General features: G+C 36.2%; 41 protein-coding genes, 2 long non-coding RNA genes and 4 pseudogenes across 74 annotated transcripts; 22 read left to right on the forward strand and 25 right to left on the reverse strand.

Annotated features, from left to right (window-relative positions):
- The first annotated feature begins 414 nt into the window (after positions 1-414).
- LOC125193945 (uncharacterized) lies at positions 415-1,383 on the forward strand. The gene is made up of 2 exons (XM_048091902.2): positions 415-1,007; positions 1,102-1,383. The coding sequence occupies exons 1-2, from the start codon at positions 682-684 to the stop codon at positions 1,322-1,324; spliced, it is 549 nt and encodes a 182-aa protein (XP_047947859.1). The 5' UTR covers positions 415-681; the 3' UTR covers positions 1,325-1,383.
- Positions 1,384-1,419: 36 nt separating this feature from the next.
- LOC125193941 (uncharacterized) lies at positions 1,420-3,308 on the reverse strand. 2 transcript variants are annotated; one of them, XM_048091897.2, is made up of 3 exons: positions 3,146-3,308; positions 2,074-2,403; positions 1,420-1,965 (listed from the first exon to the last, which is right to left on the reverse strand). In XM_048091897.2, exons 1-3 carry the CDS (start codon positions 3,243-3,245, stop codon positions 1,574-1,576), a joined length of 822 nt encoding a protein of 273 aa, XP_047947854.1. In that variant the 5' UTR covers positions 3,246-3,308; the 3' UTR covers positions 1,420-1,573. The 2 variants fall into 2 exon arrangements, with proteins under 2 accessions (XP_047947854.1, XP_047947855.1); XM_048091898.2 differs by lacking the exon at positions 3,146-3,308 and adding an exon at positions 2,580-3,087 and having other exon boundaries at positions 2,074-2,420.
- A 2,604-nt stretch (positions 3,309-5,912) lies between these two features.
- Positions 5,913-11,724, reverse strand: LOC125193931 (putative disease resistance protein At1g58390). 10 transcript variants are annotated; one of them, XM_089057314.1, is made up of 6 exons: positions 11,606-11,724; positions 11,371-11,480; positions 10,579-11,245; positions 8,611-9,659; positions 6,444-8,216; positions 5,913-6,276 (listed from the first exon to the last, which is right to left on the reverse strand). In XM_089057314.1, the coding sequence occupies exons 4-5, from the start codon at positions 9,281-9,283 to the stop codon at positions 6,454-6,456; spliced, it is 2,436 nt and encodes an 811-aa protein (XP_088913440.1). In that variant the 5' UTR covers positions 9,284-9,659; positions 10,579-11,245; positions 11,371-11,480; positions 11,606-11,724; the 3' UTR covers positions 5,913-6,276; positions 6,444-6,453. The 10 variants fall into 10 exon arrangements, with proteins under 10 accessions (XP_088913440.1, XP_088913444.1, XP_047947835.1 ...); XM_089057318.1 differs by having other exon boundaries at positions 10,579-10,928; positions 11,112-11,245; positions 11,371-11,720; XM_048091878.2 differs by lacking the exon at positions 11,371-11,480 and having other exon boundaries at positions 10,579-11,228.
- Positions 11,725-13,899: 2,175 nt separating this feature from the next.
- On the reverse strand, positions 13,900-15,514 carry LOC125193942 (receptor-like protein 51). The gene has a single exon (XM_048091899.2). It carries the CDS (start codon positions 15,461-15,463, stop codon positions 14,174-14,176), a length of 1,290 nt encoding a protein of 429 aa, XP_047947856.2. The 5' UTR covers positions 15,464-15,514; the 3' UTR covers positions 13,900-14,173.
- Positions 15,515-16,853: 1,339 nt separating this feature from the next.
- On the reverse strand, positions 16,854-21,228 carry LOC125193930 (receptor-like protein kinase FERONIA pseudogene; annotated as a pseudogene). Its single transcript, XR_016128630.1, has 3 exons — positions 17,384-21,228; positions 17,209-17,291; positions 16,854-17,124 (listed from the first exon to the last, which is right to left on the reverse strand). The product of XR_016128630.1 is annotated as a receptor-like protein kinase FERONIA pseudogene (transcript).
- A 675-nt stretch (positions 21,229-21,903) lies between these two features.
- On the reverse strand, positions 21,904-22,746 carry LOC125195399 (uncharacterized). Its single transcript, XM_048093550.2, has one exon. It carries the CDS (start codon positions 22,709-22,711, stop codon positions 22,052-22,054), a length of 660 nt encoding a protein of 219 aa, XP_047949507.1. The 5' UTR covers positions 22,712-22,746; the 3' UTR covers positions 21,904-22,051.
- A 2,285-nt stretch (positions 22,747-25,031) lies between these two features.
- LOC125195400 (uncharacterized) lies at positions 25,032-25,804 on the forward strand. Its single transcript, XM_048093551.2, has 3 exons — positions 25,032-25,086; positions 25,228-25,476; positions 25,584-25,804. Exons 1-3 carry the CDS (start codon positions 25,032-25,034, stop codon positions 25,802-25,804), a joined length of 525 nt encoding a protein of 174 aa, XP_047949508.2.
- A 4,584-nt stretch (positions 25,805-30,388) lies between these two features.
- On the reverse strand, positions 30,389-45,428 carry LOC125196836 (uncharacterized). 3 transcript variants are annotated; one of them, XR_016129078.1, is made up of 8 exons: positions 45,251-45,428; positions 44,722-44,826; positions 43,823-44,040; positions 43,466-43,536; positions 43,270-43,351; positions 39,854-40,990; positions 39,517-39,564; positions 30,389-30,706 (listed from the first exon to the last, which is right to left on the reverse strand). It is a non-coding gene; the product is annotated as an uncharacterized LOC125196836 (long non-coding RNA). The 3 variants fall into 3 exon arrangements; XR_007171948.2 differs by lacking the exon at positions 39,854-40,990; XR_007171949.2 differs by lacking the exons at positions 39,517-39,564; positions 39,854-40,990 and having other exon boundaries at positions 45,251-45,427.
- Positions 45,429-52,893: 7,465 nt separating this feature from the next.
- On the forward strand, positions 52,894-54,856 carry LOC125191645 (uncharacterized). The gene is made up of 5 exons (XM_048089042.2): positions 52,894-53,243; positions 53,589-53,700; positions 53,777-53,869; positions 54,017-54,226; positions 54,439-54,856. Exons 1-5 carry the CDS (start codon positions 52,936-52,938, stop codon positions 54,667-54,669), a joined length of 954 nt encoding a protein of 317 aa, XP_047944999.1. The 5' UTR covers positions 52,894-52,935; the 3' UTR covers positions 54,670-54,856.
- A 4,110-nt stretch (positions 54,857-58,966) lies between these two features.
- Positions 58,967-59,757, forward strand: LOC125197326 (uncharacterized). Its single transcript, XM_048096060.2, has 3 exons — positions 58,967-59,106; positions 59,193-59,300; positions 59,378-59,757. The coding sequence occupies exons 1-3, from the start codon at positions 59,029-59,031 to the stop codon at positions 59,621-59,623; spliced, it is 432 nt and encodes a 143-aa protein (XP_047952017.1). The 5' UTR covers positions 58,967-59,028; the 3' UTR covers positions 59,624-59,757.
- A 4,700-nt stretch (positions 59,758-64,457) lies between these two features.
- Positions 64,458-66,096, forward strand: LOC125193556 (putative WRKY transcription factor 65). Its single transcript, XM_048091380.2, has 3 exons — positions 64,458-64,713; positions 65,032-65,181; positions 65,289-66,096. Exons 1-3 carry the CDS (start codon positions 64,568-64,570, stop codon positions 65,848-65,850), a joined length of 858 nt encoding a protein of 285 aa, XP_047947337.1. The 5' UTR covers positions 64,458-64,567; the 3' UTR covers positions 65,851-66,096.
- A 3,989-nt stretch (positions 66,097-70,085) lies between these two features.
- LOC125195681 (ras-related protein RIC2) lies at positions 70,086-72,649 on the reverse strand. Its single transcript, XM_048093828.2, has 2 exons — positions 72,229-72,649; positions 70,086-70,672 (listed from the first exon to the last, which is right to left on the reverse strand). The coding sequence occupies exons 1-2, from the start codon at positions 72,447-72,449 to the stop codon at positions 70,240-70,242; spliced, it is 654 nt and encodes a 217-aa protein (XP_047949785.1). The 5' UTR covers positions 72,450-72,649; the 3' UTR covers positions 70,086-70,239.
- Positions 72,650-73,671: 1,022 nt separating this feature from the next.
- On the forward strand, positions 73,672-77,101 carry LOC148929434 (uncharacterized). 6 transcript variants are annotated; one of them, XR_016128693.1, is made up of 8 exons: positions 73,673-73,848; positions 73,932-74,061; positions 74,438-74,770; positions 74,870-74,916; positions 75,068-75,130; positions 75,287-75,522; positions 75,611-75,670; positions 76,889-77,101. XR_016128693.1 is itself a non-coding variant. In XM_089056126.1 (8 exons), exons 2-7 carry the CDS (start codon positions 73,950-73,952, stop codon positions 75,625-75,627), a joined length of 705 nt encoding a protein of 234 aa, XP_088912252.1. In that variant the 5' UTR covers positions 73,677-73,848; positions 73,932-73,949; the 3' UTR covers positions 75,628-75,670; positions 76,889-77,101. The 6 variants fall into 6 exon arrangements, 5 of the variants coding, with proteins under 5 accessions (XP_088912253.1, XP_088912250.1, XP_088912251.1 ...); XM_089056126.1 differs by having other exon boundaries at positions 73,677-73,848; positions 75,287-75,419; XM_089056124.1 differs by lacking the exon at positions 76,889-77,101 and having other exon boundaries at positions 75,611-75,861.
- A 9,780-nt stretch (positions 77,102-86,881) lies between these two features.
- LOC125191996 (protein GRAVITROPIC IN THE LIGHT 1-like) lies at positions 86,882-88,970 on the reverse strand. Its single transcript, XM_048089447.2, has one exon. It carries the CDS (start codon positions 88,761-88,763, stop codon positions 87,399-87,401), a length of 1,365 nt encoding a protein of 454 aa, XP_047945404.1. The 5' UTR covers positions 88,764-88,970; the 3' UTR covers positions 86,882-87,398.
- A 4,764-nt stretch (positions 88,971-93,734) lies between these two features.
- Positions 93,735-96,769, reverse strand: LOC125195994 (uncharacterized). Its single transcript, XM_048094327.2, has 7 exons — positions 96,616-96,769; positions 95,865-96,238; positions 95,514-95,741; positions 95,040-95,394; positions 94,832-94,956; positions 94,546-94,681; positions 93,735-94,267 (listed from the first exon to the last, which is right to left on the reverse strand). Exons 2-7 carry the CDS (start codon positions 96,206-96,208, stop codon positions 94,028-94,030), a joined length of 1,428 nt encoding a protein of 475 aa, XP_047950284.1. The 5' UTR covers positions 96,209-96,238; positions 96,616-96,769; the 3' UTR covers positions 93,735-94,027.
- An 864-nt stretch (positions 96,770-97,633) lies between these two features.
- On the reverse strand, positions 97,634-99,973 carry ERD2 (ER lumen protein retaining receptor family protein). The gene is made up of 6 exons (XM_048090256.2): positions 99,729-99,973; positions 98,960-99,225; positions 98,587-98,702; positions 98,183-98,256; positions 98,042-98,105; positions 97,634-97,964 (listed from the first exon to the last, which is right to left on the reverse strand). Exons 1-6 carry the CDS (start codon positions 99,817-99,819, stop codon positions 97,928-97,930), a joined length of 648 nt encoding a protein of 215 aa, XP_047946213.1. The 5' UTR covers positions 99,820-99,973; the 3' UTR covers positions 97,634-97,927.
- An 800-nt stretch (positions 99,974-100,773) lies between these two features.
- Positions 100,774-103,677, forward strand: LOC125192898 (uncharacterized). 2 transcript variants are annotated; one of them, XM_048090572.2, is made up of 5 exons: positions 100,774-100,915; positions 101,011-101,058; positions 101,967-102,089; positions 103,231-103,350; positions 103,421-103,677. In XM_048090572.2, the coding sequence occupies exons 2-5, from the start codon at positions 101,013-101,015 to the stop codon at positions 103,483-103,485; spliced, it is 354 nt and encodes a 117-aa protein (XP_047946529.1). In that variant the 5' UTR covers positions 100,774-100,915; positions 101,011-101,012; the 3' UTR covers positions 103,486-103,677. The 2 variants fall into 2 exon arrangements, with proteins under 2 accessions (XP_047946529.1, XP_047946527.1); XM_048090570.2 differs by having other exon boundaries at positions 100,798-101,058.
- A 5,831-nt stretch (positions 103,678-109,508) lies between these two features.
- Positions 109,509-112,090, forward strand: LOC125192507 (U-box domain-containing protein 17-like). The gene has a single exon (XM_048090102.2). The coding sequence runs from the start codon at positions 109,768-109,770 to the stop codon at positions 111,913-111,915; it is 2,148 nt and encodes a 715-aa protein (XP_047946059.1). The 5' UTR covers positions 109,509-109,767; the 3' UTR covers positions 111,916-112,090.
- A 240-nt stretch (positions 112,091-112,330) lies between these two features.
- LOC125192509 (heat stress transcription factor A-4c-like) lies at positions 112,331-114,725 on the reverse strand. 4 transcript variants are annotated; one of them, XM_089056043.1, is made up of 3 exons: positions 114,572-114,725; positions 113,726-113,973; positions 112,331-113,610 (listed from the first exon to the last, which is right to left on the reverse strand). In XM_089056043.1, the coding sequence occupies exons 2-3, from the start codon at positions 113,939-113,941 to the stop codon at positions 112,624-112,626; spliced, it is 1,203 nt and encodes a 400-aa protein (XP_088912169.1). In that variant the 5' UTR covers positions 113,942-113,973; positions 114,572-114,725; the 3' UTR covers positions 112,331-112,623. The 4 variants fall into 4 exon arrangements, with proteins under 4 accessions (XP_088912169.1, XP_088912168.1, XP_047946061.1 ...); XM_089056042.1 differs by having other exon boundaries at positions 113,726-114,355; XM_048090104.2 differs by having other exon boundaries at positions 114,538-114,725.
- Positions 114,726-126,524: 11,799 nt separating this feature from the next.
- On the forward strand, positions 126,525-129,685 carry LOC125195914 (BES1/BZR1 homolog protein 4-like). The gene is made up of 3 exons (XM_048094201.2): positions 126,525-126,844; positions 128,419-129,167; positions 129,251-129,685. The coding sequence occupies exons 1-3, from the start codon at positions 126,629-126,631 to the stop codon at positions 129,252-129,254; spliced, it is 969 nt and encodes a 322-aa protein (XP_047950158.1). The 5' UTR covers positions 126,525-126,628; the 3' UTR covers positions 129,255-129,685.
- A 1,600-nt stretch (positions 129,686-131,285) lies between these two features.
- LOC125191942 (uncharacterized) lies at positions 131,286-134,547 on the reverse strand. The gene is made up of 6 exons (XM_048089377.2): positions 134,493-134,547; positions 134,298-134,394; positions 132,451-133,814; positions 132,137-132,334; positions 131,773-131,968; positions 131,286-131,666 (listed from the first exon to the last, which is right to left on the reverse strand). Exons 3-6 carry the CDS (start codon positions 133,741-133,743, stop codon positions 131,482-131,484), a joined length of 1,872 nt encoding a protein of 623 aa, XP_047945334.1. The 5' UTR covers positions 133,744-133,814; positions 134,298-134,394; positions 134,493-134,547; the 3' UTR covers positions 131,286-131,481.
- A 7,670-nt stretch (positions 134,548-142,217) lies between these two features.
- On the forward strand, positions 142,218-145,896 carry LOC125191944 (aquaporin NIP1-1-like). Its single transcript, XM_048089378.2, has 5 exons — positions 142,218-142,502; positions 142,563-142,787; positions 144,281-144,478; positions 144,761-144,822; positions 145,476-145,896. Exons 1-5 carry the CDS (start codon positions 142,380-142,382, stop codon positions 145,693-145,695), a joined length of 828 nt encoding a protein of 275 aa, XP_047945335.1. The 5' UTR covers positions 142,218-142,379; the 3' UTR covers positions 145,696-145,896.
- Positions 145,897-148,153: 2,257 nt separating this feature from the next.
- On the reverse strand, positions 148,154-151,473 carry LOC125191945 (aquaporin NIP1-1-like). The gene is made up of 5 exons (XM_089057740.1): positions 151,182-151,473; positions 150,875-151,099; positions 150,239-150,436; positions 149,985-150,046; positions 148,154-148,524 (listed from the first exon to the last, which is right to left on the reverse strand). The coding sequence occupies exons 1-5, from the start codon at positions 151,308-151,310 to the stop codon at positions 148,287-148,289; spliced, it is 852 nt and encodes a 283-aa protein (XP_088913866.1). The 5' UTR covers positions 151,311-151,473; the 3' UTR covers positions 148,154-148,286.
- A 6,603-nt stretch (positions 151,474-158,076) lies between these two features.
- LOC125197442 (putative carbohydrate esterase At4g34215) lies at positions 158,077-159,085 on the reverse strand. The gene is made up of 2 exons (XM_048096182.2): positions 158,573-159,085; positions 158,077-158,419 (listed from the first exon to the last, which is right to left on the reverse strand). The coding sequence occupies exons 1-2, from the start codon at positions 159,083-159,085 to the stop codon at positions 158,222-158,224; spliced, it is 711 nt and encodes a 236-aa protein (XP_047952139.1). The 3' UTR covers positions 158,077-158,221.
- A 1,158-nt stretch (positions 159,086-160,243) lies between these two features.
- Positions 160,244-162,582, forward strand: LOC125197441 (aquaporin NIP1-1-like). The gene is made up of 5 exons (XM_048096180.2): positions 160,244-160,373; positions 160,455-160,679; positions 161,051-161,248; positions 161,465-161,526; positions 162,246-162,582. Exons 1-5 carry the CDS (start codon positions 160,245-160,247, stop codon positions 162,469-162,471), a joined length of 840 nt encoding a protein of 279 aa, XP_047952137.1. The 5' UTR covers position 160,244; the 3' UTR covers positions 162,472-162,582.
- An 850-nt stretch (positions 162,583-163,432) lies between these two features.
- On the forward strand, positions 163,433-166,357 carry LOC125195401 (aquaporin NIP1-1-like; annotated as a pseudogene). The gene is made up of 6 exons (XR_016128903.1): positions 163,433-163,443; positions 163,669-163,702; positions 163,775-163,999; positions 164,439-164,633; positions 164,849-164,901; positions 165,000-166,357. The product of XR_016128903.1 is annotated as an aquaporin NIP1-1-like (transcript).
- A 943-nt stretch (positions 166,358-167,300) lies between these two features.
- Positions 167,301-173,242, forward strand: LOC125196869 (putative LRR receptor-like serine/threonine-protein kinase RFK1). 3 transcript variants are annotated; one of them, XM_089069789.1, is made up of 24 exons: positions 167,301-167,705; positions 168,063-168,237; positions 168,310-168,381; positions 168,476-168,544; positions 168,632-168,703; positions 168,817-168,888; positions 168,964-169,035; positions 169,107-169,175; positions 169,269-169,340; positions 169,421-169,492; positions 169,580-169,651; positions 169,802-169,867; positions 170,022-170,087; positions 170,201-170,263; positions 170,344-170,391; positions 170,508-170,551; positions 170,738-171,114; positions 171,191-171,386; positions 171,481-171,624; positions 171,690-171,808; positions 171,882-172,092; positions 172,163-172,403; positions 172,488-172,638; positions 172,706-173,242. In XM_089069789.1, exons 1-24 carry the CDS (start codon positions 167,615-167,617, stop codon positions 173,084-173,086), a joined length of 3,015 nt encoding a protein of 1,004 aa, XP_088925915.1. In that variant the 5' UTR covers positions 167,301-167,614; the 3' UTR covers positions 173,087-173,242. The 3 variants fall into 3 exon arrangements, with proteins under 3 accessions (XP_088925915.1, XP_047951487.1, XP_088925916.1); XM_048095530.2 differs by having other exon boundaries at positions 167,305-167,705; positions 169,104-169,175; XM_089069790.1 differs by lacking the exons at positions 167,301-167,705; positions 168,063-168,237; positions 168,310-168,381 and having other exon boundaries at positions 168,504-168,544; positions 168,632-168,707; positions 169,104-169,175.
- A 780-nt stretch (positions 173,243-174,022) lies between these two features.
- LOC125196036 (MAC/Perforin domain-containing protein) lies at positions 174,023-177,610 on the forward strand. Its single transcript, XM_048094387.2, has 6 exons — positions 174,023-174,550; positions 175,187-175,425; positions 175,800-175,995; positions 176,134-176,317; positions 176,440-176,594; positions 176,792-177,610. Exons 1-6 carry the CDS (start codon positions 174,284-174,286, stop codon positions 177,419-177,421), a joined length of 1,671 nt encoding a protein of 556 aa, XP_047950344.1. The 5' UTR covers positions 174,023-174,283; the 3' UTR covers positions 177,422-177,610.
- Positions 177,611-179,842: 2,232 nt separating this feature from the next.
- On the forward strand, positions 179,843-181,400 carry LOC125197141 (cyclic phosphodiesterase-like). The gene is made up of 3 exons (XM_048095851.2): positions 179,843-180,227; positions 180,705-180,759; positions 181,012-181,400. The coding sequence occupies exons 1-3, from the start codon at positions 179,925-179,927 to the stop codon at positions 181,212-181,214; spliced, it is 561 nt and encodes a 186-aa protein (XP_047951808.1). The 5' UTR covers positions 179,843-179,924; the 3' UTR covers positions 181,215-181,400.
- Positions 181,401-181,529: 129 nt separating this feature from the next.
- Positions 181,530-185,187, forward strand: LOC125197140 (serine/threonine-protein kinase 12-like). The gene is made up of 13 exons (XM_048095850.2): positions 181,530-182,642; positions 182,883-182,957; positions 183,058-183,153; positions 183,242-183,324; positions 183,416-183,536; positions 183,598-183,677; positions 183,818-183,880; positions 183,994-184,112; positions 184,190-184,275; positions 184,355-184,476; positions 184,551-184,662; positions 184,733-184,841; positions 184,920-185,187. Exons 1-12 carry the CDS (start codon positions 182,334-182,336, stop codon positions 184,832-184,834), a joined length of 1,368 nt encoding a protein of 455 aa, XP_047951807.1. The 5' UTR covers positions 181,530-182,333; the 3' UTR covers positions 184,835-184,841; positions 184,920-185,187.
- Positions 185,188-186,682: 1,495 nt separating this feature from the next.
- LOC125191753 (GDSL esterase/lipase At1g29670-like) lies at positions 186,683-188,416 on the reverse strand. The gene is made up of 5 exons (XM_048089166.2): positions 188,152-188,416; positions 187,932-188,059; positions 187,586-187,828; positions 187,192-187,441; positions 186,683-187,114 (listed from the first exon to the last, which is right to left on the reverse strand). The coding sequence occupies exons 1-5, from the start codon at positions 188,393-188,395 to the stop codon at positions 186,885-186,887; spliced, it is 1,095 nt and encodes a 364-aa protein (XP_047945123.1). The 5' UTR covers positions 188,396-188,416; the 3' UTR covers positions 186,683-186,884.
- Positions 188,417-189,345: 929 nt separating this feature from the next.
- LOC125194490 (GDSL esterase/lipase At1g29670-like) lies at positions 189,346-191,445 on the reverse strand. The gene is made up of 5 exons (XM_048092736.2): positions 191,185-191,445; positions 190,755-190,879; positions 190,410-190,658; positions 189,885-190,134; positions 189,346-189,820 (listed from the first exon to the last, which is right to left on the reverse strand). Exons 1-5 carry the CDS (start codon positions 191,432-191,434, stop codon positions 189,594-189,596), a joined length of 1,101 nt encoding a protein of 366 aa, XP_047948693.1. The 5' UTR covers positions 191,435-191,445; the 3' UTR covers positions 189,346-189,593.
- Positions 191,446-196,187: 4,742 nt separating this feature from the next.
- Positions 196,188-198,773, reverse strand: LOC125194488 (F-box protein At5g07610-like). The gene is made up of 2 exons (XM_048092734.2): positions 198,648-198,773; positions 196,188-197,537 (listed from the first exon to the last, which is right to left on the reverse strand). The coding sequence occupies exon 2, from the start codon at positions 197,534-197,536 to the stop codon at positions 196,331-196,333; it is 1,206 nt and encodes a 401-aa protein (XP_047948691.1). The 5' UTR covers position 197,537; positions 198,648-198,773; the 3' UTR covers positions 196,188-196,330.
- Positions 198,774-202,504: 3,731 nt separating this feature from the next.
- Positions 202,505-212,604, reverse strand: LOC125194489 (F-box protein At5g07610-like). Of its 2 annotated transcripts, none has more exons than XM_089056069.1 (2): positions 212,540-212,604; positions 202,505-203,820 (listed from the first exon to the last, which is right to left on the reverse strand). In XM_089056069.1, the coding sequence occupies exon 2, from the start codon at positions 203,817-203,819 to the stop codon at positions 202,608-202,610; it is 1,212 nt and encodes a 403-aa protein (XP_088912195.1). In that variant the 5' UTR covers position 203,820; positions 212,540-212,604; the 3' UTR covers positions 202,505-202,607. The 2 variants fall into 2 exon arrangements, with proteins under 2 accessions (XP_088912195.1, XP_047948692.1); XM_048092735.2 differs by lacking the exon at positions 212,540-212,604 and adding an exon at positions 204,844-204,958.
- Positions 207,305-209,740, reverse strand: LOC125195402 (GDSL esterase/lipase At1g29660-like). Its single transcript, XM_089056091.1, has 6 exons — positions 209,625-209,740; positions 209,236-209,477; positions 209,016-209,140; positions 208,413-208,658; positions 208,079-208,331; positions 207,305-207,626 (listed from the first exon to the last, which is right to left on the reverse strand). The coding sequence occupies exons 2-6, from the start codon at positions 209,471-209,473 to the stop codon at positions 207,418-207,420; spliced, it is 1,071 nt and encodes a 356-aa protein (XP_088912217.1). The 5' UTR covers positions 209,474-209,477; positions 209,625-209,740; the 3' UTR covers positions 207,305-207,417.
- A 1,125-nt stretch (positions 212,605-213,729) lies between the features above and the next one.
- LOC125194492 (GDSL esterase/lipase At1g29660-like) lies at positions 213,730-216,063 on the reverse strand (annotated as a pseudogene). Its single transcript, XR_016129121.1, has 5 exons — positions 215,793-216,063; positions 215,574-215,698; positions 214,978-215,223; positions 214,641-214,893; positions 213,730-214,062 (listed from the first exon to the last, which is right to left on the reverse strand). The product of XR_016129121.1 is annotated as a GDSL esterase/lipase At1g29660-like (transcript).
- Positions 216,064-228,385: 12,322 nt separating this feature from the next.
- LOC125194491 (GDSL esterase/lipase At5g45670-like) lies at positions 228,386-230,329 on the reverse strand. The gene is made up of 4 exons (XM_048092737.2): positions 230,057-230,329; positions 229,830-229,954; positions 229,494-229,739; positions 228,386-229,070 (listed from the first exon to the last, which is right to left on the reverse strand). Exons 1-4 carry the CDS (start codon positions 230,283-230,285, stop codon positions 228,591-228,593), a joined length of 1,080 nt encoding a protein of 359 aa, XP_047948694.2. The 5' UTR covers positions 230,286-230,329; the 3' UTR covers positions 228,386-228,590.
- A 4,503-nt stretch (positions 230,330-234,832) lies between these two features.
- On the reverse strand, positions 234,833-235,949 carry LOC148929435 (uncharacterized). Its single transcript, XM_089056847.1, has 3 exons — positions 235,788-235,949; positions 235,543-235,719; positions 234,833-235,003 (listed from the first exon to the last, which is right to left on the reverse strand). Exons 1-3 carry the CDS (start codon positions 235,947-235,949, stop codon positions 234,833-234,835), a joined length of 510 nt encoding a protein of 169 aa, XP_088912973.1.
- A 1,757-nt stretch (positions 235,950-237,706) lies between these two features.
- Positions 237,707-238,440, reverse strand: LOC125195403 (uncharacterized). Its single transcript, XM_048093553.2, has 2 exons — positions 237,997-238,440; positions 237,707-237,918 (listed from the first exon to the last, which is right to left on the reverse strand). The coding sequence occupies exons 1-2, from the start codon at positions 238,438-238,440 to the stop codon at positions 237,754-237,756; spliced, it is 609 nt and encodes a 202-aa protein (XP_047949510.2). The 3' UTR covers positions 237,707-237,753.
- Positions 238,441-239,500: 1,060 nt separating this feature from the next.
- On the reverse strand, positions 239,501-241,997 carry LOC125192580 (adenine phosphoribosyltransferase). Of its 2 annotated transcripts, XR_007171430.2 has the most exons (3): positions 241,504-241,997; positions 240,700-241,094; positions 239,501-239,725 (listed from the first exon to the last, which is right to left on the reverse strand). XR_007171430.2 is itself a non-coding variant. In XM_048090196.2 (2 exons), the coding sequence occupies exons 1-2, from the start codon at positions 241,960-241,962 to the stop codon at positions 240,930-240,932; spliced, it is 624 nt and encodes a 207-aa protein (XP_047946153.2). In that variant the 5' UTR covers positions 241,963-241,997; the 3' UTR covers positions 240,579-240,929. The 2 variants fall into 2 exon arrangements, 1 of the variants encoding a protein (XP_047946153.2); XM_048090196.2 differs by lacking the exon at positions 239,501-239,725 and having other exon boundaries at positions 240,579-241,094.
- A 2,382-nt stretch (positions 241,998-244,379) lies between these two features.
- On the forward strand, positions 244,380-244,925 carry LOC125195404 (agamous-like MADS-box protein AGL61). The gene has a single exon (XM_048093554.1). It carries the CDS (start codon positions 244,380-244,382, stop codon positions 244,923-244,925), a length of 546 nt encoding a protein of 181 aa, XP_047949511.1.
- Positions 244,926-246,520: 1,595 nt separating this feature from the next.
- Positions 246,521-250,621, forward strand: LOC125195405 (subtilisin-like protease SBT5.6). Its single transcript, XM_089057294.1, has 9 exons — positions 246,521-246,647; positions 246,723-246,915; positions 246,992-247,174; positions 247,622-247,733; positions 248,444-249,005; positions 249,069-249,166; positions 249,255-249,612; positions 249,697-249,910; positions 249,990-250,621. Exons 1-9 carry the CDS (start codon positions 246,573-246,575, stop codon positions 250,520-250,522), a joined length of 2,328 nt encoding a protein of 775 aa, XP_088913420.1. The 5' UTR covers positions 246,521-246,572; the 3' UTR covers positions 250,523-250,621.
- Positions 250,622-250,686: 65 nt separating this feature from the next.
- Positions 250,687-252,595, reverse strand: LOC125197416 (Pentatricopeptide repeat (PPR) superfamily protein). Its single transcript, XM_048096152.2, has 7 exons — positions 252,455-252,595; positions 252,292-252,378; positions 252,119-252,198; positions 251,915-252,011; positions 251,654-251,797; positions 251,175-251,387; positions 250,687-251,043 (listed from the first exon to the last, which is right to left on the reverse strand). The coding sequence occupies exons 1-7, from the start codon at positions 252,482-252,484 to the stop codon at positions 250,867-250,869; spliced, it is 828 nt and encodes a 275-aa protein (XP_047952109.1). The 5' UTR covers positions 252,485-252,595; the 3' UTR covers positions 250,687-250,866.
- A 2,603-nt stretch (positions 252,596-255,198) lies between these two features.
- LOC125196301 (uncharacterized) lies at positions 255,199-257,597 on the forward strand. 4 transcript variants are annotated; one of them, XR_016128711.1, is made up of 9 exons: positions 255,199-255,385; positions 255,457-255,563; positions 255,766-255,828; positions 255,976-256,049; positions 256,434-256,563; positions 256,654-256,744; positions 256,838-256,887; positions 257,041-257,094; positions 257,352-257,597. It is a non-coding gene; the product is annotated as an uncharacterized LOC125196301 (long non-coding RNA). The 4 variants fall into 4 exon arrangements; XR_016128712.1 differs by lacking the exon at positions 255,766-255,828 and having other exon boundaries at positions 256,650-256,744; XR_007171846.2 differs by lacking the exon at positions 255,766-255,828 and having other exon boundaries at positions 257,031-257,094.
- Positions 257,598-258,698: 1,101 nt separating this feature from the next.
- On the forward strand, positions 258,699-263,022 carry LOC125197529 (subtilisin-like protease SBT5.6). The gene is made up of 9 exons (XM_048096287.2): positions 258,699-258,871; positions 258,960-259,152; positions 259,222-259,398; positions 259,732-259,843; positions 259,925-260,486; positions 261,040-261,137; positions 261,226-261,571; positions 261,635-261,848; positions 262,367-263,022. Exons 1-9 carry the CDS (start codon positions 258,794-258,796, stop codon positions 262,903-262,905), a joined length of 2,319 nt encoding a protein of 772 aa, XP_047952244.2. The 5' UTR covers positions 258,699-258,793; the 3' UTR covers positions 262,906-263,022.
- A 1,235-nt stretch (positions 263,023-264,257) lies between these two features.
- LOC125191651 (subtilisin-like protease SBT5.6) lies at positions 264,258-268,654 on the forward strand. Its single transcript, XM_048089046.2, has 9 exons — positions 264,258-264,344; positions 264,429-264,621; positions 264,691-264,867; positions 265,211-265,322; positions 265,616-266,177; positions 266,863-266,960; positions 267,048-267,393; positions 267,460-267,673; positions 267,940-268,654. The coding sequence occupies exons 1-9, from the start codon at positions 264,264-264,266 to the stop codon at positions 268,473-268,475; spliced, it is 2,319 nt and encodes a 772-aa protein (XP_047945003.2). The 5' UTR covers positions 264,258-264,263; the 3' UTR covers positions 268,476-268,654.
- A 5,947-nt stretch (positions 268,655-274,601) lies between these two features.
- LOC125196363 (protein S40-1 pseudogene) lies at positions 274,602-275,314 on the forward strand (annotated as a pseudogene).
- Positions 275,315-275,445: the final 131 nt, after the last annotated feature.

Consider the following 275,445-nt stretch of genomic DNA (forward strand, 5'->3'; position numbering starts at 1 on the left):
ATCAATATTTAAATCCTGAAATAAAAAGATACTCCGTCAATATTTCCCATGTTTGGTGCAGACTTAAATTTTAGTAGTTGGAGTATATATCTTCTATATCTAAAACTGATGGCATTATAGAATTGACTGATACCTTGAATCATTTATTAAGAGAATTCAATGATTTAAGTTGAAAGACGTGTACAACTGGTTAATAACTACTAATCACATAAACAACAAAACTCCAAAATGTGTGTGCTACTGTACAAACCACATTCTCCACATTGATGTCGATGTTGCTTGGCTTCTCTCTCCCAAACTACAATTGTAATGATCAATGCCAGCCTACACAATACAGTTGTCTGTAACTATATCCACTATACTCTCTTTTATTTGCACTAAAATTGTGTGATTATTGTAAGCAATATATTCCAAATTAGAGTAACTTGTAACAACCCAATAATTCATGTCTGCTTCACAATATGTTATCTATCAACATTTAATGGTCTCTGACAGAATAAGTTGTTTCATTATATAGTACTATTACTCAGCCCCTCAAAGAATATGTAGATTAGAGAGAGATGAGTCAGTCAACTTCTCAAAGAATATGGAACTCCACTATCTTTGGTCAAGAAAAGTATGTCATGTAAACTGATCATATGCATACATTGACATTGTGAATTGGTTGTGTAAGAGGTGCTAATGGATCAAGAACTGAGAGATAAGAGTGAAAACTGTGATAGTTTAAGACATTTGGAAACTGTGATTGCAATGGGAGGCAGAGACTTGGAAGAAGGTGGAAACAAGACATTGGTGGTGGATGTGGAGAGGGGGGAGGCATGTTCGTCTGGCTCGATGATGGAGGCTGTGGTGGGGAACGAGAGGGTCTGTAGAGTGTGCCATTTGAGTGCGAAGGAGATTGGGAAGAGCGGTGCTGAGTTGATTGATCTTGGATGCGGATGTAAAGGCGAGCTTGGATTCGCTCACTTGCAATGCGCTGAGGCTTGGTTTAGAGTTAAAGGGAACAGGTAAGTAACTCTGTCTTATCTTATCTGTTTAGTTTTGTAGTAGTTTGCTAGTTGATTCATGTATGAGTTTTGGTTTCTTGAATTTGGGTTGTAGATTGTGTGAAATATGTGGCGAGGCTGCGATAAATATAAGTGGCACCGGTGACAGCAGTTTTGTGGAGGAGTGGAACGAGAGGCGATGGAGTGATGGGAGCAACAGCAGTGCTTCAGATGGAAGCAGAAGATGTTTGCAGGGGCAGCCACTTTGTAATTTCTTGATGGCTTGTTTAGTTATAGCATTCATTCTCCCTTGGTTTTTTCGAGTAAATTTGTTTTGATTTTCCTGTATATGCAACACTCAGTAGCTTCAATTTGATTCTTGATATTGTTTGTTCAATCAAGAATGATCAGAGATCAGCAATGGCCATATCAATTAATCAAAATGTGTTGGGAATAGATAAAAATGGAAGCAATTGAAGAATTCTTGACAAACTAAAGCACCCTTCTACAAATTAATGAATATGGAAATGAAAAAGGGGGAAACTTAAGGTAAGTTAAAGCATTAACGGTCATTGAACAACTTAGATTCAAGGAGAGGCGTCGGTCAGCGACTTGCTTAGGAGCTCTACAAGCTCGCTCTTCTTGAGTTTGGAATAGCCCTTGATCCCTTTGGATTTGGCAATTTCTTTTAGCTCGGGAAGTTTCATTTCTGCCAACTTTATGGCTTGATGCTCGCTGTCATCGTCTATTTGTGATGTTTCATTTGTCAGCTCAGTTTCATCCCTTGGAATTGCGATAGTAGGTGACTGAACTTGTTCTCTAGGGCTTGACAGAGAGCGTATTGGAGACCTCCTGGTGAAACTTGATGGCAGCCTTGTTGATATATGTTCTGCAGCTGCAGCTGCAGCACTCTCCTTCTCCTTCAGCGAATCCTTTTGAGTATCGAGAAATTTATCGCCTTTCTTGGCTACAGATTTCCCTGTCATGGAACAAACTCTATTTCAGATCAATCAGGACACTAAAGCAAATGATAGTGAAACTCCACATAACATCACAAATCCAATTATTGGCACAAATCAGATTTCACCTTTTTGTTGTGATCGTTGTGTTCTTGATTGATGAAGAACATCCAGAATTGATTCAGCCGAGGTTGAGGGCGAGGGAGAGAGCCTATCTTCAGCTGGCTTGGGAGTTCTCTTCTTGGGATTTACTGTCTCCCCTTTAGAGATCGAAGATTGTATTCGCTTAAAGAGGGCTAGGATTTCTTCCTTGTTAGGCGGCAGAGATGAAGATTGAGCACCATCATCTGCCCCATCTGTTTTAGGTGTCCTTCCCGAATAAGGGTTCTTTTTATTTTGCCTTCCTTTCTTTCCATCATCAGCTCTTACGCTCAATACCAAAGATCGATCAGATATTTCTGCCAAATTGAACAAGCTGCATCAAGAAATGATACCTCAGTTCGGTGTTGGAAACAGATTCACACGAAGTGCTAATGAATTCACAAAAACTGTGGAGAAAAAAAGAGATAGATGCAAATACATTAAGGGGTCATTTGGTTGTCATGTTTACGTGTGACTAAAGGTCAAATCTAACCTTCTCTTGTTCGGTTGCATTTTTCTCCACAACGTCAACATTACATTGTATCTCATGATTATCCATCTCGCTTCCACTCCTATGACTAACTTAAACCTGGATAAACCTCATTTTAGCTTATCCCATGTTGTATCTCATTATTATCTTGTCCAACGAACTGAACGCGAGGTAATATCCTAGCAAATATCATATCTTGCATCGCATGGATAAGGGGAAAAATTAATTTCCACATAATGTATGACGTAATGCACCAAATTTCTTGTGATTGATAGCTCTTGAACAGTGTGAAACAGAATTGGCAGAAATGAAGGCTCTGTCGCGAGCAGATTGAGGGTTTCCTCACCAAAAACTAGTACTACTAAAATTCTTGTTATCCCAATCTCGAATCCAATCATGATTCCAAAGAGCAACATAAGGAAGCATAATTCCACCCATATTAACGATAAAGCTAAAAAAATACCAACTGCAATTTGAAAAGGAACGAATCTACACAGCAGCAAATTGACGTAATCGAAAATTCAGGGAAAAGAAATAATCGAAGAGATGAGGCGAGATTTAATTAGTACCTTTAATTGAGAAGTATGGTTGCCGGAATCCGAGTGGGGCGAATGCAGAGAGAAATGGAAATTGAAGAACGGAGTGCGGATTGAGAAGGCATCCTCCCATATTTTCTGGCGAAGTTTTGCAGTGAGAATAAAATGCAAAGAATCAGCGAAGTCACATACACCTCATCTCGCACAATCCGTACGTGTATATTATCCAATCCAGAAATTAGTGTAATTCAATTTTTTATATATTGAAATTAATATTTATTTGAAAATTTATAATTTTATAAAGTAATATACAATACTTTTATGCATATCATTTTATTAAATTAAAAAATAATACAGTATATACGTCATCGAGTACGATAATTTTTTTATTCTAAGTTTATACTTCAGTTATTATAAAAACGGTAAGCCAAAAAAACATGATCTTTCAGTCTCAAATAGGGAAGTGAAATAAATTTCTAAATTGTGTACTGATAATTAAATTATATATTTCCGCAAATGGCACTCTTTAAAGAAAACAATATCCTTATATTGCCAAATCTGGTGTTTGTAGTTTCGCTCCAAAATCAAGTCAAAATAAAAAATTTCTTATTTGCATGTGATCTTTGTTATTCTACAAGACCACTCCTTTAATATAGCAAGAGCTTAAGAAGATAGATATATAGTTATTCTCTCATAAGAAGCAAAGTTGGTAGCACAATATTGGACGTTAAAGGTTGAAATGTGTTAGGTTTTAGTTATAGTGTAGGTCCTTTCCCTAAATTACGAAGCTCAGTGTATTTATAAAGAGGAAGATTAGGTGGCAAACTCGACTTTCCATGCTATATAATGTTCCACATCCCAAGTAGCAAACGGAGCACATGATTAATGGCCATGATCATGTGTGTGTTATGCTAAAAAGTCACTAATTAGATATATTTAATGGAAAAATACATTCTTAGGTCCTTATACTTTAGTCAAAATGTTCATTAGATCATTGTACAATTTTTTCATTTTAATAGGTCCTTATACTTTTCACAATATTTTTATCAGGTCCTCGTACATATTTTTGTTTTAGTAGGACCTTATACTTTTATCATAACTTTCATTAGGTCCTTGTACAATCTTTTATTTTAGGGACTATTTTACATTTATCTTAGATAATAATCTAAATTTAATTAAACTTAATGAACTTTTTAATATTCCATTATTTAACTTAGCATAGTCTATAAAGATAATATCATCTTGTTATCCAATAATCTCAATAAGTTGTAGAGAATAATAAAAAGATTAACCGTGATGATTGAAGATTAAAATCGAAATTTTTTTTAGAATAACTATCCGAATTTTCAATTAATTATTTATATTTATATTGAAAGATATGTTTCCCTGAATATTTATAATCATAAGATAAGTTAAATAATAAAATTAAAAGGTTCATTGAATTTAATTAAATATAATTATTATCTAAAATAAAAGTAAAAAAATATCTTAAAATAAAAAATTGCATAAGGACCTAATAAAAGTTATAATCAAAGTTTAAGGATCTACTAAAACGAAAAAATTGTACGAGGATGTAATGAAATTTATCAGAAAGGTATAAGGACTTATTAAAACGAAAAAATTGTAGGACTTAATTAACATTTTGATTAAAGTATAAGGACCTAAGAATGTGTTTTGCCCATATTTAATTTGAATTTATAATTGTCATATTAACAAGACCTCGAAATTAAAAAAATAAAGAAACTAATATTTGCACCATAATATGGGATGAAGGTTCCCACATCCACATGCATGTCCGAGTGCCCAACCCAAACTATAATACTAACACGTTAGGTTTGGTAGATAAAATTAAATACTCCCTCCGTCCACTCAAGATAACCACATTCTTGAGTGGCATGAGATTTTATGAAGTGTTGTTAGATTGAATAAAGTAGAGAAAAAAAAAAGTAGTTGAATATTTTAATGAGGAGAGATGAGAGAGTAGATTATTTCCAACAATAGAAAGTGGTCATCTTGACTAGAACAAACAAAAAAGGAAAGATGACCATGATATGATTCTTTGCAGAGTTAGATAAATGAATTCATGCCCTACCCATTAAACACATGAACCAAGGCAAAAACTCCTCAAAAAGATACATAAACCTTCAATTGCACGCTCCCTTCATTAAAGGAATGCACGTCTTTGCCTCCAAAATTGACACACCCAAAACAAAGAGAAATGAGAACCATATGGCAATTTTAAATGAAATATTATCAAATCCAACTCCTATGCAAATAAAATAGTACTACTACTATATGTCATCTTATTCGAGTGATTTTCATTGAGATATGGTCAGAGACAACATTTGTTGAAATAAAAAGTCAACAAAATAAACTCACCAAACAAAAAATTACTACTAGTATTACTTCCCAAATCAAAACAAGAACACACTTAATTTACCAAATCAAAGTCACACTTTCTTGCAATTCGCAAGGAAAAAACTATCATTATTCAATGAATCAAATCAACCAGTCCAAAAAAAATAGTACAGCTCAAGAAGATGATCAAAAAAACAGATTCTTGCATCTAAACATAAACAAAGTTGAAGAGGTATAGTACTATTTTAAAGTAAAGCCAACAGCATTAAAAAGTGAAATCAGCCAGTTTTATATTCTTATTTGTTTTTACCCTTTTTCATTCTTCTCCACATCACAAGTAGTCAACAGAATTACCTCTTCAAACACACACAAAAAAAAAAGAATAATCCTTTCATTTCGATTTTCACCCCTTTCTCTTTCTCGAAATTCTTGCACCAAAATAAATCATAGAAACAAACTCAATGAACTCATCTTTTTAATGTCACATCAAATCATAATCCCCTAACCTAATCAACCAAGAAAAAAAATTCAATCTCATTTACAACACTTAGCTAAAAGAACCAAGAAAACAATCAAGAACACAATTGAAGAAATACCAATCGCAAAACCAAGAACAACCTTACTAGGCCCATTGCTACGCTTCTTCTTTTCCCCCACATTCTCATCTTCATCATCATATTCCCATCGCTCGACTCATCCGCCAAACATGAATCCTTCTCCGGCGGCGGCGACAGCGGCAGCCCCGTGCTTATCACAAGCAGCAATCCCAAGATTCAAATTTTCACCGACTTTAAACACCTCCAATCCTTTTATAAACATCGAATAAAAATATAAGACAGGATCAGTGCTTATGATTTTATTTTCCCAAATAGTTTCATGGCATATAATTATAAACCAACCATCAAATGGTTGCAACCATGAAAACACATCAAATTTGAAGACAGAAAAATGTGAGAAATGTCAAATGAGATACCTGGTGACGACTAGTCCTTGGTGATAATAGAAGGCACATGGCGGACTTTGTGGAAATCCTGTCCCGATGGTGATACCCTATTTTTCAATTCTGGCATTTCTTTAATTACGAGTATATGAAGGGTGGAAATCGCTCTCAATCCCTCCGGAACCATCTTCAGACAAGAACACTCTCCAATTGTTAATTTAGAGAGAAGGGGCAAGGCTCCTGCCTCTACTCTCAACTCCCTCAACTTTGGTAAACCTCTTAGTGTTAGCCTCTTGAGGCGAAGAAAACTGTTTGCTGGACACCTCATCTTCTCCCCAATAAATGATTCCCAATATAATCGCAATTGTATCAAGCAAGGAAGCTTTCCTAGTATCCCCATTGGATCATCCACAATCTCGGAATCAAACATATCCAAACACCCAAGTTTCGAGCTCAACAGATCACTCCCGCACTCTGCCAGCGCCTTCCCTAACTTCAAGCAGATACTCAAATCATAAAGATTGGGACATGTCAAAGCCTTCTCCAGCATTTGCTCACTTGTTAAGTTGCAACTTCCTTCAATAGAAACAGAACAATCCCGTATCTTGTTCCAGTTCATAATGCCATTCATGATAGCCGACAAGCTTTCATTATCGTGTATTATTGCCATAAAACGTTGGAGATTCTTCATTCTGCCCATACATTTAAGTTCATGGTATCTACTATCAAAGCATACTAGAGTCTCCAACTCATATACTTCCTCATCCAATCTTAGTCGATAATTTCTAATGTTTTCATTTTCATAGATAGGAAGAAGCAAGTGTTTTAATTGCAACATCTCCTTAAAAACATTTGGAACTTCAACATTCGCTGAACCTGTTAAATCAAGGGTATCCATATATACCAAATTCCTCATGGATGACGGTAGCTTAGCAAGTTCACATCGTTCTAGACGCAAACATCTAAGGTGAACAAGTTTAGTGATTCCTCTCGGTAACTTTCCTCCTGCAAATTTGAATCTCATGATAACTAGATCTCTCAACATTTTAAATTTCTGAAAATCAACTATACTTTGTGGGGGAAACTCAACAACATTCGATCCTATGAGATTGGATATTCGTAGAGACCTAGTATGTTTGCTACTATCTTTTGGGCAAGTGACTGTACGCTCGTGTTCGACTTCACTTCTGAAATGGATAGCCAAATGTTGTATTTTCATATGTGAGGAAGCTTCCTTTAGTAAGGTACTAAGCTTCCCACCTTGATACTCCATACTCTGCACACCAAAATCCTCCATTTTCCCCAATTTCAAACATAGTTCTCGTACTACGTCATGAAGTTTGCATGCAAAATATTTTCCGTTTCTATTTGTGACATCATAAGCTAACCGAATTTCAACTTGAACGATGGACCTGGAGGCCAACTCATTTAAGTACAGTTCTGCGATGTGCATTAAACTTTCCTTCTTGTCTCCAGTGCTCTCATATGAAATCATGCCTTGTGCTATCCACATCGTATATAGATCCAAAGCAAGTATGGTTTCGTCCTCGTTGAAGATACCCATATAGAGAAAGCAAGGCTTCAAATAATAGGGTAGACTTTCATAGCTTAAGTTTAGCACTCCATCAATCTGCTTTTCATCTCTATACATGACTTCTTTGATATCCTCATTTACTAACTTCCACTCCACCATCAAGTTTTTATTTCTCAATACCCCGCCAAGTAAAGAAATTGCCAACGGCAAATAACCACATTTTTGCACCATTTCCTTCCCAATTTTCTCAAAGCTTTCTTCCAATGCAAAGTCTGCATATTGAATTACTCATAAATGACGATCAATTGAATATTGAAATTGATTATGCAGGTGTTTGATAAAGTTTACATGTTCTTAAAAACAAGGTAAGAGTTGTTCAAAATAAGCTCCAATAAGCTTTAAGCACTTTAAAATATTTTACTCAACTTAATTTATATATCCATATGGAGAATTCACAAAATAGTTCTACTATGCTTTGTTTTCGAATATAGACTTATAAATTCATTTGTCTATAATTTTATCTCTATCCATACTATGATTTTCTCTCTAATCATAATTTTCTCACTAGCTTCACTACAAAAAAAAAAAAAGAATGGCTAAGGACGTATTTTAATGCAATTAAAGACACTAATTTGCGTTTGTAAATATACCACTAATGCTACCGACCTGGAATGTTTCCATGCTGAAATGCTTTGTATTTGAGTAGTTCCAATGCAGCATCCATATGCAAAAGACCATGTTTGACTGCCAATCCAATCTCTGCAACCTTTTGTTTCCGTGTTGTCACTAATAGTTTGCTCTGCGAATCGTGGGCTGTGAATGGATGCTTCAACTCATGCCAATGAGAAAGTTCCCAAACATCATCCAAAACTATGAGACATCGCTTTAATCTTTGTATCTCACTTAGTCTCTGAATCAACTCTAAGTTGCTCAGACTCGAAACCTCCCCTGTTATTCGTGGCTCACTGTTCACACTTGAAATATTCTTCTTCTTTGGATTCTCTAGTTGCCTCAGAACATCCTCCCAAACTGACCGACTCTCGCATTGCTGCGTAATGCAAACCCACGCCAAGCGATCAAAGTCTGTCGTCTCGTTGTAGAGCTTCTTGGCAATTGCGGTCTTGCCTGAGCCTCCCATTCCCCACACTGATATAATCCGATCCTCTGTGTTTATCCCTAGGTGATGAACAAGCTGCTTCAGCTCATCCTCCATGCCTAGGAAGCAATCTCCCATCTCCAAATCGGGGAAAGTCTTCCTTGACATGTTGTTTCTAGCCGAGCTTTGCCCCTCTCCATTTGGATTGATGATTATGCTTCTTCTTATTCCGATTGCTTGCATATCGTTGCGTATCCTCTCCAGATTTAATGTAATTTGTGAAATCTCGGAGCCTAATTGGTAGAGTTTGTTGCAATCTGTCAAAATACAGGAATATTTGCAGACGAACTGTGTGAGGCCTCTTCTCCTTGAAGAAACATGATAAGCTGCATGTCTTTCAATGGCGGATTCGGATCTGTAGACGAGATCTCTAATCTCCGAGATCCAATTGAAGAGGTTCTGCTTTCATGTCGTCGTTTGTCAGCGTCTTGGAGGAAACACTTCATCTCTTTGAGCTGCCTCTCAAGATCCTTCACTTGGTCGCCCACACCAGCTAAAAACCTTCCCTCTTCCAATAGCAAATCACGAATGGTCTGTAGAGCAATCGACACCACTGCCTCTGCCATTGCAACAATTCCGAGCTTTGATTGTTAATTTGGTCAACACTTTGATGTGAAGAAAGAATGAGCGAAAGAAACAAGAGAGGAAGTATAAACATAACAACATTAATTAGCATGTGATTAGCAGATTAGTGGCTTAATTGTCAACTATGTAGGCAGTTTTTAATTACAAGGTTCTCCAATTAACGTGCGATGAAGAACAAAGTAGACGTGTTATTCTTTTATACTCTTGTTAGCAGGTCATTAGTGGTATAAATGTCAACTAGTAGACATGTTCTTCTTTTCCATTTGTCTTCAAACAAATGAGTGAAACCTTAGAGATGATATTCTCCAATTAGAAATGAAAACCAAATCTGGAATAATATTTTTCCGCAATAAAGTCATTAAAATTTCATTTAAAAAAATATTATGTTAGTCGGAATAATATTCTTTTCAATGAATGAAAAATAGTCACAGCCGGAAGCTGTGAAGATAATCGACAGTGATATAATAGCAAAACCAATACACCATCAACTATACTAAAATAAAAATACAGAAGGCAATAAAAGACGAAAAATCAAGTAACAATCACCAAACATAAGCCTCACAAAGCAATTTCAAATCCGTAGATGTATCAATCTTCCCCGCACACAACAAGTCCAAAGACCCACATAGCAAACAATATAAAATCCTCAAACAAATAATGAAGATCACAAATACCAAACAATACAAAATACTCGAATCAATATTTGAAGATCACAAGTAGCCAAAAAAAAGAGAGCTCATTAAGCAAAACAAATCCTAAACCGAAGTCCTAAAATGAGCATCGGCTACCCAAACAAAATATGACGGACTGTAAAAATTGGGTGTTGCCTACCGTAAATCGGATGTCTCTATCAACTAGGTAATTTGAAAGCAAAGATGAGTCAACCAATTTACCCGAGTGATGCCTAAGACCGAGGCATTGTCATACTTGATGGCTGATGCAAGCTGATATAAGGCGACAGGAGAGCACATCAATATCTTGCTGCAAAATCTCTCTTCTTGACAAATCCTTCTCTGATGCAATACTCTCTAGTCATAGGCAACACAAGCGAATCCACTGAGCAAGAATTCGACTACTCCACATGCTCCAAGTGGCTCTGTGCTGCAGTGCTGGGCACCAATGCCGGTCTTGCCTCAACCGCATCGCCCATGATGAGCAATGAGAAGAAAGGGGGTTTGCAGAATACGATTCAGGTGACGGCTCTTGCGTTTTCAGTTGGTGCGATGGTGCCATTACTGGAGGCCTAGTTTAGCAAGGAGTATGAGGTGAGGATGGGGGCGGCACTAAGGTTTTACTGAGAAGTGCTGATTATGGTTTGACTGATGTTTAGTCACTAAATAACCTTAGCTTGAAGCAACGAGAGATGTTGAATGCAATTTGCAGCAGTTGGTATATCATATTTGAATGTAATTTGAAGATTGAGTACCATCATCCGCCCCCTCTGTTTTAGGTGCCCTTCCCGAATAAGGGTTCTTTTTATTATGCATTCCTTTCATTCCATCATCAGCTCTTATGCTCAATACCAAAGATCGATCAGATATTTCTGCCAAATTGAACAAGCTGCATCAAGAAATCATACCTCAGTTTGGTGTTGGAAACAGATTTACATGACGTGCTAACGAATTCACATTAGTAAAACCTACAGGGAATGATCCACATTAATTAGTAAATCACCCAATGTATACCAAATTTGCAGAAATGAAGGCGGAGCTGATCGAGGGTTACATCACAAAAACACTAGTACTAAAAATTTTGTTATCCCAAGCTCGAATTCAATCATGATTCCAAAGAAAACCTAAAGAAGCATAATACCGCCAAATAAATTAGCAGTACAGCAAATATACCTGCTATTTGCAAAAGCGTATCTACACAGCAGCGAATTGACGTAATCGAAGAGATGAGGCGAGATTATATTACTACCTTTAATTGAGAAGTATGATTGCCGGAATCTGAGTGGGCTGAATGCAGAGAACCATGGAAATTGAAGAACGGTATGCGGATTTAAAGGCATCCTCCCATATTTTCTGGTGAAGTTTTGCAGTAAAAATACTACTAAAATGCAAAGAATTGTGTATATCCACTGAAAACTACTCCCTCCGTCCCTCATAATGTCCCCCATAATTTTACACACTTCACTTTTACCATTTTTGGTACTCATATTCCACTAACTCATTTCTACTCACATTTTATTATAAAACTAACATTTTAAAAGTAGGACCCACATCCCACTAACTTTTTCAAGTCACTTTCCATTAGATTTCTTAAAACCCGTATCGGGTCAAAGTGGGTAAAATTATGGGGGACGGAGTGAGTACTTTAATTATTGTTCTCTTCCATTCTTTTACTTAAATTGTTCGTTAATTCTATGTCATTTTAAATGCACATATTATTATGGGATGGAGATAATATTAAATAAAATAAAATACTTACTACTCCTATATTAGAATTAATAGTTATTTGAAATAGAAATTTATAGAATAACTACTGCAATTTTATTAAATTATTATAGTAGTAAAAAATAATAATATAGCTCATCAAGTATGATCAATGTTTGGTAAGTAAAAATTCAAATAATATATACTACTAAATCTTGTATGATCAATGTTTGGTAAGTAAAAATTCAAATAATATATAATATATACTACTAAAAAGTTATTATAAAAATGGTAAGACAAAAAAACTTGACCACTAAATCTTAAGTCCCAAACAGGGAAGTGAAATTGTAGATTACTAAAGGAAACAATATCCTACTAATGTATTGCCAAATCTAGTGCTTTTAGTTTCGTTTCTGAATTAAGTCGAATAATGAAATAATAGTATAGTTATGTTTGCATGTTAGCTTCGTTATTCGTCAGACCTCTACTTTCCTTTTCCCTACTATCTAATTATCTTTTCCATGGTTTTAACACTATTCAATTAATCATGAAATAATCCCTTTGATGTACCAAGATCCTAAAGCAAAGTTAAAATTAGTTATGTTTTGGTTTGCACATGGTCGATGCCTAAATTACGATTTACGAACCTTTTTTTTATAGTACTTCCTCCGTCCCATAGTAGATGTCACACTTGTGAGATGACACAAGATATTAGGAGATGTTATTTTGTGTCTTAAGTGGTGAGAGAAAATATAATTTTGTAATTGATGTGAGAGGGAACTTTTTCTAAAGGAAGAAATGTGACATCTTTTATGAGACAAACCAAAAAGGAAAGTGTGACAATTACTACGAGACGGATGACGTGTAAAATTTTGCATGTTTAAGATTTAATTATGACCTCCCCAAAATAAAAGAAAAAAAAATTGGATTTGGAAGTGAAATTAGATTGCAAACTTGATTTTCCAGGGAAGATACAATGATGTTGATCCCAACCCAAGTAGCAAACGGAGCACATGACTAATGGCCCATAATCATGTGTTTATACGTATGATATCATCCACTTAATTATACTAGTACTAAAGTTAGATATAGTTAATTTGGATTCATAATTGTCATAGTATTAAATTAAAATACAAGAACTAATATTTGTACACAAGTGTAGAACACCATAAAATGGGATGAAGGTTCCCACATCCACATGCATGTCCAAGTGCCCAACCCAAACAATAACACTACCACGTTAGGTTTGGTAGATAAAAATTAAATAGGAAGCAAGATAGATATGATTCTTTGCAAAGTTATTCGAGTGAACTTAGATAATTCAATTCATGTCCTACCCATTAAAGACATGAACCAAAGTCTTGAAGGAAAAAACTCCTCAAAAAGCCACATAAACCTACAACTGCACGCATCCTTCATTAAAGGTATGCAACTCTTTGCCTCCAAAATTGATATACCAAAAAAAAAGAGAGAAATGACAACCATATGACAACTTTAAATGAAATAGTAGTAGCACTAGTATGTCAACTTATTTGAGTGACTTTCAATAACATACTTGTGTTGAAATAAAAAGTCCAACAAAATAACAAGTCATCAAACAAAAAACTACTATTGCCCAAATCAAACACCTAACTTACCAAATCAAAGACTTGATTTACCAAATCAAAGTGGCAACACTCTTTCTTGCAACTCGCAAGGAAAAAACTAGTACTACTACTACTACTACTACAACCTTTCATAATTCAATTAATCAAATCAACCAGTCCAAAAAAAGATGAAAAGACCCGGATCAAGAAAATGATCCAAAAACAGAATTCTTGCATCTAAACATAGTAAAAGTGTAAGAAAACATCCTTTCATTTCCACTTTCATTCTTCACCACATCACAAGACTACGAAAAAAGTAGTCAAAAGAATCACTACTCCTCACAAACACACACACACATACAAAAAAAAAAAGAATCATCCTTTCATTTCACCCCTTTCTCTTTCTCGAAATTCTTGCTCCAAAATAAATCATACAGAAACAAACTCAATGAACTCATCTTTTTAATGTCACAATAAATCATAATCCCCTAACCTAATCAACCAAGAAAAAAAAATAAAATTCAATCTCATTTACAACACTTAGCTAAAAGAACCAAGAAAACAATCAAGAACACAATCGAAGAAATCCCAATTGCAAAACCAAGAACAACCTTACTCGGCCCACCGCTATGCTTCTTATTCTCCCCCGAATTCTCATCTTCATCATCGTTATAATCCCCATCGCTCGAGTCATCCGCCGACGAATCCTTCGCCGGCGGCGGCGACAGCGGCAGCCCGTGCTTATCACAGGCGGCAATCCCCAGCTTCAATTTCGACCCCAAAACCGTGTGGTTGTAGCAAAGATTCGAATTTTCACCGACCTTGAACACCTCCAATCGCTGTATAAACGTTGAATTGAAAGGCAACACTCCATGGAAGGAATTGCTGGCGAGATTCAGGTGCTTCAGCTTCTTCATGTCTCTGATGAAATTGGGGATTGTGCCATTGAGCTGGTTTGAGCTCAGATCGAGATGCGTCAGCGCCGCCATTGCAGCTAGGGATTCCGGAATCGGGCCGGAGAGGGAATTGGATGAAAGGGAGAGATTCTGGAGAGAGGTCAAGTCGCCGATTGTGGAAGGGATCGTGTCGTTGAGGGAATTTGAGGAGAGATTCAGATGCAGGAGATTCTCTAATTGGGTGAGTGAATTGGGGATTTTCCCCTTGAGATTGTTGGTGGACAGATCGATGAAGGTGAGATTTGAGGAATGCCAGTGTTTGGGGAGATTTCCGGTGAGATTTGTGTGGGAGAGAGTGAGGGAGTGGAGGGATTTCATGCCGGAGAGGATGATGGTGGGGCCGCTGGCGGAGACGGCGACGTGGGAGACGGTGAGGGAGGTGAGATTCTGGAGGCGGCTGAGCCAGACGCCGGTGAGCTTGTTGAGGCTGGCGACGGCGGCGAAGGAGCGGAGATTGGAGGCGAGGTCGGGGGGGAGCTTGATGGGGGAGACGGGGCAGTTGAGGAAGGAGAGGGAGGTGAGGGTGGAGAGGGATTTGAGGGCGGTGAGGGAGAGGGCGACGTCGTCGGAGCAGTTGGCGAGGGTGAGGGAGAGGAGGTGGCGGAAGGGGGAGGAGGAGTCGCAGGAGATGGAGGGGGAGTGAGAGCAAGGGTCTTTGGAGGTGGGGACGTTGAGGGATTGGAGGGCGAGGAGCTGTTTGGGGTCCAGGGTTGAGGGGGAAATGGGGGAGGAGCGGGAGGGGGGTTTGGGGCTGGGGGTGGGGGCGGAGGTGGGGGGTGCGGCGGCGGCGGCGGCGGAGTGGTGGAGGAGGAGGGAGAGGTGGAGGAGGAAGAGGAGGAGGGGAGAGGGATCTGGTGCCATTTTTGAGAGTGTGATAAAAGATTTAGTTTTGTGATTTGTCAAGTTTTTATGAAGGGATGATGATGATGAGTAAGTTTGAGTGTGATGAGTGAGTGACAGTTGGTTTGATGAAATTTTAATAAATAGGGCCTGGGTTTGTGTATATTTACATAACTGAATTCAACTGCTATAAGTACTTACTACATTGGCGCATAATATTTTCTAAGCCAATCTATCTACTTATGAGTTTACTAATTGCAGAAAAAAAAGGCGATTCCATCGTCTTGGCGGCCCCACACTCCGGCCCGATATTATGTGAGAGGGTTAAATCAGGATACGCAGTACCGATTGCCAGAAGCCCACTACACTTCGGGCCAACATCATGTGACGGGGTTAAATTAGGGTAACACTTGTGCATGAGAGATGAAAGCAACTATACGACATCAGTGGCGAACCCATACTCATTGCGGCAAGATCTGCCTTCCGTTGCTAACTGCGCTACGCTCCTGTGGGCTTTATGAGTTTATTAATGGTTCTATAAATTGTAGTAAGAGTGTTCAAAATCTGTTGACGATATGCAGAAAAAACTTTAAGTAATTGTGAGAGCATATTGGTGATTTAAAAAATGTTAATTTTTCTTTGATGGTATGCAGAAAAACTGAAGTAGTACTCCATGCTATTTAATTCGTGAGTGTATATTGTGTAATTCAATAAGGTATTTTTCTGTCGCTAGTTTTATTTAATCTCAACATGAGATAGGCTTTTTCATTTCTCAATAATATGAAAGCTGTAATTTTATCTTAAAAACAATTAACAATAAACATGCAAAAGACAATTAGAATAATTATTGAACCACATATAAGATTAGACTACCTACCGTTGGTGGTCCGAAACCCAATACGCCTATAGCTGGAAACAGGTATTCTCAGGGTGGATTTTTAATGCTTTTTAAGAATAATAATATCAGTCGTATATTTAGATTCACTTAAAGTTGAATTTAGTTTCTGTTGGTTCAATAAAATATTTATCCATCTAAAATTCACTCCCCTATTTTTATGACTGTTAAAATCAACCTATATTTTAGATGCAAAACTAAAATTCTCTTTAGTTATTTTATTTAAATATTAATTAATAATTACAAACTCGAAAGTAAAATTTTATTTAACAATTGAAATCTAGAAAATAAATGTTGAAATCCATCTTTCCGAATTCCGCCCATTGCCTCTAAATTGTGACAATTCAATTTGACTATTTCAGCATTAACATGCATTTTCTTTTTAGGCTCCGATAAATTATTGAAATTTTCATTTGTTTTAACAATGTCACATTATTTACTACTACCATAATGAATGCTCCTAAAATCGATGGTTAATCTACATTTATTGCCTCACATGAACATGAAACTACGAACTAGTAGTAAAATGGAGTAATTATTTTAGAGGCAAAAGTACCACCCCATTAAATCATGGGCTCATATTTTAGGGAATATCAAGATTAAAAAAAAAAAACAAAAACTTGTATGAGCAGGCAGGGCCATGAAGAGCAGCACTCGTGTATTCTCTAAAGTCTGAAGTACTCGGGAATGGACAGTCCGAGGCCGAGTAAGAGAGACACCTCAACTATGAAGATGTTCCTCAACGAGTTTATGTTCGTGAACTGCAAGAGCGCCAGCCCCACAGACGCTGCACCATGTCCATCATCCATGCACAATCAATCAATCGATCACATTTTACATTGGAACAACAACAAGATAACAGAACGCTCACCAACAAGGCCGAGCATAACACAATACTCCATATAGCTGCAAATATAGTGAAAGGTATTGATGCAAATAATGCTCCAAACTTGCCTGCACATATTCAAACTTAGTCAGTATCTCTACTCAACCTGTTTTACTCGGTTTGCAGAATTCGATGATATGATATGGGCAGCATTGCTTACCTAGAAGCGATGAAGATCATGAAACCAGCCGAAATTTGGATTACACATCGACTGCCAACTCTAGTGCTTCCAAGAAGAACAATATTTTCAATGTTTTCGTTTGCAAACATGTCAGAAAGTGAACCCTGTAAAAGAAGACCAACCAATCACAGAAACTGTGGATGGATCCAGCATCTGTCCTAAAAATTTCATCCAAACTTTACATGAGTTTTTCCATTCGTAGACAATGACATCCCATCAAACTAACTAACCATGTGCTGAAGAGATGAGGTTTGCTCTGTCAGTGCAGCAATAACAATTCATCTGAGTTAGCTCGGGGTGATCAGTTATCAGTTACCTTATTTCTATGTGTCCCACTAGAGAAATGACTGGAGCCATCCCAAGTGAACTCATCTCATGATCTCATCATCTTACAGCAGAAGAAGCCACTGTGTGGGCCCAATATTAGAGATTATCTTTGATTTCCAACTCACTTGTTGGAAGAAGGAACCCTCCATTTCCTCAATTTTCTCAATTATTTAGATCCTCAATATACTCCTCATCATTCGAATTTCAAGGTGTTTTCAAGATTACAACTTCTTCTAACTATTTAATGCAGTGGTCACATACGATTAAAAATCCAGGTCTTCTTTGCTTCCTCTATGATGATTCTGCATATTTAGATCCTCACCTATTAAACTACTGAGAATGTAATGATATTATTTACTGGAAAACAATACACAAACATATATATTAGTAACATTTTACTAGTCTCATTTTACTTTTGTCTTCAGTCATGACCCAACCTTCATTATATTCCAGTCAAGATTTTGTTTTTTTCTGTCTTTAGAAAGGGCTTCTTAAAATAATGTGGTTCGTTTATATTGATAATCTTTTCCACAATACAAATTAAAAATATCTATAGTATATTGTCTTCTATGTAGGGTCAGGCCACATGCTAACTACCTTATCTCATGCCCTAAAATATGATTATAGTAAAAATAAAAATGAAATACTCCATCTTAGAGAAATTATTCAGCAGCCTAACAGGTTGAGTTTTTCACTGCTGCTGGAATTCGCTGCTCTTCGATCTAGAACACGTGTCCTCGTCCGTCGCGTTACTCGCGCTAATCCCAATCAACGGCTGTGCACCTCCATTCACTTGGAGCTGCATTACAAACTCCAATTTCCTAACAATGTCGTTCATCGATGGCCGATCAATCCCCTTCTCCACGAGGCATGCTACGGCTATTTCTGTAAAACTGCTCAAGCATTCAGCTGCAATCTGGCCCTTGAGATTGGAATCCACAATCTGATCAACTGTCCCTTTCCCATAGCAAAATGCAGCCCACTCTGCTAAATTCACTTGCTCTCTTGGTAATGTTGCGATTATCGGCGGCCTTGCACATAAGACTTCCAGCAAAACCACCCCGAACGAGTACACATCGGATTTCAACGTCAGCTGTTTCCGGCGGTAGTACTCTGGGTCAACATAACCCAAGCTGCCTTTGACGACCGTGCTAACGTGTGTGGACTTGGCCATTTTGGAGAGGCCGAAGTCCGACACCTTGGCCACCCAATTCTCATCGAGAAGGATGTTACTGGACTTGACGTCGCGGTGGATGATGGTGCCACTGCTGTGGAGGTAGTCCAGCCCCTTGGCGGCGCCCACGCAGATCTGGAGGCGCTGCTTCCACGTCAAGGGTGACTTTTCGGAGTTGTAGAGGTGGTCGCGGAGGCTGCCGTGTGCCATATAGTCGTACACCAGGATCATCTCGCCATCGTCGCCGCAGTAGCCGACGAGGGAAACTAGGTGGAGGTGGCCAAGCTTGAAGAGCACGTCGATCTCGGTGAGGAACTCGCGAGTGCCTTGCCTGGAGGTGGAGTTGAGCCTCTTGATTGCGACAGGCACGTTGCGGATGAGGCCTTTGTAGACGCGTCCGAAGCCTCCCCTGCCGATGACGAAGCTGTCGTCGAAGTTGCTGGTGGCGGCCTTGATCTCGTCGATGGACAAATACCTGCATGTATCAGAAGTGGACCTTGACTCCGTCGAAAGTGACACCAACGACCACAATGAGTTGGTGACACTCGTGCCTGCGTCCTTCACTTTCCACCGCCGCATAATCAACATAGCCACGGCTGCAACCGCCACAACTACGCCGATAACACTCCCCACCACAACACCAATTTTCTTCTTCTTCGCTGCCGCCGGTAGGTTCCTCACTAGCGACACCGGTGGTGAGTCGACAACGAGTTCAGGGTTGGATGCAGCAAAACTTCCTGCCGAATCATTGAGTTTGAAAATTTCCAAGCCATTCAGCCAAGCGCTAATATATCTTGGTCCTGGCACAAGGCAAGGCACCAAAGATAGCCGCAGGTCTTGCTTTCCACGATTTCCAACATCAGGAACCCATGTTATGTAGTCTTTGAAGATGGGAATATCAGGGCCGCCGGCCATGAAGATGACATCAACGTCAGGATCTGCCGTCTGATTATTGACGTTTACTGTAAACGTCACGTCGTTTGCCTTTACGTGCCGAAAATCACAAAAGTGGAAACGGAGCAGATAGTAGAATCCAGAATCAACTGGAAATCCCCACTCTAAACTTATGCTGATGTTGGTCATAGTTCTAGCAGATTTGTATACTTTAGGCGGAGCAGTGTAGGAAGGAGTACGGTTGGTGTAGTTGATCACAACTCCCTCGTCATGCTGCGTAAACCCATAATCGCCGTGGAATATGTAGTCATCATCAGGACTCCATCTTCGAAACATGCCACGAGTGGGGCCACTATCTTCTCCTATGTCTACAGCGCCGCCACCCACATTCAGCCGGTAAAGATTCTCCAAAGCCGTGCCGCTGTTGAGATCAAACAGCCTGTCCACAAATCTAATTTCCACGCCTTCTTCCGAAAGGTAGAGTTTATCTGGGACCGACACAATCTCGATTCCATTTACAAAAGCAGAGGAGTTTGGATTGGGGGTGAAGGTTAGATCGAGTTTTTGGGTTGCTCCGATGTTAACAACGAATTCCACCATAAAAGAAGGTCGTGTTAAATTCTTAGAATGAAGGAAAGCACTGAAGTTTGTAAACAGGGTGAAGGCATTTGCATTGACAGAGAATAAAGATAGACGAGTGTCAATGTCCGAGTAGACGTTGGGATAGAAGTAAAGGCGGAGGAATTTCTGGCCTTCAGTGAGGGGAAAAGTGTATGTGAAAGGGGAGTGGAAAACTCGAGCAGTCCCGTAAGGGACTGGAAAAACCGAAGATTCCATGGTGGAAGCATCGGATGATGAAGATATGGAGGGGGCATTTGATGGCGTGTATTTCGAACCTTGATCAGTGTCCCAGCTCCGGAGGCTGATGTCGTTTGTGGTTGCTGATGCGCCGCAGCTAAGGAGGATTAGTTCCGTGGCAGTGTACGCTTCCACGGTGGAGGTGCTGGTGGTTTTGAGTGTCGAATGTATAGAGATAAGGAAGAAGAAGTAAAGAGGGTGGGATATCATGGTTGTAGAGTGAATTGAGCTTGTTTAGCATGTTGCGGCAGCCAATTTCTGGCTATTAAATTGCAGTGAAGTGCCAGGAAATGACAAGGGTAACAAATGGTGCCAAAGAGTTGCAAGTCAATGTCTTGGAACAAGTCATTGGCATTATGTGAGAAAATGAGCATCCAATAAAAACACAGACCAAAGCACAAGGTAATGATACAGATACCAAAGTTGATAATTTTATTTTCAAAAAACAGTGATGACAGCAAAAACAAAGATAGATAAGTAGAACATTCAAAGAGCAAAGCACAAGGCACAGATAGATAAGATTTTATTTTTACTCATTTAGAATTAGATATATTATTGAGAATACCTTCCCAAGATCTCCAAGGAAGGAACTGGACACTGCAGCATATCTGAAGACAAAAGGTAACAATAACAAGGCATTAGAGATTGAATAGTGTCATCAAACAGAAGCACAAGGAATTTCTCAAGAATAAGCAAATGCATCACTACCTTGGTAGACTTGATTAAGGCCAACAGGAAAAGCTTGAAAGAAAAGTGAATTAATGCTTGGAAGGAAAAGAAGAATGGATTAAAACTGAATGCTCTATGGAAAACATTGCAAAGGAAAGGAAACATCAGCTCTCAATGTTTTGTATAGACATTGTTGCTGAACATCAACAATCTGGAATGAAGCCAATCATCAGCAACCTCTTCCATAGTATCGAAAACTCGTTAGTATATAGTACTCGTGAACTCGATTCTAAACTACCCAGTCACTGTAAAACTATAATAATCAGGACAAATACTGAAATACTATTAATCCATGGAAGTATTATGGTGATGGGTTTCTGACAAGCAATGAGAATTATCCACATGACAAAATGTAATAAAACACAAATCTCATCCATGGAAATCAAGATTCAATTTTGATCACATATTAGAAGCAAAATCAAAGCATAACACATGTAATATGACAAAAAACTCCCATCAAAAGATACACACACATACATACATATAATATGAATAAATGAATGTGTCAATTTGAAAATACAAACAATGCAGCTCAATTTGATATTTACAAACTAAAATTGGAAGAATTTGAATTTGAGTTTTGAACTATACAAAAAAAAAAGAAGAAAAACCAACATAAAACGCTACTTAAATTAAAAAAAGAAGAAAATTTAACACTAATCTCATCATCTAACAGCAGAAGCCACTGTGTGGGCCCAAGATTTGAGATTATCTTTGATTTCCATCTCACTAGTTGCAGAAGAAGGAACCCTCCATTTCATCAATCTTTCCTCTTCGTAAAACTCCCACGCTTCCGATAGATACGGCTTCGCCCTCATTCTAGAAGCTTCCTCAATTTCCCTATCACGCGATTCAATTTTCTGCCCTAATTTCTGCAGACCTGGAATGATTTCAACCAGGGCCGAATCCACCTTGTCTTCCTCCGAAAAAACGAACCCAATGTCGATGAATCCCTTCACCTCTTCGAATTCCAGCTCCGACATGCTCTTGCTCAGCCGCTTCTTCCTCCTTCCGTCGACGCCGGATTTCCTCGCCACCGGAATCCTCGGAGTTTCCGATGAAATTGAGAACTCCCTGTCGGAGAAAATGGTCTGGAGGTGGGGGGTTTTGAGGACTGAATCGGGAGAGGGGTTCCGTGCTGTGAGACTCGACAGCTCGTCGCTCTTCGATCTCGCGAGAGACGAAATTTGGCGCGAAACCTTTTGATTTGATATTTGGGGGAATGGTGGCGGCGCGGCTGAGATTGAGGTTTCCGGTGGATTTCCGATGATCCCGAGGTGGAACCACCTGGAATCGAAGAGATTTAGAACAGTTTCTGGTTCCATAAATGGCGGCTGATTAAGAGTGAAGGTGTTGAATGAGGCTTTGATTTTGAGAGAGTTTGTTTATGTATGATGATTTTAATTTGTTATGGACGGAAATGCCCTTGTTATGCAAATTCCTAATTTATCTAAATATTTTTAAAATTCTAATAACATTACCGTTATGACTATTGACCAAGAATCTGAGTTTCCTCGACTCTTCTAATTTTTTCATTTTTGAAATTTCTTGGTTATTTGGTCGTAATTTGATTTTAAATGTTACTATAAAGTTGTGATTGGATTCATCGTGTTACTAGATAAATTTTGTAATCTGTTTTGATTCAATATGAATTTTATTTTTAGAGAAATTGCTTTAACTTTATGGAGGAAATTAAGTGTAAATTTAGTGTAATGATATAATAGGAATGTAATAAAAGTATGAGATACACTTATAAAAAAAGTGAATGAGTTTTAAAATTAAGAATATCACAAAATAGTAAAATGTGTTATTATTTTGTGAAAAAATAATAATATTAGTATTTTTAAGGCGTGAAGAATTAGACTTTTTGTTATATAAATTATTTATTAGTTAAGAAAATCAAATGTAATTTATTATTCTGTTATCAATTATTCACTTATAAATAAAATATTAATATACTAATTATTAAAATTATGAATTACTAAATTCAATTATTACATTTATTATATTATCTATTACTAGCATGTTAAGTAAATCTTAAATTTTAAAATTGTGAATTATATGATTATGCTATTATCGTAATTTGATCAATTAAAAAATTAACTTCAATTAGTTAATTACTACATTTTTTTGATATTCCAAACATGTACTAATCTATAAAAATTAGCTATATATCATTTAATTTCATACACACACTCAAAGCAATTGAAATATTTGGCTCCACATATCTACGATTTCATGAGTATATGGTTTATTATTCTAAAAAGATTGAGAGATATGTGGATAAACTTGCTTTTGTTCATGGATAAATTGTGTGAATGAAAAATACTGTACATTTTTCTGGTCAAAGCAGCCACGCTGGCGTGCGCTGACTGTTTCTAACTTTCTACAACAAATTTTTGTTTGTACGAATACTAAGTAGTTCCAATCCTTGCTGAAGGGTATTTTGGTAAAGGTACCGTTCACACTAGTGCTGCGAATTTTATTAATTCAATCAATTTCCACCCTCACGTGCAAACGGGACACTCGCATTCACGAGAACTTCGATTGGAATGAGTTATTATTCATGCAAAATATTACTTCATCCGTCCTATAATAGATGTCACACTTTCTTTTTTAGTTTATCCAATAAAAGAGATCACATTTTCTTTTTTAAATAAACTCTCTCTCATATTAATATAAATATAATATCTTCTCTCTCCACCTAACACACAAAACAACATCACTTAAAATCTCGTGTCAATCTCCATGTAGGTCATCTATTATGGGAAAGAGAGGGTATTATTAAACACCTAAGAGCATCCGCAATGGAGGCTAGCGGGCCGGCTAACCGATTCGCGGGCGCTGGCCGGTCCGCTAGCCTACCATTGCAGCCGGCGAGCTGATTGGCTAGCGCACTCCGATTCGCGGGCGCTAGCCGATCCGCCAGCCGCCATTGCAGGTTCCCGATCGGCTAGCGTATTTTTTTTAACTTTCGAACCTCTATATATACTGATATTTGTACGTCGTTTTCATTCGCACCACTTATTTTAACGGATTCTCTCTCTCTTAATTTCTGTACAAGAGCAATATCGCGAAATGGGTGAAACGGGTGGCAGCGGCGTGGGTGGTAGTGCTGGGGATGCTGAGGAGTTCAGCCGGTGATTTAACGAAGAGTTGGCGGCCTATACGTCCCGCGAGATAAATCGTCCGATACAAAGGGTCTTGCAACCGCAGCAGCCGGCGGTACCTCGACCCATTGTCCACCACCGAGGTTTGGTTGATCGGGATCACGTCGCTGCACATCAGCGGCTGTATGAAGACTACTTCGCTCCAGAGCCGCGGTTTGGGGCCAACCTTTTCAGGCGGCGTTTTAGGATGCGTAGGTCACTGTTTATGCGTATCGTTGACGCTTTAGAGCGTCGATATATGTGTTTCCCATTCAGGCACGATGCGGCTGGCAGACCCGGCCACACACCTATACAAAAGTGCACTGCGGCAATCAGATAGTTAGCCAACCGAGGCGCGGTGGATATGTGGGACGGGTACCTCCACATTGGTGAGACGACTGCCCTGCAGTGTCTGAAGTTTTTCTGTTAGGGCGTCATTGAAATATTCGGTGAGCAGTATCTTCAAAGCTCTACCCCTGAAGACTGCTAGGATCTGATGCAGATGCACGAGGAGAAGCATGAGTTCCCGGGGATGTTGGGCAACATAGACTGTATGCATTGGGAGTGGAAAAACTGTCCCGCCGCCTGGAAAGAGTTCTAAACGACCGGCTACAAGGGAAAGAATCCCACGATGATCCTCGAGGCCATAGCTAATTACCGGCTGTGGATTTGACATACGTATTTTGGGGTAGCCGGGTCGAACAACGACCGCAACGTCCTCAATTCGTCGTCCCTTTTCAACGAGCAGTGCCATGGTGTTGGTCCAGCCATCAGTTTTGTCGCCAACGACAACCAACATAATATGGGCAACTATTTGGCGGATGGGATATATCCTAGGTGGCTCGTCTTTGTGAAGACGATCAGATGCTCATCTGATGAAAGGAATGACTACTTTGCGGAACTGCAGGAGTCGGCGCGCACGGACGTGGAACGGGCATTTGGTGTGCTCCAGGCTCGATGGGCGGCACTTAGGGGTCCAACGCGTTTGTGCATGTCGATTGCCTTACTGATATAATGTACGTCTGTATTATCATGCACAACATGATAGTCGAATATGAAGGTGTACAGCTGATTAGTTGGGCCAATGACGATGCTGATGAAGCCAGTCCCAGCCACGACGTGGTTACCCCCAACGTACGAATGAGAGTACCTCACTATGAAGTCGGCCGCCTCAAGGAACATGCCGACATGCGCCAAGTTGATGCTCATATTCGACTCCAAAAGGATTTAATTGAAGAGTTGTGGGCGCGGAAGACTGAACGACGATAGATTTTTTTTATGTATTTTTTTTAATTATGTAATTTTTTTAGGATGTATTTTTTTTAATTTAAATAAAATGGTTGTATTGTCCCCGTATTGGTTTCGTAAAAGTTAATTCCATATTTGCGTGAATGTAATTTATTTGTTTTTTATAATTTTGTTTATTGTGGCTAGTCCTAGTGCTAGTCCAGTTTCTTGTCCACTATTGTGCAGTTGAGTGTCCTAGTGATGTAGCATGCAGTTTCTAATCCTGAATGATGTGGAAGGAGGTATCCATTTTCTAATCCTTGAGCCATTGTGGATGCTCTAACAATATTTTCTCTCTCTTACTTTTTCATCATCTCTCATACTTTTTAAACACCTAACAATCTTTTCTCTCTCTAACATTTACATCTGTCATACTTTTAAACATCAACAACCTTTTATCTCTCTTACTTTATCCATGTCTCCTACTTTTAATATCCAACAACTTTCTCTTTTCCCATTTTTAAACACTTTAAAATTAGCATGCATAAAATCTTGTGTCATCCAAAGAAGAGGTCAATTTCCTTGGGACAGAGGAAGTAATTCATTTTAACTAATTCGCTTTTATAGTTAAAATGTCACGTATTTATTTGCTATACTTAGTTTGTATTTCTTAAATATGAAAAATGTAATTATCCAGCTTCGTATACTAAATGGTCACAAAAGTGAGGAGAATATAATTAGAAAAAATAAAGAACAATAGTGAGATTTTGGATGTGGAATGTTATGGTAGAAACACACGCAAGAAAAGAAGGTGGGAGGTGTGTATATATGCCAATTTTGACCCTCAGACTCGCACATACCTTTTTCACTTTTTAATCTCTTCATTTCGGTAAATTGTGTCTCAACTTTGTTAAAGAAACTTGTGATATATTTTTGTTACGAAAAATCCAAAGTTTAATCTTGCATTGCAAGTTTTCCTTTTTATTTGGGATCTAAGAGCATCCGCAATAGCGGACGTCTCGGTGGACGTCGGGACGTCCGACCGGCCCAAAATTTAATCTTGCATTGCAAGTTTTCCTTTTTATTTGGGGTCTAAGAGCATCCGCAATAGCGGGCGTCCTGGTGGATGTCGGGACGTCCGACCGGCCCAAAGTTTAATCTTGCATTGCAAGTTTTCCTTTTCATTTGGGGTCTAAGAGCATCCGCAATAGCAGACGTCCCGACGAACGTCCGCTATTGTGATGAACGAGACGGACACGGACGTCAGGGGCGAACGAGAGGTCATCTGCAAGTGAGCGCGGACGTCCCTCGGGTCGTCCGTCGTGACGTCCGTTATTGTGGTGACATGACGGACGCCCCGCGGACGTCCCTCGGGTCGTCCGTCGTGACGTCCGTTATTGTGGTGACATGACGGACGCCCCGCGGACGTCCCAATTTCCGTATTTTTTAAAAATTTAATTATGTATTTTTTTTTGAAATAAAATGGTTGCATTTTTCCTGTATTCGTGTCGAAATTTTATTCCGTAAATTGCATATTTGTGAATTTGTGAATTTTTAATATTGTTTTTGTCCGTCGGGATGTCCTTATGACGTGGCAGGAGGTGTTTTTGGGATATTCGTCGGCTTGTCTGTCGGGACATCCGTCCCTATTGCGGATGTTCTAATGGTGCCACTTGTGTACTTTTTACACTCTCTTTAATTGTTGTCATATACGTACAGATGGAGTATAATTTAAGACTCATATTTAAATATGAATAACATCATATATTCAAACTAAAATTAATATATGAACTTTAGGATTACTATATGGGACGATTAAGATCGATTACAAGTGACAATGAAATTTCTACTAACCATCAAGTGTAACTATGTCAATTAATATAACAATCATAATAGTAATCATTCCCGCAATTTGACTGATAATGACGTATTGCTATAAACTTATAACTATCCATATCCGATGTTTATAAGGTTGTTTCAGTATTAATTATAATGCTGTAAATTTTTTTAATCTTATACATCTCATCTCAATGGAAGCACTACATTGATTATTACCTTTAATTTGCTCATAACAAATCTATACCGACTCAAATCGAATAAAAACTACAAGCTCATTTTATTTTAGATACCATTTTTTAAGAAACATGAAGCAAATGGGTCTAACATGTTCCCATTAATCATTATAGAAAGTTATTTTGATTATCTTGTTGTTATTCACTCTTTTTTAAACCTATTTAATTATAATCATAGTTGATTGTGGATGACCACACGATCGATGTCGTTGGTTGATTTGAGTCTGTTTGATTGATCTTCACACATTTGGATTTGGACGACCGCACCTTTTCACAAACACTAAGTTACCTTGCTCAGAGAGATTTTAGAAAAATGATTTAATTTGCTAGCCTTTTGAAATTTGGGATTAAATTGAGTTTTCTTTTCTTTTGTCTTATTATTTCTCCCACGGTATTTAAGAATTGACCAAACTATCCCTATTATTTTCGCTGTATCGTTTTCAACCCCAATTTTGATACATAGCGTACATGAAATCACCGTCGCCACCGTCCTCCTCTCTTCCTATGTTATTGTTTTGATTTATTCATGTATGTATATGTTGAAGCGTGTGAATTTAATTGTGAGAATTTCAAGCTAATGTTGGAGCGTGCGAATTTCAAGTCACCGTGCCAAAAACTTGATCGTTTTGAAGAAAAAATGACATGAAGCAAATGGGTCCCATTAATCACCGTGCGAATTTCAAGTTACCGTTCCATTAATCATTATGGAAAGTTAATTATTTGGAATATCTTGTTGCTATTCACTCTTTTTTAAATCTACTTAATTATAATCGTAGTTGACATGACAAATAAATTGTTACAACTTGTTTGAAGACTGTACTCAAGATATGATTAGAAGAAATCAACTTTATATGGTTCCAAATTTTGATAATCTGCTTAACCAATCTCTATCTATTTGATTAAAATAAAAAGATTTCTTGTATATGGTATAGTTTTTAGCTAATATGAGTTCTTGATTAATCTAATAGGCTAGAAAAAAAATATGATAAGAAATAAACAATCATTTCAGTAAAAGTATGGTTAGTACATTGTACAAATGTCAATTTCTTTCCCTTTTATGCTAAAATATCTCAAAAGATTAAATAGTTAGGAATTGGATGGTAGGAGGCAGTAGCGGACACAATAAGGCTTTTAACGAAGGGCTTTAACCCCCGCCAAAGTATTACTCCCTCCGTCTAACAATAGGAGTCTCATTTCTTATCGGTGCGGGTTTTAAGAAATGTTAAGAAAAGTGAGTGGAAGAAAGTTAGTGGAATAGGGGTCCCACTTGTATATATTAGTTTTAAATGATATGTGAGTGGAATGGGTTGATGGAATGTGGGGCCTCTTTACCATTTATGGTAATTATGAACCGGGACTCCTATTCATGGACGAACCAAAATGGAAAAACGGGACTCCTATTCGCGGACGGAGGGAGTATTTTTTAAAAATTTTTGCTTGTAAATTTTTGAAAATTTGGAGAATTATCTTCTTAAGTCCTAACTAAGTCAATGGCTCTGAAGACAAAATGTTGAAGGTTGAATTGTTGGAAGGGGCTAACTCTGAGTTTTTGAAATCGTAGAAGAAAGCAATAATGGGCGCTGGTGGTTTAAAAGAGAAGATAATGAACAGTTAATGTGACTGAGTTTTAAAATACGACTATTTCGATTCATTTAATATTAGCAAAATATTGTTATATGAGTGTAGGAGGCGTCCTTTTTCAAGTACCAGTAATCTATTCCTTAGTCTTATTTTTTTTTATCTGTGGTATTTCTCTTAAATTTTTTCTTTCAATTCAGTTATACAAAATCTTATTCTTTCTACAGTTTTTCATAATTTTTATTGGAAAATTGATGATAAAAATATGAAAAAAAACTATATGTATATTGAATATGTGATTTAATTATAACGGTATTTGTTAGTATTTATTAACAAAAGGATCTGAGTTTTCCATCTTGTTTGATGCTACATATCTTATGTGATCAATTTGTATGAGTTTTATGGTTGTATGATGAACGTTTGTAGTATTTGTTTTGTTTTATTTTTATATACTCCCTCCGTCCGGTGGGAAATATACCAAAATACCGCACTTACCTTATCGAAAAAATACCGAAAATACAAATTTTTTGGTATACCGAAAATACAGATTTTTTTATAATCTATTAATTATGTTCCACACGAATACTAAATTATAATCATCAAAATCATCTCTTATTTAACAATATTGTCATCTTTAGATCCATCGCAATCTACAAGTATTATTACTATAATGAGAGCTTTATTCATAAGTTTATAACACATCCAAACAAATTATAAATGTAAAACCACAATAAAAACTAGACCCTCGCTCTTAAAATGGATTTTATACGTTCAATCAATTTATTTAAAACTAGTTGCAAATGCAAATAAGACACTACTTGGTGAAAGAAGGTAGCACTATTTGTCATGTATACTAAAAGAAATGTCATAATCTCACAAAACAATTAGATAAATTTTGATGCTACATACCATTCTGAAATATAGCATTTCATTTACATCCCATTATTTTGTTAAATTTTAATGGAAATTTTGGAAATACACAAGTAACCATACAAAATTACATTATTAGTCTCCTTTTATTCTACATAAAAAATATAATTTCTGCGAGATGCATATAACATGTGTTGCAGTATTACAAATATATAAGTCAATACTACCAACATACTTTATGCAATATCGATAGAAAAGGTAAAAAACAAATGGCTACATAGTATCCGAATAAAAAAGGGACCCATCTACACAAAGTGTTACCATTTGGAGTATGATCTTTTAGATGTGAACTTTTGCATTAAATTGATTGTGTGGCAATAGCTCTTCAGCATCGAGCTTGTGCGACCGTTAGAAGAGTAATGTCCTGTAATAAAAATAAACATATACAAATGCTAATGTTTCTCGTGACGAACAATTATGAGTACAAAAAAATGAAAAAAGGATATTAGATGGAAGTTAGAGTGTAAAATCTTGTATTAAATTGCATTGCAGGGCAAATCTCCCTTGGCAGTAGCTCATTAAGCATTTGCTTATGCGACTGCCAGAAGAGTAATGCCCTGTAACACAAATATACATATACCCGAGCTAATGCTTCTTACGAAAAATGACATTGAGAAAGCTTAAACTTTTGTATTATGTTGTATTGCGGGGCAAATCTCCTTTGGCAGTAGCTTATTAAGCATTTAGCTCGTGCGTCTGCCAGAAGAGTAGTCGCCCCGTAACACAAATATACACATCTCAAAAAATTGTAAATGTTTGCTGTGAGTCTTGTGACCAATAATAATGAGTGGCTTCATGTATATATAGCGTACCCCAGGTCGTACAAATAGTACATTCTACATCCATTCTTTATGCTCTAACCCGTCAAAAAAGATATCGTGATCAATTGATTCTGATGCACGGATAATATTTTTATATAGCCCCTAAAATAATTTTCATTATTTCTAATTTTTTCCACTATGCTTTCTATCCGGATTCTATTAATAACGACATCATGTCGAAATTTTATTTTTCCTTACTATTGAAATGTGTGTTTAGTTAATTGAGATAAAATTAAAAGGTAAGCACACGGCAGACCAAAGGCATTTTGATAAATTAATAAAAATTGTTGAAATAGATGATTAAAAAGATAAGAACATGGCTCTTTAACATTCAAAGGGACGAAGAAGATGGAGAAGGCAAATACTGGTAAAAGAGCTCTAAAACTAAGCATCTACAGCCTGTGTATAACTTTTTTTTCCCTTCTTTCACAACTTGATATGTACAAAGTGATCCAAAAAAATATAAGCAAAACCACAAATGAAAATACCAAACAGCACATTCTCAGGAATAAATTTCTGGATCCTCAATCATTATATCCACTGTTTTTTCATTGGCCGGTTTGATGAAATAAATACTACATTATGAATATAGGGGTTTGATCTATGAAAACTAGATTTAAATACAAAAACGCAGAACAATATCATGCATAGGACATTTTTAGGTCATAGTTAGTTTATTGTTAGGTTATACTAACAAAGAATGACCTAAAATGTTCTTAACATGACATTAAACCAAAATATTATAATATGACCTAAAACTGCTTAATTATGACCTTCCGTGTTTTTGGTTAATTATTGACCATTAGATCTTCTAATCCTAGGACCAAGATTTGAGCGGCATTTCTGAATTAAATGCATACTTGTTTTGAACATTTGAGTCAAGTGACTTAATTACTTCAGTCATATACATCTCTAAAACTTCATCTATATTTAAAGAGGAAACTACAAGGGCTTATTATCAACAAAGAAAAGTACATTAATGTTTTTTTATATATAAATGATTATTGAAAGTTGATAAACCAGATTATGATGCTTTAGTTATTACCCTTGAAATATATAAAAAAACAAGAAATAAATTGAAACAAACTAGGAATTAACTCTGTCAATTTATCAACATGTTGTCTATCAAATTTAAGTCACTAAAACACCACCAAGAGATGGAATTGCATATGGAGTTGATCGAAACGTGGCAATGAGAAAGTAAATAAATTTGTTTGGAGAAATATGTACTATATAAATTGGGTTGAATTGAAAAGGGATTCTATGAGAACTTATACTGGTGGGCCCAGCATCACTTTTCTAAAATAGAAGGGGAATATTTTATTGTCTTTATAATACATTTATTCAAGATTTTAGGGCAGGAATTGTCCCCGGATATGCCACATTTCTAAAGCATATCCCAGTTTGGGAAGAATATATAAATATATACGTAAAATAGGTGTAATCAAGAGAGTTTCTTGTTCTGGTGAATTTATGTGGCAACTCGAGCGCGGGTGCTTTTAATAAAGCAGTCAAAAGTGGAGTTAATGGCGAATAGGAATTAAAGCATGCATGCACATGCATACTCAATCTTTTTGTATAGACTTACAATTATGCATATATATTATCACAAGATACATATATGCCGTGGAGTTGTTTAACCATCAGAATTGAAGAACCATCAGAATTGGAGAACCAATTAGTTCGTTGAATCATTAATATAAGTTGGCATCACAACATTTATAAGTTGTTAACTTTCAATATCAATATCACAAGACTCTACTAACATTCATGAATCAGCAAACTAGTATTGAGTCAAGAGTGATATATTTTGTGTCATCTGATATTAATAAATCAACTAACTGGTTTTGAGTCTGAAACTGATATATTTTGTTATATCAACTGATATTAATAAATCAACTAACTAATATGATTCTTAAGTCTTATTTTAATCAATCAACTAATATGATCATGATATTATATAGGCTTAATAGTTAAATCATGAAATTTTGTCAAATTCTGGTCAGTCCTACAAGGTTTGAGATCGGACTACTAAATCATAAAGTTTCAAGTTTTCTCAGTTGTCTCATCTATATACAAAATATTATCTTTTGATAATGTTCAAAACGATGAATTTCAGTAAAATAAGAAAGATAAAAGGTTAATTTATAAGGGACTGCATAATCATTTGAAAGATTGATCATATTTAGTACTCCTAAGTTAATATATATACATAACATAAGAAAATTTAAATGTATACATCCATACAAAATTATTATACAATTATTAATAATTTTTATATTTATTGATTAATAAAGATTTTTTTTATCATAGTACTGCTCGTCTAGTCGTGCTCATATAGATTTTAAATAGCAAGATAAAAAATACATATTAATTTATAGTAATATATTTTAAGCAACTCGAATATAATTATGTAAGTATCATATGTACACATGCAGAAAATAATTATTAGCGTATGAGGTTATAAGAATGCACTTGGTCGTTAAAATTAGTGGTGACTTCTTGATGAAAATGAATAGTATTATTATTATCAAATATACACGCATCATGCATGCATGAATGGCCTATTTATTTAAGTGAACATGAAAAGAAAATTGCCATTATATGAGAATAATTTACTACTACCAAATACTACCAATAGTCATTTTCTTATAGTTTAACAACCTATCGAAAACGAAATATAAAAAGAAATCAGAATATCCCCCGAAGCTTTCTAAATTAATTCGAAAACAAAAAACAAAAAGCAGGTTATGAAGGTAGAAAGACGCTTAACTAATACTCCCTGTCTAGTTATGTTTTAAGATAGTGTTCGTTTGGGAAGAGAGGTATTCCTCAAAGCCACCTAAAACATTTTTAAAAATAAACAATATATTGACTCGACATCACTGATACGATTATTGGTCAACACATCTCAAAAAAGCAAGACGTAGAACAATTAATTCAAGGATGTATCGCGGGGCAAATCTCCTTTGGCAGTATGCTAAGTGCTGAGTTAGCATTATCCGCTACCTACTGCCAAAGGAGTAATTACCCAGTAATGCATCCCTAATTTCACAAGGCTCCATTTTCTGATGAACATTCAAGAGCCCATTCCTTCTATATTTATAGTTGAACCTAAAAACACGGTTTCTCCAAACCTATATTTCAAGCATATTCTTACTCCTCAGGAATAAACTATTCGTTTCTACACAGAGATAGCAAAGAGTTTACAATATTTTTTAATGTTCATTGCATATAACATAGTACAAGACAGTCGTAATCTTTTTTACGTGCGGTTACAACTTAATTTAGCTTACTTTAGTTTATGTGAATCGTATGTGGTTTGATGCTTGATTCCAAGTTGACTCATGTCGACTATTGGAATTTATAATGTCATCTTCACACTATTATGTCTAAATAAGCATGGTCTATAATTAATCAGAATGATGCGTAACAAACTTTGTATACACCATAAGCCATCCTTATATACATGCTAAAATAATGAAGCAAGGAGACAAGTTCACTTTTCATGATTGATAATTGCGTTACATGATTGCTCAAATTCCACTATTTCAATGGGATATGGATCAAACAAAAATTAGCTTAAAAATGGTTATCACGAAACTTGAGATATCCCAAAGCTCTAATCCACCTAAGTCTATTTAGGTTAATCCTCAAAGTACTGATGTTAAGGTTGAAAGGGAACCTATTCATGAAGTCCCAAACTTGAGATTTCATGTTACTTAGTATTATAGGAATCAAAAAGAGGGTGATTTTCCTATTGACAAGAATCATCTTTCTTAATTCTTAACTACATGTGTGTTGTTAATGATGGTTAATGTAGTGCCTGGTGAAGAAAAATTAACGACATAAGAACGAGGAATCTTATATGTAAGAAAGCAAAAAACCAAGGGATCTGATTCCTTACGACATGGCAAAATAAGCTCGATGTAAAAGAGCATATCCATGGGAGAAAAAAAGGGGGAGTGAAGGTGAGAACTTTTTTGTAATTACCATGACCCCAAAGAAAAGCAAAGGGTGAAAACCAAAAAGGATCGGAATCGACTGGAAGCATATGCTATGTCCTCATTCAAGTTCAACATAAGCATATGCCACCGAAGGTTCTTAGTTAGGTCCTATATAAAGGCTGGACATCAACTCTCCTGACTTATATTTGGATCGAGTCGAAGAAAGATAATAATGATGTGGGGCGAATAACAGTGCGATCCTCCTTGGGCAGGAAGAACATGCACATGCATACTTGTTTCTTTGCCAAAGGAGAATTGCCCTGCCATTCAATCCCACAATGCAGCACCGCTAAACAAGTGGTTTCCTTCTATTGGAGTGTGTGAATGGTGATTAACTATTTTTAGTTCTACTCTTCAACTTAAGTTGACAGGTGCTTTGGTGACTTCCCACCATCCAGAAAGTCCAGCCAAGCAAGAAGCTAGCTTTTATAAGTTCTTACAGTCCGGCAATTCTGGTTGCTTGATGATGGAGCAACTTGGCTACTAGTTCAACGATGTCATCACAATTCGGCACTCACTATGTTATATTGTATCATCACAATTCTTCAAGAGTTTCGACATATCGATTGTCGGAAAACATTGTCAATCCTCTACAGTCTTGTCTCGACGGTTTATTCTCTATCAGTCAGTGGAATCACTATAAGTTTAACATCTAAATAAATGGTTTGTCTTATGCATAGATGTTATCATAAAATACATATATGTGATTTATAAATGCACTGTGTATATAAAGATTATCATGTAGCATGAAAATGTTACATTATTGATCATCCATTTAGTCAAGGTATATGTAAGCCAAAGAATCACAATATTGGTTCTTAGTTTAGAAATTAACTAGTAATGGTTCCTACCATGACTTTCTCCATATTAAGGATGAGAGACCCTGAAAACGGAGAACTAATTTTCAGTTCTTCGATAGCGAAGATCTATGAAGATTATGCATTTATTTGCTATGAATGCAATACCAAGATCCGAATCTCATGATGGGGGAATATTTCATTTTTTAGTTAAGTTTATTTCGTGGAAGTACATTTAACTTTATACGTCTAGTTCAATGTTTCATATTTTCAAGAAAATGTGGTTTTCACTACAACTCACATTATAGCTAGTTAGTTATTTCAAAAATGTTAGTCAATGATGGAAACGAACCCAGCTTCTTCTAAGAACAATAGATCACACAAAACATTAATGGTCTAGATTGTTTTTAACTAACTCGGCAAAATCATTATTTATCTATATTTTAAGCTACTCGAACACATTTTATACATAATATATATAATTAATATTTAAATTTATAAAGATATAAGAATGCTCTTGATCGTTAATATTATGTATTTGAATATGACTTTTTATTTAATGTTTTCTTGCCCTACGTATAACGACCAACCTATCGAAAACGAAATACTACTATATGGAGTACCAATTACATGGTTTCCACCATAAAAAGCAATCAGAATATATTACTAGATTCTAAAAAACTCGAAAATAAATTAACTAAAGAATGTTATGAAGACGTAAAAATTCTTTAAGTATAATTTTGTTTTCAAATAAAAGTTCTATTGGAAGAAAAGCATTCCTCAAAGCCATATAATACATTTGTAAAAAATCCTGGTAAAAAACTAAGAAAGAGAAAAGGAAAGAAGGAAGGGTTGAAGTTCACGCCCTCTTTAAAATAAAATGAAATCAACTGCTATATCATACAGTTATTCTAAAGCAAACCATACATAAATATTGACTCGACAACCCTATTATATTACCTCATTTTGTGAAGACATTCCAAAAGGAAAGACAAAAAATTATAAAATACTAATTAATTTAAAGATGTATTGCGGGACAAATCTCCTTTGACAGTGCAATGAATGCTAAGTTAGCATCATCCGCATACTAATAAAATAATAATTTTAAGGATGTATCGCGGGGCAAATCTCCTTTGGCAGTGTGGCGAGTGCAAAGTTAGCATCATCCGCATACTGCCAGAGGAGTAATTACCCAGTAATGCATCCCTAATTTCACACTGCTCCATTTTCTGATGAACATGACAGTAGATCTCTTCCCTCTATATTTATAGTTGAACCTAAATACACACGGTTTCTCCACAGCTATAAATATTTCAAGCATATTCTTGTAGCAAAAGGTGATGCGGTCACCCTGACCGCCCCCACACCCCGGCCCGATAGTTTGTGAGGTGGTTCAATTAGGGTACACAGCGGCCCGTTAGAGAGGAGGCCTTCAACCCACTGTCCTGACAGGAGCCCATCTCCCAAGGCCTCACACTTGTGCCTGAGAGATGGAAGCTCCCACACGCCAGTAGTGGAATTCGAATTCAAGCATATTCTTACTCACCAGGAATAAACTATTTGCTTTGAAGCACATATTGCGTGGGTTAAAACAGGAACTATAACAAACTTTTGGATTTACTCTATATTTTTTTGTCAAAAATAACTTTTTAAATTTGGCTCTAGTCATAAGGGCAACCTTAATCTATTTGGCCACAATAATATACCCCCTCCGTCGAGATAGTTGGGGCGTTTCTTGTAGACACATGATTTAAGAAATTGATGCATTAAAGGTTAAAGTGGAGAGAGTAAAGTGAGAGAAGAAATAAAGTAAGAGAGATGAAGAGAGAGTAAAGTATGAAAGAAGATAAAATATTTGCCAAAAAAATGACTCAACTATCTTGAATCAACCCAAAAAGGAATATGAATCCAAATTAGGATTGGAAAACACAAAAAAAAAAAAAAAAAAAAAAACCAAAAAAGGAATATGACTCAACTACCTTGAGACGGAAATATAAGATAACATAGTGCTACAAGACAGTCATAATCTTTTCTACGTGCGGTTATAATTTAATTTAGCATACTTTTGTTTATGTGCATCGGATGTTATTTGATGCTTGATTCCTAGTTGACTCATGTCCCCTATAGGAATTTATAATGTATTATCACAAGATTATCTCTATAACAACCATGAATTAACTTCGATAATTACATACATCATATACTATATAAAAAAAAGAGAACGGTGCGTACTAAACTTTATTATAACCATAAACCATCCGTATATATAAAATAATAGTGCAAGGTGAAGTTTACTTTTCATGATTGCTAATTAAGTCACCCGATTGAGTATTTTTTAGTATCTTTATTACTAGGATATCTCAAATTCCACAATTTTAACGGGATATGAATCAAATCAAAATTAGCTCAAATAACACTTACTTAATCCTCAAAGTAAATGACTCTACTGATGTTAAGGTTGAATGAGAACCTATTCATGAAGTCCCAAATTTGAGTTTTCATGTTACTTATTAAGGAAATCCAAGAGAGTGACTTCCCTATTGACAAGAATCATCATTCTTAATTCTTCACAACATGTGTGTTGATAATGAAATTGAACGTAGCGTCTGGTGAAGAAAAATTAACGACAAAAGAACGAGGAATCTTATATGTAAGAGAGCAAAAAACCAAAGGATCTGATTCCTTACGGCATGGCAAAATAAGCTCAATGTAAAAGGGCATATCCATGGGATAAAAGAAGGGAGGGTGAAGGTGAGAACTTTTTTGTAATTACCATGACCCCAAAGAAAAGCAAAGGGTGAAAACCAAAAAGGATCAGAATCGACTGGAAGCATATGCTATGTCCTCATCCAAGTTCAACATAAGCATATGCCACTGAAGGTGCTTAGCTAGGTCCTATATAAAGGCTGGACATCAACTCTCCTGACTTGGATCGAGTCGAAGAAAGATAATAATGATGTGGGGCGAATAACAGTGTGATCCTCCTTGGGCAGGAAGAACATGCACATGCATACTTGTTTCTTTGCCAAAGGAGAATTGCCCTGCCATTCAATCCCACAATGCAGCACCACTAAACCAGTGGTTTCCTTCTATTGGAGTGTGTGAATGGTGATTAACTATTTTTAGTTCTACTCTTCAACTTAAGTTGACAGATGCTTTGGTGACTGCCCACCATCCAGAAAGTCTGACAAGCAAGAAGCTAGCTTTTTTAAGTTCTTACAGTCCTGCAACTCTGGTTGCTTGATGATGGAGCAACTTGGCTACTAGTTCAACGATGTCATCACAATTCGGCACTCACTATGTCATATTGTATCATCACAACTCTTCAAGAGTTTCTACATATTAATTGTTGGAAAACATTGTCAATTTCCTCTACAGTCTTGTCTCTACAGTTTATTCTCTCTCAGTCAGTGGAATCACTAGGGGTCACCAAAAAACCAGTCCTAATACGTCTCTCAACGATCAGTTGAGCCCTTCTAAACAATTCCACAGTAAATATTTGAAGCAATAAAGTGGTGTCATTAAAGTAGCATGTAAATAAGAAAAAACCTGAAATGCTGGCACAATTTGAAGCCCTTCACATGTATGATCAACCACCTAAGTAATTTTCCAATCACAAAGAGAATTGTTTTTTTAGAGGGAAGTGAAGAAAAGGTTAAGTTAGATAGTACTACATGTTATTGCTATCGATCTACTGAATCGTTTATTATCGGATGTCTCAAAGGGACTGTGGAGTACTTTTTTTGTTGTATTCCTGTTCGTGCTCATATATTTTTTCCCTCAAGTTGTAATTTTATGATCCAACTGTGCTTATTTATACGTATCGTTAAAGCTTCATGTTTCTTTGAGCATCGGCAAATCTCAGCACTACAATTCCAGAATGTACCTCATATTTGAGTGTTTGAATGAAGGAACTAAACAAGAACTAATGTAGGTCCCTTATCACCTAACCTGAATTTTAATAAATTTCTATCAGCACTAATTAAGATATCACATAATACATTATACGGTAGAGGAGCATCCGAACCAATTAAGTTTAGGGAGACTGAGAGCATGTACTATTACAATTGATAAGATAGATGATTGAATATTTTTATCTTTATGACTAGGATTTCTCTAATCTCACATTTTCAATGAGATATGAATCAAACAAAATTAGCACAAACGAAATAACATAATTAAAGCCTTGTGATATTCCAAAACACCAATCTTTCAAAATAAACAAGAGATTAGTCTATCATTTTTTCTTTATACAAGTTAAAGTAACCTATTGCACTCGCCTTCTGATTTTCACCAAGAACGTGACTCTTGACGCCGACGTAAGTTTAAACGACAATGTCATCATATTTTTCTAAGCAGTTTGCACTTGTGATAAATATCTACTGCTTATCCTATCTATTACATCAACTACATTGAAATCATATCTTATCAAATGATTAATGTTTGTATAATTGTAGTATTAATATTTTTGATAAATGGATTTTGCATGTCAATACTTTTTATATATACTACATCGCTGCTTCTTTTTAGGACAATGTATCACACAAACATAATGGTATGGATTGATTTTTGATTACCACGATAAAAATAATATTATTCGTCTATTTTAAGTAGCTCGTATATATTCCAAGCATCATAATAATCATATTCATACGTGTATATACAGAAAATAATTAACATATATAAACTTATAAAGATATAAGAATGCACTTGATCGTTAATATTAGTAGCACCTTCTTGATGTATATGAATGTGACTTTCTAGCTTATTTATGTTTTCTTACAGTATAACGACCAACCTATCGGAAACGAAATGTAAAGATACTACTGCATAGTTTCCACTAAAAAAGAAAAAGAATCTGAATATCTGAGCTTCTGAAAAATTTAAAATAAATTAACTAAAGCATGTCATGAAGATATAAAAATGCTTAACTAACATTTATGTTTTCAAATAAGACTTCTATTGGGAAGCAAAAGCATTCTTCAAAGTCATCTAAAACATTTTTAAAAAGTCCTGGTAAAATCTGCAACGAGAAGAACTCCTCTTTTAGTGGGTTGCGAGAAAATAAAAAGTGAGAAAAAGAAGGATTGAAGTTCACTGCATTTTTCCAGATATTTATATGCTGTATTAGAATATACAATGAAATCGACAGCTATAGCCTATAGTTCTAAAATAAACCACATATATTGACTCGGCGACACTATAGTCTATATATGTTACCTCATTTTGTGAAGACATCTTAGGAACCAAAGACGTAGAATAATTAATATAAGGATGCATCGCGGGGCAAATCTCCTTTGGCAGTGTGCCAAGTGCAAAGTTAGCATCATCCGCCTACTGCCAAAGGAGTTATTACCCAGTAATGCATCCCTATTTTCACAATGCTCCATTTTCTGATGAACAGTTAAGAGCCATTTCCTCTATATTTATAGTTGTACCTAAATACACACGGTTTCTCCACAGCTATGTTTCAAGCATATTCTTACTCACCAGGAATAAACTGTTCGTTCGAAGCACACATGGAATAGCAAAGAGTTTGCAGTATTTTTTGTTTGGAATGAATCTAAATTTCGTTGGCTGGTGATTTTTGAATCTAATAGGCAATCCGACGACGTACTAGCATTTAGAACAAATTGACAAGAGTTATTATTTACTAATATCGAATTTCAAGTGCTGATCCATTCTGTTGCGTCCATAGACAAAAGACAACTACAATATATTTGGTTACAACAGAGTAATGTAAGAAAACATAGTAGTACAAGACAATCATTATCTTTCTAGGTGGTTAAAATTTAATTTAGAACCTTTAGTTTATGTGAATCAGATCTGATTTGATGCTTGATTCGAAGTAGACTCATGTTGGCTATTGGAATTCATAATGTCATTATCACAAGATTATGTCTATAATAACCATGAATTAACTTCGGTAATTACATACTAGGAGTACATAATATATTATGATAAGAATATGCCTACTCAATTTTATTATACAGCATAAACTATCCCTATAAACGTACTAAGATATTAATAAAAGAAGACATTTATTTTTCATGATTGAGTATTTTTATCTTCATTACAGTGGATTTTTCAAATTCCACCATTTTAATGAGTTATGAATCGAATTAAAATTAGCTCAAATAACAACGATTATCAAGGACATTGAGATATTCCAAAGTTCTAATCCTTAAAAGTATTTGCTCCTACTAATGTGAAGGTTGAATATCAAATCACAAACTTGAGGTTTTGGATGCTTAGGAATCGAAGAGGGTGATTTTCCTAGTGACAAGAATCATCTTTCTTAAATCTAAACTACATGTGTGCTGTTAATGAAATTGAACGTAGCACCTGGGGAAGAAAAATTAACGACACGAGAATGAGGAATCTTATACTATGTAAGAAAGCAAAAAAAAACCAAGGATCTGATTCCCTACGACTCGGATAAATAAGATCAATGTAAAAACGCATATCCATGGAAGAAAGGGAGGGGGGGGGGGGGGAGTGAAGGTAAGGACTTTTTTGAATTACCATGACCCTAAAGAAAAGTAAAGGGTGTAAAAACAAAAGGATCAGAATAGACTGGAAGCATATGCTATGTCCTCATTCAAGTTCAACATAAGCATATGCCATTGAAGGTGCTTAGCTAGGTCCTATATAATGGCTGGACATCAACTCTCCCAATTTATATTTGGATTGGGTTGAAGAAAGAAAATAATGATGTGGAGAGAATAACAGTGCGATCCTCCTTTGGCAGGAAGAACATGCACATGCATACTTGTTTCTTTGCCAAAGGAGAATTGCCCTGCCATTCAATCCCACAATGCAGCACTACAGATTACAGAACCAATGGCTTTCTTCTACTGGTGTGCGTGAATGGGTGATTAATTATTTCAAGTCCTATTCTTCAACTTAAGTCGACATGATGCTGGTGACTTACCAATCATCCAGAAAGTCCGGTCAAGCAAGAAGCCAGCTAATATGAGTTCGTACAGTCCTACAATTCTAGTTGGTTACTAGTTCAACTGCATCACACAATATGTTATATACTACTATCACAATTCTTCTAGTGTTTCTGCATATTGATTGTTGGAAACCAGTGTTACTTCCTTTACACTCTTATCTCTACAGTTAATTCTCTATCAGCCAGTTGAGTCACTAGGGGTCACTAAAAACCAAGTTAAATAAGTAAACATGCAATGTCCCTAATATTTATCTCAACTATCACTTGAGTTCTTTCAAACAATGCCACAGTAAAAATTTGAAACAATAAAGTTGTGCCGATAAAGTATCATGTAAATAAAAAACCTGAAAAGGTGGCACAATCTGGAGTCCTTGACATGTACAATTAACCACCTAAGTAATCGTCCAATCACAGTGAGCTTGGTATCTGTATGTCGAAAATATGAAGTTCACAAAGCTACTTAGTAAAAGAAGCTGCAACCAAAGCACTGGTGAATAAGAAGCAAATATATCTAGGCAGTTATGATCAAAATATCATTACCACGCAGAGAAGGACCTGAGCTTGCAATTATTCCTGACTGTGACGGTTAACCCTTAAACACCACTGCATCTCTACAACAAATTTAATCTTTTGTCATATAAATTTACCATATACCCTCTGCTCTTTGATAGAACACAATATTTATGTAGAAAGTTAGGAACGAGATCACCCATGAGTCTGCATACCATATCTTGAATCTAAGTTCACATACTAAATGTGAAATAACTAATCAACCATTTGTCTAGACAAGTAGGATTAGATCCCAACTACTGCAATACCGCCGAAGAAAGTAATATGCCACCAGAACAACAATACTCAGTGAAGGAGGAAATACATGTGAAAATCAAATGTAAATACCTCTTAAAACCCCACCAAATCTCAAAAACCTTTCCAATTGGAACTCCAAGACACCTCAAAATGCTACTAGATTAGTTGAAGAAAAGACTGATGACCGTAAATAGTTTTGTAGGCCAATTAGTGAGCAAATCTCATCTGGCAGACAGTCAAAGAAGGCATGGATCTCGTAAATGCTTAGCAGACGACTGTCTGCTGAAGGAGACTTCCCAATAATTCACCTGCACCATAGATTCAATTACCCCTTGCCTAACATCACTCATAAGACCAAAGTAATGAATAGTACAAAAATCAGCTTTTGCTTCTGTTACTGCGTAACATGTTCTGATAGATGCTTTAATAGAAGACTGGGATCATATTCAGGTAAAGGCATAAGGATAGAAGTCAGAATAATGCTTAGTTCCCTTATCTCTAATGGAGTTTTTCGAACAAAATCTGAATCTTAGATCACAGTTTGGTGTGTTTAAGCAGCCCAATCTTTTCAGAATGGTTATAATATGAAACAAATGTGTGAGTGAGTATCTCTGAGGTGATATGTGCGCGTTTGAAAGCATGAGAAAGAGATTATCCAAGTTATCCATCCGATAAGTGTAGAGGAAGGATGTCGTATTGTCAGTGGAAGTCATATTACAACATGGCAATTCATCATATTCAATGTGATCATCAACATTTTTCAGCTAAATACTACAACCTAGGCATACCAAGGAATTAGTTAAAGTCAGAGCTAAATGATTGCTACAGTTAAATGCTACTCCTAGACAATTCAGGAGAATGTGTTTTGTTTTATACCCAGATGATGCTATTTCTTTGAATCAGCACTATGTGAGTGCACAAGTTGGACTATGCATATACCTAACTACAGTGTAAATTAAGTCCAGTGACACATTAAGCTATGGACAAACCTTATTAACAATGCTTCAAGCAACTTATCATGAGGTTTCTGTTGGATTTGTTGATAAGTGCAGTCCAGCATTATTGTTGATTCCTTGATGAAGATAAACCAAGACCTGCAAGGGGACCATGAATGCAACATAAAAAGTGAAAGAAGGCTTAGAGGCATTGTTCCACGGCATATACCATTGAATTCCTAGAGAATATCCACGGCAAATATTTTGAGAATACCCCCGCTGAAGCTTAACAGTACACGCAATGGAGAACAATAAGAATGTGCTTCTCCTTTGGCAGAATAATGCCATTGTGTGTGAAATTGTAAATAATTATGCCAAAGGAGAATTGCTCGCCATTCTACATTTCCATAATTGTGTTTAATACTCTCGATTATCAAGCAAGTTGAAAGATCCAAATCTATATGAATCGATAGAAATTGGTAACAGAAATCGACAAAGGTCAAGATAGGACTTGGCAGAGCCAAAATTACCCAATAATTAAGCAAGGGGGCTGAGATTTAGGTTCATATACCAAATTCAATACCTACAAATTTCGCGCGCTTCCGTAATCGTCTGATTTCTGAATCATGTGATCACGAATATTTTAAGCTAAATGAGCAGTTGCTAGGCAGCATGAGATCTCGAATTCAGAAAGGAAAACATAAACAATAGCAGCAGAATAAAAACGTGAACTGAAGCAGAAAATGTACAAACAGTAGCATAATTTGTGAAGAAATTTACCGCTGAGTCTCATAGTATTTCCGAATATTCACCATGCCCTTCCTCTATCGCATATATCAGATTATCAGTCACTTAATTGATGTTTAGCAATGTGTAATCTTGTGTTATTTTCAAATGCAAAATTTATTGCTCCCTCCTCTCTAGTCTCATATCATACATTTCACTCATATTTTATTATAAAATTATATTCCAACTCTCCTATTCAGTCCCCATATATCAATATACATACATTTCACTCATGTTTTATTATAAAATTATATTTCAACGACGTTGAAATATAAATTTGGAGGCAAAAACACAGGAGGCAAAAACACATTTGGAGGCAAAAACACAGCCAACGACGTTGTTTCAAGCGAAGAAGCGGTAGATCGATGCTTCATGTGGAAAGAAGCACCATGGACCATAGCCATGGTCATGCCTAAATGCCCCCCAAGGGCATCATCTAAGTTAGAAAATGTTGTTTCTTAGATGAAAATACTACAGTCAATATTGCAGGCTCATAAAAAGTTTAGTACTCCGTAGTGTAAAAGATTCTCTGAGATGAGTGTAATATATAAGTAAACATGTGGGTACAACTGTACAAGGTACGTATAGTAAAGTAACCCATGTTATTATGCATGTACCAATTAGCATATATAGTTGGCAAAACATATCCTATCTAAGTCCTTGTACTTTGAGTCTTTGATTATTTATTTTAATAGACCTTTATACAATTTTTTTCGTTTTAATAAGGTCTTGTACTTTTATATTTGATATATTTCAATCCTTATTTATTGGAATCCTTAATTTTTTTGTTATAAAATAACACATCATATATTAATTATTTAAATATATTCCCCCAAATATCCTAATTGAACAATATCAACATAACATAAATATAAAAAAAAAGGACAAAAACAAAAACAAAAACAAAAACAAAAACAAAAACAAAACCTTAAAAATTTCAAAACTTTAAAAGAATTTCACGGATTTATGACATTGGAATCAAATATTAAATTAATTAATATTCAAACTTTAATTAAATAACCTACGCATATATCACTCGTCTTTAATGAGTTCCAACTGTTATAATCAAACAACAAATTTCTTCGTCGCTGTGCGCCATTTTAGGTTTTATTTTGATGAAGGTGATAAAGGGAGACGTTCGGCTGTTCGATATGCATTTGATTCAGGAGGAGACGCATCGCCAAAGCTTTTGCTTTCAACTCTCGTCGTTGGTTCGTGGCTTCCACCTTGAGAACAAGGTAGATTACAACTGTGAGGGAGTTGTTACGATCCTATATCTTAGTATTTGGTTATCTTTTGATTCACCATATCTTTCTCATATATTGTTTTCTTGCTCGATAAGCTAGGCTTCTAGTATTTATATCATTTTAGGCATTCAATAAATTAATGAAATTATTATTTTCGCCCAGTTGAGTGCTTATCAAGAAATCCTAATTGTTTATCGCTGCCGACGAAATCGAATCTCGCGCCCAGCTCTATCTTTGGAGATCACCGCCGACCAAGCACTTGGGCGCCGAATTAATAAAACGGATTTTGTTTCTTGTGCTCTCTTTACGCGTTGAGTGAAGACGTCCCTTAACAATATCCGTATTTATACGTATATCAGTACTTGTTACTTTACCTCGTGCAAATCGGCATATATGTTTCTTGTTAAGACGTTGTAAATGTAATAATTACTTAATAAATTCAATTGCAACCAACCATCTTAATATTAATTGCTGGTAAAAGTGTATTATAAATAAGTTCAATTGATATTATGTTTGTATATTATTCTGTTGATAATGGTTTAGTAAATTAATATAAATAGTAGAGATTATGTGGATTTTTGCTATTTATAATAGAGTGAACTATAAAAATGGTTCATGGACTATTGGTTTATCTCGCCCATAGTCCCTGGACTTTAAAAATATCGCCAGTAGTCCCTGGACAAAGGGTTTATCTCGAAATTGGTTCTTTTGACTTTTTTTGGTACGAAAATGTCCTTTTGAGGGGTTTTGGGGGATTTGGACAATTTGATCTTTTTACACTTTTAACATTTTAAATATGATATTATTTCAGTTATGTACTAAATCTGATGTATTTCAAAATTATCATTCTTCTTCCCTTTTGTCATCCTTCACTTTGTTTCTTTATTTCAATATTAGATTTAATTTTACAAAATATTAAATTTAAATTTTTAAATATCAATAAATTTTTTTAATTACAAAAATTATTAAATAAAAAAAATTAATAGTCATAATCAATATTTGAAAGTGTATAATATTTAATCAATATGACAACGACTTAGTTTTAATCAATATTTAATAGCTTTAATCATAAATATATCATATAACACGATTTATTCTGAAATAAATATGCATCTAATGTTAGACAAATATAATTTTTGTTTATTAATTTGAAAACAATCAAAATTTACTAGTAATTTCCAACAAAAATACTCCTATATAAAATTTTTAGAAGGATCAAATTTTTAGTCAACTTCATAATATTCAATCACAAGCAATTATAACAACCGAACGAAGGCTAAATAGAATAGCTCTTATTTTTCCATCATGATTAATATTATTTGTGTGTACTTCTTCAATTCAGCTGAATATTATTAAATAACAAAAATTAATAGTTTTAATCAATATTTGTAGTGTCCATGAGTTAATAGTTTAATTAAAATTTTTATTGATATTTAAAAATCAAAATTTAAAATTTAATTTTATAAAATTAAAAATAATATTGAAATAAAAAAAACAAAGTGAAGGATGACAAAATGGAAGAAGAATGATAATTTTGAAATAATATCAAATTTAGTACATAACTGAAATAATATCAGATTTAAAATGTTAAAAGTGTAAAAAGATCAAATTGCCCAAAACCCTCAAAACCCCCAAAAAGGCATTTTCGTACCAAAAAAGCCAAAAGGATCAATTTCAAGATAAACCATTAGTCCAGGGACAACTGGCGATATTTTTAAAGTCCAGGGACTATGAGCGAGATAAACCCATAGTCCAAGGACGATTTTTCAAGTTCACTCTTTATAATAATATAATAAAGAAATTAAAATAAACTCCTAAATGATAGAAAGTATAAAGTTTAGTAATTTTGAAATAAACTAAAGTTAAATTACTAATTTGATACAAGTACTAGTATAATTAAATAATCATTCATAAAATTAACCCCTAGCAATGGAAAGCTAGTATTGTAGGAAGTAAATAATATATTAAAGTCATTAATTATACAGTGTAGGCCGGGAAAGCACAAGCCATTATTTAATTATATAACACATAAAATGGGCAATAAATTCATGTAAGCTTATCAATGTGTACACATTTCATTATATTATTATAAGAAAAAATATCATTAAAAAAAGCATTTTGCATAAAAGTTATATGGAGTATTATTTTATGTGAAGAAAAATCAATCTGGCCATTCATTTAGTCGTTTTTTTATGGAATAAATTGATTTTCAATTCTTAGAATTAACATGGGGAATTAAGCTAGATAGTTATATTAGGAACAAATATATACAGGAAAATGATTAAAACAAATAATTTTTATAATATAATACTGTATGTATGTAAATATATATAACGAAATTTGGGAGCTTTTGCCCCTAGTAATAAGATAGCTATCCCCCTATTTATGATTTAAAATACAAATAAAACCATAGGGCCAAAAATTTGTGAATTGTGAGTTAAGAGAGTTTCCATGGGGCGTGAATACAATTAAAACAAATTTCATAATACAATACAAATTTGACACACTTGCCTACTTCATAAATATCGTAGAAAGTTAATTGCACAATAATTATTTTCAGTACCCTCCTAAAGCGCTTGCTAGCATATACCAAGAAATGCCCATTGCTGGAGGGTGAGAGGCAGGGCCAGCCGGTGGCTCGAGCTGACCCATGCACGACTCAAGAGCCGTAGATGTTGCCACACGCAGACGCTTGTCCCCGCCACTCGTCTAGTAAGAAGGAGAGGGTTTGCCCGCAGGGGCTTAGCGCAGTTGGTTCCGGGGGAGCAGATATTGCTACAAGGAGCTGGGTTCGAATCCCACTACTGGCGTGTGGGAGCGTCCATCTCTCAGGCACAAGTGTGAGGCCTTGGGAGATGGGCTCCTGTCAGGATAGTGGGTTGAAGGCCTCCTCTCTAACGGGTCGCTGTGTACCCTGATTGAACCGCCTCACAAACTGTCGGGTCGGGGTGTGGGGGCGGCCAGGGTGACCGCATCACCTTTTGCTACAAGAAGGAGAGGGTTTGACACGTGAGAATTTTTTAGTGCAGTAAAAGTAACTTTTTTTCAAAATGATAGGATTAACAGCCCTCGGTCAATTTTTAAACATTTTTTTACTCCATTTTACAAGAGCAAGTTTGCCAAATGACTGTGTAAACAATATTTAGGGAAAATATAGAAATCGTTAATTGTTTTAATTTAATGAAGGCGGCCACGACCTCTCTCAGAGCATCTCCAATGGCGGCGAGCGGGCCGGCTAGCTGATTTCCGGCGCAAGCCGGTCCGCTCGCTGAACCATTGTGGGCGGCGAGCGCCAATTCGGCGGAAAAATAGGAGAGCACTCGCCGATTGACTCGCTGCCATTGTAGGCTGGCGACCGGTCGTTTTTTTTTTTAATTTAATTTCCGAAACACTATATATACACGATTTGAACGTTATTTTCATTTGCACCACTTGTTTTAACGAGTTTTCTCTCTCTCTGAATTTCTGTACAAGAGCAATAACGCAAAATGGATAACAACAACGAGTCTACTCCAGTAATGAGCGGGTCTCAAACTCCCACGGTACCCATGGGAGGTGGATGGGGACCGATGGGTGGGTACTACAATATGTACCCATGGCAGTAGATGATGCCCGGGATGGCCGCCGGGGGTAGTGGTGTGCCGGGATGGCATGCAAGGGATGCCGGACGGGCAGATGATGCCGGGTTGGGATGGCAGGGGATGCCGGGGTGGGGGCCGGGGATGCAGCTCGGGATGCATGGGACACCGGGGGGGGGGGAGGGGGGGACAATGTCTATTGCCCCAGTCTTGATTTTTTGACTGCTTCTTCGCAGACATCGACCCCAACGGAGACGCAGTTCACTGGGGTGGAGACTTTCTCCTTAGAGGAGTTGGGGATAGATCTCGAGGATGCGGACACTCCCGTTCAAACGGGAGATGTAGGCAGTGGTCGGGCCGCACTGAAGAAGAAGAGGAAGGGCAAGGGGGTGGTCGGCGAGTCGTCGCAGCCGACTGATGACGGCTGCCCGGCACGGAGGAAGTGGACGGATGCGGAGAACGTGGCGCTGTCCAGGGCTTGGGTGAGTGTTTGCGATGATCCCGTCAATTCGAACAATCAGAAGATCGTCAACTTGTGGGCTAAAATATCAGCAGCCTACAAGAGATTTTGCCCGGAGGGGAGGCCACATAGCGGGGAGGAGTGCCGGAAGGGGTGGGAACGAATCAGGACTGCGGTCTCCCGATTTGCGGGCTTGTACACAAACGCCCTCCGCATGAAGACTAATGGCCAGACTGACGAGGACTGCAGGAGGATAGCGGAGAGAGCATTCCCCGTACCGAGGACTTATAAGGATTTCACTTATTGGAACTGCTATCTGGTGCTGATGGATTCCGAGAAGTTCCGGGCGGGTGTCGATGCTGGCTGGCCGAAGAAGCAGCGGCTGAACCTCGCCGGTGACAACAGCAGCAGCGATGGCTCCCACGAGCTCCCCGGCGATGTTCAGGAGTTCCCAACTCCTCCATCGTTCACTCGCCGCACTCGTCCGGTTGGTCAGAGGAGGGCGCAACGGGCAGCTAGGGGAGGCGTCCGGGGGTCCCAGGAGGTCCAGTCGGCATCCTCCCCAGTGGCAAGTCGCCAGCCGAGCTCGCCCGCATCGGGCGTCAAGCACAGCAGCGGAGAATGCATAAGATCATAGGTGAATAGAGGGCGGCAACTGACCTCCTCGAGAGTATGCGGGTCGATTTGGCGGCCGCCGCGGCAGAGGCAGGGGGCTCAGATGCGGCCTCAGATGCGGCAGATTTGGGGGTCCCGGGTAGCGGCGAGGACGACGGGGGGCTCGTGTGTGGAAGCCCGATTTTTTTTTTATTATGTATTTTTTTTAATTAATGTACTTTTTTTTATTTAAATAAAATTAATGAATTTCCCCGTATATGTGTCATAAATTTAATTCCGTATTTTGTGATTAATTCCGTAAATTTAGTTGTTTTTAAATTTTGTTTGTTGTGGCTAGCCTATTGTTTGTCCAGTTGTTTGTCCTGATGATGTGACATGGGGAATTTTAGTGCTGATGATGTGGCAGGAGGAGTTTGTGGCTAGCCTATTGCTATGAGCATCTCCGGTGGCGGACTTCCCACTAGGACTTCTACTAGGACTTCCCACAAAACTTCCTGCCACGTCATCACTAGGACTTTCCATTCCACGGTCACATCACTAGGACTTCCCCTGCACTAGGACTTCCACTAGGACTTTCCGCAATAAAACTAAATTCACAATTATTCAATTTACGGAATTAAAATTTACGGAATTAAAATTTCGACACGAATACGAACGGAGAAATGCGAATATTTCATTAAAAAAAACATACATTATTTGGGGAAAAAAAATTACATAGTCAATAAAAAAAAATTAACCACATCAACGTTCATCCCTCCGTGTCCAAACCTCTTTGATGATATCCTCCTGAAGTCGAATATGGGCATCTCTTTGCCACATGTCGGCAAATGCGCGCAACCGCTCAACCTCTCCATGAGGTACCCCCATGTTCACATTCGCGCTAGCCACGCCGTGGCTTGGACTGGCACCCGTATCATCTTCGTGGTCCACTGAGTCAGTTCGTCACCTTCACTTTCGACAATCATGTTGAAAATAGAGTTTAGAGAGAGAAACTTATCAACACAAGTGGTGTGAATGAAATGAAATTCAACGAGCCGTATTTATAGAATTTTAAAAAAAATTGAATTTTAACTCGGATGTCCGACCGTGAGTCCGTGACGTCCGACTGACGCCACAATGGCGGACGTCCAGTCAAACGTCGCGCGGATATCCGACGTTCTCACGGGACGTCTGTGTCCGACTTATTTTGTTCCAATGGCGGACGTCCCGGTCGCCCGTCACGGAAGTCCGACCGGACGTTCGCCATTGGAGATGCTCTATTGGAGATGCTCTCGTAATGCAAATACTAAAATTTGTTGCGAACTGAATCGCGTGTGATTTTTTACTGTTTCCCATTCAACTAGTGCTGTTAAAACAATTAAGATTAAATTGATACAAATTGAACCACGTTTATTACACCATAAATAAATTAATTACCCAGATTGTACGAACAATTAATATTTTTTGGTTTCGACAAAAAAAAAAAACTATATCATGATATTATCTTGTCACAAAATACTATAAATACACCTTGTAACACAAAGCAATGAGCATATACTAGTCACTACACATATACCTCACTCAATTGCGTTCTAAAATCAAGATGACTCCATTGTTTCTTATTTGCTACATCATCTACACAACTTTCACTACCATCATATTGTCTCTCTTCCTCGGCTTCCGCCTCCTCCTCCACCGCCTTTTCCGTTCGAGCACAACCAAAGGGGATGTCGGAAATGTCATCGCACTATACGAAGGCACTCTCCATCACGAGCGTCGCAACCCGGTCCACAACTCCTTCTGGTTCACTATACGCTTCGCTCTCATTGACCTTGACCGTGCACCCTACGCCCCGCCCACCTACCTCTCTGCTGACGAAGCTCGCCGAGCTGCCAAGACTAATGGACCTGTGTAAGGCTTTACTCTCAACTCATATATTCACTTCGTCTCAGTATAAGCGATCCGTATCATTTAAATTAAAAAACTTGTTAATTACTCCTATGAAACATGTGATGATTCATTTCAAAACTTTTCTTAAAGTTGGAACACATAACTATATTAGTTCGTAAATACATTAAAATCAGTTGATATCATAGAATATATCAGTTTCCGACCCAATATCAGTTTGTTGACTCATGGATATCAGTTTATGACTCAATACTATAAGTTCCCGACTCAATATCTGATGCCAACTTATATGATTTTTAATTTTCAAAGTTCTCACCGGAATCACTCCTTATAAAACATTTTTACCAGATATCTCCTGACAACACTTCCAAGTTTGGGATATCGAAGCACTCCAGTGAGCTATTACTACTGCTATGACATCGAAGACTCCAAGAAAATTTTCAAGAAATGCATAATTGAGGCAAGTAACTTTGTCACGTATTATAAAAAGAGTTACACCACTAAATGTTTAACATTCATGGTTAAATTTGAACTAGGGAACTAATACACCATGGGGAGAAAGTATAACATTTGTGTTCAATCCAAGCTCCGATTCGGTCCCAAAATGTCAATATATAACCGGTTTCTCGGTTCGTACTCCGTACTATATTAATTTCTTTTTCATTTTATTTCCAAACTACCCATTACTCACGAGGGTATTTTGGGTAGTTTAACTCAAAAAAAGGTCGATGAGATTTGAATGTGAATACTTATTAATCAATTGTCAAAATTTGAAGGATATGCTTGGATATTGGAGGCTCAAAGTGAATGAACCAGGAGAAGATTTGTATGCTTATATTTCAATTGAACATCCAAAATTTGGCAATAATTATTTTATAGCGACTTTGAAAGCCAAGAAAGTTGAGATCTCTTCTACAACGCCAGATGATCTTGAAGCATTCTTTTGGTTGCAGCCTCATATGGGTTCAATTCTTTCCTATTGGATTGTAAGTGATACTATTAATTAACGTAGATTTTATCTAATCGATTATCGAACTAAATTTAATAATTAAAGAAATAATGTTAAAGTAATGATAGTTGGTTATATTTGAAAGTTGCAGAATTAAACAGAATTTGATCAGACTTATAGTTTTTCCGGAAATTTTCCCTTTATAACAAAAATGTTTGGATAATTATTTTCTATGATGTGTTTGTGAAGGCGCTCAAGCTTTGGTGGAAAAACGTTCATTTCTATGAACATCCAAAAAAAGAGAACGCAAACTACAGGGAAGACTGTTTTAAACAAAATGTTCAACTATGCCCTGCATTTGGAGGAAAAAACGCAGCCAACGACGTCGTTTCAAGCAAAGAAGCGGTAGATCGTTGCTTCATGTGGAAAGAAGCTCCATGGCCATGGTCATGCCTAATTGCTCCAAGGTCATCATTCTAAGATAGAAAATGTTGTTGCTTAGATGAAAATAATATGCTACAGTCAATATTGGGGTCTCATAAAAATAAAAATCTCTCTGAATGCATTGTCCCATATATCGTTGTAATGTTCATCCATGTAATTTATAATCCTCCTTATGTATTTGAACACATATATTAATGGGATAGTATTAGTTTATCGTATAAAATTGATGTTGAGAAATTAGGGATGGAAAAATATATGGAAATATTAGTATATCACATTTATTGTTACCAAAATATATCGGAAATATTAAAATTTTGATATACAATGATTTTCAGTACTGTATAATATTGTAGCAGACGATTATTATGCAATAGTGGTGTACATGTTTATATACAGCAATATACCCAAAATTTGGTATTATTATAGTACTCCTTATGTCTGTCATTAGGAGTTCTGATCACTTTTGCGCACTCATTTTGTAAAAATGATAATAAATAGTTAAAATGGATAAATGGTAAAGTAAAAAGAGAATAATTTAGATAAGATTATTCTTAACATTATTATCTCTCCTACTTTATATCATTTCTCCACTTTAACTACTCCATTTATTATCATATTTTACAAAATGAGTATGCAAAAGTGACTGAGACTCCTAATGACGGACAGAGGGGTACTTATTTTGTATATGTAGTCGATAACTTATTTAGTATTCTATGGCACCGATATATACTAAAAATATTATCAAATTTTTGCCAAATATATATAAACGTAACGACATGAAATAAGATTTCAGTATACCATATCGACTCATCCTCGTAAAGAACACACAATTTATCTTTAATAATTAGTAGTAATTAATTATAGTGTAGAGATATTCCACAAGAAGCGTGCATGTACCATCTTTTTAAAACCAGTAGATTATACATTTGGGTCTTCGCATTGAGGCCTTTTTCTGTGTTGGATTTAACAATCCTCGACTGCTTTCTCGAAGGCCCAATGCCTTTTTTTCTTTATTTATGTCTTTTTCTTCTTTTAAATCTCATAAATCACAATCATAAAATTAATAATAAATCACATAAAAATCTAGTTTACTCAATCTCACCTTTAATTTCAAAGTGAGTAATAAACCAAAATCGGAACCACTTGGATCCTTCAGTTCTGGTTCCACCTCTCGGGAAACCTGAGCTGGTGGTTCCAGAACCGGTAGCATCACTATATCTCAACCATAAAATTAATCTAAATTTTCATCATGGGCTTTGTTAGCTAGAGTTTAATGGGCCAAACCGTTCAGATATGCGAAAAATTGACCCGATCCGAGAATGCCTTCCGTTTTCACAATCCAAACACGGTCACTAACACAATCGAGCTCGATACAATACATACATATATAAATAGATAGAGAAATATAATCTTTAATTAGCGGTTGTGAATAAATTGTATCGAATTGAAATGAATCCAAATGGAATGTTGCCAATTATGTATCACGAGTCCTTAGGCTTAAAGCAAGAGGAGTAAGTAAGTATGGGTCATGTGAATATTATCCACTTAGATTCTATGGACGAACAAAAAAGTTTAAACTTCTTAGTTTTTAGACAAACCTATATACATACTGTGTATGTATATATATCCCTTGAGTGGTGAAGTAATGCAAAGGAGAGAGAAAGAGAGAGATATGTTAATAAGATAGAGACAAAGAAGAGGATGGGGATATGAGCTTAGTGAAATATCAAGAAAAGGAGTAGACAGAAAGTGATCTAAGACCTAAAAAGGGGGGCGAAGGGAAGGGTTTATTTACCACTCACACTAAACAACAAAAATTTATGTTTTATTGTTTACACATAAATTCTCATATTTCCACTGCAGTCAGCAATATTTTGGTGAATCGTAAAACAGATAGAAAAATATCAAGACGACAGGTCTTGTCAAATTCGTATCTATACTCCTTGTTTCTCTCTTAGTACTTTTCAATACACAACACTTGAAATATTATTACTAGTGTTGCTATCGACACTTTTCATTCTACAATTCATACATTTCTTTTTCACAATAAAATATTAATGGGATTTCTTGATAATTCAGTGTTTACTCACAATGCAAACGCAAAAATTGCCAAAATTTAGTGCCCGAGAAAAATATTGTCAACGGTACATAATAATTTTTTGCTTTTTTGGGACGATTTTCATTGCATAAACTAGAAATAAAAATTAACATTCTTAATTGAATAAAAAATATGTTTAGAAATTTATTTAGTGTAATACAACGGATTTTTTTACTTAAATATTTCTTGGGATCTTCCATTATACTTGTTGTCCTTAATTTCTTTCAATTTTTTTTTCTACATTTCTTCGATTCTATTATTGTGTATTTTAGTTTAATTTTATACTTAGAGTTACTTACGACCAATTAGGACATATAATTGCTTTTAGCATTTAATTAGTTAAGAATAAATATTAGTGTGTGGAATAATCTATAATTTGTCGAGTAAAAGCAACTTGCTCATAAATAACATTAATAATTTCTATTTTCATGATAAATGTTGTTGAAATAATAAACATATTAATAAAACACGAAATGAAATGACACACTAACAAATTTATACCTCCCAAATCTTCCAAAATAATCCACACACCACAGAAAGCAATTAAGAGTATCCTTCATCCCCACTATATGAATCCATAGCAATATTCTCACAAATTCCCACAAGTCGACAAATTTCAACAAATCAATCGGTGAACTAATAATGCCAAATAATTAGAAATCAAGATTCAAAAAAAGAGAAAAAGAGGCGTAGTGGGAGCAGATAGTGGCTCTACTGTTAGGACAGCATGTGAATATTCAGACAAAGTGAAACCATTACCACGCCATACCAATAGCTGCAAGTAGAACAATTAGGGAAGCCACTCGTGATACTATCAAAAAAAGCACACACACCCACATGTATGTGTGTGTGTTTTATTTTCACATATGGTGTGACATGATTCTGAATTTCTGAGTCTCAGTCTACATGCCAAATTTGCTGTGTTTTTGTCACTCCAAATTCACCTTTAGGGCCTTACACTACAGATATTGATGCTTTTGGTGCATGCCTACTTTAATATGTGTGTTTGTGTATATTTTATGTTGAGGTGTGATTTGCACTAATTGGCACTTAGTACTATATTTTATTGAACCATATATAGAATAATAGGGTACGTTTCCTCTGTTTATAAATTAATTATAACATTCTCCTCATAGGGTGATACAAGAATACAAGATCAATTATTTGAGAAAAAGAGCATCCTATGCAAATTTCGTCCATTAAAAAAAATTACTAGGAGTACAATATATGGATTCGTATCTAAGATTGATTTTTTAAAGAATGTTTCATGGCTTAGGGTTTTCCTGTGATCGACATGTATGGCATTCCTATGCCTTTTAAATGTTCGTTTGGTATACCTAATTCCACCATTGAATTTGTTTTTTTGCTTAGAGTAAGTATAGTAATGTGAGATTTCAAAGAAGAATACAAATTCTACCCCGAGATAAACTTCAAAAGGGGTTAAAGTTTAAAGGGCAAAAAAACACTCAATATGGATTAATTCAAGATTTTACCATCAAATTTAAATGTGGTGTGAAAAAATTGCACAAACATCTAGCTAGTGTGTACCTAATTTCCCACAAATTAAATTTTGCCCGGATTGAATCTAATGTGGCATATGGAAATGACCAAAAGGATGTCGTCTTGGTTTGAGGTGGCATGTCAGAATATCTAACTAGACCAAAAACAACGTCTTTCATCAAGAAATACATAAAAATTTCAAATCACATAATAAAAATTCACTCAATTAATCATTAAAACTACATCGTTTTGATGTGCTAACTTGCCATTCCCTATACTCTATCACGTCATGTCATCTTCACGTCATTTAAAATTGACACTGGACACACAAAACATGATATTTAATGTTGTAGAATAGTTGATAGTAGGAAATAGCTACACACACTAAAAGTTTATGAATTTTTTCAGCACATTCAAAATTGGTGATAGATATACTTGAATGCCTTATAATTGAGTATTTTCGATTAGATCAAATGAATGAAATGCAAATTGCAAATTAGCAATGGCATAAAACATTAGTACTGGTACTATAAATTTTTTTTCTTGCCTAGTGAAACGTGATAACATGATCCGTCGTTATCAAAGTGAATGATGGAATATATAATTCGTACTAATAATGAATGAGCTTTTCAAATTTATTACTAATAATTATAGAATAAGACGAGCGACATATGTCAGTACATATCTTGACATTCCGTGACTCCCAGAATTAATAGAACCCCACTTCCATTCTCCCTCTTTATAAACCATCCATCACCATTCCATCACACAGCACACACACACAAAGAAACATAGAAATGGCATGTAAAATACATAGAAAAATTGCATTGCGCAGAAAGCTTCAAATTTTGAGAACTCTCACCAAATCCAAATCAGTAAGCCTCTTTCATTCATAATAATTTCAAATTGTCATGACTACTTACATATATATGTGATTGATTTTGGTTATGTTTCAATTAAGGAGAAAAAGAGCTCCATCATCACAGACACTTCTCTCTACATCCATAAATTGAAGCTACAAGTTGAAGCAATCAAGAAAGAGTGCCAACACCTTATCAATCAAATACATGTAAATCTCTCTCTCTCTCTTTCTCACACATACACACACACATAGTAGGTTTTGAATGGATGGACAAAATGGTGCAGGAGGTGAGAGTGGAGAATGTTGGGAGAGGATTTCTAGCGGTGAGGGTGAGATGCAAGAAGGGAGAGCAAATTATGGGGTCGATTCTTGAAATGTTTGAAGAATTGAATTTGAATGTGGTGCAAGCGAGCATCACCTGCAAGAACTTCTTTGGAATGGAAGCCATTGTTGAAGCCGAAATCGACGCCGCAGTCTTGAACAAGGCGATTTTGGACCTTGTCCGAGTGCAGACACAAAATAGCACGTGAATAATGTGTTTCAAACTTTGTAAATTGATCATTGCCTTCATTTTCATTGATTCAACAAGTTGGAGGAAATTAATGTTTGTTTTAATTTCAAGTATCTTGAATAAGTAATATTTGTACTAGTTCTAATGTTACAATTGTTAGTGGCTTCAAGCTTTAATTATTTGAACTTTGATGAACGACAAAGTATCAGTATTTAGTAAATTTTGGGATTTTAATATTCTTTTATCGTGGTCGGCCACATCCCAAATATAAGGATTGAGGAGAATATTTATCAAATTTTTCTTGATATATAGCACATCATATGCATCAAACATAAGTAAATGCAATGAAAATAGTACTCCACGATTATGTTATACTCCATAAAACTAAACAATAAATATATACTCCTTCTGTCCCTTAAAAATAAGAACTATTCCCTTAAAATTATGAATTTTCTAATCCAAGAAATGTATTTTTTCTCTAGTGAGGTGAGTCACATTCTCCACTAACAATACTCCAATAAATTTTTTTAATCTTTCTTTTACTTAACCAATTTTGTATTAAAACTCTTACCCCTTCAAAAGTTCATATTTTTATGGAACAGATAGAGTATTATTTCACGTATGTAAACCAAAAATTGTTTCTCGTATATTTTAATGCTTGAAAAGTTTCACTGGGCGAATTGTAGAAAAACACAAAGTTTGGTCAATTTTTTGTTTGCCCAACAACTTTAGAAGTTACTCGCTCTTTCCGCCATTAGGAATTTCATTTCTTTCCGACACGAGTTTTAAGAAATGTTAAGAAAAGTGGGTGGAAACCAGTTAGTGGAATAAAAGTCTCGCTTGTATATATTAGTTTTAAAATATGAGTGGAATAAATTAGTGGAATGTGGGCCCTATTACCATTTATAGTAAATATGAATCGGGACTCCTATTCGCGGATGGACTAAATAGAAAAAACGGAACTTTTATTCGCGAACGGACTAAAATAGAAAATTTGGATTCCTATTCACAAACGGAGGGAGTAGTTGGCGAGACCATGTATTTAGATTTTTTTTTGTTTACAATTAACAGTAAATAAAATTCGATCACTTACTTATATACATTATTGATATTTTTAATTAAATAATATAATTTTTTTTATAGTAGCATTTAATTTAAAAGTGGGCCACGTTCTAAGATATTAATATAAGGAGGCCGGAGGTCCATCTGTAAAATATACTTACCAGTGAGTAGTGACATTTAATTGGGCCCCCATGAATCATGTACTTACATTCTTGAGCTACTTAATTAAAATTTACTAGTAATTCTTAAATTTTAATTAAGAACTTGAAAATCTCTAATTGCTTGTTAACTAAGGATTACTTAAACGCCATTAATTTGCGGACTTCCACACCGGAGGTTTGTTCAATTTAAAGATTTTACCTTTCCTTTTCATTCTTTGAATGTTTATGATTGAAAAGAGGCATTGAGGGAGGGTGACATTTTTATTAGAATATTAATAGGTGAAGTGAAATTTATCAAACGATTAATATTCTTGCATCGAATATCCAATTGTTTTCATGTATAGAGTTGACCTTTTGAATGCCTTAAATCATGAAGTGAGTAAATGGATAAGAGACAAATTAATTAGAGACTAATTAATAATATGGGACATATCATATATGCGATCCCCAAAAGATTATATGTACTCAATTTCATGATTAAGCAAGTTAATGCCAATTTCAACTGGACTTGGTGTGGCATGTAATACAACTAAGCATATATCATCACATTAATTTATATATAAAAAAAAGATTATAAAATAGAATTAACCGACATTACTTCAACTTTTACACTAATGATCATGTGTTTAGAATCACTTGATATACTTACAAATACATGAACTCATTTATGAAAAAAAAAATCAGGTTATAAAATTAGATTCAACTAGGCACTATTTGATTTAGGTTGAGTAACGGATTACCATTAAACTTGGAGGTATTACAGAGGGCATCCTTATTAGAGTAATACATTTTCCAATAAAAAATGAATAATAAGTTGCGTGTTACACATTAAAAAAATAGCAATACTTGACTTCTTCTAGCTAGTTTATTCGAGGAATCAAATTGGATGCAAGTAAAATATTTGGCATCTTGAATGCTGGCAACGCAACCACTAACTAAACATCCATGTATTTTTTAAAATAAAATAATTATTTTGACTTTTCATATTTTAATGTCGGGTTAGATCTGAGAAATATGTGAGAGCAACTGAATAGAAATTACAACAACTAAGAAGATTAGACTCATTCAATCGTATATAATTTAATGTGTTTTTCTTAATTAGTTTTTGCTTTATAAGATAATGTGAGCTCATCCAAAATGGTCCCCCATCTAGTGATTAAATTTCAATGCTTAAATAAATTATATTTTGCATTTCAACTTACATATTTTGTTATGGAATTGATCTGTTGAATTATTATTAGAATCCGAAATGTATATTGATGGATCTATTTAGGGCTTAAATGTTTTGAATGCAAACCCTCAAATATTGGATTTGTAACCATATTCTAATACTTATAATCCTTATAACATTTTACTTCTTTATTTACTCCGTATTGATTTCGATCTGATCAAACTAGTTGGTTTTCTCATATATATTATTAATAATTAAAAATATCTCTTTAAATTAGTTAATTTATTATCCATACAGTGAATTTTATACTCCATATAAATATCACTTTTACTATGGATATAACTTGATTAATGTATATAAAAATATTCTGGTGATTAATTTTTTAGAGTGAACTATAAAAATAGTACTTGGACTATGCGTTTATCTCGTCAATGAACCCTGGATTTTTAAAAATATCCCCAGACAATCCTGGACTAAGCGTTTATCTCGAAAATGGTCCTTTTTCACTTCGTGACGAAAATACCCTTTTGGAGGTTTTGGAGGGGGGGTTTGGGCAATTTGGTCTTTTTACATTTTAAATCTGATATTATTTAAGTGATGTACTAAATTTGATATTATTTCAAAATTATCATTCTTCTTCCCTTTTGCCATTCTTCACTTTGTTTCTTTTTCAATATTAGATTTAATTTTATAAAATTAAATTTTAAATTTTAATTTTTAAATATCAATAAATTTTTTTAATTATAAAAATTACTACTATATAACAAATTAATAGTTCTAATCAATATTTGATAGTGTCTACTATTACTTAATCAATAAGGTACGACAGACGCCTTAGTTTTAATCAATATTTAATAGTTTTAATCATAAATAGATCATATAACACGATTTATTCTGAAATAAATATGCATTCAATGTATAGAAAATTTGACTAAAAATATTATGAAGTTGACTAAAAATTTGATATAAGAGAATTTTTGTTGAAATTTTCTAGTTAATTTTGATTGTTTTCAAATTAATAAGCGAAAACTATATTAGTCTTACATTAGATGCATATTTATTTCAGAATAAATCGTGTTATATGATCTATTTATGATTAAAACTATTAAATATTGATTAAAACTAAGCTGTCTGTCGTACCTTATTGATTAAATAATAGACACTATCAAATATTGATTAAAACTATCAATTTGTTATTTAATAGTAATTTTAATAATTAAAAAAATTTATTTGATATTTAAAAATTGAAATTTAAAATTAAATTTTATAAAATTAAATCTAATATTGAAATAAAGAAACAAGGTGAATGATGGCAAAAGGGAAGAAGAATGATAATTTTGAAATAATATCAGATTTAGTACACCACTGAAATAATATCAGATTTAAAATGTAAAAAGACCAAATCGCCAAAACCCCCTAAAAAGGTATTTTCGTCACAAAATAGTGAAAAGTGACCATTTTCGAGATAAACGCTTAGTCCAGGATTGTCTGAGGATATTTTTAGAATCCAGGGTTCATTGGTGAGATAAACACATAGTCCAGAGACTATTTTTATAGTTCACTCTATATTTTATCGTGTGTGTATTTTTTATTTATAAAGCAATCAAATATGTACATAATAAAGCATTCAGTGTTTATTTGAATGATGTTTTTATTTTCACATTGTCGCTGGACGCTGAGTTATGTTTAATTATCCATTATACTCTATAAAACTAAAACACCTTAAAATCATTATTTTTCCACTAGATTTAGAGATTTACACAACGAATTAATTATTGTTATGCAACATAAAATTTTGAAATCAAGAAGTTTGCAATGGGTTTGAAGAAAATATATAAATAAAGCTATGTATGATTTTCAATATTTTAAAAACAATGGTAATTATTTCTTCAAATTTTCTTCATATGCTTATTACGAATGTATCTCCTCGCAAACACAGTTAATTTTTCATATATAGATAAATAGATAATGATCAACGCCAAAAATATTCTACTACCATTTGCTTTCCAAATCCAAACCCACAATGTCACGATCTGCAACCTAATATTGCTGTTAAGATAACATTAAATAACCCGCAGATTTTAAAAATCAAAACTCATTAATTTACGTCATTTTTTCGTATTCTATTTCAGCATGATTCCACAAGATACACAAAATCCAGTCATAAAAAAACATTGGATTTAAGCAATTAAGTAAATTAATTAGTAATGCACACTAAATTCGAAATTCAATTGTGGTCTGTGGATATTGTGAGCCATTTTAAATGTGGATAAAAGTAATTAATAAAATTAGCCACGACTCAGCCTCGCGTATCGACACGCGCTACGTCATTACAGAGGTGCTAATTAATCACATCATTAGAGTAATTAATCAACATTAATGGTCCCTTTTACATTGCATTATAATATGATCAACTTTGGATTACTTCCCACATTTGCTTGCACGTCCCTCTTTAAACTACACAATTATCGATCTGTCACCATTTTAAAACCCACCACCCTCTCTTCCTCCATTTTCTTGCTCTCATCAATCTCTTTTTTTTTTCTCTCTCTCTCACAGCCATTCCGCCATGGACACCGGCTTCAACCGACACCGCCACCGTTCCGTTAACGACCTCGACGACTCCGAGAACTCCAACAGCGGAGGAGATTCGCCGCGCTCCTCCGCCGTCTCCACTGAGACCAAGATCGCCTCCACATCATCTCCCAAAAGAAGGTAAATTAGCATTCCCTCATCTCCTCTGTCTCTACTATCTTCGTCCAAAAAAAATAAGTAGTAATTCTATTTTTTCATTTTCACATGAAAAATTAATTTTTCTATTTAGTGAAATGTGTATTTTTCACTCTATATTTCAGATAAAAGTTATAAAAATTATGTTGTCCATTTTCAAGACTATTTTAGTGTATATAAATTAAAGTCAGTTTGGTACGACAGATAACTCATCGATTTTAGAGTTTTATAGCTAAAAATGATCTAAAATTAGTGTATTTATCATGTTTTGTTTATTTATTTTTCCTACTTTACAAATTGCAGCAGGAGAGCCATACAGAAAAGAGTGGTGTCAGTGCCAATCAAGTCCGTTGGATTAAAGCAGAAGGGCGATCAAATCGGCGCACCACCGTCCGATTCATGGGCGTGGCGTAAGTACGGCCAAAAGCCGATCAAAGGCTCCCCGTATCCGAGGTGGTTAACTTAATTAATCACAATTAGGAAACAATTTGTGGTTTTTTTTTTTTTTTTTAAACGCGAGAATATGTCCAGACCACTGAATTTTTACACGAATATTGCAGAGGTTATTATCGGTGCAGTAGCTCGAAAGGATGTCCGGCAAGAAAACAAGTGGAGAGAAGCCGATTGGATCCGAAAATGCTACTCGTAACGTATTATTGCGAGCACAACCACAATTGGCCGGTTTCCAAAGCCAAAACCGCCGCGAAAACTCCGTTATCGGAAGATGAAGATGAAGACGACGAAGACGAAGACGAGGAAGAAGAAGTAGAGAAGAAACACCGGATCGATCTATCCGATCAATCTCGTCACGACGAAGTTGCGGCGGCGGAGGATAGCAAATTCGGCGGCGGCGGAGAAGGGATGTCGATTCAAAATGGCGAATTCGGATGGTTTACGGATTTCGATTGCGGAAATTGGATTTTGGAGAGTCCTATGCTGGCGGAGGAGAGGATCAGCGCCGACAGCGAGATGGCGATGATTTTCACGATGCGGGAGGAGGATGAGTCGCTGTTCGCGGATCTCGGCGAGCTGCCGGAGTGCTCCACCGTGTTCCGCCGTGGGATGGTGGAGAGGGAGGCGGAGCGGAGGCGGTCGGAATTGGCAGCCGCCGCATGCCCTTGATCCGGATTAGGATTTAGATTTTTTATTTAATTAATTAAAGAAATGTTATGAGATAAAGTTTTTTTTGTGTTTAATGTAATTTTTACTGTTTGTCAACACTTAACAGCGTAGTGGTTAGAAAAATAAAAGAAGAAGGTTGGTGTTAAAAATTTAATCTCCTTGTAATTAACACTTTTTGTCGTTTATGTTATGTTCATTCCACATTGTTATTTCAGAAATTCAATTGTAATGGTAATTTGCCGTAAATTTCTAGATTTTAAATTTTGGGTTTGTATATTAATTTTAAATTAATTAATAAATTAATGAATTATTGATCTATTCTAATTTGACAACTAACTAATAGGAGTATTTCGATACTAATATGATTTGATAACTTACTTATTACTATATACTCTCACTTCATCCTTTTAATTTTTATCATATTTTTTCATTTCCATTCATCCCATAAAATTTGTTACATTTCATTTTTTATCATTTCTTATATTGGATCTTATATTTCTCTAACTCATTTAAATTCACATTTTATTATAAAACTGATATATAAAAGTAGTACTAAAGTAGGACCTACTATCTACTAACTTTTTCAACTCACTTTTCATTACATTTTTTAAAACTCGTGTCTAATTAAAGATGTGACAAATTTAAGGAACTGAGAAAATATTTTATTATAGTATTAAAATTATGTAATTTTGTTTGTTGAAACAGAGTTTATATTAATAAAGAATGTCATTGAGAGGAGAAAATGAAAAATAAGAAATGAGAGAGAGCACATGAAAGGAAATTACTTCCTCCGTCCCACATAATAGTCACACTTTGTCATTTTAGCCTGAGACCACAATAAGAGTCACTTTTCATATTCATCATGAATAGTAAGTAGGTTCCACATTCTATTAACACATTTTATTCATATTTTATTATAAAATCAATATAAAAAAATGGATCTCATATTGCAATAACTTTTTCAATCCACTATTTTTTACATTTCTTAAAACATATGTCCACAATAAGAGTGACTCCGATTGTGAGACGAAGGAAGTAATATGTTGCCTAGAATATGATGTCTTGGGTCGAATAGTTTTACATGAATAAGTCATCAACATATATTAGCAATGAAATTATATCAGTCATAAAATTATAAAAATTCAATATTTCAACAATTTATAAACTGGCTTTAAAGTTCAAGTATATTACCATCACATACCCCTTTGTATAGTTATGATTAACTGATAGTAATTCTTAATGATTAGGAATGTCAATGAATAATTAAGAACATTATTGAGCATCTTTATGTGAATGTAAGAATAAAAAGAGTTTTAGTGGCATGATGTTATATAGTCGTGTTAATTAAAAAATCAATTAGGTATACCACGCTACCACGCTTTGCTAAGTGCTTTGTCCTCCAATAAAAACAAGTTCAAAAAACAAAGATACAATATTAATATTACAAGTCCAATTTTATTAAGACTTACCAAATTAGATTAAGTAACAGATATGCAGAAAATTGTGAGGAATTTACTAAACCTAAATTATAAATCTTGAGACCATGCCTTGTAATCGCATTACACATGTGTTTTTCTCGTTCCAAATGTAGTTAATTAGTTTTATATTTGTTTTATTTCATATAATAATCATGCATACCCAATCATTATTTGCAAACAAACTAGCAACTTGGACAACATATTTTCACAATTTAAACACTACATAATGATTGAATCTAAAAGGGAAATGAGCTCAAAAGTCTACATCTCAACAACATTGACTTTTTAATGTGAATCCACGGAATTTTGTTTCAAACCTCAGAATTTCTAATATCAACTACTCCTTCGACTATGAATATGCATTCCATTTTAACTCAGGCTCGAATTTTACAGAAGTGGAATAACACAGGTATAATTAGAAAATAATTCAACATAAGTATCACTTTTATAGTATAATAGTCATAAATATGAATTAAATAAATTAGTGGAATATGGATTATGACTTATTTACTGAATATAATAAAAAGTAAGACGTGGAGTGAAAAGAAAATATGTGATACACATTCACACGATGAAAGTAGTATATGCAAAATGTTACTAAAACAGTGACAAACGCAGGAAAAAATATTAATAAAGACTATACGTACTACTATATTTTTCTAAAATAAATAAATATAAAAAAAGTATACCAAACTTTTAACATGTATTTTCTTCGCATTTTCAATCCTCCTCATCATCCAAGCTCGATCATTTTGGTCTATAGTAGATAAGCTTAATTCGTTAGATAAAATCTCTATATTAAGATTCTTCTAATACATAAACAAGATACTCCTATTTGTGTAGTGTTCAAAACACCAATGTAAGAATGGGTAAAATATGTGAATAGCAAAATCCTAATTTGATGAAAACTACTGTACTATTATATTTTTGTGTAATGATGATGCATTTTCACTAATAAGGATAGATTTAGAGTTATATTTTATGGAAAAAGGTAGTAAGAAAAGACAAGTAGTAGGTGAGCTTTGAAGGACCACACAACTGGCCTTTCAATCATTAATTAAGATCCAAAAATAAGATAATTTAGTAGTGATTAGTTTGTCTATGTGATTGGTTGTAGTAAGAGTATAGCTTTATTACAGATGAGTCCCCACATGTTACACGTGCATCTCATCGCGTTGGGTGCGATTCCTAATTAACATTACATAATTATTGATTAACAGCTCTAATCCTCTGCCTTATCCGTTGTAGCATTGGGTGCATAAAATTATGTAAAGGCATCGCTTTTTTTGTCATATATTAATCGACCAGATATTCAAAATATCTAATTCGACGAGGTATAGTACATCGTAAAACAATGTATACTCGCTTTTTACTTTATAATAATAATAGTACTCCCTTCGTTTCCTCATATACAGTCATAGTTGAGACAAAACTTTTTAGCACGGAGTTTAATAAATAAATATTTAGTGTATTAAGTAAATAGTAATAGATAAAAAAATAAGAGAGAGAATAAAGTAGAAAGTGACAAAAAATAGAATAGAGAGAAACAAAGTAAGAGAGAGTAAAGTAAGAGTGAGAAAAAGTGTTACCATATATTGAAATGACCTAACTATGAGGGAACTATCCAAAATAAAAAAATGACTCAACTATTAAAGAACGGAGGGAGTAATACTTTGTATGAAAATAGTCTTGTTTTTTCGTTTAACACCGTCCATCAAAATTAGTTCTATATAGTTTTAATAACTTTTTCATTTGGTAATAGAATAAGTTTTATTTTCCACTAATAATATTTCAATTTTTTCTCTCTCTCAGTCTCTCACTTATTTTATCAAATCCTACCTCCGTCCTCTAAAATTTGTCCCACTTTGACTCGACACGGGTTTTAAGATATGTAATGGAAAGTGAGTTGAAAAAGTTAGTGGATTGTGGGTCCTACTTTTATATATTAGTTTTATAATAAAATGTGAGTATGAATTAGTTAGTGGAATATGAGGTTCATTACCAAAAATGGTTAAAAAGTGAATGAAACAAATTTTGGGTGACGGACGGAAATGGAAAAATGAGATAAATTTTCAGGGAAGGAGGTATACTTTTTAAAATCTTGGCACTCAAAAATTGATAGCTGGTAGTATTATTTACCATATAAATCTATTATCAGTCATATTACAAAGTACATAAAGCGATTAAACTATAAAAGTGCATATATAAACTCCAAAATTGAACACACAATTACACACATAAATGCATTTTATTTTACCCATAAAAAGTGAATACATAAATTCCTAAAGATATAATACAGCTTATATTTATCTGATCTTACTGGTAGAAATTCCATCGGAGAAAACAGAGTATATTCATTTTTTAAATGAATTTGATCAAAAAAAGATTGGGAAAGACTGGTAGCGAAGTAAAACTTAATAAGACCTTATTTAATCCATTTCTCTATTGTAAGTCAGCAATTCTTAATACAGTACTACAATGTTAATAGTCATGCCTCATGATGTATGAGTAAAATTATTTAGATTTAAATCATTTAATTTATTTCAATCTTCAAGTCAACCACTCTTAAATTATCATGTTATAAGTCACTGCTCACGCATGGGTATAGTCACTGAAGTTTAATACATTTTCATTAGTCAAAATATCTTTTGATAATTGATAATCATCATACAGCATTGACAAACTATAGAAAAAACTAAATAAATAAAGTAGTAGTAGTAAGATTTTTTCCCCTTTTTTCTTGAAATGACACGTATATTGATGTCTGAATCAGACAAACATCATGTGAATTTGGCATTCCATGAAAATAATACAAATTAAAGCATGTCCATATTTCTAACATCTGCAGAGGTAAAAGTTTACACCACAATCTCAAAGACGATGCAGCAGAAAACAAAGATGGCACCATACCTCACGAGCAGCAACCTCCTTTCTTCACATCCGATACGTCCTTGCTCACGTCGATTTTCTCTCCCTTGGTCGGGACAGTCTGCATGTTCCCGTCGTCACCTGCCTCCATGCTCTTCTTGCTCACGATGCGGTATATTTGCGTGAGAACCTCCGTGAATGCATTTTCGACATTGGTAGCATCTAGGGCCGAAGTTTCCATGAAGTAGAGCGACTCGGTTTCAGCAAATGAGGTCCCATCGTCTGTTGAGACTGCCACCAGATGCCGGAGGTCGCATTTGTTGCCAATAAGCATGACGACTACGTTGGGATCAGTGTGATCCCTCAACTCCCTTAACCACCTTTCGGCGCTTTCAAATGTGGAGTGCCTAGTGACATCATATACAAGCAAAGCACCAACAGCACCGCGATAGTATGCACTTGTAATGGCACGGTACCTGGAGAAAGGACGATGTTCAGAGTGGGTAAAAGGCAACAAGTGACAGAATAACTGAAACCATATCTTGTGTTCATCTATACGTTTGTTAGTTCCTGTAAACAGGAAAGCTATTTAATTCCATAAGTCCAATGTTTCCGCGGGTCACAATCAACCTTGACTCGTGTTCTTTTTGCTAGTTTAGTCTCTAAACTTGGATCTAACCTCAAGCCAGGATATGAAACCCTCAAGGATAACAGCTACATTTGATCTTACGATTTTGGACCCCGCAACGGTCTGACATGACAAGACAAGGTTTGTAACCATCAAGCCCATAAGGCATTGGAACTGTGTTGACTCATAACAAAAAGCTGATTGTAACTCATATCTCCATCTATTAATTAATTTTTTGGCTGAAACTTAACACCAGCCAAAAGAATAAAAAATGTGCCTCAAGATATCATTTTCCTATCATTTCAGTAACAATTACTCCACTCAAGACATGCAAAAAGAAGCCTGACTGACGGTTATAAGAAAATTCGTTGAAATAAAATGCTGAAAAATTGAAAATAATAAAATGAGAAAAGAGGGAAGCAAAAAGTGTAAATCTTTAGAAAAGCAAATTTTCTCTACACTCAAGACATGCAAAAAGTACCTAAAGTGGGCATTGCTTAGAATTAGGCAAGATTATGCCAAACTAGATTTCAACAACTCCTAGTTACCTTGAATAGATATCTTTTCTTTTTTGGCAAAAGAAGCCTATTTTTACTTTGATAATTATCAAAGACTTTTACACTTCATACATATCTTTAACCTTAGGCATATTATACAGTCAGCAATTTCATCCATGATTATTGATATTTTTGATAAAATGCCATATACACTACTACAACTTTGCAAGAAGGCATAAATTAATGAGACGAAGAAGCTGGGAAAATGGTTACAACTAGGTTCTAGGATTCTGAAGGCCTTGCAAGTAAGAAAATCATCAAGCAGATTTTGCACAAAACTTGCAGATTCATTTGCACTCCTTTGAGCATAAAACCAAATACGGAACTCCAAGCAAATATTTTTGCAGATATTCCATAGGATCACTTGCTTTTCGAATGACTCATGATCATCCATCACAGCTAGACGATTCTCATTTCCCACCATGAGCAGGAAAAGTTAAAGGCATAATTCAGTATATGACTGAATGCACACAGAAAACTAAGACTTGTACAATTTCGTATATTCCTATGAAGTTAGATAAATTATGCCAAGAATCTACCTTCCAAAAATCAAACATTATCTCCAATTATTAGCCCTAGATCACTTTACCCCTTTCAGCTGTTACTCAAACATCACCACAGCATCACACAGCCAATAGATCCATCCAAACAAACCCTCATCCCCCTAGATAACTTAAAAATCTACAAGCACAACTTCCATAAACAGCAAAATTCACAAAATCCATTGCTACTTAGCAATTCTGGAACAATATCACTAGATTCAGCAATTCTCTAACAATACAACTGAAAAAACAAATGCAGGAGCAGCAGATCAGGTGAGTAGCAAACAATTAACATAAATCCGCACCTCTCTTGGCCCGCAGTGTCCCAAATCTGAGCCTTGATCACTTTCCCGTCGACGTTCAAACTTCTGGTGGCGAACTCGACGCCGATAGTTGATTTGGACTCGAGGCTGAACTCGTTCCGAGTAAACCTAGAAAGCAAGTTGGATTTCCCGACGCCGGAATCGCCTATCAAAACAACCTTGAATAAGTAGTCGTAGTCGTCTTCTGCTCGGTAACCCGACATTGCTGCAACGGATTCGGATGGTAGCAGGGTCGGGTCCGCGGATCCAGTTCACTGAAGACGAAGCCTCTGCTGAGAAAGGTAAAGTAGTTGAAAATTGGGTGGGATTTTGGAGAGATTGAGGGAGATGACTACAGTGATAGGATTTGCTTTTTCAGCTCATTTCCTTCTTTTTCACTCCTCTATTTTTCTTTTTTTATTGCATACAAATAATTCCATAATTTTAGATGTCGATATGGCCGTTGAAATAGCAATACACACTTTATTGGAGTAATTACAATTCTCGTACAAAATATTTCCCCAATATTTCAATTGAGTACAAAATATTTTTAGTTAACAAATATCATACAAAAAATTAGTGTTACGAATTAGTACATTCCATCTAAAAGTCACTAACACTATTACTTTTTCTTATTTTTCTCCAAAATTATGCCCTAAAAAATATGATATTATTTCTCTAAATAATACCTTATACATTGCCATATGGGCATTTTATTAAACAATGAATTCACATTTAACTTTCGGCTAATATATGTAGCTAATTTTAGATTCTAAAGGATTAAAAATAAGAAAAAGTAACGATATTAGTGATTTTTAGACGGAATGTACTAATTTGCAACATTAATCAAACTTTTTGTATGATATTTGTTAACTTAAAATATTTTGTACTCAATTGAAACATTAGTACAACATTTCGTATGTAAAGTGTAATTATTACCCTCACTTTATTTAGTTTATTTTTATTTAAACTAAAATTACGCATCTATCATCTATCAATATATCTAAACATAGTACTATTATGTTATACATTTGATTTATGAATATATAAAATTAGAGTTGTTGGCAAATACTACATTTTGCAGCCCATATTAATAAATGTGGTTGGAACATATGCTTAATTATTTGATACATATTGTATATTGTCCAAGATAAACTTTTATCAGATAAATTATCGCAATTTGAGCAAAACCAAGAAACATCGTCAATTGAGTAATCACTTTTTCAATTCTGAGCATATCAAAAACCGGTGTATATTTACACGGGAATTCATTGGAAAATAAAGTTTGATTCATTGGAGTACAAATTAAAATGTGTTTTACAAATTTAAAATGAAAAATTAAATTTAAGTAAAACAGTTTTTAACTTGTCTTAATTGAGGGTATTTTTTTCCGTATATATCTGAATCAAACTTTTTAGAAATTAAGGATTAAACTGAAAATTTCCAGAACCTGAGGGATTTGAACCAAATTATCAAATGTGAAAGGACCTTGTGCAATTTATTTGAATTTTGAGAGGTTTTCCTATTCACAGACGCCACTTTTTCTTCCAAGGAGCTCGGCCCACCGTTCACGTCGCCGCCTCTGCCGTCTGGTCGCGCACCTTGATTCCACGATTAGTTGATGTATTATTGGAAATATTGCCTAAATTGATTCTCATTCTCATTGCTGCCCTTTTTGGTTGCTAATTTTGTAGGTTTACTCGCAGATAGTGTAAAAGGCTTCAATGGCAACAAAAAGAGGAAGACCGCGAAAGAAACCGCGTGGAGAGGAACAGAATCGCAATGATAAAATCGCCTCGCTGAAAGAGAAAGACGAGGCATTTGACAACTACGAAGGTATACTCTTCACCTCCGCAATATTGCTAAATACATAGAAATAGTGAAGAGTAGAAAGGGAAATCAGCATTTTTATCGAATTTTTATTGCTAAATATGTGAAATAGTATGAAGAATGGAGAGGGAAATAAGCATTTCTGTCGAATTTAGGCGCACCAGTTACCACAATTGGATGCTGACTGCTCAACTTTTGATTGACTCTGCAATTGCACATTCAGATTATTAGGTTAGCTTAGCAAAATTATGATATGATACTTTTCTTTTGAGTTGTGACAAACATCAGAAACGACCTTAGGGCTATACTTGTTCTTCGTTTGAAGTATGTATTGGTCATCAATTTTGGCATTTTGAATTTACTTGCATAATTTATTCATCAGCTGAGAGGCAATGTGCTGCAATCAGAGCTCTCCGGGATGTTGAAATCGAACGTTTTAGCACTATGCTGCAGTTACTTCGTTCTTATTTCAGTGAAGACCAGTTGCAGATTCCTGTATTGCAGTTTTTCGATGAAAAACTAACGAACCTAACCCTTGAAAAGACTGGAGAGGATGGCCAGTATGAAGTGAAATCGAAAGGGGAAGCTGTGGATGTGGACCATGGTGATAAAAGAACATTACATGCTGCTCTTCTACGTCGCTTGTCATTAGCTTATCCTGAATTCTCCTCAGGGATTCCTTCTCTATGCGGCTTCAAATTTTCAAATCAAGCTGGTATTGAGAAATCGTCTCTTTAAAGTTTAAACTAGATGACCCGATCTTCCGACCTTTCTCTACATGTATAGCTGGTGATGTTTTATCATTATGTCGCAGTGAAAACAAGCCTTTTTGCTGCTGATAAACTAGAGACCAGGAGTCTCGTATGCCCTGTTCTTTAATGCTTCCTCGATAAATTATTCATTACTATTATTTATCTGTGTTTTATCAGTTGCTTGAGATAGGTAAGGCCATTATTTGCTTTTTGTTAGCTGTTAGATACTCATCTCTGCTAACCTCTGTTAAAATTTTCAGGTTTTTGACGAGCCATCACAATCACAAATGCTAGAACTGAAGGATAACCTGCATACTCCAAATGTATGTAAATGTTTGTCATTATGACATAATAATATGTGGTAATCTTTGCTTATTGATGTAAAATTAGTAGTTACTCCATATTTGCTATCTCAGATTTCTGCATCTGAGTTAACTTCTCATTGATAATGTAACTTCTCATTGGTAATGTAACTACAGGTTAGTAACCATCGATTGTCAGTTGGGGTAACCCCCAAAACCACGAGGTTTCCAAAGTCTGGCGAGATGCTTCTGTCAATACGTGGCTCACCCCTCGGTGTCTTCAAGGAAGATAACATGGAAACTATAAAAGGTATGAGTTTCTTCACGAACAGATTATGTGAAACTCAAATTTTTGCAATGGGTCTGGTCTAAGTGGCTAAGCTTGAACACCAATAGTCTCTCCGTAGCGAGAGGTATATGGTTTGACTATGTTTCAACTAATTTGGGCATGGCCTAGTTTGTACTAGCTTGGTTGTTCAAATCTTTTCTATCGTATTATAGAGAGTGGAGATGGTTGAACTGCCGGACCCAAGACGAAGCATTTCAGTGACTTCAAGCGAGGTAAACGCTACATGTAAATTAGCTGAACTTTCTACCCGAGTCATCCCTGTTAATTTTTTGTTTTCTTGCTGCTTGTCTAAAACGGATTTGTGGTAGTCTTAGAATTTTGTAGTTTATTCGTAATATTAATACTTTATCAAATCTTTAAAATAATTATACTACTAACTTTGTGCCTAAAATAGTACTCCTAGACTCCTAGTAGCTGTGAAATATAAAAGGTAATCCTTAAATCATGTGTATTAATCTTCTTCATTATCTGATTATAACTGGTCCTTTTCTGGAAAATGTAGTCTGAAAATTCAGAACTTATTTAAAATCATGTAAAAAGATCACGTTTTCATTTCCAGTGAAGAGAACCTTGCACAAATATCCATTTCTTAACATGTACCAGATCTCGCAGGTTTTTTAATTTATAGTTGGATTTTTTATTAATAAAGTAATAATTTGAAAGGTAGTTTAGCAATACATCGCATCTTAGCAAATATTTGGATGCATCCCATTATTAATTGCTTCATATGAAACATGTAATCGATCACATTTAAAAACTCTGGTACCTAATTGTCATAAGGAATTCGGTTGTAACCGATTTTGCAATAGAATCTCAGCTCAGCTCAATTTGAAAAATCAATATTGACCTAATTAAGGTTTAGGAAACGACTTCTCCATAGTTGACTTTTAATACATGAACAATATATACATATACCGATCAATTATGATACGATATAAATTATTAAAATAAAGATGGTTGACATCAAGAATGAATTATAAAGATGCATGCACATGAAAATATATACACAGTCATATTCAAATTGGACCTTCCTTGATTAATTTATTAACAAGTCAACGAACGCACTACATAACTTAGTCCTCTGAAATACTATTTTTAAGGACATAAAAATCGAGACGCAATTATTTGCATTGGAAATTTTATAAAATAACAATAATTTAGGATGAAAAAAAAAATGTTTATAAATTAAGGATAGATTAACTTAATCTTTTGCTTTTTAGGGACGCTTTCATTTGCGTTCTCTAATTTCAGTTGCGACACTAACAATGACGTTTTTTGAAGCGTTGATGGTATATTTAGAAACATAAATTTAGCGTCCTTAATTGCATTAAAAGTTCCCTTAACGATTTTTTTTGTTGAAGTGATGGAATTTTATGCAAGTCCATCTTTCAAGTGCTACAATTTTATGTAAGGACAAAATATCTTTGCAGGACATTTGAGTATCATACAGATCTGTCAAACATGGAGTTAAGTTTCTTACCTATCAGATTCAAAGCGTGTCGATCGAATCTGTTGATTGGCAGTTTTCAAAGGAAGAATATATAAATGCAGACATATGTAAGTATGAATTGGCATATTGAATTTTTCTTTTTTGGTTTAATGGCGAATCCAAAAGGAAGTATTGACGGCAGCATTTGGACATATATATATACCACCTACACAGCTGCACTGGTCGATTTTTCAAACACAAAGTCTTAGTATTAATTTTTTTTACGATATATGCAAGGAAAAGTTCTAAATTCTAAGTAATTATTATTCTATTATGGAAAATGGTAAAAGAATTTATTCATAATCGAATTATGATATTGAATGTTTCTTTATATGAATACAACTTGACAGGAAGAAATGAACTTTAGAAAACGAGGGCCGGCCAGCTCAAGTGTGAAAATGAACCACAAAATGGAGAAGAAAAAGTAAATAGAAATTTAGGCATGTTTGAAAGCTACATCAATGGAGCTAGTCCCATGTGATTGGAAACTTGAAAATGTAAAATTACTTTCAAATTATTCTTTATTTCCAAAAGATTATTGGTATTAAAATCACGAATACAGTCGAATTCTAATATTTCTATTAAGTTTAAAGCAGATGAAAAAATTTTAACTTTGACCTTGTAGTTAACTGCTCACAAAAATGACTCTGACCAATGAATTCTGGCATGGGTTAGTGTTACGAACCTAAGAGACTAGTATTTTAGTATGAGTCCTCTTAGTTATATACTATTGATCATTTCATTGAGAGCCAAGCAACTCAGAATGGTGATCCAATCTGATCGTAACTACAAGAACGTATAACAGTTGACTCAGAAGCAGTACCCAACGAAATAGCAGTCTGACAAAGAACTAGTTGTGACCAACGAGGTTACGAGGATATTTAGGAGCTTGACTCAAAGTAAAACATGCACGAAATTAAAGACCAAGAATAAAATGGCCGGCGACTTATCTCACTTCCCCACCTAATTTAGCTTCCACGCGGCCTTCATTCAACTCAAATTACATCTCTTAGTAGTGCCATCCACCTTATTTTGTTTGACCTCACACACAAATTCAAACTAAAATTCTACCAACATTCGCATATTTCAATTTTTTTCCAATTAAATGCCGTACCCTTCAAGTTTGCATTAAAAACTAGTCATATTACATCTCAACACGCATTGAATAAAGTAATACTTACACAATAATATTATCTATAAGAAAAAACATTGAAAAAAAGAAGCATTATCAAATTTGACTTGGCCCAACCACCTTGTGTCCCACTCTTTTCCTAGTGTTCCTTATATAGTAGTTCCCACTTTTTATATTCCACTCAATATTCTATATATACATTCTCCAATTAATCTCTTCAAACTCCTCCTCCCTTTCCTCCACTAAAACCCTCTTTCTCTCTCAAAAAAAAAGAAGTTTCTTTACATCATTTTTACAACAAAAATGGCTCTAAAAGGTGTAGTATTTGTGATGGGAGTGATCATATTTTGCAGTTTGGTGTCGTCTACACAAGGAAGAAAGCTATTTATGAAGGTGGAAAATAGCAATATTCCACCTCACCGGGAAGACACGTCAGCAGCGGAGAAGGTGGAGGCGTCCGGCACCACCCTTGATGAAAAGCTCATCGCCCGCCACCTCGCCGCCCTCGATCGGATTTTGCGCTCCGTCCCTAGCCCCGGTGTGGGCCACTAGCTTTGATCTTCACAATTTTTGAATTCTTTTGTTGTTGAGGCAAATTAAAGGCCTTAGTAATATTTTGATTATTTGCTAGATTATTAGATGATTAAATACACATGTGAATGTATAGAGTAGGATTATTTTTTTTCTTTTCTATTTTATTCAATTTATTTTTCTTTTGATGCTATTTATCGACGTGTTTGTTCCGATCATGAAGACCATAGACAATGTGTGAATTAAAATCAAATTTGGTTACTAAATTGGTATCTCAATGAAAATTTTATTTTACTAAAAGATCTCGTAGATGTTGTCACATGGCTACGTTATACGAAATGGAACCGTGAAAAAACTCAACGCAGTGAGTATCACACATTAATTGCATGTAAAGCAAAATTGTGATGTTTTGTCGGAAAAATCGGGTTGTTCGATATGTGTGTAATTGAAAAAATCATGATGTTTTGTCAAATTATGATCCGTCATTAAATTTATATTTGTTAGCAAGTACTACTATTTCGACACAACTTCTGAGCTTTAATGAAATTGTATATGATATGACAGTCGGGAAATCATATATCTAAGTCACTGTCATTGACTAACACAACGTCGTCTATTCATAGAAAATGGACATTGTTCAATTGAAAATAAACAACTACAGTATATTTTACTGACGGGTAACCAGATTTTTCATTATGAGATAATTGCGATCAAGTTTTTCTGGCTGATTTTTCAAATTATGTATGGAACGGATTAGAATTTGATTATATTAATTATTAATAACAATTTGCCCCAGTTTTAATGTATAATTTGGTTAATTGTTGAGGCAGAATATACTATTAATGCATTAATTTGAAGCAAATCAGAATTTTGTAGACTGTTCAAACTCATGTAAACATAATGTGACATACATGATTATTTATTTATTTATTTGTAAGTATTAACATACAGCTATGTAGATGGCAAGAATGAGAAAGGCAAACATGTAAAGGTGAAAAGGAGACGCGTTTTTTTCGACTTTTTCCACCTGTCGTTATAATGTCGGTTAAGTGACATTAATACTAGTAACTTTTTAAGTAGTATTTTCTCTCACAAAAATAGAAATAAATTAGTAATAAAGTTTTTAAGTAGTCAGTGGTAACTGGTAAATACATCATACGAGAATGACCCTAATTATTCGTGTAGATTGCTCCAAGAATTTTTTCCAATTTTGGTAGATCTAAATTAGTTTGAATTTAATGAAGCAATTGTATATAGTAACATAAAATCGTCACAATTATAAATACTCATACATGTGAGTCATTGATGATCAACATGCTTGGAAGCGGATCAATTATATGTTCATTGAATTCGTGTACCCCTTTGTCATTAATCTTAGTCACTATTAGCTATTTTCTTTTTAGCAAAAAAAAATGCATTTCATTTTTCTTATATTATTTTATTTGCTCGTACTTTATTTTATTTCCACTTAACTCACTTTACACAATTTTCTTAAATCTCATGTCTAAAAAAATGTCTTGTGTAGAGATGGTTGGGGGGGGGAGGGGAGTATTTTTTTTTCGATGTTTAATTTACTAGGCAAGGTGTATTTGAATATTAATCTTTGAATTTTGTGAATTTAGATTTAGTAGGGGATGTTGGATTTTTAACGTGGCGTGTTGTTATCAAGTTGTGTCAATACTAAGTGAATTTTGTTGCTATTGGGTTCATGTTTAAAGGAATCAGTCAATCGGGTGTAATTTATATTCATGTCAAAAGCTTCGTTAACAATTTGTGTTTGGCTTAGGGTTAATCAGATAGTATCATTGTCATATCGACATGACAATGATAATGACCCGGCCCGAACCCACCAATTTGCAAGATCCATATGGCTTCCCTTTTAAGTGGCAAACTTTTTCTTTTCCAAAATTAAATGACCCCATACTACTATTAGATTTCATTGCCGAATTTCTTTGTGGATGGTCCTTTATGATCATTATATTTTTATTCACCAGAAATGCATACAGCTTATTTTTGTGGTGTGAAAACAAATCCTCAAGAATATATTCGACCGCACATCACATTACACTCTAATAATAAATAATTTTATTATCAATTTAGTTGAATTCGCAATACTTGTAAATCTACGAAATTGGCTGTCGGTTTTCCAAATTTGTAAAGTAATCACAGATTCACAATTATGAAGAAATGAATTCAATTATAGCTCTATTGATTAACGTAAAATACGTACAATTTTACAATTCGCTGAGACAGCTAACGTTTTATTGCATGTTTCAAACCAACACTTAGGCTCCACAATAATCTACCTTTTGAGGCATCAAATTAAATATTTAGCTTAAATATAATAAACGTCCTGTCACAATATTAGACTAAAGGCAACAAATTAATTTAGGGTATTATGTTGGGAGGAGGTATAATAATTGACATAAAATCCTAGATCAAATTTTAACTTTATCCTTTATCAATTTGGACATTCAATAGAGTTTTTCAACAAGTTGAAAACATGGAGATCTATATCACGTGCATTTATATCTCATTGTTGAATTTTATTTACATTAAATCAATATCTAAAATTTTAATCTGTGCATTCTATCACAAAAGTCGGATTTAACCGATTTATTTGATTTTTAGATAACCATCGTATACATATATGGTGGAAGTAAGAATAACATTAAAATTCATTGAAAATTAAGCAAAAGACAATTTTCTAAGCGAATAAAATGCATTTAATGAGTTTGGTTAAAAACATGGTCCTCACATTTCGTTGTGCTCATTAATCAACGACCAAAATTCAAAATTCATGTCAGAAGTTAGGTAGCAATTTTTCCAAATTCCACAAAGCCCGACGTTACCAAACAATTTAATTATATCTTCAATATTAGTTAGGGAGTAGTATATTTCCTTTGGAATAACTTTGCAAACACCGTTCTCATCTCCTTGTCTCGGCACATTGTCTCCACAAGATCTTGACCACATCCAATTTTCCGACGAGGCAGATGAAAACAAAGATGGGAATACATGAAGAAGAAAGCAAAACAAGTGCGTCATAGATAGCATATTGTGAATTCACTGTTTCATTGATTGAATTGTAAAGTTGGATACATTAGCATAACAAAGTAGGATCTAGAATCCGTTGCTAATCTATGTACAACCGGATCAAGCTTTGATTACAGATCTAATATAAACAGGATCATCGAACAATTTTCTTCACTAAACGTCTCTCTGTGTACCTTTGCGGTCCTCACTCTTAGTTGTTAAGTGACTCCATAATGTTATCCATTGTACGTATTGTTTTGGCCATCTCCCGTGCTCCAAACATCTTCACGATGCACTTCAACATTGGCTCGAACTTTAATTCTCTATACGAGTTTTATTATACCGTGGAGGAAATCACGAGAATCTTCATAGTATATGTGGATATTAGCGAATATTCAATCATCGCCAACCAACAAAAAAGTACTCTGTATTTGCCTTTTGCAATAAAATTACTGGGAGGTAAAAAACAAGGTACGCCATCGAGGCAGGCCTACATCCAAATCTCATATGCTAATTGAGACCAGTGAGGTTAATATTTCAAAAGAAACGTACATGAAGACTTGGGAGAGGGTTCACCACTGCAAAATATGGGTGGACACTGGTTCGACCGGACCATAAAAACGAGGCTGCGCTTTAAGAAATCGAATTGAATTGCAATAGCAACCCATGACTTAAACAATCTTACTTTTCTAAATGAAATATGATCCATTTCTACATTCCTCACTCATTTTAAAGTGACAATTAAAATTTAATTTAGGAGTTTAAATCAATGTCATTTTTTAGTATTTCTTTAGGTATAATTTTTGGTTTCAAAAAATGTACTAGCTGTTCGAATTTTATTTTATTATTTTTAATTATCTATTTTAATTTCGGGAAATTTTGAGCTATAGTAAAAAGTTATGAATAAAATGAGACTTGCTTATGTGACTAATATGACTAAAATCAAGTTTCTCATCTTTGGGCAGTTTTGATCAGTTTTTCTATTTCAGTGTTCATTACAGAAATTAAAAAAAATTCTTGGAGATTAGGCTGTGTAAGCATAGATTAAAAACCAGCACATCAATTTTTTTTGTTTTCTTTTTGGCGGTTTTAATAGTAGTATTGCATGAGATAGAAAACCCCATTTGAAAGAAATCAGATGATATGAGATTTTTCCTTTAGAAACAAGATTGCCCAATTATCACATTTTGTGCTTGTTTATGTTTATTTTGTTGACTATATACATTGTTGTTTGTTTGAAGGTTTTTCTTATTAGTAATAAAGCATCTTGTATATGTAGCTGATGTTGTTTTCTGTAAAGAGTAGTGAATGTTATATAGATGAACTCTGCTTGTTAGAACATGAATGGATTATTTGTGTTTTCGAAAGTGTTCAACGCAGAGTTCAGCTGTATTGGAGAAGGTCATCCCTTTAGTTAACTTGAATTACGACTGGCAGATGGTTTATTGATCTTGTGCTGCTGTCACATATTTGATATTTCTCCTGAAATTAGCTTACTGAATTTTGTTCTGTTACAGATAAGATAAGCTCAATTGCTACGCGAATCATGTCTTTTCACGACAGCAATTCCTTACATGATGATGAGACGGTTGAGCAGCAGCACGAGCGCAAGGTACAAGCAATAAAATTGTTTTCCTTGTGAGTTGTGAATCTAGTGAATACAAAGTTTGTGTTGAAGTAAGTAAGTAAAGGTTGCTACTACTAGTATTTCAAAAATTGACTTGATCATTATGCATTGCATTGCTAGACTGAAGTTGCAATCGAAGGAGAGACTGAGAAAGTATTCAGGGCAGGACTAAGACTAGGATTGAAGGTATATTAAAAGACTCTTTAGGATATTTGAGTCACTCTATTCGAAATTGTGCTGTTTTTCCTGAAATTCAAAATCGTCGATTCAGCAGATGAAACATCTGGTTTATGTCATTGAGAATGCCATACTAAATCTCCGAGAAGGACAGGAGCAGATGGCAGGGGTGATTGACTTCACGGGGTGGTCATTATTAAGCATGAACGCAAACGCCTGTTTGGACTCTGTGAGAGCATCTGTCAACATGATGCAAAACCATTACCCTGAGAGACTACCCTTTGATATTTGACGAATTCTGGGAGGGTTGTTTTCTCTAGTCTTAAGTCTTAACAGCGACTTCTATCCAAATGCTTCCATTTTATGCGCTGAGAAATCGCGCGTTTTGCCTGCATCCTTTTTCCTCGGCCACAATAAATGCACTCTTGCTGAATACTTCAATCTGCCAACATGATCTTTGATGCTATTCAGTGTTTTTCGTGATTCTGATGGTGAATATTCATAGCCCTTACTACCATTTTGCATCATACCCGAAGAGCAGAGACGTTGCAGATGTCCCGAGGGAGTATTTTGATGTGGAGCATCTCCCGACTGAGTTTGGAGGTACCGGTAAGCTGCATTACTATCACAAGTAGTTTTATCCAAGTGAATAGATCTCTTAAATTGTACTACATGATGAGATATTTTGTAGTATTTCTTGAAAAAATTATTCGATTGATAAGATTTAACAGGATTTTGTTTTCAGAACCTACTTTACTATGCATTTCATCATAATGATAAAACATTCAGATGAAATGTTAGATTATAAATCACTGTGATTTTTTCATTAGACAAAGAGAAAAGTAAAGACAAACATCATCAATGTTATTAACTCCTTACCTTATTTGAAAGTAAAAAGATAACGAATTTTTACTATTTCTGTTTTCAATAGTAGTAGTATTAATCTTTTGCATTTCTCTGAGTCTTTTTTATCTTTTCCTTTTTTTCCTTTCGATGTTGGCTTTAGTTTTATGCAGTTCAATATCTTCTAATCGTTACAATTTTGACAATATACTATACGAATTTTAATATAAATTAATAAAATATAATCAAGAGAAAGTTTTGTATTTAATAAGAGCATCCACAATGGATGCCCGATCGCGTGCCCGATCGGCCGAGATCGGGCTCAGGCGTGGTCGGGCATCCATTGCAGCCCTCAGTCACGCCCGAGCGCGACCGATAGTTTGGTCGCAACCGATCCCGAGCCCAATCGATTGGGCGTGAGCTCGGGCGCCTATTGCAGAGGCGCGCCCGAGCCCGAGCCCTATTTTTTTTTTTTTAATTATTTAACCCTAATTTAAACCACTATAAATACTCCATTTTCTTCACTTTTCACACACCAAACCTTTCACTTTCTCTTCTATATTCTCTCAATATCCTCACTTTCAACAATGGATCCGAGTCAATACCCGAGTCCGAATAATGTCGACGACGATATGCCGATATTTGGAGGAGGAGGAGGCGGCGGCGGCGCCCGGTGGCCCGGCCACGAAGACTACCGGGTTGAGACGCCTGGATCTGTAGGATCCACTTTCGTCTCCGACTCTGAGTTCTATCCGTTCTTCGGCACCGAGGAGTATCGGGTTGAGGATATGGAGCCTAGTTGTGGGCAACCTCCTGCCCCTGTGCGGCCACCGCCGAAGAAAGGGAGGAAGAAGATGGCGCGGAAAGAAAAGGCGCCATCGGTCCCAGTCCCAATCCCACACGACGAGCCGAACGAGGAGTACGCAACAGGGCGTACTGACTACGAGTTGGATGAGTACCTGAAGGTGGCTCAGTGTTGGGTCGATGTATCGGAGGATTCGATAGCCTCCAACAACCAGACTTCGGCCAGGATGTGGGATCGCATTGAGGAACGCTACAACGAGGCGAAACCGAAGTGGGCGTTCAAGCGGACCAAGGTTCAGCTGCGCAAGTATTGGGATCGGATCAAGGTCCACGTCAACAACTTCTTCTATATCTACAACAGGAACAGGGACGGAAGAGCTAGCGGTGAGAGCATGGAGGATGTCCTCAACAAGTCGTTGTCCGAGTACCAACAGCAGTTCGGGCAGTTCAAGTTGTACAATGTTTGGCTGATCTTGAAGGACAAGGGGAAGTTCAACGGAGGGATACCGGTTGGATCCTCGGCTCCGAAGCGGACGAAGAACACCTGGCGATTACACGAGCAGCGGCCCATCTCCTGTGGATCTGAACGCTGAGCCGGAAGGGAGTTCCGGCACGCCTACGTCTACTTTTAGACGTCCCATTGGTACCAAGGCTGCCAAAGCCCAGGCCAAAGGGAAGGCGAAGGCGGGCGCGTCTGGATCAGCGCCCCCCCCCCCCCCGCAGGCTGCGCCTCCTCCATCTGTTCAGCTCATGGACAGGGCGATCGAGGAGTTCGGAGGTTACCGCGAGGTGGTTGAGTATAGGTTTATACTTGACGCCCAAAACAGCCTTCGTCAAGAAACCGATCCGGAAGTCCGACAGAGGACTAAGAATATGATCAAGAATTTGGCCCAGAGGTTGAATTTAGATGACTAGTTTGGTTTTTTCTTTTTTTTAGTATTTTAGTTTTAATGTAGTTTTTTTAGCTAAGTATGATGTAGTTCCACTTTTAAATTAAGTAGTGTAGTTTTTTTTTTTTTTTGCATTTGTAGTGTTTAAAATAATATATTTTGGTATTTTATAGTAATTAAAAACAAAATTAAAAAATAATGATTTAAAATTGAAATGAAAAGTGGATAAGAGATAGGGCATGCACTAGGACTCCACCATTGCAGAAAAATAGGACATGTTGACGTGGCAACCACTAGGACTCTCACTAGGACTTCCACTAGAGCATCCATCGTGGATGCTCTAAGCACAAAAATTTCATATAAAAAGTTTTGTTCATGTTTTATTTTTATACATCTCATTATTTACGTTTATATTATTAGTACTATCTACGTGAAGTATAACAGATTTATTATCACTTGTACAAAAAGGTGGAGTATATTATTGTTTTATATTGATAAAAAATCATTATTTGTATGTCACGTAGATAAATAGTTAATGTCGTTTGCATTCATATAGTGTCAGGAATCTATTGAAGTGACAAATAGCCGAAACTTTTGTATAATAATTTATTCAAAAATCAAATAGTTTGTACTCCAGCAAATTTGAAACAAATAGAAAATATTTATAAATAAGTAATTATCCCAAGAAAGCCGACAGGTATGGTAAATTAAACACAGGCAAATATTCCAAAGAACAGGCAAATATTCCCAAAAGGAAAATAATACTAATTTTTTCTCATCAATTTCATTCCACCCCGCGTTACGAATAATTAATGATTGCACTTGCACTCACAAATTCAGCAACGAAAAATAGTACTAGAATAATTGAAAATGATATAATGATGTTTCCTCTACTTATGTAAAACGTATACTCCATATTTAAATAATTATTTACATGACATTAATTTATTCCATACATCTCCGATCTGTCTTTTCCTCGTCATGAAATACAAAAACAATAATAAAAAAAACCACTACCATAATTTAACCATCTCTTTTTTCCGGCCAAAGGGCCCCTCTATTCTCTACTTTTTGCGCCGCCGCCCCCACCATCTCACCGCCTCTCTCCACCGCCCCCTTCCCGCCAAAAAAAACCACTTCATTTCTCCCTCATCCGTGGGCCCCACTTTAATTCTGTCTCACTACTCCCATCTTTTAAAACTACCGCATTTCATAATACGCCCACGCGCCGCCGCTGCTCCGCCGTCTTGAAAAGCGATCCTCCTCCTCACACCTTTTATTTCCAAGCGGACTGTCAACATCACAATCCTGAAAAAGAAAATCCGAATGGTGCAGAGGGGATCTAATTTCAAGATTGTGAGACCCCACCGTAGCAGGGGCGGCGCGTGGGAGAGCGCGTGCGGGGAGCTAGCTAGCTCTTGGCCGGAGAGTCTGTTGGAAAGAGATACACCTGGCTCTGCACCACCGTCTGCCCGACCTTAAATCCAGGAACCACCGTGAACGCCACCCTGACGCCGCCGTCTGCGGCGGCGAAAGCCTCATCCATCACGCTTTCCATGTACACTTCGGAGAATTTGGAATTCCGACTGATTTGAAACAAGCTGACTCGCCGATCAAACGAGAACGACAAGCTATGCAGCAGCCAAATCCTCCTCCCCATCTCCGCAAACGCCTTGAAGAATTCCGTTTCCGGAAACTCGCCGGAATTCACCATTTTCCTCTGGTTCAGGTTGCCGGAGAACGAGAATTCCATTTTCGGATGCACCAGCTGAAGGTATTTCGATTTTAGGAATTTTCCGAAAAACGAATTAGGGCTTTGCTTCACGAAATTGATCGCGCTCGCCGATCGCAAAACCCTAAATTGATCGAAGAAGAAATCGCGGCGCTGACGTGGCGTCTCTCCGCGAACGGAGGATTCGCCGCCTTGGACGGCGAATCCGGCATCGTTGAAGCCGGAGAAGATCTCTCTGCAAACAAACGATTCAAACGCGAACGCTTTATGATCTCTGTTTCTAAAAACGACGTCGTGCTGGATCGCATCTGCCGCGGCGTCGATGTCCCAATTTGCCGACTCCATTTCGCGAATTAAAAGCTTGACGAATCCGCGCACAGATCTCAACGCGCAGTGCAAAACTAGGATGAAATCGCGAGGACTGACGTCGGAGAATCGAACGCCGTCGAGAACGGAGAAGGATCCGCTGGCATTCATCTTCTTCTCGAGCGATCTGTTGCTCTCGGCGGATTCTCGGAGGCTCTGCTGCAGCGACGCGATTCGCGCCTCCTTGCTCTCGATCTCGGCTCTCATTTTCTTCATCGTGATCTCGTACGTCTTCATCAGCGACTGCTGCTCCTGGATCTCCGCCAGCATCAGCGTCACGTGCGGCGGCGACGAGTCGATCTGCTTTTTGATGTAGCTGTACTTGAGCTCTGATAGCGCCTTGAGCTGGTCGACCACGGCTTGATCGGCGCACTGGATCGCGTCGCCGTTGTAGGGGAACTGCGCCAATTGGAGCTCGGCGTAGGCGGCCTTGGCGGTGGAGATGGTGGCGAAGAGCTTCGCGACGAAGGCTTCCATGGCGGCGCGGGTTTTGCACTCCTCCATGGCTTCCTCTGCGTCTTCCTTCTCGAATTGATGCGACTCGCAGCATCGGAGCTTCTCCTGAGGGAGGAAGAGGCAGAAGCCTGGGTTGTTGGAGCGGTTTTTGGCGCTCGATTTGAGACTGATTACTCTTGAAAACGTTTTCGCGATTCTGCTGCGGGGCCGTGCTGGTTCCATTGCGAGATTTATTTGGCTGAATTGATGATCAATTCATGGAAAAAGGGAGAAGAAGATGAAATTGGATTTGGATTTGGATTTGGGGAAAAAGGAAGGAGATAAAGGGGGGTTGAGATTTGAGAGTGAGAGGAAAAAAGCAGGGGATTAGTATGTAAATAAATGGCGGGAAATAATTAAGCATGCGCGGAGAAGAAGGCATTATTAGGAATGCATTCATCTCGAATTTATTATAATTATTTATTTCTTATATAGTCTATGGCCAACGGTCGTTTTTCTATTTCGGCCTGTTTATAAAAATTAATTATCTTCCGATTTTGCTGATATAATTCATTACTTTCCTTTATTTATTTAATTTCAATTAACAATATTTCTAAACTTTTTAATCTTAATGTTATATTAAAAGGTTGTGGGAAAAAGAAATGGACCGCTCACAATAAGAGTCACAATTCACTGTTACAATAAGTAGTAAGTAGGTCTTACATTCCATTAACTCACGTCACTCACCTAAATTATAAAATCAATATAAAAAAATAGGTCTCATATTCCACTAATTTTTCCAATTCACTATTCTTTATATTTCTAAAAATTGTGTCCAGACCAAAGGTGACTCCTACTAGGATACGAGTTCAATGTATTTCTTGTGTGCTTTATCCTATTACTACTATATTGGACACAAAAAGACTCAAACTACTTTTCATTTGTTTGGTGATACTCGTTATTTGAATTTTGAAATGCATTAAGGAGAACCGTTAAAAAATACTCTCTCTGTTTCCCATTAAGAGTCACATTTTTCCATTTCGGTCCGTCCCCAATTAAGAGTCACACTTCATTTTTACCATAAATGGTAAGTAGGTCCCACATTCCACTAATTCACTTTACACACATTTTATTATAAAATCAATATAAAAAGGTGGGTCCCACATTCCACTAACTTTTTCAACCAACTTTTCTTTACATTTCTTAAAACCCGTGCTCGGTCAAACTATGACTCCTAATCGGGAACGGATGGAGTAATCACGAATGAAAAAAAGATACTCCAATAGTATTAAATTAAATCAATCAAATTCAATAAAATAGATTTGGCTTAGAAAACGTTGTATTTGTCGGAACTCAATTAGAATGTGAAAGCTACACAGATTTTAATTCACAAAAAAAATACATGGATTTGAGGGATTTTTTTTCTTATAGAATTTAACAAAGTAAATCATATCTAGAATTTGATTTGACGATTTAAATCATCACAAACATGTTTATTTTGGCTTACATGAAAGGACCATATAGCTCAAGGAAAGTTGAGAATCTATGTATCTGTCACTCTAATATTGCTAACTGGCAACAACGATATTTTATTTGTCGATTCCACATATAATTCCATCCCCCATTATATAGCATTATTCATTCAATTTATAAAAATAAGGCACAAAAAATAATTACTATATTATTTACTCATGCTACAAAACTTAAAGCAAGTCTTGGTAAGATAGGTAAAGTGAAGATGTGGACATTAAAGTAGCACTATTCATGGTCTAAAATCGAACGCAAAGTTTGACGTGTGTTGTCTCTCAATTTTCTTTACTACTCCACTTTTTCCTTTGTCTTCTTCAAGTTAAAGTTTCAAATTATATCAAATCGATAAATTAAATAAAATCATGTCTTATAAATATAGAACATACTTAATACTTTATCTCAAAACAATGTCACATATAATTAATCTTCTAATATAAGTCTTGATTTATGAAGACTAGTAACATATTCACTCAATGATGTAGGATTACCTATAGAAAATTTTATTTATTTAATTTTAAAAAAAATAAAATAGTAACTCGTACTCGCCTAGATATGAATCAAAGCAAGCAATAATTGATGAAGAAAAAAGGAACAAAAACAGAATGAATAAAATACAGAAACAAGATCCAACATTAAATGTAGTGTGCATGCATGTATTTGTGCAAGTGACAATGAAACCGATAGTGATGCATCACGTAGTAATAGTATCAATACCTTTTTCTTTTTGGTCAGAAAAAATGGCCCATTTCTTATTATTAATAACATAACATTTCTTTTTCTAAAGAAAGCTACAAACATTCCATGACAGGTTTAATGGCCAAAAGCTTCCATTTTATTAAACTTTAATACTCCTCCGTCCCACAAAGATTATCCCACTTTGATCGGACATGAATTTTAAGAAATTTAATGGGAAGTGAGTTGAAAAAGTTAGTGGAATGTGTGTCCTACTTTTATATACTATTAGTTTTATAATAAAATGTGAGTAGGAATGAGTTAGTGGAATATGGGGTCCACTACCAAAAATGGTAAAAGGTAAAATGGAACAAACTTTGTGGGACGGATCGAAATGGAAAAATGGGACAATCTTTGTGGGACGGAGGGAGTATATTTGTGTACGTTTTTGGGTTGCTATCTCTCTATCTACTTCTCTAATTTTTCACTTCAAGTTATCAATATCAAGACTTTTGATTGTTAGGTAGTAAAAAAAATGATTAATTATTCTTAGGCTTATTTTAACACTTAGAAGCACTTTATTGGGACTTATTCACTTGGGATTTGAAGTCTCCACTTTTATTGTCAAAAGGTCTTGTTTTATGGCTTCAATCCCAATGAGATAACAACATGGAAATAAACATGAAACATACTACCAAATTTTAGTTTTGTTAATCAAAAATCCTTTTGAAATGTAAAGAAACAAATTATGCATGATAATGTTACTAAAAGTGGTAATAGTAGTGCTGTCTAAAATAAGCAGGCAAGCTGAAGAATTTTTTTAATTGGAAATGCAATAAAGTAGTAAAACTTAGTTGATTACTATAGCTACTAATAAATAACTATCTTTATAGTATTATAAAAAAGAGTTTTCTAGTGGTAAAAGTATTATAATTGTGTGGCATGGAGTATGAACCACTGAATACACATGATTGTTTCTATCTTCCTTTTGTATTAATTAAGACTCAACGCTCCTTCATCATTACTCCAAATCAATATCTTTAGACAAACACATTTCCGTTGCCAATTACTTGAAGTATCAAATCACTCTAATGAATTTAAATTCTTTCAATGATTTATTTGCTCCATTTTTTATATGTAAAAGAAAATTCAATGATTCATTTCATTCGGATTTTCTCACTAAGACGAATAAACAAATAACTAATAACACCCCAAATGATTTAATCTATTTTTATTATATGTTCATGGACACTTTGTTGGCATTTTCACAACTTGTTCATCACATTCTATTGGTCTAAGTTGATTCGAATATAGTAGTTCATCACGATGCATGTCAAAAATTCATAATTATAGATTAAATTAGTGTTAATAATGATTGTAGAAATTTGATTAATCCTAATCAAGGGGGCCTACCATGTTATAAGTAAGACTGATCAAAATTACACCTACTAAACTTGAGAATCAAGTCTACTGCCAACATTTGCAATCATAATAATCATAATACTTTATTACTTATATTATTCGGCTTCTTCTACACCCATGGTTGGTCAGTTTGATTTCACGTCAAGCATTAGTCTAGGTATATACATACATACAAACCAAATATGGATATAATTAATTGCACAAATGATTTTAATTGCAATTGATAAATGATTAACAAAAAAACAATTTTTTAAAAGATGATTACCTAGTAAGTAGTAGCATGAAATTGCAATTGAAGTTTTTATCACACTTAAACATATTAGCACGCATGCTTGAGCTCACACGAAAAGGGCACTCCATCCTTTTGTAAGTGAGGTTGTTTTCTCATTTCTATTTTTATTTTGCATTTTATGTTCTAGTATTAAATTTAAGCAAGGCCAGTGATATTATGATATGACTATTTTTTTACTACTATTATGCTACATTTAGAGATAGAGAACAAATAAATTTGAGGAAGAAGTTGTGATAAGTTGAGAATCAAAGTTGTGGGTGTGAAAGTGATGTATTGAGGTAGAAGTTTTAAAGAGATGAAAGATGAAATGTGTTAGAGATATCTACATGTAGCTTATTCAATATAAAAAATGTGAAGTGAAAGTAATATCAACTTAAATATCTAATGATCAGGTTTATTTGGTTTTTTCTTCACTGATCAGGTACGTTTCAACGAATGAAAGCAGATAAAGTGTTTTAGTTTATCTAAATTGTTGACTTTTAATAGGGGGTAAATCTGATTCGGCCACATCGAAATAATGGGATAGATTGTTAGTCAAATGATTGTATATGAGATTAGTGGAAGATGTCATAAATAGAAAGAGTGGTAATGGTCCATCGTGTTTCAGTTTAATCCTTAAATACAGACACAGAGAGAGACAAGGATGACAATACTCAAAATCTATTGAATCCACACGTCTTACTTTCTCAGCATGCTTTCCACCAACAAGGCAACAACTAGTTGAATTCTCCCCACTTTGATACTAATCAAAATGGTATTTTATTTTCTTTTATTATTCTTTTGTGAATCAGGATAAATACACAAAAGGCTATGAAACAAACTTGGAAGAAAAAAAACAAGGAAAGATGATTGGGACAAATTAAAAGACAAAGTAGAAACCGCAGTTGCAGAATAATCCGAAGAGCATTCCCAGCTCCAGGCTGACAAACACTTGCATACATTCCCGAGAGAACGTAAGCACCAGCCTCGTCCATAGCAATTAAGATACCGAGAAGCTTCTGATCACCATCTCTGAGGCCAAAACACAATTCAATCGAGCCAATATGATACGGGATGTCAATTGGCCAAGAAAGGGGCGATAGATCTTCATGTGAAGAAAGTGAGCCGAAACTTCGATGATTTTGGAGGCAGCCAGGAGTTGCATCACCAGACCAGATATAACAATGGGTGTGTTGATACCCAGTTCAATGACAGTTCCACCAAGAATATGAAAAAAAGAAATATAATTTGATACTATAAAAAGGATCTTTAGTCTCTAGTTCCAATCCAATATGGCATGCAAATTCGAAAAACTAAAATAAAATAAACAGAGACGAGATTTTATTAAGTTACATCAAGTGTTTAAGGAAACAAAATTCGGAATTTATATAAAAAATAAAGATACAAAGTATCCGATGATTTAAAGCTAATACAAGACTAAGTAGAAAAACCTAGGCATATTTTGCTCTAAAACCTCGTGTCTTGAGAAAAAAACGAAGACATTACTACCACTAACATTACGCGGTGCAGTTTCTTTAAAGTTGTGGAAGCTCCAGCTTGTGCAGTATAAACTATCCATAACGGTTGAGGATTATCTTAATTGGCCTATGGCTTAAAAGCCAAAGAAACCAAGCTCACTTGCTTTCTCCTTCTCAAAGGTCTCAAAATATTGATAGATGATCGTCACAGCAAGAAGGATTCCAGTTCCTGAACCGATGGCACCCATGAAATCTGCCAACACAGTCAATGCACCAATGCACATTCCTCCAAAAGCTGCAGCAGTTGGGATATAGCGGTTAAGTTCCTTCTGTAAATTTGAGTCCCTGTGTCCAGGCATAACCATTTGTTGCTCCTGCAAATTATCAGCAAGATTGCGTAAAAATATCAGTAAGGCTTTTCTGGGATGTCGTAGCAGCATTCATGGTGCTAAACAAATAGAGCAAATTAATGGAAAGGGATGAATAGTAAATAAACTTTATTCATGATATCCAACAATTGATCATAGAGCTAAGAAAATTGAAATGTGGGATGATAGTATTCAGCAAAATTGAACTTCATAAGCAGGTGTTTTACTGTATGATGTATTGATGTACTATGTAGTTTATGAGTTCAGAAATTAACAATTCTTACCTTTAGCTGCTTAGCGACATCTCTGGCAGAGGATCCGGAAACTTCAATCCAGGTCTTTGAGAACAGGGCACACGCAGATAGCATGAATACAATATAGAAAAGCGCGTGGAAAGGATTTGCTGCCACATCTGCTAAGCTGAGAAAAGATGGTGGGAGATAACAAGATCAATATGAACTCATGGTCAAATAAACTTCAGATATCACACCAGGAAGGAAATAAAAGGTAGTCTTTGCATACATGCTAAAGAGACCTGTAAAAATCAACTAACAATTACAAAAAGTTTACCTTGATGGAGCAGTGACATAGTAAGCAAGGCCGCCAACTGGAATCGATTGGCCTGTATATCCAGAATCCTTCCATGTGCCCAACAAGTTGACCAAGAAATTTCCACCATATTTCTTGTATAGCAACTGCAAGGCGGTACAAAGTAATTAATGAAATTCAAGAGAGGCAACAAAAAAAACTAGAAATCAGAAACAAGAATTGGGCTTACCTGAGAAATGAAGTATAGATTGGATACAAGGGCAGACTGAAGAATAATGGGCATGTTGGAGGTATAGAAAAGCTTAATTGGGTAAGAGCCTTGTTGTCCACGGGCATTTTTAGATCTCACTGGCAACACCACTCTAAAGCCTTGGAAATATATCACGATGAGGAAGATCAGAACGGTAGCGAGAAGATTGGTCACATTTGGAAGATTCTGCCTGTAAAATGCCTCTCGAAGTGCACGAACTTTGTCTGTTCTTGTTATAAGCAAATGGAACAATGCAATGACAGCCCCTTCAAACTCAGCACCTCTGCCACTGTTGATAGTTGTAGGGCTGAAAGCTTTCCAGATAATACTTTCACTGCAAATGAGAGCAGAAAAGTTTATTGCATTGCCAAAAACTAATTTAGTGAACCATTAGTACCCTAGACTCCTACTAGCAAACCAACTAAGAAACTTAATAAAAGTTTAGTTAGTTACCAGATATTGGTAGCAATGAACAAGGAAATCCCAGAACCAAGACCATAACCCTTTTGAAGCAGCTCATCCAAGCAAATCACAATAATACCAGCAAAGCACAGTTGCAGAATAATCAGAATAGCATTCCCCACTCCAAGCTGGCCAACACTTCCATACATTCCCGAGAGAACATAAGCAACAGCCTCGCCAACAGCAATCAAGATACCAAGAAGCTTCTGAGCACCATTCCTAATGCCAAAACAAGATTAAACTGAGTCAAACACACACCTCTGATACAGATGAATCAATTGGAAGTTAAAGGATGGCCTTCGTGTGAATAAAGTGGCGGATAGCACAAAACAAATAACTTACAATAGCGCCCGGTCTTCGCGGACATTGTTGTCAACTTCAATGATTTTCGACCCAGCCAGGAGCTGCATCACCAGTCCAGATGTGACAATGGGTGTGATACCCAACTCCATGACAGTTCCACGGCTCGATGCGAGAATAGCACGCATCCAGTAAAAAGGATCACCTCCAGTAGTTGAATGTATGCCATACAGAGGAAGCTGGCTGCAGACCAAGAATATGAAAAGCGAAATCACAGTGTATATAACTTTCTCTCTAAACGGAATCTTCCTGTCCGCGGTCTGAACTTCGGGCAGAAACGAAAGGAACGGCTTCACAAGATGCAACACCCTAAATCCTCCTCCCATTTTGCAGAAGATGAACACAAACTCTCAAGCCTGCGCAACACACCATTACAAACATGCTATAATTAGGTCCAAATCGTTATACTACAAGCTACAATTGCAATTCAAAACTGACATTACGAGGAAATAAGATCGAAACAATGAAATTGCCTAAACAACAATAAAATTCTGCTCTATATGATTCCTAATAATCACGATTCACGAGTAACCTAGATTTTCGATAAATCAGGAGTAGATCTAAAACAACCTAATCTGGACTTCGAAAACTCCAAATTCGGTAACAATAAGTCCATCTAACTACTAAAACCCCTATAAATCGGAAAGCGTAAAAACGAAACAGATCAATCGAACAGCAATCACTAATTCGCAACAATGAGCTAGAAACGGATAATTGATGCAGCGAAACTCACCGTGAAGAAGCAGATCTGAATTGAAAGTGGGTAGACTTGAGGCGGAATGCCCCAACAACTGCGTAATGGAGTTGAGGCGTTACAATTTAGATATTTCACACAATAATCTGTTTGAAGCTTTCAGAGTTGACAAAGTCTAGTATTTATAGCCAAATAGGCCCACGCCCAAATTCCTAAACCAACTACTTCAAGGATTCTACACGACTTCTAAAAATTTTATTTATGGAAAATAATATATTTATTAACTTATTTACTACGATTTTCACATTTTTAGTTTATTATATCTCGATCTATATCCATTAAAAATGAAATAATCCTATTATTACCATACATAAAATTTCAAATTTTGTCCTCGTTAAACTAAAAAATCCTTCTCCTTTCCTTGTTCTGGTTCGCTTTGTTTAAATTTAGTGATTAAAAAAAATGAACATTCATATCTGAATAATTACTATATTTTGAAGTAGATATCTTCCGACAGAAAAAATGTTATATCTAGATAAGCTGCTCCATTATATATAGGAGTAATGTTTTTACACTTAATACTATAAATTCAATATTTTTTATATATAATTGTATTTAGGGTTATACATGACTTGATCCCAAATATCACTAACTTATCTACAAAATTAGTCGAAAGAATAATAAACTTAAGCCCTTATTGAATTTCTAACAAGTTTAATTTCAGTTCGGAGAAAAATGGAACTAGTGGAAAATTTACAATAAGCTCTAAGTTAATGATTTTTGTGATCATTTTAATTTTATTAAAAAAGATGTAATTTTATGAACCAAAAACCCTTGTATTTATGATACCATCATTTTTGTGATTATTTTCTAGTTTATAACACAAGATCATAATAATCAAGAGATGTAAACGAATAGATAGGAGTACATTTTTGCAACGCTATCCATTTGCAACTAATTAAATTATTCATCCTCAGATTTGTATTCATAACATACTACTATGATTACTAGTGTATTTCACATTGCATAACATTTCACAGCAACTTTACGAAGCGAATCCTCAAAAACAAAAATTTCCCATTCGAACACAAGTTGAATTTGTAAGCATGTAAACTAGTTAACAAAAGTTCCTTCAAGGATTTACATGTGCTGCATAATATACATATACTGACAATAGTTTTGTTTCATTGCATTTCTCAAAAGGAATTTGTAATCTTGGAACATAAATTTGTCATATCCTAAGATCAGACTCCACCTGAAACTCCATCAAAGAGACAAAACTTCAATCAAAATCATGGCATGAGCATATCAATGCAGACCGTCCTATCTGTATATGCGCCCCGTGTTTGTATCAGGCTGGCAATTTCAGCTTTGAATTATTTTTCCAGCTGCAATAAGAGAGTAGATCTTAGATATGAATATGCACAACATAATGGACAGGTTAGGAATTCCGTCAGCGAATCACCTGATAAAGTAATAGTAAAAGAAGTCTGCGTAAAGAGCTGTTTGGACAATCCCGGAGACACAAGCTGAGAAGGAAAAAACGCACAAGGTTAAACATCGATGATGACAAAAGAGCCGTGCAACCAATTTCTTCATGACTTACCGATCCATCTGCTGAAATGATCTTCAGTGAAATAGCGGTAGATCCAGTTTAGGATGTAGAATGCTCGATAGGCCCTGTTAAAGTGATGATACCACAGTTCTAATTATCTGGGAGATATGAGATTACTTAATATGTGTGCAATGGTTTCTCAGTACCTAAAACAAACAATATATGCTCAACAATGCTGAATGGTACCACTTAAAATTGCAGCTGAAAATTCGACATAGATTCAAAACGGAACAGTGATCCTAAGTTTTCAACTAAAAGTTTACTTTACGATCCTGCACCCTTCTTTCTCATCCAAGCATTTATGTCATAGTAATGTCATTATTATTTAGTGCACAACGAAAAGAGCTTATGGCGCAGTACAAATAAAGCTAAAAATAAGATAATTATCAAATTACCCAAGAAAGAAAATGTATTGTCCAGCCAGATTGTCCACATTTCCACTTCTTTGCAACAGAACCAACTGTGGTAGTATTGCTACAGCCTCCAAGTATATTGAAAATGCCCAAAATATCTGAGATGTAATAAAAAAAAGTTGTTAAGAAGTACATATACAAAGCACAAGGCAATATCTTCTGTAGGAGTACTACAATATAGGAAGAAGACAGGGAACGAATGAACAAACAGGACAACTGGAAAATCAAACAAATGCATCCAAAATTAGTTTCTAAGATTAAGATTGTAGACACTGAACATCTCTCTCGCAACCAGAACAATTATTATATACAATTAACTCAACAAGAGTTTCAAACGAGTGGAGATTTAACTAACCTCCTCAAACGAGAACTTCTCATTAACCAAAAGTGCCAAGAGAAAACATGCTCCCACCATAAAATAGTGTCTAAAGGTGTCCAGGTCACGGTCATAGGATCGCCTAATTACTGGGTGAAACCTCATGTACCAAACAATTGCCAAAGAGCTTGCAATGAACACTATTTTCATAGTGGAGTTATAAACCGAAATGAACTCGGTAAACAAATCGAGGTACCGAGTCAAGAAGACAATTGCATACAGTTCCTGAGTCTTTAAGGAGATCCCTGAATTGAATGTATTACTGTCAGTTTCACTATCTCATATAGTCACAGTCACAATACACACAAATGCCCAAACACAATATAATCTCTTCACTTAATCAGAGATTCAGAAGACAAGAAAAATGCACAGAACATCTCCATCACCATCAAAGGCTGACCTATCAACGACACAACTAAGGCAACAAATTCCACGGAGCATAAATGTGATCACAACTCAATTTATCGAAATCTCCTCGCATGATTGCCTCAATTACAAACATCAGTGGCTCTGGCAAATGCTACAGCTAGTGCACCATCAAAATGAAACCCTAAACTATGAAATTCTAGATACTGCATATTGCAACGCACAGTAAAAGGGGGAAATTCAACAGATTAACAAATTAAAGTTCACATAACTTAGTCAATCACTATCACACCATTACAGCTGAAACAAATAAACACGCAAAACGATGCATCAAACAGCTACAAGGCAAAATTAGGGCGAAATTGGGGGAAAATTGCGTGACCTGAACACGATTTGGTGGCATAGATTTTGAGGAGAAGCACTAAAATGCTGACCAAGTGCGTCATGTCGCCGATAAATCTGAAAATATTCATCGCTGCGAAGAGTTCGAGATTTTTTTCTTTCTTTTTACGTTTTCAGTTTTTTTTTTCTTTGTTGTTTCTTTGCAGAAAGAGAAAATAGACTGGGGAGGTGGAGGAGGTAATGGAGTTTAAGCTTTGACGCAAAGCAAAAATTAATTGCAAATATTGGAGTGGAATTGAGACGTGAAAGAGAAGAGGCGATATTTAATTATTAATTAATTTTCCGAAAATGAAATAATTAGCGAGCTGATGTGGCAGTTGGAAGCTCGTTTCAGCGTACACGAAGCCATTGTGCCTCTGACTAAAGTTCATCCTTTTCTATTTATATTTTAATTATTTTTTGATGATGAAATACTTACTTTAAAATATTATATTTACACAATTAATGATAGAGATATGTGGAAATTTATATTGCAATGGCGTGAGAATAACATAATTAAAAATGACTATAATATTAGTGCTTTTTTCAATCAAATAAACCAACATATTTAGGATATAGACATATAGTAAGAGTATTACTTTATCCCTAAACTTAATTGAAAAGATAATTATAATAATTTAAAAGAACTAAGCGAAAAAAATGATGACATCATCTAAAACAGTCTCATGTGAAACGTTCTTCAAGTTTCAAAATTCATGCTTCTACCTTAAGCAACTCAAAAAAAAGAAATAAAAATATGCTTTTCAGTCAAATATATTCCGTATTTGTTTATTATATTTGCCCCCGTAATACAAAATGAAATAGTAAAAGAACAACATTAATCATTTAAACTGATTATTCTCTTAAAAAGGAATTGATTATAATATGCAAAAGGGCCTTCAAAAGTCAAAACAAACAATAGTAGTATAAGAAAGCAAATTTGATTCGAATTAATTAGCAAGAAATTAACAGTAATTTTGAGCTGTATTGACTAGTTAATCACCTAAATACCTAATCCAACTCCGTAATTAAAGTAGTAAAAATTAACAAGAAATTAAGCAAAACCGTTGAAAGAGAGTAGACTCGCAGACTTCCCCTTCCCCAGCAAGAAGCTGTTTTAGAGAGAGAGAGAGGGAAGGAGATAGAAATTCGTGTTTACCCAAACACCAAAAATCAAATTGACTAATGGTCCCCCTCTCTGATTGTTTCTATTTTACTTTAATCCGGTTTTTATTGTTGACACTGGAAATCATTGACCGGACCCAATTTCTGTGACTCGACAGCCATGGGTTGCGCTGGATCGCGGGAGAAAGTAGTTGGCAGTGGCTCAGGTACTGTTTCGATTAGGTATTTGATTGATTGATTCATATCATTGCTGGATTGTTTCGTTGATTGTTGTAGCTGGTTGCTGAATGTGGCAAGGGTTTGATCTTAATTCTGCAATTACTGTTTCATATTTTGATCAGTTTGTTTTTGAATGATGTAGAGTGATATGCACTAATCTGATTGTAGACAAATCATGTGTTGTTTTCTTTGTGTTTATGTTTAATTTTTTTTACTGTTATTGATTGAAGTGGTCAGCAATTCTGTCGTATGTGTTTCAGCCTTGTGTTATCTGTCTTGTAAAGATTAGCCTAATTACAGTGTTTAGTTGCTCATAGAAAAGATAGCTATGAAGCCATCTGGTGCTTCGCTTGTGGTGCTACAAAGAAATGAAAATTTTTGGTTGATTTTTTTTTTTTTTTTCATTTTTCCTGTTTCTTGTTTGCACACCATAGCTGATTTGGTTGATTTGGATTTCATGAATGAATCGTTTCCATTTACCGTGCATTTTGATTCCTGATTTCAGAGTATATGAAAAAGAAACAGAGAAGCTATCCGCATAATAGTGTAATGAAGTAATGGAAGTACTTATTTATAGCTCTCTTAGCTTTCAAGAATGAGTGTACCTTGAATATATAATGGTGCAGCTCACCTATGGTTCTCTATAAAAAACCACATGGAATTCTCGGGTGCATAGTTGCTTACTAAGAGATTGAGGGTGAAAATTTAGTGATGCTGGAAATTTGTTCCTGAGACATGTCGCCTTGAATGATGAATGTGATATATATGCTCTCTGCACATCTATAGATATCTAGTTTTGGTAGTTAACCATTATGTAGAATCGTAACACTGTTGGTGAGTCTGCTTGCCTGATAAAAAGAAGCCCTTAATTATGCTTAATTTTGTCTGAAACCAGATACTTCAAAGAAGATACGGAAACCAAAGCCATGGAAGCACACAGAAGCAATAACCAGAGAACAGCTAACGCAGATGCGTGAGGAGTTCTGGGACACTGCTCCGCACTATGGAGGAAGGAGAGGTAATGTAACAGATGATGTCTTTCTGCAATGTGGCAATACATATGATCAAATTATGGTTCTGTGCACTTAAACTTGTGGGTTTATTCATCTTTAGGGTTGGCCATCTGAACTGGTATATACTTTGAAATTGTAAAGTCCAAATGGACCAACACTGGCCTGTTAGTCCGATTAGCTTTTTCGTCCTTAGCTGTATTCATATTTGCGCTGTTGATCACAAATGAAGCTATATCTGGAAAATCAGCATTATATGGGCCGGTGTGCATAAAATCTACTTTAGGTTGATGCATTTCATCTCATTGAGATCAACTCTTTTTGTTTTCCATCAGATTTAAATTGAACATGAACTGTGAGGCTGTTAAACTTAGCTGGATAAAGTACTTGGTGAATGTTCAGGGTAGATATTACAAGAAGAATACATTGATATGCTAGTAACTCAATCACATGTGTATTCTAAAATTAAGGGTGAAGTGGTTTTTAGTATTGCATACATCTTTGAAAGCTATAGTAGAATTTTATAATCTCCTTTTTGTTTGTTAGTGTAGAACATCCTACCTTATAATGAATATCATGTTTTAAGTATATAGTAAACACATGTATTGTTAGCTTTTGCTACTTTTGTTCATTTTAAACATCAAGTAAATTTCTGTTTCCATATTGAGACGTCTTCTTTGCTTTCACACACTCATGGTATCTTCATGTTGATCCCATCTCTAGTCTCTGAATGAATGGAACTGGTGAGATTAATTGCTTGACCTTTTATATTGAATATAAGGTGTGAGTTTGAGCTTACTCTTACTGCAGCATGATTGATGAATAGAACACTTGTGGTTCCATAATAAGACCACTTCAATGTTAGGTCCTATCGTCATGTCAGATCTTTAAACCATTTTGATGACATATTTGGTGAGGACTGAGGAGAGATTTCAATAAACAACCATACTGACTTGCAGGGTAAATTGTAGCAAAAAACGGTGTTGGTATAAGATCTATACATCTTATGCTTTTTTAGACTTCTGGTATGGTTACTATTCCTAATAAAATGAGGTTTGGTTCATTGTGAGTCAAACCAAACTAGAAAACACTTGAATTTAGTTATCTTTGCTGCTGCTTCATTTCCTTCTTTTTCTGTAAAATCAACAGAGATCTGGGATGCTCTCCGGGCTGCAGCTGAAGCTGATTTGACTCTTGCCCAAGCAATTGTAGACGGTGCTGGCGTTATCGTTCAAAATCCCGACTTAACAGTCTGCTACGACGAAAGAGGTTGGTGAATTTTCCTCTGCAATAATGTGCCATCCAGTAATCCATCCTTAATGGAAGATGTTATTTGCAGGTGCCAAATATGAGTTGCCCAAATATGTTGTGAGTGAGCCTACAAATCTGATCCGCGAGAACTGAAACGATATCACAGTGACAGTATATGTGTAAATCGACCTCGTGATTCTTGTTTCTGAATTCACCATCCCATTAAATCCTGCTCAATTGCAAATTTTAAATTTGTTGAACATGTTGTATGAAGCTCTTACCATTTTTGTACATACTTGCTTTGGGTGATTAACCACAACCCCACCTAAGGTTCTCTCTTGCATATGTTGTTCTGTTCATTTCATTTCTGGGTTTAGGATTTTAGAGAATAAATGAAACATATATCTCTCTCTCCAAAACACACAAACACACACTAGATCAGCTGGCAATTATTGATCATCTGGGCTGGCAAAGAGGGCCAGTTTGCCCATTAAGGAAAAAAAATATGCATGACTAATATAGATGACTCATCCTTTTTTTTTCTTTTTTTAAAGACAACTCATCCTTGAGATAAAGCAAAAAAGAGAATGAATTAACCCTGCACATGTAATATAAAACTATGTCCAATAATTTTGTTCTTCACTTTCAATTAAATTAATGTGTTCCGTATTAGTAGTAAATAATTAACTCCACAAGTACATGAACTCGAAGGGTTCAAAATTTCAAATAGTCAAGAATCATGATTTGGTTGCAAGATCGAAGAGTAAACAATTAGCATTCCCTAATTCTTTCATACTGCTTGGATTTTGACAAAAAGAGGCATTTATCAAGATGTTAAAAACATTCTTAAATAGTGATTCAGATTTGGGCCGTTTGTCACAGCTATTTTTTGTAATCTTATAACTTTCGCCTATTGTAAATTATTTTAAATAGTATCTTTTTGGGATATATTAATTCAACTGCCCAATTATTTGATCTGTTTTGCTATTATTTCTCAATATTTTTTCAGAATAATAATAATAGTAAAAAAATGCTATTATTTTTATTTTTACTATTATTATTAATTGGAAGTCCACATTTTCGTGTAACTCATGCAGGAACTATGTAAGTCAACTACAGCGTAAATATCGCGCCAATAACAGCGACGATTGTGATTTTAGAAAAAAAAAATAGGGTTACAATAATATTGACTTTATTTCCTAAGTAGGAAGGGAAAATATAGTTGGTTTAGACTTTTAAAAGTGTTGACTATTTAGACTACGTGGTCGGCTGCTTTGAATGTCATTATCCAATAGTCGTCCACTATTTTAGACCATGCATCGCTACAAACCAATTTAGTGGTGAAAGGTGTAAATTTTTCTATCGAATAATAGTGAATTATAAATAAATTATTGACAAAATGGTTCCAAATAAATTTATTTTGTTTTTAAATCTAAATTTAAGAGTATTCAAGTGATATCAAAATTTCAAGGAGTACTATTCATAAGCTATAAAATTATTCTTTATGATGTAGTCCATTTGAAATGTTGGTCTGGTATAGAGTTTCTAGCTTCTTCTTTGGTGCACCATATTGTATCAACATGTAATTTACACTTATTACATGTCAATGTTTATTCTTCCGTAAATTTCACTATATTAAATTTCATTGAACTTGAATCATTCTTAGATGTATCGTTTCTCTGTCTTTAGAGCATCTTCAAGGAGGGAAGGAATATAGAAAAAGAAATATCATATATTCACCTTCTTAAAAAATAAAATATACCCTTCTAAAAAATAACATATTTCAAAGGGAAAAGGTATATAGAAAGGTAAATTAATTCTTTTAAATAAAATAATCATACAAAATGCATTAAAAAATATAAAGTGTAATACCTTTTCAAATACCTTTCCCTTGGAGAATGATTTTTCATGAAAAGAAGGTAAATATGATAGTTACAAGATTTTACCTCTCCATTGATGGAGAGGTAAGAGCATCTCCAAGAGAAAGGATAAATGGAGTAAATAGAAATAACTACCATATTTACCTATTCTTCATAAAATTTCATGCTCCAATAGAAAGGGTAACTTCTTTCATTTTGAGAATGTATCTTTACTTTTTTAAGAAGGTATAAGAATCTTTTTGAGAAGGTAAATGAGAAACATACCTTCTCAATATACTTTTTACCTTTGGAGATGCTCTAAGGATACCTCTTCAAAATGAGAAAAAGTATAATAACTTCTCAAATACCTCTCCCCTTAGAAAATATTTTTCAAGAAATAAAGGTAAATATAATAGTTATATTAGTTTACCTCGCCATTTACCTCTCCCCTTGACTATGGTCTTACCAATAGTCTTCTCACAAGACATACTCGAACCTTTCTCAATTAATCCTTTCTAATGTGGAAGACTGAAAAATGTTACAACCACAAAGCATATACTCTGAATATCAAGAGATCTAAATCGGGCTTAAATTAATGCCATTGTTCATAAATCACTATATGAGAAATTTCTACAATTACAATGTTCCTCAATCATTCAACCCCTACACTATACTTATCTTTGAGAAAAACATACACCATTATATTAAGACTCGATCACAAGGGAAAATGAGGATATTGAAACTTTCCTATAGTTAAAATATTTTTAAGTATCAATAGTTCTAATTTTTATTATAAATCATTTCACTTTAGAAATAACATTTTTTTTATGTTGATCTATTTTACAAAATTGGTCTATTTCCACTTTTTTTTAAGTTTTTCCCTTTTATAAGGTGAGCCATGTTATTCACTTACAACTAAATGTCAATGTAAGCCGCAATCCATGGGCCGGTCCAAATAGCCCGCCAAATTTATAGGGTTAGGGCTTAAATTTTCTAGCCAGATAAGATTACAACCTGATTAGCCTGCACCCGATTAACCCGTAACCCGTTAGGGTCAGACCCGAAAACCTGATGGGCTGGCCCGGAAACCCGATAAAATTTCTATCGTTCTATTTGTTTGAGTCTAATTCGACACTTCATTGGTTATTTTATAATATAAATTACTAGAAAAATAACTTTTAATTTTATATATTAAATATATAAATTGTATATTACATTTTTATTAACATAATAATAGACAAATAAATTAAAAACTTCAAAATCACTAAAAAATATATTTAAATTTCTAAAAGATGCTTTAAAATTTATTGATGTTTATGGGTTATTTTGCATAAATCTCAAATATTAGTATTTGATCATGTTTACGTTTGAGATTAAGCATATATCTCAAATTTATCATAATTAAATATTTAACATTTTATAAATATAACTAATTTTCACCATTATTTATTGGATTGATCGCATGTCAATTTTTATCGGTAGCAACCCGATTAACCCGTTAGGCTAGCCCGAAACCCGAGCTTTTAGGGTTAGGGTTGAACTTTTATAACCTGAAAAAATACAACCCGATTAGCCCGCACCCTATTGTTCCACTTCCGCAACCCAAATAGGGTTGACCCGAAAACCCAATAGACTGGCCCGAATAACATCCCTACTTACAACACTCCTATCAGTATATATTTTCTATCTGTTTCGCTAACAATTTTACTTCAAACGCATGTTTTCTCAAGGTTTCTATTTTTAAATGATAGAAAGAATATAATTTAACAACAACATAAATATAAAAGATTGCCCATGTTAGTGGACATCTAAGTACTATCAATATACACAAAAACTCCATTTTCTATGTAACCAACAATATCTAATCCATCAACATAAAAAATAAAAACCGTTAGAGTAAGAATTGGTTTAATGTTATTATTACTAGGTTCAGTGTTCTCGTAGAGCTAACCATTAATTAATCCTAATCTTTAATGAGCTCATAATATTGGACGAATTATTACTCAATTAATCCCAATAAATAATAGAAAAGCATCCAAAGCAAACGGTCTGTGACGGCGGTGGTGACAGATGATAAACACAAGGACAGCTATGGCGGTGAGGTGGGCAGCGTCACAGCGCGGTATCTGTAGCTGTAATTAAATTGGGCACCGTTTTTGGGTTTGACTTTGGTAACCCGCCAAACACGTAAGCATTTATTTGACTGGTGAATCATTCAAACTACGTGGCGTGATCGCACCGAATTCTTACCAACCGTCGTCGTTTCTTTCCACAATTGGAAGTTGGAAATATTATCCGCTCCTTCGAAGAGTTGTGAGATATCCAATTTTTCATTTATTTTAGTGCATTCTTGATAAATATGGATTGATATGGTATAAATTATGGAGTATTTTGTTAAGTCACTATTTTTTTTTTAATAAAGGGAAGAGAGTTACTACTGTAGAAATTTAAACTCAATTCTTTTATTAGTGCAATCGACCGCAAATCACTTCTAACGAATCATGCAACAACAAATGCACAAACTTCTTCATTAGCTCAGGTACCATTGTTACAAATTTTGATTTCACACTAAACTCGAGTGAAACTCTATCTACTTGATTTCAATCTTTATTAATAAGCATGGTTTATTCGGATAGATTCTCTTGTATGATGATTCGAATACTTTTCACCAGTGCAAAAACATTTTAGTTCAACATGTGCACAACAACCAAATTATCGTTTTTTACAAATAAAATTTGAACCAATCATGTATGAGAAATTAAAGCCTATCAGAAATCAATCATAATGCGGCTTGTAGTAACCGAGCATCACCCCATTCATATCGGATAACTAGTACTCCATATCCTAGACTATAATAAAAATACTAGCATAGCACTCTATGAGTGTGGAATCTCCGTGCTTCATAAAGCTCCGTCGATCTCTTGTATTAGTACTTTGAAAAATCTAATAGATTAGACTATTTATGAATTATAATTTATATAGTAGCATAATTTTTCTAAGTATATATATAATCTTCATGCTTTTTTTCATTAATTTATAATATATTTTCATTATTAGTATTTTGTTATTAGTTGCTTTGAATCTTGATAAATATTCGGCCATGTGCTCTGAGTAAAGTCTAAACCATATGAAAGAAAAAATAAATAAACGAAGATCAAAAAAAGTTCCTAAAAGAGAAATTCACGAGCATGAAACCGAAAGTGCTTCATAAGCACCATTTCAAATTGCACTGTTCTTATCAAGAAATATGCACATGTTCCACCAAAATACAATTTTCTTTTTACAATTTTTTTCATTTAACAAACAAATTGGGCATTTGTTTCAGTATTGAAATCAGGCACTTTGCTCAATCCACATTTCTGCTTTATTCAGCTTCATCTTGATCTTATTATCCTGTTATCTTTTCAAGAATTGACCTCAATTCCAACTCTAGATTGTTTTTAACAATTTCAAAATGAGAATTTTAGATTTGTTCAAGAACCAATTGTCACTCACTTATGGAATGGGGAAAGTAGATGCATTATTAAAAAAGTCAAAATGAAGTAATGATGAAGCTCTCAGTTCAAGTGATTCTCACCTTGGTTGTTGCCAACTTTTATTGCTCATTATGACTCGTTGTTTTTTTCCAAACAGAACCCTATGCCACTACTTTATTTATTTAGTAGTACTACTCCTACTACTATTTATTTATTTTAATATAAAGAAAAGTTAAAATATTATACTCACTCTATCCACCATAATTAAATTGCATCATTGTCAAAAATAAATTATTCACAATAAAAAATCTAATTTTACTTTTGTTATTTTGATCAAAGATGTGGATGTGGAGAGAGAAAGAGAAGATGAAGAGTGAAATTAAATAATTTAAAAAGAAGTCATATGTAGAAATGAAATTCAGGTAAAATGAGAGGATGGGACAACTGCTAAGGTTAAAAAACTGTTAACGTTAAGTTTCACTTTTGGCTTTAGTCAACTATGTGCTCAATTGCAAAACCATCCCTACTTTTATCATATCTCTTTTTCTTTTACTTTAATTACAACCCACAAGAATTAAAGCTAGTCAACCTTCATCAACCCCTAAGCATTCCCTTAACCCATAAAATTTAAATCACAATGTGTATAGTTACTTGAGAATTAAATTATTAAATACAGTTTAATAAGTTTGACATTGTAAAATTCAGAGAACTATATTTATTTATATATAATAAAAAGGAAAAATAAAGTTAGGTGACATAATAAATCCCTTATAAAAATAGTAAAATGAATGGACAGAAACACAGATAAATAGCACAAACCCACACCTGGTGTAGGCAAAGGTCGCTGTCAAAGCTGCCTGCATAGAAATTGTCGGAGAAAATTCAAGATTGTTTTTTTATCCCTATTTTTTCCCTATTGAAATTTCAGTCAAATTCTCCATTAATCAAATTCTTCCTTTCCTATTTCCTCCGCACGCGGCTTCTTCACAATCCACAGTTTGTTTTTTTTTTGTGCGATTCCCAAATTCAACTATAATAATCACCAGTTTCGTAGATTATTGAATTTCAAACAAAAAATTTGTTGTTGATTCTTCAAAATCATGGCATCGGCGGCGATATTCTCGTCTCTGCGGCGGCGGAGCTCGCCCTCGCTGGAGGCGTTTCTGGCGCCGGTGGATTTACCAAACGCCGCCGTTTTGGAGGCTCTCCGCGCCGTTTCGTTGTCGTCCTTCTCCGGTAAGAGCAAAAAGGCCCCCTTTTTTCAGGGCAAGAATTCGAGATCTTTAATCCGGAAAATCAGCGTCATCTCTGTGCTCCTCGACGCCCTAATCGATTTGGGGATTTCGGGGATTCCTCCGACTCTGTTTCTGTGCTTGAAGGAGTTGTACCTCCTGCTTTATCGGTCGAAAATCTTGATCGATTATGTCAACGGTTCTAGCAAGCTATGGCTGCTGCTGCAAAACCACTCGATTTCCGGTCATTTCCATGATATCAATCAGGAAATCTCCACCCTTTTCGATGTGTTTCCTTTGTCTGAGATTGCTACTTTGTCTGAAGATGTTCGGGAGCAAATTGATTTGTTGAGGAGACAGTCTAGGGAGTCGAAATTGTTGATTGATAAGCGTGATGAGTGTTCAAGATTGAAGCTTTACTATTTCTTGAATGAATTTGAGAATGGCAGAATCCCAGAAATGAATGAGCTGTACATATTCTTTGTGGAGAAATTAGGGATTTGCGATGTGAAGAGCTGTAGAAGTGAGATTGAGTTCTTGGAGGAGCAGATTGTGAATCATGATGGTGATCTTGAGCCCTGTGCCTCTGTTCTCAATGGATTTGTGGCTCTGTTGCGTTATTGTAGATTCTTGCTGTTTCGATTTGAGGATGGAGATGGGGATTTGGGGAAGTGGAAACGTAGAGTTAAAGCAAATGGATTGATCTCTAGAGAGATTGCAGACACATTTGTCACAATCCCTAAGGATTTCTGCTGTCCTATTTCGTTAGAGTTGATGCATAATCCGGTTATTGTGTCGACCGGGCAGACGTATGATCGTTCCTCGATTGCTAGATGGTTGGAGGAAGGGAATAGTAGCTGTCCGAAGACGGGGCAGATGCTTGTTCATATGAAATTGGTGCCAAATCGCGCGTTGAGGAACTTGATCTTGCAGTGGTGTGTGGCTAATGGGATCCCGTATGATCCACCGGAGAATAGTGCGGATGTGTGCACGTCTGCTCCTCCGAGCAAGGCTGCAGTCGAGGCAACGAAGGCGACTGCAGCTGTGTTGGTCGAGGAGCTGGCAAACGGGACACCACGGGCCAAGACTGTTGCTGCTTGGGAGATTAGGCTGTTAGCGAAAACGGGGAGGGAGAATCGGGCGTATATAGCTGAGGCCGGAGCCATACCTCTTTTGAAACTGCTGCTTCCGTCTGCGGATGCCTTTGCGCAAGAGAATTCCGTGACTGCGTTGTTGAACTTGTCGATATACGACAAGAACAAGAGCCGGATCATGGAGGTCGAAGGGTGTTTAGGCGCCATTGTCGGGGTTTTGAGAAACGGGCACACGACTGAGGCAAGGGAGAATTCAGCCGCGACGCTGTTCAGCCTCTCGGCCGTCCATGACTACAAGAAGGAGATCGCGCGGGAAGATGGAGCCGTGGAGGCTCTGGCCGGGATGCTGGTGGACGGGACTGCCAGGGGGAAGAAAGACGCGGTCACAGCTCTATTCAACCTATCCACGCACCCTGAGAACTGCGCGAGGATGATCGAGTCAGGCGCTGTGAGAGTGTTAGTCGGGGCACTCGAGCGCGAAGGCATCGCTGAGGAAGCTGCCGGTGCGTTGGCACTCATAGTGAGGCAGCCTATTGGGGTTGAGGCAGTCGGGAAGGAGGAGAGCGCGGTGCTAGGGCTGACCGGGATGCTGCGTTGTGGGACTCCGAGGGGTAAAGAGAACGCTGTGGCGGCGCTTCTCGAGCTGTGCAAGAGTGGGGGCGCGGCCGCGACGCAGAGGGTGCTTAAGGCGCCTGCGATGGCGAGCCTGCTGCAGAGTCTGCTCTTTACAGGGACGAAACGAGCTAGGAGGAAGGCGGCGTCGTTGGCGAGGGTATTCCAGAGATGTGAGAACACATCGTTGCAATTTGGGGGATTGGGTTTGGGGTATGCGTTTGCTAGAGGAAATGCGGTTGCTGCCATTGATACAAGCTTTGCTGCTGATGTTTCAATGCCTCTCTCCATTTCAGTGCCTGTGTTGTAGAGATGTTTCGTTACCCCATTCTTTTAAGTTCCAATTTTTTGTTTTCTTAAATTTGTGATAGTTACAAAATTCATTCAAATAGTATATGGAAAGGGGGTTATACATAAAAGTTATTTGTGCCTGCACAGTTTGTTTCTACTGTCAATGTTTGTAATTACAATTATTGTTAGTATTAGTATTGATTGGTCTGAATATGAACTCACATCACTCCTCACTGGAATAATGTGACACAAAGCTACAGAGTTTCATTTCCAATACTATGCTATCTCTCTTGCATTTGATTAGAAATAAGAGAAGCTATAGCCTAAAACTGAAAGTGTACCTTATATTCTTCAAAGAACCATGTATCATCTCTCCATCTCCCCACGACAAGTAACATACGGCAAGTCATTCAGAGAACTATATAACAAGCATGTTCAAAATAAATAAGCAACGAGTTGACATAAGAACTCAAAACGCGGTACCTCTGCACGCAACACAAAAAACGCTAGAAAGCTAAGAAGCATTCCTCTATTATACAACAATAACTATGTGTACAAAGCAAAAAAACGTAGCTCAAAAGGTAATATGTGCAGGAGGGGAGGTTATAAATCGAATGTCTACCTACTGCGAGATCAAACTCATCTCTAAATCAACAGCCGTAGGCATTAGATATCAAAAGTGCATTCACCAAAAAAAAAAAGGAATACCATAAAACCATACTGTAGGTCAAGTTTTTTCCGCGGGAGTGAGATGCCCCAACTGTTCAGTAAGGTTATTCACACTCCTCATATTCCACCAGGGCACTCCATGATCGCCTGGTTTACTCTCATCTTTCTTGTCACCAGCATCTCTCTCTGACTGAAATTCAGATGAATTGTTCGAACCAGGATTTTCTGTTAGAAACTGTTCCCAAAATACATCATTGACCCCTGTTCTTGCAATCGTTGCTGTCATTACTGCCTGTTCTTCAGCAGGAGGTTGCATATCTTGGGCACTAACAGCTCTCGGTGTAGAATTCATGTCAATATCAGGTGTATTGCCTCCAACATCAAGATTAAGTTGGGTGCAAGATATGCCGGGGCTGAGCGCACAACTTGTTGATTCAACTAACTCAAAGGATGAATTAGATTTTCCTAAGCCTTCACCAACTTCAAGAATTATTTTCTCCCAGAACGACATAGAAGAATCTATCTGATCCAACAATTCCTTGTTGAAAGTCAAAAGTGCATCCGCATCTGAATTGTCGAGTGACAAATTTTGTGAAGATGGCCTCTGACAATCTTCATTACTGGTTTCTTCACATAAGTAACTGTTTCCAGGAAACCTTCTCTTTCTATCATGCCCTTCCATTTGCGGCACAAGATCAGGTTGGTGCAATGTCTCGGCTAAGGAGGATAGCATACTTGCATGATGTTGTTCCACATTTTGTGCGCGTTCAGCAAAAGCTCTCATTTGCAACGTAAGCTCTTGTTTCTCCTCCTTGTGTCTATGCAATTCCACATCGAGTGATTCTTTTTCACACTTGAGCCTCTCAATATCCTCCTTATATCCTTTCCTTTCTAACTCCGTTAGGGGAGGTAAGGGGGGCAGATTTGGTGTTGAGTGACTGTGAACAGGCTTGCGTCTATGAATATTCTTCAAAAGGTGTAGCTTTCCTCTAACAAAACCTTCATTTGCAAATTCCCATTGTTCAGGATCAACTTTTCTGAAACCCTAATAACACACAAAAATGGATCAAACACAGATAAGTTATTATAAGAATCTTTGATCAAACAAATGTAAAAGCACTAATTTAAACACATTTAGCTGTTAAGAACGAACTACTCACATATGTATTTAGCTGCCTAATAAAACTAGAGAAATTGTTGTGCTTGAAGTATCTGGGCAGCAGCTCCCTAGAAAACTCCGGAGGGTTCCATACAATGAAACTTGTATTGTTCTGACTCCAAGACACAATCGAGTCTGTAGATGGATCATCCACCATCTCATACGTCTTAGCAAGGAAAGGCGCCACCGAGTTAGAGCTACACGGAGCCTCATCCATCACGGTAACTTTATCTCACAGTGACAGATGCCCTAAACTATCAAGAAGAAACCAACTCAAAGGGCCGCTCAACGTTCAATGTCTCCTTGAACTTTCACCTAACATCAAATGGACTATCTTTTCGTTTCACATTAACAGCAATACAATCTTAAGCTTCCGAATTAAGACTAAAAACATTGGGAATCGAAAGCAAAGCTAAACAATTTTCAGAAAGGAAGATCTCACAATCGTTCACACTGATATTTTCTCCAATTCAATATCCCAACCCCTACAAATCGAAATGAACATCTCCTAATCAGAATCCCCTCAATCGAAATCAATAGCTCCCAAAATCCACTACTACGCCAATCTCTCCAGTAACTCGAGTTGATAACAAGTCAACCGCAACAATCCAAGCAACAACACCTTGCAATTCTACCGAGAAGAACATAAATACTCAAATCAGAACAACTAAAAAATGCAAAATTAAATTACGCACACATGAAAGTCGCTCAAATCTTCAAGCGAAAGCATCAACTTTGAGACTTGCGCGTTGTGAAAGATACTCCAAACGAATTTGTATACATAAAGAAATACGCATGTGTTGAGCGAATCACCTGATAAAAAAAACAATATGATTCCACCGAATACCTCCAATTTCTTAACGGCCGCGTGCTTCGTTTGTGTCGGTTGGCGTCGATTTATATATTGGAGACTGTGGAATTCTTTCCAAATCAGGTAGGGGTATTCTAGGGTTTACACATTGTAGGGAATTTGAGAGCATTTCTGTACGTAACAATCATCATCATCCTTCTCCTTATCTGTTGTGTAGGTTCTAGGCAGCTGACGAGTAAACTAATATTTACTATCGAACGCCCCTCAACTTCTCTAAAATACTGAAGATGCCCCAATATTTTCCGAAATTGCAAAACGGAATGTATACTACGATTAATTTTAACCATTTTAATCTGATTTGAGTTTTTATGTATTTATAAAATTGAAATTGCATCCTTGTCATTTCATTATATTCGGATATACTAGTATTATCATTTATCATCTTTGTAGATTTGTAGTTACCACTAAATCCTATTACTCATATACAGAGGGTTTTAATTGGAAAAAAGTGATTGCTCAAATCTGAAATGGAAATAAGTGGTTGTCCGAATCTGAATTGGGAATAAGAGCATCCGCAGCGGTAAACACTTTCGTTCTCATCCGTCCGTGCCGCTGAGCACCGCCTCGTCCGTCTGTGCCAGTGGCACGGCGCTGCTCTTAGCTAAGAGCACGTCCGTGCCGCTGAGCAGCACACGTGGCATCGCCTTATTCGCCAACGGCATAGCCGTTGGCTTTTATTTAATTTTTGTTAAATGTGAAATTAATTAAAAAAATGTTTTTAAATAAAAAAAATATTTTTCCACTTCCCAAAAAAATATATCCGTTTTCTTCCCACTTTTAATTTATTTTTCAACTTGCAACACATGAGTAAATGATCCGGGGTCTCAAGAGGCAATTGGGGTTAGAGGACTAATCTTCCAGTGTAATTTTTAATTTGTAGGATTTTAATTATGTATTTTTTTTATTTTCTAGGATTTTAATTATGTATTTTTATTTTTTAGTATTTTAATTATGTAATTTTTATTTTTTAGGATTTTAATTATGTAATTTTTATTGTTTAATATATTTTTATAATGTAGAAATGTTTTTAATAATTGGAGTATTTAAATTGAATAATAGAATGGTGAGACCCATGAGCTTGTCCTTAGCTAAGAGCACCGTGCTCTTAGCTAAGGACGAGGAGTAAAAGCGGGTTCGGGCCCACTTCCGTGCTCTTAGCTAAGAGCACGGATGGGGATGCTCTAATGATTGGTCAAAGCTGATTAATTATTTGAGAATTATCGAATGGATTTTAACAAACAATATTGGTTTTTAGTTAGTACTCCACTTCAAAAAAGAGTATTGATTTTTTCCCCCTATTTTTTCATCCCATTTTTTCATCCCAGTTATGTTTATTTGTTAAGTTTGGAACTATGTAATTAATCGAGGTAGAAAGGACAATTATGTTGATCCTGACCATAAGATTTCCAAGATTGAACCAGGTTATATAAAGAGGTTTTGGTGACATACCGATAGGCGATAGAAAAAACATTAGACATTCCCTCTCCGAACACTTCAAATGTCGAATTAAGATCAAGTAGGAAAAAATTAACGACATTTTACATTGAACTTATAATTAGCTTTTCGAGAATAATTTCTATAAAATCTACGGTTTATTATTTAATCATATCAAATACTTTACATTGAACTTAGAGTTAGTGGCAGATGCATCATATAACGATGAAAGATTTAAGCTCCTACAACACAATTTTTTTCTCTCGAAAGTGTACACAATCATCTTTAGTCCTCACTAAATTAACAAAGATGGAGATCAATTGTCCGAGGTTGAAGGATTAGAAGCTGAATTAGATAAACAAACAAATAAAAAGAAATGATTTGTTAAAAGAAAAAGAAAATGTCAAAATGAAATTTTTTTGGTGTGCTTTTTAATACACATATATACCTATTTAACTAAAACAAATAATAGTTACAATAAAACTTCTAGCAGCTCAGAGTATATCATAAGCAATACTTAGAGCATCTCCAACGGCGGACGTCGCGGTAGGACGTCGCGGAAGTCCTACCCGACATCCGTCATTGTGGAGCAAAAGGTCGGACACGCCCGTCCCATAAGCCCATCGGATGTCCTCGGATATCCTCGTGACGTCCTACCTGACGTCCGCCATTGTGGAGGGGGTCGGACGTCCCGGTCGGACTTCCGAGTTAAAATTTATTTTTATTTTTTTGTTAAAACTCTATAAATACGGCTCTATATATACGGCTTGTTAAATTCCGTAAATTTGAAACGTATTAATTGAATAATTGTGATTTTATTTTATTGGGGGAAGTCCTAGTGAAAGTCCTACATTGTGCAGTGGGATGGGAAGTCCTAGTAACGTGGCAGGAGGTTTTTGTGGGAAGTCCTAGTGAGAATGGCGCTACCGGAAATGCTCTAACAATTTGTGTCATTTTCTATTTGACTAATCTACCCATCGATAGTATTAACCATTTCAACATTTTAGATAGAAGATAACCTGCATTGCACCATCCAAATTGCGCCATAATATAAGGGCCTAGTGTGCAAATTTCACAAATTAAATACACAATTTTGACATAGAATACAACTACCGTAGATCGCGTAAGATCTTGGTTTTTAGGCACCAATTGCGGTTAGTAATTAATAAACCTCGGATTAATCTATTTTGAGATTTATTTTTCCAAATTTGTGACGCTACTTCGTTTAGATTAATACATTATCTTTTGATTGGGGAAGGGGAAAGCGCATGACTTTTTTAATTTTTATAGGCGTTGAAGTTTCGACGCGTTTTCGGCGTTTCAATTTCCCGAAGATTAATTGCGCCAAAGTCGTGTTAATGGATGGGAACTATGAGATGGGAATCAAATCCAATCAATTTAAATTTCTTTGAATCTTCCAAATGAAAATGACTTGTCATCATGGGTGAATCGTTCAATTTAATGCCATGATATATATGAGAGGTTTGAGTTCATGGAGACATGGGCTTGGTTTGAACCCATAACAAAAACAAAAAAAAAAAAATCAAAAAAATCAATTTAAACATTAAAAATGTCCAAAATGTTTGGCTATTCGCACGCCAAGCAAGTGGCAAGGGCGCGCGTCTAGGGACGTCCCTTCTATTTTTGTCCGTTGTGCGAGCACGTCCTGCCATCTTATCTGCAATTTGTCCTTCGTTATCTTGTTTCGCCTGGGCACACTTTCCACTTGCAATATTGTTGGCCTTTATATAAAAAATATTATAAATTCGTTGAAAATATTGAACTCGTTAGGAATTAGAAAAATTGGTTGACGTCTAAACAAAAATTTGATTTTATTTTTAAAAAATATCCTCTTCGTTTCATTCAAAGCAAAACTTTTTTCCGGCAAAAGATTTTATGTGGAGTTGTTTAAGAGCATCCGCAATGGTGCTTAGGCCAGCCATTCTCTCCCCTGCCACGTCAGCAACACTAAAAAAACCACCTGCCACGTCAGATTTAGGCCAGCCATAGGCCAGCCGCAATAAAAACAATTCAAAATATACTATATTTACGAAATTAAAATTGCAATATACGGAATTAAATTTACGACACATATACGGGAAAAATAATCCATTCCATTAAAAAAAAAGTACAAAGATTTAAAAAAAAAGTACATGATTTTTTTTTTAAAAAAAAAGGGCTTCAACACACGAGCCCCGCCACTCTCTACTCCTCATCGCCGTCGCCGTCGCCGTCGTCCTCGTCGTCGCCGCCGCCGTCTCCGCCGCCGCTGCCGCCACCCGTGGTATCTGAGCCCACGTCGGAACCCCCCAGCCGTGACCTCGCGATCTCTAAATCAGCACGCATGCTCTCGAGCATCTCGTAAAGAAACCTCTTCTCCGTGGGGTCAGTGGCATTCTTCCACTCTCGGAAGACCTGTAACATCTGAGCCCGCGTTTGGTTACGCGAATGGAGAGTGTACTCGAGTGGGGTGGCTGGGAGGGCGGAGGACTGGACCTCGCGGGGCGATAGGGGGGATCCGCCCCTCGCAGCCTGCTGCGCCCGCTTGTGTCTAACCGGGCGGGGGCGACCAGTAAATGAAGGAGGGGATGGAAACTCCTCAGCATCCGGGGGGAGGTCGTGGGATCCGCCGCTGCTGCCGCTGTAGTCGCCGCTATAGTTAAGTCGCTGCTTCTTCGGCCACCCAATGTCGCACCCCGCCCGGAACTTCTCGGAGTCCTTCAACAACAAGAAGCACTCCCAGAAGGTGAACTCCTTATACTTCCCCTCCAAGGGGAACTGACTCGCGGCGATCCTTCGGGCGTCGTCCTCAGTCTGTCCACTTCTGAGCTGACGGAGGGCGTTGGCGTACAAATTCGCAAAACGGCCCACCGCGGCCCTGGTGCGCTCCCACCCTTTCCGGACCTCCTCGTTGCTGAAGTCCTTCCCGTGCGGGCAGTGGCTCTTATAGGCAGCCCTGATCTTCGCCCACATGTTGACAACCCGCTGGTTGTTCGCAACCAGTGGATCGTCGCACACCTCCAACCACCCCTTGGCCACCGCGGCGTACTCATCCTCCGTCCACTTCCTCCGGCCAGTGGCAGCGGGCTGCGATGACTCGCCGACCGCTTGCCCTTCCCCTTCCCCCTCGTCTTCTTCTTCGGCTCGGCCAGCGTCACTGGAACGGGAGTATCATCGTCCCCGAGATCGATCCCCATATCATGCAATGACAGAAGGTCATCGCCAGAGAACTGCGTCTCCACCGGGGTCGACGTGTGAGACGAAGCCGTCAAAAAATTAAGCGAGGGCCGATATACCGCGTCCCCTCCCGGTGACCCCTGCACCCCCCCCCCCCCCGGCATCCCGGGATGCATACCGTGCGGCATCCCCCCCTGCCACATCATCCCCATCATCTGCTGCAGCATCATCTGTTGCTGCATCTGGGGCATACCCCCCCACCCGGGCGCTGACTGCCCGCCGTCCGGCATCCCCCACGGCATACCCCCCTGGTTCCCCCCCATCGCCCCCCCCCCCCCCCCCGGCGCACCAGCCATCATCCCCATCATCTGATTCCAAGTAAATCCCGGGCCCATCTGCCCCCATCCAGATCCCACGGGTACTGTGGGAGTCTGAGAGCCGCTCGTCGCCGGACTGGACTCGTTGTTGTGATCCATCACTCGATGATGCTCTTGAACAGAAAGTTAGAGAGAGATAAAACTCGTTAAAACAAGCGGTGCAAATGAAAATGAAACGAAAATCGCGTTTATATATGATTTTTAAAAAAAAAAAAAATTCAAAAATCGGCGCTGGCCGGTCGCTGGCCGATCGGGCCTCCACAATGGCGGCTAGCCGATCGGCTAGCGCTTCGGCCAGCGACGAGCGATCGGCCAGCCCACGCCGATCCGCTCGCCGAAATCGCATTTGCCGATTGCAATGATTCGGCTAGCCGATCGGCTAGCGCGACGAATCGGCTAGCCGGTCGCTAGCCGACCATTGCGGATGCTTTAATGTGTTAGTTTGGGAGAGAATAAAGGTAAAAGACAAAAAAAATGAGAGAGTTGTATTTTTACTTTTAGAACCGTGTCACTTTGAATACGATGTTCCAAATTGGTAAATGTGTATTCATTTTCCTAACTTTTTTCTTAATATTTCCTTCCTTTTTATCGTGCCTCATTTTCCTCTTACTTAACAAATTGTATCTTTCAGTATCATGCTTTGAGTTTATAATCGTCAAATTATCATTGTGTTTAAGATGCATTTATATATTTGAATTTAGGGACATTGGCATGTAATATCATGGAACTTTCAAAAAGTTGAGTTTTTCTCATGAACTTTGAAATTGACAAATAATATCATGAACTTTACCTCGAGTTTGTTATTTCCCACAAAAGAAAAATTCCGGCACATAATGTCATGATACGGATTTTTTTTTTCGAAATTTCTCGACAACAACTTCGAGAGCTTCAAGTTTTTCAATATTTGAGGATAGTTTTTCTTGAAACACACCCTCCAAAATTGTTTTTCAATCTATTAATATTGCCATAATTTTTTCTTTGGTGGGAACTACAAACTCGGGGTATAGTTCGTAACATTACTTATTTGCCAATTTCAAAGTTCGTGAGAAAAAATTCAACTTTTTAAAAGTTTCATGATACTAGGTGCCAATATCCCTTGGATTTATTTGTAAATCTTTAACATTATTGGAAATTATAGTTACTACTAGTAATATTTAAGATTTGTGCTCTAAAATGTCATTTTTTACAAGTCTAATTGATTGAACCACAAACTAGTATATTTAGTGATTCGTTTGTCGATGTACTTTTTAAAATTAAAGTGATATAATCATTTATTTATTTTTATTTGGTCAGGTTAATAAAATGGTTGGCTCTCAATAAATTGCACTACAGTAAAATGGACAGCATATTGGGTGCAATATGGCCCATTCAACTCAATTAAAAAACTCCACTGCCGCCCACCACATTTCCCGCCTATTTTGCCGCTAATTTACCATTGATTCTTTTAATTTATACATTTGGATTATGGAGTACTCCATATGCTTTATTTCTAACCTATTTTAGTATTTGATCATAACTATAATTTAGGTAACGCTTGGAAATTAAAACTCGCGCCTACAAGTTAATTGCAGACCTATAATAGTGCGATTATTGCTCATCATTTGCTATTATCACAACTAATTTACTTTATCAATTTTCAACCAATATATTATTTCTTCTAGCACTGTTTAATTCATTTAAGTGATAGTATGCTGATCTTACCTAATCGAACTACAGATAGTTTAACAAGGTTCATTTATGTGCGAGATTTAAATATGTAATGTCAAATAAGTTAATTTAAAAGAGAATAAAGAATAAAATCTAAAAAATAATAAAGTAGTTAAATATTTATATAGGCTGAATTATACTTTAAAACTTTCGGTTTAAGAACTATTCTACCATTCATATTATACTTAAACTCATTCTATGTGTAAATATCACACTTAAACTCATTTTTAGTGTAAATATCATACTCCATTAAGTAGTGATTTTATTTAAAAAATTTATACGATCTTCATCCTTAGCTGGCCACTGTATATCTTAATTGAACACCCATCACAATACTGTCGAGCCGAGATATGGGGGACAGTTGGAGTTGGGGTTCAGCCTTTTTTGCAAGAAGAATTTAAAAGTATTCTTCATGTAATTATTTACAACAAAGTGACAAACCTTATTAGGTATGAAGGCCCATGCATGACGGTCCAACCGGCCGAATTAAGTAAATAAAAAAGGTTATTATTTGACTATTTCTATCCCAGATTAATTTTATTAATAATCACTCTGTTATGTTAATGAAACCCCAACTCAGTCAATGCAAATATCCTATTTAAAAGCATAGTAAGATGCTATTTTTGCTATTAATAGTGTATTTGCTTATCAACTAAATTAAACTTCGTCCTATATGACATGCACATATATGATAGATTGTACATTTGTACTGATTTAGTGTGGAAATATTCTAATCAAGCTCCTATTTATTTGACGCATGCCTTGCTTATTTTTGATTAATTTTTTAAAAAAGAAATTATAAAGCACCGAAAAATAAGTGGACCCCAGGATTAAACGGTGTGGTCGGACATAATCTTCGTAATCCAACCCAGTTAATTATTTCAAAGTCCTAATCCGCTGCGCACGTGCAAGTAGTTGAATATGTGATCATGAAACATGGGCCCACATCCAGTTGTACTCATCTCAAATTCGAAATTTCCCATCAATTTGGTAAATCTAACAAAAATAAGTTGGTCAAAAGGCTATATTTACTTGATAAGGATCTCCTCGTCCATTTTTCCTACTCTACTCCTCATTTACCTCTCATAATATAATAAAATAATATTATAATTATAATCAATTTTAATAAATGATAATGGATTATTTTATTGTGAAGGTGAATGAAGAGTAGAGTAAGGAAAGGGGATGAAAAGATCCTTACCGTTATTTACTAGTGACTTACTGTACGGTTAGTACCCAATCAAACTGATACTATAATAATTTAAAAATATACTACTACTTGTATTTACCAAATTTTTTAAATGTCCAAATTGACGATTCCCATATTTCTGCATTGCTCATGGTTAACTTTGACATGATATTTTCCAATGTGTATCATCTCAAATTCTCAACGATGAAATTTTAGTAATGCTAAAATATTGAATCATATTATCACTAGATTGCGATTACATTGATCGAAATATGCTTGCGTATATAAAATAAAGAAATAAGCGTTAGAGCATCTTCAAGGGTAGAACATATATAGAAAAGGTATATTATTTATTTACATTCTTAAAAAGTGAGATATATCCTTCTAAAAAGTACTCCCTCCGTTCCGGCTAAGATGACACATTGCTTAGCCGGCACGAGATTTTAGGAGTTATTGGTTAAAGTGTTTAATTGGAGAGAGAGAAGGTGAGTGTGAGTATTAAAATAGAAAGATAAAGAAAGATGAATATTTTAATAGGAGTGTGAAAAAGTGGTTTAGTGTATTAATTGGAGAGAAAAAGTTACCAAAAAAGGAAATGTGTCATCTTAGTTGAGACAAACTAAAAAGGAAAACGTGTCATTTTGAGCGGGCGGAGGGAGTAATACATTCTAAAGGAAGAAGGTATATAGAAAGGTAAATTATTATAAAATGTATTAAAAAACATAAAGTGTAAGAGCATCCCCATCCGTGCTCTTAGCTAAGAGCACGGAAGTGGGCCCGGACCCACTTTTACTCCTTGTCCTTAGCTAAGAGCACAACACCCACATCCGTGCTCTTAGCTAAGGACAAGATCAAAGGTCCCACCATTCCATTATTCAATTTAAATACTCCAATTATTAAAAACATTTCTACATTATAAAAATACATTCAAAAATAAAAATTACATAATTAAAATCCTAAAAAATAAAAATTACATAATTAAAATCTTTAAAAATAAAAATACATAATTAAAATCCTAGAAAATAAAAAAAATACATAATTAAAATCCTACAAAGATGAGAATATGAGAAAAAAGATGAGAGAATGTAGATGATAAAAAAAAAGATGAGAGAATGTGATTTTTTTTGTGTTGAAGTGGAGGTATTTATAGATGAAAATGTGAATTTTGGGGAAAAAAATTGAAAAATAAATTAAAAGTGGGTAGAAAATGAATATAATTTTTTGGGAAGTGGAAAAATATTTTTTTTTTATTTAAATAAATTTCGATTTAAAAAAAAAATAAAAATAAAAAATCGAATTAGCCGTTGGCCAATCAGACGTTGCCACGTATGGGTGCTCAGCGGCACGGACGGACGGACGGACGGTGCTAAGAGCACCGCTGCGGATGCTCTAATACCTACTCAAATATCTTTTTTCTTAGGGAAGGATTTTTCATGAAAACAAGGCAAATATCGTGATTATAAGATTTACCTTTCCATTGACGGAGAGTTAAAGATTTCTCTTCAAAATGAGAAAAGGTATAATACATTCTCAAATATTTATCCTCTTGGAGATTGATTTTTCATGAAAAAAAGGTAAATATGGTAATTATATTATTTTACCTCTCCATTTACCTCTCCCATTAGAGATGCTCTTAGTGTAATATAGTTGGTAAGACGTTTTCTTTTTCTCCAATAAGTTGGAATCATCATAACTTATGAGGTAAATAATAGGAGTAATCATTAATAACCATGCTTTGAAAGAAAAAAATATGATTCGAATTCAAATATTTGAACACTATATAACATCGATGAACTGCAATATACTATAAATATGGTTAATACTCCATTCATTGCTTACGAATATAAACCATTTGAGGATAACTTATATTTTATATAATTGGGAAAAATAAGATAGAATAAAAAAATAATTGGAGTGAATGGTGGGATTAGTATTAGAAAAGAAAAATATATTTTCATGAATGAATATATTCTATTTATATAGGATTAACGAAAAGGAAATTCAGCATATTTCTATAGTACATATCGAGCAATTTGTATACAACATGAACTATAGTTATTCTATTTTCATTTTGAGTAAGGGCATCCACAACGGGGCGGAGGATGCGAAGGACGATGCATCCTTTGCCCCTTAGTCCGCCACTGTGGGGTCCGGACTATGCACACATCATCATCCGCAGAGGATGCATCCTCCGGCCTATCCTCCGCCCCATTGCAGGGGGTGCGGAGGATAGTCCGGACTATGCACACATTTTTCATTTTAATTTTTTTTTTGTATTTTCTTCTATATATATCACCAATTTTTTTTACTTCATTTCATAGCTTTCACTCCACTCTCTTCCCCATCTCAATTTCTCTCTAAATTCAATAATGAATTCCGACGATTTTCCATTTTTGCAAGCATAAAAAATTAAAAAAATAAATATTAACAATATGATTTGCCTTTATTTTGTGGTGTTTTTATATTTATTCTTGCTAATTGATATGTTTGCAAACATAAAAAAATAAAAAACAAATGCTCCTCTGTCCCGCTTTAGCAGTCCCATTGACTTTTCTGCCCTCTTTTTGTAGAAATGATAAAAAATAGTTAAAGAGGAGAAATGGTAAATTAAGAGAGAGAATAATATGGAGAAGAGTCTTATCTACATTATTGTCTCTCTTATTTTACCATTTCTCCACTCTAACTATTTTTTATTATTTTTACAAAAAGAGGACAGAAAAGTCAATGGGACTGCTAAAGCGTGACGGAGGGAGTACAAAATATGAGTTATTATAGGGCGGACTATAGTCCGCCACATTGCAGGTGGAAGGGACGTAGGATAGAATGCTGATGTAGCGGAGCATAGGGCGGGGCTTAGGGCGCCCCATTGTGGATGCCCTAATATGATCAATCATTTGTTTCTTCTAGTTTTCCTATCGTATCATATTACTCCCTCCATCTTGACTAAGTTTTGTTGCTTATTTTGAACACGGAAATTAAGAAATTGTGTTGAATGAGTTAAATGATACTCCCCCATCCCTTAAAATTTGACACCATTTGACCCGACACGAGTTTTAAGAAATGTAATAGAAAGTGGATTTGAAAAAGTTAGTGGCATGTGGGTCCTACCTTTATATATTTGTTTTATTTTAAAATAAAATGTGAGTGGAAATAGATTAGTGGAATGTGGGGTCTACTACAAAAAATGGTATAAGTAAAATGTGACAAATTTTTAGGAACGGACGAAAAAGGACATATGTGACAAATTTTCAGGGACAGAGGGAGTAATAATACTCCTCCCGTTCCATAGTAATAGAGCTTTTTTTGTCATTTTGATACGTCCATAGTAATAGAGTCATTTTTCTTTTTAGTAAAAGTCAACACATTTTTCCACGCCTACTTTACTCTCTCTTACTTTTTTCTCTCTTCATCTCTCTACCTTTTTCATTTTCCACTTTATTCTCCCTTTACTTAACTCACCTAATACAATTTTTTTAATCTCCGTGTCGAAAAGAAACGATTCCATTACTATGGAACAGAGGGCGTATAAAATAGAAGACATGAATAAAGGTGGAGTGATAAGAGAGAGTATAGTAAGTGACTGAATAAAATAAGAGCGCTTAAATATTATTTTTGTAAAAAAAACTCTAACTTTATTAGGACGTCCCAGAAGAAATATGACTTAATTTAGTTGGTACGAAGAGAATACTATACTGAGTCTAATAGATGGATATTATCAAAAATATATATGGAGTATTATTACTGAAAAATGAGATCCATCTCATTAAAAAAATAATAATTCTTAAATAAAATTAGTTTATTTATTAAGAATTTTCGAAAATAATAATGTGGTTTATTTTTATTTTTAAGCGAGGGGTTTTATTTTGGTAAAAAACCTCCAAGTGCCTCACTCAACACCTGTCCCACTTCAAAAGACTAAACACGTGCACGACCCGCATTTCTAGGGTACATTACATTTACACACCTCAGTGGCACTCTTGTAATTAACTCCCTTTTCAAGCCCGAATTTCTCTCTCCCTCGTATTTATCTATCCTTTTCCCTCTCCTCTTTAATTCAGTAATCACACTCAACCCAAAAACCCCCCACAATCCGGTTCGCGAAGCCGGTTCGGATCGCCTCTTGCCGGAGCCATTCCCCGACCCGGACCGATGACTTCGGGCACCAGATTGCCGACTTGGAAGGAGCGGGAGAACAACAAGCGCCGGGAGCGCCGCCGCCGCGCGATCGCCGCGAAGATCTTCTCCGGACTCAGGATGTACGGCAACTACAAGCTCCCCAAGCACTGCGACAACAACGAGGTGCTCAAAGCTCTCTGCAACGAGGCCGGATGGGTCGTGGAAGAGGACGGCACCACCTACAGACAGGTATAAGCACCGATCGGAACTTCAATTTGCAAGTTTAGCTACCTCTCAGCTGCGGTGTATGTAGATCTTATTCACTGTCGATTTAGGATCGCGTGCGTGTGTGTGATTGTGTGTTTTCTGCGGTGCTGGTGCCTGCTAAAATGCGCTCGATGCGTACGGTAGACGTTAGCGGTGTCGATCGGGGGATGGATGTGGAAACGCGAGCTGCGTGACGCATCCGGCGCACGATAGTAGCGATGGAATCGAATCTAACCTGCTGAATTAAATATTATATTTAGATATTGCTTTGTGATTTTGAGGAGTTTTTTAATTAGGTTAGACGGCGATTAGGTGTCAAATGGTGCGGTGTCGAGGTCGAGAGCATGTGACGGTCATACTGTGTGTACAACAAATTTACGGTTTCTGAGTTTGATGCTTTTACTGCACTGCACGGCGTACGAAGCACGATTAGATCGTTTTGAGGGTGTGATATTTTGCTTTTTCAAGCACGTACCTTAAAAGATTCTTATCCTTTTTTTCATATTTGTCAGTCAATTTATTATTTAAAGAACATTGGGGCCTTTTTTGGATGTTTTTGCTCAACTTGTGTTTACCTAAACTGTTCAATTCGGTTGATTAGATCCATGAAATCGAGAACCGAGTGTTTCAATTCAAAACAATTAGTAATAAATGCACATGGCATGATGAATTATTCTCTTATAGTTTCTTAGTATTTTCTTTAATTAAGAGGAGGCCCTTTCAAATTCCATTTCGTGAAATATTTAGTTTCATATACTTGCTTCTCACAAAGTTCATAATTTATCATTTGTATATCTGATCGGCCACTTGCATGTAGTTGAGCTGTAAGTAGAGCACAAATAATATCTGCCAACTACTACATGCTAGCATAACAAAGGCTGGACAAATAAACATTTCTTTCATTTTTTTTGTGGGGAGGGTTGTCCGCATATGCTGAAACGCCATGGTACAATGTTCCAAAATACTAAATGCTTACGTGCATGTGCACACACACGCACAAGGTTCTTTTTTTAAAAGATCAGAATCATAGAGGTGACATTTATTTAACATATGCCAGTTATATGTTTTCACAACAACCATTGTCCAAGTGTACAATGCTGTGAAACATTCATTTAAAGTGCTCAGGTCCCTTTCCTAGTAGGAGTACAAAGAACCGTGCTTGAATATTTTGGTAGCATTTTCTGTAATTTCTGTAATGAGTAATGCTCTGGTAGTTATGGCATTCATTTAATCGTCTATGTAAAGCTAATTTTAATTGTCTCTGTAATACTCTTCTGTTGGCATGTTCTTGGAATTCATTGATGACAGTCATGGTTCAGCATTGGATTTTAGTGTTGTGTGCTAATGAAATAATCTTAATAGATGGTAGGTGTCACATCCTATGATTAAATATGAGCACATGTAGAATACTTGGTCCATAATAGGAAGATGGTGAACCTCTTCACTGCAATAGGTTTTCTTCAACTCCTGATTCAGCTTATTGTTTGTTCGATCTTCTGATGTGTACTATTTATGTGGAACGTGTGGTTCCTCTTAACGGGTCTCTATATATGCAGGGATGCAAGCCTGTGGAACGCATGGATATCATGGGCTCAGCTGCAGTAAGTCCTTGCTCATCATATCAACCTAGCCCAGGAGCCTCCTTCAACCCAAGCCCTGCATCATCTTCTTTCGCAAGCCCTTCCCATTATGGCGCTAATGCCAATAATTCGGCCGATCCCAATTCCCTTATTCCTTGGCTAAAGAACCTATCTTCTGGCACTTTGCCAGCATCTAAGCTACCCCATAATCTTTACATTCCAGGAGGCTCTATTAGTGCTCCAGTCACACCACCTCTAAGCTCACCAACTGCACGCACACCTAGAATGAACGGCAACTGTGATGACCCGGCGGCTGCTTCCGCATGGTGTGGGCAAAACTACCCATTTCTACCCTCTTCCACTCCCCAGAGCCCCGGTCTGCAAACTCCACCTGATTCTGGATGGCTCTCTGGGGTTCAGACTCCCCAAGATGGGCCTTCTTCTCCGACATTCAGCCTTGTCTCTGCCAATCCATTCGGCTTCAAGGAACCATATTCAAACGGAGGCTCTCGAATGTGGACCCCTGGCCAGAGCGGGACATGCTCCCCGGCCATTAGAGCCGGAGTCGACCATACAGCCGATATTCCAATGTCCGATGCAATTTCAGCTGAATTTGCATTCGGTAGTAATCACATGGGGCTAGTGAAACCGTGGGAGGGCGAGAGAATACACGACGAATGTGTTCCCGATGACCTCGAGCTTACTCTTGGCAATTCTACCACCAGGTATATAACAAAACCATCTACTCCTTCACATGGCGCTTACTCCTCCTTCCTTGAACTAATGATTGAAAGCGGTTTATTTTCAGGTGAAGTGGTGCACATTATTGTTGTACTACTAATTAGAGCTGATCTTTCTGGTATCCACTTGAAACCAAAATACACAGCAGGATCAGAATTGTTTTTTCTTTTTTTTTGTTTTTATCTTTGAAAAAAAAAAAATTGATTGTGGCCTTTGAGGATACAAAAGGTTGGACTATAAATAGCTTTTTCTCATGTCATGTAGTTGGGTCTGCAATTTTTGAGCAGATGTTTCTCATCCTCACACAATAGCCTGCATATTCTTTTGATTCTTTTTCCCTCAACAGTGATCGATCGTCGTCTTGTCCTATCTGTTTGTTTTGTGATTTTTTTTCCCTTTTTCTTTTGTAATTTGGTCTGTACTTTCAGAGTCAAAAGATCACACTCGTTACAGATATCTGTCGGAGCAACTTGTCTCTCTTTGAGTAATTTTTTTTTACTAATTACGCTTCTCCACATCTCTTTGATCTGAATTAAATTGAAATATAAAAATTTGTTTTTCTTTTTAAGTTTCGATTCAGTTTGAAATTTTTGACAAATTTTCATTTTTTGATTCGAATCAGTTTAGATATAGTATAAAAACTTAAAATTTCAAATTTAAATTTTAATACTACTATGCAATATTTTTTCAAATTCGAATCCAGTACTTATGTTGGTTATATTAGTAAGTGTTAGTGAAGTGAATAATACTACTCCCTCCGTACCTCATTAGCAGTCACAGTTTGACCGGGCACGGATTTTAAGAAATGTAAAGAAAAGTTGGTTAAAAAAGTTAGTGGAATGTGAGACCCACTTTTTTATATTGGTTTTATAATAAAATGTGAGTGAAGTGAGTTAGTGGAATGTGGGACCTACTACCATTTATGGTAAAAATGAAGTGTGACTCTTAATTGGGGACGAACCGAAATGGAAAGGTGTGACTCTTAATCGGGGACGGAGGGAGTATCATTTAAGGTACTTAAATTATAAAAAAATACTCCCTCTGTCCCAGATAATTCGTCTCACTTTGATTGTGCACGAGTATTAAGAAATGTAATGAAAAGTGAGTTGAAAAAGTTAGTGGAATGTGGATCCTAATTTATATATTAGTTTTATAATAAAATGTGAGTAGGAATGAGTTAGTGGAATATGAGGTCCTCTACCAGAAATGGTAAAAAGTGAAATGAGACAAATTATGTGGGACGGACCAAAATAGAAAAATGAGACATTATCTTGAGACGGAGGGAGTACATCATATTAGGTAATATGATTAGAGAGATATAGAAAATATCAAATTAACTACCTATATTTAAAAGGATAAAAATGTCCTTCATGGCTAAGGGGCATTTTGGGTGTAAAAGGTGATAAATAGTGAAAAAGTATAATAAATGTAATTACACCTTAGTTCAGGGACTACCCACGATATTTTTAAAGTTTAGGTACCATTTGCGTACAAAACGCATAGTTTATGGACCATTTGCGTAGTTCACTCTAGATTTTATATGTTAATTGGTTGTGAGTTGTGACAACATGTTATAAATAGAAAAATAATACTCTCCTTTTGTCCCATTAGAAATGCAACGTTTTCCTTTTTGGATTGTCCCACTAAAAATGAAACGTTTTCTAAAATGGAAACATCACTCTCTCTACTTTTCCCTCTCTCTTACTTTACTCTCTATTCATTAACTCACAAAATAACACTTGCATAAAATCCTGTGCCGGAAACCAAATGTTTCATATTTATTGGGACGGAGGGGGTATTTGAATTTTTTGTTTTTTTAATTTTTGGGATAAATTTATACATCTCGATGTTTTTTTTTTCCAATTGGTTTTTGTAGTTTAGATTTTCTTTTGTCTGGACTTTTTAGTTTTTACAAAATTGTTTTTCAACTTGATTTAAGAAAAAAAAAATACTGAACCATAAACAAAAGCTTCATCCAAACTATTAATCCACGAGTCATAAAATAGGGAGGGTGATTCTGTACAAATTAATAATTGTAAATAACTTACGAAAGAGTTGCATTTCAGTATCATACAAACAAATTTAGTAAACAAAGAATCAGATAACAAATCAATAATCGAAAATGTGATTAAAATGGCACAATTACAGTTTCTTTGTATGTGCTTCACCATTGTATCCACACGCCATAACCATTTCCAACCACCAACTACTTTTATACAGCTAACAAATGAGTGATTCTGTACAAAGATAGACGACTGCAAAGTGCAAACTCCTCTTGCAATTTCACCATACATACAATCATCTCTCCATCTGCCTATACAAGTCTTCCAGTGCCCGGTAAAGAGTGGCTGCCGCAGGCGGCTGAGGTAACGAACCCAGAAGAATCTTTAACGCGTCGAGTGATTGGCTGCCATAAAATCTGGAATTCTCCCGAGCACGGGTTGTGACCACGCTTCCTTCGAGAGAGCACCCGATGAAGGCACCTGCAATACAAAAATCGAGCAAAATAAAACCATGTTATGAATTTAGATTTTCGGCCCTCTCGTTATTTCTAGATTAACTAATTAAGAGGCTAGACGGAGAGGCGACCTTTACTGCAGCTGTATGTATAGCAAGCGGCGTATCCACCATCACCAGCTCTCAAACCAGCTTCCGCAGTACGACCAATGGTTCCTACAGCAGCACTAGCACCGGCTCCGACTGAGACGTGTGCATCGCTGCAGAAGGTTTTCACAGCGTCGTATGTTCTCAACACGATTATGAAGTCGGTTAACTCTCCTCCTGCCTGCAGAGTAATATACATAAATTATTAATATTGAGCACTTTTTTATGAAGCTACTTCTGTAAGCTCTAGTCTCGTCGAAAACAGTTTCAATCACTCGTTTAAACACGATAAATGCAGAACCTCATGAACGAAACAGCTAATGATAACAAAGAAAGTAATCCACTTAACCTGTGCGCCCCAGCCGACACCAAAGGAAGAAATGGCGGAGGGTGGAGACCAAGATCCGTCTTCCCTAAGAGCAACCACCAACCCAGTTCCAACATTGTAGGTAACCACAGCTCCAACCTTCACAACTGTAAGTATCGCGAGCCCCTTTGCATCTCGCAAAATGGCTTCTGGAATTCTCTTCTCTTGTCTCAAACCAACCTGATAAAATGGCACAAGAAAATAACTTTGGGGTGAAAAAAAATTATAGTTTAATCGTATTTCATGTATGGACTTTCAAGATTACTAATAATAACCGTTGGGGTTAAGGTTCATACGCTAGCATAGCTACAGATTGTGTTTGCAGCCTTGTAAATCTCATACTCCATCGTTTGTCCCCATGGGAAATTCACCCAAGATCTTAAAGTGCTCAAGTCTGTCAAATCATGAGTTGGGAACTGCGAAGCACGACTCACTTGATTCATTAAGTAAGGCTGCACAGACTCGAGGCGCACACAGCATACATCACAAACTCTTTGAGGATCTCCGGTACGGAAATTTTCAGGCAACAAGCTCCTTCCTTTGGTACACTCATTACAAAAGATCCCTCCGCAAAACCTGCAATGATGCCTTGTGCACATGATAGGATGGAAACGCACACCACAAAGCATACAAGAAGAAGCAGAGCTATCCGGCAGCCATTTAGGTGGCTCTGATTCGAGAATTTCTTGGGTGCTACTGAAATTGGCCTCTGTCAGGGTCTGAGCCATTTCCTTCCATGCTTGCTCAACTAACTGGGTGGATATCAACGACATTCCTATAATATCCCCAGAAGCAAGAGAATTCAACTTTCCACGCGCTGCAAGTAACATCTCCACCACCACATCCCACATGGTCAATTCTTTATCTTCACCAATGTACTGATTCCAGCCCATATCTTCTTCTGGAACGTAACCACCATTTGAGCAGCGCCCTCTGGTCCACTCTTCGCGGTCATTTTCAGTCATTGGAGGGACAGAAACAGGTATCCAAGCCCCCGTGTCTTCACAAAGAGGTGTTTCATAATAGAAGTACTTCCCTTCTTCACAATTTCTGGAACCCGAATCTCCATTGCTATCAACCACTATATTTTGGGGTGACAGTGCCCCATTGATATTCATAGTGCCTATGTGTGGATCCAAAGTAGTATTCCCTTCATCATTGTCTACAGTTAACGAAGAATCAGATCCATTAGTCCTAGATATTAGATGAGCTGGATCTCCATTCCTAGTATTAGGCTCCCCTTCACACTTAAGTAACCCATCACCCGAATCAGCAGAACTGGATATGTCATGATCATAAACTGACTGTCCTACTCCATCAGGTGAAGACTTGAGGTCAAGTTTCCCAGTATCGGATATAATTTGGCGCATAGAGTCCTCGCTAGGATTTTCAGCCAATTCAAGAAAGTTTTCCAAATCATCGTGTTGGGTCATAGGACTCACTTTCATATTACTTTCCCGGTTTTCTTGCTTAGAACAAAAGTCAGAAACAGACACTTCAGCTAGGACAACGGAGCTTCTGCTACCCGTTACATTCTCCCCATGGTCCTTAAACGATTGAAGATCACTTGTTTCATGAGAAAAATCCATTCTTTAGCTCATAAACTGCCACTCAATTCTTTAAAAAGAACCCCTCTTCTCCTCAGATGATAATAGCAATCCTAATATCAGAAAAATGGCATCAGCCATAGAGCACAAAACAAGTCAAATTTAGTCTCTTAAAGATTTGGTTTTAGTCATCTCTCCGTTAATAGAATATCTCTTCGTAAAGAAACACATATCCACCAAACCCAACAAAATTCTGAAACAACAATGCAATAAGAAGAAGACAATTGGAAACGTTCATCCAAAAACAATGAGACACGAAAAAGAGGGAAAACAGACACACCACAAAAGGGCAACGGAAAACTACAAAGGAGGCATGTCAATCACCACTATCACATGATTTCACCTCAATTTCATTTCTGTTAGCTTTGAGAAAACTTTTAAACACCAAAGAATAACATAGCTTGATGAGCTAAAAGCACTAAACTGAGTCAAGAACCTCAACGAAAATCCAATTACATACAAAACTAATTTCAGAAATTAAACACCAAAGTTGAATCAAGAAATTCATATACGATCATCAGAGGAAGAAGACAAACCGTCTAAAGATTGGAATCAGATCCTCGGTCTTCAAATTCAGAAACGATTCTAAACTCGATCAATAAGCATTTCACAGCTCCAGCATACTAATCGAAACTAATATTCCCAAATTTTCGGTAGTCAATACAAAAAAAAAGATTAAATTTTGATTGCAAAACGAATCAGGGAAGAATATACACAATTTAAATATAAACCTCTATGAAATCATTTGCGGTGACGTCGAAAGGTAGTGCCGTGTTTGGTTTATCAAATAATTTCGGTAATCTTCGTTTGAGGAAAAGCTACTTATATTACTCCATAATTACAAACTGACCTCGTCCGGAATTTTCTTTCGCCCCCTCTTATATTATGTAAATTACAAACTGACCCCAGGTAGGAAACAACAGAAATTTCAGCTCTCTTACTTCAATCTCACTCTACTTGAGAGCTGGAATCGAGCTTACAGCAAGTCTGTGTTTTTCATCAAAATTAATGGAATTATTTCAATTAATACTTACAGTTTTGTTGCTGATCTTCTCTAATCCGTCACAAGCTGCTGTGATTCCCAATGATGCTTCTCGGAATCAAATTCGCGGGCCGAAGCTGAACGGCTCCGACGCCAGAAGTAGGAACCCTAAATCAGTCGATCCGAAACGTGGCTGCGGCGAATTGAGCTCCAGATCCGAGTGCAGTGAGAGCACCAAGTGCCGGTGGTGCCGGAGCGAAGCTTTGGATGACATGTGCTTTTCTAAATCTGAAGCTTGGCGATTGCCTTCCCAGGTCTTCTCTTGTGAATTGTGATTCTATCGCTTCCTTTTTTGATTCGTAGTGTTTCATTTCATTTTTCTGCGAATTGTACGAGCTGTAATCTGGATGTGAATGTACTGTTGTGTAATATGTGTAGAAAATTTTCCAATGTAATTTGAGCTTTTCTGAAATCTGAATTTAGGATTCTTTGATGGTTTCTTGAGGATAGAGTTAGCACTGGGCTAGATTATGTTACTGATTGTGAATGATGTCTGTTTATCATCATGAGGCTTGTTTTTTGGATGTGGTAAATGTTTGTTATAGGCTTGTAAGCATGTTTGAAGTGGAAAGACTCAAACTTTGAGAGAATTCCATTGAATTCTGAGTTTGAAATCAGTAAAAATTATATGGGTGATATATATTGATCTGGCATGTTGTGTCTGGTTTAGAGTTGATAGAATGCCAAGTGATGATTTTCAGTATTAATCGCTGTCGTTTATTGTCGAATGAATGTAGTTATGTTAAGTGTTTGAAACATAGGAGCCTCTTGTAGTTGGCCATAGTAAAGGGCAGCCTCAGTGATAGAACAAGTAGATGATGAAATAAAATCGAAAGAATCTATCTCCCCTTTTTGTTGGAGGTAACTTTGCACCTCTTCCATCAATGCTCACTGCAACATAGCAAAACTGAGAAAATTTAGGTGTTTTTTTTATTCTTCTTGATGTCCATCTGTATATCTTGTCTCTGCAACCTAAACAGACCAGTTCCTGGTGGGGCATTTTCATGTGGTCAGGCTTGGGGGTTACGGATGAATTCACATAGAGTTATCTTATGAGAAATTAGCATCTCATCATCAGGTCAGGGTTGTTGCTATTGTTCTTTTGATGCTGTTCCGTTGTGTTTGATCACACGACAAGTGTATGAGGTGATGTAGAACACTTGAAGCGCGAACTACATGAGATAAGCGCCCTCGGTTTTATCTATATTGCATATGTATCATGCCGCTTATGATGGCAGAGATGGATAATCTGGTGTTGTGGTTGGATTCAGAAGTCTTCCTATTTCCCAAGGATTGCTTAGTTTGTGTAATTAAGGAGACTAACCCAGTCTGTGTTTCTTTTTACAAGTTAAACATTTGTGGCTGGTTTTCCCCTTTGTAATTGTGATGGTTACGGATTCTAGTGAAAGGAAACTTGTCTCACATCGGTGGTGTAAGCTCGGTGTTTATAAACCGAATTGGCCATCTCCCTTGATAGACTAATTTTTTGGGACGAGTTCTCGTGTCATGTTTCTGGATTGGGTCTTGAATCAGAGTGAAAAAAATGGAATTAGAATCTAGCAAGTTTACATATTTTGGGTAGGAGAGAATATTTTCAGTAAATTTATCCAGAACCAATAAATCATTTTATGTCTTCTGAAAAAGTAAAAAAAAAAGTGTGGGCTGGCCTAAGATGAAGCCCAACGACTTGATCCAGTCATTTTGGTAGGAAACAAAATCATAAGCAGAGAATAAAATCCCCATTCTTCTTCATAATGACAAAATAAAAATAAATAAAAAAAAAGAAATTTTCATTTTTCACAATGTAGATTTGTGTTATATCACAAAATCTAGTTCTTTGAAAATGCCTAAACATTGCAAAGAAAGTGTAAAAAATTATAAAAAGAGGGAACAAGAGGGCGTTATCATAGATTTTTTTTTCCATTGTGAATGTTTTTGGATGAGGGGTCCCACTAATTGGTCTCGTCATAATTTAGGATCAATCATCAATATACAAAATTCATCACTTGATGCTGATATTAATCATATACCAAAATAATTTCTTATACCACTTATATAGTGGTAGTTGAGTGGTGAATACAGGTACACATTTATTTTATGGAATTAGGGGTTCATTGCATGAAGAAGTACAGATTGAATTCTTTTCACACTTCAAAATATGAATTACAATGGTGATATATAAATCGAGGTTAAAAAATACCACCAAATATTGTTAGTCAACACTAAATGACAAAATGCGAATGTCACTCATCAATGACATAAGTATGATTCAAGAATGCGATAATATGCTCATTTTCTTTCATAAAATTTGGATATTTTAAATACTCCATAATTTTTATAGTAGTAGTAAAATATTATAACGATGGTGACTTTTATTGTTTGTCATCAAATATCCATTTTCCCTATTTGGGAGTGTTTATTTTATTTGATGTGATGGATTTACCGAAAAATCCAAATTAATTTCGCGATTAGTTTGATGAACCGGTTAATTTTAAGCTTGTTCGATCATGTAATCTAGTCCAATCACTTTAGTGTTGGAAATTACAAATATAAAGTCGTCTAGACATACATCTCTACGATATATTAACTAAAACTAAACGTCCTAAAAAAGGTGTAAAGCAAAACAACTAATCGAGAAAACACTCAAAAGCGAACAAATTAAAAATTAAAAATTGAAACAAATGATCTCGGGTCAAGTCGAGGAGAAACACTCTTCACGCTAACAAATTGACGTACTATCCCTAAAGCTAAAATAATTTTCTTTAATTGTTTAGAAGCACCATAACCGCATTAGGAACTAGCAAACTTGACGGAATTTCAAGAATTGAGCAAACAAACTTCTAAACAGAACGCAAATTGATGTATGCACAAGAAAAAAATAAGGTTGATATATGTGAGATTTCTCACGTAATAATGTTAGTGGGGTAGAACTTAGAAGTATATTGGAGGAAAGTCAGATAATAAATCATACTCGTAACCAATTTGCAATAAATGAATACCTAGGAAAGTCAGAGACAATAAATCATACCAATGTTGCAACAAATTAACTTAACGATATATAATTATATATAGTATACCACATCAATTTATTGTATTGAAAATATAAATTAGTCATTTTCAAAATAAGAAGCATTTCATTTTAACCATTACATATAGTATATATTTTTTCAAGAGATTGAAGCAAGAAAAAATTTTAGTAGTATTAGAATTTAATTATTAATAAATCCCATTATAATTCATAATAATGATCAATCGCACTTAACCATCGAGAAACTTGTAATTCGTCAAAAAGTGCAAGAATTGTGGATGATAAAAATATAGCCTAGCCATGTCTACTAGCCTAAATTCAACCCCCGCATGCAAAAACCCATCTTAAATATTTTGGTGGATCCAATTTTCAAACAGTTGAAACCCATTTGCATTATTTATATTGGTCTATAATTTGGAAAGTTGCTGTAAATATTCTATTAATCCTACGTTTTCACATTGAATTCTTGCATTATTTTCATGTGTTGGAGTTGACGGTTGCATCAACGGTTTCTTATATTTTAAGATAAGATTGGAAAAAAATTGAAAGTGGTTAGGATCCCATGATTCATGGAGTTTCAAATGGTTGCTTTTTTGATGGCTGTTTTAACGCAGCAAGTGGCCGGCAATGAGCTCTCGTGATCTCTTATTTTTCTTCCCACATTTGGGATATTGTCTCCTTCCATTTTTATTTCAAAAATAAGTATGATATTTCAACGTGATTTGCATGATCCAGGGAGAGATATCCTTAATCAACATTTTGAATATAATATTTAGATATTATTGCAATTAATTATGCACATGTAGCTTCATGCATTTGGGGTCGTGCAAAATTATGAATAGTTTCTTGTCTTTAGCGGTTGTTTCAAATGATTATTTTACTAGTATAATACTAGTAATATTATGTTATAGAATTATTTTACTACTTTGAATTAGTAATTCTATTTCACGATAGTGTGTTAATTAGTCGATCATAATTAAATAATAATATAAATCAGCAATTTTCCCAAAAATGGTAAAACAATATTCAGAATTATGTGATATGGTTAAATTAGTCATAAAATTAATTACTATCATTTAAAATACAATCAGTTCGGTCCAATTTAAATATAAAGAGCATTATATACATACCATTTATGTAAATTTATTTTTTATATGAATTGGATTTTGGGGGTTCACATTATACTTTTCAAATCATGGACCCATGCTTTCTAAATCTTTAATAAAGGTTGGAACTTTGTTTCCTCTTCATCTGGATTTGATAAATGTCATTTATTCAACTACGTACTTTGAGTATATCCGAGTAAACGTACACGGAAATGTCTCCATATACGTAATCATTTCATATAAACAAGATAAAAATACGACACTTCATTATAATCAGATTTATGAAAATGAGAGTCGAATTAATAATTAATCATATTGACTGCAAATTCTTCAACGCGTGATTTAATCTAAAATGACAAGAGGGTCATCAAATACTACTCCATCCTATCACAAATCTATATTTATAGATACGCAAGTAAAATTTTACTACTAACTAATTTTTACAAATTCTGAATATACTATAGTAGGGGAGCACTATAGTAGGGGAGCACTAGGATGCCATCCCCCTTATTTAGAGTCACAACGTACATCCAATCCGGTGCTGCCATGTGACACAAAATATGCAATATTTTAAATACAAAAATGCAATCTAGTTGTATATGTATTTCTGCAGATTGCATTTTTGTTACATGCAGATTGCATTTTATAGTGTTGAGTTTTGCATTTTCACATAAATTGCATTTTATATTGTTAAGTTTTGCATTTTCACATATATAAATGCAATCCGTCTATATATAAAATGCAAATTAAACAGTCAATATCTAAAATGCAAAACTCAACAATAAAAAATGCAATCTGCATGTAACAAAAATGCAATCTGCCGAGATTCATTTATAGCTTCTACAAATATATTGCATTTTTTGTGCCACATAGCAGCACCAGATTGGATGCACGTTGTAACTTTAAAATTAGTTGTTATACTAGTACATCCCTACTATAGTATTTATATGTATGCATGTCTCAATTTTTCAATTTTATCATTTTCAAAAGTGCATTTATTTTTTACTTTTTTCTACATAATAACTAGGAATAAATTAATAAAAATGTATTTTTTCTTAGTATACGAGTTTATTTTGACAATGGTCTTGGATTCAATTAATTGTTGTCGGCTTCCAATAAGAGAACACCGACACCAACTGGCTATACTTCAAAATTTTTGTTTGAAATAACAAGTCGTCACCATAAAATTAATGGGCCACATTCTGGTTAGAGTTCATTACGTACTATGCTTCCATTTTTATAAAGTACTCTATATTAGTACTGTAAATATTTTTGGAATTTATCAAGTTAAAATGGTTTGCAGCCTAAAATGAACGATTCGAGGGGTGTTTGCCGTTCTTGCAATCTTGCCTCCCCTAAACCCGTTGATCACTACAACAAGTCCATCTTATAAGGACACAAATTTGGTGATGCAATTACTTGCATTGGAAAATTTCGAAACATTTATCAGCACAAATTAGAAACACGAAATAATATTACTATTATTTAAAAATACCATTTATACAATTATACCAATCGATTATACTTACTAAATTTGAAAAGAAAATATTATTCAAATCAGAGTAGCCAATGCGATTAGACATGCAACAAGAACAAGTCCAATGAAGTGGTCAATGATGACTTATAGTTATATGCATGAAATAAAGAATAGAAGACCTCAACCTCAAACAATAATAACACAGGTATTTATGATGATGCATTGTTATATAGTAGAAGTAGTATTTATTTAAATCTTAAAATAAACAAAACATATACGAAGCTGTATTTATACAATAAATAACCCTATGAGATTGCGTATATCAAAGATTACTCAGTCAAATTAAGGTTTTCTATGATCAGAAGCATGGTAATTTAATGGTTTGGTTGCCAAATGCATCAAAATAGATTTCTTATGCACATTTTCCTCACCTAAGTTGCCGCTCTTGGGAAAAAATAATTTGAATGAAAATGGTCACAATTTTCTACTTAGGAAATAAGATAGTAATATCAGCATATTCATGTTTTGGTGGTTTAATTGGTTATGAAGCTATGTAGCAGTTGTTTACCAACCAGTTTGCAATACATTGCCGGTCTTAATTTCTTATTTTTCTCTTAGTTTATATAAATAATCATTTAATTTTTTAAAGTTAATTCTCCAAACATTTTTGTAACGATCTCTGATTTGGACTATTTGTGGATGATGGACAGTGGTGGATTGGGGGCGGCCGGATGGCCAGTCCCACCCTGACCGTCTGAAGAACCTAGCTATTTGTCTCTTTAAGTCGACTCGAGTATAAATATATGTAATTATTTTCAATACATGTCGAATTTAACTTGGCAGTCAAATAATAAATTTTATTTTTTTCTTTTATTTATCCATATTATATCTTATCTCATGTTACTAAATCTTGTATCGTAGCTAGATCCGCCACTAACAATGGAATATGCAGTTTTGTTGTGCTTCGTGTTTGTCTTTTCTAAAGAAAGTACTTTGTAATACTGCGGTGTCTCATTTGGTTCGTCTATATATGAAGAAACATCAAGTATGTAACTTTCTAGTTAGTTTTATTATTTTATTTTAGTTAGAAGATATCGATGAGTTAGTGTCGTCGACATGCAATGGTTTGTCGTCTATCTCATGGAGTACTATAATAATAACCACATTGATAATTGCAATGATTGTCTTGATCAAATGTGTATAAATATAGGATATATATTTCACTAATTTATTCCATACATTTACATTTTTTATTTTTTTTGAAGAGCTAAAGTGATATATACATTTATTCATATAGACTATATAACCAAAGGATAATTGCAATGACTGTCATGATCATATACTCAGTAGTAGAGGATACGAGCTTTAATTCAAACATGAGAAAGTATAAGAGTAAAAAGATTAAAGTTGGTGTAGTTGGAAAAATATGGATAAAGCAGAAGAGGAAGATAAAAGTGATCCGTAATAAATTAAAGCAACTTTTTATTTTTCGTATGAGAGTAATGTTGATGGATGAAGAAAATAGAAAAAGAAAATGCTACACCACTAATTTTTTTTCCATATGTACACTTTAATGTATTATTTATAATTTGTGACGAGAAAAGAGATACTCCCATATTTAATTAAAGATAGTAGAGATAGTAGAGATCATACTTTTTTACAAAATTAAAATTCATTAATTCCAGGGGGTTGTTATAGTAAAAAAGTAAAATCTCGATATGAATAAATGCAGCACACTTTTCAACCAGATACTAGTATAATTTGAATGATAAATTAATCTCCAAATTTGTTATCTTTAGAGATAGAAAGAGTTATACCATGTGTCCATATCCATTGACTTGACTCGGCCTTCCTCAACAAAATTAAAGATATTCAATCACCCCATGCTTCCATAAATATAGCTACCTTCTTCCCACAAAATCTCACTAACCCAATATTTCTCCATCACCACCATCTCTACCTGTTATGGCTGAGACATCAAATGGAAACGGAGTTGTGGTGCACATAAAAGAAGACGATTTCAACCGCAACTCCGACGCCACCTCCGCCACCGGATGCTTCTCTCTCACCGTCCCCTTCATACAAAAGGTATGATCTAAATAATTAGTTTGGTTTTGAAGTGAATTTATTAAATAAATTGGTTGGCAGATAATAGCGGAGACGCTGGGGACATTCTTCTTGATATTCGCGGGGTGCGGCGCGGTGGCGGTGAACGCCGATAAAGACAAAGTGATCACTCTTCCCGGAATAGCTATAGTGTGGGGGCTGGTGGTCATGGTCATGGTCTACTCAGTCGGCCACATCTCCGGCGCCCACTTCAACCCCGCCGTCACCCTTGCTTTCGCCACCTGTAAAAGATTCCCCTGGAAACAGGTACTCTCTCCGTCCCATAAAAGTTAAGTCATATTCTTTTTTAGTCCGTCCCAACAAAGTTACTCGTTTCCTCATTTTCTTTTTTTAACAAAAGACAAAACATCTAATTACTCTTATTTTATTCCATCATTTACTTTACTCTCTTTTATCTTTCATATTTTTTTTCATTTCTCCTATTTATTTAATATAAATTCTTAATCTATGTACCCAAAAATTTTGTCTATAGGACGAGGAAGTACCTTATTTTCTCACGAGTTTTAAGAAATATAGTTGAAAATTGATGATACTTTTATAATATATAATAATAAAATATGATTGAGATCTGTGATGTTCATTATTAATACGAACAGATAAAAATGATGAAGTGGGACATTAATGGTGTTTGATTTTAATTTAATTTCAAATCAACAGCATTTTATGTTGACTCTTAGTGTGTATGTATGTAATGTATGCATACAATTGTGATTGGTTTTTGTCGAATTGAATGTCTCAGTGTTCTCATCAATAATTTTCTCCATTTCACACTATATATATAATACACGTTGATTTGCATTTCGATAAGATAAAACCATATCTATCCATATTTACTAATTCGGTGCGGATAAATCGAGTATATGGGTTTATTTCTCAAAGTCAAACCAAATATTACCAAATAAATTGCTCCTCATTTGTTAGGTGATTATCGTCTCATAATGTGTTTCACTAAAAACGTTAATTTGGTCCAATAAGGAATGTAATTTGTGTTTTTAGACACATGATGATATACAATTTTAAAAAAAAATGTTTAATTTTGGTGTCTCAATTAAAATTAAAGAACATAAATGAAAGCATCTCAAAATATACAAAAATTAGTCGTATTAAGTTATAGTGGACAATTGAATCGTCAACTTAAGTATATTTTTCATGCCACCCTCAATTTTGGTCATTTTTCAAAATATTTCAACGCATGGCAATTGCGTTTTTATTTTGTGTTTTTATAATATAAGTTCGTTATGGTGTTTATTTTTCGTAGTTGATAAAACAAATAGTAATACTATTATAACTAATTTGTACTACCAATTACTATAATTTTTCCAATTCCACGTACGTATTTAGTGAGATATAAGAATTAGGTAAAATTGATTTAAATAGAAGTTATCACGTGCTTTGGGATAATCCAAAACTTCAATTCTTTAAAGTACTAAACAAGGTCTTTTTTATGTATATAGGTTTAATCGATAGTAAATGTGATTTAAATCATTTAATGTTGTCTAGTTTAGGCAGCTAGGACAGGTAGTGAATTCAAAGTCTTACAGTAAATATACCCCACAAAGACTCGACATTTATTATGTTTAGTTTTATATTTGTATTAATTCTATTTCACAATAATTTCGCAATTTTGATCTATGTTTTGTTATTGCTTTTCATTTTAATATATTGCCTACCACAAGTCACAGAAATGCTGTACATGAAAAGTACATATTGAAATAAGATGTTCATAAATATTTTTGTAGGTACCTGCATATATAGTCGCTCAAGTAGTTGGATCAACCCTAGCCGCCGGAACCCTACGGTTATTATTCAGTGGGCCGCACGATCACTTCACCGGAACCCTACCCACCGGCACGGACGTGCAGTCGTTGGTTGTAGAATTTATTATCACATTCTACCTCATGTTCGTCATCTCCGGCGTTGCCACGGACAACAGAGCTGTAATTATTCTAACCCTAATTATTGGCCCATAAAATAGTTAACATAATTTAATTGGAAAAGACAGCGTAGAGTTGGCTCAATTAGGTTGGAATATTAAGATGATTGGTCCACCTACATAATATTGACATAAACTATAATTAAGTCTAACGATTTAGACCATTATCGTTAATAAATGGAGGGTTTGGCATTTATTACATTTTTTATAATTTAATTGATGGTAAAAGCGAATTTAACATAATTGATTTCATACTTGAGAATTGAGATTAAATTTACTGGTGCAGATCGGAGAACTTGCTGGCTTGGCTGTTGGAGCAGTTATATTGTTAAATGTTATGTTTGCTGGGTACGTAAACTCTTCATTTTTTTTTAACTTCAAATATGCACTTGTGATGTTATATTACAATATCCTTTATTGTCAATAAGAAGCATGATAATTGGGGAAAATAAATTCTATATAGGAATACAAAAATCTCTTTTGAACCAATAACATTCAAGAATTAACTCTCTATTAAATGAAATCATATTTGTGCGAAGCCAGTATATATTTTTCCACGTGAAAAAGTCTAATGAGTTCATAAAAATATATGGACTAGCGTCGCAGAATATACATACTTTGTACGATTAACTTTCTTTAAAAATAAGATTAATAATAGTAGTTCACTGTTTACTTACTTCGCTATTAATGGAGAGAAAACGTTTTACTAACTAAGTTGCGCTTGATTGTACTATATTAAATTGCATGTATAGGTTTTAGTCAAATCTCATTTATGTCACAACACATTAGTTTATGTCAATGCACGATATATACCATATCTGAGCACATGGCCTGAGATATGGCTATAATTGAGATACAGATTACACAATATCTTATTCTTAATTTCTCATTTATGATTTACCATAAAAAGAGTCTTACAAGCTAAGTTACATTGTCATTATTTGTACTCTCTCTTGTCTTATAATAAATTAATTAAGCTTCCTATTTAATGGGCTTTGCAGGCCGATATCGGGAGCATCGATGAATCCGGCAAGGAGTCTCGGGCCGGCTATAGTGTCGAACAATTTCAGAGGCATATGGATCTATTTGGTTGGCCCAACAGCTGGGGCCATTGCTGGAGCCTGGGTCTACAATATCGTCAGATTTACTAACAAACCTCTTCGTGAAATTACCAAAAGTGGGTCGTTTTTGAAGAGTTCAGCCCGCAATAATTCAAGCTAGGCCCAATCTACGGCACACTGTTTCTTGTAATTCTACAGAACAAAAAAAAACAGAGTTTGATTGGTCTGAGTATATGGTTATGTTACTAATAATTGTAGGAAACTAGTGATCACATATCCATATATTTTGATGCTCAAAGGGTAATATTTTTAGGGGGATCTCATCTTTAATGTAATGAAGAATTAAAAGTCTTTGGAGTTATGTAACAGACTCAATTATGATTATATCCGTATCATAACAATTAACAAAATAAGCTCAATTAAGTGAAAAAATCTGGACCATAATTCAAGCTAGGCCCAACTACGGCCCACTATTTCTTGACCTCGTTTGATTATGATGAAATAAATTAGAGTTAAGATTGTAGGGGAGTGATCAATTGCTAACTTTCTTAAGTTGCTAACTTGCTAACTCATCAACGCAGTGTATTAAAAATGTCAACACATAATTTTGTTGAACTTCAATATAATATGTTGATATTATGTGTTGTGTTGACATTTTTAATACACTGTATTGATGAGTTAGCAGGGTTAGCAATTTAAATAGTTAGCAATATAACACACCCCTAAGATTGTATTGCAAATAATTGTAGGAAACTTGATTATCACACATCTATATTTTGATGCTCAATGGGTAGTAATTTTGTGTCGTGCCAATGCAATTTATATACTATGTTAAATATTATGTAATGAAGAATTCAAAGTTAGAGCGCAATCCAAGTGAGAGGTTCAACAAAGCTTTACCGGATCTGGATGCTTCTATTTAATAGTCTCTCCGTCCTAGTTTAGGAGTACAATTTAGTTAGGGCACAAGTTTTAAAAAATTATTGGAGTATGTAATAATTGAAGTGGGGTATTGAAAAGTGAGACACTTTTGACTTTTTGTATGTTTAGAATTTTGTTTTGTTTTATTTTTATGAAAGTAATGGCATTTGAGTGTAAATTTCATAAAAAATGGGGTTAAATTTTATGTCAAAATATGATAAATTCTAAATGAGACTCTTAAACTGAGACGGATGGAAATAGCAAAATATGACTCTTAAACTGGGACGGAGGGAGTACTATATTAACTTAGATTTTGAGTTCGAATTCAAAAGCAACAAATTTTCTATATTTTTAGTTCAAATTGATGGCGAATGCAATAACTTTATACTTCATTGCATTCTTTATCACATTCATATAATAAAAGATTGATGCAGTTTCAGCATACAAAACTTCGGGGCTAAACAAATTATTTTTTTGGAGTTTTTAGTTATTTTCTACTTAGTAGAATTAGTAGATAGAAAAAATATTAATAATCGATGATTCTTGGATTGTTGTGTGAGATCTTACATCCTGTTAATCGGCTTCTTATTGTTGTTCTATACTTTCATTTATAGAATAATTATCTCAGATCTGTTGCAAGTCCTTTTCAATTTCAAATTGTAAATATTATTGAGTTAATATTCTTTGCTAAATTAATTTAGTTTTCTTCCAAAAATGTTTAGTCAAGAATGGCTGATTGATGGATATGTTTCTCCTGTGTCTTTTGACTAGTCTACAATTAATATTATTAATATCTTCCAAAAATATTGTTTAGTCAAGAATCACAATGTCGATGTGATGATTAAGGTGGAGATTGAGATATAACCATGCATCACTTGATGAGGGCAGTTGGATGTTCAAGAAGGAAGATCCCATTCGCATGAGCTTGTTGATAGCTGTTTGGATCTCATGTTTTAACTCTGTTTCAGTTTCAGATCCACAAGCAAAAATAGATTTTAGTCATAGTTGGAGTCACATTTAGTGTGAGCACGGGTTTTAAGAAATATAAAAAATAGTAAGTTTAAAAAGTTAGTGGAATATGAAGTCTACTTTTTTATATTGATTTTATAATAGTAGGTGAGTGAAGTAAGTTAGTGAAATGTGAGACCTACTTACTATTTATAATAAACGTGAAATATGACACTCATTGTAGGACGGACTGAAATAACAAAATGTCACTCTATTGTCGTGGGACCAAGGGAGTATTTTGGATTTAGTTACAATTTCAGTTTGGATGAATGCGTGGACTGAAAGTGTATTTGCATGCAATTTCCCTTTCAATTTATTTAGCTCAAGCCCTTGAAATGTTCCCGAGTGATTACCTTTGAAACAACCATTTCTTGTGGGATCTGTCTTGACTTGTTTGTTTACATTTATAATTGGCTAAGTCAAAGATAGAGTAAAAAGCTCGCATTTAAATCAAAAGATAATAGTAGTATATATATATCTGTTCATTTTAAATCGTCAAATTATGTACACATGCGTATATAGTAATATAGTATGATTAATCCATAGCTTAAGTTGGTCTGATAATAAGCTCTGAGCCGTTCGAATATGAGCCAAACTCTTAAAAAAAGAACCGTTTCTAGGCCCTTCTTAGTATGATAGAATTGAATTAGGGTGGAAAAGAATTAAGGCAGGAATGAAACGAAGATATGTATAAAATGATATTTTCTTTGAATCTGCTTTGCAATTTCATTCAATTCCCTTATTCATTCCATTGTACTAAGCATATGAATAGAATGAAAATAGAAATCACTGAGTTAAGACATTTAATAGCAGAAACATCCACTAGTTATTAGCGAGTCTTGTGTAATGCATTCCATCATTCCATTCCATTCTCCCCAAAAACACCTTAGTGATTTCACAAAGAGGTTTATTAGTATACCTAATGAGATTATAGGCCCATGCACCAGCAATCGCCCCACCTGTTGGGCCCAATAGGTAGATCCATATCCCTTTGTAGTTGTTTGATACTATAGCTGGCCCTAAACTCCTTGCTGGGTTCAATGATGCCCCCGAGATGGGCCTGCAGGCCAAGGTCAAATAATGTAAATATGCACGTAATTTTAAGAACTACTCTGTTCGTCAATATACACTTTGGGTTGTGCATAAATTTTAATGCACAATTGAAAAGTAAGAGAGGGGTAGAAACAAAAAGTAACTAATTATATTATTGCTCGTGGAGTATGGGTCCTACCTCTATAGAGAATTTTTTTTTCTTCTATATTTAGAAAGTATATATTCTTGTGGGACGGACTAAAAAAGAAAGAGTGTATATTCTTGTGGGACGGAGAGAGTACTATTTTCTTATAAATTTTTAGAATTTATGATTAATTTTGCTTTTGCATACATATTTTATACTCCTTCCGTCCCATATTAGCGGTCCTATTGACTTTTCTGCACTTATTTTATAAAAATGATAATAAATATTTAAAGTGGAAAAATAGTAAAATAAGAAAAATAATAATGTAGAAAAGAGTGAGGTGTCAATTTCCCAGCCTTTAGCTAATGTGGAAAATTTTTGCACAGGTTGCTTGTTGGGCTAGTCGGGAAATTGACGCGGACTATAAAGAACTATTTTGAAGCGAGAGATAGAGAATAGAGAGCTGAGAGAGCGAGGTGGAGGAGGTGGAGGTGGAGGTGGAGGTGGAGATGGAAGAGAATTTGAGAGAAATTCTAATTATTAATGTCATGTTATTAGTTTGATAAAACAAATACTAAGTGATGTTCCATGACATCGATTAAAAGTCAACTTGTCTTTCGTATCATTTTTAATAAGCCTGAATATGTTATGAGTGTGAAATTAACACCCTAGTCAAAGTTAGTGATATTGGCAAAGTTTAAAATTCGTGGAACAAATTTAAATTTTCGGAAGTTGCGTAATATTATAAGCCAATAACCTTTTATAATTTGCATGCTAGTTTCTCAACTTTAGATTTGATATGATTTCATAACCGATTAAGATTTTGACATAGAGTTGCCTCGATTTGCTGATCAACTGATTTGAATTCAATTTTCTACTCCATAATACAAATTGTTTTTCACGTTGTTGTGACACATGAGATAAATAATGCCACATTGATTAATTAGCATGTCATGTCGGTACCAATGTGCCGGATTTTAATCGATTATAAATTAAACTCGATCATAATTAGTTCAATATAAATTAATTTTGATGGAAAAAAAGTTATAGATGGTGTTAATGTGAATCAGTTGTCATCTATATGTAAGAGACTATATATAAAGTCAAATCAAAGCATAAATATTTTATGGAAGCTGGTAGCATCTCAATTAAGTTTATATTTAAATAATTAGTTTTTGTATCGACTTTTTTTTATTTTTTATTTTTATGTTGAATACATTTCATTCACGCATCGCTTATTTATTGACTTTATTAGTATTATGTTATTTAAATGTCAACTAATGAATATATGACAGCATATTTTGAAAGATTAAACAAAATAATAAAGAACAATTCACACTTACCCAGCAAACAAGACATTTATCGATATGGTGGATCCAATGGTTATCCCAGCAAGCTCTCCAATCTGCCAATGCCATATCACATATCTCACTTTCACCACATGTTAAATTAATCAAATAATGACGTATTATCGGTTTTAAATATATAGTAGCTTAATTAATTAATTTCTATCAAAGTCTATTCTGTTTTCTTTTTAACTAATTTAGTGATTGGACAATAATTAGTTAGTTAATTAGCCAAAGGGTAAAAATATTACAGCTTGGTTGTCAGTGGCAACGCCTGAAATGACGAACATGAGAAAGAATGTGATGATAAATTCTATAACCAACGATTGCAGGTCGGTGCCGACAGGAAGGGTGCCGACGAAGTAATCGTGCGGCCCACTGAATAATAAACGTAGGGTTCCAGCTGCAACTGTTGATCCAACTACTTGTGCCGCTACATATGCGGGTACCTATGTACAAATGTTCTTATACATAAAATATCATGACAAATTGCTAGGAAAATAGCGAAACTAAATAACTAATTGATCAAAGTTTTGTTTTAACACTTTCTACAATCGTCCTTTAAATTGATTGAATCGTATTTGATGTGAAAACCAAAATTCGGGTATATATCTTCATATATTCAGAGTTTTGCATCAATTTAAGAAATGTATGTGTCAAAAAACAATATTTTACATGTAAGTGACTGTATATTCTATCATGATATAATTGTGAATGATGTTAAACTTCATACTTTTTCGATTGTTTTTTAAAATTGCATGTTAGGCCATAATTTAACAAAACTTCTTTTTTTTTTTTTCATAAAATTCCATCCCTAGATGAGTTATCACCCCTACCAAACATGCCATAAGTGTTTTCCGATACTTTAATTTGATTGGTTATGTTACCTGTCTCCAGGGGAACCTGTTGGTGGAGGCGAAGGCAATGGAGACGGCGGGGTTGAAGTGGGCGCCGGAGATGTGGCCAACGGAATAAATCATGACCATGACGACAAGGCCCCACACCATGGCTATTCCGGGGAGCGTAACCACGCTGTCTTTATCGAGGTTCACGGCCACGGACCCGCAACCGGCTAATATCATGAAGTAAGTGCCCAACAACTCCGCTATCAACTGCATTCCAAATTGTTCATATATTAATTCCAATTTCCACATATATATAATTCAACCATTCAATAAAATTTGTATACCTAACCTTTTGTATAAAAGAGACAGTGAGGGAGCAGCATCTTGAACAGTGATCATCGGAATCTTGATTGGAATCTATAATGTCCACCGCCGCCACTCCGCCGTTGCCATTTGCAGCCGATGATATCTCAGCCATAATTCTTTTCTAATTAATTGCTAACAACTATGTATGTATAATGGATTCTTCTTTTTCTTTTTCTTTTTCTTCTTCTTTTCTTATGTTTGTGACCATATTATAGTAAGGTAGCAAGATGATCTATTAACAAAATATCTCTATTAATTTATGCAAGTCAATCACTCCATCTATACCCCTCCCTCTCTCCCTCACTAAAACACAAATAAGAACTTCTCTATGATTAAATTATACTACTATCAACTTAATTACATATATGTAATCCAAAAATAAACTAGTACTATTTGACTTGTATCTCGTAGATACATAAAATATCTCAACTTGTGAAATATAATTGAACTTTAAATAGTTGATCACTACTAATGATTTTATCATTGTGCACATCAGCACATGTATATTTATGAAAGTCAACGAATGATTTCGATTTTTAATCAGCAAGAAATTGATATTCATTGTAACGTGGAATGAACCACCAATGTTGTGTCGACTGTTCATTAGAACTTTGTGAATTGTGATTGTGTTGCAGTCTTAACAATGTTTGGAAATTTGTACAATTACTGATAGATCATATTGATGGGGCTGGATTAATTCTGTTACTATTAACATATTTGCTGTTGGTGGATTTAAATTTATATTTCGAAGTTATCTTGACAAGTTCTCATTTGAGAAAATGTTCAAGTGTTATGTAGTTTTCAGCTGTTGTAGTTTTTTCCGATCGAGTTAATTTATGTTTCATTTAAGTTTATTGTAGATTTGTTAGATAAAACTTTCAGATCTGATTTATTTAAGAGTTTGCTTTAGAAATTGATTTTCGATTTTGATTTTAGTTTGTCGGGATCGAGTTCTTTAAGATTTGCGTGAGTAGCTTATTTTTCAGATCTCATTCTAGGAAGTAGTTCGTGGGTTTTGAGTTCATATTTTGGTATGTCTTGTTATTCCTGCATACAAAAATGGAATTAGGGTCAATTTTCCTGATTTGAAAGTTATTTTAGCTCATTTAGTTAAGCAAAAAGCTAGTTAGTTTGTTTATTTTTGGAAAAGTTTTCTTTCAGGTGTAGTATCTGTTTCTACTGGAGTTAATTATTTAATTAAGTTGACTTTTAGTTAAAGTAGTTGGTAGATTATAAGATATTGAGTCTGACTTTTAATTAGTTAAAGAAGTTGGTAGAGAAAACCAAAAAATTAAATGTGACGGCATCGCTAAAAATCTTGAAGTGTAAAAATAAACTCTTAAAATACTTTCATAAAATCATCCTTCATTTTTATAGTATAAGCACACGTGATATGTATTAAGAAATTTTTTAAAATCAACTAGTTATAACAAAAATAAACTTACTAAATAAAATAAAGAAAAAAAACTGGCATTTACGTTTCATTCTTTATTTGATGCATTTAGTGCGCAAGAATTGCTTCTGTAATTTTCAATTAAATACACCAAGAAAATCGATCAAACTATTATAATTTAAATTTAAATTTATATATAAATTATTTAGATGAAAATTTTTTGTATGCATCTTAATGGTTGTTTATAGAATTGTATTTACTTGAATATTAATATATTATTATATTTATTTTATTGTTTAAAAATATAGGGTGTTGAAAATAGTGAAACTTACGAGTGAGTTGAAGTAGTCCAAGTTTTGTTCCATTTATTTAGGATTTACGTTTCTGTGTTTTAGTTAGTGGTATTCTATTTAGCTGATTTAGTTATTAGTTAGTTAGAATTTTATGGGTTTCATTTTCTCTATTTATACTTTGTAGTTGTTGTCATTTATCTATCTCCAAATTGACAGAGCAATAAAAACGTTTACAGTTCTCTGTACTCTCTTGTCTTCCTCTATATTTTTGCTTCCATATTTCTTTACATGGTATCAGAGCCTGGTTGCCTATCAGGTGTTTGATTTTATACCTCAAAGAAGATGAATGGTGGAAGTAGTGCCTCTGTAGATAAGCTTGTTGGTGACAATTACAGTTATTGGAAGTTATGTATGGAAGCTTACCTACAAGTACAGGATTTGTGGGATCTTATATCCGGTGAAGATGTACTTCCGGAAGATACACCACAAAATGGAGAAGCAAGGAGAAAGTGGAAGATCAAGTGTGGCAAAGCTTTATTTGCTTTGCGGACGTCGATCAGTAAGGATTATATAGAGCATGTTCGTAATATACAATCACCCAAAGAAGTGTGGGAGACACTTGACAGATTGTTCACTCAAAAGAACACGATGCGGCTCCAATTTCTGGAGAACGAACTTGCTGGTACGATTCAAAATAAGCTAACGATTTCAGAGTATTTTCTGAAAGTCAAAAGCTTGTGTTCTGAAATTTCAGAATTGGATGCAGAAGGTGCTGTCAAAGAAGCTCGATTGCGCCGCTACCTTATTCGAGGATTACGTGAAGAGTTTATGCCATTTATCTCTTCAATACAAGGGTGAGTATATTCAACCATCCATCATAGAATTGGAAAATTTGCTATCAAACCAAGAAGCATTGGTAAAGCAAATAATTGGTGGTAACAGCCAATCTTCGTCTCGTGTTGAAGAGGTTCTTTATGCAAAAGACAAAGGAAAGAATAAGTTTACAGCTAAATCTCCATCAGCTGGGGGTAACTTTTCCAAAGGTGAAGGGCATTCGAAGAAATCTGCTCCAGAATGTTATAGATGTGGAAAGCTCGGACACATAAAGCGCAATTGTCGTGTGAAAGTGAAGTGTGAACGGTGTGGGAAAACTAACCATATTCAACGCAATTGTCGCACAGATTTTGCTAAAGAAGGAGTGAATGTGGCTTATGAACATGATGAGCATGAACAACCAAAGTGGGATCAATGCTTATCTATTGAAGATATATGTCAAGATAAGGTGCCAAAACCAGTTGCAGATGCTGATACGAGGGCTAATGTTTCTATAGACTACAACTATGAATGGATCATTGATTCGCGATGCTCTCACCATGCAACTGGAAATGATTCTCTACTCTCGTGTGTTCGTCCACACAATCAAAAGAAGGTTATTGTGACTGCAGATAATTCACTACACCCTGTAGTAAATGAAGGGCAATTCTGCGTCGAGAAGGATGTCTCTCTTGACGATGTTTATCACGTTCCAGGCTTGAAGAAGAATCTAGCATCAGTTTCTCAAATTGCGGATTCTGGGAGGTATGTTCTTTTTGGTCCACATGATGTGAAAATTATTTCCAACATTAAACATCTTGATGCTAATGTTCTTTTTACGGGAAAGAGAAAAGATGCGCTTTATGTATTGCCTGCAAATGAAGCATATATTGAGAAAACAAGTCAATATGCTAGTGCTACACTTTGGCATGCTCGATTAGGCCATGTTGGATTTCAGTTATTGCAGAAAATTTCTGAAAAGAAGCTTCTTGAAGGTGTCCCTCAGTTCAAGAAAATTTATCCAGATGTGGTTTGTTCCGGCTGCCAATACGGAAAATCACATCGACTCCCCTTCTCAAATTCAAAGAATAAAGCTTCTGCTGTGTTGCAGCTCCTGCATTCGGATTTGATGGGGCCTACAAAAACACCAAGTTATTGTGGCTATCGTTATACGATGATTATTGTGGATGATTTTTCTCGATTCTCATGGGTCTTCTTCTTAGAACAGAAAAGTGAGGCATTCTCCAAGTTTGTTCAATTCAAGGAGCAAGTGGAGAAAGAATTTGGGCAGAAAATTAAGTGTCTGCGCACTGATAATGGGGGTGAATTCATGTCTGATCAGTTTCTTAATTATTGCGAAGAAAATGGTATTCGACGTCAGATGACTTGTCCCGAAACTCCACAACAAAACGGAGTTGCTGAGCGTAAATTGGCACATCTTACATCCATTTGCTTATCATGGATACATGCAAAGAACCTTCCAAGAGAGTTATGGGCAGCGGCAATTCAGTCCGCGAGTTATGTTGTGAATCGGTTACCTCCGTGGCCAGGTACGGAACCATGCCCCTATGAGCTATTATACCATCATAAGCCAAATGTGAGTTTGTTTCGAGTCTTTGGTTCGATTTGTTATGTCCATGTCTCAAAGTCTAACAGGACTAAGCTTGATCCGAAGGAAAAAAGATGTATTTTTGTTGGCTATGACACTCACAGGAAAGGATGGAGGTGTATGGATCCAGAAACAAAGAAAGTTGTTGTCTCTCGTGATGTTGTGTTTGATGAAATTTCATCTGATCACATTGGTGCAAATGATAAAAGTATCATGGCTGACCTTCTGCCCGTTTGTGGCGATACTGAATCAAATGATAAGAGGAGCATCACTACTTCAGGAGAGAATGTTCAGCAATCTGAGACGATAGAGGCTGGAGCTCGAAGATCTGATAGACAGAGAAGACCACCTACTCATTTAGCTGACTATAAAGTTGAGGTAAATCTTTCATCAGTGATTTATGCCTTTCTAATGGGAGAATCTTGCGATTATGAACCAAAATCTTATGATGATGCTAAAGACGATCCTAAATGGGTAGCTGCAATGAAAGAGGGATATTTGGCTCTAATTAGGAACTGCACATGGGAACTTGTTAAGAGGCCAAAAGATATCCAACCTATTACTTGCAAATGGGTATTCAAATTGAAGAAAAAGGCTGATGGCACAATTGATCGCTATAAAGCTCGTCTCGTTGCTCGTGGTTTTTCTCAAGAATATGGTCAGGATTATGATCAGACTTTCAGTCCCGTTGCTAAAATGGCAACAATTTGAACCATTATTTCGCTAGCTGCTTGTAAAGGATGGAGACTTTGGCAACTAGATGTGAAGAATGCATTTCACTATGGAGACTTGGATCGAGATATTTTTATGGAGCAGCCTGCTGGATTCATTTCGAAAGAGTTTCCTGACTATGTGTGTCGTCTTAAGAAGTCCTTGTACGGCCTCAAGCAAGCTTCACGTGCTTGGTATGGTAAAATTGCTCAATATCTTGAATTTTGTGGTTATAAGTCTTCTGAAACTGATTTCAGTTTATTTATCAAGAAAACATCTTCTTCTTGTATAATGGTTCTTCTCTACGTGGATGATATGGTTATTACGGGTAATAATGATACTGAAATTACTCGTCTTCAAGAGGCTTTGTCTGTTCGTTTTGATATGAAAAGCTTGGGAGAAGTAAGCTGTTTTCTTGGCCTAGAAGTGACAAAGTCAGATGGATTTTTTGTTTCGCAACAAGGATATGCTTCAAATTTATTGGATCGTTTTCGTATGCGAGATTCAAAGCCAATGACTACTCCTATGGAATCATACTTGAAGTTAGCTAAAGATGAAGGGAAGTTGCTGGAAGATGCAACACTTTTTCGTTAGCTTGTTGGTAGTTTATTCTACTTATCTATCACAAGGCCTGACATTTCTTTCTCCGTCGGAGTAATATCTCAGTTTATGGGAGAGCCGCGAGAGCCTCATCTGATTGCAGCAAAGCGAATTTTTCGCTACATCAAGAATACTCTGAATTTTGGACTGCATTATAAACAAGGAACTACATTCTTATTGAGTGGTTTTGTAGATGCAGATTGGGCTGGTGATATAAATGATAGACGCTCAACAACAGGGTATTGTTTCGATACAGAATCAGCAGCAATCTCGTGGTGCAGCAAAAAGCAAAACACGGTTGCCCTATCAAGTTGCGAGGCTGAATATGTGGCAGCATCTATGGCTGTTCAAGAGTATGTTTGGCTCAAGAGGCTTGTCCAAGAAATTTTCTATGACTTGAAGTATCCGGTTCTGATTCGTTGTGATAACGAAAGTGCTATTAAGCTTGCTGAAAATCCAGTGTTCCATGCTCGAACAAAACACATTGAAGTGCATCATCATTTTGTTCGGGAAAAGGTTTTGAATCAAGAGATCGATTTGCAGAAGATAAGAAGTGAAGATCAAGTTGCTGACATTTTTACGAAGGCACTTGACCGAGCTAAACTTGAAGAATTCCGAGCTGCTCTTGGCGTTGTTGATAGTAAGTTTTCACTAAGGGGGAGTGTTGAAAATAGTGAAACTTACGAGTGAGTTGAAGTAGTCCAAGTTCTGTTCCATTTATTTAGGATTTACGTTTCTGTGTTTTAGTTAGTGGTATTCTATTTAGCTGATTTAGTTATTAGTTAGTTAGAATTTTATGGGTTTCATTTTCTCTATTTATACTTTGTAGTTGTTGTCATTTATCTATCTCCAAATTGACAGAGCAATAAAAACGTTTACAGTTCTCTGTACTCTCTTGTCTTCCTCTATATTTTTGCTTCCATATTTCTTTACATATGGAGTATAAAATAATTGAATTACCGGAGTAGTATTTAGTTTCGGCACCTCCATTTCCATATTTTGGATCGGCCACTATATCAAGGTGGGACTATTTACTTTGATATACAACGTATGGTAGGGGGTGTTCGGTTGACAAGACTAAATCTCATGATTAAATATGTATCATGTTTGGTTCATAAGATTGACCCCCTCAACTTAATCCTAGATGGATAGTCCATGATAATTAGTCATAGCCTCCCCCTCTAACTAAAATAATCCGATAACTTAATCCTAGATGGATAATCTCATGATTATTAGTCATAGCCTCCCCTCCAACTAAAATAATCTTACAACTTAGTCCTAGATGGATAGTCTAATGATTATTAGTCATGACAATCGAACGCCACCGTAGTATTTAGCTTGTCAATGTTAGCCTATGATCTATTATAGTGTGATACAAACAATAATAGAGTTTTGGATGTATAAATCAACAAAGAGGACAATAATATTGTACGTACACATTATGTATTGTAACGAAATCAACACCCAAACCAAATACTTATATATAACATCATACATAATGTATGTATAAATTGTTACGTCACACCCAAACCATATAAATAATATCATCAAAGGAATTACATTATGATACTAGCAGGAAAGGAATAATAATATAGTAGTGAAATTTATTGGGTAAGGAAATGGGTGACATAGGAGTGTGCCATCATATGAGCCAGCTGAATATGGGCCTCAGTAGTGATATGAAGATTGTCTTGTTGGAGAGGAAGTCCCAAAGCGTCCACGCAAACCACATTGTGCGCACTAATTGCTTTTTGTGCCTCTCTAACCTTGTCTAGGTACTCCCTTCCTGACGCCAGTGCAACCTGCACCAACATATATAGGTTTGTATTAAAATAACAACACCTCTTAAATGACACTGTGACACTACGTATCCAGCAATATTATAAACGCTACACAGCAATAGCAATAGCAATAGTGTACATATATATATAGAGAGAGGAATTAATTATACTGACAAGGATGACAGGAAGAGAAGGCGAATCGAGATCTTGACGGAGGTTGAGAATAAGCTTCTCAACGTTGTCTCCATACAAATCAGCATCCTCCTTGAAGAATGTGTCCTTCTCCCCTTGATACCACAGCACCGCCGCGATCTCCCCACCGCGCTCCGCTGCCGCCTTGGCCCGCTTCACCATCCTCTCGTAGAGCTCCCCGCCTCTCGCCCAGTCCTTCATCTGCGTCCCAGCCGCCGCGCAAGGCACCAGCCCTATGGCTCCCACGCGCCCCTTCACCGCGTTGGCGAAGGCCAGCCCGGGCCCCACGCCACACACTCTGTTGGCGTCGAGCCCCTGGTGGAGGGGCTCGTGCGCCGCCTCCCACTCAAGGTCCGCGTTCAGCCGGAAGATCTTCTCCCCGTCCGCTGCGGACTCCGCCGGGACCACTCCGTCCCATTCGTGCTTGTGGACCCCGCCTCGCCCCGACATGTTGCTCTGCCCTGCCAAGATGAACACTTGTTTCGATCCCTCCATCTTACTTATTTTTCTCTCTCTTTTTTTATGAATCTTGAGTTGATCGCAAATTACTAGTATATCATATATATGTATAGCATACCACTACTCCATACCGCAATTAATTAATGACTTTTGTGAATAAATGTGACCGAGTAGAATGGCTTAGTAAAATGTGTATTTAATGGGACCGGAGGCAGTATTTGAAAATTTGTGGCTTCAGTTGACTTTTGTAGCAGGTATATTCTTGTTTTTAGTTGACTTTCCTGTTTAGATGTCAACTCTTCATTTCTTCATTATTAATTGTTACTAGTTTAATGCCAGCTTGAGTGTCACTCCATATGATTGTTTAGTTTTATTCATGAATGCGTCATGGATGACCCAATTAAACCCCTAAATTTGTGGATCAATTAAATTAGAGGTCTCCTCAGTTAAACTTAACAGACCAAGCTACACTTAGATCCTGATCCGATCTTAGACTAATTTAGCAGTTCTACAACTATTTACTATCAGCTGCACACTAAACACACACAAAATTAATTAGTTGATGAGAACACAAAACGTAACTACAAGTAATCAATAAAGAAAGACAAGTGAATGATCCAAGATATTGAGGCCAGCCTATCAATATTTATGATCTAAACATTGTTAAGACTGCAACACAATCACAATTCACAAATTTACTTCTAATTAAACAACAGTTGACACAACAATATTGGTGGTTCATTCCACGTTACATGCAATGAATATTAATTTAAGTTCTTGATAATTAATAATCGAACTTTCGTGAATATACATGTGCTGATCGTGCACAATGACGAAATCGTTAGTAGTGATCAATTATTTAAAGTTCAAACATATTTCACAACTTGAGATTTTTTATTTATCTACAACATGACAAGTACTCAAGTAGTACTAGTTTATTAAATGTAAGTCAATAGTATAATTTAATCATAGACAAGTTCGCATTTATGTGTTTTAGTGAGGGAGTGATTGACTTGCATAAATTAATGAAGATTTCTTGTTAATAAAGCAGCTTGCCGCGTTACTATATTATGGTCACACACACAGAAGAAGAAAATTAAGAAGAAGAAAAAAGAAAAAGAAGAAGTAAGAAGAGAGCAATACTACATTAGACATACAATTTTTAGTAATTAAATATATTAATTAGAAAAGAATTATGGCTGAGATATCACCGGCTGCAGATGGCCACGGCGGAGTGGCGGTGGTGGACATCATAGATTCCAATCATGACTCCGATGACCACTCTTCAAGATGCTGCTCCCTCACTGTCTCTTTTATACAAAAGGTAAGTATACAAATTCTATTGAATGGTTGAATTATATATATGTGGAAATTGGAATTAATATGTGAACAATTTGGAATGCAGTTGATAGCGGAGTTGCTGGGCACTTACTTCATGATATTAGCCGGTTGCGGGTCCGTGGCCGTGAACCTCGACAAAGACAGCGTGGTTACTCTCCCCGGAATAGCCATGGTGTGGGGCCTTGTCGTCATGGTCATGATTTACTCCGTTGGCCACATCTCCGGAGCCCACTTCAACCCCGCCGTCTCCATTGCCTTCGCCTCCACCAATAGGTTCCCCTGGAGACAGGTAACATAACCAACCACTCAATCAAATTAAATTAAAAATCAATCGAAAAAGCATGAAGTTTAACATCGTTCACAATTATCTCGTGACAGAATATGCAAGTCACCTACATGTAAAATATTGCTTATATGAAACATACATTTCATAAATTGATGATATTACTCTCTAATTAGGTGTTAACTATCAAATGTGTTGTCAAGTTGATGAAAACTCTGAATATATACCCAGATTTTGGCATCAAATATGATTCAATTCAAATTAAAGGGCGATTGTAACAAAGTGTTAAATTTTCATGTTTTTTGTTATTGTTATTTAGTTTCACAATATTCCTAGCAATTTGCCCTGGTAATTTATGTATAATAATATTTGTACAGGTACCTGCATATGTAGCGGCACAAGTAGTTGGATCAACAGTAGCAGCCGGAACCCTACGTTTATTGTTCAGTGGGCCGCACGATTACTTCGTCGGCACCCTTCCTGGCGGCACCGACCTGCAGTCGTTGATTTTAGAATTTATCATCACATTCTTTCTCATGTTCGTTATATCAGGCGTTGCCACTGACAACCGAGCCGTAATATTTTAACTCTTTGGCTAGCTAATTAACTAATTATTTTCCAATCACTAAATTAGTTAAAAAGTAAATAGAGTAGACTTTGGCTGACTTCGATTGGAATGAATTAAACTACAATCATTTGCCTATTAGTATTTAAAACTGAGAGAACGTAACGACATTATTTGATTAATTTTACATTTGGTGAAAGTGAGAAATGTGATATGGCATTGGCAGATTGGAGAGCTTGCTGGGATGGCCATAGGATCCACCATATCGATAAATGTCTTGTTTGCTGGGTAAGTATATGAATTGCTCTTTATTATTTTGTTTAATCTTTCAAAATTTACTGTCATATTTATTCATTAATTTATAGCTGACACTTGCATAACATATTACTCTATAAAGTCATAAAAAATCTGCATGATTGAAACGTATTTAACATAAAAAAAAAAGTCGTTACAAAAACGAATTATTTAAATATAAACTAAATTGAGATGCTACCAGCTTCCATAAAATATTTATGCTTAGATTTGACTTTAGATATAGTCTCTCACATAGATTACTCAACTGATTCACATCCACACCATTTGCATTTTGAAATTGCCATAATTATTTTTTAATTGAATTGTAAATTTTTTTTATACGAATACTGAACTTATTATCTTACAATCGATTAAAATCAAGCAAATATCAGTACCGACATGTCTTGCTAATCAATCAATGTGACATTATTTATCTCATGTGGCATTACACTGCAAAAACAATGTTGTAGTACTAAAGAGAGAAGTGAAATTCAGATCAATGGATCAGCATATCAAGTCAATTTTAATACATGTCAAAATCTTAATTGTTTGTGAAATTAGATCAAATATAAAGTTTAGTGGAGCAACTAGCACGCAAATATAAAGTATGTAGTATGTAAAAACACAATTAATAAATTTTTTTTAGAAAATTTTAGGAAAGTAGTTCTTAATTTATGTGCATATTTAATGATTTAATTGGGTTGGGCTTGCAGGCCTATCTCAGGAGCTTCGTTGAACCCAGCAAGGAGTTTAGGGCCAGCTATAGTATCAAACAACTACAAAGGGCTTTGGATCTATCTATTGGGCCCAACAGGTGGAGCGATTGCTGGTGCATGGGCCTATAATCTCATTAGATTTACTAATAAACCTGTTCGTGAAATTACTAAAAGTGGCTCTTTTTTGAGGGGTTCGACTTCGAATCGTATTCGTGCTGCTTAGAGCCTTATCATTTTGTACCAACTTGAGCTATGGATTGATCATATTATATATGTGTGTATAATTTGACGATATAAAATGAACATATATATACTATCTAGTTGGTTTGCGAAAGGAATCATATAAATATGAAATCCAAACTTGAACATTTCCACAAGCCAATGGAAGATATTAAAAATTGTGCGAATTGAGTAATTTATTTACTTCACTAAATTAATACTACCTCCCTCCTGTCGCACAATAATTGTCACTCTTTTCCATTTCAGTCTGTCCCATAATAATTGTCACACTTCGTTTTTACCATAAATGGTAAGTAGGTTCTACATTCCACCAACTTACTTGACTAAATTAATACTTCCTCCCTCCGTCGTACAATAATTGTCACTCTTTTCCATTTTAGTCTGTTCCATAATAATTGTCACACTTCGTTTTTACCATAAATGGTAAGTAGGTACGACATTCCATCAACTCACTCCACTCACATTTTATTATAAAATCAATATAAAAAAACGAATCCCACATTCCACTAATTTTTCCAACTAACTTTTCTTTACATTTCTTAAAACCGGTGCCACCACCAAGAGTGACAATTATTGTGGGACGGAGGAGTATTTGTATTTGTTGGAATGAAGAATTCAATTAAGAGAAAATTAAGGAACCAAGAAGCTTTGAAGAAGTTCTTTGCAAATTGAGTATCAGAAATTCCACTACTCAATTTGAGGGGGAGTGTTAAAAAAAGGAAAAATATTAGGTTGGAGATCAAGAAACGTGTTAGCTTGGAGGACAAGAAACATATTAGCTTGGTGCCCAAGAATACTTGGAGCACAAGCTTTTTAATACCCTATATAAGAGTGGCATATTATTGAAGAAACCAACCTAGCCATCTATCAAAACATAGTCTTCAAAGTTCTTCAATGTTCGTTAATTTTAGTATTTACATTTCCGCATTTCAATTCTATTAAACATGGTATCAGAGTAGCTAACTATTCGTTAGTTTGTTCCAAACCAAAAAAAAAATCAACTAAAACCTTCAAAGGGCCAGATCCCGTGTTCGATTTGTGGCGGATATGTGTTCCATTTGGTCGGAAAAAAAAAACAATATCAAAACTCATCCAGTTCTATAGCAACTTCCTTACCTTCCGGCCCTCTCCAACTCAACCTAGTTACAGATCCGATCCAACAAAAAATATTATAATCAAGATCACTCTCCCTCACTGTCTCATTTATACAAAAGGTACGTCTAATCTATTCGATGATTGAATTATACTATGTATGTGAAATAAATTAATTAAGCAAGGCTTTGCAGTTGATAGCGGAGATGTTGGGTACATACTTCATGATATTAGCTGGTTGTGGCGCGGTGACGGTGAACCTCGACAGAGACAAGGTGGTCACTCTTCCCGGAATAGCCATGGTGTGGGGCCTCGTCGTCATGGTCATGATTTACTCGGTTGGCCACATCTCTAGCGCCCACTTTAACCCTGCCGTCTCCATTGCCTTCGCCTCCTGCAATAGGTTTCCTTGGAGACAGGTAAAAGAGCACGGATTACATATGGATTTACTGACGAATATTTGTTTGTTGTTGATTTACTACGAATTGTAAATTTACTCGGGGATGAGAAATAGGTATCACAACCAATCAATAATACTAGTAGTTAGTAAAAAATCGACTACAAAAGTACGAAGTTTAACCTTGTTCGCAACTTTTTGCATGCGGAAATATTCAAGTGGTCTATGTGTAAATATATTGTTAATGTGACAAATACATAAATTCGTGATGTGATTAAGTAAGTGTTAAGTCTGTTGTCAAACTAATAATGATTCTGAATATAGGGATTTAGATAAAGATATAAATCTAAATTTTGGCTTTCTCATCATACACGATTTCACACAATCAAAGTATATAGGGCAGTTCCAATTTTTTTTAAAAATGTCATGATTTTTCTGATAGTTTGACATAATATTTGTAGGTACCGGCGTATGTTGCGGACTTGCAGCTCAAGTAGTTGGATCAACAGTAGCAGCCGAAACCCTACGATTATTGTTCAGTGGGCCACATGATTACCCTTCCTGCTGGCACCGACCTACAGTCTTTGATTTTAGAATTCATCATCACATTCTACCTTATGTTCGTCATTTTCGGTGTCGCCACTTACAATAGAACGGTAATTATTTTAATCTATTTGCTAATTGAATAATATTGCTCAATCACTAAATAAGTTGAAAAATAACAGAATAGAGTCGGCTTACTTTTCTTCGAATTAATTAAACTATGATAATTTGTTCATTATGCAAATAAACCGAGTGCACGTCATTATTTGATTAATTTATGCATTTTGAGATTGACATATGTTAATCAGTTGACTTTTATTTGATGCAGATTGGAGAGCTTGCTGGGATGGCCATTGGAGCTACCATATCAATAAATGTCTTGTATGCTGGGTGCATTTGAATTGCACTCATTATAGTACTATTGATTAGTTAAGCTGCGCATGATTGTATTTAACTGATTTAATTGGGCTTGGCTGCAGGCCCATTTCGGGAGCTTCGTTGAACCCAGCAAGGAGTTTAGGGCCAGCTATAGTATCAAACAACTACAAGGGGCTTTGGATCTATCTATTGGGCCCAACCGCTGGAGCGATTGCTGGTGCGTGGGCCTATAACCTCATAAGGCTTGACCTGACCTGCTAAAATAACACACAACTCGAATACAACCCCAACATGATATTTTTTAATCCTAACCCGACATGTACATGGCACAGTAGAATATGGGGCATTAACTGTTAATGTGCCACCACCCTTAAAATAACACCATACCACCATTCCTAGCCAATCATTTGTACACGTGGACGAATAATAAGTTGCCACGTGGCCCCCCAAAAAAAAAAAACTGAAAAATACGGTCAGCAAAAATTTGCTGGTCTTTATATAACAATATTTCTTGTCCAGCAATATCCGACACACTATACAACAATCTATAGATTGCTGTGTAGTGTTTGTAATATTGCTGTGTAACGTTTATAATATTGTTGTATAAGTGGAATCACGGTATCATTTTAAGAGGAGTTGTCATTTTAACACAAACCTTAGAATATAATTGACAAGATACGATAAGAATCCGGACCTAATTAATATTACATGATTAAACATGATTTTTGAACCTGATTTACACGATAAAAACAAGATTTACACGAATAGAGAATAGAACTAATTAATGTATATATATTTTTAAAAGAATAACAATTTAAATTAATATTATTTTTTAATGAGTCACCCGAACTCAATCTAAAATTATCAGATTCCTAACGGGTCAACCCAAAAAGCGCCATGAACCTCAATCCATTATGTTTTATCAAATTTTCGTATTGTATTGAAACTTATCAGCCATATGGATCATAAAAGAATGATATGCTCTTTATTCAACGTGACGTGAGCCAATTTTGTTGGTGGCATGCTCTTCATTCAACGTGAGCCAAGTTTCTTGACTTCATATAACTTCGATGGCACGTATCAGAAACATTAGAATAAAAAACATTGCAACATACCGACTTGTATGAATTCTCCACGACATGAATTTTATATACATGGAATTGTATTTTACTATTAATAGTAGGTGACTGTCGAATTGTCAACCGTGAAATAGTTAATTCTTGTATAGGAAAACGTTAAAATACTTAATGCCAGAATTTAATTTACACTGATGAAGTAGCAACGACTCAAAACCATCATATTTTCCCTTTGGTTAGAGCAATCTTAATTAGGGAGAGGGAAGTCCTTGTCTTTTTTCATAAAAAATTATTTAGAAAAAAAGTATTTGAAAAGATATTACTATAATTTTCTTATTTTAATGAGATATCTTTACTTCTTCATCAGTAGAGATGTAAAATCTTATAACTATCATATCACCTTCTTTTCATGAAAAATCGTTATTTAAGAAAAAATATATTTGAAAAGGTATCATACTTTTATATTTTGGAATACATTTTGAATTATTATTTTTATTTTAGAAAATAACCTTTATCTTTGGAGTTTGTTACTCCCTCCGTCCGCCATTAGGAGTCTCATTCATGGGTGGCACGAGTTTTAAGAAATGGTAAGAAAAGTGGGTGGAAAAAAGTTAATGGAATATGATTCTTACTTGTACTATATATTAGTTTTAAATGAAATGTGAGTGAAATGAGGTAGTGGAAGGTGAGATCCTATTACCATTTATGGTAAAAGTGAACCAGGAATCCTATTTACTGATGGACTAAAATGGAAAAACGGAACTCCTATTCACGGATGGAGGGAGTACTTTTTAAAAAGGTACTATATTTTTTCTTTTAAAAAGATAAATAAATGATAATAGTATATCTTTTGTATATACCTTCTCTCGTTTAATTATTAAAGATGATGTTAGTAATTATAGTATCCAGAGTTTATCATATTAAAGTATAGATACACATGAAGACGATTTAGGTTCCCTTAAATTTAGTCAAAAACAAGCTGAACACGTGCTTCAGGCTTCAGCCTTGAATTGCTTCGACAAGTAGTACCGTACAATCATTCAAAGCGTCTCATGATCATTCAATTATATCCAATCATCATTTCAAGAATGTGCATTGAAAGAAAAAAAATTCCAAATTTCAGCCGCCAGACTGCCCCTGTGCATAAACGAATTAAAAGAGCATTTGTTTGATTTGATTTTGAACATTCAATATTCTTGAAATTATTTCAGTGATGATTAGGAAAATCACCTATATTTGGCTAAGGCAAGATCACCAGAAAGTACTTGAAAATTCAAAGTTAGCATGTTGCGGTTGAATATTATAATAAAAAATCATTCTTTACAATCATAAAATATAGTAATAACTGTCACGACAAAAAAAGATCGACAGCCCGAATACTAAATAGTTACTACGGAAAAACGAAATCCCAAATCCAGCAACAAGTGGATTTAATTATATTAAAGAAAAGTCTGGATTTTTGTTACCGCAACTTCAATCCTGTTGTTTTCTTGTGCTGACTCTGCGCATTCGCTTTCCCATTCCTACTCAGATACGGAAGAAATATCAAATATGTGTATGTAATTGCATCGCATTTGCACTGTAAACTAGAATTTTTAGTGTTTGTTGTAGTAAAGTTGCAGTCTTGATGCTTGAGAACGATGTTTGTGGGAAGAAGTTTGTGGGCTGTTGCGGTTTTCTGTTGCTGGTGTTTGAGGTTGTCGGAGTCGCAGAAGGTGCCTCAGGTTGAAGGTTAGTAACCGCTTTTCTCCTTCAATTTTGGAGTAGTGTTTGGTTAAAGTGGAGGATTAACTAAGAAGCAGTGATTGGTTGTTTGTGTTTATGATTCTTTTCTTTTCATACTTTGGAACTCATAGATATTGGATTTCTGGGTTTGAAAATCCAGAAAGAATTGAGGTGTTTATTGTAAATTTTAATGCTGATAAGAAACTGCAGTGATTGGCTATTGTTTTGTGTAAGAAATTGAAGTAGTTTTCTGTTGTTGGCATAGTTATGTAATGGAACCACAATCTACTATGAAGATGATGATTTGGATTTGTTGATTCCTCCTTTATTCACTTGGAGATTTTGTTCTGTTTTTGTGCTTAGTTGATGTCTTCAAAGAGATAGCCAACGAGTTGGGCGCAGTGTATTGGTCATTCAATGCCGATTTATGTGAAATGGAGATGGGTGGGATGACACAAACTCCTCCTCCGAACTCTGATGGTTATGTCGAATGCAATTGCAATTTCAACAACAACACTGTCTGCCATGTTACTACGCTGTATGGTTCTCATATCTTGATCATTTTATTGTAACTCTCCCAGCATTTATTCATGTTTTCAACTTAATGCAGTGTGATTAAGAGTTACAATCTCCCTGGAGTTCTTCCGTTGTCAATTGTAAAGCTTCAGTACCTCGACCATGTGTAAGAACTGACTCCAACACCAGCTTTACCTCAAATGTGGTGACTTAGTTTTTGTATACTCATTGCCTTTTGTTTTTGTTTTTTTGATTTTCAGTGATTTTGCATATAATCTCCTAACTGGTACGATCCCGGAAGAGTGGGCTTCAATGCAACTTAATTTTATGTAAGTTGTGTATTGCACTTGTTATTTTGCTAAACTACAACAGCGTTTCTCTCATTACTGACAACGCTGCCTGAACTTCCTGTGCAGCTCTGTGCTCGTAAACCGTTTATCTGGAAAAATACCAAACTATCTGGCAAACTTTACTAGCCTCACATACCTGTATGTAAGCAGTTTAATCTTCTCTACTTGTACAATGGCATTGATTTTTCACCAAGTTTTTTAAACAAAACAGTTAAAAGCCTTTTCATATTCTGCACTATTGTGTTCATCAGGAACATCGAGGCAAACCAATTCTCGGGGGCTATTCCTCCTGACATTGGAAGAATGGCAAATTTAACGAGCCTGTAAGATCACGTGTTTCAGATGAGGGATGCTCAAAACCAAAACTAATATCGATTTACTGCATTTCTGAATTACAGGCTCTTGTCGTCCAACCAACTGACAGGGGAGCTACCGAATTCGCTTGCAAATTTAACAAACCTAAAAGATTTGTAAGTTCTTCAATTTATCTGTTTCTTTTATGCTCTAGTGTTTTCAACAGTTTCTTTTTGCATCGCAGTAGGATAAACGACAACAACCTAAGTGGACCAATACCCGACTTCATTAAGAACTGGAAGCAACTTACACATCTGTAAGATCTCTATGTACCCTTAACAGTAGAGACTAGAGAGTAGTACGGATAACTCCTCATATACTTCTATTAACATCCGTTTTATCGATGAAGAGAAATGATTGCTAGCGGACTAGTGGGCCCCATTCCTTTGAACATATCTCTTCTTGATACGTTAGAAACTCTGTGAGTACACAACATTCCCTTCGTCGCTATTTCTATATAGTTAACATTAATAAGTATTCTGACGGAGCTTCAATGCACAGGAGGATTAGCGACCTAAAAGGGCCGTCTCAGGGATTTCCTTTGCTGAGGAGCACTACAGGCCTAACATCGCTGTATGCGAGTAACTCTAAATTTGAAATGCTTCCTGGTTAATTTCTCACCCTCTATAACAGAATAAGGTGATGCATTGTTGGAAACAGGATACTGAGAAACTGCAATATCACTGGCGAAATTCCTGCGTATGTATGGAAGCTTAGACTTCTGGAGATGTTGTGAGTAACCGCTTCAATGAATACCGGTTTCTTTTATCGCTCGATGTGGATTTTATGTTTGAGAGAATGAATATGTGAAAGTACTAACTAACATAAGTGACTTTTGCATTTTTCTAAAAGTTCATTAGTTTCTGTCTATGTTATCGACAGGGATGTCAGTTTCAACATGTTAGAGGGCACGATTCCTAGTCACATCGCACGAAAACTGAAAGTAGTGTATGTTTTCACTTATTCAGCTCATCTTCTCTCACTACATTTATCCTGCACCACTTATCGCTTAATGAAATTTCTCGAACTTATTTCCCTCGAGTGGCTCTTTCTGGTTGCAGTCTTCGATCTGAGAGGTGAGTGTTTTCTTTCCTGTTATCAGGTTTGTGACCGACAACAGGCTGAGTGGAAAGATACCTGACACACTATTGAAGGACGGAGGCAATATGTACGTTTTTCGTTTGTAACACTTTTTGCTCCTTCTTTATGACTTCACTGCCATAGAATATGCTATAACTAGTGTTTACAAAGTTTGTAACATCTAGATTTATTGATATGCAGCGATCTGTCCTACAACAATTTTACTTTGCAAGGCCCCGAGGAACCTGCTTGTCGACTAGACATGTAAGAAAAACCATTGAGTTTCCCTTATTATATGAATACGTTGATGGTAGCATTTCATTTTCTATGTTTCTCTGAAACAGGAATCGAAACGTAAACTTATTCAAAGGCTCATCTCAACTGGATACATTGTAAGATGCACTTTCTTCTATCCTCTCTTAGTTATTTATAGTTTACCAACAGAAAAAAAGTGAAGTTGCTAATATACTCAATTTCTTTCGTCATGCTCACTCTTAAACTTCAACAGGAAACGAACTCTTCCGTGCATAGAAGATGTCGTCTGCCCCAGATGTAAGTTTATTAACCCAAGATGTAGCCTGCCTCTAGATTTGGCTTATTTCTGCTCTAATTTGAATATTTGAGTACATCCAATTTGGTAGAAGTGTTTAATAGTTCGGATTTTGTGTTTCTGAAGTTGTACAGCTTCTATGTTCTACGCAGAATATGTACCTAGAATGTTAACTTCGCCTCTTGCAGATAAATGTTCGTTGCAAGTTAACTGTGGTGGATATGACTTGCACGTCAAAGAAACAGATAGAAAAGTTATATACGAAGGAGATGGTGGAGTTGATTCTGACAGATATCTAAGCGCCAACTACTGGGGCTTTGTTAGCACCGGTGACTTCTTAGACGAACCTTCTTACCAGAGATCACGTGCAGTCAACATTCCCACGCCAAATATCCCAGAATTGTACAGTAGTGCCCGCCTTAGCCCTCTTTCGCTTACGTATTTCCATTATTGCTTGGAGAATGGGGTGTACAATATAAGCCTGCACTTCGCTGAGATAATTTTCACAAACGACAACAGCTCGTATTACAGTCTTGGAGAGCGGATGTTCGATATATACATTCAGGTTGGTTCGACATATCATAAAACTTATTGTGTCACCAACATGCTTTAGTGCTTTTCTGATACTGTTTCTGCATCAGGAGAGATTAGTGCGAGAAAACTTCGACATTGAAGCTGAGGCTCGTGGAGCTCAAAAGCCTGTTGCAAGACACTTTAGTGCTAACGTGACTAATAATACGTTGGAGATCCGGTTTTACTGGGCTGGTAAAGGGACTACTCGGATTCCCAACAGAGGGGATTACGGTGCTCTTATCTCAGCTATCTCAGTCGATCCAAGTCAGTACTTCCGTTAATCTTGTTTCATATTCAAAACATATGTTCTTTGTTCGATAACTTTTTTAATCTCTTTTTCGTCTATTTCTTTATGCAGCTTTTAAGGTGTGTTCATATGGAAACAAGAAGCATGTAACTGCATATGTAACAGCTGCAGTTTTGCCAGTGTTTGTTGTTCTCTCAATATTCGGAATCCTTTGGTGGAAAGGTTACTTGACTGGCCGAAAACACGGTAGAAATGGTAAGTCAATTGATTTCTAGTGCAACTCAAAGTTGAAGGCATATTGAATGACTTTCTCCTGATAGATCTCGAAGGTCTAGAACTGCAAACGATCGTGTTGACACTCAAACAGATTCGAGCTGCTACTGACGATTTTGACGCTGCGAATAAAATTGGAGAAGGTGGTTTTGGCTCAGTATATAAGGTGCTTGCTCTGTCATGGAAGCATTGTTTTTTAAGATGTAGCCTTCTTTTTACTGATAGATGTCCCGTTGCAGGGTCAACTGCCCGATGGCACTGTCATTGCAGTGAAGCAACTCTCGTCTAAATCAAGACAAGGGAATCGCGAGTTTTTGAACGAGATTGGCATGATTTCGTGTTTACTGCACCCGAATCTTGTGAAGCTATACGGATGCTGCATTGAAGGCGATCAATTGCTGGTGGTATACGAGTACATGGAAAACAATAGCCTTGCACACGTCTTGTTCGGTACGTACATAGGCTTATTCCCTAACTTCTATTCGATTAGATGATTTTGTTGACAAACACTACACATCAGAATCAAACGGGAGAAGCCAAATGATGCTAAACTGGCCAACGAGGTTCAAGATCTGCGTTGGAATTGCAAAAGGGCTAGCTTTTCTCCACGACGAATCAAGGCTGAAAATCGTGCATCGAGACATCAAAGCCACAAACGTGCTGCTGGATAGCGATCTGAATGCTAAGATATCCGATTTTGGACTGGCTCGTCTCAATGAAGACGAGAAGACACACATTAGCACGAAAGTTGCTGGAACAATGTAAGTTTTCCATCTCCTTATGCTGGTGACCCTCTCTTCCCTGGCTTGACACGACACTAACAAGCGCTCCCGTCCCTTTTTCAGAGGATACATGGCGCCCGAGTATGCACTGTGGGGTTATCTGACCGATAAAGCAGACGTCTACAGCTTTGGAGTCGTGCTTTTGGAGATAGTCAGTGGAAAAAGCAACAACAACTACATGCCTAGTCACAATTTCATCTGCCTTCTTGATTGGGTACTAAACATATTTACATCTCAAGGGATTGTTTCCATCTGCTTAATCTTTCTTCGTGTTGTTGCAGGCGAGCCACTTGAACGAGAGCAAGAACATCGATGACCTCATTGATCCGAGGCTGAATGATGCTGGTGGTGCCAACAGAGAGGAGATAGAGAGAGTGGTGAAGATAGCTCTGCAGTGCACGAATTCAACTCCCTCCGTGAGGCCAACGATGTCAGAGGCCGTTGAGATGCTCGAGGGAAAAATGGACATTCCCGTTGTAATGCCCGAGGGGAGCACGTACACTAACGACGTGAGGTTCAAAGCCATGAAGGACTTTAAGCAGGAGAGGCTGAGTGCGAGCAGTGCTACGAGGGGAGGTTTCCAGATTTCGACGACGATACGAACCTACTCTTCATCCACCTCTGGTTTTAATGAAATCAGTGAAGATAGTATACCTTATTGATGAATGATTTCTATTTTCTTGCTGTGTTATATTTTAGATGTAATGTAATTTAGTGTATTTTTTTTGGCGGGAGAGGTTATTTATTTGTACAGTTTGTACAAATTATTGCACATATATTCCTGCACAGTCAATTCAATTTTGTTGGATTTAAGTTTACTACTACTTAGTATGAAATAAAATGAATAATTTAGATCATTTGATCAGTCATTTTATTATTCTAATCAAACATTTATGTTTGAGAGTTATAAATCTATGTTTGGAAAATTCAGAACAATAATTTAGTACTTTTGAAATACAACTTGCTTTTCTGTTTATTCCAGTTATTACTGACTAAATCAATTATACAGATTGGAACATCAATCGTGACTAAAATCGAAGGGAACTTATATTATACTATTTCAGTTTTCAAATTTGAAAATAAGAAAAGTAAAAAGAGAACTTTGTTTGAATGTAACAATCCCTTCTTTCAACAAGATCGCTTTGTTTGAATGTAACAATCCCTTTTCACTCACTATCCTAAAACAGACAACACCTAAATTTTCTAACATATAATTCGCAAACAAATTAATGAATCCAACTCATAAATGACTATCAAATACTCCCTCCACCCACCATTAATCATTCCTTGCCATTTTCGGTCCATGAATAATCATTCTATTTATTTTTTATTATCGTTGGTAATGAACCTCATATTTCGTTAACTTTATTTCACTAATTTTTTTAAGCCGTTCTCTGTTACATTTCTTAAAATCTGAACCAAGATAAAGTGAAACTTTTATTGGCGGAATAACAAAGTGAATCCAACCTTCGGAAATGTAGAATGGAGAAGCCACGGTAGGCTAAACACTACATTTTCGAAAACAATAAGTGGATCGGCTTTCCAATCCTACTTAAACCCGTCATTCCTTAATCTTCACCCGAGCCTTTCAATTGTAGTGGCTTTGACAAAAGAAAAGAGGGCAAGAGATGGAACCAAGGAGTTGAGCTTCTCCCTGAAAAAGGACAACGCGTTTCTTGCATTATTATAGTCAAAGAAAGAACTCCACAACACAAATTAGGACAGCATTTGTTAATTTCAAAGTCCAACCTTTGACTCCACCAACACCGCCATTGCTGCCCTTTCTCAATCATTTATCAACAAATCCTCCATCCCCTCTTCTTCTTTTTCGCAAATGAGGCATTCTTGAATACCAATCCATGGCTTCATCTGGCTCCAACAATGCTCTAATCGCCACACTCAGCAACTCAATCCAAGCCCTGGGCCGTGGGTTTGACGTCACCTCTGACATCAGGCTGCTCTACTGCAAGGGCGCACCGGGCTCCCGTTTGGTGCTTATCGACGATGCGCAGACGAGGAACCTCGAAATCTCCGAATCTTGCGTGATCCCCGATGTCTCCGTTGACATTGAATGCAGCAGTGGTCGGAGTGATAACAAGAAGACCCCTGTTTGGAGCTTTCATGAGGTTTTGATTTTTTTGCAATTACTCTGTTTGGTTTTCTTTGAACTTGATTTTGCTTTCTGGGCTTTCTTGTTTTTTGGTTGTTGATTCGTTTATAGCTGTTGAAACGGGGGATTGTGTCATGATTTTATTAAAGATTGGATTTTTATGGCTGATTGTTGCTGCATAGCTTCATTGGTTGATTTCTATTTACTGTGTTGTGATTTTGTCTGCATAAGCTTATCATGTAAGCCCAGATTCTGTAGCATTGACATGTTGTTTGTGAACTTCAATTTGCAGATGGCTTGATTTTTGTGTCTTGATTTTTTAAAGAAGGGATTTTTATGACTGATTGTTACTGCATAGCTTCATTGGTTGATTTTCTTTTTACTGTGTTGTGATTATGTCTGCATAAACTTATCATCATATAAGCCCAGATTCTACAGCATTGACATGTTGTTTTGAACTTCAATGTGCAGCTGGTTAAATTTTTGTGTCTTGATTTTATTAAAGAATGGATTTTTATGACTGATTGTTTGTTGCTGTATAGCTTCATCGTTTGATTTCTGTTTACTATGTTGTAATTATGTCTTTATAAACTTATCATGTAAGCCCAGATTCTGTGGCATTGAAATGTTGTTTGTGAACTTCGATTCGCAGATGGCAGGATACTTCAATGAGAATTCAGGTTTACCTGGTCAGATACCACTTGGATGCTTCAATGCCATGTTTAATTTCAGTGGCTCTTGGCAACTCGATGCGGCAGCTACGAAATCACTTGCAATGGTTGGATGCACTATCCCGTTGTTTAGTGTTGAACTAGTGAAAGACGATTTAAGTTTGCGTAATGAAATCAAACGTGCAGTTCCGTATTCTTGGGATCCTGCATCATTGGCAAGGTGAAGCATTCTGCAAACCACTTTTATGGGCTGATATTGCTCGCCTTTAATATCATACTATGTGTGTATGGCATCTTTATTCTGTTGCAATTATAAAATTTTTGTGAGATACGAATTTACGAAAATGTAACTGACTTTATAGGATGCGGAGTAGCGGTAAGTGGATGGACAATTTGTGTTGCTATTTTAGAATGTAATTGTCTTGTCATGACTTACCTGTTCAGAATCTCCTTCAAGCACCAAAGATGTTTCTACGGTTTGCCTCTTTTGGAAACTCGTAGGAGAAACTTTTCAAAAGGTCATGCTGTAAATTGCGCGTGGTAAAGATTGACCGCCTAATTTCTGAGTTCCTGATATGATGCTTTGTCTCACAGCTTTATCGAAAATTACGGAACCCACATTGTTACCTCTGTAACAGTTGGTGGAAGGGATGTCGTCTATGTTCGACAACACCAGTCGTCACCTTTAACCTTGTCCGATATTGAGAACTATGTGAAAGATATTGGAGATCAGAGGTTCTCAGATTCAAAGGTCAATACAAATGCTGGTTCTTTAAAATACAAGGACAAGGTTAGTGAAACAGCACTGTTATCGAGTAAACATTTATATTTTTATATCGGTGATTATGTTTGTTCAAAGGCGATTCCCTTGCATTGGTAACTATCGGTGATGAATGTGGTGAAGTGAATTATGTTATTTTACATGTAGGATGTTACGGTTATTTTCAGAAGGAGAGGGGGAGATGACCTTGAACAGAGCTACTCTAAGTGGGCAAAGACCGTAGAAGGAGCTCCTGATGTGATCAACATGACATTTGTGCCCATCGTCTCTTTGCTCGAAGGAGTGGCTGGGATAAAACACTTGGCTCGTGCTATCGAGTTATACTTGGAGTGTAAGGATTTGACGTTTGTTATTATGATCAAGTTTTTTTAACTACGTACTTCGATTTTTTTTGTCATTTATATGCCATTGTTTTTATGTATTCTAAACATGTGTTGTATCCACTTTCTGTAGACAAGCCACCTATTGAGGATCTTCAGTATTTCTTGGACTTCCAAATTTCTCGGGTGTGGGCTCCCGAGCAGAACAATTTGCAACGAAAAGAACCTGTTTGTCAGTATCTTCAGTTCAGTTTAATGGGTCCTAAGCTTTATATAAGCCCAGATCAGGTATACCACTCTAGAAATGCATTTTTCGTGTTTTTAACTATATCCGATTTTCCTTTATAACGTGTTGTCATGATATGTGTCTTCATTATCTTCATCATCTTCATCAACAACCGAATTGTTTCCGTATCGTTTGCTTCTTCTGGCTGCTTCACAAGTAAATACTTGCTAACGATTCCGAAGTTTTCATCGCGTTTCAGGTTACAGTCGGACGTAAGCCTGTCACCGGACTCAAGCTCAGCCTCGAAGGAGCCAAGCAAAACCGCCTTGCCATCAACTTACAACATCTAGTCTCGCTTCCGAAGATTCTTCAGCCTCATTGGGACACACACATCCCCATCGGTGCACCTAAATGGCAAGGCCCCGAAGAGCAGGACAGCCGATGGTTCGAACCAATCAAGTGGAAAAGCTTTTCCCACGTCAGCACTGCACCCATAGAGTGCACAGACACGTGCATTGGCGATCTCTCGGGCGTCCACATCGTCACAGGTGCACAGCTCGGCGTGTGGGATTTTGGCGCCAAAAGCGTCTTGCACCTGAAACTGCTCTTCTCCAAAGTCCCCGGGTGCACAATAAGGCGATCCGTCTGGGATCATAGCCCCGCAAATCTGTCTGGTGCGCAGAAGCCTGATGGCTCGTCTTCTTCATTATCGAATGAGAAAGGGGATGGCTCCGGCCAAGCTGGGAAACTGGCGAAGATTGTGGACATGACAGAAATGTTGAAGGGGCCGCAAGATATGCCCGGCCACTGGCTCGTTACGGGAGCCAAGCTCGGAGTCGACAAGGGCAGGATCGTTTTACGTGTGAAGTACTCGCTTTTGAACTACTGATAGCTGTTGCTTTTTTTTTTTCTAGGATTTTAGCAAGATTTCAGCATTTTTTGCACAGGTGACACTATTTTGTCTATTCTTGTGTAATCAATTGATATAAGTATTTGTTGTGCTTGAGCAATTTGGGATTGAGTTGATGGTTTTTGTTACTTGTTGAGTTACTGGCCAATAAAATGAAATTATATTTTCTGTTTTGGTTCCTCACATCATGTTTGTTTGCTGTATTTTCAAGAATTGCTCTGCTGCTGCTACAATGTTAACACAATACTAGTTTTATTGCAAGAGAATTTGGATCCATTAATAGAATGCAGTGGAAGAGAATTTGATGATGCTTTTTTTATGCCTGTCCAATTTTGAGTTTATAGATTTCTAAGTGTAAGCCGGCCTTTGGCAGTTCCGTTGCATCCACGGCCCCCAAGCCCCCGTGCGTTCTTTAGGTCGAGAAGGGCAAGTGCTTTGCACGCACACATGTAGAAGAAGGGGCTCTGTCTCGCCAAAATGATTATTAGAAAAAATGATAATTTTGGAAGTGATAACGGACAACATAAGTATCGTCTCAATAATAATTAGAAAGTTCATATATTTATAATTCGATAACGGAAAATATTAATAATTTTTTTTATTTTTTAAATGATTCTTAAATCAATATTGCAGCTAAATTAATTTTAATTATAGTTATACTCAGAAGTCTATTAAATAAAGATTCAATCAAATTAAAAAAAAATATTAAACAAAATGTATTAAAATAAAGAGTTGTAAAAGGACCTAGTAAAACAAAATGTATTGATACAAAGAACCAATAAACCAAAAATTTGTAGAATAATCAAATGAAACAAAATGTATGAGTACTGAGCCTTTGTATCTATAAATATATAAAAGGAGAGTTCTGTGAATAATTACATGAATGCCATTAATAATATAAAAAGATTTTTTAATAATTATAATTAACTATCCATCAATGACGTACATTGTCACTTACCCACTAACCTATTAACTTTGGGATTTATATAGTCGTCAAATTATGAAGAGATTAATTAAAATATGGATGTGGCCAAAAACTCAAGTGGGTTACTGTGTGTTTGTCAATGACTGATTACAGATGTACAAGTCTCAGAGGAATGGAGTGTTGTGCGTTGCGGCCTGCCTCCTTTACTGGTAAAATCCCAACTTCATGGCTCTGAGTTTGTCAGCTTGAGTCTTGCATAGTATTATTGTTACATTTATATTTTGCCTTTGAATTTTTGGTGCAGGTGCATCTTCCGTATTTGTTGTTTATGTTGTTCTCCTTGCAGGTCTTTATAGTGGAACCTATAATTTTTTTCATGTAGTGCTCTATATGAATATTAGGTTGGTGGCAACTCTTATTCATTTGTCTTTCCCGGATATAGTAAGGGCGGTAGCAGCTACACAGGAAGTCGGTGATGCGGGGTATACTATTAGGGTATGCAACCAGTAGTTTTTTTTTTCTTCCCCGGCTAAATGCATGCATATTGATATCGGTTGTATATTCCATGCTATTTTGCTATATTTTTGTTGATGATTTTGATCGATTTGACTATCTTCTAATATATATTTATACATTATTTTTATTGACATGTGTTTGTGATTGATCTTTTGTAGTATACATCTAAAAGTGATTTAAATGATACTCCCTCCGTCCCCGAATACTTGATATGGTTTGCCCCGGCACGGGTTTTAAGAAATGTAATGGAAAGTGTGTTGAAAAAGTTGGTGGGATGTGGGTCCTACTTTTAAAGTATTAGTTTTATAATAAATGTGAGTAGGAATGAGTTAGTGGAATATGAGGTCCACTACCAAAAATGGAAAAAGTGACTGTGTCAAGTATTCGGGGACGGGACCGAAATGACAAACTGTGTCAAGTATTCGGGGACGGAGGGAGGATGTGATTTGTGTGCAATTTTTAGTTTATAAACTTATTTGGTTATATGAGTTTTTATTGGTACAATAAATTGCTATTGTATAAATTTGTGATTTTAGAACTTGAAATAATAATATTGTTTCTCATTCTGCATATGTGTTATTTTTTTTTCTTTGTTTGATTTTATATTTTTTTAATAATTCTTTTTTATTTTATATATTTATGATTTTAGATTTCATACAATAATATTTTTATGAATTTATAAAATTATTTTATAGTATAAATAAGTTTAAAAAAAAAAATTGAGGGTGATACTACTTTTGACTAAACTTAAGTTATGCATGGAGACAAAATTTAATAAAATTACATGCATGCATATTAACTTAATTAGTGGTGCAAGTATATTCCTTCGCGTATCAACCAATTTAATTCTTTTATTAATCAAAGACTAACCATCGAAATAAAACAATGACTTCACAATAGTTCAAGGGACCCACCATGAACCCACCCCGCTAAATACGGTTAGAATGAGAATAAAATACTTCAACTAACCAAACAAGCCCCAATTTGAAGATCATTGGTAGTCAATTTCCACTGAAACCGTCGCCATTTCCGCAAATCTTCATGGCCAGCACCACCGGCGGAGAAGTCAAGAGAGATGCGTATTCCGTGTGGGCGCTGCCGCCGGAGGAATTGAAGCCTCGCCTGAAGAAACTGATGAGCGGTCTCCGATCGGAGTTCGGCGGGCCGGAGTTCGAGCCGCACGTGACGATCCTCGGAGCTATCAAGCTGACGGAGAGCGAGGCGCGTGATATGTTTCAAAAGGCGTGCGAGGGCCTCAAACCGTACACAGCTACAGTCGACAAAATCGCCACCGGCACTTTCTTTTATCAGTGCGTTTTTCTCCTGCTTCATCCCACGCCTGAGGTAGCTTTTCTTAATTTCTAGGGTTTTTTTAATTTGTTTTCTGAAATTCATGCTGTGAAGTTCGAATTTCTGCAGTAGACATGATGGTTAGAGTTAGAGAGTTCGTTTTGTGTGTCAATTTCAAGTTACATTTGTTCCATACTCGTAGTATAGCCTAAAATTAGATAAGGGTTTGATAAAATAGAAAGAATTGGGGCTTTTCCCAATGATTTGGAAGGATGGTAATTTTGTTAAGTAGTTTAGCTCTCTGTTTCTGCTAATAGATTGTGAGTCATTTATGGAATGTTTTGCTGTTTGTGGCCTTGAAAAGATTCAATATTTTCTGCATCTCAACTTCCATGGAAACAAAGATGATAGCCATAAAACTGTAATACAAGGAAGAAACATTGGCTTCTTTACAATCATGCTTTGCTTAAATATAATAGTATGTAATGAACTCTACATAACATCATTTGTGATTGTGCAACTCTAAAACAGGTGGTGGAGGCTAGTGATCATTCATGTGTACTCTTTGGTTTCAAGAGATCAACTCGTAAGCCACTCATCTTGAATTCACTTTCGCCTCTCTTCGAATTTCTCCCTGCACAAGGGAGTCTCGAGAGCAGAGGCTATATACCTCTCTCATCAATATCCTTAGTAGTATTGTTTATGCTCAGCTATGTAGATTCTCTTAGATGTTCCTTTATTCTTGTATATTTTCAATTTCCTGGAAATGGTTTCAGACTGTTTAGCAGCTGTGTTAAGTGTATGACGTTGTGGTGTTGAAATGCTCTTGTATTTGCAGCTTATATGCCGCACTTGAGCCTCCTCTACGGCGATTTAACAGAAGAAGAGAAGAAAACCGCGCTAGAGAAAGCTTGTGCTCTGGATGACAGCATAGGCGGTCTGAGTTTCCAGATTTCGCGTCTGGCACTGTATAAAACGGAAACTGAAGACACAAGCTGCAAATCGTGGGAGAAGGTGGAGGAGTTCGAGCTCAAACCTTGATTACTAGGTACATCATATTGAGCTTAGGTCAATGTCTGATTTCCCTTGAATAAGAAATGAAAAGTTGCAGCTCTTTGCTTGTTGTTTTACCTTCCTCCTTTCTTATTGTAAATTATGAATAAAATTACATTTCATTTGCGGATGCTAAATTTTCATTCCAAATAGTCTTCTTCTGAAGTTTTGTTTTGTGACAGTGGTATATTATGAAATGTTTTTGTACCTTTTGCATAAGGTAATTATACCTTTGCCTTTTTTAGATGTTCCTTAGCTGATATCGTTTGTCATTTTTTAAATGGAATTAATCTCTCAAAAATCTGGGTTGGGCCATTTGGGCCTGTGAGCCTGTCGGCATTCTTTTTTATTCTTTTCTCTACCGCCCCTTATGGCTTATGTGAGCACCATTCTCGTTTAACGCACGTTTAGTGTTCATTTCGATTTATATATTAGTTTGATTATAAGACATTAAAAAATGTTATTGAAATTTTTAATTTCACAAAATTCATAAAATTTAAAGCCCGATTTGCTCATATTCTCCTTAATTCCAAATAAATTGTTACGATGTATGTTCTTCTTCAACGAGGCCATAGCTTTTATTACACGAGTGTTGCTTTATACACCCCAAGCTTTCTTTCACTCGTCACGATAGGGACTGATAATGTTGAGTCATTAAAAGGCAAAACAAATCCATAGATACTTTGATAGATTTTTGCAGTGTTTAATTTTTGTTATAACAGGTCATTGTTATTTTAAAATCTCATTTCATTTGATCGTTATTTATAGCATTATTTCATTTCCCATATCATATCCTACAATTTGATAGTATATGTATCATAGAGAAAATAATCCTGTGGTCAATCATCAACTTTTATCAATATTACATGAAAACAAACCCTAAAATCTCTTGGCCAAAACGAAGCAATTTATTTACCTTACCAATTATAAAATGATGTTCTCATAATCTAGCGTAAAATAACCTCGGTTTTCAATCTTTGAAAAACCTAAGGTTTAATCGCTGGATTTTTTTTAAATGAATTAAAAAATGCAATCTTGCCATCTTGCATGAAGATTTTCTTGTAGAAAAGGGTTTTCTGACTCTTTATTTCAACCCGAATCGTGTCGATGATGCCTACGAAACGTGCTCCGTTGAAGCAATCATCAATGGCGCTGCACGGGGAGGGAGATAAAAGCAACGCAGGTGGTGGTGATCTGAACGACATTGATCCTGGATTGAAGATATTGTATAGGGCCAACGAGCGTGATTTGGATGGCATCAAGGAGCTTCTAGCCTCTGGCATCGACGTCAATTTCCGCGACATTGATGACCGGACTGCACTCCACGTCGCTGCGTGCCAAGGGTTTAGCGATGTTGCCAAGTTCTTGATTGAAAATGGAGCCGATGTAGACCTCAAAGATCGCTGGGGCGGCACGGTATAATATTGCTTCATTCTTCATTGACATACATGTTTCGGCTCTTGTGTTTGCTTTCCCATTGTGATGATTTAGCACTTGTTAGGATCGTTCGACTATACATTAGTTTGATATTGTCAGCCTTGAGTCAAGATATGGACATCTTGATGAATGTTTGTGTAGCTTTGGAAACAGATGTGATTGATTGTGAAATCCTTGGTGAATATCATAATTTAAGTGATTTACATCTTGGTTAAACAGCCTCTTGCAGATGCTACACACTACAAGAACCATGATGTGATCGAGCTCTTGGAGAAGCACGGTGCGAAGCAAGTGGTGAGTCCCTTTTCTTCACGAGTCGTCTCCTTCTACTAAGTGAAAGATCAGACTTCTGTTTCTTCTTCTACATATCTTGATGATTGGTTTTCGGTATTAGCTGGCTCCATTGCAAGTAGAAAATGCTGGCCAGTTACCAGATTATGAGATCGATCCCAAAGAAATCGATTTCACAAACAGCATCGAAATATCCAAGGTTCTTTACTGTGATTCACTGCCCAAAAAATGCTTGTTTTCTGCATATCATGTTTCTTACTTTGTATTGTCATATTTCATTTTCCAAGGGAACCTTTAAGTTAGCTACTTGGGCTGGAACGCCGGTTGCTGTGAAAATATTCTACGAAGGGGCTGCAGACGAGAATAAAGTGTGAGGTCTTCAAACATGGGGCTTCATTTTTGTTTTTGAAAGTTCTGTTCTGTTATCTGTTCTCTAAGACTAAGGCACTGATTTTCTGCAGGAGGGCATTTAGGGACGAGCTTTCGTTGCTTCTGAGTATAAGGCATCCAAACGTCGTCCAGTTTCTTGGTGCTGTGACACAAAGTAGTCCTATGATGATTGTGACTGAATATTTACCAAAGGTATCCATCTCATTTCTGCTATTATAGTCTTATGTATGATATTTGTTCCGTGTATGTACAGGGCGACCTTCACGAGTATTTGAAAGAAAAAGGCTCCCTGAAGCCTGCAAAAGCTCTCAAATTAGCTCTGGACATTGCCAGGTTTATGAAATATTATGAGAATCATGTATCTATGTGAACTGTTGTCTAAAAAATTACTCCACCAGCATATTTCTGAGATCGAATATAGATGAAAACTGATTCTACATAACAAATGACTCAAAAGGTGCTTGTTCTTATAGGGGAATGAGCTATCTACATGAACATAGACCAGGAGTGATTATTCATCGCGATCTTGAGCCTTCGTAAGCTTTGCTTTCCAACTTTTATGCCTTGTGATGAACTGTCTTGGATTCAATTTGGTCTCATTCAGTAACTTCTTATAGAATTCTGTCTTGTTATTCGACTAAGATAACAGAAATATCTTGCGCGACGATTCTGGACACCTCAAAGTGGCAGATTTCGGAATCAGCAAGCTTCTTAGAGTTGCAAACAGAGTTAAAGAAGAGAGGCCTCTGATCTCTCAAGACAGTACATGTAAGTACGCATTTCTTCGAATTAGCTTTACCACAGTCGAGTACTTATTCTTTCGAACGTTGCACGTGCATCAACAGGTCGTTATGTGGCTCCCGAGGTTTTCAAAAATCAAGATTATGACACCAAAGTAGATGTTTTCTCATTTGCCTTGATATTACAAGAGGTAATGTTTTTTCTCAAAAGTAGAGTAGTTGCCTTGCTTCAGACATGGCTTTTGCTTTAACAAATCAATCTTTCTGTAGCTTATCGAGGGATGCCCTCCGTTCAGCGGGAAGAAAGAGCAAGAAGTGCCAAAATCTTATGTTGCGAAACAGCGCCCTCCCTTTAAGGCCTCAATGAAGCATTACGCATACGGCCTTAAAGAGTAAGATGAAGCAACCAAACTATACAAATTGATGGCTGCAGATGGCATATCAGCGTGATCGTGTGATGAAACAGGTTGATCGAAGAGTGCTGGAGCGAAAAACCAGTTGATAGGCCGGCTTTCAAGCAGATCATTCCCCGGCTGGAGGAAATGCATAGCAGATTCGACCATAGAACCTGCTGGAAGGTTCTTCCCTTCCCCTTTTCGCCCCCTCCAACGTCGTTGTCTCTCTGTTTTGATCCCCGGTGGCATGCAGGTGATACCGTTGGACTGCTTTCATCACTGGAGCTGGAGCAAGTGCCATCACCGTTCCGGCAGCAGCACTGATTCCAACAGATCTCTAGGGAGCGACGTCTAGATTCTTCGTAAATATTGTGAATTTTTGTGATTTTCATACTGGACTATTCAATGATTCAAATTTCATGTCACAATGTTATGTGCAGATTCTAAAAAGCTCTGCACCAGGAGATTGGATTTGCTGTCTGAAATAATTTCACTCCATTTTTTTTGTAAATATTGGTAAGATCATGATTTTTGTTAGTTATAAAATCTTAGATAGATTCAACTACGTAACTGATGTTCGTTTCTTGGTATATAATACCATATCAGATGTATAATATTCATAAAGCCCATTGTAAGATCATTTGGATGTGTATAACAATTGCTAGAATTTGCTTATGTTTTTTGTTAATGAATAAATTTGTGTCTCAATCCGGATAAAATGGTGTACAAGAATTTCTGGATGACTTATTTCACTTCATTTAGATTATTGCGCATTGCAATTTTCTCCTCACAATATAATCATTTTTTATGAATATATTGTGATTTAGTTAAATTTTACAATTATTAATTCAGATTTCATTAATACAATTAACTTTGTAACCGCTTCTATTATTTTTATCTTTAAGTTTTACTTAAAAAGTATTGATAATTCCACTTTTATACTTAGACCTGTCAAAATGGATATCGGGTATCCAATACCCGATATCCAAACCCGAAAAAGTCGGGTAATTGGATACACAAAACCCGATTTTTCGGGTATCAGATCGGGATCGGATAGTGAGAATTTTGGATGATCGGGTCTCGGGTTACCCGATACCCAATTGGGTATACCCGAATATCCGATTTGTTTTTAAAATTAATAAATTATATTTTTATTATAATTAAATGTAATTTAATTTCTTAATTATATGTGGATGGATGAAAGATGTTAATATGTAATTTAATTTCTTACTGTGGATGAATGAAAGATGTAATTTTATTTAATTTCTTATTTTGGAGGGATGAAAAATAAAAATATAATTTAATTTCTTAATTACATGTGGATGGATGAAAGATGTTAATATGTAATTTAATTTCTTAATGTAATTTACCTTATGAATTTGGTATTTCTCAAAGTTTGTAATTATTTTCTCTGTAATTCGATCTATAACACGAATTTTGTATTTCTAAAAATTTGTAGTTATTTTCTCTTAAATTGAAACTAATACGACAATTTTGTATTTCTAAAAGTTTGTAGCTATTTCCCTTGAATACTACTTCAACTTTGTATTAAATTCGAACTAAACAGTAGTATTAAATAATCTCTAAAAATTGTAGTTGATTTTCTAAAAAATCAAAAAAAAATCAAAAATCAAAATCACAATCGGGACTGGATACTCGATTTTTCGGGACTGGATACCCGAGTCGGGTATTTGGGTACTCGAAATCAAATTCGGATCGGGTATCGGGTATTGAATTTTGAGAATTTCGGGATCGGATATCCGAAAATTTCGGATTGGGTATAACTTATACTCCATCTGTCCCTGAAATTTTGTCACATTTTCCCATTTCGTCTGTCCCACAAAATTTGTCACGTTTGACATTTTACCATTTTTGGTAGTGGACTCTACATTCCATTAACTTATTCTCATTCATATTTTATTATAAAACTAATACTTTAAAAGTAGGACCCATATCCTATCAGCTTTTTCAACTCATTTTCCATTACATTTCTTAATACCTGTGTCTGACCAAACCGTGACAAAATTTGGAAGACAGAGAAAGTAAGTATTTCGAATTTAATAACAGTAAATTGCATTCGTTGCCAAAAACCGACAATTTGCAACCTTGTCTTATTAGTAAAGCCTACTTTTCTAGTGAATAAAAAAAGTTTTGCACAATCACAATCTTGCATTAGCGTGACAACATGAATTTTAATACAAAATTTATAAAATAAGAAAATGTGATTAAAATATTATTGATGCAAAATGAACTCACTTCACTAGATTATAAAATAGTACTATCACTAATTTATTCATTAGACAAAATATGATAAGAACACTTATAAAATTTTAGGTGAGATAACTCCGAGATTGAGGAGTTATCTACGCTAGAAAACGCACTCTAAAGATAAGAAGAATCCGTTGTCACTTCCGAACAAGATGTTCGATGTCAACCGGGGAAGCATCGGTGGGCAGAAAAGCTCTGTAAGCTCTTGACGCCGTAAAGATATTTGAAATCTCCGTTGGATGAAAATTATCAAAGAATATATACTGATCCCTGTTTTCGCACACCGCTCCATTAGGCAAACACTGCCCGGGCGCGGGATCCCCCGCCTTCTGCACCTCACAGCACGGATCATTCACCTCAGTCACACCTGCAAGTGCAACAATCACATCCATCCATTTAATTTTTTTCTCCTGAGTCGCTATAATCTGATATAAATAGACCTACCAGCGGGGCCAGGGCCTCCTAGTGCAATGCTGGTCACGTTTATGTAAGTGAATTGGGCATTTGGTAATTTGGTGTTTAGTTCTTTGATGAGTGACACGAGCTTGCCATTGAATATCCCGACCGCAATGTTGCTGTCGTCGACGCAGGGTGATCCGTTGGTGATCGGATATAACAATATCTCTTGAGGAATGCACCCGATTAGACCCACTCCGAACACTGCAACTTTTCTCGATCCGAGCTCGTACAAGCTCTAGAAAATGAGAGACCGTGACGCATCAAATTTGAATTCACATAATTCTCTCGACTTCGAATAATAGATACTTTATTAAAAACTAATTTTACGAGGAATCTAACAACAATTTGATAGTGTATTTTAAAAAATGTAATTGCTAACCTTTAGTTGTGTAGAGAAGGCTGCGATGACTTCGTCGGCGAATGCTTCGGGTGTCAAGCTATTAGACGGCGACGGCGGCTGCTGAAAATAGTTGTTGATATAGTCGTTGCTGCCGATGTTGACGACGTAGAGACACTGATTCAGGTAGGCGTCCGCCGACGTCTGGTTCCCGAGCAAGGGGGCGATTTGGGCGATTGTCGCCTTATGATTCTCTAACTGCTTCTTCATGCATAACCGATCACCCTACACCACAAATATGAGCCTCTCATAATTTAGTATATGTAAAATTTAATGGTTTCATAATTAACTATGTGTGTGTGTTTTTTTTGTGTGGTCGATAATTTACCAAGTTTCTCCCGGAGCTATCAAGGATCCCGGCAGCTCCAGACGCGTAATTGACTCCTTTGAGGAGGGCGGGGGGGCCTTCTGCGGCCGCAAAAGGTGGGATCGGATCGCGAAGCTCTAAAAACTCCGCTGCGAAAACCAAGAAATAATTAATTTGTTTGGTGGATTGATGGTCAGAACTTCGTCTAAGGTTTGGATGTATTCAAATAAAATTTAATTACCTAGACAGTCAGGGATATTTTTTCCGTTGGTGAACCGGCCGGTGGGGATGGCGCCTGGGAAATCGACCCCGTAAGGGGGATAATTGGCTTTGGCCTTTGTGATAAGGGGGTTGTTGTTGCCATTGTCGGATTGGGAGTCTCCAAAAATGAAGAGACAAGGAACTTGTTGGGCATGTGTTAGGGTTAGAATGATGAACATGTTGAGGGATAGGATTATCCATTTTGTGATGGAAATGGCGGCCATTATTGATCGGATGATTAAAGAAGCGATTGGTGAATTTTTTTAAGTTTTTAACAGATGAATATGAGTCTTATTATAGTTTGCCATGCATGAGATGTGTGTATTATTTAAACCCCATATCATTGACAATACCAACCTTATCCTACCTAACCAACTAATATCTCTTAAAATACACCTATTTAAATTTATGCATGAATCTAAAATATATTGTTTAATACTATTATTTTTATGATTTATACGTAGTTGTTAGGATATACAGCATTTAGTAATTTATTTTCTTTGGTTGTATATGATATTTTAATATAAATATAAGTGGAATACTCGATAAGAATTAATGAATAAAAAATAAAATTATTCTTTTCATATAATTCTCAATTGAAAAAATGTCATTTAAACACAACTTTTGATCGAATTCTGGTCAATCTAATTATAACTTTCAAAAATAGTTAATTTTGAAATAAGTTTTGTATATTTAAAAATTGTTCCTTGTGATTAAAATTTTGAATGATAAGTTTCATAGGAATTGTAATCGTATAGGACAATTGCAAATTTAACCTTAATTCGAACAAATTTTATAATTTTCGACGGTTACGTGAGTTGGCGAATGGAAAGTCAACTTTACACAACTCATATTAAACTTCAAATAATATATATACTACTTCATCGTACACGCAATTTAGTGTTTACTCATTATAACACGAACTAATAAATAAAGGCAAAAACATCTGAATATGCTTATAATTTGCATTTTATAAAGAGCAATCCACATAATTTTAACAATATGTGAAAATATATTTTTATAACAAGCTCTATCGCATAAATAACTTTATTGTCATTAATTATGACCGTTTATTTGCGACGACCAAAAGCTTGAAGACATATGATATTTTTTGAATCAAGTGCCAAAAATATAAATAGGAGTATTACGAAGATGTAAAAATTAATTCCGCTAATTGCCTCATATAACTTGACCTTGTTTTTTTTTTATATATATATTTTATTACAAAAGTTAAAGGTTGAGTCACATTAGAGATCAACACTTTAATACTTTCATTCCCCAAATAAAGTGCAAAGATCGAGTTCTCAACACAAAACTTTTTATTCAATACATAGTCATAAACAACCCTCTTACTTTATTATTTATTCATTAATTTATAAAACAACATTACATAAAATCCCGTTTGAAAAGTAAATGTTTCAGTCACTGCCGAACAAGACGTTCAATGTCAACCGGGGACGCGTCGGCTGGCACCAAAGCTCTGTAAGATCTCATCGCCGTCACATTGTTCGAGATCTCCGTGGGATGAAAATTATCGAAGAATATATACTCTTGTCTGTTGCCGCACACCGCTCCATCACGCAAGCACTGCCCCGCCGCGGGCCCACTCCTCTGCACCTCACAGCACGCAGCGTTCAACACCTTCACACCTGCAACAACAATCCATCTATTAGTAAATTTTTTTTTTCGAGTTTTGATTTTAAATAGACCTACCAATGAGGGAAGGGTCTCCTAGTGCAATGCTGGTGGCGTTTATGTAAGTGAATTGAGCATTTGGTAAATTGTTGTTTAGGTTGTTGACGAGCGACATGAGCCTGTCGTTGAATAGTCCGACAGCTACGTTGATTTTGTCGACGCAGGGAGACCCGTTGGTGATCGGATATAATAATATCTCTTGAGGAATGCACCCGATCAGACCGATCCCGTACACCGCAACTTTTCTTGATCCGAGGTCGTACAATCTCTGTAAAACAGAAACAAAAAATACGTCAGTTAGTTAAAATTAACCAATTTCTCTTTTCAAAACTACATAAAACCTTTGAATTTAAACTACAGTACTTTTGTGAGGAATCTTACTAATTGTATTAGTATATGTTCAATTTATAAAATTTGATATCTTTTCGATAATCAGTATTGTATACATATAGTATCAATTTATGTCACACGCAATTGGCATTATACATGTACTAATATTAGAATTAATGTAACATAGTAAAAGTTTATTTCGTAATTGCTAACCCTTAGTTGTCGAGAGAATTCTGCGATCAATTGGTCGGCAAATTGGTCGGGTGTATAGAGAAGATTAGACAAGGACCGCGGCCTCTGATAATAGTAGTTGTTAATATAGTCGTTGCTGCCTATGTTGACGACGTAGAGACACTGTCGCAGGTAGTTGTCCGCGGCCGTCCGATTCCGGAATAAGGCGGCGATTTGACCGGTTGTCGCCCTATGATTTGCTAACTGGTCGTTCATGCTGAACCGAGGGCCCTATACCACAAACATATATAGGCCTCTCATAGTTTAGTATAAGTAGAATTTTTATGGTTTCAGAAAATTGAATGTGTTTGTTTGGTCAATGATCACCTGTCGTATCCCGGAGATGTCAAGAATCCCGGCAGCTCCGGATCCGTAGTTGAGTCCTCTGAGAATGTCAGAGCCTCTCGTAGACGCAAACGGCGGGATCGGATCGGAAAAATCTAACAACTCAGCTGCGGAAATCAAGAAATAGTTTATTCAATAGATGGTCATAATATATAGTACTCCTTCCATTCCCATTTTGACTTGCACGAATTTTAAGAATACATAAAAGAAAGTGAGAGGAATGTAAGTATCAATTTTAAATATTTATTTTATAGTGGAATGTTATTGTGATAAATTAGTGGACTGTGGACCCACTTACCTAAGCAGGAAAATAAATTAAGTGTGACTTTAAATTGTGGACATACCAAAATGACAATTGTGATATTATTTTGTGGACACAGAGGGAGTATAAATTGGTCAAGAAAAATTATACCTAGGAAGTCGGCGATATTTTTGCCGTTGGTGAACCGGCCGGTGGGGACGGCGCCGGGGAAGTCAATCCCATAAGGGCGATAATTAGCTTTGGCAGATGTAGGAAGGAGATTGTTGTTTCCATTGTCCATTTGGGAGTCTCCAAAAATGAAGAAGCAAGGAACTTGTTGGGCATGAGTTAGGGTTAGGGTTTGTATGATCAAGATGTTGATGGATAGGATTATCCATTTTGTGATTGTAATAGAGGCCATTGATGGGGGGATAAAGTGATATATTGGTGAATTTTAAGAGACAAATAAGAGTCTTATTTATAGTATATAGTTTGCCATGCACTCAACTTGAAGGTCTATACGTTCGACTAAAGTCGAGTAATTAATATTATATGCATGTATGAAACGTGTGTATTACTACTATTTAAAATCTTAAACCCCATGCCATTGACAATAGGCAAGTAGATTATCCTTACTAACCAATTCTCATGATCGAATAACTGAAAATTGTATGCATCTTGAAATGGTATATATACTGATACGATATTTATTTCATTTATAAGTGAATTTAAAATATCTTATCTAATTTTATCTTTATAATTTATTTTCATAGTTATTAGAATTTGATTTAGTATTTTTAGGAGTAGATGATATCTCTTTGTATAACTAAAACATATATATTGAGTTTGGGAATATATAATAAACTACATGAGATTGAAATTATTCGTGAAGATATATAGTCTATGTTTAGCGTTATTAATTTTGTTTTATAAAATACATAAAAGTCAAAGATTACTGTTTTGTTATCTATTTATTTGAAGTTTGTAGAGAATATGAACTTATCAAGTTTTGATTTTTTTTAGTGGGGTGAAATTAATGACATCAATAATTTGCGGTATATATAATTGGATTAACTATACAATATTTTGAAATCTATGTTTATCTTTGTAAATATCACCAATTTTTAATTTTTTGAAAAATCTATCGTTGAATTCATTAACATAGCATTCCGAGGCTTAATTATGTGTATATCCTTGTATGTGTCATTTTCTAAAAAAATATTTACACCTCATCTCATATATAAGCATGCCATATTATCAATGTGATGCCAGAAATTGAATCTGGAGGTATTAATAGATTTTGAGAAATTAGATATAAAATTGATATTTTGAAAAGGTTATACTAATAGATTTGAAAACATTATATAAAATTGGTATAGAAATTATAATAAATCCTATATAATTTGACCTTAATTAGGATAAATTTCATAATTTTTGACGGTTATAAAAGTGAGCTGGAGCAATGACGGAATAGCTTTCCTGCCCATGCCTAAAAATAGAAGTCAGCTTTACACAGCCAACCCAAATTGAATACTAGTATATAGGTATTTTCTAAAGTGCAACAAATATAATTTTATACAATGTGTTAAAATATTTTATAACTAGCACTATCGAATAAATAACTATTATTCATCGTTAAAAATGAGCGTATTTTTACGCGACGACTAAAAAGGCGTAGGAAATTTCTGAATCAAATTTTGCCATTAATTGATTTTGTAGGTTTGGCCGAAAAATAAATAGGGGGTACTTCGAAGATGTGAAAATTAATTACACTAATTGCCTAACATAATTTGACCTTGTTGCTCCCTTAATTTGGAGTCTTGGAGATATTTAGATGTCAAACTTCAGTAATTTTTTTTCCATATTACCATTAATATAGAACCTTGTGTTTTAATCAAACTAGTTTTAACCCACGTGCGATGCACGACGGAATATTTTTTCTATCATACACAGTTTTAAATTCTTAATTGATTATTTAAAATAAGAAATAATATAACTAAATAATATTTAAAAATAAAAAAATATATATTGTACTACTATATAATAACAATTCAATAAATATATGCTCCTCAATTCATTTTATACATAAACACATAAAATTAAACATATTTGAAATGGAGTAAAAACAAACACAATTATTTGGACAACGATGAAGAGACTATATCAATTGTTGACACTTTTGAAAAACAATCCTTCCTATTTCTATACTAAAAATAATGTAAATCACACTTTTAACTAAATAATAAATTGATAACTCATAATATTGAAAATGTCAAAATTATGACCATAAAAAAATCAAATGATAAACTACACAAAAAAATATTATATTAATTGGTTGAATTAACACTATTATATTAATGAATAATGATAACTCTTTTGAACGTTTATAACGTTTATCTTTATTTATTGCACTTTTAAACGTGGTTTGTTGGAACATGAAACATATATACTCGATCTACTATTTTTTATACTACTTTATAATTTTAAATACTGCAAAATTTCTTTTTGTAAAAATATAGTTCTTAATAGTATAATATACTATCTTACTCAGCATGATCACCTATAGATAAGATAATTAGATTTTAATATAAAATCAGTTGTATCCTAGACTAATTAAGTGTCAAATCCTAATTTCAACAATAATATTATTAGTAAAATATTATTTTTTGTGACACCACTTAATATAATTATAGCGTCAGTGACAATATAAATATACAAATGTAATAAATTGTGTTAAGAAGAAGATAAATATTATACATGTTTCGAGTTAAGGATGTTACAATTCTTCCATCTCTAAGAATTGTAAAAAATATTAGGATAAAATTCTCGAACCATATACACGCGGTACTCTAACTATTGTAATCACAGGAAAAAAAACAACAATAAATGAAATGGAAATTACAATGAAAATTATAAAATAAACCGAACTATAAGTTTGGTCGAAAAAAAACCTCTTTCCGCAAGACAAACCGTGATAAGGTAAGAAGTGACACTCATACCATCCTGTCATGGAAAATACATTCTAAGGATATTACAATGGTTTTGTCTCCACGTTTAATGAATTCATAGACACACGACATCGTACTCGAATGAGTGACGAAGTATTGCTAGGTTGTAGATTATCAAGGAAGATGAATTCCATGCTTTCAACAAATAAAATAAGACAATGAAGAAGTGATTATAATCTTGCACATACTACATATTTATAGTGTAGATGAACAAATAAGAGAGGATGACCGTTACTTTTATGCAATTGATTATGATATTGTAATTGATTAGTGGTTAATTTTTTGAATTAATCATTTGACCATCATATTAATGTTTATTGACTAACAGTGTAATCAACTTTATAATTTCGTATGTTCTATCAATATAATAATATTGTAATTGATTAGTTTGTTCATTTGAATGTAACCGTTTCAATTCATATGAATGTAACGGTTTCAATATTGGAGTCATTTATATTTCAGCCGTTATTCCATATTTTATTAGCGGCTATTTAAATATTTAATTTCACACCCTATATTTACAAATATTTAAATTTATACTCAAAATTCACAAATATTCAAAAACGGCCCAAAACTCGCCTTTTATATATGTATAGATGCCCCACACTACTTTTAGCATATTCTATAATATGTTTCATTATATATGCAAAAAAATCACTTTAGCATCTGCATTAATGTCGTTGTTTTTGTAAAAAATGAGAAGGGTTGATATTAGTATTTTGTGTCTCAACAAAATTTTTAATTATTCAAAATTTGAGAAACTATTTTTGAAACGCTAAAAGTTTAGGACAAATTCTTGAGTATGCTAAAACTTGGGGATATTTTTTTAAAATATGCTAAAAGTTTAGGAAACACCATAAATTTTTTATTTTTTTTGCTAAACGGCGTGTGTTTTATACATTAAGATAAAAATTCTACCTTAGATTATGACGAGAAGAATCGGCTTTTCGTCAGAATTTTGTATTGTGGGACATTTTATGGAAAATGATGAAGGCTTAAATGTTTTTTAAAATACGCTTGGAAGTAAATGTTTTGTTATATGATTATTTTTTTTGGTAGAAATTGTTATATGATTATTTAAAATAGTAGATATGAGAGATGAACTAGCTAGACCTCCCAAATCCCAATCACAATAAAAACAGACACATATAGTGTTTTGAAAATTATGAGATTTTGCAAGAAGCATCTATATATAAAACTTATCTTGCTGAATTTACTATGGTGGCATTTCAAGTATCCATACGTTGCATAAAAAACGGAAGTTTTCTTCCAAACTTTATGCAAAAAGTTGAGGAAAGTTTTCATATTTTATATTCATTTAGTTTCTTTATTAATTATGATTACACTTATCGAAATAAGAATGTGATCAAATGAAAACTCTAAATATTATGCAAACTCAAAACTATGATATGGACCATTGAAAATTTTTAACAGATCACAAAAAAGCATCAACAGAAAAACGTCAACAGAATTTCTACGGTAGTCAATGATTGATGTTGTGTTGATACTGTGTTGACATTAAAATCTTAAAATTTTACACTGTTGATATTGTATTGAAACTGTGTTGAAGCTGTGTTGAGGAGTTTTGAGTTTGTACAATATATAAGTTTGCATTTTATCACTACACTATTAAAATATTACTATTATTTCACACACCAACTCATATTGCCAACTTGATATGTGGACGAGAGAAATGTTTTTCTTCAGCAATAGGAGAGAGTGCAATCAAATTAACGAGCAACTTATGGCTCGGGAAAAAACTTTTAATTTAATTTTTATATTTTATTCTCATTTTGTTTAACCTTTACATGTCAATATTTTAAATTGCGTGCACAAAAGTAGTTAAAAGTGAATGAAGTAAAATGTCAATGGAAAATCAAAAAATTATTGGGATGAAAGGATTATTAGTTTTGTAATAAAATATTAGTAGAAAGAGTAAGTGAATATGTACGGTTCATTTACCAAAAGTAAAATTCACGGAAAATGAACCACAAGACAAGTATTCATGGACGGAGAGAGTACTATGTTACACAACTTGGCCTGGAAATGAATTGATTTGATGAGCTTGACTCTAAACTTCAAGGTTTCGAACTAACAAATCTCGTACTTAAACGACTTAAGATGCATGATTAGGAGCTCAAATAAAGATTTTTCATAAACGCAAAGTCAGAAAATAAAGAGTGTTCATAAACACAACGTAAAGATAATAAAGAAAATGTTGCATACTTTTTAAACACCTAACTAAAATTCTTCAGCATAGAGCCTTCCCACATAGTAATATCATCAAAGTCTAAGTTGCATCTCATCCCTCAAACCACAGCTAAACATGCAATAAATTCATACATTTTCAACTCAGGACCCCATACATCCATGTGGAACAGTTGGCCCGTCAAATCAACGAGCACATTATGGCTCTTGTCGATGAAACTATAGACGCTGATCTTCCCGCCCATATGATACAGTACACTGCACGTCTCCGTGCCATATGGTCCCTTAATGACTCTCAAATGATCAATATAACCAGTTAATGGGGAGGTCGGTTCATGTTGAAGGATTGTTTCATTGTGCCTCAACACCCACTGCAAAGAACCACCTTCGCCCATCTCCAACTCAAACAGCTCAATTGACAGACATTCGTTAGCCTTTGTGAGACATCTAGATATGTATAGACGACCATTTGCCTCATGGAGACAGTAAGTGGTATCCCAATGTACCATTCTTGTCTGGAACTGGTAAGATGAATAACTAGGCTTTAATATACAGTCGAATTCATTCTTAGCAATATCATAGTAGACGACTGCATCCAACATCTCCCAGTATATCCAGCCATTACAATACACACCCCCGTATCCACCACTCAATTTAAGCCTTTCAGGAAACACAAATCGCAAACTGAGCTTCCAAGCGCAACTCTCCGAGTCATAGACCTCGATCCGACAAGTATCTACCTTAAGAGGATAGATGCGATCCTCTACGGTTGACTTAATGCAAACAACCTTGTAGTGGAGTGACTTCGAAGGATCAAAAATTAAGGCAAGTGCCACAATATTGTCCTTATAGGAATCGGTAACCCAGATCTTTCTTGACAGCTTAGTGGTCGGATTATAAACATATAGAGTCTCATATGTACGGTCCGATTTTAGTAGCATCAGGCCGTTACAAGAACAAATGATTGTGGGGTTTGGAACAGAGAAGGTGTATGGTATCATCAGCTTTTCGCCATTCATGATTGGATCAAAGTTAAAGATGTGCGAGCTGGGATTCCTCTGGTTCAAGTTCAGGAGAAGAGACGGCTGCACCTTTGGGGAGCGCAGGGTGTGGAGATGGCAGAATTTCTCAGAGGAGACCAGTGCGAGCCAATGTTTGCATACTAACTTGCATCGGATAATAGATTTTGCAGGTAACAGGATAAATATTTTCATCAAAAGATCGATGTTCCAGATCAGTCTCATCCATCTATCACCATAATCCTCCTCGGGAGTTACAGCAGGAACGTTGGCCTTCTTCGGATTCATGCTGCCAAATCAAAGCAGTCAATTTAAGTATTTAAACCATAAAAGAAATCTTTCACCTAATTCAGAAACAAATCTTTAACTACTAATAAGTATGAGCTACCAAGTGCTAGATTCTATCTCATACACCTCAATCCAACAAGATCAGGATATGAACTAATGAAACAAGGGAATAATGAGAGATAGAGAGAAACAAAGCCATTATTTCTGATACTCAATTTTCATTCAGATACGGCATATTGTTCAATACAACAGTGTAGATACTTACATAAACATATTGAACCCGAACAAATAACTCACAGCTAAAACACTAGAGGTAAGAGGATCCTTTCCAGCCACAACAAAGAGAATGAAGCTACACAAGTGAGAAGGACTAGCTGAGTTGAGAATCTTCTTTTTATCACATTTTCATCATCTAATGGCAATGTTAACACTAGAAAAAGAGCAAAAAATCTTGTAGTGAAGCTATTTTTTATGATCAAAATCCAAGTTTACTTGACATGATCAGTTTGGAGAGTTCAAATGACTATAGTTAATTTCACATCTTGTTATCACTCAAATCAATATATACACGAACTCGAAATCATTTCACTTGCATACAAATCCTAAAATCACTATGAGCCTCCCTATTATTAACAACAGGAACTTCAGCATTGAAAATTCATGCTGTTAATCAGTCAATTGAAGTACTCTAGCCATGACTCACAACACAATCTAATTCCTAATTCATAAACAAATTCTTGAACCCTACAAATAAATACCACTCCTTCCTTCCGTCCTACGTTACTTGATGCATTTCTTTTCGAGATTTAAGAAAATTTCGTTTAATGAATTAAATAAAGTAAATGAGAGAATAAAGTAAGAGATAGAAGAGAGAGTAAAGTAAAAGAAAGGTGATTAACTATTTTGTTTTTAACGAAAAAGAGAAATGACTCAAGTAACTTGGACACTCAAAATGGAATCGGTAACTTGGGGCGAAGGAAGAAATAACAAAGCCAAATATTCATCTTTTACAACAAGTGTGTGGATTTGGTACCATTGTTAGTGTAGAAAAGAGGCAAATAAGAAAGAGATTTTGACATCAACGAAACACAGAAACTGCAACCAACTTCACCTGAGTTTGTCGATCACAAAGCCGCCGGAGACAACGGCGGAAAAATAAGGCTTTTCTTTAACGTAATTGTAGACAAATCGACTGTGTGTCGTTGACTAGCTTAACCTAAACCTAGAGATAAATTCGTTTTTTTCAAGAGAATAAAGTACTATTAAGAATCATGACGGACCTTATGCATTTAACTAATGGGCCAAAAATATAAAAAACTGCTTCTAAGCCCTATTGAGAAATTGATGAGCCTTGAAGTACTACTCCACTTTATTTGATGCACTCTAGATAGAGCATTTCTTATAAAATGTGGAAATTTATTTGGTTTTTTTTAGCGAAAAGAGGATAAGTAAACTTATTGATGTTTTCTAGTCTAAAAAGTATATCCATTAAAATAGATATTTAAAAAAAAAAAAAACTTTTTTCATCCATAAAAATAGACAAGTTTTACTATTTTAGGCCGTCCACATAAATCAGACTAATTCTAAAAATTAAAAGTTTTAAACCAATATACCAACCATACACATCATTCTAAATATGTATCCCACGATCCACTAACACTAGTCTCACCATATTTTCCGTTACTCTATCTTACTTTCCCAATTATATATTAATAATATGTCATTAATAACTTTATTTATTTGTGTGGACGGAGGGAGTATCACTTAGAGTGAGACGGATTGATGTGTATATATATACAAGGACCAAAACTACCAATGGGCTTACAAAAGATGGGCTACTTGCCTAAACTTCTTCCATACTTAGCTAGTAATGCATGAGTTTCTTACTTGTAATACTTCCTCTGTCTCGAGATTCTCGAGATGAGTGAAGTCCTTCTTTTGGGCATGGAATTATGGAATTAATATTTAAATAGTTAAAGTATAGAGGATAAAGTATGAGAGAAAGAAAAATAAAGAAGTAAAAAGAGAATAAAATAGGTGGAGAATAAAGTAAGAGAGAAGATTTTTTTGCTAAAAAGGAAAATAACTCACTTATAATGTGACATCCCAAAAAGGAATGTGACTCGCTTATCTTGGGACGGAGGGAGTAGTACTTCCTTGTCAAATGATACATTTGGGTAACAACATGATGTTTTAGGAGTTACTCCCTTGTTCCCTCATAGTTGAAGCAAAACTTTTCGACACGGAGTTTAAGAAATGGATGTTTAGTGTGTTAAGTAAATAGATAAAAAATAATAAGAGAGATAATAAAGAAGAAAGTAAATAAAGTAAGAGAGAGAAAAAGTGTTACTGTATATAGAAATGACTCAACTATGAGAGAACTTCCCAAAGTAGAAAAATGACTCAACTATGAGGGAACAGATGGAGTATTATTTTGTGCGTTAAGTGGAATGATAAAATAATATATTTATATTAGTGAGAGAGAGAATTTTTTCTTCAGAAAATGAAATGTGGCATCTTTTATGAGACAAACTAAAAAGGAAAGTGCGACAACTATTATGAGACGTGAAATCTTTTATTAGACAAACTAAAAAGGAAAGTGTGACAACTATTATGACACGCATGGAGTAACATCTATAATATCATGCACTCCATTCATCCCATTTAAAACTGGGGCCTTATTTCTTCTTGCACCAAATTTTGAAAAAATAACATTAAAATTAATTTTATATGAAGAAAAAAATGTATGTGAAAAATAAAATAGAATCCTCCGAATTCGTGTTTGTAACCTTGTGGGAGAAAACGAAAGAAACTAATACAGAGTAAAACAAAAAATGATTATGTCAATGCTATGTCAGCAGTCGCCTAAGTAGCGCTCATATATAGGAGCGCATGCAGCACATCATTCCTTCTTAGGCTAAAATACATTGTCAGTCATGGAGTATATGATTAGTTTACGAAGTTGATCCTGAATATTATTTTTCAAAAATGAATCTCAATAGAATCATCCTATTTTGATGGTGCCGTAAAAAACTGACAGTAAGATCCAATTAAGTGAGATTTTGACTTTATTAATCTTTAAATTTGCTATTAGCAACCTAATAAATTTGAGATTTTTTTTAGAAGGATGAATTTGAAATTTATTAGAAACCCAATTAAGCTTCATTCTTTCCAACCGATCACTTCCTCGTACTTATGCTACTGCGAAACTTAATTCCGCCCCTCAAACGTCACCAGTTCCGCGGTAGTCAAGGAATTCACCATCCCGGTCGAATCCGACGAGTTGATATATCAGTTTGGAGAGTTCGAATGAGTAGTTAATTTCACATCTCTTTAATTCAATTTGGAGAATTACACATTTTTCAATTTCTCTTTAATTTTATTTAAAAAGTACTCTTACGATATATACTTATATCTCAATTCAATTGAATATATCAGTTTACAATTCATTTTATTAGTTTTATGCGCAAAGTAAGGACTTGTTTGGCTAAACTTATTTTAAAGAGATAAGTGCTTCATTTGCTCCATTATTAAGTGAGATATCAATTAATGAAACATATCTTTTGAAGTATAAATTCAAGAAAATGATGTTTAATTTGTTATATAAACAGAGAATAAAATATGGAATCTGTTTTATGCCATGTGTCACTAGATGATTTTTCAATTTCTCTTTTATTTTATTCAAAAAAGTATTATAGTCAAAATATCAACATATACCACCTAAAAATGAAACCAATATTATTGAATTCAGTTGAACATATCAATTTATAATCAAAACATATTAAATTTATTAGCATTAATATTGTCTTTTTTTGTTTCTAATTTAATGATCTAAATTGAATTTTATTTCTTATATGAAATCATGACTTGTTGCAATAATTTACATTGAACTAATGGGCCAGAATTTAAAAACAGTTTTCTAAGCCCAATTGAGCAATTGATGAGCCTAGAAATATTTTGACGCACTCTAAATGAAGCATTTTTTATTTGACGAGTAATTTTATACAAATATCTTTTTTTTTTAGGTGAGTAAAGATAGTAAAAAAAGTAGAAGTAGGCATCTAAAATGAAAAAATGTATCACTTATAATAAGACGGATAGTGTGTATATTGATATGAAAGACTCAAAACTACAATTGGGCTTGCAAAAAGATTGGCTACTTGCCTTAACTTCTTCCATACTTGCCTAGTAACTGGGGCATTACTTCTCTTTGAGCACTAAATTTTAAAAAATAATATTCAAATAAATTTAATATGGAGAAAATAAATTATGCTAAAAAATAAAATAGAAAAAAGAAAAAAAAATAAAATAGGAAATAAAATAGTGTAAAAGAGAATAAAAATAGCAGTATTAGTATTACTAAAAAGACTAATGACACATTTATGATGAGGCGACAAAAAAAGAAATATGACTCATTAATAGTGAGATGCATTAAATAGTTTATATATTACTTTGACTCGGCTCAGATTTTAAAAATTACTATAAAGGAAAGCGAGTGGAATATGAGTATGCATTTATATGCTACTTCTGTCAAAGCTACTTGCCCAGTAGCACGATATTCAAGTCGTCCCAATCTTTTTTCACTATTTTTTTGGCTAAAATTTCATTCTATATATCTTCTACTCTACTCTCCTTTTACTTCATTCTTTTTCCATACTTTATTTTCACCTTATTTAACTTTCAAACATCAATTTATTAAATCTTGTGCATGAAAGTAATAAAATATAAACGGAAAAAGTTAGTGAATGTGAAATTTAATCACCAAAAATAACAAAAACTAATTGAGACAATTATTTGAGAAAAAAGACAGAAAATGAAATATGAGACAAACGGATGGAGTATTATGCCATACAACTTGGCCTGGAAATGACCTGACTTGATGAGTTCTACTCCAAAGTTTAAGGTTTCGTGGACGGCATGAGATGCATGATCAGTAGCTCAAATAAAGATTGTTCATAAACACAATGCTAAGATAACATAGAAAATGTTGCATTAAAACACCAAACTAAAAATCATCAGCATAGAGTCACATAGTAATATCATCAAAGTAGTCTAAGTTGCATCTCATCCCTCAAACAACAGCTAAACATTCAATAAATTCATACATTTCCATATGAGGACCCCCATAACTGGCCTGAATGTTGAATGGTGGGCCTGTCACATCAACGAGCAACTTATAGCTCTTGTCGAGGAAACTATAGACACTAATCATCCCATACATATGAGACAGTACACTGCACGTCTCTGTGTCGTATGATCCCTTAATGAATCTCAATTGTTCATTATAGCCATTAATTGGGGAAATGTGTTCATGGTGAGGGATTGTTTCATCGTACCTCAAGAACCACGAAGAAGAACGACGATCATGCATATCCAACTCAAACAGCTTAATCAATTGACAGTTGCTAGCCTTTGTGAACAATCTAGATATGTATAGATGACCATTTGCCCCTTGCAGAAGAGAGGAAGAGTCAACCGAAAGTAGAATATGTTTCCGGAGAGAAGGTGAATATCTAGGCATATCTAGAGTATCGAAATCATTCTGGGCAATATCATAGTAGACGAGTGTGTCCAAGATATCCCAATATATCGATCCACTACAGTACACTCCCCCGTATCCACCACACATTTCAAGCCTTTGAGGAAACACAAATCGCAACATGAGCTTCCAAACGCAACTCTCTGAGTCATAAACCTCGATCGCACAAGTATCTACCTCAAGAGGATTGATACGATCTTCTGAGGTTGACTTAATGCAAACAACCTTGTAGTGGGGAGACTTTGAAGGATCAAAAGCTAATGCAAGCGCCACAATATTGTCACGATAAGCATCGGTAACACTAATCTTTCTTGACAGCTTAGTGGTGGGATTGTATACATGGAAACTCTCATCTTTATGGTGAGATTTTAGCAGCATCAGCCCATTACAAGAACTAATGATGATGGGGTTTGGAAAAGAGAAGGTGTAAGGTATCATCAGCTTCTCGCCATTCATGAATGGATTGAAGTTAAAGAACTGCAAGCTTGGATTCCCCAGGTTCGGATTCAGGAGAAGAGACGGCTGCAGCTTTGGGGAGTGCAGGGTGTGGAGATGGCAGAATTTCTCAGAGGAGACCAGTGAGAGCCAATGTTTGCATACTAACTTGCATCGGGTAACAGATTTTGCAGGTAACAGGATAAATATTTTCGTCAAAAGATCATTGTTCCAGATCAGTCTCATCCATCTATCACCATAATCCTCCTCGGGAGTTACAGCATGAACTTTGTCCTTCTTCGGATTCATGCTGCCAAATCAAAGCAGTCAATTTAAGTATTTAAACCATAAAAGAAATCTTTCACCTAATTCAGAAACAAATCTTTAAACCCTATGAATAAGTATGAGCTGCCAAGTGCTAGATTCTATCTCATACACCTCAATCCAACAAGATCAGGATATGAACTAATGAAAGAAAGCAATAACGAGAGATGGAGAGAAACAAAGCCATTATTTCTTATACTCAATTTTCATTCAGATACGACATATTGTTCAATACAACAGTGTAGATACTTATAGAAACCTCTCGAACCCCGAACAAATAACTCACAGATAAAACACAATCCATAAACCCTATGAATAAGTACGAGCAGCAACGCCAAATTAGGATTAAACTGTGGCTTGTTAGTAAGAAACCAGTTAACAAGAGATGGAGAGAAACAGAGCCATGACTTCTGATTCTCAATTTTCATCCCGATACGGCACATTGTTCAATACATTAGTATAGATACTTATAGAAACCTCTCGAATCCCGAACAAATAACTAACAGCTAAAACACAAAAGCTACGAGGCTCCTTTTTAGCCACAATAAAGAGAATCTTCTTTTTATCTCCAACACATTTTCATCATCTAATGGTAATGTTAACACTAGAAAAAGAGCTAACAATCTTATGATGAGGCTATGTTTTATGATTAAATTCCAAGTTTCAGAAATCCAGTTTACTTGATCAGTTTTAGAGAGTTCAAATGACTAGTTAATTTCACAAACTTGAAATCATTTAATTTGCACACAAATCCTCATATTCCCCATTATTTACAGCGGGAATTTCAGCATTCAAATTCATGCTGCCAAATCAAAGACAATCATAACAAAATCCTATGCCCAATTCAGAAACAAAATCGTGAGCCCTACAAATAAATGCTACCAAAAAAGCCAAAAATTCAACTATTGCAGCATTTTCTTCGATTTGCTACCACTGCTAGTGTAGACCAGAAAGAGCTCACATTGTCATTTTCATGTCAACAAAAACACAGAAGTACAGCTAAATTCACCTGAGTTTGTCGATCACAAAGTCGCCGGAGACAACGGCGGAGAAAAAGGGCTTTTCTTTATCGCAATTGTAGAATCTATGGACTAGTTAACCCTAGACGAAGACAGAAAGTTAATTTTTTTATTTTATTTTATACGCTAAAAATACTAAGCTTATTTTAAAAAAGATTTTAATATTTCTTACTAATAAGGTATTAGTAGTAAGAAAAATATACCTAACTAGAAATGGTTAAATGCTTGTCGTTACTTACTTTTCAAAATAAAAAATAGAGAGATTTCGGAAAAAGGGGCTCAATTCGCAGACCTTTCGAAATTTAGGATTAAATTCGCTTACCTTTCGGAATATGGGATCGTGGCATGCGAATTTTTCGGAATAAGGGATTTTCGATTTTTTACGTGTTTTGTTTCCTTTTTTCTTATTATTGCTCTAACAATATTTAAAATGGACCAAATTATCCCTAATATTTCACCCCAATTTTAATTTTTTACTCCAATTTTATTTTCACCAATGTCTACGGATCACAGTTAATCACCACTGCCTCCTCCCTTAGCTGTCGTCTACCTGTTTCTCTCCCACTTCCGATCCATCTAAAAGAATCAATTACAAAAACTCAAATTCCCCCACCCTCTTTGTAGTTGGATTAGCAGTTGGATGGTTTATGCAATTGTGAAGGAATTTGGCCTTGGTGGGCAGAGGAATCGGACTGGGAGATAGAGGGATTAAGAAATGGAGCATTCAGTGTTCGAGGCGGCGAAGGGGAAGCTGAAGGTCGTTGGAATTGCCGGCGTCGGGATTGATAATGTGGATCTGCAGGCGGCGACAGAGTTCGGGTGTTTGGTGGTGAATGCGCCGACGGCGAACACGATCGTGGCGGCGGAGCATGGGATCGCTCTGCTTGCTGGCATTGGCGAAGTTGGCGTCGTGAGTTCTCATCACTTGCTTCGCGAAGTCGACGGAGGAGACGATGAGGAAGTGGAGCTCGCCGAGCTGGAGATGCATCAGGGGGCCTTGTGTGGCGGCGAGGTCACAGAGAGGCAGTGGGGGGCGGCGGAGCATGAGATGGAGGTTTCCGATGAGATGGAGCGATGAGTTGAAGTGGGAATTAAGAAAATAAAATTGGAATAAAAAAAATACTCCATTACACAATTTAGGGATAATTTAGTCCATTCATAAATATTGTGAGAGCAATAATAAGAAAAAGAAAACAAAACACATAAAAAAATCGAAAATCCTTTATTTCGAAAAATTCGCATGCCACAATCCCATATTCCGAAAGGTCAGCGAATTTAATCCTAAATTTCGAAAGGCCTGCGAATTGAGCCCCTTTTTCCGAAATCTATCTAAAAAATAAATTATAAAAGTATTAATCCTTACAATCATCCTTCTTTTATTTTTTGCAAACTATTTACAAACATATGGTGTAAATATTGTTAGGCAAAATGACGTTTCGTCCATGTGTTTTATATCTGCTTTCATATCTAGCGGAATTTGAGTGAAGTAATGCTATACTGCATAGAGTGGGGCTGTGGGGGCAAACCAAAAATCATTACTTGAAAAAAAAAATGGCATTTGTGCTATGAAAGTAGTCATAATATCGCATTAGTGAACGAATTTTATTGATCCATACATTAATTGAAAATGATGGCTTTAGTGTGAATATGAAATGGTAGGGCAAGCGGGAATTTATCTGTAGCATTAAATGCGAGTGGGCACTCGGCAGGTTTTGTCCTTGAATGAGACGTCGAATTTGTTGCCAGGGTTGCAGCACTTCGACTGTTATTATGATATAGCGTTATTCTTAAACTCGTTTTTAAATTGACCCTACTGCAACCACACTATTTGTTTATTTGTCTTTGTTAATACAACATACCCAACTTTAATTGTAGACAAAGCAACGACATCCTGCAACTTAAGAAAACAACGGATAGCGGTACCATGATACGTTGTACTCCTTCCATTAAGAACATTTTTGCAACAACACAACCTATTAACGAAATGCTTTTGTCATCAAAACACAAGTATTCTCAAATATCTTAGAATTCACTTGACTGCTTCTCAATGCTTCTTACTCAGATCACTTGTGAACCGGCTCACTACTCCCAGTGTATGAGTAATATCAAGTCGCATCCACGTCATGCCATACATGATGCTAACAATCAATAAGGCATAATTATAGATTTTTTTTTTAATTTCATTTTGTCACGTTCTTATTTGTCTTATGGCAATCAATTCTAGAAAGCTTGAAGTGTCTTTTAAAATGGGATATTCATATGTTTCGAGAGATCCATACCAAATCTTTCCATGACCTTCGGAATATAATTCGCCCGCAAAAGATACACTGTTCTCGTCACCTTTTTGTCACGATCAATTCTCATAACCAAATACACTTAACATATATAATAAGCAATTGATAGTAATATTTTCAAAAGTAAACTATTTCGCATTTTATTGATCCATTCATCAATTGAAAAGAGGGCATTGTTTCCAATATTCGGTGTGAATATGAAATGTTGGGAAGCACATGCTAATTATAGCCTTAATTGCGAGAGGCATCAAACATTAATTTCATGCTTGTTCAAAGTTGGGCCAAGCGGCGAAGATCAAAGGGATAAGCATCTGTCGGCTTCTGAGCTACGTATGCTCTTCTTGCCACGATCGTGCATGCAGTTTCCGAGGGATGTGCAAAATCCCAAAACACATGATCACTTCTGTTCGGACACACGTAGTCGTTTGGGAGACATATCAGCGGCGAGCCACAGCATGGCTTGTTCTTCACCTTAAAACCTTAAAAACCGAAACCATATATTTATATAACTTCACTACTCAAAAACAGGTTGGGTTTGGCATAAAAAAAATTACTAGTAATTTTTTTATTGTCTGTGTATTTTGTGTGTAGTAGGTGCATTGTGCAGTATGCAACATGTGTGTAGTAGACCAGTAAGTGTATAGTGTGCATGTAGTGTGTGTATCGTGTTGTGTGCAGTGGGGGTACTGTTGTGCGTGAAGTGTGTTTTGTTAGAGAATTGTTCAATTTTAATTATTTGAAAGTTCAAATATTTATCATATCTATACAATTTAAATTGTAGAATTGAGATGAATGAATTTCAAATTAAAATATTTTATGGTACCACACTAAAAAGTGGATGTAGAATTGAAGGTTCCATGATTCAAAATCCACCCCTTCAATTCCACAGTACTAAACGAACATTTGTAATAAAATGGTGGACCGTACTAACCATAGGCTTCGGCGTTATTGATGACATCGTTGATGAGATTATAACCGTCGATCAATATAAAGTGCGCCCCATGAAATCTAGCGTTGAAAACATCAATCCTTGCTCTGAGTTGTGTGTTGTACATCTGGCTAGCTCGGTTTTCGTCGTCCGCACATTTCACGCCATCACTCCTCGTAAACAACGTGAAAGGGATGCATCCAATCGGTGCTGCTCCCACTAGAGCCAGCTTTCTAGCTCCATAGGTATACAGAATCTACGATCATGGCGAACAATGGGATGACGACGACGATGATGATTGAGATTTGTGGAAACTAAGGTGTCGGGTGCAGTGTACCTTGAGTTGCTCGGTATATCGATTGAGGAGAACGGGGATGTATTGTTGGAGCGTATACATTTTACTGGTGTTGTAAACTGCAGGCAAGAAGTAGTTGTTGAGGAAGTCGTTGTTGCCGAATCCGCTTATGAATATGCACTTGCCCAAGTGATTTAATGTCGCTTCTCGCCCCCCGAGTATGGCATCGAGTTGCTCCACCGTGTTTTGGAAGTTAGTTAGTTGCTCGTCGAAAGTAACCCGGTCGCCCTGAAAACAACTAGATTAAGTTAACTAACTAATCAACAGGATAGCTAATGGCAAAAAATTATACTACAACTTAGTCCATAAAAAATAATCTCATCTGTCGTAACTAATTATGTAGGTCCCACTTATAATTAACACTGCGTCAACTACTTTTTCTCATTGCTCTTACTTGTCAAATTATAAGCATTAAAATCCGTGTCGCATGCTATGGAGACTATTTTTCATAGATAGAGATAGTAAGTTGTTTCTTTTTTCATAAAAGAAAACATTCGAACCAACGACTATCAGGCAAAAGTTCGAGAAAAACAAATAAACCAAAACGCGGAGACACAGGACTAGTTATTTCTTGTTTTACGTTACCCAATTGAGGCCGGTTTCTGGTCGGATTCCGGCAGCAGCAGAGGCAAAGTTGACTCCCCTTAGTATTTGACTCCTCTGAGCAGTCGCATACGAGGGAATATAATCCTCAAACCCTAGCAATTGGGCTGCAAAAAACACAAAAAATTTAAAAAAATCAAATATTTGAAATCATATGTATTTATGAAAATTTCATATATATGTCAATGTCAGCATTAGTTACCCATGATATCAACAACGGTCTTGCCGTTGGAAAATCTCCCCGTGGGGCCCAACGGAAAATCGATACCGTAGGGCTTGAAGTTAACCTTTGCAATAGAAAGCAGATTGTTGTTGTTGCCGTTGTCGATCAGTGAGTCGCCGAATATGAAGAGACAAGGAACTTGAGGCTCGGCCGCCACCGCAGCAACCATGCTCATTATCACTATCCATTTCTTTAACTCGTCGTTAGTTTTCGACATCTACCTGCAGTTTGGCAAGAGAAGGACACTGAGATATGAAGTAGAGGAATCAGAGTTTGATGTTATATTATGTGTAATGAGCGCTTTGAGACATATATTTATATACTAAGGTTATTTGTCACTAAATTATCGATCTTTAAAATATATATACCTATAAATTATTCGACTATTAATTTATCTGATTTTACAACAATAAAAGATTCCCATTTGGAAAATTGATGTGGAAAGAGATCTAACATAGTGAGTCATTTTATTTATCGTTAATATGTCATGTTAATATCTTAATTCTCAGGTATATCTTATAATACGAATATTATATGTTTGCAAAATCGGTAATTAAATACTCCACTTTTACAGTTGGTAGTAAATAAAAAAAAAAATTTAGTTAAATGGTCAAATATGAGATTTTGTGTCCACTTTTAAACAATTTTTGTATAATATAGGCTATAGTTACCAATACTTGATAATTTACACATTGTCGCCGCTTTTTAACATTTTTCATAATTATGTTCATAAATAAAAAATAAATTTTTTTAGTTAAATGGTCAAATATGAGATTTTGTGTCCACTTTTAAACAATTTTTGTATAATATAGGCTATAGCTAGCAATACTTAATAAATTACACATTGTCGCCGCTTTTTAACATTTTTCATAATTATGTTCACATTTGTATAATTTGAGAACCGGGGACGCTTATTAAATAAATACTATCGTTATTGAACATATGAAATTTGAACAGAATAATATCTCAAACTCTTCAATAACCATACAAGGGTACTAGCTATATGCAGTATAATATTATTTCCATTAATTGAATTAGTATGTGTTCGATTTGTACAAACTTGAAAGTTCAGACTAAGACCATCTCTAAATGTATACTAAAACCTAAAATGGGATAGATAATTAGCTTCAATAATACTTCAAAACCAATCACATTTTTGGTTTTTGGGGAAAAATACCTATTTTTCGGTTTATACTAAACTCAAACCAAGTTTTTCAAATTTTATGAGTAAAAAAATATAATATAGAGAATATTCTTTTAAGTTTAAGTTTAGTATAAATGATTGGAGTAAAATCATATTTGATGTTATATTTACACTAAAATGGATTTGATTTTAATATAAACGGTCTGAGATGCTCTAACCAAAATATTCAATGTTGTATACATGAAATGTAGCATTGCCCCACCGCCATCAAAGAATCGCAATTGCTTACTTCCATATATATATATATAGGTTTGTGTTAAAATGACAACACCTCTTAAAGTAACACCATACCACCAATCTTAGCCAATCATTTGTACACATGGACGAATAATCAGCTGCCATGTGGCAATCATAAAAATTATTCAAGGGTAAATTTTCGCGGATTGCAATATCCAATACGCTAGACTGCAATTTTTCCCGCCTGCAATATCCAATACGCTGGACTGCAATCTATAGATTGCAGTCTAGTGTATTGGATATTGCAGTCTAGCGTTTATAATATTGCAGTCTAGCGTGGTGTCACAGTGTCATTTTAAGAGTGTTGTCATTTTAACGCACCCCTATATATATATATATAACTAATAAAAGTTCAAAGTAAACTAGGACTTATCCTTGTCAATTAATGTCGTTAATTATTTTGTGAACTATTTATTAGTAATAGGTTAATATACACCACTTCCTCCGTTAATCATTTATAGTCTCATTCGACTCGGCGGTATTTTTAAGAATTTGTTTGATTTTGTGTAGAAATATAAGAAAATTAGTTGGTAGAATATGAACCCCAGTTTTATATAAGAATTGTTATATAATATAATATGAGTATAATGAATTTGATGAATAGTTGGTCAACCTAGAACGAAAAAAAGATAAATAGAACTATAAATCGCGAACACTCCAAAATAGTAAAAATAAGACATTTTTGTATGAAGAAAGAGAGTACTAGCTAATACAATTACTTTATCGTAATTAAAACATTAAAAAGATCGAGTAGCTAGGTTATGGTGCAGACCTATCTAGAATTTTGTGATACGGACTTCACGATACGGACACAAACTTTCAATTGCAAATTTTTGGTGGTAGTTAGTGCAAAATGTCATTTTTTAATATAAGAAGTAAACGTATAACATTTTTAAATTACTAAAAGATGAGATTGTAGACTTATTATTTTTAAATTAACGTGTTACATTTATATATCCCATTAATTAATTTGTAATTCTATTAACTTTGTAATTAAAAATAGGGGTAACTGCTTTTAAAGTCACCAACTTTCTATGAATTCCGGTTTTTCCCACGAACTTTAAAAAGTTCGTGTAATGTCACGAACTTTATTGTCAGTTGTCATTTTCTCATGTCAGGTTTTCCTGTCTGATTCAAACTGTTCGTTTCCTATTAAGACAATGTCCAAATTCTTTTATCTTACTATCGTTATCTTCGTCTTTGAAATAGCTTCGCATGGGTACCTTGTACGCTTCAATCGGAACTCGGATGAAGAAGTTATGGCCATTATGATAGTACAAGGTTGCAGCCTTCATCAAATGGCCATAACTTCTTCATCCGAGTTCCGATTGAGGCGTACAAGGTACCCACGCGAAGCTATTTCAAAGATGAAGATAATGATAGTAAGATAAAAGAATTTAAACATTATCTTAATAGGTAACGAATAATTTGAACCAGACCGGAAAACCTGATATGGGAAAATGACAACCGACAATAAAGTTCATGATATTACACGAACTTTTTAAAGTTCGTGGAAAAAATCGGAATTCAGAGAAAGTTGGTGACTTTAAAAGCAGTTACCCCTTAAAAATACCTAAATCTAGTTTATTTCTTGGATGTTTAAGAAATTAGTGGACCCAGCCCATAAGATATGCTTCATGTGCATTATCAAGCCCATGGACTTTTAATTGCATATTCTACGGATATGTGAAAACTATGTAACCGTCCTTAAAAAGAAACTCAAAATCCACCTAGTAATTCTTAGAAACTCAAAATCCCAGACCACGAAAATGAATCTCAAGAAATAAGTCAATCAAATTGAAGTTCCATACAAAAAAATCACAGAAGTACAGCTAAATTCACCTGAGTTTGTCGATCACAAAGTCGCCGGAGACAACGGCGGAGAAAGAGGGCCTTTCTTTGTCGCAATTGTAGAATCTATGGACTAGTTAACCCTAGACGAAGAGAGAAAGTTAATTTTTTTTTATTAATTTATGCGCTAAAAATACATGTGGAGTTTGGCTAAGCTTATTTTAAAAAAGATTTTAATTTTGTTCTTACTAATACCTAACTAGAAATGGTCAGATGCTTGTCATTACTTACTTTTCAAAATAAAAAATAAATTATAAAAGTATTAATCTTTACAATCATCCGTCTTTTATTTTTTGCAAACTATACACTAATGTGACAAGAGATTTAAAAATATATGGTTTAAATATTGTTAGGCAATACGACGTTTCGTCCATGTGTTTTATATCGGCTTTCATGCATGTCAAGCGGGGATTTTTATTTGAGTGAAGTAATGCTATACTGCATAGAGTGGGGCTGTGGGGGCAAACCAAAATTCATTAATTGAAAAAAAAAATTGTTTAGTGCTCTGAAAGTAGTCATAATATTTCTGAAATTAATAAATCAATATCGCATTAGTAAATGAATTTTATTGATCCATACATTAATTGAAAATAATGGCCTTGGTGTGAATATGAAATGGTAGGGCAAGCGGGAATTCATCTATAGCATTAAATGGGAGTGGGCGCTCAGCATGTTTTGTCCTTGTATGAGATGTCGAATTTGTTGCCAAGGTTGTAGCACTTGGACCGTTATTATGATAGAGCATTATTCTTATACTCGTTTCCAAGCTTACCCTAAAAATTCAGCAACCACACTATTTGTTTGTTTGTCTTTGTTAATGCTACATACCCAACTTTAATTGTAGACAAAGCAATGACATCCTGGAACTTAATAGAGCAACGGATAGCGGTACCATGATACGTTGTACTCCTCCCATTAAGAACATTTTTGCAATAACATAACCTGTTAACGAATGCTTTTGTCATCAAACACAAAGCTTGTTCGTGATACTACTTCTCAAATATCTTATAATTCACTTGACTGCTTCTTACTCAGACCACTTGTGAATCGGCTCACTATTCCGAGTGAACTCGGAATATAATTTGCTTGCAAAAGATACACTTTTCTCGTCACCTTTTTGTCATGATCAATTCTCATAGAATAAGCAATTCATAGTAATATTTTCAAAAGATAACTATTTCGCATTTTATGGATCCATTCATCAATTGAAAAGAGGGCATTGTTTCCAATATTCGGTGTGAATATGAGCACATGCTAATTATAGCCTTACTTGTGAGAGGCATCAAACATTAATTTCATGCTTATTCAAAGTTGGGCCAAGCGGCGAAGATCAAAGGGATAAGCATCTGTCGGCTTCTGAGCTACGTATGCTCTTCTTGCCACGATCGTGCATGCAGTTTCCGAGGGATGTGCATAATCCCAAAACACATGATCACTTCTGTTCGGACACACGTAGTCGTTTGGGAGACATATCAGCGACGAGCCACAACATGCCTTGTTCTTCACCTTAAAACCTTGAAAACCAAAACCATATATAATTTTTTTTATTGTCTGTGTATTTTGTGTGTAGTAGGTGTATTGTGCAGTATGCAACATGTGTGTAGTAGACTAGTAAGTGTATAGTGTGCATGTAGTGTATTGTGTTGTGCGTGAAGTGTGTTTTTGTTAAAGAATTGTCCAATTTTAATAATTTGAAAGTTCAAGTACTCCCTCCGTCCCACAAAAATATGCACTCTTTTCTTTTTAGTCCATCCCACAATATATGCATTTTCTAAATTTGGAAACTCTTATCTCTCTAGTGAGGTGGGAACAATCTTCCACTAACAATAATTTAATTATTTTTTCTCTCTACATCTCTCTTACTTTACCAATTTTGCATCAAAACTCGTGACGAACCAAAAGTGCATATTCTTTAGGGACGGAGAGAGTATTTATTATATCTATACAATTTAAATTGTAGAATTGAGAGGAATAAATTCCAAATTTAAATATTTTATGGTACTACACTAAATAGTGGATGTAGAATTGAAGGTCCCCTTCAATTCCACAGTACAAAACGAACATTTGTAATAAAATGGTGGACCGTACTAACCATAGGCTTCGGCGTTATTGATGACATCGTTGATGAGATTATAACCGTCGATCAATATAAAGTGCGCCCCATGAAATCTAGCGTTGAAAACATCAATCCTTGCTCTGAGTTGTGTGTTGTACATCTGGCTAGCTCGGTTTTCGTCGTCCGCACATTTCACGCCATCACTCCTCGTAAACAACGTGAAAGGGATGCATCCAATCGGCCCAGCTCCCACTAGAGCCAGCTTCCTAGCTCCATAGGTATACAGAATCTACGATCATGGCGAACAATGGGATGACGACGACGACGATGATGATTGAGATTTGCGGAAACTAAGGTGTCGGGTGCAATGTACCTTGAGTTGCTCGGTATATCGGTTGAGGAGAAGGGGGATGTATTGTTGGAGCGTATACATTTTACTGGTGTTGTAAACTTCCGGCAAGAAGTAGTTGTTGAGTAAGTCGTTGTTGCCTAATTCGCTTACGAATATGCACTTGCCCAAGTGATTTAATGTCGCTTCTCGCCCCCCGAGTATGGCGTCGAGTTGCTCCACCGTGTTTTTGAAGTTTGTCAGTTGCTCATCGAAAGTAAACCGGTCACCCTGAAAACAACTAGATTAAGTTAACTAATAATCAACAGGCTGGCTAATGGCAAAAAAATATACAATTGCTTCCATATAAAATAATCTCAGCTCTCATAACTAATTATGTAGGTCCCACTTATAATTAACACTGCATCAACTACTTTTTCTCATTGCTCTTACTTATCAAATACGCATTAAAATCCGTGTCGCCTCTTACGGATACTATTTTTCATAGACAGAGATAGGAAGTTGTTTCTTTTTTCCTAAAAGAAAACATTCGAACCAACGACTATCAGGCAAAAGTTCGAGAAAAGCAAATAAACCAAAACGCAGAGACACAAGAATAGTTATTTCTTGTTTTACGTTACCCAATTGAGTCCGGTTTCTGGTCGGATTCCGGCAGCAGCAGAGGCAAAGTTGACTCCGCTTAGTATTTGCTTGCCCTGAACAGTCAAATACGAGGGAATATAATCCTCAAACCCTAGCAATTGTGCTGCAAAAAGCACAATTTAAAAAAAAAATCAAATATTTGAAACCATATGTATTTATGAAAATTTCGTATATATGTCAATGTCAACATTAGTTACCCATGATATCAACAATAGTGTTGCCGTTGGAAAATCTCCCTGTGGGGCCCAACGGAAAATCGATACCGTAGGGCTTGAAGTTAACCTTTGCAATAGTAAGCAGATTGTTGTTGTTGCCGTTGTCGATCATTGAGTCGCCGAATATAAGAGACAAGGAACTTGAGGCTCGGCCGCGACCGCGGCAACTATGCTCATCATCACTATCCATTTCTTTAACTCATCGTAAGTTTTCGACATCGCAAACTGAGATATGAAGAAGAGGAATCAGAGTTTGATGTTATATTATGTGTAATGAGCGCTTTGTGGCATATATTTATATACTAAGTCACTAAATTATCGATCTTTAAAATATACCTATAAATTATTCGACTATTAATTTATCTGATTTTACAACAACAAAAGATTCCGATTTGGAAAATTGATGTGGAAAGAGATCCAACATAGTGAGTCATTTTATTTATCGTTAATATGTCATGTTAATTTCTTAATTCTCAGCTATATGTTATAATACGAATATTATATGTTTGCAAAATCAGTAATTAAATACTCCACTTTTACAGTTGGTAGTAAATAAAAATTTAAAAATTTTAGTTAAATGGTCAAATATGAGATTTTGTGTCCACTTTTAAACAATTTTTGTATAATATAGGCTATAGCTAGCAATACTTAATAAATTACACATTGTCGCCGCTTTTGAACATTTTTCATAATTATGTTCACATTTGTATAATTTGAGAACCGGGGACGCTTACTAAATTAATACTATCGTTATTAAACATATGAAATTTGAATAGAAAAAGATCTCAAACTCTTCATTAACCATACAAGGGTACTAGCTATATGCAGTATAATATTATTTCCATTAATTGAATTAGTATGTGTTGTACGCACTTCAGACTGAGACCATCTTCAAAGGTACATTAAAACCTAAAATAGAATAGGTAATTAGAGCATCTCCGGTGGCGCCCTTCCCACTAAGACTTCTCATTTCACTAGGACTTCCCATTGCACTAGGACTTCCCACTAGGACTTCCCGCAATAAAATTAATAAATTCACAATTAAAATTAAAATTTACGGAATTAAAATTTCGACACGAGCCGTATTTATAGAGTTTAAAAAAAAATAATTTAAAACGCGGACGTCCGACATTCGCCACAGTGGCGGATGTCCGGTCGGACGTGGGGGTGAGGGGCGAGCCCATCCGACGAGCACATGGGATGGGCGTGGGCGCCCTTCCCATTCACTACGGCGGACGTCCGGTAGGACGTCGGCGACGTCCTACCGGGACGTCTGACTCAACTTATTTTAACACAAATAATACCCGCAAGTGTACGGGGCTAGTGTAGCAATTAGCAAGCAAGAGTATCGTATCCCACAGAGACAAGATTGTATCAACTCAAGTACCACGAACAAATTTCGATTACTATCTAGACAATCCAAAGAGAAAAAGTTTTGTTCTAGCACTACTATAAGCATATAACAATGAAAAAGAAATTAAAAGTGACAAGAAGAAATAAACACAAGTGAAAAGATACCACAAAGAGGAGAGTAGAGTTTTGGATCCAACTACAATGGAATTGCATTGTGATTGATTCAACAACTTCGATCACCCATTTTATGTCTCTAGGATTACTAAAGTCGCTAGTCTAGGTTGAGCCCCCTCGCGAGTGTACTCACCCCGTTGATTAACCCTTAATATTAAAGTCTCCTTCTAATATGTTTAGATTAACTCCATAGAACAAAAGACCCAAGTCCTCACTAAGATTCCCCTCTCTCGAGTGTAGATTATCAAAGTGATGCTCACTCTCTTAACAAACCTAGGTAGGTATCTCTCGATTACAACTATAAAGGTAGACAAACTCAATTGGTAGCTAAGCAATTGAATTGAAAAGGCACAAGAATGAACAAAGAATCCACAAGAGCTAAGCAATCTAAAGAAGTCCTTGAATTAATCACAAACATCCATTGTAGTCTTCACCAAAACTCCACAATAAAATTAGCTACTCATGTTCTTCATGAAAACCAAAACAATGGATTCAATCAAATACATCAAAGAAAGCAAATAAATACTCATGTGGAATGATTCTATGGATTAGAGACTCCAATCTCTTGATTTGTAGTCTTCAATCTTCAAATCTCTCTTCAAGGTGTTCTTGGGGAAGTGTGGAATGTCTTGGAGGCGGTGGAATGTTCAATTATGAAACCTAGGCGTTCTTCTTTTTAATCCCCCATAAAAAATCGCGTTTTTGGCATAAAAATATGCCAAAATAGCGTACCCGGCCGGGTGAAATTATAAAGAGTAAAATTCACCCGGCCGGGTGGTCATTTTGGACCACTTTCTGACTTATTCCGCGCAGAACACCGTACCCGGCCGGGTGGTTAATTCACCCGGCCGCGTGGAATTTTGTGGAACGCGCAGTGTTCTTATAACGGCCATAACTTCTTCTACCTAACTCCGATTGAAGCGTGCGAGATACCAACGTGAAGCTCTTTCGAAGACGAAGAGATTGATATGCATTAGGGGCTGATTGGACTTCAAAATCTCTAGTTAATATTGTCTCAAACCAAGGCTGCTGCACATCCATATATTTTGTACCTTTTTCTACACATTCTTAACAAAATGGTCAAATACCAAAATAATAGAAAAGTAATCATAATCATATCCGATAATAGACGAAATGTGATCAAAACCTTGCAAGATTACTCTCTAAAACCAAGCAAAATCCAAGTACGTCAACATCCGCCATTGGAGACACTCTTAGCTCCAATAATACTCCAATACTAATTCCATTTTTGGTTTTTGGGAGAAAAATACCTATCTTTAGAGTGTCTCCGGCGGCGCTCCTCCCACTAGGACTTCCCACAAAAACTTCCTGCCACGTCATCACTAGCCCTTCCCATTTTACTAGGACTTCCCACTACACTAGGGCTTCCCACTAGGATTTCCCGCAATAAAATTAAAAATTCACAATTATTCAATTTACGGACTTAAATTTATGGAATTAAAATGTCGAGACGAAATACGGGAAAATTCGAATACTTCATTAAAAAAATTACATACTCCCTCTGTTAGAATGAGTGCACACTCAGATTCTGGAAGGTTTAAAGAATGAAGCAGAATTCAAGAGTTAGAAACTAGCCGTTTGGAGTTAGTTAGTTTGTTAGAAAGTAGCCGTTGAGGCTCTCATTTCTTGTTTCTTGATTCTGTTAGTTAAGTGGCGGTTACCACTTTTGTGCCAGCTTTAAATAGCTCGGCCTTTGTATCTTGTAGAGTAAGAATTCAGTCAATAAAGAGAATCCCTTTTCTCCAAGAAAATCCTCTCTACTTTTCATCAAGATTCTAGTGTGTGTGTTCTCTGTGTGTGTGTGCGATTGTTCATACTGAGAGGGTGTGAGATAATCAGAGTGTGTGAGTCTTGCTAAGCTAACAAGTGGCGCCGTCCTGTGGGAAATCTTGAAGCTGAGTTCCAAGTGATTTTCAAGATGGAAGCAAGGCTAGATGCAGAGAAATTCACGGGCAAAAATGATTATGGCCTATGGAAGATGGAAATGAAGGCTGTGCTGATTCAGCAAGGGTTGGCTGCGGTTCTTGCACCTGCAGAGAAAGGGAAGGCTCCAGTTCTTGATGACAAATCCCAGGCCAAGATGGAAGAAATGCAACTCAAAGCCCACAGTGCAGTGATCTTGTGTCTGGGAGACAAAGTGCTCAGAGATGTTCAAGAATGCAAGACTGCTGTGGGGATTCTGGAAAAATTAGATGAAGTCTGTTTGGCTAAGTCCCTAGCAAATAGACTTTACCTAAAGAAGAGGCTATACTCCTACAGTTTTGCAGCAGATACATCCATCATAGAGCAACTAGAGGAGTTCAACAAGATTATTGATGATCTTGGCTCTGTGGATGTGAAGATTTCAGATGAAGATAAGGCTATCTTGACACTCAATGCTCTTCCTAGCTCCTACGATCAACTGAGTGATGCCATTATCTATGGTAGAGATAAGCCTATCACTTACACAGAGGTCTATTCAGCTCTCATGGCTAAGGAACTCCAGAAAACTAACAGTAAAGGCACTGATGTGCAAGCTCCAGAGGCTCTCAATGTCAAGAAGTTTAAGAAGCCAAAATTCAAGAAGAAGCATGAGGAATATTCAAAGGCATCCACCCCTGATATTCAGAAGGAAACCAGGTCATGCCACTGGTGCAAGAAATCTGGGCATTTAAAGAAAGATTGCTTTGCTTGGAAGAGGAAGCAAGCATCTGAGGGCAAGGGGCAGAACACCTCTGATTGTGTAAAGGGTGTAGATCCTCCTACCCAACTCCTGAATGTAGCAGATAAGGGGATTAGTCAGAGGTGGATTATGGATTCTGGGTGCAGCTTTCACATGTGCCTAACAAGAGTTGGTTCCATGATCTCATTGAGGCAGATGGAACTATTCTTCTTGGAAATAATAATATTTGCAGGATCAGAGGAGTTGGAAAGGTGAAGCTGAGACTCCAAGATGGCTCTATCAAAATCTTGACTGAAGTGAGGTTTATCCCTGAAGTGAAAAGGAATCTGATCTCTTTGGGGATGTTGGAGCAGAAAGGTTTCAATATTTTGTTAAATCAAGGAAAGATGTTTGTGAGGTCTGGGGATCAAGTGATTATGAAAGCCGACATAGATCACATTCTTTACTATCTCACTGCTAGGGCTGTTGATGGTGAAAGCTATGCAGTATCTGCTGAAAATCTGAGGCTGTGGCATATGAGATTAGGCCATCCAGAAGAAGGGAGTATGAAAGAGCTAGTGAAGAAGGGTCTGATTCCTGAGAGTAGCTGCAAGATGCTGGATCCCTGTGAGCAGTGCATTCTGGGAAAGGCTAAGAAGGCTCCATACCCAACAGGTACACACTCATCCACTGCCCCTCTTGATTACATTCATAGTGATCTTTGGGGTCCCTCTCCTGTAAATTCAGTTGGTGGAGGGAGGTACTACTTGTCTATTATTGATGATTACACTAGAAAATTATGGGTGTATATCTTGAAAGATAAGTCAGAGACTTTCTCTAAGTTTAGAATATGGTGCAAGGAAGTGGAATTAGAGAAAGGCAGGAGTGTGAAGTGCCTTAGGACTGATAATGGCTTAGAATATCTATCCTCTGAGTTTGATCAGTTTTGCAAAGAGAAAGGAATGAAGAGGCACAGGACAGTCCCCTGCAAACCCCAACAAAATGGGGTTGCAGAGAGGATGAATATAACTATTCTGGAAAGGGTTAGGTGCCTACTTCTAAGCTCTGGTCTGAGCAGCAAGTTCTGTGGAGAGGCAGTGTATACTGCTGCTTTTCTTATCAACAAGTGTCCTGCTACAACTATAAAGTCAGAAACTCCAGATTATATGTGGTATGGAGCTCATAGTGATTACACAAGGTACAAGGTGTTTGGATGTGCAGCTTTTGCACATGTCAGACAAAGTAAACTTGAAGCTAGGGCTCTAAGGTGTGTCATGCTTGGTTATCAGAGGGGAGTTAAAGGATATAGGCTCTGGTGTATTGAGCCTGGCAAGCAGAAAGTGATTATTAGTAGGGATGTGGTGTTCACTGAAACTCACATGCCCTATCTGAAGAGTGACTCAACTCATGATAAAGATGACAGTGACTTCTTTAAGGTGGAGTCAAGTGGCCTACGTGTAGGTGGAGTTAGTGGCTCTGAGAGTGAGTCAGAGACTGAGGATGAAGGTGCTTCTAGTCAAGGTGAAGCTACATCTGAGACTACTAGGGAGTACCAGATTGCCAGAGACAAAGGCAAGAGAAATGTGGGACCTCCTAAGAAATATTCTGATGAGGCTTATTGTGCTTTATGTGCTGCTGAAAACATTGAGCTAACTGATCCTCTCACTTACAAGGAAGCTATGAGGAGTAAGGACAGAGAGAGATGGATAGAAGCTATGGATGATGAAATTGAGTCTTTACTCAAGAATAAAACATGGATTTTGGTGGATAAGGCTCAGCTGAAATCTGATGGGAAAGAAAGAAGATTAGTAAGCTGCAAGTGAGTGTTTAAAAAGAAGGTTGAAGCCACTGAAAAAGACAAAATTAAGTTCAAGGCTCGGTTGGTGGCTAGAGGATTTACACAGCAAGAGGGTGTGGACTTTAATGAGGTATTTGCTCCTGTGGTGAAGCACACTTCTATCAGAATCTTGTTGGCTGTGGTAAATCAGTTTAATTGGGAATTACAGCAGCTTGATGTGAAGACAGCTTTTCTCAATGGAGACCTTGAGGAGACTATTTTCATGGAGCAGCCTGGGGGGTATGTGAAGGCTAGAGAAGAAAATAAGGTCTGTTTGTTGAAGAAAAGCCTCTATGGGTTAAAACAAAGTCCTAGGCAATGGAACAGGAAGTTTGATGAGCAAATGATGAATATTGGCTTTATAAGGTCAAAGTTTGATGACTGCATTTACATAAAGAAGAAAGGGAATACACCAGTTGCCTATCTACTGCTTTATGTGGATGATATGCTCCTTGTTGGACCATCTATGGCTGAGATAAATAAGGTCAAGGCAAACCTAATGTCCAGTTTTGAAATGAAGGATCTGGGTGAAGCAAGAAAGATCCTGGGGATTAATATTGAAAGAGACAGAGGTTCTAAGCAACTATGGCTATTTCAAACTGATTACATTGAGAAGGTTCTGAAGAGGTTCAAGATGGATAATGCAAAAGCTGCCTCAACTCCTCTGTCACAGAGTTTTAAGCTATCTAAGGAGCAGGCCCCTAAATCTATGCAAGAGGCAAGGGAGATGGAGTCTATTCCTTATGCTAGTGTGGTTGGAAGTGTTATGTACACTATGATCCGTACCAGGCCAGATTTGGCCCATGCTATCTCAGTTACTAGCAGATATATGGCTAATCCTGGGAAGGAGCATTGGAATGCTCTTAAGTGGATTTTGAGGTATATGAAGAATACTAGTAGTTGGGGTATTGTGTTCAGTAGTTGTGATAAGGAGGGTAAGGAGGTGGTGGTGGGATATTGTGATGCAGACTATGCTACAAATCTTGATAATAGAAAATCCCAAACTGGCTATCTTTTTACCATATTTGGAACAGTGATCAGTTGGAAGTCAGGGCTGCAAAGTGCTGTTGCTTTGTCAACAACAGAAGCTGAGTACATGGCTCTCACAGCAGCTGTGCAAGAGAGTTTCTGGATTCAAGGTGTAATTTCAGAGTTTGGTTTGAATCAGAAAACCATGGTGGTACATTGTGATAGTAGCTCAGCTATGTGCTTGGCTAAACATCAGTATTTCCATGAGAGGAGCAAGCACATAGATGTGAGACTACATTTCATTAGAGATGAAGTTGAGAAGAGAAGAGTGAAGGTGGTCAAGATTGACACCTTGCACAATCCAGCTGATATGCTCACTAAGTCCCTAGGTAGGGACAAGTTTGATCATTGCAAGGAACTGATTAATGTTTGCTGCAAGGACTGAGTTGTGTACTTAGGTGGAGATTTATTAGAATGAGTGCACACTCAGATTTTGGAAGGTTTAAAGAATGAAGCAGAATTCAAGAGTTAGAAACTAGCCGTTTGGAGTTAGTTAGTTTGTTAGAAAGTAGCCGTTGAGGCTCTCATTTCTTGTTTCTTGATTCTGTTAGTTAAGTGGCGGTTACCACTTTTGTGCCAGCTTTAAATAGCTCGGCCTTTGTATCTTGTAGAGTAAGAATTCAGTCAATAAAGAGAATCCCTTTTCTCCAAGAAAATCCTCTCTACTTTTCATCAAGATTCTAGTGTGTGTGTTCTCTGTGTGTGTGTGAGATAATCAAAGTGTGTGAGTCTTGCTAAGCTAACACCCTCCGTCCCACAAAAGATGTCACACTTTTCTTTTTAGTTTGTCCCACAAAAGATGTCACATTTCCTCTTTTGGAAAAAATTCCTTCTCACATCAATTATAAAATTATATTTTCTCTCACCACTTAACACACAAAATAACATCTCCTAAAATCCCGTGCCATTTCTCAAGTGTGACATCTTCTCTGGGACGGAAGGAGTAATACTTAAAAAAAATTATATAATTAAAAAATATACGTAATACCTAAAAATTACATAATCATAAAAAGTCGTGAAACACAACCCTTGACTCTCACTCCTTCTCGTCCTCGTCCCCGTCGCCCGTGCCGCTGCCGCCTCCGACGTCCCCGTCCCCAATCTCGACGCCATAATCATCAATGGGTGGCATTCCTAAATCGCGCCGACATGCATCGACCACATCCTTGCACAGCCTTTTGTACACAGGATTGTGCGTGCTAAACCACTTACTCATGTTCTGAATCAGGGTATCGTTAGCTGCGCGCGCGCGAGACAGTCGTTACCTGGGCCTTCTGGGGCCTCCGATTCGACCTAGTATGACCCGCTGCCGCTGCCGCTTCCTCTCGCCATCCGCTGCGGAGCCTGTTGCCCCATTGGGCGACGACGACGGCGAGAGTCTGATCGTGGTAGCGGGGCCACTTCCTCGGCTTTGGGGAGCTCGTGCGAACCAGCATTGCTGCTGTACTCACCGGAAGAGTTGCTCTTCGTCCGCTTCCAGCCTGATTCGACACCCACAACAAAATTTTGCGAATCCCTGACTACGAGAAAGGCCTCCCATTGGTCAAAATCTTTGATCTTCAAATATTTGTCAGGGTACTAGGCCAAGGCTCGTTTCCTCACATCATCCTCAGACATGCCGCTGATTGCCATGCGCATGTTGTTTTGGTAGAGGGCGGCAAAACGACTGAGCTTAGGCCTCAACCGAAGCCACTGTTGCCGGCATTGCTCGGAAGTGCGAGGCTTCGCCCCAGACGGTTTGCATATGAGGTAGGCCTCACTAATGCGAAGCCACAATCGGTCAACATACTGGTTCGGCCCGACATAGGCATCCTCTACTACACCGATCCAGACCTTCGCAAGCGCGGAATTTTCCCACGCGGTCCAGATCGTCCTCTTCTCCCGCTCATCCTCACCCTCCTCCTCCTCCTCCTCTGCCCCCATGTGCGAGGAAGAGCTCGGGACTTTGCCCTTGCCCCTACCCCCGCCCCTGGCCTTGCCCTTGCCTTTGCTCCTGGCCCTTGCAGCAGGCTCCGCCTCATCGGGAGTCTCACGGATCGGCGATAGCCCCAACTCCACTCCCAGCTCCTCAAAAGAGAAAGTCTCGATGCCGGTGTACTGAGTCTCTGGAACAGTACTAGGGGAATCGTCGGCCAATAAATCTATATATGGGCGATAGACAGATTCCCTAGGCGTCCTCGGGCTCCTGTGCTGCATCGACCCACCCACCGCCATATTTGGCGGCGTACCGCCCATCCCCACTACCTCGGGCATCATCCCACCCACCCCCGCCACATTTGACGGCATACCGCCCATCCCCGCTGCCCCTGGCAACATCCCACCCACCCCCGCCATATTTGACGGCGTACTGCCCATCCCCGTTGCCCCGGGCATCATCCCACCCATCTGACTCATCCACTGGAACATATTGTAGAACATTTGGGGAGTCATCCCCGCCATCTGGGGATTCATCCCCGCAAATCGGGAATTCGTCCCCGCAAATCGGGAATTCGTCCCCGCAAAGTTTCCCTTTGTTCCGGTGGGAATCGGGGGTGTGTTTCCTCTGCTCGTGGTGGGGGAATTCCTATTGTACTCCATTGTAGTAGAAATGAAATTTGTAGATTTAGAGAGAGAAACTTGTCAACACAAGTGGTGTGAATGAAATGAAGTTCAACGAGCCCTATTTATAGAGTTTATCTTTTTTAAAAAGAAAAAAATATAAAAACCGGACGTCCGAACGGGACGTCCGAGTGTCGCCACAACGGCGGTTGTCCGCCCGCCCATGGGGAGGACGGGCGAGCCCATGCGACGGGTGCGGGCGCCCTTCGGAGCCACTACGGCGGACGTCTAGTCAGACGTCGACGACTGATATACTTGGATTTTACATGGTTTTAGAGGGTGGTTATGTATGAATTTGATCATATTTTGTTTATTATTGGACATGTTTATATATACTTCTCTATTATATTGGTATGTTGACCATTTTGTTAAGAATGTGTAGAAAAAGGTACAAAATATGTGGATGTGCAGCAGCCTTGCTTTGAGACAATATTTACTGGAGATTTTGAAGTCCAATCAGCCCATAATGCATATCAATCTCTTCGTCTTTGAAAGATCTTCGCGTGGGTATCTTGCACGCCTCAATCGGAGTTCGGTAGAAGAAGTTATGGCCGTTACAAGAACACTGCGCTATTCAAAAACTTACACCCGGCCGGCCGGGTGAATTAATTCTGCGGGAAATGGCTAGAAAGGGGTCGAAAATGACCACCCGGCCGGGTGAATTTTGGCAAAAACGCGATTTTTGATGCAAAAATAAAGGGAAAACGCCTAGGGTTCACATCGATTCAACACCTACTGCCTCCAACACTCACACACACCCCCAAGAACACCTTTGAGAGAGAGAATTGAAGATTGAAGACTTCCAATCGGAAGATTGAAGTTGCCATTCCATAGATTCGTTCCACAGGAATATCTTAATCTTTTCTACATGTATTTCATTGAATTCTTTGTATCAAACATGGTTTTTGTGAAGAACATGAGTGGCTAAACACCTTTTTGTAGAATTCTTGGTGAAGATGCACTAATTTCATAGTTTTTATACAATTAATTTTGCTCTTACCTTGCTCTTGTAGTTATTTGATTATTCTTGGGTTTATTCCTTTCAATTGCTTGATCACCATTTGATTGTGCAGGATTAATTAGATTAATCGGGAGATGAAATAATTAATCTGGAAATAGGAATAATTCACACCTTAATGCAATAAAACTTGGGAGAGTTGAGGTTTTGAGTGGGGTCTTTGACCTAATCAAGTTTTCGGGAGTTAGGGGTTTTAGGATTAGAAGGGGACTTCAATCCTAGCACCTAATCTACAGGTTTCTCACCTCGGGAGGGGGTTTAATCTATAATTGTGGTCGACTTAGTAGCTCTAGAGACACCAAAAGGTAAGGCAATTTGATTGGATAAGAGCATGGAATTGTGCATCGGATCCTTGAGTTCTACAATTTTTCTCCATATTATCTTTTCACTCCGTGTTTACTTGTTTTTACTTGTTTATTTGCTTACTATATGCTTTTATTAGGGTTAGAAAACAACCAAACCTTTCATGATTCTCTAGATAGTAGTCAACATTTGTTCGTGGTAGTTAAGTTGATATGAATTTGTCTCTGTGGGATACGATACTCTTGCTTGCTAATTGCTACACTAGCCCCGTACACTTGCGGGTATCATTTGTGTTAAAATAAGTTGAGTCAGCGATGTCCTACCGGGACGTCCGCCATTGGAGACACTCTTAGGTTTACACTAAACTCAAATCAAGTTTTTCAAATTTTATGAGTAAAAAACGCATAATATAGAGAATAATTTTTTAAGTTTAAGTTTAATCTAAATAATTTGAGTAAAATTATATTTGATGTGACATTTATACTCATATTTGAGTTTAATATAAATGGTCAGATGCTCTAACCAAAATATTCAATGTTGTATATGATATGTAGCATTGCCCCACCGCCATCAAATAATCGCAATTGCTTACGTCCATATATAACTATTTAAAGTTCAAAGTACACTAGGACTTATCCTTGTCAATTAATGTCGTTAATTATATTGTGAACTATTTATTAGTCATAGTATACCACTACCTCCGTTAACTATTTATAGTCTCGTGCGGACTCGACAGTATTTTTAAGAATTTGTTTGATTTTGTATAGAAGCATAAAAAAAATTAGTTGGTAGAATATGGACCTCAGTTTTATATATGAATTGTTTTATAATATAATATGAGTATAATGAATTTGATGAATGCTTCGTCAACTTAGAATGAAAAAAAGGTAAACTTAACAATAAATCGCGGACACTCCTGAATAACAAAAATGATACATTTTTGTACGAACGAGGAGAGTACTAGTTAATACAATTACTTTATCATAATTAAAATATTAAAAAGATCGAGTAGCTAGGTTATGGTGCAGACCTATCTAGAATTTTGTGATACGGACTTCACAATACGGACCCAAACTTTCAATTGCAAATATTTAGTGGTAGTTAGTGCAAAATGTCATTTTTTAATATAAGAAGTAAACGTATAACATTTTTAAATTACTGAAAGATGAGATTGTAGAGACTTATTATTTTTAAATTTAATGTATAACATTTACATATCCCATTAATTAATTTGTAATTCTATGAACTTTGTAATTGAAAATACCTAAATCTAGTTTGTTTCTTGGATGTTTAAGAAAATATTGGACCCAGCCCATAAGATATGCATGTGCATTATCAAGCCCATGGACCTTTGCATATTATACGGATATGTGAAGACTATGTAAACAAAATTTCAAAATAAGTCCATTCAACGCACATATAATTTTTAGAAACTCAAAATCCCAAACCACGAAAATGGATCTCAAGAAATAAAATAAAAATTGAGCGGAGAAAATTAGTGAAATTTGAGTGAAAATGAGTTAATGAAACATCGAGTTCAATACAAAAAATGATAAAAAAAAAACGAATGTGACAAATTTTATGGAATGAATGAAAACGAATTTAAGTAACAAATTTTTCGGAAAGTAGTACTCATGACTAGAATCAATATCATAACACAAAATAGAAACATAAAACCGTACAAAATTACATTTCGAGAGAGTAATTACCATTTACCAATATATATATATATATATATATATATATATATATTTCTATAAATTAACACACATTAGACAATTTGTATCCTTGATGTGTGGAATGGTATCAGAGCTGAGCCAAGCGGCTAATATCAAAGGGATGAGCATCCGACGCCCTCTCCGCCCGATACGCTCTCCTCCCGACAACAACATTCGCAGCTTCGGTCGGATGAAACGCGTCCCAAAACAAGTGCTCGTCTCTGTTCTGGCACGCCGGCTGCAGCGGCAGGCACGTTATCTGCCCGTTGTTCCTCCCCACCCCGCAGCACCCCGCGTTCGTCACCGTAAACCCGAACTCCGAGGGGCTGTCGATCAGGTCCTGGAAAACGCCGTAGGCGTCCACGTAGATGAGCCTCGCGTCGGGGGTGTTGCCGTTGAACTCGTCGACCAGGCCTCTCAGCCTGCTGTTGAATATCTGGTTCGCATTGTTGATCCTCGCCACGCATGTCCTCCCGTCCGGGCTGTTCTGCGCCAGCGCGTTCGGGCTGCACCCGATCTGCCCTACTCCGATCAGGACGAACTTCCTGGCTCCGAAGTTGTACAACATCTGAACCCGAAAAAAAAATTTATTTTTAATTGGAGCGTAACAAAATGGAAAGAATTTCGTATGCATTAGTGGTTGAGTTTGAAGTATGTTCAAACATGTACACAGCCATTGGTGCAAAGATATGTTAGGTCGATATCAAAGTAATCTCAGAATAGATCACTGAAAAGCTGCAAAGAAGTCCTCACACCATTTATTTTTTTCTAATCAAATTAGACCAATCTTCCATCAACTGGATCAAATGTCAAGCTCAAATATACTGTTGAGTCAATCATTATATTTATTTTTGATCGGTTATATTGCTAAGTCAATTAAAATGTTACTAGTTCACAGTCGATGACCTACTCTGATACCAGCCAACGATTTAATGAAACATTTGTAAAACAAAATTTCTTCTTGTTATAGTGAATGAGGAGAAATACATACCCTTAGTTGCTCGGTGTACTGTCGGATGAGTACGTCGGCGTACTGCTCCGGCGAATACTGGCGGCTGGTGCTATAATACTGAGGCATGAAGTAGTTGTTGAGGTAGTCATTGCTGCCTATACCGACGGAATAGATACACTTGCTCAGGTAACTCGCAGCCGAGTCCTCGTCCCCGAGTATGTCGACTACTTGCGACACCGTGTTCTTGTAGTTGTTTATTTGGCCGGTGAAGTCAATCCGAGCCCCCTATAATTCAAGGAAAGAAAAAATTAAACCACTCTGTTTTAGTCTACGAAATCTTGATGATGTAAGTACAAGATATGGATAGGTGGCTACTAGTTGCTGGCCGGTTTCTTGTCGGATTCCGGCGGCAGCAGAGGCGTAATTCACTCCCCTCAGTATCTGCTGGCCTCGTGCGGTGGCGTAAGGTGGAATGTAGTCATCAAACCCTAGCAGCTCAGCTGTGAAAATGGGACAAAATTAAGTAATTAGGATTTAGGAAGCTTAATTAAGTAATTAAGAGGTTAATTTAACTAAGTAATTACATGATCATGTGTACTTACCGATGACATCTACGGTAGTTTTGCCGTTGGAGAATCGGCCGGTGGGACCGGCAGGGAAATCAATGCCGTAGGGTAAGTAGTTGGCCTTGGCCAAGGATTGAATGTTGTTGTTGTTTCCGTTGTCGACCAATGAGTCGCCAAATATGAAGTAACAAGGGACTTGGGGCTCCGCGGTCACGGCCAAGGCCATGGCCGCGACCACGCAAAACGCCAACCATCTACTTCCCATTATATATGTAGAGAGTAATTAATGGATGTAAAGAGAGTAATTCAATGCAAGGTTTGATGAGGAAATAAAGGCATCGAGGTATATATATATAGTAGGTAGGAGAAAATAAGATTGTGAAATGTTGAAAGTTGACTTATGTTTACTAGTTAGCTATCATGCATAAGGAAATGGGAGTTAGATAGGTGCATTGATTTCACGCGGATATTATGTGAGACAGTTAGCATAAAATCAACTCTGACCGGTTCTACATTTCTATGACAATGCTTTTTTATTTTGCAAACTTCTTTTTATCCAAATACTAGAGAAAATTGGATTGGTGCTAAGAAAATTGAAGTGCAAATATGTAAACGTTTTGAGGGAAATTTAAGGATGTCTATCGGGTCAATTTTATTCAGATTGTGAGTTAATCGGATTTACATTTTATTATATTAGAAATTTTCAATAATAACCCTCAACATTCAGCAAGCTAACAGACCTAAATGTTAAAATTAGTTCGTGTATCTTTTATTCCTAAGGATCCTACGTTTATGGAGTACATATAAAGATACACGATAGTAAAAGATATTAATAATATGGTAAGTATAAATGCAAATACTATCAAGTATAAATTTCAAATATACAGTACGTCACAGAATAAGAATGACAATTGATAAATATTGAGTTATTGTAAACTTTTTCGTTATTATTTTATTATATTAATAAATTGGACTGTTAATTTTGTTTTACTTTACATTTGTAGTTATTCATATTTATTGAAGTCATTATTGAAAATAAATCAGTTGCTCAAATAAGATGGAAATAAGCAACAATTGCACTTGTATCAAGCCGATTGGGTTTCGAGTCGGTCATAATCAGATTAGGGATTAATCGAGTGCGGACTAATTAGGTATAAGGTTTATCAGGCTAGAAATTTTTATCTCCAATCTTTAAAAAATTAGCGAGCTATTTGAATTAGCCGACAGGTTCTAGGTGCACTAATGTCTGTAGGGAAATTAATGGATGATTGACTATTATCCAATTTAAATTGGAGATGATCAGGAGAATATCTTCAATAAATCGATGATGTGACTCGGGTTATAACTACACAAAACGAAATTATGAAGAAAAAAGTGCAATTATTTAGATAGCAAAAGTGCAATTAAGTAATGTACAGAAGGATATCAGCTGCTGAGCTCAAACGTGTATGGTTAGGTGAAGTGCAACTAACTACATTTAATTTTGAGACCAATTCACACATGTTATTGAACAGTACCACAAAATGAAAAATTATTGGGGTGCTTAAGGGAGAGAGAGATATTACTTCATTAGAGTACTTTATAAGTATTGCTTTTTTAACAATAAAGTTTAGACAGTTTCTGATGAGAAAAATCTGGAAAATGCTAAGAAAGTGAAATGATTATTACACTAGGAGCGTCTCCAAGCGGAGAGGTAAATGGAGAGGTACCATATTTACTTTTTCTTCGTGAAAAATCATTCTCCAAGGGAAGAAGTATTTGAGAATGTATTATACATTTTCCTATTTTGAAGAGGTATCTTTACTTCTCAATCAATGGAGAAGTAAAATCTAATAACTTTCATATTTGCTTTCTTTTTATAAAAAATCATTCTCCAAAGGGGGAAGGTATTTGAGAAGATATTAATACTTTATGTGTTTTTTAATGCTTTTGTACTACTATTTTATTATTTTTAAATGATATACCTTTCCATATACCTTTTATCCTTAGAGTTGATTGATTTTTAGAAAGGTATAAACATGATATACCATTTTCATTTACCTTTTCCCATTTACCTTTTCCCATTGGGGTTGCTATAACATACAGAAGACCAGCCAAGATTTCAAGATTCACTTTTAAATAGAGAAATCTATCTGGAAACAAATTAATGTATTATGCCATAATCAATGGCATTTATTTGTACACTTGTGCCTCTGTCTGAATTAATTAGGCAGTTGAAGAAAACACCACACTTGGATTGGATATGACTTGTACCCACGACTTTGATCCATAGCCGACGTTGCCAACTCTCAACAAACAGGCCCGGGCTCTTAGCGATATGGGCAGCTGGTAAGCACAGTCGGGATTCAAACGAGAGCTTTCGTCAGCTTGATCCTTCTTCTGGCAACTTCTCCTTCATCTGGACTGCGAAAATCGACAAAGAGTTGGTTTAAAATGAGTCTTTATGTAAACTATAATCCATTATCTATATTAAAATAACATCAAGTTAGTAAGACTAGAAAAAAGCAGAGAGCCATTCATTCAAAAGAAAAACTAATGGAGCAAGGTTAGGCTAGCTAGCAATATCTTCATTATCCACTAAACATGTGGAGCAAATCTTCATAACCACAAGAGAACAAACTTAGTAGTGACATGGATCCTTAGACAAGCTCTATTTCAATTAGAGTGTCTCCTGGCTGACGTCGCCGACGTCCGACCGGACGTCCGCCGTAGTGGGTGGGAAGGGCGCCCACGCCCGTCCCGAGTGCCCATCGGATGGCCTCGCCCCTCGCCCCTCGCACCGACGTCCGACCGGACGTCCGCCACTGTGGCGAAGGTCGGACGTCCGCAATTTTTAATTTTTTTTAAAGAAAAAGAAAAAAAACTCTATAAATAGGGCTCCCCCAACTTCATTTCATTCACACCACTTGTATTGACAAGTTTCTCTCTCTAACATCTTTTTTTAATTATATCTATAATGGCGAGTAGTCGTGCGGGTGGTAGTGGCGGAGGCGCTAGTGATAGTGATGGTGATAGTGATGATGAATTGGATCTCGCTGTGCAAGAGGCGATTGATCGATTGCTCCGGCAGAGGCAGCAGGCCTCGGCGGCGGTACCTCGGCCGATCCATCGCCGACGGCATGTACCCTGGGACCACATTGCTGCACATATTCGGTTGTATGAGAACTACTTTGCTCCGCAGCCGCGTTTTGGGGATGCCTTATTTCGACGACGTTTTAGGATGCATCGTCCTCTGTTTATGCATATCGTGGGTGCTTTAGAGAGAAGGTACGAGTTTTTCGGGATCAAGGAGGATGCGGCTGGCAAACCCGGACACACGGCAATACAGAAGTGCACTGCCGCAATCAGGCAATTGGCGTAAGGAGGCCCGGCCGACATGTTCGACGAGTACCTCCACATTGGCGAGTCTTCAGCCGTCGAGTGTCTGCTGAATTTTTGCGCGGGCGTTAGATCGATATTCGGGGATCAGTATCTTCAGCGTCCGAGCCCCGAAGACTGCCAGCGGCTGATTAATATGCACGGGGCGGTGCACGGGTTCCCTGGGATGTTGGGAAGCATCAATTGTATGCCATTGGGAGTGAAGGAATTGCTCCGTCACCTAGAAGGGGATACACACTTCCGGCTTCAAAGCCAAGCATCCCACGATGATCCTTGAAGCTGTAGCTGACTACCGGTTGTGGATATGACATGCTTATTTTGTAGTAGCCGGGTCGAACAACGACCTCAACGTCCTCCAGTCGTCGCCCCTGTTCAACGATCAGTGCAATGGCGTTGGTCCCGCCATCAGTTTCGTCGCCAACGGCAACCAACACAACATGAGATACTATTTGGCGGATGGGATATACCCAAACTGGCCCGTCTTTGTGAAGATGATCAAGCATGCGATCGGGCCAAAGAAGTCCTACTTTGCGAGCCGGCAGGAGGCAGCGCGCAAGGATGTTGAGCGCGCATTTGGTGTACTCCAGAATCGATGGGGGTTGGTGAGGGGTCCGGCACGGCAGTGGTATATTCCCAACATCGGCGACATCATGTACGCGTGTATCATTTTGCACAACATGATTGTCGAAAGTGAAGGGGACGAACTGACTCAGTGGACCAACGAAGATGATACGGGTGCCGGTCCAAGCCACGGCGTGGCCACCGCGAATGTGAACATTTGAGCGGTTGCGCGCATTTGCCGACATGCGGCAAAGAAATGCCCATATTCGACTTCAGGAGGATATCATCGAAGAGGTTTGGACGCGGAGGGGTGGACATTGATGTGGTTGTTTTTTTTTTCTATCTACTATGTAATTTTTTTTTTTTCGAATGATGTATGTTTTTTTTAATGAAATATTCGTATTTTCCGTTCGTATTCGTGTCGAATTTTAATCCCGTAAATTTTAATTTTAATTGTGAATTAATTTAATTGTGGGAGGGCTAATGGAAGTCCTAGTGCAGTGGGAAGGGCTAGTGCTGACGTGGCAGACAGTTTTTGTGGGAAGGGCTAGTGGAGGTCCTAATGGGAGGGGTGCCACCGGAGACACTCTTAAGGTACATCAACAACAAACTAGTGCTACAAGAAAAACATCATAATAGGTTACAAGTAATTAGTTCAATGTAAACATACATCAATATGGCAAAACTTGTCATCCAGCCTTGACAGGAAAAAACCATAAAAGGAAAAACATTGCATTCTTAAAAAAAAACACCCCCTTCACCAGTAGAAACATGGAGCACTTCAAAAGCAAAGGCAAAACAGCCACCGGAGACTGAACTTTCTTCTCCATTGTCAGCAAAACTATAGCTACTGGTCTTGTAAAAAAGTCATCCTCAAAGCATCACCTTCTCGGGAGCAGCAGTAGGGATGAACACAGATGCAATGTCCTTGATGCATTGCATCAAATTCTTAAGGTCATTAGAGCCCAACTCAATGCAGTCCCTAAGCAGATCACCATCCACCACTTCTTTTTGAAGGCTCAGCACTAAATCCCGCAATGGCCCCTGCAATAACCACCCAACATCATGATCATCAATATGATAAATTGAACTCATATTCTACAATAATAGTTGGAAAATTGAAATTCTATTCATGTTTCAGATTATTCACCAAGATGCTATTAGGTTGTCATGAGTACTTGTGATTAAAGGTCATAACTACTCTAATTTCATGTTGGTTTTGGCCCTTGACTATGCATCATGACCCATTATATCTTATGATTAACTATCTCACAGTCACCCATATAACTAATTTAATTCTAAACAAACTCTATGTTAACCCATCTCATAGTATATCTCCCTGTTATCTTGCCTAATGAACCGAATACCAAAGAGAAACATTAACAAAACAAGTAGAAAAGGTACTCCATTGAAAAAAATAAAAAAGCTTCTCTTTTATACAGCCAATAGACTACATTGATAATCACAAGCCAAGCCCAAATCAAGCATACTCATATATGCAAAATTGAAACTTTGCGTACTAATAAAAACATTTAGTATAAATAGTGTAATTGCAATAGAGAAAGAGGAAGGGATAAACATACAGATTGATGGAAAACATTGAGCAGACGAGTGAAGATGGAGTTGGAAACTCCACCAGCCAAGGCCATGATCACCGTGTTGGAGCGAGCCCAACGCAACTCGCTAAAAGCCACAAACAGCTGATTCAAATCGAATGCTACGCCAGCTAATTCACGAGCGACGTCCTTCAACTGATAATTCTTCATGAAATCGCGGCCGATGTTCCAAGCATAAATGTTCAATCGCAGGCCACATGACCATAAGATACGGGCCAGGGCCTGGGGTCGCCGCGGTCGAATCGGAGGGCGGCGACGCGGGAGATGAGGGAGGGGGCGAGGGAAAATAGGGTGAGATAGACGCAGGAATTGGAGAGAGTGGATGAGAGTAGGAGGCGGGGGAGGTTGAGAAGGGACCTTGGAGTGATCGGCATTAGGGTTTAGCGGCGGTGGCGGAGACGGAAAATGTTGCTGATTTTGTGGATGGAAGACGATGGGTTTATGCGCGCCATCCCCATGCTTGGACAGAAAACTCAGCATATTAACATCGAGTGATTAACTTTGTGTTTGGTGTCTCATATTTTTACTTTTTATCTGTCTTATTTTTATTTATCATATAAAATTCGTATCAATTCAAATTATCTCAATTGAGGAACTAAAGGGAGTACAATTTCTTTTATGTAATAAGTACAAGTAGTATATTTAATCTCCGTATCTGAAAAAGTTGGGGTGTATATTTAATAATGTCTGATATATTCAATTTTGTTTGTATATTTAATACTTTCTCCGTCCCATTAATTATAAAACATTTGCTTTTCAACACATTTTATATAATGTTTTGTTGTGAATTAATGTATAGGGAATAAAGTAAGAGAGAGAAAAAGTAGAGAGACTGTTGTTTCTATTTTAGGAAACGTTTTATTTTTAATGAAGGGATGGAGTATTTTATAATTTATTTCAAGACATTGTGTGAAAACAGTACTCTCTCCGTCCGCCAATACAAGGAGAGTTTTGATTCGACACATGTTTTTAAGAAATGTACTAGAAAATTGATTGTAAAAATTAGTAAAATATGAATCCTACTTTTGTAAATTAATTTTATAATAAAATGTGATTGAGATAAAGCTAATGAAATGTAAGGTCCATTATTAAAAATAGTAAAAATCAAATAGAAATTGTATTGGCAGATGAACGAAAATACTAAAATAGAAAATTTATTGATTAATTCATAGAGTGATAGGCTATATTTGAATAGGCGTTAGAGCTTAAATATTATCAACCCAATTCATTGTAAAAGTTTCATCAAAAGATGGTCTCATGCACCCAATGGAAGCGAAGCAAAATATTAGTGATATCTTCATTTGTCACGAGTAGTTAACCACAAGACAACAAAACTTTAGTAAAATGGAAAGGCATACGAAACAATAAATTCGTTATGATTCCTAATGCAAACTTATTCCAGGGAAGTCGGTCCATTGCCAAGACCCACTTAAGAAACACAAAAACAAGTGAGAAATCTTAGTTATATTGATTCATATCAGTATTGTTATTTGTTAGAAGCGCAGGCAGGGCGCACCTGGGCAACAACATCTGGTCGCACTAGCCAACTGTTAACCTATAGCACAACAGAGGAACACTTGATAGACAAATTGTTACTATAAGATTTAGTCTAGGATCGAATCATGGAGCATATAAGATTTTCTAAAATTAGTTAATACTATGGCCTTAAGGCTATTAATTCCTAATTTATCGTAAGACTATTAATTGGAGGTGTAAAAAATATAATCGTTAGTTTCAAAATGCACATTAACAACTTGTACTAAATAACAACAAATATGAATCCATCTTCTTTCTTTCTTTCTTTCTTTCTATGCGGACCCTGCTCGCCCCCAGCCACCTCCGGGCAGCGGCAGCCATGCCTCGTGCCACTGATTTACATTAGCCAACAGGGTCGATGACACAAGTTTTAACTAACTTAATCACTTTCATGGTGATTCCTCATGCAAGCTCTATTTCACAGAAGTCAATTGTCAAGAAAACATATGATTAATAACTTGAAGAAACACAAAAAACAAGTTACAAATACTAAGTTGATAGGAAACATATATGGCAAAATATCTATCTCATCCAGCCTCCCTCAGTCCCAGAAAGGAAAAAACCAGGACATACAAATTACAATGATGATGCGAAAACACCCTTCATCGGTCAAAAGCAAACGCAAAACTAGCAAAGCATCTTTTACAGATCATCTTTGGGAGCAGTAGGGAAGAACATGCATGCAATGCCCTTGATGATTTGCATCAAACTCTTAAGATCACCCGCCCCCAACTCCAAACAGTCCCTAAGCAGATCACCCTCCAACACTTCTTCCTGAAGGCTCACCACAAAATCCTGCATTGGCCCCTGCAATTCAATCCATGCCAAATTTGGAATCATATTCATTTCGAGTAGGAAAAGTGAATTTAACAACAGCAAACATACAGATCGACTGAAAATTTTGAGGAGTCGAGCGAAGAGCGACTTCGAAACGGTAAGGGCCTTTTCGTAAGTTCGACCAGCCCGGGCGTCGGTCTCCGGCTCGGACCGAACCCGGATCAATTCGCCCAAAACCGCTAACAACTCTTTCAAATCGGATGCTACGCCGCCGAGGTCGCTCCACGCGTAATTCTTCATGAAATCGCGTCCGACTTTCCAAGCGTACTTGTAGAGGCGCAGGCCGCCGGCCTCGAAGTTGCGGGCCACAGCGCGGGCCCGGGCCGCCCCCTCGGTGTCGCCGCGGGCGGATCGAACGGAGGCGACGCGGGAGATGAGGGAGTGGGAGAGGGAAACGAGGCTGAAATAGTTTAAGAGGAAGAAGGAGTGAGAGAGATTGGATGAGAGTAAGAGGAGGGAGATGAAGAGAAGAGACTTTGGAGAGGCCGCCATTAGTGAGTTTTGAGCACCGGAAAAATTGGTAGAGTTTATGCAAAGAAGCAGAAGGGGGCTGTTTGGTTGTTTAAATTGATGAAGAGACATTCATTTTCGCGCCATCCCAAGGGCGGCGGCACTGGAAACTACGCATATTAACATACTGTTCGTTGCGCGCCGTTAAATTATTTCAATTAATTTATTCTGTTCATTTGTTTATGCCAAAAACTTTACAACTTCCGCATAAATAATTATAGGTTCTTGCAATATAATTCTAGGAGTATTATTCAGCCAATCTCATCATAGAACTTTCATCAAAAGATGGTCTCCAACAGGCAACAAAGTGATACTCCCTTCATCCCATAAAAATTGTCTCATTTTTCCATTTCGTCCCATAAAGTTTGTCTCATTTCACTTTTTACCAATTTTGATAATGAACATCATATTCCACTAAACTCATTACTACTCACATTTTATTATAAAACCAATATATAAAAATAGGACCCACATTCCACTAATTTTTTCAACTCACGACAATCTTTGTGGGACGGAGGAAGTATAAAATTTAATGAAAAATCTATTATCAGTGGTGATATTTTTCAACCAAATGACGTTGTCTTTGACAATGTTTAACTTGTCGCATCATATTTACTTGTATATAAGGTTGAAAGATCAATAGAAATTATGAACTATAAAGCAATTCACCATATGCTGCAATCTTTGATTAGTATTTTACTTTATTTGTACTCCATTAGTTTCAATTTTTTATGAATTCAAAAAAATTAGTAATGCTAAAACTTTAGTGAAACAATGGTTGGAAGCATTGGGCAAAAGCTAAGAAGTTGCTAAGGGAATTAGCTGCGTGCGCGCTCTCTCGATGAACTTGGTATTTGAGTGATACTCCATCAGACTACTTTGCTTAGTGTTTTCGAAAAACTCAGCTGATCAACCTCAAACATATACCAGTTAGGTAGGTGAAGTGCAATTACTACATTTATTTTGAGAACAATTCACACAGATATCAATTTAACATTATAGGATCCATCTTGCTTTTTTAGCACTAAACAGTTCCTCCTCGTGGGGAAAATATGGAATATTCTATGAATGAAATGATCATTACACTAACATTCAGAATATCAGACAAGCTTTCAAGAAGCGATTTACATAGAGAAATCTATTTAGAACAACTTAGTGGATGACGCACAGAGCAATCTGTTTAGAAACAAACAGATTGGTAAGCATTGTCGGGATTCAAAGAGTATACGCTGTGCTCACTCATTCTTCTTCTTCTTCTTCATCTGGACTGCGAAAAATCAACACACAGTTGTTTTAATACGAAATGTCATTAGTAATCAACAACATTTACTCCAAAAAAACCAGTGAGTGAGCAGAGTGCAGCTGTTGAAGGACAAACACAATCAACCTGTTGAAGCTGAGTGCAGCTCGAAGGACATTAGCTTGCAAAAAGCGCAGAATTCTATGGCTCGGGTGAAGTGAAGAATGTACAAATAAGCTTGAATGTTTGATGACGATAAGGATAGTCTATGTCTGGTCTAGGTCATACTTATTGAAGATTAAAAATTTTAAAAGTCTTGAGTTAGTTTAAGGGGGTGTTCCTCGACACATCTCAGAAAAACTAGATAGTTAGTTAAGTTATAGTATAATAAGTATTTCATTTAGTATTTAAAATTGCATTTCCAAAATATTCAGGAAGTGGCTCATTCTCAAGTTCTCAACAAGTCAATCAATTTCACCAATTTACGTGAACCTACATCTTTACGAACATCATCAGGAACAGTCAAGAAACTTAAGAGTGCATTGATAAGTATTAGAATAACATACAACACTCGAATTCCTACAAGTGCGTTAAGACTTCAGAGTAGAAAATGCAGAGTAAACATTCAAACGAAATATTAATAGAGAGCCAGGTTATGCCAACTAGTAATATCTTAATTGACACAGGTTTGTACCGCAATTCACATGAAATAAGTTAATTTCTAAGGTTCGGAGCAAATCTTCATAACCACAAGTAACAACATGGAAAGACATTCCAGACAATAAATTCATGGTGATTCCTTGCACAAAACTCTATTTCAGGGAAGTCCATTCTCAAGAAACATAAATGATGGATTAAATAATAACTTAAGAAACATAAATAAATATGAGAAATCTTAGTTATATTGATTTGAATAAGCCAACAAAGTACATCAACAACAAACCGGTGCTACAAGAAAACTACATAAAAGGTTACAAGTAAGTAGTTCAAAGAAAACATACTTCGATTCGGCAAAACTTGTCATCCAGTCTCCCTCTGTTCCAGACAGGCAAAAATCAGAAGGTTATACAGTGATGAGAGGGGAAACACTGCATTCTAGAAAACATCCTTCACTAGTCAAATCATTCTTCAAAAGCCTAAAACCACCAGAAACCGAACTTCCTTCTCCACAGAAGACTGCAAAATCCAATGTCAGCAAAACTATCGCTAAGCATCACCCACAAAGCATCTTTTACAGTTCATTCCTGGGAGCAGCAGGGAAGTATTGGAGTGCTATGTCCTTCACAATCTGTACCAAACCCTTAAGGTCACCCGCGCCTAACTCAATGCAATCCCTAAGCAGATCACCCTCCACCACTTCTTTCTGAAGGCTCAGCACTATATCCCGCAACGGCCCCTGCAATTACCATCCACATCATGATCAACAATATGACAAATTGAACTCATATTCTAGAATAATAATTGGAAAATTGAAATTCTATTCATGTTTCATAGTATTATTCAACAAAGAGAAAGATTAACAAAACAAATGAGCATGAAAAGACTTCTCTTTTATACAACCAACACACCACATTGATCATCAATTGTCACTACCACACAAACAGAGCTAAAATCAAGCATATCCATTCATCAATTTCATCTGCATTCAGCATTAACACTCTTTCCTATCCAATAAAATTTCATCTTCGCAATATTGAAAACAAAAACATGCATAATATCTTTCCAATCCCAATATCACAAAAATATATCGAAAATATGATGATTTAACAGAGAAAGGATAAAAAACTAAAAAACAAAAAACATACAGATCGACGGAAGACGTTGAGCAGTCGATTGAAGATCGACTTCGAAACCCTAAGGGCGTTTTTGTAATTTCGACCAGCCCAGGCGAGCCTCTCCGCATCGGAGGGAATCCGACTCAATTCGCTCAAAATCCCTAACAATTCATTCAAATCGGACACTACGCCGCCAATGTCACGAAACGACGCCGCGTCGCTCCACGCGTAATTCTTCAGAAAATCCCATCCAAAGCTCCATGCAGACTTGTACAATCCCAGGCCACCGGGCTCGAAGGTGCGGGCCAGAGCCCGGGCCCGGGCCGCCCCCTCGACATCGCCGCGGGCGGTTCGTTGGGCGGCGACGCGGGAGAGGAGGGAGTGGGAGAGGGAGAATAGGTTGTAATAGTTGGAGAAGAAGGAGTGGGAGAGATTAGATGAGAGTAGCAAGAGGGAAAGGAAGAGAATAGACTTTGGAGTTGCCGGCATTAGATTCTAGCGGCGGCGAATTGTTTTTGACTAGCCACCGATAAAATAGAAGGGCTGTTTTAATTTTCTATTGTGTTAATTGTCAAATACTGTATTTTAAAAATATACAGTAGCCTTCATTTATTTCACCTTTATTCCAGTTTCAATGTTTTTTATTGCATAATAACGTCAGTTCCATAGACCTAGGAGGTAAGTCAGTTCCATAGACCTAGTACTACCTCCGTCCCTCAATACTTTGACCCGACATGAGTTTTAAGAAATGTAATAGAAAGTGAATTTAAAAAGTTGGTGGAACGTGAATCCTACTTTTAGAATTTTTGTTTTATAATAAAATATGAGTATGAATGAGTTAGTGGAATATGGAGTCCACTATAAAAAATGGTAAAGTGTCAAACTTTCAGGGATGGACCGAAATGATAAACTGTGTCAAAATTTTAGGGAAAATTTTAGGGAAGGAACATTCTAAGATACTATTTTATTTCGGCATGAAAATGAAAGAAAGTGGGAATGTGGGATATATTAAATTAAGGGCGAATAAAAAGTTAATTTTTACTAAAAAAATACTACCTCCGTATATCAAAATTTGTCCCATTTTGTCCCAGCACGGGTTTTAAGAAATGTAATGGAAAGTGAGTTGAAAAAGTTAGTGGATTGTTGACCCTACTTTTATATATTAGTTTTATAATAAAATGTGAGTAGGAATGAGATAGTGGAATATGAGATACACAATAAAAAATAGTAAAAGTAAAATGGGACAAATTTTGGAGGACGGACGAAAATGGAAAAATATGACAAATTTTGGTGGACGGATAGTTATAATTCATTGAACACAGCATTCTAAAACAAAACACCGCAATTGAGTTAGATGTATATGATAATTAAATGATAAGTGTATGCATAATATGGAGTACAAATTAGGCTGTGTTCAGATTGATCAAAATGTACTCCTTTTTTATGGTTTCTTGTGCTGAATAAACCTAGTGTTGGTCAATTATATTTGATCAAGCCTTGTCCTAACTAATTCAACCAGGATTATGTCTTCGACTTCTATACATAACATAGGTACCACCATACACATTAAATTTAAAAAATGAAGTCTCTTCATTCAAAATTCGAACTCCATCATGACATATACATCAACCTCAATTTCGATTAGGCCGGAAAAGTCATTGCCATCATTCCGATTTGCATAGCAACAGAATTGAAAAATATATATATCTAACAATATCACTTGAAATTTTAAAAAAAAATTCTTACCTTATCAAATTTACAATTTAACTATATGGCATTTATCAAAAGAAACTTCTTTTCCTCATTCGTTCGTCCAATTCAGGTTACAATTTTGGATTTGCTTATTTTTCACCAAATTCAGATAATTTGCACTTTGCACCGACATTTTTAAATTTAAACTACGGTACCAATTCTTTTTTTGAACTAGAATTGCGACATACTCTAGCTCCGACACATACTATTATTTAGATTGGATAATGGTCCTTAAAATCACAAACATTCTATTAAATTTGGTATTCTTATAAACTTAAACCTTGGTTGCAAATATTATAAACTTAAGTTTTGTAGCAAATTTTAAGAATTGGATTTTCTTCTAAATTGAATTTGAAATGTCATACCGGAGTATGTAGATGGACAAATAGGTTCATATATGCAAACGTCAATGATTTTAAAAGGTGTAAGTTGTTCCGGCATTACTTCAGTTTAATATTTTCTACAAAAGTTCCTCAGAATTTCAAATCGCAAGAAATTCACTACAAGCCCTAAGTTTATAGTACAATATAAGAACATCCAAATTTATACTATTTAATAGTATAACATTGCAATCAAAGTTTGTGATTGTAGGTATCAATATCTTTATTTAAATGTGATAGAAATTCATGGGTTTCATCCTAAAATCAATTGGTGATAGGAGGAGGGCCCATGAGACTTATATACTGATTTCAGTTCTCTTTGTACACTGATGTGGGATATGTGGGATAGTAGTATTAGTTTCAATTGCCAACAAGATGTACTTATATTTACATTTTGGGTGTAGTTTAAATTTAATTTAATTTACTAATTTTTACATTTTGCATGAATATAAGGGTTCGGCTTGCTAGTTGCTACATTAATAGAACTTCAGATCGCAAAAAGGAAACAAATAAGAAGATCAAAGATCACTAACTACTGTATAGTGTATATTAGTAGTTAATTAAGCTTGGAGAACTAACTAATTAATAGTTTAATCTAGTTTAGTTATTTCAGTATGGCAAGGTATTCCGGTTTGGTAATCGCAAAGAAGGAAAGTAAGAGAGTAAGAAGGATAGTTTCATTAATTACAGCAAACGGCTATAAATATTGAATTGTTATTTGTTTACGCAACACAATTCACACATCTTACTTTCTAATTTCTATTCTTCATCGCGATGGAAAATCCTCAGAAAAAAACTCTGGGTAAAAGGAAGATTGCAATCAAAAAAATCGAGAAGAAAAGCAGTCTTCAAGTTGCCTTTTCCAAGCGCCGCGGCGGCCTATTCCGCAAAGCCACCGAGCTCTCCGTCTTGTGCGGCGTCGAGATCGCTATTCTGGTGAAATCTCCTGCCGGCAAACTCTACTCGTTCGGCCATCCCTCCGTCGAGGCTCTCATCAACCGCGCGGCCCCCTCTCCGGCAGTGAAGAGGAGATTGCCTTACGGCAACGATGATCGTCTGCAACTCCACCAATTGGAGCAATTGCTCAACTCCTTGGAGCAAAAGGTTGAACAAAATCCCAACAATTGTGGCCTTCCATTGTCAATTCATGAAGAGCCAGATAAGTTTGTGATGGATGCAGCCCCACCATTGTCACTTCAACACCTCATCGCAGCAGATCATGACTTTGTGATCGAAACGGATACCTTTTGTGATGATGAACAAGCTCAATTGGCTTCTTTAGTTGATTACCAGAATTACTATCACATTTTAGGAGCCTAATTATGTGAATACATTCATCTCCAAAATTAGGGCTTTTTCATGTACCGTGACATTTTACGTTGATAGTAGATTAATTCTCAATTCAATTGTGTTGTTTTTATGCTTTTGATTCTTCCACACTCCTACAAATTGTTGAATACTACAAAATTGGAGGTTCACGATCAAAATTGCATAAATCTCCCAAACTACCAAATTTTCACTACAAAGTAGTAGTTTGGAAATTTTAAATTTTTTGTAAGAAACAAGTTAAAATAAATATAATTGAGTTTATAGATTTGGAATGAGTTCATGTAACTAAGGCAAGTTTCAAGATGGTTGTATTAAGGCAGCTGTGTGTTTGTATTAAGGAAAGTTCCGGAGAAATCACAGTACATTTTTATTAATTAACTTACATATTCTATATATTAGTAATATTTATTTTTGTTTTATAGCTGTATTTAACTTGTTAAGGTATGGACTATTGTTTGAACTAATTGTTATGTGCATGTATAATCTCTCCGACTTCTATTCATCATGTTGTTATATCAATTTATTGTAACCCCTTTTTTTCCACTTATCTAATATTCTATCTCTATGAAGCAATATCATATTTTGTCATTTGGTAACGTCTACCATTTAGAGTTTAATCTGTTTTTTTTCTTCTATTTTAGCCTAGTGAACCAAATATACTCCAATAAATCGCTATATTCACGTTCTATTATAAAAGTCAGATTAAATTTTGCGTTAATATTTTTATCAAATAGTATATTTTAAATTTCACCAAGTCAAAGTGAGAAATTTTAAATCGTGGACGAATGAAATATTTATTAAAATATCCGTGGGAAAGTGTGAGCACAGGATCGAAGTGGTAAATAATTTCCTTATGGGGGAAAACTCTACCCTTTTCTTGCTCCACCAGTTGAGTCGCCTCCTTTCCTTCTCCGATATCCACTGTAAATCATTGTCATAGTGTCTCTCTTCAGATCCTCAATCTCCAAAACCGCCATCACCGAATTAAAATATTCTCATCAATCAAAATCTGACTTCAAAACAATGAAGCCGTTTATAGGGTCAGGAAATCCTAGGCACTCAAAGAAAATAAAACAAAACCTAAAAGTAACTCCAAAAAAATAGTAAATTATTTTTTTCAGCCTCTAAAAACAATGTCCGATAGGCCAAAATCCATCATATTTTTATCCAAAATGCCAATAGAAAGAATATCCAATATGCACACCTTTCGAATATGAAACTTTTATTGGTGGTCCCCTTCTTTTAATCTTGATCACTTGCCATATTTTGATGGACATAAATCTCAGTTGGTGGATGTTCTGTCTATGCACAAAAAGTGAAGACAATCCAATCCTCAAAATTTAACTTGAACTTACCAAAATGTTAGTAATAGCAAAAAAAGGAGAGGAGGAATGGGTTTATTACCAAAATACTTTTGAAAATTTTCAAAATTATTGACTGACCCACTCCATCCCTGCATACAAACATATCACTATCATGTCAAAATATCTAAAATTGTAAATAGTAGCTTGATTGAACTTTAACAGTCTTATTCAATTATTAAGTTTCTTACAAAAAAAAATATACTAATAGATTCCATTCATCCCTATATATATATTCTTTGTATCAGTTCTATATTCAAGCCTTCCAACTTTAAACATGATGAATTTTCATTCCTCACTTTTTCTCCTTCTCCTTCTTCTTCCTCTTCTGGTTTCCACCACTGAGAAACAGGTTCATCACTTCTCTAATTTTTATAACTACATTTTCAAATTAATTCAACTGTAATGTGTGATTAAATATTTACAGGTATATATAGTTTACTTTGGTGAGCACAGTGGAGCAAAAACCCTCCAACAAATCGAAGAAAACCACCATTCATATCTACTCTCTGTCAAGGAAACTGAGGAAGCTGCAAAATCTTCTCTCATTTACAGTTACAAGCACACCATCAATGGCTTCGCCGCGCTTCTCTCTCCTCTCGAAGCTTCCAAATTATCTAGTGAGAATCTCTCACTCTCTCTGTGTGTGCATGTGTGTGTAATAGTATAACCAATATGTTGGTTTGAATTGGACAGAGATGGAGGAAGTGGTGTCGGTGCTTCGAAGCCATCCACGAAAATACGAAATCCATACGACGAGGTCGTGGGAATTTGCAGGTGTGGAAGAGGCAATGAAGAGTTCAGAAAATATGAATAAGGAAGATATATGGCTAAAATCCAGCTATGGAAAAGATGTTATTGTTGGCTTGTTGGATAATGGTAAATTTTCTCAATTATAAATTTGTAGATTCCTAATTTGTCATGTTGCATGTGGATTTTAGCGCAAATTGTCGGAACAACTAATCTAAGTATGGTCAAATTTGGATTCGTCCCACAACTTTTTAAATCAACCGGAAATAACCATGAAGTTGTGTTCGCAATGATCCCATGACGGATTTTTTTTTTTGTTGAAATTGTATCTGATATGTCAATCGGAAAATCATGTGCGATGTCAACGTCTCCGATGAGTTGACCGATGTCGGCTATTCATAGAGAAAACAATATTGTTTGGTTAAAAAAACATAGACAATATTGATGATCGAATTTTTTCCCGGCTTATTTTCAAAGTCAGAATTTGACTGAACTTTATGGTTGTTTTGGCAATTTTTCCTAAATTTTATTAGCGAATTACTTGTTTGTGTTGATTGCATGTCACACGTCGATCAGGTGTATGGCCGGAGTCAGAGAGCTTCAACGATGAAGGGATGGGTCCGATACCTAACTCGTGGAAAGGAATTTGCCAAACCGGCGACGAATTCAACTCATCTAACTGTAACAAGTGAGCAACAATCTTTTCTCATCTTCTATTCGAATTTCGATTATGCAAAGATCAAAAGAATAACTTTTCCCCCTAGAAACAAAAGGAGAAAAAAGAAGAAAAAGTATCTAAGAAAAGGAAAAAGATAGATAAAAGAATCAGTTGGCTCTGCAGAATTGTAGTGGTCTTACATGCATGCCCTATTATTGCACTTAGTTGTCGTAATTTGTTGTTTCGATAATTTCCAATGTCGTCTGTTTCGATCAAACAAGAAATTAATCTGGCATGTATTAATTAAATTTGGCTTTTAGCATCACCAATTCAATCTTGTGAACTTCTATTTTTCTACAGTTTAACTTAACCCCACCAAAATTCAGAATGCATTTTCACTCATATACCAAACCAATCAAAGCACGAGTAGCAACTAAAATTATTTCTAGTTTGGCTATTTCTATTACTCTGGACCCCACATGCGATTATAATTATAACTTTATGACTTTATCCTTAGATTCTAACAATGTTTTGAGTAATTGGATTAGAGTAAGATTAGAGGCCATACCAAGTTCTAGATCAGACAATCATTTCAATAATTCTTTATATAATCATTATTTCAAATTTTATGGTATTTTTATCCACACAATTTATGTATAGAATATAACTTTATCCTTTCATATTCAAAATCCTGGCTTCGCCGACTGAAATGACTTGCAATATCGCATTTTCTTTTATAGGAAAATAATCGGGGCCCGATATTATATTAAGGGCTACGAAGCATACTACGGCCCACTAAATAGAATGTTGGACTACCTCTCCCCTCGAGACAAGGATGGCCATGGGACACACACGTCATCGACGGCCGCAGGGCGGAGAGTCGACGGCATCTCCGCCCTGGGCGGCTTCGCCTCGGGCACTGCATCCGGCGGGGCACCTCTGGCCCGCCTGGCAATCTACAAAGTGTGTTGGGCGGTCCCGGGCCACGGGAAAGAAGACGGAAACACCTGCTTCGAGGAAGACATGCTTGCCGCCATCGACGACGCCGTGGCCGACGGCGTCGACGTGCTGAGCATCTCGATCGGGACCAAAGACTCCCTGCCCTTCAACCAGGACGGGATAGCCATCGGCGCTCTCCATGCTGTTAAACAAAACATCGTCGTCGCGTGCAGTGCCGGAAACTCCGGCCCCACAGCCTCCACGCTGTCCAACCCGGCTCCCTGGATTATAACCGTCGCTGCCAGCAGCGTCGACCGGATATTCTCATCTCCCGCCGCTCTCGGGAACGGCATGAAATTACCGGTATTAACGAACTCATTTATTTAAACAATTAAATTCTTTTGCTGAAGATTTTTTTTTCTGAAGGGCCAAACAGTGACTCCACATAAGTTGCAAAAGAAGCTATACCCGTTAGTTTACGCGGGTCAAGTAGCCAACCCGGACGTGCCCAAGAACCTATCCGGGTAACTAACTATACATCTCTTTCTTTCTATTTCAACAAGGTTTTAATGATTATAACATACAAAAATTAAAGACCATTCAAATTTCCAGACAATGCTTACCTGGTTCCCTCTCTTCCAAGAAGGCAAAGGGTAAGATAGTACTGTGTTTGAGAGGGAATGGGACAAGAGTGGGTAAAGGCATGGAGGTGAAGAGAGCTGGAGGCATTGGCTTCATTTTAGGAAACAGTTTAGCAAATGGAGATGAATTAGCAGCTGATGCTCATATTCTTCCTGCCACTGCTGTCAACTACCAAAACAGTCTCAAGATTATGGACTACATCCATTCTTCCAAAGCCCCGACAGCCTACATCGTACCGGGCACGACTGTTTTAGACATCAAACCAGCACCTTTCATGGCTGCTTTCTCCAGCAGAGGCCCTAGTGATATTTCGCCCGAGATCCTCAAGGTAATTTCGGATCCTTTACTGCATCATTCTACAGCATCTTTTACTTGATCTACCGATGATTCTACAACGTATTTTGCTCAACAGCCAGACATCACAGCTCCAGGGCTCAACATACTAGCAGCGTGGAGTGAAGCATCTTCTCCGACAAAACTGGAAGCAGACAAACGCGTGGTGAAGTACAACATTCTCTCGGGAACTTCCATGTCCTGCCCGCATATAGGTGGGGCGGCTGCTCTCCTCAAGGCGATGCACCCCCGTTGGAGCAGTGCTGCCATAAGATCTGCTCTGATAACCTCTGGTGCGTAAGAGCTTCATCAATTTTATCCATCTCCACCACATAGTTATTTTATTCTCAATGAAACCAATATATTTTTCAGCCGGGCAGAAAAACAATCAAGGTAGCATGATCACGGATGCATCCGGTAATCCAGCGGACCCTTTCCAGTATGGTGGCGGCCATTTCAGACCAGCAAAAGCAGCAGATCCCGGACTTGTTTATGATGCCTCCTATACAGACTATCTCCTCTACCTATGCAGCATCGGAGTTAAGATTGATTATACCTTCATATGCCCGCAACATTCAATGGGTCCGTTAAACCTAAATTACCCGACCCTGGCAATACCCAGGCTGCGTGACAGTGTTACTTTGGTAAGAACAGTGACAAATGTGGGAGGCAGCAAGAGTGTATATTTTGTGAGCATGAAACCTCCACTTGGGATCTTGGTAAAAATATGGCCTCCCATACTACACTTCAATAGTGTTGGGGAGAAAAGGAATTTCACCATTACAGTAAAAGTAGCAGATGGTAGCATTACAGGCAAAGGGGAGAAACCATACGGATTTGGATGGTACATGTGGTCTGATGGAATCCACGATGTTCGGAGCCCCATGGCCGTTTCAGTAGCCTAGTTCCTTCTAAGTTATGCTAGTGTGGTATCGAGCATGAATGCTTTTAACATAGGAATATGAAGAAACATTATTACTCTTCCCAGAATTGTTTGAGTCAAACAGTGTTTCCTCTTTGTTGCAAGAATTAGCAATCAACAATAAGGGGGAAAGGAATTCATGCTATGTACCAGCCACAAGTAAATTCATGATATTTGATGGGATTTCAACAAAAAAACAGAACACTATCTAAGTATACATAGTATATGAAGAATCTAAATATGTTCGTACAATACATTTACCTTCAAAATCATATCCACTTTTTACACCATGAGTCCATGCTTTGCCAATTTGAATCATCCTATGAATCAAGTTCTTACCCGAACTCTTTCACCCTTGAAGTGAATGTATTTCCATTTTCTTTGGTATTTCATCAAGAACTGTTTATGATTATCCTCTTGACCTAACACCTCAAAGGCCCGTGCAATTCTTCTAACAGTATCCTCATCAGGTTTCACTTCCAACTCCTCCATGTCAGCAAATACCTGATGTTTCATAACCAGAAAAGAGACTCAGCACAAGATTGACCATGGAAAAAGCATTAATCATCATAAAGAGCAAGAGGAACCTAAATCTTGCTCATAATTATAACGGGTTGAAAATCAGGAACAATCACCTGTATAACATCGTTTGGCATATTATGATGGTCGTATAAGGATATCATCCTGGAAAATAGCCTTTTGGAAATAGAACGATTGTGGGCATGTAAAATCATGTTCCATAACGTTTTTGCTTCGTCTGGCCTTCGATCCATGTCAAATGCCAGTAGGAGGTGGTCATAGGTCGCCATTGTTGCACCTTGACCTTTACTCAACATCCACTTGGCCACCTGCTTGACTTAAAATAAATGAGTTGAAACCTACTTTTCATAAGTGATTAGCATATCCAAATATGTAGTCCGAGGGAATCATTTTCAAACACATAAGACGAATAAGCATCTCCAGAATGTCCATTAACTGACTTCCTAACAGCATAGTTAACACAATCCGCTACAACACATACAATTCAGTATAAATAACTATGAAAAAGCATTGGTGGTCCTTTAACAGTATACCACCGGATATCCTTTTAAATGCGTCATCATAAACATCATACCTGAATAATTCTTTTCCACTGACTCCTCTTCCTTAAGATCACCATAGCCTTTGCCGCAGCAATTAATGGAAATTCAGTCTCCCATGCTATCCACTCGTCAAGGGCGCTATAAACAGCCTCTTTCTCATTTGGAAGTCCATAAATCTATCAAAATCACACAGATTCATTTAGATGTTGAGTATTCAAAAAAATTGCACTACAACATTTCACATCATAACAAAATCTGGGAAGAACTTAAACTCAGAGGCAAATCTAACATACAGTTTGAATAAGATTCATTGCTTTTTGTCCTGAACCAGTTTGGTCTCTCCTTTGCCATAAGTGGTGCTCCTTTTTTCCCGGCTTCCGAACAAGCTTCCTGTTGTCAATACACAAAACATTTGCTGCTTAAATAAATGCTTGTCATCAACATACGAAAGAAACTAACTCAATTAGATAACAATAAGCAAAAACGAAACCACGCACTTCTCAGAAGGATTTGATTGAACCAAAGATTGGTCATTTCGGTCTCCACGTAAGCGTTGCTGAGAAGCTATTGCTTTTGACTAAACAGTGAAAATTTGCAGTTTGAATGTGAAATTCAAGCATGAAACAGCAGAAAAAATTACTAATTTGATGATGTTTTAGCTTTCGCTTACCTTATGAGTAGGAACACTGTAAGCAGATGCCTTGAATAGTCGAACGGAAAAATTGAGTACTGGAAAATCTACTTTAGCACATACAACCTGAAGGTGTTCGACGAAAGTTCCAAATAAGTGAAGACGATAATTGAAGCAAAAGGGGAAGAGATTGAGGAATTACCTGCCGAATTGATAATTGCGAATAATTCATGGCTTCATGCTTGCGTTGTGGTATATGCCTGAGATTGAGCGTGCTTGAGCTTGAATGAAAAGCTGTGGATGTGGCTGTGAGAGAGAGGTTTGGGCGGATTGCGCTATTGGGCCTATTTTTTCACATTGTAGGCCGGTTTAATTTTTTTATTTATATACATACTCCATTACTCTATAACAGTACTAAAAGGCCTTGTATTACAAAATTTGGAAATATTTGTTTATCTATTACTACTACTAATTAAATATTTGAAACCTGCCTATAATACTTTTACTTATTTTAATTTTTAATAGTTAGTAATTGAAGTATTATTTAATAAGTCCACTAAAAGTAGATCACATTGTCAATAGTACAGAATTTTAACGTGGAATTGGTAAAGTAAGAGAGAAAAAAAAATAAGAGAGAAATAATAGTGTTAGTGGAATGTAGGATCCATATTATTAGTAGTGTTTGATTGTGTTAGGTAGCAAATGTGGGATCATTTTTTAAACTTAATCTATTTTTCGTGGACAACAAAAAATGGCAAATGTGGTCTATTTTTTTGGTGGACAAAGGGAGTAGTATAAGATAAGTACTCCCTCCCACTACAAAAAAAAGGCTATTTACCGAGCACCGTTCCCAAGCACGGATAAATGTGCTCGGAAAATAGCGAGCACCATCAACTTTGCTCGGAAATTAGCGAGCATCTTCCACTTTGCTCGGCAACATACCGAGTACAATTGAAGGTGCTCGGCAATCTCAGAAACGGGAGTGTTAATGTGCTCAGAATATATTAAAATAAAGACATCAATATGTTTAAGGAATACCGAGCACCATATAAGTGCTCGGGAAGTACCGAGTACCATGTATTTGCTCGGGATAAAATAAATAAAAAATCATTATTAATTATTCAACAACAAGGATTTAAAACATAATAAATACTATTACATATCAAAATTAAGAAGCAATACAATACCTTGTAAAATTTTCATATGGATCCCTCACCATAAATGTGCATGAAAAAATAAAAATTTATTTTAAACATAAAATACCAATATTTTTAAGAAATACCGAGCACCATATAATTGTGCTCGGGAAATGCCGAGTACCATATAAGTGCTCGGGAAATACCGAGTACCATATACTTGCTCGGAAACAAATAAATAAATAATCATTATTAATTATTCAACAACAAGGATTTAAAACATAATAAATACTATTACATATCAAAATTAAAAAGCAATACAATACCTTGTAAAATTTTCATATGGATCCCTCACCATAAATGTGCATGAAAAAATAAAAATTTATTTTAAACAGAAAATACCAATATTTTTAAGAAATACCGAGCACCATATAATTATGCTCGGGAAATGCCGAGTACCATATACGTGCTCGGGAAATACCGAGTACCATGTACTTGCTCGGAAACAAATAATAAATAATCATTATTAATTATTCAACAACAAGGATTTAAAACATAATAAATACTATTACATATCAAAATTAAAAAGCAATACAATACCTTGTAAAATTTTCATATGGATCCCTCACCATAAATGTGCATGAAAAAATAAAAATTTATTTTAAACAGAAAATACCAACATTTTTAAGAAATACCGAGCACCATATAATTGTGCTCGGGAAATGCCGAATACCATGTACTTGCTCGGAAAAAACAAATATAAAAGGTTAGTATTAATTTATTATTTAAATATAGCGAGCACATGTAAAGTGCTCGGAAAATACCTACCATCATAAATGTGCTCACCAAACAAATTTTTTTTATAATTGTTCAATGTTTGTCAAAAATAGACTTGTATAATTATTCAATATATGTATAAAAAAATACTTGCATAATTATTCAATGTATGTAAAAAAAAAGACTTGAAAGATCCACAAATTTTTATATATACACATTTACCGAGATATTTTTATGCACTAATAAAAAATATTGACATGTTTTAAATAATTATTAATTATATTTTTTTATGATTTCCGAGCACTTATATAGTGGTCGGCACTTTCCAAGCACATATATAGTGGTCGGCACTTTCCAAGGACATATATAGTGGTCGGGACTTTCCAAGCACATATATAGTGCTCGGAACAATTGTATAAAAATATTGATATTTCATGTTCAAAATAAATTTTAATATGTGTGGTGAATGATCCATAAATTTTTATATATAAATTTTCCGAGATATTTCTATGCACTAATAAAAAATATTGACATGTTTTATATTATTTTTTTTGATAAATAATTTGTATTAATTATATTTTTTTTATGATTTCCGAGCACTTGTATAGTGGTCGGCGTTTTCCAAGCACATATGTAGTGCTCGGAACAATTATGTAAAATATTAATATTTCATGTTCAAAATAAATTTTAATATTTGTGATGAATGATCCATAAATTTATGTATGCAAATTTTCCAAGATATTGCTTAAAAATATTTATATGTGCTAATTTGCTAGCTAGCTCTATGCATGGTAAATTATTAGAAATTAATTTATTTAACTATTTTTTTGTATCCCGAGCACATATATAGTGCTCGGTATGGAAAACGTCAACAAACAATTTTATAGCGAGCAACCGAGCACCCGAGCACCCGAGCATGTGCTTGGAATATTGCTAGCACCTTGTATGTGGTTGGCAAAATATGAAAAGATATTTGTATAATTACAATATTATAAGAAAACCGCGGGCTCCAAAACCTCACCGCCTTTTTTTTTTTAACAAAATTACTTCTCCCTCTCCGTCTTCTCTCTCACTCTGTTAGCAATCCCAAAATTTCTACCGCCTCTCTCCTTACTGCGTAAAAATTACTCCGCCACAAGCTCCCTCTCATTGCTCCGCCGTCGCTCCAGTTTTCTCCGCCGCCGCCGCTCTCCGCACACAATCGAACACCAAGTTTTTCGGTAAAATTGATTTGGTTAGACTGAGATTAGGGATTCAATTCGTTTTAATTTGCTTGTTTTTTCCTGATCAGAAAAACCTCCACCACCGGTTGGTTCTTTGACTCCACCACCAATAAAACTTCCTGTGACTAAGCTGCTTGGGCTGCTAATACCAGATTCAATTTCGGAGACTATCTCAGTAAGTGCTCAATCCTGATTTTGTAGTTTGAGCTTAATTCATAGTCAGTACTGCTTGATTGTGTGTCTATTTTGAATGATGTGAAGTTATATTGCAATTGTCAGGTTTTTATCTTGTTTTAGCAGTGAGTTTTGAGATTGTGGTGTAAATATCTTTAAGGATCATGTGTAAATTCATTCGATCAGCATTGTTTTGGAAACAGATTTGAAGTTTGAGCTTAATTCATAGCCAGTACTGATTTGAAGTTTGAGCTCCTATTCTTATGGTAAATTGAATGCATGTTTCTTGCTTGCTGAGACACAATTTCTTTCTTGCTCAACTCCTATTCTGAGCAAGTCTATTATACTGCATTCTCAATATATAAGCAACGACTCTCTTGTTATTTTCTTTGAATTGTTTTAATTGTGACCAGGGAGCCAGAGTGAGGGTTTTTATGTATCTGAGCAACATTTGAAGTGAGCATCACCCAAGATTTTCACTGCATATGTAAGTGAAATGTGTCTTGTTATCCAATGTATGAATTTGAGCTAGTTTTGTGATTATAGATACTCTTTTATGGAATGTGGAACCAGTTCTATGGCTTATCATTTTCTTCTTTTTTTCTAAATCTGCTGTCAGCTGCCTTCTCATTAGTAAAAATTGCTGAATCTTTAGTATTGCTTACTCTAACATACTAATAAATTGCTTAGGGCTTATGCTGGAAATGATGATTGCAATACCGAAGATGAATTAATTGATGATTGCATTTGTTCCCTAAGTTGATTTGTGTGGTTTTAGATATTTCAGAATGATGAATTTATTTCTAAATTTTGCTGGTTATATTGTGTTTCTGTCTAGAAGTAAGTAATAGTATTCATTATCATCATGCAGAGTTACAAGTTACAACGCCTTGAGTTTGATGACTTCGTTACTGGATGGGTAGATTATTGGTGAAATATCTGTGGCTGGTGCAAGATACAAATCCATTAAATTTGTTGGCTCTACTGTTATAAGCTTGACTGTAAGTTTACCACTCAGAATTGGTGAATTTGTCTTATAAGTCACTAAATGTGTCTTTGACTGACTGTCTTTCTCCAATGATGGAAGATAGATTACAGCATAACATTGTGCAACATGGTTATTGAAGCTGGGGAAAGAACGGCATTGTCCCTGCTGATGCAACAACCTTCAAGTATCTCCAGGTAGTGTGGCATGACTTTGTCATACCCAGTAATCTCAACTGCATTTTTCTCAGTCATGACCACGGGGCCTAATATTTTCCGGTTTCTTCTTAGGACAAGACATCGGTTCCTTATGAACCAGTTTATAGTGATGGACAAGCAAGGTAGCACTTGATCACATTCCATGCAAGTTTGCCATAACTATTTCTTTTTACCTGCTTTTGTTTGAGTTTGTTTTGTGTGAAAGCTCCTCATCATGGGACTTGATTTGAGATACATGTGCGCTAACAGAGCTCTCTCTCTCTAGTTTTGATTAGATTTTTCTCGGAGTACAAATTTGATATCACAAAGTTGGAGCCTTGGTGTCCAAGGTGAGCAGTTAATTTTCTGAAAAGTGTTAGCCTTAAGTATCTTGATGCATAGATACTTAATGTCAGTGTTAGCCATAAGTATCTTGATGCATAGATACTTAATTTTCTGAAAAGTGTTAGCCATAAGTATCATTGTAAGAGAATCTGATATAGCTTAGGAGCTATAGATGTGTAGAGAAAGTCTCTCTTTTACATGTCCTACTTATAGTTTGTTATCATAGGCGCTTAATCCACCATCGTTGGCTTCTTTGTCATAGGTGATTACGTGGTAGCTGATGCCTTCCTCCTCATCGTGTACGTCTGGCTGGCATTACGAGACATTGAAGCGATACGGATTGAAGATGCATAGCAAGGTTCTGCTGGCTTGGATTCTAGTTCTTGACCCAAGCTTAGTACTTGTCCACATCCTTTGTATTCAAATTCTTAAATTTTTAGCATTTCAATTCAATTCACTGTAAAACAATTGAATTCAATTTAATATAATGCAATTTCAGTTTTGTTTACTTTATTGATTTAATTAATATTAATTTAAAAAATATAATAAACTAAAATAATTTATTAACTATTCATCAAATAAAAATATAGAAAAATAATAATATTTCTAGAAACCAGAATTCCGAGCACCTAGGTATGTGCTTGGCTTTTTTCGAGCACCTGAGTATGTGCTCGCCATGTTCCAAAATCTGAAATTCTGCTCGGAATATTACGAGCACCTGGGTATGTGCTCGGCATTTTTCGAGCACAATCGGGTGCTCGAATGTCCGAGCACCTGAGTGTGTGCTCGCCATGTTCCAAAATCTGAAATTCATACAAGTGCTCGGAATATTACGAGCACTTGGTTATGTGCTCGGCAGTTTTCGAGCACAATCGGGTGCTCGGATGTCCGAGCACTTTATGTGCTCGTATAAAAATTTCGACGAAGCGAATACCGAGCACTCTCGGTGCTAGGAAAGTGCTCGGTATATCACGTTTTTCCGAGCATTTTTCTTTATATTTCCGAGCACTTGGTGCTCGGCAAAGCTTGTTTTTTTTTGTAGTGTCCGTCCCACTTAAAATGAAACATTTGGAATCGGCACGGGATTTTGTGTAGTGTTGTTTTGTGAGTTAATGAAGAGAGAGTAAAATAAGAGAGATGAAAAAGTAGAGATAGAGTTATTTTCATATTAGGAAACGTTTCATTTTTAATGAGACAACCAAAAAAGGGAAACGTTTCATTTTTAATGAGACAAAGAGAGTATTAATTTAGCACAGATGAAATGTCCGATTCTAAAAATCAAAGATTAACATTACATCACCAACGCCAGTGGTTTCAAAATAAGCAAGGATTCATACAATTAATGTTATATAGGTGAAGGCTATAACACTTTTCCTCGGATATCATTTCAACTTCAATAATTATAGTATAAGCAATCTACCTAAAATAAGAAAAATAATAAGTACAGTGATTATGAATGGCTAATTCCTTGAGCCATCGTCACGTTTGTTGCTCTACCAAAAAAACTAATTAAACGTACAAGAAAGGGATTCTCTTTGAGAAGAAATTATGCATGCAGCTTTTGCACTGCAATTCAATAACTGATTACTCAGTAAAAACAAGGCTAAATTGCCACTCTCACACAAAAGGAGTGGTTATTCTTTGCCACCAATCTATATAAGCAGAGCAAACAAACTGTAACAGAAACAAAGAATTTCAGGCATAATGCATAACCAACCAACATTGTTCTTATTTTCCCTTCTTCTTCTTCTCCGAATCTCGGCTTTGTTTGCTCAACATCAGGTTGATTTTTTTACCTCTTTGCAACTTTTACACACACATATTGTTGATTTCTTCCATTTGATTAAATGTTGTAATATGTTAAAACCAGGTATACGTAGTGTACCTCGGAGAGCATAGTGGGCTTAAGACACCTGAAGAAATCGAAAACGTACACCGTTCATATCTGCACTCTGTCAAGTCTTCGCGAGAGGAAGCTGCAGCCTCCATTATTTATAGCTATAAGAACGCGATTAATGGCTTTTCGGCTTTTCTCACTTCTCAACAGGCTGATGTTTTGTCAGGTGACTATATGTTGCTTCATGCATCGATGTATATATTTGAATGAATTGGATTTTGATTGTGCTGGGCAGCGATGGATGGAGTGATTTCAGTGTTCCGTAGCCAGCCATCGAGGCTTCACACGACCAGATCGTGGGATTTCATTAGCTTGCTCGAGGCTAACTGGGATGCTTCGATGGCTAAGGGAGAGGAGCTGCTGAAGAAAGCAGGATATGGCCAGAATGTCACTGTAGGCGTAATCGACACCGGTATTCGTTTTTTCTTGATTTGTACTCTACAAAAAATCACATCTTCCAAGGACATCGAATTGATTACGCAGTTAGGAAAATTGATCAAAATTTTGGACACAGAGAAAAGTGTGTTGAGGACACAATTGGAAACTTTGTCTAATCTTCTATTTTTTTAAGACGTAAAAAAAAGTTTATTGGTTTGCATCCAACCAAAATTAAAGATGCCTAAAAAAAGTCTTAAAAAAGCAGAAGATTAAGATACGTTAGTGTCATCCATTAAATAACAAAATGTCCTTAGCTTCTTTTAGTGAAAAATAATACTAACATAATTTGGAAACCAAAATTTTCTAGGAATATGGCCAGAGTCAGAGAGTTTCAGTGACACAGATATGGGACCCATTCCATCATATTGGAAAGGATCTTGTCAAAGTGGTGACCAATTTAATTCATCTAATTGCAATAGGTAATAAACCAAAAAAAATATATAATGATTTATCATTCAAATTTCGAAGTTTTAATTTAGTAATATATACATTTACACTAGGAAAATAGTAGGGGCCCGCTACTACCTAAAAGGGTACGAGGCAAACTACGGCCCGGTTGACCCGAAATTCGACTTCAGATCGCCTAGGGACGTGGCCGGCCACGGGACCCACGCTGCCTCAATTGTTGGCGGCAGGAGGGTCCCCGACGCGGCCGCGATTGGGGGCATTGGCAGCGGCACGGCAAGCGGGGGCGCCCCGCTCGTGCGCCTGGCCGTCTACAAAGTGTGCTGGGCGATTCCCGGGGGAAGCATGGAGGAAGCGAATGGATGCTTCGACGACGACTTGTTGGCCGCCTTTGATGACGCCATCGCCGACGGCGTTCAAGTGCTCAGCGTTTCGATGGGGAGGAGTATTAGCCTTCCATACGAGATGGATGGGATTGCCATTGGAGCGCTGTATGCTTTAAAACGGAATATTGTGGTGGTTTGCAGCGCCGGGAACTACGGCCCGGGTCTGTCCACCGTGACGAATGTTGCCCCGTGGGTCATCACCGTTGGCGCGAGTAGCATCGACCGCCTGTTTTCGTCTCCGGTCGTGCTTGGAAACGGCGTCGCATTGGAGGTTCGTATATTAGCAATTATTACGAATATATTCAGATTAATAGCTGAAATTCCTTGTTAAGTTCCATTATTAAGGTGAATCGTTTAGATGAATTAGTTAAATCTCAAAATCATGATCGAGCACATAAATGTTTGAAATGGGAATTTTAATTGAAGTTAGCTAAAATGTGAATTTAATTTCTAAATATCACTTTCATAATTGTATGTGAGCAATGATTCAAGAGTGTGTCAAGCCCACTTATTTAAAAATTGTTTTTTTAAAAAATAAAATAAAATAAAATAAAAATTTACTTCGTGAAAGTCCCAAAATTGCAAAATTTGACCTTATATGACTATGATCGCATTTTGCAATTGAAATTATTAGTAGTAATCATTTTGTAGTAATTTAGTTGCACGGCTTGTCAAGCATGTACGTATGCTCGTGCTTAACCTCACCCCTAAGCACGCTGATGGAGGTGCTCTTAAATAGGAATTAATACTAATTGAAGTTTTGCATGTGCTTTTGGAATACTCAGAAACTAATGATGGGGTTAAAATTTCAATAATGAAAGCAGGGCCAATCAATCACTCCATTTGACGTGGCTGGGACATATCCTCTCGTTTATGCAGCAGATGTGGAAATTCCAGGCTCCACAACAAGTGAAAATAATGGGTTCGATCAATATATATACACGCATAATATTGTTAAATTTCAGTTATACATTTTTCACTTTATTTCGTTACTTTTACATTAAAACTAGGTTATGTATAAGCGGCACGCTTTCACCAGATCTCGTGAGTGGAAAAGCTGTCTTCTGCCGGAATGGAGCCACTTTCGAAACCCTAGCGGTGGCCCAAGCAGGCGGCGCCGCGGCTGTGCTCGGAAACCCCTACGAAGGAATGGGAGTTATAGGCCGGTCTTATATGATTCCGTCAACAACTATTCTCTCTAACGAAATACAAACGGTTTATAACTACACCGGGTCCGATAAAGCTGCAACGGTCACGTTAACGCCGATCGAGACTATATCCGACACAAAGCCAACTCCATTCATGGCTCCCTTCACCTCTAGAGGCCCCAATCACGTCGAGCCTAATATTCTTAAGGTCAGTCATTTTTCTGTTTTAGTTCAGCTATATTGATGGGTCAGTTAAAATTTAATTCTGCAGCCGGATGTTACTGCTCCGGGACTCAACATACTAGCAGCATGGAGCGAGGCAGCATCTCCGTTGAACGTCCCGGCTGACAAAAGAGTCGTTAAATACCAATTCCTTTCTGGGACATCCACATCGTGTCCCCATGTTTCTGCTGCCGCCGCACTTCTTAGGGCGGTGCACCCTAATTGGAGTAGCGCCGCCATAAGATCCGCCCTCATCACAACTGGTATGTGTGTATCTAAATTAATTTCTCAGCAATCTTAAATACTCTCACCGTCCTAGTTTAAGAGTCACATTTTGTCATTTAAGTCCGTCCCAGTTTAAGAATCACATTTAGAATCTATCATATTTGGACATAAAATTTAACCTCATTATTTATCAAATTTACACTCAAATGCCATTACTTTTATAAAAATAAAACAAAATAAAATCCTAAATATACAAAAAATCAAAAGGGTCTCACTTTCCATTACCTCACATCAATTATTACTCATTCCAACAACCACTATCTTACTTCAATTATTACACACTCCAACAATTTCTTAAAATTCGTGCCAAACTAAATTTTAATCTTTAACTGTGACAGTATTTTTTTAGTTAAACTAGTGTTTTAAAAATCAGATCGTATAGATCACTAATGAGCTCAATTGAATTCAAGCATGAATATTGGTTAGACTAGTCCAACCAATTAGAGACTATAATCAATAGCTTCAACGGTTCACTTACTAGTCCGATTTGTTACAGCGAAGCTGACCAACAACCAAGGCGAAAGCATAACAAATGAGCAAGGGAATCCTTCGAACCCCTTCGAATCGGGAGCCGGACACATCCAGCCTTCCCTGGCCGCCGATCCGGGGCTCGTCTACGATGCCTCTTACAGAGACTATCTTCTCTTCCTCTGCGCCAGCAGCGGCAATCGGCTCGACCCGTCCTTTGACTGCCCCGACGACGACTACGACGTGCCTTCGGCGAGCCATTTCAACTATCCGTCGCTGGCGATCTATGATTTGGAGGACGGACGGATGAAGGTGGCGAGAGTCGTCACCAATGTGGGGCCCGCTAGGTCGACGTACACGGTGACGATCAGTGAGCCGCCGGGTTATACGGTGGAGATCTCGCCGGCGGTGCTGAGATTCAGCGCGGTGGGGGAAAAGCAGAGGTTCAATATTACGGTTACAGATGGCGGTGGCGCCTTCGAGAATGTGTATGGTTTCGGTTCCTTTGTTTGGAGTGATGGAATTCATCAAGTAAGAAGTCCGATTGCAGTAACCAACTCAGATTAATCTTATTTACTCTCCACTTTAGCCTAAATAATATACAAATTGTATCAAATGAAAACAGGGATCATTTTTACTATAAACTATATAAATCGAGAAATCATGTGTAGGAAATTGTTCCAAGTTAAACTTGTAGCGTTGGGGTTGTGTAGCCTCGGCCATTCGAAAGGCCTGGCATTGAGTATCTGGCAAATCAACTTGGTATTCCGCCTCCGCCTAGTTTGCGTGCACCGCCACCGCGTTCGGGGGATGATTCGCCGGCGGAGTAGTTTTTATAATTTAAGAGTGCAATTTTAATTTCTAGTATTTTAAATTATGTCTTTTTTAATTTTTTTTAAAGATTTTAATTGTGTTTTTTTTTTTTTTTTTTTTAGGATTTTAAATTGTAATTTTCTTTTATTATTTAATGAAGTGTGTTTTTATTAATTGAATTTGTTGGAAATAAAAATAAAAAATGAAATTGAATGAATAGTAAAGGGATGAGATGGTTAAGAGATGGATGAATACATGTGTTGTCTCTTAGTTAAGAGATGGGGTAAAAAGTGCAGTGGTATCCATGAATAGTTAAGGGATGAGACGGTATTGAGACACGGATGCGGATGGCCTAAATCACTCCACTCCCATTTTATTATTAAAACAATATAAAAAAGTGGGTCTCATATTCCACTAACTTTTTCAACCAACTTTTCTTTACATTTCTTAAAATTCGTGCCCACTCCATGAGTGACAATTAAGTTGGGACGAAGGGAGTATTATTTAGGAGTATTAATTTAGCACAAATGAAAAAAGGGTGTTTGATTCTAAATATCAAAGCTCGACATTACATCACCAACAAGCATGCCAGATAACAGATAATTGTACTCTCTCCGTCCACCATTTTAAGAGCTCTTTTGACTAGACACAAATTTTAAGAAATTATTTAATTTTGTAAAAGAAAGTAAATGGAGAAAGTGAGTGGAATGGACCCAGGTGAAGTATTAGTTTTATATTAAATTGTGAGCATAAAGAGTTGGTGGAATGTGGAATCCACATACTAAAAGTGAAATAAATTAAATGGTTATGTAAATTGTGGATAACAAAAAATGACAAAATAGTTCTTTAAATGGTGGAGAGAGGGAGTATGATGGCATCCATCGTCATGTTTGTTGCTCTAATAAAAACACTAATAAAACGTACTCCTACAAGAAAGGGATTCTCTATGAAGAAATTATGCATGTAGCTTTTGCAAAGCATTACAATAACTGATTACTCAGTAAAACAAGGCTAAAATACCACTCTCACACAAAAGGAGTGGTTATTTGTTGCCACCAACCTTTATAAGCTGATCAAACAAACTGAAACAGCAACACATCATTTCAGGCATAATGTATAACCATCCAACATCTCTCTTATTTTCCCTTTTTCTTCTTCTCCTCCAAATCTCAGCTTTATCTGCTCAACACCAGGTTGATTTTACCTCTTTGCAACTTTTACATACACATATTGTAATTTCTTCTATTTGATTAAATGTTGTAATATGTTAAAACCAGGTATACGTAGTGTACCTCGGAGAGCATAGTGGGCTTAAGACACTTGAAGAAATCGAAAACATACACCATTCGTATCTGCATTCTGTCAAGTCTTCGCGAGAGGAAGCTGCAGCCTCCATTATTTACAGTTACAAGAACGCGATTAATGGCTTTTCGGCTTTTCTCACTTCTCAACAGGCTGATGCACTGTCAGGTGACTATATGCTGCTTCATGCATCGATGTATATATTTGAATGAATTGGATTTTGAATGTGTTGGGCAGAGATGGATGGAGTGATTTCAGTGTTCCGTAGCCAGCCATCGAGGCTTCACACGACCAGATCGTGGGATTTCATTAGCTTGCTCGAGGCTAACTGGGATGCTTCGATGGCTAACGGAGAGGAGCTGCTGAAGAAAGCGGGATATGGCCAAAATGTCACTGTAGGAGTAATCGACACCGGTATTCGTTTTTTCTTTATTTGTACTCTAAGAAAAAAAACATCCTCTAAGGACATCAAATTAATTACGTAATTGCATGCGTTGGAAAATTGATCAAAATTTTGGACAAAGCAAAAAGTGTGTTGTGGACACATTTGGAAACTTTGTCTAATCTTTTGTTTTTTTAAGACGTAAGGAAAAGTTCGTTGGGTTGCATCCAACCAAAATGAAGAATGCCTTAAAAAAAATCTAAAAAAGCAAAGGATTAAAATAGTCTCCTTACTTGTAGTGTCTTTCATCTATTTTTTTCTAGTACAGTACATAAAAAATGACACTAACCTAATTTGGAATCCTAAATATTCTAGGAATATGGCCAGATTCAGAGAGTTTCAGTGACACAGATATGGGACCTATTCCATCATATTGGAAAGGATCTTGTCAAAGTGGTGCCCAATTTAATTCATCCAACTGCAATAGGTACTAAATAAAAAAAAAACTACCTTCGCTCAACAAAGTTTGTCCCATTTTACCATTTTCATTCGTTCCACAAAGTTTGACCCACTTGAACTCTATCAAAAATAGACATTAAATACACCCCTCAATCTCCTCAATGTGGGACCCTTATTGCACTACGCACTTCCATTTAATACAAAGTCAAACAATTTCTTTGAATTCGTGCCAAGTCAAACTGGGACAAACTTTGTGTGACCGAAGGAGTAATGATTTGTCATTCAAATTTTGAATAATGAATTTTGTAATACATACACCAGGAAAATAGTAGGGGCTCGCTACTACCTAAAAGGGTACGAGGCAGCCTACGGCCCGGTCGACCCGAAATTCGACTTCAGATCGCCTAGGGACATGGCCGGCCATGGGACCCACGCTGCATCAATTGTTGGCGGCAGGAGGGTCCCCAATGCCGCCGCGATCGGCGGCATTGGCAGCGGCACGGCGAGCGGGGGTGCCCCGCTCGTGCGCCTGGCCGTCTACAAAGTGTGCTGGCCGGTTCCCGGGGCGAGCATGGCGGAAGCGAATGCGTGCTTCGACGACGACTTGATCGCGGCCTTCGATGACGCCATCGCTGACGGCGTTCAAGTGCTCAGCGTTTCGATGGGGAGGAGTACCAGCATTCCATACGAGAGAGATGGGATTGCCATTGGAGCGCTGTATGCTTTGAAACGGAATATTGTGGTGGTTTGCAGCGCCGGGAACTCCGGCCCGGGTCCGTCCACCGTGACGAACGTTGCCCCGTGGGTCATCACCGTTGGTGCGAGTAGCATCGACCGCGTATTTTCGTCGCCTGTCATCCTTGGAAACGGCGTCGCTTTGGAGGTTCGTATACTAGCAATTTTAATTGAGGTTTGGTGTTCCCTCGTCCGCCTATGATTTAAAATCTCATTTTAACACGTGTTTAAAAATCTAAAGGAAAATTAATAGAATAAGTCAGTAGAACGTGAATTTAATTTCTAAATGTCAGTTTCATAATTGAGGTGAGAAATGATTTAATAGAGTGTCGAGCCCTCCTATTTAAAATGAAAATAAAAACTTTACTTCGTGAAAGTCACCAAAATTGCAAAATGTGACCTTATAGGCATGCTCCATGCAATTGAAGCGTATGAATAATAGAGTGTGAATGTCTTTTGGTATAGTTATTATAAGTTGTACTAGTAATTATTTTATACTCCATCTATCTCATAAATTTTGTCACATTTTGATTGGAGCATGAGTTTTCAAAAATGTAATGGAAAGTGAGTTAAAAAAGTCAGTAGAGAGTGAGTCGTATTTTTATATACTCCTATTAATTTTACAATAAAATGTGAGTGAGGATGAGTTAGTGGAATATGTGGTCCACTACCAAAGATGGTACAAAGTGAAACGTGACAAATTTGGTGGGACGGACGAAAATAGAAAAATGTGACAAAATTTATAGGAATTAATACTAATTGAAGTTTTGCATGTGCTTTTGGAATACTAACAAACTAATGATGGGGTTTTAAAATTTCATTAATGAAAACAGGGCCAATCAATCACTCCATTTGATGAGGCTGGGACATATCCTCTCGTTTATGCAGCAGATGTGGAAATTCCAGGCTCCACCACAAGTGAAAATAATGGGTTCGATCAATATATACACGCATAATATAGTTAAATTTAGGCTATACATTTTTCACTTTATTTCATTACTTTTACATTAAAAACTAGGTTATGCATGAAAGGCACGCTTTCACCGGATCTCGTGAGTGGAAAAGCCGTCTTCTGCCGGAATGGAGCCACTTTCGAAACCCTAGAGGTGGCCCGAGCAGGCGGCGCCGCGGCTGTGCTCGGAAACCCCTACGAAGGAATGGGAGTTATAGGCCGGTCTTATATGATTCCATCAACAACCATTCTCTCTAACGAAATACAAACGGTTCATAACTACACCGGGTCCAATAAAGCTGCAACGGTTACGTTAACGCCGATCGAGACTATATCCGGCACAAAGCCGGCTCCATTCATGGCTCCCTTTACCTCTAGAGGCCCCAGTCGCGTCGAGCCTAATATTCTTAAGGTCAGTCATTTTTTTGTGTGTTTAGTTCAGCTATATCGATGGGTTAGTTAAAATTTAATTTTGCAGCCGGATGTTACTGCACCGGGACTCAATATACTAGCAGCATGGAGCGAGGCAGCATCCCCGTTGAACGTCCCGGCTGACAAAAGAGTCGTTAAATACCAATTCCTTTCTGGGACGTCCATGTCGTGCCCCCATGTTTCTGCTGCCGCCGCACTTCTTAGGGCGGTGCACCCCGGTTGGAGTAGCGCCGCCATAAGATCCGCCCTCATCACAACTGGTATGTGTGTATCTAAATTAATTTCACATCGATCTTAAATATTTTTCTAGTTAAACCAGTGTTTTAAAAATCAGATCGTATTGATCACTAATGAGCCCAATTGATTTTTTTTTTCAATTGGCCCAAGTGAATTCAAGCATAGCATGAATAAATTAATAATTATAATGTATATATTGGTTAGACTAGTCCAACCAATTAGACACTAATAAGTCTATAATTATAATGTATAGCTTCATTGGTTCACTTACTGGTCCGATTTGTTACAGCAAAGCCGACCAACAACCAAGGCAGAAGCATAACAAATGAGCAAGGGAATCCTTCGAACCCCTTCGAATATGGAGCCGGACATATCCAGCCTTCCCTGGCTGCTGATCCGGGGCTCGTCTACGATGCCTCTTACGCAGACTACCTTCTCTTCCTCTGCGCCAGCAGCGGCAATCGGCTCGACCCGTCCTTCCATTGCCCCGACGACGACGACGACGACGTGCCTTCGGCGAGCCATTTCAACTATCCGTCGCTGGCGATCGACGATTTGGAGGACGGACGGATGAAGGTGGCGAGAGTCGTCACGAATGTGGGGCCCGCTAGGTCGACGTACACGGTGGCGATCAATGAGCCGCCGGGTTATACGGTGGAGATCTCGCCGACGGTGCTGAGATTCAGCGAGGTGGGGGAAAAGCAGAGGTTCAATATTACGGTTACAGCTGGCGGTGGCGCCGTCGAGAAAGTGTATGGTTTCGGTTCGTTTGCTTGGAGTGATGGAATTCATCAAGTAAGAAGTCCGATTGCAGTAACCAACTGATCAGATTAATCTTATTTACTCTCCACTTTAGCCTAAATAATAGTACTATACATATTGTATCAAATGAAAACAGGGATAATTTTACTATAAATTATATGAATCGAGAAATCATGTGTAGGAAATTGTTCCAAGTTAACACTTGTAGCGTTGGGGTTAGATACTTTTTCATTTGCATTAAACTTCACTTTATAGTGTGCCTCGTAATATCATATTTGGACGATTACTAGTCAATCCTACAATTTAAAAATGGCCGATATATTATGATATACTGAAATTTTCTTAGTTGTTTCATGGTAAAAAATTTCAACACTTCGTGTCTTAACTTATTGATGTGACATATATACGTGTGTAAATATTAAAGACATGACTGACTATGTATATCAAGCGCTGTCGTAATGACGAACTAGGTGTAATAACCGACATCGTTCAAGTAGTTGGACATTTTGCCCACATAGTATTTTATGCCTGTTGCATCGTAGTATCATTTAAGTAGTCAAACATTTTGTACACATAGTATTTATTACATCATATATAATCTCTCAAAAAATCTGAGTGTATGAGAGAATTGAAGACAATGTCAAAGTTGATTTATTTTTAAAATTGCGAGATTAACCAGAAAAACAACATGTCATTTGCTTATCTGGGCTAGGCAAGATTTTTATATCGATTGGGCTTTTTGGATTGGGCTTTAGCAGCTCTGTCCATTACAATTTATTAGATTTGGGTTTAAGATATTCAAATGGATTGAATTGAATACTAGTAGTACTTTTTTTGTAATTAATTACTCTGTTGTGCAATAATTTAGTTGTGTTTCAAATCCTAACAAGCAATTGATATAATAGTAAGTTCTTCAAAAATTATACATGTATGGTGTACCTTTGAATAAAATGAAAATTGTTAATCTATCATTTGTTAGTTAGATGAGATTGAACTCTTAATCAATTATAGAGTTTCATTTTGATTTTTTTAGGTGTGAAATACATTTACTGGCATTATAAATATCTTGTATGGTTGTCGTTTTCTTTGAAAATAAAGAAAAGAAATGGCATTTTCAATCATAATTAATACTTTCTGTTTATTTTACTCGAAAATATTGTGTCAATGGTCCTCTACACTATTTGTCCTATAAAGGCTATCATTTTCCACTGAAAAAAATGATAATTCATTAATTTCAACTATTAAAAATAACAAAATATTTAATTTAACTTGAAAGAACATAGAAATTGTAAAAGACGAAAAATCAGTCAATTTGGGACACAAGAAATAAAGAACGAAAAAGACATGTCTAGTGAATTATATTTTCTTTTTTAAAATGTTGTTTTCATCCAATAATATTAGTAGTAGTACTAGTACTAGTACTAGCTTTTAGGGTAATGATTTACCTATACTAGTTTTCGGGACCTCTAAAGTCGTGGCTAATCTGTTAGTGGAGCCATGTTTGCCATGTTCACGTAACATATATAGCTATAGCTATTTCAATTGAGTAACACTTTGATACTTTCTTGAGAAATATTGCTTAATTAATTTCTTTCACAACTTAAGAGATGCCTATGAACAAAAAAAAAATTGTTGATAAATTGACATTTTAATATTAAGGCTAAATTTTCAACACCCGAAAATATCACATGATTTTGGGGTGAATATATGCATATTGACAAATTGTCCTTTGGAGTTGCTGCCGATTTTAAGGTGTGACAATTTTACCCCAACGTTAAAGTTGTGTTCCATCTTCATTCTTCGTTTGTCATCAGCTATTAGTAATATTTGATGCCGATGATGATTTTTTTCATTCTGTACGCCCCACGAGCTCATTATGAAACCATAGCATGCAAGATTCCAAATGTGAAAAATATCATGGTGTGATATCATTATTACTCCTAGTTTGTTAGAATGTGAGGGGCCATGCCAAAGGAAGGTCATGTCATTGCTAGAGTACAAAACCACACAAGTAACATCCTCCATTGATGGATTGAATTGAAAGTAGTGTTTGTGTTAATTTGAGCGGACATAGTTGAAGGAGATGAGAAAGTTGTTGATAAGGCAGATTTATTTAATTTGAAGGTGAAATATAACTTGCTAAATTACAAATGCCATGAAATGACTGGTTATGCGCTGTCATTTTCCTCTAAAAGCAAAACATAGATTCTTCAATCGGAACTCCTCCATCACAAAACATAGATTCTGCATTTTGTTTTTCATATTTTCATTCTTATCTTTACACTGTTTCGAATAGTTTTTCTCTCAAGCAAATTCATATACTATCACTTAATTAAATTCTAGTTAGTTCAATGTAATTTTAAAATCCCTACAAGTAAAATTTCTAAGTTGGGAAATTTAAGTTGTTTAGTTTTAGTACTATCATTTTAAGTGTATGTATTAAATTAATATAGTAGTACTTGATCAGTTGAGAATCAAAAAACTGCATGGAATATTTGGTTGCCATATTCTAGTTAAAATTTATCACAATTTTAGCATTGAAATTGCGTCCTAAAACTTCCAATTTCTTCTAGCTTAATCAAGCTCATTGAAGTTTGAATCAACACATATATACAGTATTTTAATGTCAACGTAATGATTAATTCTGGAAAAAGAAAAAAAAAAAAAGCAAAAGAGAGAAGGACCAAAACGTAAAACATTTTGTCGTTTGCTTGGGGGATTCGTTATAAATTTATAATGCATATATGATATATCCACTAGTATAAGACTTATCTACGTAACTACGTTAGTATTATCCAGTAAAACAGTGACATTAAATTTAATTTATGGATAATGATCATTAAATAATTCGGTAGAAAAGGGAGGCGAAAAAACTTGTGTAGATGTGTTAGTAGAAATATTAGGAACACGTGGCTTGACAGCTGGAGGCATGGTTTAGATTCCATCGCTCTTTCTCTTTTTCATAGTACTTTTTTCTAATAAAAGGATAAAATAATTAATGCTAATAAAAATTTTCAGTTTTGTGTTTAAATATCATTGTAATTAAAATATTGTTGTTGAAAATTACAATAAATTAAAATAGTTATTAAAATAGCGGGTCTGTCGGTAAATACTTTAGCCGAAATTAAATAAATCAAAACAAAAAAAAAGCAAAAACTAAATTTTTAAAATGACCATGAGTCGAGTCGAGGAGAAATGCTATTCTCGTAAGACAACATACGCCTACAAAGGCACTACAATAGCTGAATAGTGATTACTGCCATAATAGCCGATGGTGATTACAGTCAATCGAAAAAGATAAATGTCTTAGTCATACAAAAGGCCACGGATTAGCTCGATTCTAACCACGATTTCTTGTGGTACATGTTGTAGCACTTATTGGTCATCTATAATATCTACATCCAGTCATCCACACACGCCCAAGAATTGTGAAAACTTGTGCAAAATTGGACTAACGAATATAGTAGGAGTTTTGTAAATTTGACCGTAGTTAATTTCAACGGTAAACCGTAGACGCAAACGGAACTACAACGGAGCTTTCAAGGGGCCCAACCACACGTGTGCATGCACGAGACACATACCCTATTTAGTAGGTAAAAATATTCTACAAACTTAATTGGTCATAAATTGATTGCAACACGTACTCTAAGTCTCTACCTTCCTAACCTAATCAAAATTACTCCACAAAGGCTAAATATTAACATGATTCATCGAAAGCATATCCACAAAATTAACATTTTTTCAAGTCCATAGGGTCCCCCCCACACACCCCCTCATCAACCAATCATAACCTCGTTGTATATAGTGATGACGATGGATCTTTATACTTAAAAAAATAATACTACTAGACTAGGTTAGAAATTGAATTCAATAACTTGTTATTAGCATTACATTTATTGCTTAATATTTATAAGCATTTGCGATATTCATTTGATGTGAGTTAGAACTTTATGAGGTTCCAACTTCAAATTAGAGGTTCCAACTTCAAATTAATTGTTGATAAGTAAAATCAAATAACTTTAAATACTCTATGTTGGAGCGAACGAGTCGATAATACATTGAAATTTTAATTGATCAAGCAATATATCTATATTAGAAAAAAATTGACTAATATTATATCTGAGCTTAAAATGTTCAACTGCTCCAAAATTCATCTAAGAGAAAAGAATTCAAAAAAAAGACGCTGACAAATGAAAAGTACAATATTCAACATCAACGTAGAAAGAAAACTAAAGAGCTATATAGCTAATGTTAACATTTTATTCGGATTTTATTTTATTTTTAAAAAAATGCACACATTATTATTAAGAAGATAAACATTCAAACTTGCATTAGTGTGTGTATGCATCAAATGGCATATTGCTAAAGCTAAAGGGATTAATTAATATCTTTATATATTTGATTTTGTTGGCAATTGAAATTAAAAATATAATATATAATTATCCCACATCAATGTCAAGAGAAAACTGAAACTAGTATATAAGTCTCATGGGCCCTCCTCCTATAACCAATTGGTTTCAGGATGGAATCCATGGATTCCTATCATGGTATCAGAGTGGGTCGCCGACTGTGGGTCAAATTTAACTGACCCAGCAGTATATCTGGGCCGAAACCAAAAAAATGACTGACCCAGCAGTATATCTGGACTTAAAAATTTGGGCCAAGTGGTCCAACCGATCAAAATAAAAAAATTGGGCCGATTGTCCAATCGATTACAAAAAAGTCCAACTCCTCCAAGGTTCACCTTGAAGGGTTTGAGGGAGGGTGTTGGCAATTGAAACTAAAATATACTCCCTCCGTCCCGCTTTAGCAGTCTCATTGACTTTTCTGCACTCGTTTTGTAAAAATGATAATAAATAGTTAAAACTCATTGTCTCGCTAAAGCGGGACGGAGGGAACTGTCCCACATCGGCGTCAAGAGAAAACTGAAACTAGTATATAAGTCTCATGGACGCTCCTCCTATAATCAATTGGTTTTAAGATGGAACCCATGAATTTCTATCAGACTTTATGACTTTAAGTACGCCATAGTGTGATTGGGTTGGGTCTTCGTAATGGTAAAAAATATACTCATAATATGAATTAATTACAAAATTTGACTTTAGACGCGCGATATCTCTCATTATTAATATTGAAATTTTAAAGTTAAAACTGGTATGAAAATTTAATTAACATGGTAATTTGAATACCTTGATACATTCCCTCTAAAAAACTTGATACGTACGTATTAACACCAATGTGAGTACGGCATACGCAAGGAATAAAACAGAAGAAAGACAATTAATTCCTTCAAAAAGAAAACAATTAATACGCTACGCAAAATTAATTGTATTTACCACCAATTTAATAATTCCTTATCTACAATAGAATTAGTCATAAAGACAGCAAAAAGCCGTGAGCCTCAAGTTAAGATAAACAATCCAAATGTTGGAGATTTTTAACTTATCAAAAAAGCAACTAATTTAGGATATTAGATTATCAATTTCAAATTTTTAGCCAAATTCTAGATTTGCATATCTGGTTTAAAATCCACTTGTAAATTTTTAGCCAAATTCTTGCACTGACATTACCTTATGGATTTACGTGCATCAAACCATCTCGTTTCTCTTATATATCTCATGATTCTTTCTTAATATAAACCGTAATTTAACTTATGAAATTATTTAATTTAGTACACTACGATTTTATTTCAATGCTTATAACGTGACATCATTTTAATTAATGTTAAGCTATCAATTCATATCAACGTTCTAATTTCGATTTACAACTAAATCATAAAAGGTTAATAGTTCAATAATTCGTGGGAGTATATAAATTTTGAGATAAAAAAATACTCCCCTTAAAAAATATGTCTTATACTAAAAATAGAAAGTTATTTCTAATTTATTACTAATACTTATTCTTTTATCTTTTTCTTTTCTGTTTTTTTCATATTCTCTCGTTCTCTTTTCTATAGTGTCACTTTATATCTATCTTTATTATACTCTAATAATTATATATGGAGTATAAACTTTACTACTACTACTAAAGTTAATGAATTTTTTGTCCATTAATTTAAAAAAGAAATAGTAATAACATCGAGAAAGCGGGGACCGCACTCAAACCTCTTCACAGTGACGCCAGCAATCAAATCGATCTTGCTCTGATTCAACACTCAATCATTCATTCATTTTCCCTATAAATTCACTCCAATTCCCAACATTCCCACCTCTTCATCTCCATTCATCCCTCCTAAATTCTCCCCATTTTCAATCTCAAATTCTCAATTCACAAACAATTTCCGCTCAGATTACTACAATGGCGGAAGAATTCGAGGAATCCGAGGTCGTCTTCAACGCCACCGACGAATTCGCCGCCGCCGCCGACGCCGCCGCCGATTTCAAGCTGAGCTCGAGGAGCGAGAAGGCGAAGAGGAAGAAGATTAAGACGGTTCCGATGAGCATCCCGGAGAAAGTGTCGTGGCTCCGCTACTCCGATCCCGATTTGGAAGCCGACTGCGGCGGAGACGGCGGAGAGATGGTGCCTCCGCACGTCATCGTGGGGCGGCGCGTGGCCGGAAAAATGATGGCCTTCTCCGTTTGCACGGGAAACGGGAGGACTCTCAAGGGACGGGATTTGAGCCAAGTCCGTAACTCCGTTCTCCGCCTCACCGGCTTTCTCGAAACGTGATGGAAATTGAATTTAATTTAATTAAATTCGATTTTTGAAGGATTTTTTCAATGTTTCAGAAATTAGATGTTAGTATAAATTATTATAGTGATTGTCGGAATTTCCAAGAAATTGTGTGACTCCGTTTGTTGTAAGAAAATGGAAGAGGAAAAATGTTTTGCAAAAAAAGAAGGGATTTAATTAGAAAATATTTTAATTATGTTATGGAAATGTGAAATTGTGAATTGTGATTATTGTGTGCATGTTATGAGTTAAGAAAGATCCAGATTCCAGGGTGTTAGATTAGGTTTCTGTTAGGCTATGAATGGGGGTGGGTGGGGCATTACGCCATTTTTGATTCAACAATAGATCTCATTTTTTCTGT

Source organism: Salvia hispanica, chromosome 4, assembly GCF_029641045.1.
Source record: "Salvia hispanica isolate PSC_SH4W2 chromosome 4, Shi_PSC_v1, whole genome shotgun sequence".
NCBI classification, from domain to species: domain Eukaryota; kingdom Viridiplantae; phylum Streptophyta; class Magnoliopsida; order Lamiales; family Lamiaceae; genus Salvia; species Salvia hispanica.

What these genes read in the sequence shown, in the direction of transcription:
- LOC125193945 (XM_048091902.2), top strand. Translation starts at nt 682, where the DNA reads ATGGATCAAGAACTGAGAGATAAGAGTGAAAACTGTGATAGTTTAAGA. An exon ending in TTTAGAGTTAAAGGGAACAG is followed by an intron (nt 1,008 to 1,101) that starts GTAAGTAACTCT and finishes TTTGGGTTGTAG; the next exon opens with ATTGTGTGAAATATGTGGCG.
- LOC125193941 (XM_048091897.2), bottom strand. Translation starts at nt 3,245, where the DNA reads ATGGGAGGATGCCTTCTCAATCCGCACTCCGTTCTTCAATTTCCATTT. An exon ending in ACCATACTTCTCAATTAAAG is followed by an intron (nt 2,404 to 3,145) that starts GTACTAATTAAA and finishes TCAATTTGGCAG; the next exon opens with AAATATCTGATCGATCTTTG. An exon ending in ACAACGATCACAACAAAAAG is followed by an intron (nt 1,966 to 2,073) that starts GTGAAATCTGAT and finishes GTTCCATGACAG; the next exon opens with GGAAATCTGTAGCCAAGAAA.
- LOC125193931 (XM_048091878.2), bottom strand. Translation starts at nt 9,283, where the DNA reads ATGCAAGCAATCGGAATAAGAAGAAGCATAATCATCAATCCAAATGGA. An exon ending in TCAGCATGGAAACATTCCAG is followed by an intron (nt 8,217 to 8,610) that starts GTCGGTAGCATT and finishes TTCAATATGCAG; the next exon opens with ACTTTGCATTGGAAGAAAGC.
- LOC125193942 (XM_048091899.2), bottom strand. Translation starts at nt 15,463, where the DNA reads ATGGCACCAGATCCCTCTCCCCTCCTCCTCTTCCTCCTCCACCTCTCC.
- LOC125195399 (XM_048093550.2), bottom strand. Translation starts at nt 22,711, where the DNA reads ATGGAACCAGAAACTGTTCTAAATCTCTTCGATTCCAGGTGGTTCCAC.
- LOC125195400 (XM_048093551.2), top strand. Translation starts at nt 25,032, where the DNA reads ATGCAGATGCACGAGGAGAAGCATGAGTTCCCGGGGATGTTGGGCAAC. An exon ending in GATGTTGGGCAACATAGACT is followed by an intron (nt 25,087 to 25,227) that starts GTATGCATTGGG and finishes ATTTTGGGGTAG; the next exon opens with CCGGGTCGAACAACGACCGC. An exon ending in GGACGTGGAACGGGCATTTG is followed by an intron (nt 25,477 to 25,583) that starts GTGTGCTCCAGG and finishes ACAACATGATAG; the next exon opens with TCGAATATGAAGGTGTACAG.
- LOC125191645 (XM_048089042.2), top strand. Translation starts at nt 52,936, where the DNA reads ATGACTCCATTGTTTCTTATTTGCTACATCATCTACACAACTTTCACT. An exon ending in GCCAAGACTAATGGACCTGT is followed by an intron (nt 53,244 to 53,588) that starts GTAAGGCTTTAC and finishes CATTTTTACCAG; the next exon opens with ATATCTCCTGACAACACTTC. An exon ending in TCAAGAAATGCATAATTGAG is followed by an intron (nt 53,701 to 53,776) that starts GCAAGTAACTTT and finishes AATTTGAACTAG; the next exon opens with GGAACTAATACACCATGGGG.
- LOC125197326 (XM_048096060.2), top strand. Translation starts at nt 59,029, where the DNA reads ATGGCATGTAAAATACATAGAAAAATTGCATTGCGCAGAAAGCTTCAA. An exon ending in CTCTCACCAAATCCAAATCA is followed by an intron (nt 59,107 to 59,192) that starts GTAAGCCTCTTT and finishes GTTTCAATTAAG; the next exon opens with GAGAAAAAGAGCTCCATCAT. An exon ending in ACCTTATCAATCAAATACAT is followed by an intron (nt 59,301 to 59,377) that starts GTAAATCTCTCT and finishes AAAATGGTGCAG; the next exon opens with GAGGTGAGAGTGGAGAATGT.
- LOC125193556 (XM_048091380.2), top strand. Translation starts at nt 64,568, where the DNA reads ATGGACACCGGCTTCAACCGACACCGCCACCGTTCCGTTAACGACCTC. An exon ending in ACATCATCTCCCAAAAGAAG is followed by an intron (nt 64,714 to 65,031) that starts GTAAATTAGCAT and finishes TACAAATTGCAG; the next exon opens with CAGGAGAGCCATACAGAAAA. An exon ending in AAAGGCTCCCCGTATCCGAG is followed by an intron (nt 65,182 to 65,288) that starts GTGGTTAACTTA and finishes CGAATATTGCAG; the next exon opens with AGGTTATTATCGGTGCAGTA.
- LOC125195681 (XM_048093828.2), bottom strand. Translation starts at nt 72,449, where the DNA reads ATGTCGGGTTACCGAGCAGAAGACGACTACGACTACTTATTCAAGGTT. An exon ending in GACACTGCGGGCCAAGAGAG is followed by an intron (nt 70,673 to 72,228) that starts GTGCGGATTTAT and finishes TCCTTTCTCCAG; the next exon opens with GTACCGTGCCATTACAAGTG.
- LOC148929434 (XM_089056124.1), top strand. Translation starts at nt 73,950, where the DNA reads ATGGCAACAAAAAGAGGAAGACCGCGAAAGAAACCGCGTGGAGAGGAA. An exon ending in AACTAGAGACCAGGAGTCTC is followed by an intron (nt 74,917 to 75,067) that starts GTATGCCCTGTT and finishes TAAAATTTTCAG; the next exon opens with GTTTTTGACGAGCCATCACA. An exon ending in ATAACCTGCATACTCCAAAT is followed by an intron (nt 75,131 to 75,286) that starts GTATGTAAATGT and finishes ATGTAACTACAG; the next exon opens with GTTAGTAACCATCGATTGTC.
- LOC125191996 (XM_048089447.2), bottom strand. Translation starts at nt 88,763, where the DNA reads ATGGAACCAGCACGGCCCCGCAGCAGAATCGCGAAAACGTTTTCAAGA.
- LOC125195994 (XM_048094327.2), bottom strand. Translation starts at nt 96,208, where the DNA reads ATGGGAGGAGGATTTAGGGTGTTGCATCTTGTGAAGCCGTTCCTTTCG. An exon ending in CGCGAAGACCGGGCGCTATT is followed by an intron (nt 95,742 to 95,864) that starts GTAAGTTATTTG and finishes TTTTGGCATTAG; the next exon opens with GAATGGTGCTCAGAAGCTTC. An exon ending in ATGTCGCTAAGCAGCTAAAG is followed by an intron (nt 94,268 to 94,545) that starts GTAAGAATTGTT and finishes GATAATTTGCAG; the next exon opens with GAGCAACAAATGGTTATGCC.
- ERD2 (XM_048090256.2), bottom strand. Translation starts at nt 99,819, where the DNA reads ATGAATATTTTCAGATTTATCGGCGACATGACGCACTTGGTCAGCATT. An exon ending in AGAAGTTCTCGTTTGAGGAG is followed by an intron (nt 98,703 to 98,959) that starts GTTAGTTAAATC and finishes ATTACATCTCAG; the next exon opens with ATATTTTGGGCATTTTCAAT. An exon ending in CAATACATTTTCTTTCTTGG is followed by an intron (nt 98,257 to 98,586) that starts GTAATTTGATAA and finishes TCACTTTAACAG; the next exon opens with GGCCTATCGAGCATTCTACA.
- LOC125192898 (XM_048090572.2), top strand. Translation starts at nt 101,013, where the DNA reads ATGGGTTGCGCTGGATCGCGGGAGAAAGTAGTTGGCAGTGGCTCAG. An exon ending in AGTAGTTGGCAGTGGCTCAG is followed by an intron (nt 101,059 to 101,966) that starts GTACTGTTTCGA and finishes GTCTGAAACCAG; the next exon opens with ATACTTCAAAGAAGATACGG. An exon ending in AGTCTGCTACGACGAAAGAG is followed by an intron (nt 103,351 to 103,420) that starts GTTGGTGAATTT and finishes TGTTATTTGCAG; the next exon opens with GTGCCAAATATGAGTTGCCC.
- LOC125192507 (XM_048090102.2), top strand. Translation starts at nt 109,768, where the DNA reads ATGGCATCGGCGGCGATATTCTCGTCTCTGCGGCGGCGGAGCTCGCCC.
- LOC125192509 (XM_089056043.1), bottom strand. Translation starts at nt 113,941, where the DNA reads ATGGATGAGGCTCCGTGTAGCTCTAACTCGGTGGCGCCTTTCCTTGCT. An exon ending in TTAGGCAGCTAAATACATAT is followed by an intron (nt 113,611 to 113,725) that starts GTGAGTAGTTCG and finishes GTGTGTTATTAG; the next exon opens with GGTTTCAGAAAAGTTGATCC.
- LOC125195914 (XM_048094201.2), top strand. Translation starts at nt 126,629, where the DNA reads ATGACTTCGGGCACCAGATTGCCGACTTGGAAGGAGCGGGAGAACAAC. An exon ending in ACGGCACCACCTACAGACAG is followed by an intron (nt 126,845 to 128,418) that starts GTATAAGCACCG and finishes CTATATATGCAG; the next exon opens with GGATGCAAGCCTGTGGAACG.
- LOC125191942 (XM_048089377.2), bottom strand. Translation starts at nt 133,743, where the DNA reads ATGGATTTTTCTCATGAAACAAGTGATCTTCAATCGTTTAAGGACCAT. An exon ending in CAATCTGTAGCTATGCTAGC is followed by an intron (nt 132,335 to 132,450) that starts GTATGAACCTTA and finishes CCATTTTATCAG; the next exon opens with GTTGGTTTGAGACAAGAGAA. An exon ending in TACATACAGCTGCAGTAAAG is followed by an intron (nt 131,667 to 131,772) that starts GTCGCCTCTCCG and finishes TTTGTATTGCAG; the next exon opens with GTGCCTTCATCGGGTGCTCT.
- LOC125191944 (XM_048089378.2), top strand. Translation starts at nt 142,380, where the DNA reads ATGGCTGAGACATCAAATGGAAACGGAGTTGTGGTGCACATAAAAGAA. An exon ending in AAAGATTCCCCTGGAAACAG is followed by an intron (nt 142,788 to 144,280) that starts GTACTCTCTCCG and finishes ATATTTTTGTAG; the next exon opens with GTACCTGCATATATAGTCGC. An exon ending in TTAAATGTTATGTTTGCTGG is followed by an intron (nt 144,823 to 145,475) that starts GTACGTAAACTC and finishes TGGGCTTTGCAG; the next exon opens with GCCGATATCGGGAGCATCGA.
- LOC125191945 (XM_089057740.1), bottom strand. Translation starts at nt 151,310, where the DNA reads ATGGCTGAGATATCATCGGCTGCAAATGGCAACGGCGGAGTGGCGGCG. An exon ending in TTGCCACTGACAACCAAGCT is followed by an intron (nt 150,047 to 150,238) that starts GTAATATTTTTA and finishes TGGCATTGGCAG; the next exon opens with ATTGGAGAGCTTGCTGGGAT. An exon ending in ATAAATGTCTTGTTTGCTGG is followed by an intron (nt 148,525 to 149,984) that starts GTAAGTGTGAAT and finishes CTTGGCCTGCAG; the next exon opens with GCCCATCTCGGGGGCATCAT.
- LOC125197442 (XM_048096182.2), bottom strand. Translation starts at nt 159,085, where the DNA reads ATGGAGGGATCGAAACAAGTGTTCATCTTGGCAGGGCAGAGCAACATG. An exon ending in CTTCTCTTCCTGTCATCCTT is followed by an intron (nt 158,420 to 158,572) that starts GTCAGTATAATT and finishes ATGTTGGTGCAG; the next exon opens with GTTGCACTGGCGTCAGGAAG.
- LOC125197441 (XM_048096180.2), top strand. Translation starts at nt 160,245, where the DNA reads ATGGCTGAGATATCACCGGCTGCAGATGGCCACGGCGGAGTGGCGGTG. An exon ending in CTGTCTCTTTTATACAAAAG is followed by an intron (nt 160,374 to 160,454) that starts GTAAGTATACAA and finishes TTTGGAATGCAG; the next exon opens with TTGATAGCGGAGTTGCTGGG. An exon ending in ATAAATGTCTTGTTTGCTGG is followed by an intron (nt 161,527 to 162,245) that starts GTAAGTATATGA and finishes TTGGGCTTGCAG; the next exon opens with GCCTATCTCAGGAGCTTCGT.
- LOC125196869 (XM_048095530.2), top strand. Translation starts at nt 167,615, where the DNA reads ATGTTTGTGGGAAGAAGTTTGTGGGCTGTTGCGGTTTTCTGTTGCTGG. An exon ending in ATGGCAAATTTAACGAGCCT is followed by an intron (nt 168,889 to 168,963) that starts GTAAGATCACGT and finishes TCTGAATTACAG; the next exon opens with GCTCTTGTCGTCCAACCAAC. An exon ending in TCATCTGCCTTCTTGATTGG is followed by an intron (nt 172,639 to 172,705) that starts GTACTAAACATA and finishes GTGTTGTTGCAG; the next exon opens with GCGAGCCACTTGAACGAGAG.
- LOC125196036 (XM_048094387.2), top strand. Translation starts at nt 174,284, where the DNA reads ATGGCTTCATCTGGCTCCAACAATGCTCTAATCGCCACACTCAGCAAC. An exon ending in CTTTAAAATACAAGGACAAG is followed by an intron (nt 175,996 to 176,133) that starts GTTAGTGAAACA and finishes TTTTACATGTAG; the next exon opens with GATGTTACGGTTATTTTCAG. An exon ending in TTTATATAAGCCCAGATCAG is followed by an intron (nt 176,595 to 176,791) that starts GTATACCACTCT and finishes ATCGCGTTTCAG; the next exon opens with GTTACAGTCGGACGTAAGCC.
- LOC125197141 (XM_048095851.2), top strand. Translation starts at nt 179,925, where the DNA reads ATGGCCAGCACCACCGGCGGAGAAGTCAAGAGAGATGCGTATTCCGTG. An exon ending in TGCTTCATCCCACGCCTGAG is followed by an intron (nt 180,228 to 180,704) that starts GTAGCTTTTCTT and finishes ACTCTAAAACAG; the next exon opens with GTGGTGGAGGCTAGTGATCA. An exon ending in TGGTTTCAAGAGATCAACTC is followed by an intron (nt 180,760 to 181,011) that starts GTAAGCCACTCA and finishes TTGTATTTGCAG; the next exon opens with CTTATATGCCGCACTTGAGC.
- LOC125197140 (XM_048095850.2), top strand. Translation starts at nt 182,334, where the DNA reads ATGATGCCTACGAAACGTGCTCCGTTGAAGCAATCATCAATGGCGCTG. An exon ending in TGACTGAATATTTACCAAAG is followed by an intron (nt 183,537 to 183,597) that starts GTATCCATCTCA and finishes GTGTATGTACAG; the next exon opens with GGCGACCTTCACGAGTATTT. An exon ending in CATCGCGATCTTGAGCCTTC is followed by an intron (nt 183,881 to 183,993) that starts GTAAGCTTTGCT and finishes CTAAGATAACAG; the next exon opens with AAATATCTTGCGCGACGATT.
- LOC125191753 (XM_048089166.2), bottom strand. Translation starts at nt 188,395, where the DNA reads ATGGCCGCCATTTCCATCACAAAATGGATAATCCTATCCCTCAACATG. An exon ending in AAATATCCCTGACTGTCTAG is followed by an intron (nt 188,060 to 188,151) that starts GTAATTAAATTT and finishes TGGTTTTCGCAG; the next exon opens with CGGAGTTTTTAGAGCTTCGC. An exon ending in CCTTCTCTACACAACTAAAG is followed by an intron (nt 187,442 to 187,585) that starts GTTAGCAATTAC and finishes CTCATTTTCTAG; the next exon opens with AGCTTGTACGAGCTCGGATC.
- LOC125194490 (XM_048092736.2), bottom strand. Translation starts at nt 191,434, where the DNA reads ATGGCCTCTATTACAATCACAAAATGGATAATCCTATCCATCAACATC. An exon ending in AATTCTCTCGACAACTAAGG is followed by an intron (nt 190,135 to 190,409) that starts GTTAGCAATTAC and finishes TCTGTTTTACAG; the next exon opens with AGATTGTACGACCTCGGATC. An exon ending in AGGAGACCCTTCCCTCATTG is followed by an intron (nt 189,821 to 189,884) that starts GTAGGTCTATTT and finishes TTGTTGTTGCAG; the next exon opens with GTGTGAAGGTGTTGAACGCT.
- LOC125194488 (XM_048092734.2), bottom strand. Translation starts at nt 197,536, where the DNA reads ATGAATCCGAAGAAGGCCAACGTTCCTGCTGTAACTCCCGAGGAGGAT.
- LOC125194489 (XM_089056069.1), bottom strand. Translation starts at nt 203,819, where the DNA reads ATGAATCCGAAGAAGGACAAAGTTCATGCTGTAACTCCCGAGGAGGAT.
- LOC125195402 (XM_089056091.1), bottom strand. Translation starts at nt 209,473, where the DNA reads ATGTCGAAAACTAACGACGAGTTAAAGAAATGGATAGTGATAATGAGC. An exon ending in GATATACCGAGCAACTCAAG is followed by an intron (nt 208,332 to 208,412) that starts GTACACTGCACC and finishes CCATGATCGTAG; the next exon opens with ATTCTGTATACCTATGGAGC. An exon ending in CAATAACGCCGAAGCCTATG is followed by an intron (nt 207,627 to 208,078) that starts GTTAGTACGGTC and finishes TCGGTTTTTAAG; the next exon opens with GTTTTAAGGTGAAGAACAAG.
- LOC125194491 (XM_048092737.2), bottom strand. Translation starts at nt 230,285, where the DNA reads ATGGGAAGTAGATGGTTGGCGTTTTGCGTGGTCGCGGCCATGGCCTTG. An exon ending in AACTACCGTAGATGTCATCG is followed by an intron (nt 229,955 to 230,056) that starts GTAAGTACACAT and finishes CCATTTTCACAG; the next exon opens with CTGAGCTGCTAGGGTTTGAT. An exon ending in AAGAAACCGGCCAGCAACTA is followed by an intron (nt 229,740 to 229,829) that starts GTAGCCACCTAT and finishes CTTGAATTATAG; the next exon opens with GGGGCTCGGATTGACTTCAC.
- LOC148929435 (XM_089056847.1), bottom strand. Translation starts at nt 235,949, where the DNA reads ATGCCGATCACTCCAAGGTCCCTTCTCAACCTCCCCCGCCTCCTACTC. An exon ending in GCGACCCCAGGCCCTGGCCC is followed by an intron (nt 235,720 to 235,787) that starts GTATCTTATGGT and finishes GATTTCATGAAG; the next exon opens with AATTATCAGTTGAAGGACGT. An exon ending in TCAATGTTTTCCATCAATCT is followed by an intron (nt 235,004 to 235,542) that starts GTATGTTTATCC and finishes TGGTTATTGCAG; the next exon opens with GGGCCATTGCGGGATTTAGT.
- LOC125195403 (XM_048093553.2), bottom strand. Translation starts at nt 238,440, where the DNA reads ATGGCGGCCTCTCCAAAGTCTCTTCTCTTCATCTCCCTCCTCTTACTC. An exon ending in TCAAAATTTTCAGTCGATCT is followed by an intron (nt 237,919 to 237,996) that starts GTATGTTTGCTG and finishes ATTGAATTGCAG; the next exon opens with GGGCCAATGCAGGATTTTGT.
- LOC125192580 (XM_048090196.2), bottom strand. Translation starts at nt 241,962, where the DNA reads ATGCCGGCAACTCCAAAGTCTATTCTCTTCCTTTCCCTCTTGCTACTC. An exon ending in TCAACGTCTTCCGTCGATCT is followed by an intron (nt 241,095 to 241,503) that starts GTATGTTTTTTG and finishes TGGTAATTGCAG; the next exon opens with GGGCCGTTGCGGGATATAGT.
- LOC125195404 (XM_048093554.1), top strand. Translation starts at nt 244,380, where the DNA reads ATGGAAAATCCTCAGAAAAAAACTCTGGGTAAAAGGAAGATTGCAATC.
- LOC125195405 (XM_089057294.1), top strand. Translation starts at nt 246,573, where the DNA reads ATGATGAATTTTCATTCCTCACTTTTTCTCCTTCTCCTTCTTCTTCCT. An exon ending in GTGCCCAAGAACCTATCCGG is followed by an intron (nt 249,167 to 249,254) that starts GTAACTAACTAT and finishes TCAAATTTCCAG; the next exon opens with ACAATGCTTACCTGGTTCCC. An exon ending in ATCTGCTCTGATAACCTCTG is followed by an intron (nt 249,911 to 249,989) that starts GTGCGTAAGAGC and finishes TATATTTTTCAG; the next exon opens with CCGGGCAGAAAAACAATCAA.
- LOC125197416 (XM_048096152.2), bottom strand. Translation starts at nt 252,484, where the DNA reads ATGAATTATTCGCAATTATCAATTCGGCAG. An exon ending in CAATCAAATCCTTCTGAGAA is followed by an intron (nt 252,012 to 252,118) that starts GTGCGTGGTTTC and finishes TATTGACAACAG; the next exon opens with GAAGCTTGTTCGGAAGCCGG. An exon ending in CAATGAATCTTATTCAAACT is followed by an intron (nt 251,798 to 251,914) that starts GTATGTTAGATT and finishes TGATTTTGATAG; the next exon opens with ATTTATGGACTTCCAAATGA.
- LOC125197529 (XM_048096287.2), top strand. Translation starts at nt 258,794, where the DNA reads ATGCATAACCAACCAACATTGTTCTTATTTTCCCTTCTTCTTCTTCTC. An exon ending in TCGAGCCTAATATTCTTAAG is followed by an intron (nt 261,572 to 261,634) that starts GTCAGTCATTTT and finishes TTAATTCTGCAG; the next exon opens with CCGGATGTTACTGCTCCGGG. An exon ending in ATCCGCCCTCATCACAACTG is followed by an intron (nt 261,849 to 262,366) that starts GTATGTGTGTAT and finishes GATTTGTTACAG; the next exon opens with CGAAGCTGACCAACAACCAA.
- LOC125191651 (XM_048089046.2), top strand. Translation starts at nt 264,264, where the DNA reads ATGTATAACCATCCAACATCTCTCTTATTTTCCCTTTTTCTTCTTCTC. An exon ending in GAAACGGCGTCGCTTTGGAG is followed by an intron (nt 266,178 to 266,862) that starts GTTCGTATACTA and finishes TAATGAAAACAG; the next exon opens with GGCCAATCAATCACTCCATT. An exon ending in TCGAGCCTAATATTCTTAAG is followed by an intron (nt 267,394 to 267,459) that starts GTCAGTCATTTT and finishes TTAATTTTGCAG; the next exon opens with CCGGATGTTACTGCACCGGG.